Genomic DNA, 234,540 nt, shown 5'->3' on the forward strand with positions numbered 1-234,540 from the left:
GACAAATTTCAGCTCTCAGGTAAATACGATTTCTTTATTTGAATTGATACTATTTTGAAATTATAATAAAATCAGGGGCGTGAAACTATGGGTGCTCGTCTTTAGTTTTATATTGGAAATTTTAATTTCTGAATCAATTCTGGTCATTTGATCATTTGATCATTTTTGTCGCACCACGGTCATTTTCTGCACACGAGGGCTAATTAGACCGGGACCTACAATTTATTGCCGATTCCGAACGGCAGGCTTGTTTTTCATACTCATCGAGAGGTTGGTGCGCTAACCCCTCGATGGGGGACTCCCTGCGGTAGCAATTTTTGCTGCGGTCAAATCGCCGTTTTTTTGTTGTACCCCTGTGTCAGGGTATTTCTGTATCAATTCTGGGGGTGCTCGGATCCATGCCACAAATTACCGTGGGTGCTTGAGCTCCTCCGGCTATGACACTACTGAATGAAATAGTAAACCAGGCCTATCATTTCAACTTTTTCCGGGGGGGGGGGAAAGAACATGCAATCAGTGTATGTATATATATACACCATTTCTAGTGCACTTTGGAAAGCCGGGGGGAATCAATATCCCCCTGATTCCCCCCCCCCCCCCAGATGACGGGTCTGTGGTAAACACATGGGCCCACCCTCCCCCGGGGGAATTTCAAAAGAAGATGGGGCATCACAAAAATTAGATCTGGTAAAACCTTTCAGGAGTAACCAAGTGAATTTGCCAAGTGGGGCCTCGGAAAAAAAATACATGGCTTGGGGGCCCAAGATGCTCTTAAAAGACGACCCTGGGTAAGCACCTCAAGAAATTTTCAAAATACCGTCTACTTTCACAACATGTACCAAAACAAGCACGTGTCGTATAGGGATGGTTCCTGATTTTCCCCCTTGCCTGGAATGTCTGTAATTTAGGTCACGTACACACACATCTGTGTGTGGGAGTATTCGGGGAAAATCATTCCCTTAAACATAAACAACGATTCATGTTGTTTGTCTGTAGTTTTGCCTACAGTTTATTTTTTGCTTCTCGGCACCGTAGCTTTCGCAGTTTCATCTAATGAAACTACTCAAAATCCTACGTGACAATACTTTAACTAATAAACAATAACTTATATAATAATCAATCCAACATATACATACCGAGAGGCATACTTATTGAGGGAAAACAGACATTTTATTGCAAATTTTTTTTCCATTGAAATCACTCAAAGCAAATGAAATTATACTAAAAAGTTATATAATTTTGCCATTTTATTTTCATTTCAAAATGATATCATTTTGAATAAAGAATTTGCGTATTTACCTGTGAGCTGAAATTCTGTAGTAATTTCACTTTTATAATAGAAACTATTTCACTTATTTCTTTGTAACAATTTTTATTTAAATATAAATAAATAAATTTCGATTTTTCCTATTCCGGTTAACAAGATAGTACTGAAAATAAGAAGGAGAACTATAGACTGTGCTGTTTTTACTCAATTTCCCGGGCTTTGAATATTTTTTTGGTAGCGCCGTGTGAGGGAGAACGGGCAACTTGACTCGTTCAAGTCAACTCAACTCTCAAGTTGAGGCAACTCGGGTTCGATTTTAGTTTACCCGTGTGAGGAGGGCCTTACTTTCACGTGATCTTGCTCTCTCAGTATATCTATTTTCTCTGTGATTATACTGCAGAGTTTAAAGTTATAACTTACCAAGTTTGTGAAGAATACTAGTCACACAATTTGATTATTTTATTTGTTTTTCTTTGAACAAATGTTTCTTGCAAATATTTAAAAAAAAAATTGTTTATTGATCCCTTTGTTTCTGTTCAGCTTGATTCCCTTGGGAAATTGAATATTTTTTTTGGAATTGTGTTTTATTTGAACTCAAAAAGGAACTTAGAGGTGGTCTTTCCACTTTCTATCATGAAGTTTCAAAAAAATAGGTGCAAAATGTTCTGAAGAAGATTCATCTTTCTAAACATTTGCAATGTTTTTCAGTGTTTTTGTTTTCATGTAATGAAAATTCTAGTTCATAAAATTAGTATATAAACTGTAACACATATGTAAAGAAAAAATAACAGTATATAAATCAGTATTGTAAAAATATATATTTCTTATTTTAAGACTGAAAAGGATGATATTTTTTTTAACTGTATTTGTGTTTAAGTCAAAACAATTTGTTTTATTCACATGCATATTAACATAAGTCCTGCGTGTTTGTGGAATAATAACTCATCCATTATACATCATTGTGGTGTAAGTCCACAATGATGTCAAATCTCAAAATGATTAATCCTCATTTTGAGTAAAAGAGGTTTTACTAGAGTTGTTTTCATTGAGTTCTATGTTAAAAAAATTGTGATTTCAATCTAGTGGCAAACTATTGAAACTCAAACCTACTTCATTTTTTCTTTGAATAGTTTAGCACTTCCAGATTGCACCACAACTTCTTGCATCTTTGAGAAATTGCCAGCAACTGGTTGGTCACATTGCAAAGTGTCAGCATCTGAAGTCTGGGCGATGTGCAAAAGTGGCTGGCCACTTTGCCAAGACGCTAGACTTCAGACTCTATCTAGACCATACAAAAATATATTATCAGACTATATCTAAGTATACATATAGAGAGAGAGTTTATTTCTTTAAATTAACTTGACAATTTTCAATAGAAATACTATATTTCTCAAAGTGACATCTGTATTTATTTTTACTTCAATCATTAATTTAGTTTTCTTATTTGACATAAAATTAAGAGTGTACAGTGATCTGATTTTTTTTTTGAAAAGTTTATTTTAAAAAAAGGTTATGGAAGAAAAGCTTAAAATCTGGGTAATTATCTTATCCCTTTCAAATGTCAGTTTAATTGTATTGTGAGTAATCAAAATTGATACTATAGATGAAGCTAGTTAGAATAACCATGTATTATTGTAACTCTTCCAATAATGCATGGTAGTGCATTTAATACCAGTATTAAAATGACTGGTACGATATGTCCCAAAGTTTTTCCTATTCATCATGCTATTTTTCATCCAATATAATCATCTACAAAGACCATTTGATCCAATACAACGCCCGAGCTCAGTTCTGCCCTGACTTTCTTTTTCCAAAGAAATGTACAAAACTATGTTTTTTGTTTGCTTAAATTGTGTTACTTGATATTGACCCTGGAAAATTTGCTACATAGAAGTGCGAATATGTAAATAATTATTACTATTTTATTATTTTCTAACCTGATGCATTTTCATTGCAACTACTTAAATTATAACTGAATAACTAAGAAATTTCCTTTACTCCATCCTAATATGGAATTCTCTCAAATATTTTTTCAAACATTCGGTATAATAACCTCTCAATATATCATTAGTTTTCCATGGACTGGGGGGCATTATAATGAACAACTACTGTATTAGCAAATACTTTCCAACAAATGTTTAGTTATGAAATGAGAATGTAACAGATTTAATATATTTGTGTGTTGTGGGAAAATTAAATATTTTGAAACAGAGTGCATCACACACTTCTATGCAACACATTCTCTAAGCTCACAAATATACAGGGTACCTATAGATAACAGGGCATATGGTATTTTACTGGTGAACCGTTGATCCTAGAGGCATACTTCCAATTAGAAAAGGTATCCAAATAATGTGTAGTACTCTGGCTTTGCACATGTCATTCATGTTGCAAGGAGTTGTATAGTTATTAAAATAAAAATGCTCACCTTTTATACTGACACCCTGTGCTCAAGAATGCAATTACAAAATTGTTACCCTGTCTCTCCTGATGCCAACAAAAAAATTTCTTTCCAATTTTCCTTGAAAAATGGAGGAAAGTTGGGAAAAAAACAGTGTTAAATATGGGTAAACCACTAACTGTGTATTTAATGCTGTTTTTTCCCAACTTTCCTCCACTTTTCAAATTCAAATATCTGTACAACAATCTGATAACTATACAATCCCTTGCAACATGAATGACATATCTGAGTACTACATATTATTTGGATACTTTTTTTAATTTAAAGTATGCCTCTAAGATCAATGTGTGGTTCGCTAGTAAAATACCATACATCCTGTTACCTATGTACCCTGTTTATATGTATATAAGTTATATATATAAATTTTTTTTTTCACTGTTGTGAGTATGCTGATGTGATATTTATTTGGAAGAATGTGGCCACATTTATGCATATTTGAAATTTTCATTGCATCTTGTATTGAAATGCTAAAAAATGTGTTTAAAGGTTATAATAGAATTTCTTAATATTTGATGACTGGAAATATATGGCTGTTTAATTCAGGTAAAATAGAAATATTTGTGCAAACACACGATTGATGAATTTGGCTAGTGGTAACATTGAAATTTTTTTTTCAATATGAAATGAATTTAAAAAATATGAGTACCATATAAAAATTTTATATAAGTACCATAATTTTATTAGTACCATGTAAAAATTTCAGTTTTGTCAAAGATAATTCACCCAAATATATTTTGTAAAACATCATTTATTCAAACCACTTTCCTGAAAATAAACTTATTTATGTAAAAGGAAATTTTACTTCTGAAGCTTTTTGCATGGTTAGTAGACATATATGTAATTAATATTCACGTTATTATTTCAGAATATTAATTATAATTTACAATAGGTTGAAAAAAAATTGTGTCAAATGTAGCTCAGTTTAAAATTTAGCAGTAAATGTGAATGAATTCAATAACCTATTTCATATTTCAATTTGCTGCATCAAATTATTAGTACAATTCATTTACTGCAATTATAACCTGAGTATACAAGTTCAGTTGTGTGTGTACTTTATTTCATATATATCATTCACTTTAGTTTTATTTAGTTATTTTGACCATTGAGATATTAATCAGTTGGGATTATTGGTGTTCTACCAAATTTAAAAAAAAGAACAACATATATACTCTTTCTCTTTAGATTAATTTATGGTATGAATTATGTTTAGGACCAGTTAAAATAAAGTGTTGTATTGCTTTTATATGATCACTCTCATTTAAACTTCTGTCGAGCAGCATATGAATTTTTTTTTATTTCAGCTATATATCATTTAGTACAGTTATTCAGTTTGCCATATGTGCATAAAGGTGCTAGAACCAATGTTTTGAAAGGTGAATTCAAAAATAATTTTAAAAACAAAAGACTGAATTCTATTTTCTTTAAAATTGTTATTGTGTTTATTTTATTGTATTTTTTTTTAGTTGTATAAATTGGTACAATTCCCCCATTATACATCAAAATGAAATATAGCTTGTTATAGAACATGCAAAACTTTCGAGATGTAAATACTATATAAAATTTTCATATAAAATTGTTGTGTAATTTTCATATTTTTATTATGCCATATGCATTAATTTGTATTTTTGTTATCATGTTGAAAACTGTATATGGGGCCATTCAAGTATTACGTAAGCAGATTTTCAGCCATTTTTTACCCCCCCCCCCCCTGTCAGCAAAATTTCGTCAGCAGCTTAGAATATTTCATATCTTCAAAAAGGGGTGGTTGATGACGTAAGCAACCTTCAAACCTCCTCCCCTCCCCCTTGTCATCAAAAGTCAGCAAATCCGAAACCCCCTTCCCCCCCCCCCCCCGATGCTGACGTAATACTTGAATGACCCCATTGGCTTTTAAAATGAAAAAAAATTTTAGTAATATTTACTGCCTGGCTAAAAAAAAGCTCTCCCTAACACTTTCTTGGATCGCCTTTAACAAAATTAGTTATGGCATTAATTTCATAAGTTAATGTATTATCGCAACTCTTATTTTTAGTCAAATTTTCATCAGTATTTCACAAAAATCTTCGGTGGGTCCAGATTGGGTCAAAGAACTAGTCAGACACTTATATATACTAAGTTTCATAGGTTCTCGATTAAAGTAATGATCTTGGGAGACAGGGCTGCAATTAGATGCTTGGTCACCTGGGGCAAGTGCACATTTTGGCGTCTCCTTGTAATGTTGAAAGTAAAGTTTGAGAATGAAATTTGCTCCCCCTCTGGTCCAGCGCCTGGGGTATGAGACCAGCCTGCTCCTCCCTAGTTGCGGTCCTGTTGGGAGATAACAATACAAGTGGTAACTTGTTCTCTTTCAACCAATTTTCCACAGTTTGAGACAAAGTATTTGTATGTCGCATTCTGGAACACACCATCTTCAGAGAAAAAATGCTCCATTGTTGGATTAATATGATCATTAAATATGCTGAAACACTCAAGAGAGTTCGTACTGAGGCTTGCACAGTAAGTGAAATAAAATATTTTATGACTCCTTTTTTTTTACCAGGCAATGTATATGTATTAAAAATTTAAAGAAATAAATTTTTTCTTTGTATTTAAATGAAAAGTAGTGATTGGAAATAATATACTACTTTAGCTCATACATAAATTCTTCTGAGCTTTTATTTCAGCTTCACACGATTCATTATAAAGTTTGTTTCCTATGAGGTTTAGTTTGCATTATTCATAGGTTTTTGCATTACACTTGAGAACCTGTTTCATTGTATACATTAACAAAGAGTAACACATTTTTTTTAAATCAATTTGCTGTCTGGTGTGTTTGACTTATTTGATGGTGTGTGATTGATTTTAAGGAAAAAATTGAGGCTATATTTTCAATGCTACATTTCAATAATTTAAATGATCAAATCAGAGAAATATTTACACTAAATAAATATGTATATTTTTTTATATTTCGAATACAGTGACCATGAAAATTAGTAATCCTCATTCCCAAAAAACATGAGAACAGCCAAAAGCACTGCAGAAACAATAATAAAAACTAGAAACTATTTTTAAAAAAATATAGTTTTATCTGTTGCTTCCAAGTGTTGCTGTGTCATAGTTCTTCTGGAAAAGATAAAGCAAGGTAATAGATTATTTCAATCTGTGATTAAAACGCAAGTACATGGTAAATGGAGATCATTATTGAAATTTTTCCTCTGAAAATGTTCTTTTTACGTGATTACTAATGAGTGTCATCAAAAACAAATGAGTTCTCCTCTTAATCATGTTCTTGGTTGTTTAAAAAAATTATATTCAGTGTGTGGGTATTATGAAATGTATATGAATACATTCATGTTATTAATGTGAAGTTAATAAAAAATGTTTATGAAGTTTAATATAATCAGGGAATAGGGTTCTGCACAGTGCTAAAACTTTTTTTTAATCTAGTACAAATGAAGCACAAAATCTTGGCTTAATGAGTTCTGGTGGTTTTGATAATGTTTTTGTGCTATTTTATTGATTTTGATTCACTTTAATTCAAATTGAATATGTAACAAATATGCATCCAACAGTTATCATTAAACAATTTGTGAATTTCATTATTAATCATTTCAGATTTTAATTTGCTTTTCGGAATTTCATACAACATTTCTACAAAGTTTAAAAGTGTAGCAGATCATTTGTCATTATTTAGGTGTATTAATTTGGGTTATTTATTATTTGGGTGACCAAGAAAATGATCATTGTTGTTAGCCAATTTTCATATTTGTGAGGTTTTGGAGTCAATGTTTTTCATTAAATTTATTTCTAATCATTAAGATAAACCATATATTGAGGATTGAATGAGTATATTTTTCGACATTATTTTGAGAATTATCATAACCATTTTCTCTATACATCCAGGTTATTTTAGATTTTGTTTTTTAGTAATTTTTGAATATTTTTTCTTTTTTTTTAGTGTAATTTGCTTTAAAAAGTTCTTTTCTTTATCAGCTGATGATTTCAGTACTTTTATGTGTAAAGTGAAACAAATTACATGACACAAAATGTATTTGAAATACATTGGCATTTGTTTAATTGCTCATATGTTTAAAAATTAAGATTTTTTAATTATCTATTTGCTAATGCTGATAGGTATTGTATGCAATATTTGTTTACATAGATATACATGTTGTGTGGTGCATATTTTTTTCGTTCCGGTTGCACCATTAAGGTACTCATTTTTTTTTTTTTTTTTTGCTCACCTGCAGAGGTTAATGTGTTTTTGAAATGTATTATGATGCTGTGTGAGATAGTTTCTTAAACCAAATCATTTGAAATGTTTCGACTGTCAAATGTCACACTGAAATGTTTTCTCTTGATCTTTGTTTTTATGTTATGTAGATATTTTTTTCCCGTTTATGAATACTTTTTACATGTACTAGGACAAAAATCAAGTCATTTTCCCTGCCAAAACAATAACGGGGTTTCTTGTGTTGATAGTATTGGAGCTTGTCTTAAAGGTTTACTGTGGTTTTTTTAGACTTATAGCTTTATTTATTTATAGCATTTTACGAGTTTTGTAGAAATATTTGAAAGACTATTTAAGTTGCATGTGTAGTCTGAAAGGACCAAAGAGTATTTATCCCAGACAATAAAGTTTTGTCTGTGTCATTCACAAGAGTTTATTTTATTTCACATGAAGAATTTTGATATTGTTTCTCAATCATGTTGAAAATACAGGGGTGACCCATAAATTTGTAAAAATATGTGGTATATTTGAATACAGTTTTTAAAAAATATCATCAGGTAAAAAGAATTCTTGTGGTAGACAAAATCTGACTTGAAATCTTGTCAATAGATAAGGCTTCATGTATTCAAATTGCAGCATTCCATAGTAAACTATCTTATTTACATTCATGCAAATGTTTATTAAACATATCAACTGCTGATTTTTTCTGCTTACATAACTGCAGATTGGTCTGCTCGGTTGGATCTCAGATTGGTTTCTCCCTTGACCTACTGATTGGTCAAACCAATACCATTGTTATGATTGGTCAACAGCCTGATATCAGCTCAATAAAACCCAAATCGAGGCCTTCCTATAAACAACAATGCGACTCTAGGTTGTCTCTGGACAATTGCGCTCATCCAATATTGAAGATGCCTTCTCCCCCTTCCTTCTTAAATGTGGACAAAACGTCTAGATATTTCAATTGCAGTGGACCACACCTCCTATCCCGGAACCGTCTTCTCATTACTATTAACTGAAGCTTGTCATGTATTTGGGTATCAGAATTGATGCGAGTGCTTTCATAGTGAATTTAGTCTTTTAATCCAGGTGAAGAAAACACCACACTGGGTTTTTTACACTGGAAACCCTCTTCCCTTGAGAAAATCCTGCCTATGGTTCTTCACTCATCATTATTATTCTAGTGTCCCTCGTTGGAAGAGCTTAGGCAATTTTGTCAATTTCTCTGACACCAAGTAGTATAACATGGATTGTGGATCATGTAGATGAGAAGAAGTAGGATACTGTGGAGATGTCCCAGAGGTTTTGCAACAGCATTGGGAATGGAGGAAGGTATGGTAACTGTACCCATTTTGCTGAACCCCTGTATGTGGGATATTATAGTATAACTGCAACCGATATAAAGGCCATATCTAAATAAATGAGGAGGTTGCACCTGTCTGCAGCACCCTTTTTGAGAAAAGGAGCAGAGGAGGTCTCCCAAGGATATGGCCAAGAACTCGACATGGATTTATTGGAAAATAACACATAAGAGAGTTCAAGTTAGAGTAGAGAATTGATACTCACCATGAGCTCAAGTGTTTAGTATAATTAAGAAAATTTATCAAGTTGTAAATGCTCTCTGGCTGCATTTACTACTTCACTTGGTGTCACCTGATGATCACTAAAATAGTTCCTTCTCAGGATAAAGAAGGTTGGGCATCGTCCCATATAGTGAAGAGGAGTTTCGTCGTCTTCTCCACACACAGGACAAATAGGTGAATCTACATAGCCACAGTTGTGTAGGTGTTTTGCTAGGTTAGCATGACTAGTGATGATCTGTATAACCTGTCAAATCTGTTTTCTATCCAGTAAGACATGGGCGGAGATACAGGAGGGGGCATTGTCAAAGGTGGAGCTTACTGATCTAATGCATATGCGTATATATGAATTGACATCATCGTGCCATGTCCCCCCCCCCCCCAGACTTTCACATCTATCTCCGCTTATGCAGTAAAAAATAAGTGTTTTGGCAATATTTGGTTGGGTTTCCAAGGCCAGCTTGGCCTGTCTGCAGTCCTGCCTCGAGTTCCAAAAATATTTATTTTTATCCATTGTTTGACATCTTTTATGGTTGACATCTAAACAGGATAGAAAAGTTCAGGTCCAGATAGCTTCAGGTTCGCGGTTCTTTACTTAACTGTACAGTCAAAAATACTGTTTTTACAGCTGTTACTCTCCACGCTCATCAGAACTTTCATTAGTTGATTTTTGGTCCAGAGTTACGTCCTAAATGTAACTATACCACTGCTACTACTTAACCATACATGTACCTCTCATACATTCGTTTGCAAAATTTCTAATGAATCTTTACATGCTGGAATGTGTGTTCTGTGTGTATAGCATGGCGTGCCCTTAGCGTATTTATGTTGTGTGTATATAGCATATTATTACCCCACAAGAGAGGCTGACAGGGCTCCATTCTGTGGGTCTGGGATGATTCTTGCAATTTTTTTGGTTCTTTTCTCACACTGTAAATTCACTATAGAAGGATCCTACTGCATGATGTGAGGGCCATGAGCTTGTATACTTTATTCGAGATGCAAGAAGCCACGTTCACCACAAAATGTAGTCATCTGGACATGTACATTTATCAGTTAAGTGTTCTTACTCGCCGCTGTGGTGGTCGAGTGGTCATAATGACGGACTCGCATCGCGGGAACCCGGGTTCGAGCCCCACCGTCACCACAGTGGTGGTCGGCTGAAGTTGGTTTTCTGTGGTTCCCAACTTCAAGGCGCAAATGCGAGCCGATCTCCCCGTTAAAAAGTCTCGCCACATAGAGCAACAGTCCTACAAACAGTACAAATATTCAGTCACTACACATCACTCACTTCACTTCTGAGATATAGATGGCAGCACTGAAAAATCATACACAACACTAGATATGCACTCAGACTGTTAGGTACACGCACTTACACTTCCGGCACAACTCACTAGGTAGTAAATTGCCTATGGCAATAGACCTGAGTTGTGCTCGGTTTGAAAAAAAAAAAAAAAAAAAAAGTGTTCTTACTCATTCGCAAAGTGTAACCTCTTGTGAACATTTGCCTGAATGCTAATAAAAGTAGTTGACCCCAAAAAAAATTGTTTGAGCACATACAACACGCTATTTCAACCAAACTGAACGAATTTCTGAAATTTTTACAAATTTTTGGGATATCGTGTACATCAAAAGAAATCTCATTCTTTGCATGCAAAATGAAAGTCGTTGAATTAGTACTGGCAAAACCGTGGTGTACGGCCAGAAATTTCTTTCATAGAGGGACCAAAGTGATGGTACAATAGACTTAATTATGTTATCCCATACACAGTATATCAGTTTCTCACATTTTGGAGGGTTGTCCAGTCCCCCCCCCCCCCCCATTTAGGCCCTGAGTGAGGTGTGAATTTCTTTCCTCTGAATGGCAAAACGATAGAAAAAGCATATTCCATAATACTATGCCCGACTCAGATTGAAAAAAGTTACAAAACAGCTTCAAATTATCGTTAGTTAAACCATACAATTTAAAATGAATAAATTCTAAAACTGCTGGAAATTCATATGTAATGGAAAACAGAACTAATGTGTTTAGAGGTGTCGCGAGTTCGATACCCGGTTCGTCCTTGTCAGAAAACTTTCCTGACACAGGAGTACAACAAGAAATGGCGACTTGACCGCAGCAAAAAAATTGCTACCGCAGGGAGTCTCCCATCGAGGGGTTAGCGCACCAACCTCCCGATGAGTATTAAAAACAAGCCTGCCGTTCGAAATCGGCAATAAATTGTAGGTCCCGGTCTAATTAGCCCTCGTGTGCAGAAAATGACCGTGGTGCGACAAAAATGATCAGAACTAATGAAATTAATAATTAAATTTCAGATTTAATGAAAAATTATTCCTCTTCAATGAAAATCCCGAAATTAGTGAATCCCATACTGAATTTCGAAATTAACGAAGCCCATAATGAATCTCATAATGAATTCTGAAATTAATGAATCTCATAATGAATTCTGAAATTAATGAATCCCATAATGAATTCTGAAATTAATGAATCCCATAATGAATTCTGAAATTAATGAATCCCATAATGAATTCTGAAATTAATGAATCCCATAATGAATTCTGAAATTAATGAATCCCATAATGAATTCTGAAATTAATGAATCCCATAATGAATTCTGAAATTAATGAATTCCGGAATTAAAAATAACTCTATAATGAATGAAAATTTAAAGCTAATTAAAAGTCGAAACCTTGGAAAGAACAAATAATATTTAATAAAAATTCAGAAAGAAGTAAAATAATTCAGGAATTAAAGAAATTATTGATAATACCGTAGTTATGTAAATAACGTTGATATTATATTTTTCATAAGAGTGCGAACTCTGTCAAAATGACGGTTTAATTTTTAAAAAACCCCTACCGAATACGAAGAATCGTGCGTGCGGGACACGAAAATCTGCGACTCAACAGCAGCGCCATTACACTAGAAAAGTTCTTTGTCAAAGATAATTTATAAAATAAGTTTGACAAAAAAATTTGATAGTGTAATGGGCAACTTTGATAAAAAACGCTCTTTATCAAAGTTTCTTTTACCAAAGTCAGCCTGCTCATCCAATATTTAAAAAAAGATTAATGTTTATGCTTTCTATGCTGCAGTTTCAATTGCTCAAGTTTATATACTATGTATTTTGCGATTTGATAACGTAATTAAAAAATGAGTGGTAGATATCAATTGGATATCCAAGTTTTCGTCTCGACGAACTGAATTGGTTCATACGATTTGAATGGTATAAAAATGATTTTAAATAAAGAAAAAATATTTTTTTTTACTTCTATCACATACTTAAGTCAGTGGGAGCTACAAAGACCTTAATTCCCTATGTGAATATCAGAGATTTAAATTTCTCTAATACAAATACAAATACAAATACAACGCCACAACAGGCAAAATGCCCAACGAGGTGGCTGATAAAAAGATGCCCATAAAAATATGGTTGTCATATGTTTCAAAAATACAGCAACCCAATTAAAAATGCAATTAACACAAATTACAAACAATATATACACATGATAAAATATTATACGATGCCCATAAAGATTACTTATGGTTGTCTTATTCTAAGAATGGATAGCTTCTCGATTTACCCCAACATGTTTATCGTATTTCTTTTTAAACGTGTCAATTGTGTTACAATTTACTACCTCCGGGGGTAAGCTATTCCATTTATTAACAACCCTATTGGAGAAAAATTCCCTGCGACACCATAACCTTGCATTGTCCCTCACCAATCGATACTGGTGTCCTCTAGCTGAATATTATGAATAAAACAGAAACGAACGCGTTTGGATGCTTATCGGTTATAATGAATTCAATTCCGTCCTAGTGAACCTGCAATACAATAATAAAATAATGTTGAAAATATCGTTATAACGAATGGGCATATTTATATCTATGGGATATAAGGGGTCATCTTCAAGTAATACGTCACCAATCGTGGTGCGAGGGGGGTGGTCGCATTTGCTGACTTTTAATGACAAGGTGGAGGGGGGTGTTCAAATGATGATTGTGTGAGCAATAGAGGTAGGAAAATATGAAATTGGGTTATATGTTGGACTGGAATGAATATGAAATTGGGTTATATGTTGGACTGGAATGAATATGAAATTGGGTTATATGTTGGACTGGAATGAATATGAAATTGGGTTATATGTTGGACTGGAATGAATATGAAATTGGGTTATATGTTGGACTGGAATGAATATGAAATGTTGGTATATATACACTCATGTCCATAAATTAAGGATAATGCCAGCTCCGGCAAATAAAGGTTCAGAAACAAAACAAACGTTACTTATTCATAAAGCCCATTTATTAAACAAAAGATAAAGAACAAAAACGATGGTGTATGTATGATACCATTTATAAAAACTACGATTTTTGCTCCCTGGAGCAATTGTAAAAAATATCGCCTTTACAAAAACTTACTATTACATGGTTGGTATGATGGTTAATACATTGTATGTCTCTCATGCGATGAAATACAGTCCGTACAACGCCTAGGCATGCTGAGTATCAAATTATCGATCTGATCTTGGGGAAGATCATTCCACTCAGCAAGCAATGCTCTCCGAAGTTCCGGTACACATGTAGGAGGTGGTTGACGGGCTGCAACTCGTCGGCCAAGCATGTCCCACACATGCTCTATCGGATTCAAGTCAGGTGAGAATGCTGGCCATTCCATACGGGTTATATCCTCAGATTCAAGGCATTCGTTTACGGTGTTTGACGATGATGTGAGGACGGGCGTTGTCATCCATAAACACAAATTCTGCGCTCATGGCACCCCTAAACAAACGTACATGTAAATTTGGGCTTTCATGGTTCTGGTTTGAACCTCATGGTATCCCGGATTCTATAGTGTCGGATAACGGACCCACCATTTTCATCTCTCGAGTATCGAAAATTTCTCGAATCCAACTCCATTCGCGTTGTACTAGTTGCACCTCACAGAGCTGCGGGAAATGGGCAAGCTGAACGTTTCGTTCAAATTACCAAAGATGCATTAAAACACATCGTATCCGGCTCATGGCAAAAGCGACTCTCCCAGTTTCTATTACATCAACATATTATGCCGTGCAGTTCTACAGGATTGAGTCCGGCAGAACTGTTAATGGGAAGGAGATTGCGCACCTGCTTAGACCGTTTGCATCCCGATTTCGTGAGAAATCAACGAGAAAATCTAAACCTCAAATTTGAGTCTGATAATCGAAAAGTGCGTCGATTTTCTGTGGAAGATACGGTATATGTGAAAAATTACGCGCAAGGACAGTGTTGGGTCCCAGCTACCATCGTCAAACCGACAGGTCCAGTTTCGTATCAAGCGATGAAACCATCTGGAGATATCGTGAAACGTCACGCAGATCAGATGAGAAATCGTGTAGTGAAGTCACCGGGTGAAGATCGAATGGTTTCTGAACCTGCAAAAGAAGCTAGAGTTCCAGACGAACAGCAGACTCCTGTGGTTCCTGTCTCTGAACCGTTGCAAGTCGACGAGTCCTCCCAGGTTCCTATTCGGTCATCTCCAGTTCAACCATCAATTGCTTCTTCTAGAGCAAAGAGAATGGTGTCCAAGCCGAAGAGGTATGGCATCGACGACTTTGCATAATGTCTCAGCAAGGGGAAGGAATGTGGTGATCTGATCCGAACTGAACTTGTGACGTAGCTGTTACCTTATTAGACACTAGCGCCAGCATATTGTATAAATTGTGATCTCGCTCTTATCTACTCACCGTTCACTGTTCGTTCACTAACATGTAGTTGTTCCGATATTAAAGTTATATTTTCACGTTTCTTCTGCTTGTGCATTCTCGGCAAGATCACAAAATAAACCATGCACCACAGTGGTCATCGGTTGAAGTTGGTTTTCAACTTCGAGACGTGAATGTGAGTCGAGCTCACGTTAAAAGTCTCGCCACTGAGAGCTACAGACCTATAACGGTTCAAATATTCAGTCTCATTACGCTCCATTCCCAATTTAAAATATTGATGTCAGCACTGCAATATCAGGCACAACACCTTATACGCACTGAGACTGCATTCCGGCACACACTCGCATTCCCGGCACAACTCATTCGGTAGTAAACTTCCCCATGGCGATAGACCGGAGTCGTCACCGATAGACAGCACCTTCACTTCCAACCCATCTCACTAATGGCAGTAAATTGCAATATAGCGATATGGCCAGAGTTGGTGTTTGAAGTAGTAGACCGGAGTCGTGCTCGGTTTGAAAGAAAGTCTTTGTAAACGTCAGAACTATTGAAATATCGGTAACAATTCGACTGACCACTTACATCCGTGATTTTTAAAATTTTGCCTTGCATTTCACCCTTGTGTCTCAACGTTCACCCACGGCTTCCCAGAATACTTCGAGTAGCACTTCAAAGCACTGAACAAATCAATATCGACAGCTCGCCTCTGGTAAAGGTTTGTGACTATCCTAGAAGCTCTGCGACTCACACTTTGAGAAACACTGATTTGCAGTACACGGGTATTAATTAAAACCCCCTACGTGAATATATATCTTTAAGGTTTGTGACATACATAAATAATTTTAATTTCTTAAATTTTCAAGTCTGTACAAGGACCACCTGTTTCTCGTACAGACCCATCGCGAATAGGTCGAATAGTTTTTCTCATTAAACTCGAATATTTATGGTGTATCGGTTTTCACGAATATCGGATATGTGGAATGTTTTCACGTTCCCGTGCGACTTGGTTATATCCGGGCTCGGCTGTTCATGCATGACATCACTTAATTTGTTGATGATACATTTATTTCATTATCATCTGAGATGGTTGAAAGTGAGCCAATACATTACGTGAGGTGTAAAATCTTTTATCCAACATTGCTTCATCACCAATGTTTGATAATAGAGTTACGCTGATGCACTTCCATCCTGCACTGTGACGCATTAGCTCTTCAGAAATCTGTTCTTTCACTTGCCTCTCTCTGGGGAGAAAAAAAAATTCTCGTCCGGTGTGTATTTTCCTTGGATTAAAAAAAAAAACTTGTGTTTTCAACAATAAATGTGATAGAAAATCGGGAACGTAACTAGGCTGGGGCACTGTTCCAGGGCTCCGAGCCAAATGGGGCCCACGAAAATTTATACTAAGCAGGGGTCTGTTCATCCAAAATTTGGGTCCGTTTTCCGGACCCTTCACAAAATTCCGGATCAGAAAAACGAACCCTTCACGAAATAAAAAAATAATGAATCCATAAATTTTTGAAATTTCATTTCTTTTGCGATAGATTAACTAGATTATGTCGCTTCCTACAAAATTACTCATTTCTCACAAAATTAATGACACATTTCACAAAAATAAAGAAAATTTTCACAAAAACCGGACCCTGCAAAAAAGTCTGGGCAGATCTCTGCTTACTCCAAATAGAAGTCTGTCCCGGGCCCATAAATGCACAATAAGGCCATATAGGAAAATGAGTTTTATGTCACCCGCAGCTCACTTGCCCAGTTCATGATTTTACTGCTGCTTCCCAGAATAATTGAGCAATGCCGTCGTAAGGCATGGGCCCACCTGGGCACGGCCCGGGGCCTCAAGAGTAAAGGGGGCCTCACAAAAATAGGATCTGGTTGAGATTTTCGAAAATTTGCCTAGTAGGGCCTCGGAAAAATCATTTGGCCCGGGGCCCATGATGCTCTTAAGACGGCCCTGTAGTTAAGTGGTGTTTTCAATTATAAAAGTACCAATTCAAAGCAAAAAGAGGCACAAAAATGAATATCTTCATCTCGCCGGGACGCCCCTAGAAGCCACGCCGCATCACATCACTGGATTTGATGGTTCACATTAATGATATATTTATCTGATTATCATCTGAGGTAGAGGAGATTAAATTAATCTATTATATCATGGGTGGCTAACCTCTTTCTATTAGAGGGCCAATATAATGTTCAGTTGCTACATCTACTCCGATGTATATGCCACGGTTCAAAGCTCGGAGACAAGGTGAGATGGTTAAAATCCGAAAAATGATGCAAACGTTTCTATTTGGGACTCATTACCAAGTCAAAGCCCGTTTTTATTCAGTAAATAAACCATCGTTAACTTATTAGTTCTTGACGCTTATTAATTACTTAATATAGTAATCGAACAGTTTAAAATTAAATTAATTAGGAATTAATATTAATTAATTTTTTATTTATTTTATTTATTCTCAACAGTAAAAACCCGTTTTGCAGAATAAAAAAACGATAATTAACTTATTAGTTTTCCTAAATGCTGCCACGTATCCAGGTTTAGGTTCACTTGTACTCAAGGCCATTAGTTAGTGTTCCGACATCTCCAGAGGGGTGCGGGATAATGATGCAATGCGTGGAGAGGCAGATCAGTGGGCGAAGCACCCCCGTGCGTCAGCGAGCCATCATAACGAAATAAGTTTTACTCTCTTAAATACTTATTACTATTAATTCATTAATAAGTGTCATTCACATTAGTAATTATAACTATTGAGCAATTATTAATTAATCAAGAAGGGTGGGGAATTATTAAGTTAATGATGTTAAAGCCCGTTTTATAAATGAATTAATTTAACTGGTTGGAGTAAATTAATTATGAGCATCAAATACTTAAATAGCGTCAAGATGTTAATTCCTTATTTGTTTATAATTATAAAATTATTATTCATAAACTAATAAGCATCAGAAACTAATAAGTTTCATGGTGATTAATTGATTCATTTAAAACGGACTTTGACTTGGTAAAAATCCGAAATGAAAACTTTTACAAGCGTTTTATGGACTTTCACCAACTCACCTTGATAAAACCCGAGTCTGTGATTTCACCGTGACATTTGAGCCGCAATAAGTAATATGATGAAACATGGACAATTTAGTCGCTAAACTTTCACTGTGGGCGTAATATTCCTCAACTTCTTCATAAACTGGCATTCAAAAATTAGCTTCTTCCGCAAATTATTTCATCCAATACAATCATCCACACAGTGGCGTCGTAGCCGGAGCTGCTGTGGGTGCTCAAGAATCCACAGTAATTTGTGGCATGGATCCGAGCACTCCCAGAATTGATTCAGAAATTAAAATTTCCGATATAGAACTAAAGACGAGTGCACCCACAGTTTAGAAACACTTCCGACGCCCCTGCATCCACATAAGCTTCATGTTTTTTAAAACCGAAGCCATACAGAGGTTGCAAATGATAAATTTCTCCCCTATAGCAAATGGTAAAAAAAATTCTTCATCCATAACTACTACCAGCAACAGCACAAGACTGACGAAATGACAAACCGACGAAAACTTTTGCAAAAACAATTTTAGTGTAAACCGGCCTAAAGACGTGAATGATTTTGTTTCAGATAAACGCAACCCATGTTAGACAAGCATAGGGAAATTAGAAATTTTTGTTTCTCCACATGCTTCACATAAACATGTCTCGCTCAGGTATTGGACTGCATTGTATATGTATAGCTCACCGATGACTGTCCCAAGAGGTCATCAATTGACGTCATGGTTCACACAAGGCGAGGTAGACGCAGACAGGGCTCTGGGTCCCATGTTGTTCTGCTGATATTACCATTAATGCACTGCAAACAACCGAGGCTATTTATTTTACATACATATATTTAGTATTCGATTAAATTTACCAGTCGCCCTCAGGGGTGTGCGACAGATGCGGCCACACACGGCCCCGCGCTTGAAGGAGTCCCGCATACGTGGTAATATTAAAAAAAACTAATTTTTTTTCTACTTAGAACAAGATAGCTATTTTTCAACTATAGAAATGATAATGATCATTCCAAATAATACAGCAAATAAACGAGAATTATTCGCTACTTGAAGGAGTCCCGCATGTCAATTTCTCTACGGGCTCCGCGCCTGGTAATTGTGGTCCTGGAATTGACCTAATAATGAGGGGTCTACTGACATTTTAAGCTTGAAATTAGTTTAACTTGCATTATAAGGCAGTTATGGCATAAACTGCATTAAGGCAGTTAATGCCATATTATAAACCATAATTAAAGCAGTAGAGGGATTAAATGCAACAAATTTTTCAGCTAGCTTTTAGACCTTTTATTAATACCATAGTTTTATTTTTTCCATAAATGCCTTTTTAGCGCCTTTTTCGCCTGCCTATTTTGACCATTTTTAGTGCCTAAACTTCCGGGCTCTAATTATCACTATAGTTATAGTCAATCGCTGTTCTCTCTTCTGCTTTTTTCAAACGATTTCCGAGACATTACTTGTAACCAAAAAACCTGTTATTATTTATTTATTCAATATTGCTTGAGCGAGGCCTATACAAAAGGATGTGGTGGTTAAGTATGACAAAAATGACGATCGCCATTTATTTCCCATTAGTCGTGTTTATGTCCGGGCCATCCACACTCAAAAAGTATTCAACCGGGCCACGGATAAGAGCCATTATAAAAATTCTCTGTGCCGTTATAAAAAATCTTGCCACCTTTCTCCCATTTTACTCTAATTTTATTGACCACTCCTTCCTAAGATTTGTCGTCCTGGGCTACAAATTTTTATCCCGGCGGGATAAAAATAGAATTACCGCACTAATTTTGATTAAGGTCCCTACACACGCTCAGTTATACCTGCGCAGTTATGCCCGTACAGGCCAACTGTGCAAGCATAACTGAGCGTGTGTAGGGGCCGTCAGTTGACCTGCACATTCGACCTGAAGGGAATGGTTTTTCGATTCGGTTAACTACAATTATGCCTGCGCAGGTATAACTGAGCGTGTGTAGGAGCCATCAGGTATAACTGCGCAGTTGTTTTTCCTCTTCGTTATTCTGTCCTTCTTTCTTCCCTCTTCTTTATTACTGATAACGAAGCTGAATGCTAATTGAATAATTTTTTTTGGAGGCGGATTGCCTTTAAATTAGAAGAAATTTTTCTAATGGCGTAATTTTCACAATATTCATTTTTTTTCCAATTCATATCGAATAAAGAAATCGAAATGAAATTTCAGAAATACTTCGACCATTGTTCAAATCCACATTCTTTTTTCTTCTGAAATCAGTCTATTTTCAATAAATTTTCCCGAAATTATAAACACCGAAACACATATGAACTCTATATTCAAATAATGTACTATGACAATTTTTTATTGATTATTTGTAAAAGTGTTTCTAAACCAGGGCGGTCCGTGACCTAGGATATGAAAAACAATTAGCTCTAGGGCCGTAACTATAATTTTTTTCTCCCTTTCAAACTTTAAAGTTCGATAATTTTATAGCGGTGTTCTTTGTTCCCACCTAAAATTGCCGCCCTCTCAATTTTGCCACCCGGGCAGTTGCCAACCCCCCCCCCCAACTAGTTTCGGCCCTGATTAACTCATGTTTTTGCATAGCCTATATACTGAATATTATTGGTGGTCTTTTTATATTATTAACGATGTTATACCGTCACCTTTATTTCATTGGAGCAAAGGGTCCATGAAACACAAAAGGGGTTAAGAATCCCTGATTTAATTTATTAATTATAATTTCTGGGCCAAACAAAAAAAAAAGACTTCGAACCAGCGAACTAAAATACGAAGCAAAATGTTCTGAGACAATAATAAGTAAAGAGATTCTCCGCTGCAACAAAAAAATACTCTCAGATCAACTGATGAGAAAATTTATTTTTTCAATACGTGTTGTATAGGCATGAAGTAAATGAATAAAAAAAAATCCAGTATCTATTTTAACTGCGGAGTTTTAGTAGTAGTTAGTATATTATCGGAGCTACTTAGTACTGGGGAGTGTGTTACTTACAATGTGTGCGAAGAATTCAGAAATAGTTTATTAACTACAGGGGTACGCACATATCTGATCTTTTCTTTCTCCTCATAATCACGGATACGAATATACGTATTTATAAAGCTTTTTTTATTTTAAAAGAAGTTACTTATCCGGATTATTCTTGGAATCTGGAATGTACTTTCAACAATACACATAAAAAAAAAGACGAGTAGAAGAGCAGTCGAGGCAGCCTTGAATAGGTATCTTCATCCATTCTGAGAAAATTATATCAATTTTTCGGTGCGAAGTTCAATTCCTGTAATAATTTAACGAGCGAAAAAATTGTTGCCTTTTCCTTAACCAACCTTTGCACCACATTACCCGCCTTTTTTTTTGGGAAGTAATAACTTTTACCGCCGTATAACCATAGGCGTACGCAGAATTTTCTGGGGTTTCAGATTTTTTCCTTCTGAGGAGGGTTTACTTTTTTCCCTGGAAAATAACACTAATCTTGGCTCAAGGAAGGGGGGGGGGAGTTAGAACCCCAAAACTCCCCCTTTGCGTACGCCAATGGCCGTAACCAATCCGACAACACCAGGGCCATAACCTTCTCGGGATCCCGCGGCAGATATTTTCTTGCCCCCCCCCCCTCCCTCTTAAACACTTATTTTGTATAATTTTTTTCCTTTTTATTTTTTAGTGATTAGCCCATTCGGTTAGAGGCCCCGGTTGCCCCCGCCTAGCACCATTTGTGGAAATCATGTCAGAAAATTTTGAACTTTAGAGCACTCGCTTAAAAAATCCGAACTGATTGACAGACGCGAAGAGATTGAAGAAGGAAAATATATCCCCACAGATCACCTAGAAGCGGTTCGAGAGACTTCACCTGCACAGGTATAACTGAGTAGTGTGGATGTACCGAACCGTTCAGTTATGCCTGTACAAGTATAACTGTACACGTATAACTAAGCGTGTGTAGGGGTCTTTAGGAATTTCATCTGTGAAAGTTAGGCATCATATACTTATTGCTCTTATACGGGGCGTCCATAATTAAAAGACCATATTTTAAAGCAGTCTACAGGCGAAACAGTCATAAGAAAAGTGTGAAATTTTGTAGAGGACTTCAGAAGTGATGGGAATTTGTTTTAAGGGGGGAGGGGAATTAGTTGCACATGTCATCACCAGAGGACGTTTCACTTTGAATACCTGTAGTAAACATGTAAATTTATGTGATGTCACGCAGCATCTGTTGTAAAACCTAGAAACATTCGCGGAGATCTTGTTTCTCAATGTGTTTGCTGCTCACAGTGACTTTACGAGATCGCGCTTTCTTGGTTAAACTGTTTCACCAAAACAGCAATATTTCGCATTAACTGCTCTACGGAAATATCGGACTTGGCGCCTTTCGTGGTTTGGGTACTGGCCCTGATCATGGGAGGCATTTTGATATAGTTTATTACTGTTTGATTTGGCGGCTATACCTGAAGGCGGGTTCGTGAAAATGAGCGTCGACTATATAGGTGTTGCAAAGCATGCGCTCGAGAATGACGAGAAAAACAAAACCCAGCTCTCACGGTTACAATCGCAGAAACAAAATTTTGAAAAATTCAAATAGCAATAATCACTTATACATTGCTAAGAGATCAGAGTGAAAAACCGTAAATGGCGTTGGAACGGTACCTGTAACATCATAAATGCCGGCACAGGCAATACCTTCTAAGCAGCTTGCTTTCGAAGCTTGCTCTAGAAGGTGTTGGCACGGGACGCAAAGAAAGAACTCGCCAAGGGGTTGGTACACTAACCCCAGAGGGAACTTCGGGCGGCAGTGTGATCTGCAATGGTTGTTGCCAAATGCTTCTTTGTATCCGTCTAGTACCGGCGTTTATGGTGCTACAGGTACTGTTCCAACGCCATTTATGGTTTTTTACTGCGCCGATCACTTAACAATGCATAAAAGTGAGGCTGCGCGTTTGAATTTTTTGGAATTTTGTTACCGTAACTGCGAGAGCTAGGGTTTTGTTTCTCTACTCATTCTCGAGCCTATACTCGAACCACCTATATCTCGAATTTCATTCGCATATTAGTTGATTTTTGAAGCCGCTAAGATAGTGTTTCTCAAAGTGTGCGCCGCGGCTCCTAGGGACATCGCGGTGAGCTGGAGATATTGATTTATGTGCCTATTTATGCTTTGAAGTAGTTCTTTTATATGAGTAAAATATCCACCAGATATTGTGGGGAGCCGTAGATGAACTATGAATAAGACAAGGGAGTCGCGGGTGACAAAAGTTTGAGAACCACTGCACTAGGGGCTAGTATATTGGCAAAGTTATATTTTGACTACCCTGTATTTTAATTTATACTACTACATGTGCGCGCCACATTTTTCGCACACTCTTCAAGGGCAGTTCTGAATAAGAATATTGGTAACATATAACACACAAAACCGCGTATACAGGGTGTTCTGTAAGTGCTAGTGTGGCCTTTATCTCATCAACCGTTCGTCGTAGAGATACGATTCCAGTTTAAAAAATGACGTTCAAAAATTACCCTGTACCAGTTTTGAAAATGTATAATGTAATCCCGGTCACATATATGCTCGACCCATGGCCCACGAGCCAAATATGGCCCTCAGAGCAATTTGTTGTGGCCCACGACCTCGAACCTAATTTTGTAAAGGTGAACCAAGTGGCGCATTTCCAGATCACTTAAGTGACTCGCGCGTGAGTTTCACATTACTTGACGTGAAATGACCCGCGGCATACTTACAAGTGGCGGCGGCACATTCCCAGATTAGTTGAGTGACCAACGCATACATATTTACAGATCACTTGAATGATCCGATGCATTTAGTCATTCTTCCGCTTTCCCGAGGCTTAGGCCACTTTCACACGGAGCGGATGCGGACGCGGGTCCGCATGCCCTTTCACACGAGCACTAAAGGCATCTTTAGTTTGAAATTCGTGCATAAAAACTCTTTTTTCGCAGTTTTTGTAATTATTTTTCTCCTTCATCCCTTATTCAGAGTGCCCATAGGCAGCCTAGAGCCATTCTTTGGTGGTTTAATCTAGAACCCCATAGAATATGGGTATAAAGATGCCTTCATTCTGATCTTCACAAGTAGTCGATGGGAGAAAATATCTTAAAATATTTTCAAAATATTTTGAAAAAAATCTGTCTTTTCGGAAAAATATAAAAGAAAATTCCAAAGGGTGAATTTTGTGAAGGGGGGGGGGGCTTTCACACGGAGCGGGTGCGGTCGCCGGTCCGGAAGAGGTTTTAACAATTGGAATATACTGAGCCTTTCAGACGAGGCGAAATTCCCCCGCAACTTCGAAGTGTTCATGCGGGTCCGGACCATGTGTCAAAACCTAAGTGCGGGCTCCGCACATACAAATTTTGACAATTAGGTTATTCGGAGCTATTCACACGATGCGGAGCGAATTCGTCCGCATCTTTGGCTACTTTTTAAAGACGATTTTGCACGGGATTTTTTTAATTATATATATATATTTGCCATAAATACACTTAAAAACACCATATGAAGGTCCCTGTTCATCAAATATGATGTACCCACACACGTCTATCCCTCCGTTTCCTTCTGAGAAGGAGGAGATATAGCAACTTTAAAACTGCCTTTTGTCCATACTTTACAATTTTATACAATAAAACTTGTCAGCAACGGCCACTGACGGGACCAAAATTATAAGCCGTTCTGTAATTCATTACGGATATTTTAATTGACTAAATACTTTAATAACTTTTAAATTTAATTTAAAAATTTTAATTTCTTTTTAAATTTTTAAAATTATTTAAAAAATATAAAAATATTTAAAATTATTTAAAAAATATAAAAATATTTAAAATTATTTAAAAAAATATTAAAATATTTAAAATTATTTTAATTTTTAAATATTTATATTTTATATTTTTTATTTAAAATTATTTTAAATATTAATTTTTAATTTAATTTTTTTAAACTTTAAAAAAAATACTTTTATTAAACAACGTTATCCACGGACGGCGTTCACTCAGGGCCAGATTAAGACGTTTGAAGGCCCTAAGCACTTGAATAGTTTTGGTGCCGCCCGATACCTACAAGTATATTTTATACAAATACAACGCCACGACAGGCAACACCCAACGAGGCGACTGAGAAAAAGATGCCCATAAAAATATGGATGTCACATATTTCCAAAAAAAATATAGCAACCCAATTAAAAATGCAATTAACAAAAATTATAATCAATATATACAATGCCCATAAAGAATACTTATGGTTGTCTGATATACTAAGTATGGATAGCTACTGATTAACCCCAACATGTTTATCGTATTTCTTTTTAAAATTCGATATTCAGTCTATAAACTAAAAAAAAAAAAAATTTTAATTTTATATTTTTCAGAAGTGAGACTAATCTAGGTTTGGATTTCACTCTAAAAGGTTTATGAAAGTTATTTTATAAAACTTGAAAAAAGCAACCCATAAATTTATCGGTTGCATTCAAGCAAATGCAACCGGTGATATTATTGGTTGAATTTTTCACGTTTTATCAAAGAGCTTTTACAAAACTTTTACAGCGTAATCAGCGCCGCAACTAGGGGGGGGAGCAGGCGGATCTCATGCCCCGGGCTCTACCAGAGGGGGGCGCAAATTTTATTTTCAAACATCTTCAACATTACTAGGGGGAGCCAAATTGCGCACTTGCTCCGGTTGACCAAGCATCTAGTTGTGATGTGAATATTTCTATAAGAGCACAGACATTTTGAAAGTCTCCAACCCTCCCCCCTTTTTTCTACTTCGCAAAGTCTTTGATATCTCCTGAATTTTTTTTTTTTGGAACATCATTGGATGTTTTTGGAATTTTCTTTCATATTTTCCGAAAAGACAGATCTTAGATTTTTTTTCAAAATATTTTGAGTGAGTGAGTAAGAAATTTTCTCCCACGACTACTTGTGAGGATCGAACTGAAGGCATCTTTATACCCATATTCTATGGGGCTCTAGATTAAACCACCAAAGAATGGCTCTAGGCTGCCTATGGGCACTCTGAATGAGGGGTGAAGGAGAAAAATAATTACAAAAATTGCGAAAAAAATCGTTTTTATGCACGAATTTCAAACTAAAGATGCGGGCGACTTTAGTGCTCGTGTGAAAGGGGCCTTTGTTCGTCCCACACTGGAGTATGCCGTAAGGTTTTGCCTGGGACCATACCTACAGAGGGACAAAGACTTGGTTGGGGGGGGGGTGCACAGAGAAGAGCTACGCGTGCTCTTGTTGACAATCAAAGCTTGAGCTATGAAGAAACAAATATCGAGCCTATAATAATTGAAGGAGGGAGTATGACGTCATCGGTACCGTCTTGGCAGTGCTAAAAACGGTGTCCGGAACATCATTCGTCGAAAGATCACGTGACTCGGTGAAAATACATACAATCCCCCGTTATTTTCCAATGGCACATAAATAAGAGTTTAAACCAATAACCCTGAAAGAAATAATTTCAGCATCGATGAGAATTCCAAAATCACATTGAAAGAGATAATTCCAGAATTAATGAAAAAGCGATAATTCCAGAATTAATGAAAAAGCGATAATTCCAGAATTAATGAAAAAGCGATAATTCCAAAATCAATGAAAGTGGTAATTTCAGGCATTAATGAAAGAGGTATTTCAGCAATTCTCCAGAATTAATGAAAGAGGTATTTCAGCAATTCTCCAGAATTAATGAAAGAGGTATTTCAGCAATTCTCCAGAATTAATGAAAGAGGTATTTCAGCAATTCTCCAGAATTAATGAAAGAGGTATTTCAGCAATTCTCCAGAATTAATGAAAGAGGTATTTCAGCAATTCTCCAGAATTAATGAAACATAATTCCAGAATGAAGGAAACATAATTCCAGAATGAAGGAAACATAATTCCAGAATGAAGGAAACAGATATTTCCAAAATTAATGAAAGCGATAATTTCAACATTAAGGAAAGCGATAATTTCAACATTAAGGAAAGAGGTAATTTCAACATTAAGGAAAGAGGTAATTTCAAAGTGATAATTCCAAACTTAACGAAAGCGATAATTCCAAACTTAACGAAAGCGATAATTCCAAACTTAACGAAAGCGATAATTCCAAACTTAACGAAAGCGATAATTCCAAACTTAACGAAAGCGATAATTCCAGCATTAATGAAGTGATAATTCCAAAATAAATGAAAGCAATAACTCCAGAATTAATGGAAGATCATTCGAGAATAAATAAAAGATCATTCGAGAATAAATAAAAGATCATTCGAGAATAAATAAAAGATAATTCCAGAATTAATGAAAGAGATAATTTCAGAATTAATGAGAGATCATTTCAGAATTAATGAAAGAGATAATTTCAGAATTAATGAGAGATCATTTCAGAATTAATGAGAGATCATTTCAGAATTAATGAGAGATCATTTCAGAATTAATGAGAGATCATTTCAGAATTAATGAAAGAGATCATTTCAGAATTAATGAAAGAGATCATTTCAGAATTAATGAAAGAGATAATTCCAGAATTAATGAAAGAGATAATTCCAGAATTAATGAAAGAGATAATTCCAGAATTAATGAAAGAGATAATTCCAGAATTAATGAGATATAATTTCAGAATCAATGAATGAGATATAATTTCAGAATCAATGAATGAGATATAATTTCAGAATCAATGAATGAGATGCAATTTCAGAATCAATGAATGAGATATAATTTCAGAATCAATGAATGAGATATAATTTCAGAATCAATGAATGAGATAATTTCAGAATCAATGAATGAAATAATTCTAGCATAAATAAAAGAAATAATTTAGACATTAATGAAAAAGTGGTAATTCCAAAATTAATAAAAGAAATAATTCCAGCATTAATAAAAGAAATAATTCCAGCATTAATAAAAGCAATAATTACAGAATTAAGGAAGGAAAATTCTAGAATTAATAAAGGCAAGTTTTCAGCATTAACGAAAGAAATTATTTCAGTATTAATGAAATAAATAATTAATCTTTTTTTTTTATTCTTTAGATGAGTTCTCTATCCTGTTTTTAATCTTTATAAGAGACCGAACTGTACATTTCTATGGGCAAATTGCCAGACACGAACTGTCCTATTCACCTAGTCACGTGATTTCCTTCATTCGATGTCGCTGCCGTCGCGGCGACTGGATGCTCCCTCCAGTAATATAAGCTCGATGGAAAGACTCGATTTCTTGAGTATGTTTACATTGGAAGAATGCAGGTGTCGGGGATATGATCGAAATGTTCAAAATTTTCAACGGGTGGATAAGATGGACCATTAGCTATTAATACACCGTCAATATCAACTGCTTCGCCAAGGGAACACCAGTATCGTTTAGTAAGGGAAAATTCCAGGTTGTGATGTCGCAGGAGGTCTTTCTCTCTACTATGGCTGCCAATAAATGAAATAGCTTACCTCCGGTGGTGGTGAATTCTAACACAATTCACACGTTAAAAAGAAGTACGATAGCCATAGTGGGATAAATCGAGAAGCTATCCATACTTAGTTAAGAGAACCAAAATATTTTTTATGAGAGAGAGACAGAGAAGGCACTGTACTATATATTATTCAATTTTCTTTGGTGATGTATGCTTTTATATTGGGTATTTTGCTTATATGAGACATCCATATTTTTTGGACAAATTTTTTCAGCCACTTCGATGGGCAATTCGCCTGTTGTGGCCCTTGTATTTTTATTTTCATATTTACAGATAAAAATTGGGTGACCTGCGCCGCAATTCAAGAACACTTGAGTGGCTCGCGGCACATTTTAGATCACTTAGTGTCTCGCGGCATAGTCCCAGATGAGCTGCGTGACCTGCGGCAGATTTACAGATTACTCGAGCGGCCAGCGGCACATTTACAGATCACTTAAATAACCAGCGACGCTGTTCCAAATCCCTTGTTTATTTCCCCGTTCTTGATTATTCGCATTGCAGCTCTCATGGATGAATCTGTCCACCAGATTTAGAAAATAAGTTTTTTAAGTTTTGCAAAAATATATAACGGAAAAATAAAAATTGATAAAAACAACAACAAAAATCATATCCACAAGACTGTCACTACTAATACATAACTATTATATGTACAAGATATAGCATGTATAAACGGGACCCGAACAAGAATTTTTGACATTCTCGTTACAATGATGTAAATGTGATAACCACAAGTGTCCTTCATTCCGCTATTCTAGCGGGGATGCTAGGCGGGAGGACGCGGATGGTTTCACTGTAACCATTATTACATGTTTAGTTTTTATTATATATATATATACACACTGCTCAAAACAATTAGGGGAGCACATGGTTTTAACAAAATTATGCAAAGATGTATACCGATAAGTAACATAAAATGAATCATCCATAATTTAAAGCCTAGCAGGAAACGGAAGAAGAAAACTTCATATGCAAATCAAAGTTCATGACGTCAAAAACCAGAAAAAGGAGATAAGGGCAGAAATCGGGATGTTGCAGAAACGTCTGTTTTACTGCCGTAACTGTGAAATTCGATTGCGCAGTACTTTTTTTTTTGAGACAAGGTGACTTGAGGATGTCTCAACAACATGATTTACCGGAATCCATGGCATGGGGTGTTATAGGCAGACTGGAATCCGGGCAAACACAACGTAGTGTCGCGGATGCTGTTGGAGTCGCCAGAAGTGTTGTTGCAAGGCTGTGGAATCGATTCCAAGAAACAGGAAATGTTAGACGTCGACCAGGGCAAGGTCGGCCACGCGCCACTACAGCAACTGATGACCGGTATATACGGTTAACAGCCCGTCGAAACAGAACAGAGAATGCTACGCAGCTGCAAAGACGGTTGCTCTTGGCAACAGGACGAAGGGTGTCCAGCCAAACAGTACGTAATCGGCTTCATGAGGGAGGGCTCTATGCACGTAGGCCAATGGTCTGCATTCCGTTGACCCCACGCCACCGTGCGGCCCGAAGAAGATGAGCTGCTGAACATCGAGATTGGGAGCAACATGATTGGAGCCAAGTGCTGTTTACAGACGAGTCCCGATTCAGTCTGGAGTGTGACACCCGGCGTGTTCTGGTATGGAGGGACAGGGGCACTCGAAATAACCCCGCATTCGTTCGTGAAAGGTCACAATACAGACGAGCTGGTTGGATGGTATGGGGTGGAATCAGCATAGGCGGACGTACGGACCTGCATATCATTCGGAATGGCGCTTTGACGGCCCGAAGGTATGCAGACGAGATACTGCGACTTCATGTCATCCCTTACGCTAGAGCCATTGGAGATTCCTTTGTTTTCCAGGATGATAATGCCCGACCGCATAGAGCTCGTCTGGTGGAGAACATGCTTGAAGCTGAAACAATACAGCGTATGGAATGGCCAGCGTGCTCTCCTGACCTGAATCCGACGCATTGCTGCGCGACCAAGGCCGCCTGTTACTGTCCGAGACTTGCAGATTGCACTTCTTGAGGAGTGGAACAGTATTCCCCAAAGTCTGATCGATAACCTCATCGCATCCATGGCAAACAGGTGTGCAGCAGTCTTAGCTGTCCGAGGAGACCACACGCCCTATTAAAACTCATGCATCATGTCTAAACAGTACTTTTTTTTATCGTTTACATGTAACCAAATTGTTGCCCTAAATCATCTTTTCATGTTTTTTCCATATTTTCAAAGAATTAAAGCTTAATTCCAAATTTTTTTACGTCTTTTTTCTGTATTGCGCATTGATACGTGTGTACTATCCATTGTATGCCAATACGTGGCTGTCTCGCACTGTTTTCTTCACTTTTTTGCTTTCTCCCCTAATTGTTTTGAGCAGTGTGTGTGTGTATATATATATATGGGGTGATTATAAAAAAACTATCCCGACATATGGGCCCCTAACTATCATACTATTCACAGAAACTGAATGAAATTTTGGCATAAGGTATTTTGAGGTATGCGCTCAAGAATGGTATGGAAAACAACAGTGTCACTCAAACAGTTACGGTTACAGTGAGAACATTTCGAAAATATCAAATGGCAATACCAAGTTTTTTGTATTGGAATGCGATCTCCATACTGAAAAACACTAAATAGCGTTGGAATGGCACCTGCAGCACGAAAATCCCCGGAGCTAGGCAAGGAAAAAGTAAAAAGGACTTTTCCGTGCACCAGAGCATTAATGTTCGTTTCATTCGTCACACCGTTTCTTCGGCTGAGATCCCAGCCTGATTAGTCCTCCACAAAACGAGAAGAAGAAACCAAGAAATGCAAATTTCGGGTTCTACGTAAGACACAGTCATGACTGACGTCGTCACGCTAGGTGAAAGAAAAGGCACTGCGAAATGCGAGCCACGTATGTTGCTTTCTGCCATTCCGACAAGATGCCGCTTTCAGGGAAAGAACGTGGGGAAATCGTAAAGATGTATTACCTGAATGGACAAAATGCCGCAGACACATTGCGTGTTTACCGCAGAAACCATGGATTACGGCGAGGCCCGTGCACTGTCAAAGCTGTACGGGACTTGATTCGTAAATTTGAAGAAACTGGTTGCACATGCGATCGACCTCGGTCTGGACGACCTTCCGTTCCCGTGGAAGCTGGTGCAGAAGTTCATCAGACGATAAGCACAGTTCGTCCCGCAAGTGCACGTGGTGTTTCACGTGTTCTGAATCTGCCGAATTCAACTGTCCGCAAGATTCTGCGCTCTGTTCTAAACATGTTTCCGTATCGATTCCAGCGTGTCCAGATGTTGGAAGCGGGAGACTATCAATTACGGCTGGATTTTGCGAATCAATTCCTTATCCGGTACGATGAAGATAGCAGCTGGCCTTTACGCATTCTGTGGACAGATGAGGCGCATTTCTCGTTAACTGGTAACGTGAATTCGAAAAATTGTGTGCACTGGGCAGACAATAATCCACATGATGTGCTTGCACGTCCATTACACGAGGAAAAAGTGACTGTGTGGTGTGGTATAACGAGTACGTTCATCCTCGGCCCTTACTTTTTTGAAGACGTTACTGCCGATGATCTGCAAACATGTACAGTAACGAGTGCTCGCTATCTGGACATGTTAACTCGTTACGCGATTCCCGCATTGCAACGGCAAAATGCTCTATCTGAAGTTGTGTGGATGCAAGATGGCGCTCCTCCACATGTAGGGTCTTCAGTCAAACGTGTCTTAAGTCAACAGTTTGGTGACAGAGTTATCTCCCGTCATCGTGGCCACCAAGGTCTCCTGATCTCACACCAATGGATTTCTGGCTTTGGGATATCTGAAATCCAAAGTGTATCAGTTTCGTCCGCAAACTGCATCTGATTTGAAAGATGCCATCAGAACTGCGGTTCAAGAGACTCCTATTGCCATGGTACGTGCTGCAGTGCTATCCACCATCTGCCGCATGCAAAGTGTCATCGTGTGTGAAGGAGGTCATGTGGAAAATTTGTGAAACACAATAAAATGCTTTATTTTGTGCTGCTTCTCTGTCCTTATTGGTTGTCCTTACTTTTAGCCTATCTACCGCCGGTGATTTTCATGCTACAGTTGCTGTTCGAACGCTATTTAGGGTTTTTCACAATGGAGATCACATTCCAATACAAAAAACTTGGTGTTGCCATTTGATATTTTCGAAATTTTCTCACTGTAACCGCAACTGTTAGAGTGACACTGATGTTTTCCATATCATTCTTGAGCGCATACATCAAAATACCTTATGCCAAAATTTCATTCAGTTTCTGTGAATAGTATGATAGTTAGGGGCCCATATGTCGGGATAGTTTTTTTATAATCACCTCGTATATATATATATATTTTTTAAATATAAATATAACCATCCAGAGCGAGTCAACCGAAACAACAAGACCGAAGCTAATCCTTAGCTAAGGCTCTCTCCACACAATCCCCCATTTAAACTAATCCCACATTGCTCACCAAAATAGGTTTAGGGCGAGACGTCTCGGCCTGGCAGTTATATACCCTTATATATGTACATGTGTATTTCTCTTTCCCTTATTCAATTTCTTCATGCATTTCATGTCCACAACACACGTGCGTACTCATATTGTCGTATTCACGTTGCTCACCGAATAAGGTGTTAAGCGAGATGGCACGGGTGATCACTAATTGTATATATTCCCCCCACACAATATTTCTATTTTGTATATTTTCATCAAATCCACCGGAGCGAGTGAACTCAACCCAATAAAACTGATGCCGGCTTCTAGTCGCAAGTTATCAAACCCATTTGCTCACCAATAAGGTGTTAAGCGAGATGACTCGCTCCGATGGATATTTTGTATTTCACGATAACATTCTCATTTCGTTTGTTTTTTTGTATCCTGTGTATATAATATAGCAAGTGCAAGATGGCATGGGGCCCCTCCAATTGCTTGTTAAAATATACCTCCATCTTAATATGCGTACATTCATCCGTCTTAACGAAACCCGGAACATTTTTCTCCAACTCCCAATCCCATCTCGTCTGTAATCACCACAAAATTTGTTAATCACGACAGTACCCAATTGCAAGGGGAAAATACGTTGTAAAATTTTTTTTTTTTCTTTTAGGACACAAAATAAAGTGCTCCGGACTCTGCCGCGAAGCTGGGCTGGAAGAGATCTCGGCAACGAGTAAGTCCAGTGGCAAAGTTCTGGCGTTCATTCATTCATTCAACTCTTATGGATTAGAAATCATTTTCTTTATTTTTGAATTTAATTTTTGAAGTTAATCTAAATTTTTTAAATAGAGTTGAACCTTGTTAACGCCAAAATACTTACTCCAAGGTTCTAAAAGAGGGGGTTGTGGTGCTCCAGGCTCTGGACAAGTGATAATCCAAATTCTTTCTTTGCCTTTATTTAGCCGCTCCCGAAAAAATACTGGGTATGGGCAGTGACGTATTTACAGGGGGATCTTAGCAGCCTATAGCCAAGGGAAGAAAGTTTGGTGGGGAGGCGTTTTCCATCCCCCTCCTTCAACCAATCAACTGCCAGTGATCGGAGTCGGCTCTTGTTCAAGGTTGGATAAGAGAAAAAGAGATTGTGTTTGTTTTTCCCCTTTTTTTCAGCTCACACAGTAAAGAAATATACACTGACTATATATATAAATAATATACTAAACGATTTTTTTTCCCAAAAAAAAAGTATTTCTCTTCCCTATAAAGCAACGTCATTTCATGTGTTTTTGTACTATAGTGAGGGAAATAAAAGTATTGGACGGATAAATTTTCTTGGCGGTTGGGGGAGAAAGAAGCAGTTTTCAGCTCGCATTCGGAAGAAAGAGCAATTCTTGAAAATAGGTGACAATTTGCGCAAGTTTTGCAATTTCAAATGTGGCAGTTATAATACGGATCAAAATAAATTTTATAAACCGCTTAAAGGGTTAAAAGAAAGCGAATATTAACCCTTAGTGGTCCAGAGGTTTTTCGGAACTTTGTTGGTACAGTTTGTACTTTATAACGCCTCCTTCGCAATAAGGAAGGTCCCTGGATGTTTGTCCCTTTGTAGTTTATGAATTTTGCTGAGAAGCTGAATTAAAAGATGGGGGCCTTAATATTATCGTAAGGGACCGTTGTAACAATGAAGTACCATTGTTTCCCGATGCGGACCGAGGCGGACTCGACATAGCACCGCAAAAGTTTAAGCGAGCCGTGGCTCAAGTTTGTTAGGCTCCCTCTTCCTCGAGTGAATGAGAGGCACATCAATGACACTCAGCAAAGAACGCTGTTTCGTTATTTCAATCAGGGACGACGGGATCCGAGCCCAGATGACCAAATCATACGGGGAACCCCAAATTACTGAAGGTTTTCCTTAATTCGGAAACTATTCCTTTCATAAGAGTATTCTAAATTTCCAATAATTCTGGGATCATTTCTCTCTCTCTCTCATCAATTTTCAATTATCTCTCTCCTAGATTCTGGAATTATTTCTTTGATTAATTTTGATTTTTCAACTCAGAATTTTCGTGAATTCTCTTATCAATTCTGATTTTTCCTCAGTTGCTGTGTTTTCATTATTTCTCGATTTATTTCTTTCATTAATTTTAAATTTTCATTAATTCGAAAATTTCATTATTATTATTTTGTTAATTTACATTTTTGCAGGTAAATTATACACTGGTGAAATAAATTAAGAGAATTTGTATATTTTATCGAATTTCATGAAAAGAACTGAACTGAATGTAAAACCACTGCTTCTAGACAAAAATGCAAATCTTGTACGTCAAATACGTAAGCGTACACGAGTGTGTAGGCGGAGCCAGTAGAGAAACAGGCTTTATAAGCGCGCGTAAGTTAAGACGCATTTCGTTCGCTAGCACACCGAATATCTTGGTGTTATTTTGCAGCGATCGGTTAATTTCAAATTGTAACAGTAAAAATGAGTAACCACCAACGTTTAGATGATGGAATGAGGTGGCGAATTGTGGGGAGGCTAGAAGCAGGCCAATCTCAAGTCCAGATTTATAGAGAGTTCAATTTAACGCCCAGTGTCGTGTGTAACTTAAAACAGTTCCAGGATACCGGACCCATCGAGAGAGAGCCTGGGCAAGGTCGTCCAAGAGCCACGACGGCCAGAGAAGATCGCCATTTGTCGATTATAGCGAAACGTAACAGGAGTGCTACAGCTTCTCAGCTCTCTCGTGACTTGTATGCAGCCACAGTAACCCGTGTATCAAGGGTGACTGTTTCCAAAAGACTTCATGAGAGAGGGTTGTTTGCAAGAAGACCTGCTGTCTGCGTCCCGCTCACTTCTACGGACAGGAGAATCCGTTTATCATGGTGCAGAGAGCATAGAGATTGGAGTATGGATCAATGGGCGACCGTTCTCTTCACTGATGAGTCCCGGTTCAGCCTAAGCACCGATTCTCGCCGTACGTACATATGGAGAGAACCAGGGACCCGCTACCTATCCTCATGTCCGCGAAATCGACCATTATGGCGGAGGAGGTTTAATGGTCTGGGCACTCTCCATGTCTTTGAAAGAGGCACTGTGACTGGTGTGAGGTACAGGGATAAGGTCTTGGAGCCCTATGTTCGCCTTTTCAGGGGTGCAGTTGGCCCTGAGTTCATTTTAATGGACGATAACGCGAGGCCACACTGAGCTCTTCTGCTCGACGATTTTCTAGAGAGTAAGGATATTCTTCGGATGGATTGGCCAGCCAGAGCTCCAGACCTTAACCCTAAAGAGCATGTCTGGTACGCTCTGGGGAGGGCAATTGCAACTCGCAACCCCCGTCCTGGAGCCATCCAGGGAATGAAAACAGTGTTGCTGAACGAGTGGGACCAATTGCCACAGGAAATGATAAACTGCCTTATGTCAAGTATGAAATCACGCTGCGAGACCTGTATATCTGTAAGAGGGGACCTACCCCCTATTAACCCATTTTTTTGTTCATTCTGCAACCGCTGTTTCATACCTTCCGACTCCAACGAGTGTTACGCACGATCATGCGTGTGTATTACAATTATTGAATGATTATTTGTTTTGTATTGTATCAATGTATGTACATATCAAATTTCATTACAATCGGTACAGTAGTTCTAGAGATAATCGACCAAGTCTGCAAATTCTCTTAATTTCTTGCACCAGTGTATTTAATTGTGTACTCATGTTCTTTGTACAGATATCTTCCCCTTCCCGAAATGTTTTAATCGTGTTGGTGCCTCTGAACTCGTGGTACCACTGTATTGAAAACAATTTTCCGAGACGAGAGGAAATCCACAGACCCAACACACGCGTATTCTTCCGATGTTATCGTTTTTAGACGATAATTAACTATTATTAATAATTAGGGGTGTTCCCAGGGTTAGTGCAAACACCCCTAATTATTCGATCGATCGATTCGATGAATTATTAATCGCGGTTGAAAATTTCGGTTGAATTAATCAAATCCATCAGTCCGATTAAAATTTCTTATCAAAAATTTGCAAATTGACTCGATGACAAAACCAATTACATTTAAATTATTCTGGCATAAAATTTAAGATAAAAGACCAATCATATTTCTAAGAAACCAGACATTTTATCGATGTACAATTTGCGTTAAAATAGTGAAATCATGATTTAAATATACTAAAGTTAGTTTCCAGAAATTTCAACGAAATGAGAGCGTTCTTATTAAAGCTGCGAAATACAGAAATAATATACAATAAAAATAATAATTCTGATAATAATTAATAAATTGTCAAAAATAAATGTCAATTTATTTTTGACAATTTATATTGAGGCCCCCAGGCCCGGGTGGGCCCATGCGTTAAGACGGCACTGCTCCGGGGTAAGCTGTTCCATTTATTAACAACCTTATTAGAGAAAAATTCCATTCGACACCATGACCCAGAATTGTCCCTTAATAAACGATGCTGGTGTCCCCTTGTAAAAACAGTCGATTGATGGCGAATTAATAAATCATGGTCCTTCCTATGCATACCGTTGAAAATTTTGAACGCTTCGATCATATCTCCCCGACACCTGCATTCATGCAATGTAAACATATTACTAAAATAGTCTCTCTTCATAACTCAAACCTTCTTGATTGCCAACAAGCACACGCGTAGCTCTTCTCTTCAACCAAGTCTATGTCCAAGTGTAAGTACCATATCCGTAGGTATGGTCTCCAAAACCTTAGAGCATACTCCAGTCCAAGACGAACCAAGCCTCGGAAAAGAGGAGGAATGACTTTAGGAGAACGCGAAGACACCTTTTTGAAAATAAAACCGAGCATTCTATTCGCCGCTGAACAATGTTCAGAAAACCTGAGCCGCTCGTGAACGAGAATTCCCAAATCGGTGACCCTAGTTGCATCCGTGATGGTGACATCATTCAATTCGTAAGAGAACCGTGGGTTGTTCTAACCAAAATGAGCGACCATGCACTTGTCAACGCTAAACGTCATGCTCCATTCATTTGCCCATGCTGCAATCCTGTTTAAGTTGGTCTGTAGCAACTCCCTATAGTTTTGATTCCCAACTACCCCATTAGCTTCACGTCATCTGTGAATTTGCTAACAATCCCATTGATACCCTGATCGAGTTCATCGATAAAAAGTGAAAAGTATGGGGCCCAGGACACTTCCTTGAGGAACTCCACTAGTGACGCCTGTCCAACCAGAGAATTCCCCGTTCACCATAACCCGTTGTGATCTCTCTCTTAACCACGATTCTATCTAATTGCCCCCAATCCCAATCTCGTCTCGTGCAAACGCTTCAAGAGTTTACCATGTTGAATCCGATAGAATGCCTTCTGGAAATCAAGGTAGACAACATCCACATTTTTGCAGTTACCCAAAGCCACGTGATCATAGAAGCAAAGAAGGTTCGTTACACATGACTTCCTCTTCTTGAACCAATGCTGATTATCCGACAATAACTATTCTCGTCTAGTCACTTCACCAATTGCTTTTTGATAACAATTTCCAAAATTTTCGAGAGGGAGCTCGTCAAACTCGCTGGACGATAATTGGACACAGCTTCTCTACTACCCTTTTTAAATATCGGAACAACATTAGCAAGCTTCCAATCCCTTGGGACGATACCCTCAGTAACACTACTCCTGTACATCTGTTCAACTGGTCTCAACAATTCATTAGTACATTCCCTGAGGGCCCTAGGATAGGTATCACCCGGTCATGGTGCTTCGCTCGCACATAAATGTTTTTAGAATATTTAGGACCTCCACGTCTTCCACTTGAATATCGTTGAGGATTTTATTACTCCAAGCAACATCCGTACATTGAATATCGTATTTTCTATTGAAAACCGACGCGAAAAGTTTAAAGTATTATGTACTTCAAGATCGACTACATCAAAAAAGGCAAAGGAATTTATGGTATAGGCGCAAGGTACTTGTATTTTTTAAAATCACATTGTTCCCAAATAAAGACGTATTGTGGCTTACGTGATTAGTTGTCTAGAGCAGTGGTTCTCAACCTTTTTTTGTTCATGGCATTTTTCATTCCTGTGGCTCCCTTGCGAACATGAATAATTTTCTACTCCCTCCTTCCCCCCCCCTTTTCCCATTAGAAGATAGTTATTCAAAAATTGTCTGAAGTATAAATATTTTTGAATTTAATTTGATTAATTTTTAATTTATGAAAGTAATGAAAAAGCACAATAAACATAATAGAATACAGTAAAAAAATAGAATAAATTATTTTCAGTCAATGTAAACGCTGCGCTTGAAGACGGCACAATGTCATCAAGTTACTGTATTGGATGAAATTTGTATTTTTTCCAAATTAGTTTTTTGTGTAAATGATTATGATTTCATTGAGAAATGTCAGTTGTACCTTCCAAACTACTCATTCTTATAATGATAAAAATCGCAAAAAATTTTATTCTCTTCATGCGGATAAAAGTAGTAATGAGGGAATAGCCACACAAATGAATCACAATTGGAAAGTTCAACCTGTCACATCGTTTTCAACAATAATACATGTATCAAAGATATAGGTTCATGTTGTAGCCCTATATACTATGAATTTTAAAAAAATGAACTATAAAATACGTGTGAAAAATTTTTAAATATTTGTTTGAACCATTCATTTCAGAGAAATCATACACGCAGTGAAAAAACTGTTCGTGTCAACATAATAATGATTCATTATCAGGATTTCAAGCCCATCGGAAAATATAAATAATCAGATTTGCAAATAAGAAAATTATCAGTATAATGTTGACTTGAATTTTGATACGGTGAAAATGTGATATTTCGTTGGATGACAAGCTACCTTCAAGTGGCTTTTTGGTTCATAATGTGACCACTCTCTCGCAGGCTAACAAAGCAACGTGCGAGTTGGCTTAAACACAACACAATATTTCACATAACAGTCCGTACTATATAACACTTATTATATTTAATAACCATTGGTCCTAGAGCCATACTTCCAGTTAGAAAAAGTACCCGAATAATGTGTAATACTCAGATATTTGATTCATGTTGCCAGGGGGTGCATAGTTATTAAAATAAAAATGTTAATTTTTTATGCGGGCACCCTGTGCCCCAAAACCCAATTGGAAAGTTGTTTCCGGTCTCCAAAAGAAAAATTCAACGTTTCTAAGTTAAAATTTTCACTGAGATATTCGAAGAAAGAAAAAAAAACAGCATTAGATGGGGGGGAAACCATTTTACCCGCATTTAATGCTGTTTTTCCCCAAATTTCCTCAATTTTTCGCATTCGCATGTCTCGGTAAATAGACTTAGAAACGTGAAATTAGTTGGCATCGGGAAAGACAGAGCAACAACTTCTTAATTGGGTTTTTTGGCACACGGGGACGATATAAAAAGTTGGTTTTTTTTATTTTATAACTATACAACCCCTTACAACGTGAATGACATCTGAGTTGGACACGTGATTTGGATACTTTTTCCAGTTGGGTATGTCTCTAAGACTAACGGCTCGCCAGTAAAGTGCCATACGCCCTGTTACCCATGCAGCCTCCATATGCACATAAAAAAATAGTTTGGGACGAAATACAGTCAACTCTCATTTTAACGAATACCATTATAACAGGAAAAAATATCGCTTTATATCAGTCAAGAAATCGAAGATAAATCCTTTTCAGAGTTTATTCGTAAGACTTTATGATTCATTCTTTCGTAAAAAAATTTTGCGTCACGTATCCAACTAAACTTAGTCAGGCTCAGCTTTGAATTTTCGCTCAAGGAAGAACAACTTCTTCAGCTCAGGAGTTGGATGCTTATTGAAATATATCGGGATAGCAGAGAATTGCGAGAAGCGTAATTCCATACCGTACATAGGATTTTTTAACATGGGATGTGCCTCATTGGCTAAGATCACTATTATGTCACTAAATCGTCATCGTGACTTCGGAACTTCGGGCCACAATGTAATGCCAATGCGTGACATAGTTATTGGCGCACGTTTTTCCGGCGACTGTTGGTTGGCGCCAATATATTTCCTGGCAACGTTTAATGATAGATATACCGAATTTTACGCGCGAGTGGCATGTGTCTGTTGGTGTGGTGGTCATTGCATGCGATTTGCGTGATGAAGGTTGTGGGTTCGTATCCACTCAAATTTTTTTTTTTTAAATAGTGTTACCCGCGGTCGGGTTTTGGTACATCCTGTTTCATCTTATCAGTTTTGTCATATTTCCGATTGTGGTGAGAACAGAGTTGATATTTTTTCAGTCCGGGGGCAGAGACCCCCTTTAATCGCCGGAGGAACGAAGCGATGTCCGAGCGTAGCGAGGCGGCCCGAACGAAGTTCGCCCTACAGGGGTATATACTAATAAAGTAGTCGGAAACGTTTTTTTTTTTGCGTTGTGATATTATATTATACAACCTCTGACAATAAAGTTCGGTGAATGAAGTCAGAACGGCCGATCTGGCAACACTGGCGAAGCAAAACTCTGCACATGCGTAGAGGCAGGTGTTGACCATCTGCCACCACCGTTGTTCAGTTGAGCGTCGTTTGTGTTCCGTGAAAGACTTGTTTTACAAAGTGCTTGTTTAGTGCGTTGGTTCTTAACTGAGAACAGGAAAATCCACAAGGAATTTCTACCTGAGGGAACGACTGAGGGTACGACGAAAGGTACATTGAAATTCTGACCCGTTTCATGAAACGTCTACGCAGGGTACGACCTCAGTACGCACAACAAGGTTCATGGTTTCGTGTTCACGACAATGCTCGCCCTTACACAGCCAATATTGTCAAACAGTTCCTGGCAAAAAAGGGGGTGGTGCAAATTGAACATCCACCATACTCGCCAGATGTCAATCCTCCAGACTTCTTCCTATTCCCACGACTCAAACTCGCTTTGAAAGGAAAGAGATTTGACGATATTCCTGACATCCAACGAAACGTGACGAGGCTTTTGAACTCCATCCCAAAAGAAAACTTCTTGCAAAGTTTCCAGGACATGTATAGGAGATCTCAGCGGTGCATAGTAATGGGAGGTGACTATTTCGAAGGACAGTAAGATAACTTTCGTTAACATTTCATCTACGTTAATGTTACAGGACTATTCACCGAACTTTATTGTCAGAAGTTGTATATAATTATTATTATGATAATTATGTTATATTACTATAAAATTTTAGATCCTTGTAATATTATCGCTCGAGTAGTCACGATGAAATAAAAGCGATATCATTAATGAATCCTGGTGTTAGGCGATAAGTTGCTAAACGTAACAGCCGTAGCTCCGAATCGGTAATGTTCGGCTCTTCGGCTACTACTTCACGCGATAGGTTCGGAGTTAGAATTTCCCTCGATTTTTAATGACGTAATTGTGATCTTCGCCAATGAGCATATCCCATGGTAAAACCTGGCTACATTATGGAATTGTGCAATCGGGAATTGATTTGTGATATGCACTTACTTTTTTATCTTTCAATTTCTTCAACGCCTGATGACGCACCAGCTTGGACGAGAATCGAATGATAATCGTTTTAGGTTTGTCTTTATTCATACTAGGCACACGGTGAGCGACCATTATGTTATTGATCATATCGCATTCAGTCAAATCTTCGATCTAAGGGTCCGATTATAGTGCACGCGTGTCCAATTCTGGAAACCCGCGTGCACTGTAATCGCATCCTTAGATAGGATCTGAAACAAATTCTCATTTTTTCATTCCGGGACATTAGTAATCTCCATGTTAGTTCGTCTTGAATACTGCTTCAACTCCGTAATATATTGCAGTTTCCTCATTTAGGATTTTATCTCAATATTTTCGGTTGCGAGATCCTCATTACTTGATTAAAATTCTTCATTTTTTTTCTGCAGCTGAACTACATAGTCCTTCAGGACATCATTATTGAAATCAATCACTTGTTTGAATTCTTCCAACTTGTTGGTTACCAAGTCCTTGAGGTTCGGTGTTTTCTTGCATTATCTTGTCCAAAAAATCCGAAATATTTCGTGGAATCACTGCTGCCAACAAAAGCACCCTTGGGAGAAGACGTACACGTTGCACAAGTCCATTTCTTCTGCTTATCCTGTGAAAAATTGACACACGTTGCATTTGAGTGAATCGGAAACCTCAACTGGATCAGAGCACGTGTCGCATTTCAACATGATTAAACGATGTAATTAGATGACAGGAGCTTAAATACTTACATAAATTATTTAATCGACAATTGTTTGAGAATATTAATAAAAAATTAGCCACCAAAATTTTTTGAAAATTACTAAAAATTAAGAAAAATTACGGAGCGACAACTAAACACAACCGATGCCGTTCGCTGTTGTTTTTGGGACGTTTTGTCTAATTAAAAATATATAAAATAAAAAATAAATATATTGCAAAGGTAGTTGTATAGTTATTAAAATAAAAAAATTAATTTTTTATACGGACATCCTATCCTCAAAAAAACCCCCAATTAGAAAATTGCTGCCGTGTCTCTCCTGAAGCCAGTAACAAAAAAAATCCACGTTTCCAAGTGCAATATTCGCTGAGATATTTGAATTCCAAATCTGGGAAAGAAGTTGAGCAAGAACAGCATAAAACTAATGGACAATGCTTCTTTCCCTCATTTATGCTGTTCTTTTCCAACTTTTCTCTCTTCGATTCTTAAATTCAAATTTCTGAACGAATATTGCTCTTAGAAGTGTGGAATTTTATTGGCCCCAGGAGAGACGGGACATCAACTTCTTAATTGGATTTTTGAGGACAGGGTGTCCATATAAAAAGTTAATTTCTTTTTTTAACAACTACAGCCCCTTGCAATATGAATGACGTATCTGAAATCTACATGTTATTTGGATACTTTTTCTAATTGGAAATGTGCCTCTACAACCAACGGTTCGCTAGTGAAATGTGACAAGGGGAATTATAGAATCACCCTGTGTGTATATACGCATACATACTACTAAATAACACATATTTGCCATCGTCGTGAACTAGACACAACATAGAAACAATGTGAATTTGTACATATCATAACTTGCTAAACTGGAAAAAAAAATTGTGTGCAGTATCCGCCTTTTCTACAGACCCAGAAGGCTTTGCAAACCCTGAAACTCTCCTCTGAAGTTTTTTTTGGAGAGAATTGAATTTTGGCTCTTTTCTGAAAGTCCTGCCAGTGGGAATTATATCCGCCACGTTCAATCAGATTTGATTTTTTTCATTGATGTGCATTTCGCTAAACACGGAAAAAAAAATCGATAATCACAAAAATAGCAAATGGTTCAACGAAAACGAAATAAAAAATAATCATATTTCATTCCAATCGCTGTTCATATTTTTCTGGTCTTCTCAAATCGAACAAACAGTTGCAAATATTATACTCACTGCAATTTTGATTAACGATGCGTGGGGCTAGCGTTTAGATTGCATCTATTGGTTTCTGAAGGGATTTCTACGTTTTACCCGTTTCTAGGAATCTCGTTCGTAAACAGTTCGAAATTTGAAGCTTCTTGGACAAATTTATCGGAAAAGACTTTCGGTAATAGCTGTAAAGAGAAATCTTGGATCTTCCTATAAGTTGCGTTATTTCAAGGAACTCGGCTACTTTATAAGATCTTGCGTGTCATTCTTTCAAGTTCATTTCCGCAAGGGCAATATTTTTCAATTGAACATTTTTCGCGAACACAGTGACATCGTTAAGCTGCAAAACGAAACTAGTCCCGTGTAAATAGAACTTTTAACTCTAACTCATTTTGCATTTCAATTTTCCTTCATATACTTGCATTTTCCTTTTCATGGCAGGATGTTACCTTCCCAGTTGTATCAGTATTGCATAATTTTTCCTTGTATCTGAATTGTATTTACATTTTATCAGTATAATAGTTAATATGAAGACCACCGTCTAATATGTAAAGTGATTCTCAACGGAGTATCGGGAGATAATTTTAAAATTATATTAAATTCGTACAAATTTTTGAAAAGCTACATACGGTCAAAGTTTGCGAAGTAGTAGAAAATGGCAATGAGCACAATCTCTGGAATTTTTTTATGCATTTAAATGAAAACATTTAGGTTAAAAGTTTAACATTTTACGCTTAAATACAAAGCTCTTCGGAAACATATGCTGTGTTTGACTTTGGTAGTTTTATTTATAGTTAGTGTGGAACCTATATATACGGGGTGCATAATAAACTGGGGTGGGGGGCAAGGCATTTTACTGGCGAACCGTTGATCCTAGAGGTATACTTATAATTATAAAAAGTTTCTTAATAACGTGTAGTAGTAACTCTGATATGACATTCATGTTTCAATTGGTTGTCTAATGATTAAAATAGAAAAATTAACTTTTTACACAGTCCCTGTGCCCAAATGTGCAATATTTTCTGAGATATTTTTGAATTCCAAAATCGGAGATAATTTGGGAAAGAACAGTATAAAACTAACGGACAATGCTTTTTTTCTCTCGTCTATGCTGTTATTTCCCAATTTTTTTTCAATTTTGGAATTCAAGTATCTCAGTGAATATTGCACTTAGAAGCGTGGAATGTTTTGTTGGCCTCAAGAGAGACGGGGCAACAACTTTCTAATTGTGTTTTTGAGGACAGGGTGGACACATAAAAAGTTAATTTCTATATTGTAATAACTACAGCCCCTTGTAATATGAATGACGTATCTGAAGTCTACACTTTATTTGAAAACGTTTTCTATAATTCAAAGTATACTTCTAAGATCAACGGTTCGCCAGTAAAATGTCACACGCCCTGTATTTGTTACGGTGAATGGGATTAACCTTTGTTTTGTTTTTTCACTATATGAGGTTAATGAAAACGTTACATAGGTTATTATACAAACCGATAATATTATTAATAACGAATATGTTATTATTAAACCGGTTATTATACATACTTACAAATTGTCTTGGTAAGTTTGATAAATTTTTACCGCCGAATATGCCTAATACAAATATAAATATAACACCACAACACACAAAATGCCCAACGAAGTGGGTGAGAAAAAGATTCCCATATCAAATATGGATGTCATATGTTTCTAAAATACAGCAACCCAATTAAAAATCCAATCACACAAATTATAAACAATATATATATATATATATATATATATATATATATATATATATATATATATATATATATATATATATATATATACATGATAAAATATTACACAATGCCCATAAATCCTATCCATCCCGTTGAAAGTTTTAAACACTACGATCATATCCCTCCGACACCTACATTCCTCCAATGTAAACATATTCAAAAAACGGAGTTTCTCTTCAGAAATGGGCCATGTTTAGTGTTAGTGTTTTTAGTCCTTTGCGTTGGTCGGAGGTCGACCCGTGGTCTTGGTGGCTAGCGGGGCTTTTTTTTTCCAGCATGGCCCAGCCGCAAGGTAGCCTGCTTATATCCCACAAGGGACAGAGTGGGGGCCATGTTTAGTGTTTGCATAACTCAAGCCTTGATTTCTAACAAGAGCACGCGTAACTCTTCTCTGCACCCCTTCAACCAAGTCTATGTCCCTCTGTAGGTAAGGTCTTCAAAACCTTACAGCATACTCCAGTCCAGGACGAACCAAGCCTCGGAAAAGAGGAAGAATGACTTTAGGAGAACGTGAAGAGACCTTTCTGATAATGAAAAGCATTCTATTCGCTTTTTTTGACCATCTCTGAACAATGTTTAAAAAACCTAATCCTCTCGCCAATGAGAATTCCTAAATCGGTGACCCTAGTTGCATCAGGGATAATGACACCATTCAACTCGTAAGAGAAACGTGGGTTGTTCGAACCAAAATGAGCGACCATGCACTAGAATAAATAGTGTACGTTTTATGTAAAAGATCTACCGCGCTTTATGTTGAGAACTTTGAATAACTCATAAGTTCGTTTCTATACACTCGTAAAATTTAAAATTGCGTTCCAGCCAGTCTGGCTCGGCATGCAAGGAAAAGCTGACGGAGGCTCACTTCGTTCGTAACTCAAAATAACAAGATAACAAACGGTGGGCTTTCTCGGAATCGACCACACTTTATTAAAGCTCCAATCATTAGGCGGAGATTGCACTATAAAAGTTTTAGAAACGGTCTTTTATAAAACTTCAAAAATGCAACCAATAACCGCATTCGTTACATTCGCGTAAATGTAACGAATCGGTTTGTTAGTCGTTTTTTTCACGTTTTGTAAAACATTTTTTATCATACTTTTATAGCGTAATACCGGCCTTAGGCCAGGCTCGATCAATAGTTCCAAAACTTTTTGTTCCATCGCCCCTTCTACAGAATTTTTTTTTCTCATCGCCCCTCGACTCAAGCGAACCCCCATAGGATCCTATGATCTTTTTTTTTCCTTTCAAAAAAATGGCATTACAATGACACAGACACTCTGTGACCCCAAGGGACTACAAGTCCTTCCAGTAGGGCAATATAAATTAGATTAAAGAGTTAACTGGATTATGCAACAGCCTTGTTAATGTACTAATTGGTTAAATATTTTATAAAGTCGTATATATATATACACTCATGTCCATAAATTAAGGATAATGCCAGTTCCGGCAAATAAAGGTTCAGAAACAAAACAAACGTTACTTATTCATAAAGCCCATTTATTAAACAACAGATAACGAACAAAAACGATGGTGTATATATGATACCATTCATAAAAACTACGATTTTTGCTCCCTGGAGCAATTGTGAAAAATATCTCCTTTACAAAAACTTACTATTACATGGTTGGTATGATGGTTAATACATTGTATGTCTCCCATGCGATGAAATACAGTCGGTACAACGCCTAGGAATGCTGAGTATCAAATTATCGATCTGATCTTGGGGAAGATCACTCCACTCAGCAAGCAATGCTCTCCGAAGTTCCGGTACACATGTAGGAGGTGGTTGACGGGCTGCAACTCGTCGGCCAAGCATGTCCCACACATGCTCTATCGGATTCAAGTCAGGTGAGAATGCTGGCCATTCCATGCGGGTTATATCCTCAGATTCAAGGCATTCGTTTACGATGTTTGACGATGATGTGAGGACGGGCGTTGTCATCCATAAACACAAATTCTGCGCCCATGGCACCCCTAAACAAACGTACATGTTGTTCCAGAATGATGTCCCGATAAATTTGGGCTTTCATGGTCCCGGTTTAAACATGCAGATCTGTTCTGGAACCCAGTATAATTCTACCCCAAACGAGCAGTGCTGCACCACCGTAACGGTGTCGTTCAGTGATGTTGTCTTGGTGGTAACGGGTACCTGGCGTTCTCCATATGAAAGTCCGACATGAATCAGACTGCAAGCTAAACCTGGATTCGTCGGAAAACATCACACAAGCCCACTGTGACGATGTCCACATTGCATGTTCTCTACTCCAGGCTAATCGCTGCCGACAGTGAGTTGCCGTGAGCGGAACACATCTGACAGGCCTGCAAGCATATAGACCAATATCTCCCAAACGTCTGTACACGGTTTGCCTTGAAACTGTGGTATCCGTCGCTGCAGATAGCTGACGAGACAGGTCGGATGCTGTGCTCCGTCTGCTTCTTTTGGCAGTTACTGCCAAATACCGATCTTCATTCGGCGTTGTAACTCGGGGGTGACCTGCACTGTAACGTCTACTGACATTTCCGTCATTTTGGAATCGTTGCCAAAGCCCAGAGATGATACTTTGGGCAATTCCAAGTTCCTCGGATACTTCCATCTGAGTACGCCCACATTCCAGGCGGCCGATAATTCTACCACGTAAAAAATCATCCACATGCGTCCTCTGTGTCATAACTATTCGCCTATGGCACTGAGCGCCTTACAGAACTCTTGTGAACAATTTCACTTCTTTGCCACCATTCCTTATATACCCCCCTCTTACACTCTCGTCATTGTGACGTACTATCGGCATCATCTGGTGACTTCCTGAAATTTGCATATCGTTCTTGCAAATGTGTGTGATAATTCTACAGGTGAAATTTTTACTTTAGATTTCGATTTCCGTGTGATTCTGAATTATCCTTAATTTATATATATATTTTTTTAACTGACAAAAAAAACATACATATATATGTGTGTAAATACATACATAAAAAATTACTCAGTTGGCATACACCGAATTCACGTGTGGTCATATAATCACATTTTCAAGTAGATTAACAAGAATGGTTTATATTTTTGAATTTTTTTTTAGAATGATTTATTTTGTGTCATTTTATGATCTATTATTATTGTAGTATGTATTCTAGACTAGTGCTTATTGAGAATAAAAATATATTGCGATTGGATCTTATGTTATTATTTGTACGATTAATTGCATGGTATAGGTACATTATTTTTGGGGCAGTTATATCTATAACTCTTTTGGAATAACATTTGATTCGTTTTCGGCACTTGATATATGTTATTCAATCTGTACCTGTAGCTTGTACTTCCCCCTGGACCTTTCTATCACCCCCGTCCGACATTGCCCACTTTGGGAAACACTGATGAAGGCCGGGATTAAACTATAAAATTTTGATGAAAGATCTTTTATAAAATTGGAAAAATTCAACCAATAAGGGCATCGGTTACATTCGAGCAAATGCAACCGGTGATCTTATATATTGGTTGAATTTTTCGAATTTTATCAAAAAGAGTTTTTACAAAACTTTTATAGTGTAATCTCGACCTTAAGACACTTTTTTATTGTTGGGTTATTGTTTATTGTTTTAATTTTTTACATAAATACAAGATGAAACAAAAAAATCAGCCCATACTGGATGATACATTGCAAATTTATAATGAATAATAAGGAACACAGTTACTTATTAGTAAACAACATCAACAAACTAAAACGGAAAAACGAAATATTAGAAAAACACACACACACACAAAATGGGGAGGGGGTTTCAAAAAAAAAAAAATCAAATGTCAAAACAAAACTTTCACATAATTTGTAGTATTTTTGGCAACAGCAAGGAGTGCAATTTTATGAAATACACATTGCATGATTTTCAGGTAAGCATATGCAAATGAAAATCAATATAATGTTGCGATGCTAATAAACATGGGCTCTAGTGCTAGAGCCCTGTCAACTCCCACCCCTCCCTGTTGGAGGCATGACATCAACTAATGGCAGCGGTCGTCAATCGGGGCTCCGTGGGGATCCGTGTGCACTTCTCAAGGCTTCGCGGCCACTCGAGGATAATAAAATAAATCATTAAATTTGATAAACAAACAAAAAAGAGGCCTAAAGGGTACCGCCATATAAATAATATACTAAAAAGGGCCGCCATAGAAATTATACGCTGGAAAAGGCTCCGCGAGTCAGAAAAGGTTGAGAACCGCTGGTCTATAAAGGCAGTCATCTGTCAGTTATTCATCTACAATGTTGTGCAGTATGTGAGCAAGACATGTTATGTGACGCATGTGATATGTGGGGAAACAAAATTTCGAATTTATTCTCAGCTTTTCTTATGTATGGGTTACTTTCGTCTAAAACTCTTACAATCTTGATAAGAATTCATATGTCGGTAGCTATCTTAAATCTATGTACAGCAGAGGTGAACAATGTCACACTTATATCCCTAACACCAATTTTTCTGTCTTTTAGACACTTACGCCTATTTGCGTTTAAATGAGTAGGGGACTTAAGGATTAATACTGTGTTTTTATCGATTGCACTCAGGTTCAATTGTTTTTTAGATAGAATGTGTCGTTTGCCCTCACCTGCTGATTTTTTAGCATGGCAAGTAATGCCATGATTGCACTATAAAAGTTTGATAAAATATCTTTTACAAAACTTGAAAAACAACCAATAAGCTTATTCACTCAAATGTAAACCGATACGCTTATTGGTTGCATTTTTCAAGTTTTATAACAGAATTCATCAAACTTTTCATAGTGTAATACGGGCTTCATCAGTGTTTCCCAAAGTGGGCAATGTCGGGGAGGGGGGAGTGATAGAAAGGTCCGGGGGAAGTAGAAGCTACAGGTCATAGGATCCTATTGGTTGGCTTGAGTCGAGGGGCGATGAGAAAAAAAAATTCTGTAGAAGGGGCGATGGAACAAAAAGTTTGGGAACCACTGATATAAATTATTGTTAGGCCGGGATTTTACTATAAATGTTTTAGAAAGGTTCTTTTATAAAACTTGAAAAATGCAACCAATAACCCTATCGCTTCACTTCGAGTGAAGCGGTAGGGTTATTGGTTGCATTTTTCAAGTTTAGTAAAAGATATTTTACGAAACTTTTATAGTGCAATCCTGGCCTTACTAAAACAGCAAAATATATGGCAGTTGATAAAGGTAAAAAGCAACCAGAAAAAACAAGTTTCATCAGACATATTTTTCCGTTATTTCTTGTACCATAGAAAATACTCCATTTTTATTAATCTTCATTTCTGTGGATATGGAATTCGTTCCCAGTAAGCAAGAGAAAATAAAAATTATGCTTTATTTTTATAATTATAAATTTATAAATATCGCAAAACGAACGCATGCTTTAATTGGTGATGTAGAAATGGAGAGCAAGTCCATGCCTATGAAAATAGTACCAGAAATTTCCAATTCGAAATAAGTTCATAACCATCAGCCGGAAAATAATCTCAAGAGACAAATAATCCACAACGAAGCTAAAAGAAAATCGGTGGGAAGTCTTTTTTTAGAAAATCATCCAAGAAATCGGTGCTTCTCGCCATTACGAAAATATTTTTGTTAAAGATTAGGAATATAAGTACAATAGACTATCTCTCTCTCTCTCTCTCCCCCCCCCCTAGAGTGTAGACTATCCGGCCTAATGTGGTGGAAGGGTGGGAACGGAGATCTATAAAAATGCTTACTTTATATTCTCCCTCTCCATCCATCAAAAACACCTTTTATATATACTAAAATCTGTTCTTATTCATATTTTCCGATTTCTAAGTACAGGCAAGTACATAAACGCTTGTTATGTACGTACTGTACGTTTTGAAAATTTATTACAGAAAAAACGGTCCAAGAAAAAAAATATTGGACATGTTTTAGAATAAATTGTGTTATGTCCAACTTTAAATCATGTACACTGCACAGCATGAATGCATACACTTTTTAAAATAAACAAAACATTAACATAAAACACACAAAGGCTTAGTTCTCACAAAAATTAATTAAACTTATTTCAGTGTTGATTCATGAATGATTACGCGAATGTCAAAGGTCTCTTACGCAAAAGATAGGCCTAAGATTAAAGAGTCAAAAACTCGGTTTTTAGTTTTTTTTTAAAACGTCCTTGATAGAGAGAGAGATGACAGCTTCTCTTGCTTTTAGGCCGGAATTACACAATAAAAGTTAGATAAAACTTTTTTTAAAACCTGAAAAACGCAACCAATAAGCACATGTTACATTCAGGCAAATGTAACCGATGTGCTTATTGATTGAATTTTTCAAGTTTTATAAAGAACTTCAATAAAACTTTTACGTGTAATACTGGCCTAGGGCCGGAGTTACACTATAAAAGTTTGGTAAAAGTCTTTATAAAACTTGAAAAAGGCAGCCAATAATGTCACCGGTAGCATTTTCTAAAATGTAACCAATAACCTTATTGGTTGGATTTTTGAAGTTTTATAAAAGGACTTTTTTTTATCAATCTTGAAAAATGTAACCAATTATCACATCTGTTACGTTCGAGCGAACTTAACTGATCCGCCTATTGGTTGCATTTTTCAAGTTTTATAAACGAACTTTTATCAAACTTTTACAGTGTAATGTCGGCCTAAGGCCGGTATTACATTGTAAAAGGTTGATAAAAGCTCTTTTACAATGCTTGAAAAAAAAACAACCAATAAGCCTATTGGTTACGTACACTCGGATGTAACCGATACACTTATTGGTTGAAGTTTTCAAGTTTTATAAAGAACATTGCTTATAAAATTTTATAGTGTAATTCCGGTTTTACCCGTGCAAAAAACCGGTTTTGAGATGTGGCCAGCACAAAGGGGAAGATTTTAATAGTACATTTCGCGTAGCCACACCCCAAAACCGGTTTAAACGCACCTTTGTAATCACAGAGAATTGTTATGTATGGATTTTTAACTAGACCGGATAGTACGGAGACAGGGTAGTCGCTAGCCGGATAATCGAGAGTCTACTGTACATGGGAAATTTATGTATCGAACGGATAGGCATATTAATGTAAAAAATGTATGCCCGGTCAAAATTTTTACATGTCTCGGACAATAGATTCGTTCCCCCCCCCCCCCAATGTGTGTGTGTGTGGGCATTAAGTCTTTTTTATAACATTTCTTTTTTTTAATGGTTCTGGATCATCAGGACCGCCCATACCATGACGCAGAGCCCGTTGCAAAAATAATAGCGGAGCCAGAGGTGTGTAATAAATAAATAAAATAAATGAAAATTTCGAATTGAAGAAAATTCAGAATAAATGAAAGAAATAAATCCAGAATTGTGTGAAAATTTGGAATTTCAGAATTGATGAAAGTTTGGAATTTCAGAATTGAAAAAAGTTTGGAATTTCAGAATTGATGAAAGTTTGGAATTTCAGAATTGAAAAAAGTTTGGAATTTCAGAATTGATGAAAGTTTGGAATTTCAGAATTGATGAAAGTTTGGAATTTCAGAATTGATGAAAGTTTGGAATTTCAGAATTGATGAAAGTTTGGAATTTCAGAATTGATGAAAGTTTGGAATTTCAGAATTGATGAAAGTTTGGAATTTCAGAAAATTGATGGAAATTCAGAATTTATTAAAGAAATAATTCCAGAATTATTTCTTTTAGATGAAAATGCAGATTTCCAGAATTGATAGAGATTCAGAAATCTAGAATGGATGAAAATTCAGAATTTATGAAAGAAATAATTCAATAATTCATAAAAAATTCTAAGTTTAGGAAAGAAATTATCATTACCGTAAGTGTGGGGCCCACACACCTGTCGCACACCCCTAAGGGCGGTTCTGTGGTTCATAAAAGCAGAAGTAACATTAACCGATGTTTCACTGTATCCGATTATTTTATAAGTAGGCACAACTTACCAAAAATAATCAATTATTTTGTGAATATTTGAAAAACTGATTTCTTGGATAAAAGAAATGATATAAATTGAAAAAAAAAATATGGCCAAAGTTTATGTGTGAAATTATAAAATGATATTTTTTTTAATTCAAAGATAGATGACGCTAAAAAACGAATTTAATTTATTTTGCCACGTACAAAATCGAAACTAAATAAAACTGAATGTTTCGAAACGGAATAAAATTCGTCCACCACGACAAAATAAATTAAAAACGTATTAACCGATACCGGGGCTATAGGCTGAAGTCTTTACTGCCAACTGTATTCAAAATTGACAGCTGTGATGATTGAATATTGGTACCATTTTATTTATTCATCACTCGAACAACAGATAATCCAATTACAGTTGAAGAAAAAATAAATATATAAGACAAAGCACATATACAAGAAGAACAAATGAGAACAGAAGAAAACGCTTAAAATTAAATGAAATAATCAAGTAAAAACAATACATTACATCGGATGTACTAAAAAAAAAGACAACGTAAAAATTAGTAAAATGACAAAAAAAAAATTTTAAATAAAATGAAAAAAAAATGTGTGAATGTAAAAAATTTTAAATAAATATACAGTCGAATCCTGTTATAACGAACTCCAAGAGACCGGAGAAATAATTTCGTTATAAAGGAATTTCTGATTTTTAACATGCGTAAAAAAAATTCGTTTTAGCAGAATTTGATTTTAAGGAAAAAAAATATCTCAAAGCAACTCAAATCAATTAAGCATTGGAGTTTTTTGCATAAGTTTTACTTAATTAACATTTTAGAGGCAAATAGTCCGTAATTTTTTGTTTTTTGCACAAGTATTGTGGAATCTGAGGAAACAACAAATTCCTCTAAAGCATACGCATGGTCAAATAAATGGTCCGGCTGTGAATGCACTCTAATTTTGAAAATTCAATGTGGGCTGTGCAATTGGCGATAAGAAGCAGGACCTCTTTGTATTTTTCACTTCATTTTCCCATAAATCTTTACTAGCCCCTCATTAAAAATTCTTGTAGTCACCCAAGCCCTTCCGCTTGATTTGTAATTACAAGGCAGTGATTTCACGTTCTTCAGGCACCATGGATTCACAAATTTTCCCAATCACCATAACTTTTCTTTTTTTCGGTTCCGCTCATGTTGCAACAAAACAAAGCACTTAAGGGTCACTAGGAGTTTTTGCCACCAAAAGCACTTGTTTTTTTTTAAATGTCAAAGTTTTGTTAGGTAACAGTTGGAAAAATATTTCGGCGTTGTCTGCGTTGAATACATCGGAAGGATCATATGACTTTATCACTTTCGCTATTTCACCAGCTTTCCATTCATTCACATTTTCCATATCAACTGAATTTGTTTCCCCGAAAATCTGTTTTGCTCCCACACCATACCGTTCTTTGAAACGATTCAGCCATCCGACACTTGCTTGAAAGTTTTCGCATCCAAAAGCACGTGCGAATCCCAAAACCTTTTTCCCTATGAGTGGACCGGTAACTGGCACATTTCAGGAACGAATGTCCTGAAACCAGGTAAAGACAGTTGCATCCACATCTTGTAAATTCGAAAGTTAGATCTTTTTCCAAGGAGATCCAATAACTACTGTTTGAATTTGCAATATCAATTTCGTTCGATTTTTTCAAAAACGTTCAAAAAGTACATGGAGATTCACTCTTTTGTTTTTCGGACACTTGTTTTCGAGTTCGTTACAACGGATTTTTCATTTCGTTATACCGGACATTACACATCTCCGGATACGATACTTTTTTGAGAAATAGATCTGATAGGAAAGGGGGTGGAGTGTTGATATACGTGAAATCATGTTTGAAGGCTAGAGAGTGTAACGTGCAGAGAAGTGATATTGAAACCATATGGGTTGAACTTGAGAACAAAAGACGTCATAAGCTTATTGTTGGGGTTTGTTACAATCCACCGAATAGGGATCAAAATTATATCGCCAAAATGCATGATGAAATTTCCTACATGTGTAAGCGAAAGAGGGTTCTCATACTAGGGGATTTCAATTACCCGGGTATTGATTGGGAGAACCTTTCATCTGGAAATCAGTATGAAAGAGACTTTCTTAAGTTGGTGCTCGAAAATTTTTTGTATCAGCATGTATCAGAAGCCACTAGGGGTACTGCTATTTTGGATTTAGTTCTTACTAGTTCTGAGGATCTAGTTGAACATGTTTCGGTGGGGGAAGAGTTTTCTTCCAGTGATCATCGTATCGTCAGATTTCTCTGTAACTTTTCCTCGGGTAAGGTTGATAACAAAAGACTGGTTCCTTGTTTTCGGAGAACTAACTTTGATGTTTTGCGAAGAAGGTTAGCGGAAGTTTTCAAAGACCGGTTGGAATCAGTAGGGGTGGTAAGTCAATGGGAAGAATTTAGTACGAAGCTGTCCTCTGTTTTGCACGACGTCATACCCTTTGTTCGAAAAAAGCGTGTTTGTACATCACACCCTCTATGGTTCACGGATAGCGTGCGGAACCTTTATCTTGAAAAGAAAAGAGCATTCAGAGAGTATAAAAGTGGACGAGGTGACCTATCATTGTTTACTGATAAAAGAAGACTGTTGAAGAAAGCGATAAGGGATAGTAAAAAGCAAGTTGAATCTAGGTTGGCAGATAACATTGGCTCTGACCCAAAATCATTTTTTCGATACGTCAATAATGGATGTAAGGGGACAGTTGGCCCCCTCTCGATAGGAGGCTCAAAAGTAGAGAGCAATGTAGGCATGTGTAGTGCTTTCAATGACTTTTTCGCGTCGGTTTTTAATGGAGATAATGATATTCGATATACGGGTGTTGCATGGGGTAATAAAACGCTCAACGATATTCAAGTGGAAGTCACGTGGAGGTCCTAAATCTTCTAAGAAATGTATGTGCAAGCAAAGCACCAGGACCAGATGATATCTATCCCAGGGTTCTCAGGGAAGGTGCTAATGAATTGTTGGGGCCAGTCGCACAGATATACAGGAGTAGTGTTGCTGAGGGTATCGTCCCGAGAGATTGGAAACTGGCTAACGTTGTTCCTATATTTAAGAAGGGTAGTAGAGAAGTGGTGTCTAATTATCGTCCAGTGAGTTTGACGAGCTCCCTCTCGAAAATTTTGGAAATTATCATCAAAAGGCAGTTTGTGAAGTGGATAGACGAGAATAATGTATTGTCGGATAATCAGCATGGATTCAGGAAGGGGAAGTCATGTGTAACTAACCTCCTTTGCTTCTATGATTACGTGACTAAGGCTTTGGGTAAGAGCAAAAATGTCGACGTGGTTTACCTTGATTTCCAGAAGGCATTCGATCGGGTCCAACATGGCAAACTCTTGAAGCGTTTACACGAGATTGGAATAGGGGGCAACTTGCTGAATTGGATAGAATCGTGGTTAAGAGATAGGTCACAACGAGTTATGGTGAACGGGGAATTCTCTGGTTGGACAGACGTCACAAGTGGAGTTCCTCAGGGAAGTGTCCTTGGCCCCATACTTTTTTCACTTTTTATCGATAAACTCGATCAGGGTATCGATGGAATTACTAGCAAATTCGCAGATGATGTGAAGCTAATGGGGGTAATCGGGAATGAAAGCGATAGGGAGTTGCTCCAGACCAACTTAAACAAGATTGCAGCATGGGCAAATGAATGGAGCATGACGTTTAGCGTAGATAAGTGCATGGTCGCTCATTTTGGTTCGAACAACCCACGGTTCTCTTACGAGTTGAATGGTGTCACTATCCCGGATGCAACTAGAGTCACCGATTTGGGAATTCTCATTGACGAGCGACTTAAGTTTTCTGAACATTGTTCAGCGGTTGTCAAAAAATCGAATAGAATGCTTGGTCTCATTTTCAAAAAGGTCTCTTCGCGTTCTCCTAAAGTCATTCTTCCGCTTTTTCGAGGCTTAGTTCGTCCTGGACTGGAGTATGCTGTAAGGTTTTGGAGACCATACCTACAGAGGGACATAGACTTGGTTGAAGGGGTGCAGAGAAGAGCTACGCGTGTCCTTATTGGCACACAGGGCTTGAGTTATGAAGAAAGACTTCATTTTTTGAATATGTTTACATTGGATGAACGCAGGTGTCGAGGAGATATGATCGAAGTGTTCAAAATTTTCAATGGGATGGATAGGATGGACCATGAACTTTTAGTACACCGCCAATCGACTGCTTTTACAAGGGGACACCAGTATCGATTGGTGAGGGACAATGCAAGGTTATGGTGTCGCAGGGAATTTTTCTCCAATAGGGTTGTTAATAAATGGAATAGCTTACCCCCGGAGGTAGTAAATTGTAACACAATTGACACGTTTAAAAAGAAATACGATAAACATGTTGGGGTAAATCGGGAAGCTATCCATTCTTAGAATAAGACAACCATAAGTATTCTTTATGGGCATTGTATAATATTTTATCATGTGTATATATTGTTTGTAATTTGTGTTAATTGCATTTTTAATTGGGTTGCTGTATTTTTGAAACATATGACAACCATATTTTTATGGGCATCTTTTTATCAGCCACCTCGTTGGGCATTTTGCCTGTTGTGGTGTTGTATTTGTATTTGTATTTGTATTTGTATTGTTGCTATATAAATTGATTCGAAGGATTTTAAAAGTTTTCGTTGCAACGAGATTTTGGCTATAACGGTATTCGTTATAACGGGATCCGACTGTATATAAAACTGAAAGTAGAACTATATACAATTTTTTCAGTTTAAAAAGGTGATTTTCAAAATTCTTTAAAGGAGTATGAAATATATCCAAGTGCCCTGTCCGACAATTGTATAGCTTGCAGAATCGATGAATAGGATCGTAATTACATACATTTGATCAGTAATTTTTAATTGCAAATAAATTATAAGATCTGGTGCGATGCATTGGTACATTGATGTGAATTTTCTGTAAAATTTGCATACAATCAATCTTATTATGAAATAATTTTTATAGAAAAATGATACCAATAAAAAATTTCAACGATTATCCAAACATTAAATAAATTACGTAAAAACGTACCAGTAAGAACATCGAAATTGACACCGAATTTCTTGAAATACAAATGTTTGAGGAGTCTGTATTGTACAGATTCTAACAGTCTTATTTGGTAATCGTGAACAGGGTTCCAAATAATACAAGCATATTCAAGTTTTGATCGAATTAAAGAATTAAACAACACTATTAGAACATCAAAATCCTCAAAATCTCTTTGGTGATTCTCATAATATAACGAAGTTTTTTGTAAGACGTAAAAACGATATCATTAATATGGTTTGAAAAATTAAAATCAGAAAAATATCGAACAAACCAAGGTCAGTTGTTGCATCGGTTCATGACAAAGCGGTATTGTTTATATAGTATGAATAGATTATAGGTGAAATTTTGTGACTATATGTTATTACAAAGCATTTGTCAATATTCAAATATAGATTATTTCGATCACACCATGTAGATAAACTATTTATATCGAGTTGCAATTTATTACACGTTTCAACACTACGTATTAATAATTCTATAGATTTTCAAGTCATCGGCGAACATTGAACAGTTTTCAAAAATTTCAGCCAGATCATTGATGAAGATTAAAAAACATAACGGTCCCAAAATCAAAATAGTTCATCATAATTTCTATCTTTACGGATTACAAAATATCTATCATCAAAAAGTTCAGAATCATCATAACAACTATTCAGACAAGTTTCAGTCAGACAAATAAAATCGTGATCATTCGATGTTATTGAAGTTTTTAAAATCAAAGTCTTATCGTAGTCAAAATTTAGGGTTAAATTTTAGGTTCTTTGCTCGCGTTGGCGAGACGTTTTAACGGAGGGATCATCTGGCATTTGCGCCACGAAGTTGGGTACCTCAAAAAACCAACTTCCCTCAACCACAAATGTGTCATCTGCGGAAATCGAACCTGGATTCTCGGGATGCTCACTCAACTACACAGGGACAACATAGGATACCAAGTCGCGGTGCCGGTAAAATTATACAAATTGAAAGTGAGAGATATTTAAAGACATGGGAGATCATTATAATGGTGGCACTGAAGAAGCACGGGAGCTGGATGTGAGTTTGTAGAAACTCTCTCAAACTCACGCTTTTATCAGTGTAAGGCCGGGATTACACCATAAAAGTTTGGTAAAATATCTTTTACAAAACTTGAATAAAAAAACAACCAATAAACCTGTTGGCTACATTGGCTCGAATGTAACCGATACGCTTTTTGGTTGTATTTTCCAAGTTTTATAAAAGAATTTTTACATCACTTTTATAGCATATTCTCAGCCTAACTCCAACACAGTGACTGCAGCATGCAATTTACATTTGCTTCACATATCATAGACCAGCGTGCAAGTCAAGAGAGATGATTCCTTGGAAAAAAGTCTTTGGAGAGAGACGAGGCACATTTTCGTCAGAATATGAACACCCGAAATTGGTGAATTTGGACATCGGAATTATCTCATGCGGTAAGCGAAACAGTGGCGGATGAAAGTCAATCGAGGCCCCGGGCGCAAATGAAAAACGACGGCTTAACAGGAGTGACGACTTGATGAAGTTTTAATGTATTTAAAGAAACAGCGAGGCTAATAAGTTAAGAAAATACAGTAGTATAATGCTCATTTTTACACCTTTTATTCAACAGTAGGTTGCACATATTGCACTACATTACCTACACTTTGCATACATTGAAAGTTGCCTTTCCGACATAAATTTTGGATTTCTTTTGAACAAATATGTCATGTATCAGTAAGCTTGATTATTTCATTAGCTTGGAGCGATTAACACTCTCGTTAGATGAGATCTTGACCGATACTCTATATCGTACAGAATTCTTTTCGCTGGAATAAATTATTCATACACTTACTAGTGTTTAACGGTTTTTCTTATAAAAGCAAGAATAATAAGTTCCGAATAAAAATCACGTTTTTCCATTGAAAATGTGGCTGGAATGAAATTATTATGCACATAAAAGATGGAAATAGTTTATGGTACTTGTCAAAATGCGAAAGATTTATATATAAATGGTGAATGAATGAGAACGAGGCTTTTATCATGTCCCTTTGAAGTAGACGTTGCCAAGAATTTTTAACTTAACTGTTCGAGTGGATGTGAAAGAGAGAGTTGAATGATAGCGCTTTTGCCCCTCACCGTCCGGCAATTCATTTCAACCCACGGAATGATCTTCTGAAAATTGTTTGTCTGTGACATATGACCTACGAAACACAATTTTGGACAAAAGCCGAGTAAAGACAAACAAAATCTTGAATCTTTTTACTTGTTTTTGTTCATTTGTTTCGTTAACAAAAAAATCCAATCGAATGCTACTACCGTTTTCTTCCGCATCTTTAATTTATTAATTATCTATGCTACAGTAAATGTGATAGATGCGGTAATTATGCGTAATCGCCGAGCATTTTGGTAAGTTTGTTAAATTTCCCTACGTTTATCACTTTTACCTGTGATTATGTATAGTAACCAAGTATCGTCGGTAAATTTAATAAGTATTAAAAAATTATCAGTTTTACCTGCGATTATGCATCATACCCAAGCGTCGCGTCGTTGGTAAACATGATAAATCGTACTATATGATATACTATACATCCGGGTTGTTCTTAACCTTTTTCAGCCATGACACAAAATCACCAACAAGATCAGCTTCGCGACCCATGGGACGTTTTATTTTTCCAAATTAGTGAAACCGATAAGTGCATTTATAACAGGGCTGTAAGTGGATTTGTCCGATTCATCTCAAAAGTCATCTGTGAATCGAGTTTGGGTCGTGACCCATTGCTTAAGAATCCTTGGTTTTAAGTGGGTTTGTATGACCCACATCTCTAAAACCTCTGCAAATCAAATTTGGGTTTCGACCCATAGCTTAAAAATCCCTAGCTGTCAGTGGGCTTGTACGATCAATCTTTAAAACCTATATGAAACAAATTTGGTTCGTAACTCATAGCTAAAGAAATGCCCTGGCTGTGAAGGGATTTGTACGACAAATTTTAAAAGCCCCGACAATCAATTTTGATTCGTGACCCATAGCTCAAGAGTCCCTGTCTGTATTCATACACCCCACTTTGGAAACCCTTGCGAAACAAATTTTGGTCGTTAGTTATAGCTAAAGAATCCCTGGTTTTAAGCGGATTTGTATGACCCATTTCGGAAGTCCTGGTGAATCAATTTACGTCGGGGGCTCAAGAATCCCTGGCTGTAAGTGGATTTGTACGACCCATTTCGGAAGCCCCAGTGACTCAAGTTTGGGTCGCGACCCATAAGTTAACAATTTCTGCTATACATGGTAATTCATACAAATACTGGGGGACCATATAAAAATTTAGATTTTTTATTTTGTTACACACTCTATTTTCACTCTCAAAACTGGTACAGGATAATTTTTAAACGCCTGTTGAGCATTTTTTAAATTGAAATCATACCTCCATGACGGACTGTTGATGAGATAAAGGCCGTGCTAGAACTTACAGGACACCCTGTATATGTATATATATATATATGTATATATGCGTAAGTGGTTCATTTTATTTCAAATATGGAATAATTTTTACAAATAACAATTATATCTGTTTCTCGAAAATCGATTCTATCCTTAGTTTTCAAACTCTACATCACTTTCGAACAACATTTTCAGTTGATAAGTACAAAGATTTAATAGGAAGAAATGCGGTGGTGAAAAATTAATTCTTATTAATTTTATCAAATTTTTAATAACAGTAGCATTATTTCTTTTTTTTTTTCATTACAGTAAACCAGCTTCCTAAACGTTTTGTTCCATCGCCCCACTCCTTCAAAAAATTCTCTTCTCATCGCCCCCAACTCAAGAGCCAACCCATAGAATCCTATACAAAACTTAAAGCTTCTACGCCCCCTGGACCATTCCATCGGGGGGGGGGGGCGATATTGCCCACTTTGGGGAACACTGCAGTAGACTCTTGACTATATCCGACTCGTGACTAACCGACCTCCGTACTATCCGGCGAAGTTAAAGAATAATTATAATTCTCCGTAATAAAATTAAAATAATAAATTTATTTACTCCGTAATGAAAATTTAAAAAATGAAATGTATTTAGTGTTACATATAATATAATTACTGTTGCTTATTATTGATTACAGGAAACTTTTGTTAAGCTCTGGGACGCACCGATTGTGTCCCTGAAGAGCTGCAGACTGTGTGTTTTGTTTTTGTTTCTATTGTCTTTATTTTGTATATTATTTGTATTTATTTATATCATTATATTTAAGCGTTGACAAGTGCACGGTCGCTCATTTTGGTTCGAGCAACCCACGGTTCTCTTACGAGTTGAATGGTGTCACTATCCCGGATGCAACTAGGGTCACCGATTTGGGAATTCTCATTGACGAGCGGCTTAGGTTTTCTGAACAATGTTCAGCGGTGGTCAAAAAAGCGAATAGAATGCTTGGTCTCATTTTCAAAAAGGTCTCTTCGCGTTCTCCTAAAGTCATTCTTCCGCTTTTTCGAGGCTTAGTTCGTCCTGGACTGGAGTATGCTGTAAGGTTTTGGAGACCATACCTACAGAGGGACATAGTTGAAGGACATGGTTGAAGAGGTGCAGTATGAGAGACTTCATTTTTTAAATACGTTTAAATTGGATGAACGCGCAAGTGTCGGGAGATATGATCGAAGTGTTTAAATTTTTCAATGGTATGTGAATAGGATTTTACATGATTTTATTAATTCGACGTCAATCAACTGCTTCTACAAGGGGACCCCAGTATTGTTTGGTAAGGGACAATTCTAGGCTATGGTGTCGAAGGGAATTTTTCTCTATAGGGTTGTTAATAAATGGAATAGCTTATCCCCGGAGATAGTAAATTCTAACACAATTGACACGTTTGAAAAGAAATACGATAAACATGTAAATCGACAAGCTATCCATACTTAGACTAAGACAACCATAAGTATTCTTTATGGGTATTGTGCAATATTTTATCATGTATACATAGTTTTTAGTTTTTATAATTGCATTTTTAATTGGGGGTTGCTGTATTTTTTAAATATATGACTTCCATACTTGTTATGGGCATCTTTTTCTCAGCCACCTCGTTGGGCAATTTGCTTGTTCTGGCCTTGTATTTGGGTTTATGTATTTGTGTGTGTTGTTTTGCAATTAAAAAAATTAATAAAATTTTGAATAATTTACTTTTCAAGGCGTTGCATTTGTAATCAATTTGTGTAATCACTTTCATAAATTAAATAAGTTAAAATAATTTTTCTAAGAATTAACCCTACGTTTGAGGTTAATATTTTGTTTATTTTAACTTTTCCCCGGCATAATAAAAGTCGCTATACCCCCTGTAGAATGCCATATGTTTTTTAATGGAGTAAGCTTTTTCCCGATTTTCAGCATGCGCAGAGTAAGGGGTATGGGAAATTTTTTCATTGAGGAATCAACTTATAAAATATCTGGGCCGTGGGCTTGTGAATGCTAAAATAAGAGGCTTTTCAGAATACGAGATATCTCGTCAATGACGCTGAGAGGGTTATAAAAGTGTATATTTTCATACTTTACAGTGAACACGATTTTATGTTTCCAACAATTATCAAAAATTTATCTTAAAAATATGTACAATATTATTTATTCTTGGACTTCTTTGTTCTGTAATAAATTTTTGAAACGTACATTGCATAACAAAGATTTATAAAATACTCGCTTATACTTAGTAGTCAGAAAATACGAATAAGAGCGGGTTTTTGGTATCAACAGTAAAAAGGGTATGGGGTGGGTTATGAAGTGAGCATTTATAGAACCCCGGCCTATTCGGCTTTTCTGTTATCTGGCCTACCCTTCCGTAAAATTAGGCCGGATAGTCCAGAATTTACTGTATACATATATATATTCGGATAAAAAAATTTCTTCCTTCCCCAAAGAAGCTAAGGTTTTAAAAATTTCAATTTATTTGAATATCTGTCACAACAAACACGTAAAAAAGCAAAAAAAAAATTTGACGAGACGGCAACAGTTTAATTTAATTCGATTTTAATTATAGTTCAATCGATTAAAGCTTTTTTTTCTATAAGTCATATTGAAGATAAAGATGAATGATGACGGATGCTTTTGTGTTGGGGGGTCTGCGGTTGATGTTGTTGGCCTTTGACCCTGTTTCAGTGAGGGTTAGGGGTCGATTGTGGACCCCCAACTTGTGTTGGCTTGCACATGCGCCCTGGGCAGCTGCCGGTGAGTCTGCTTTGTCTTGATCTCTGGCGGGAAAACCGGCGCATCAGTCATGCGCAGTAAAAGTCCTTGCGGATAAGACGGGAGGGATTCAAAGAGAGATCACAGATTTACAATCTTTACTTATTACTACAAAAATCTATGCGCAAAATTCCGTAAATTCCGGAGTAAATGCGGTAAGTTATCGATCTTTTTTTTTTTTTGTTAAATAGCGTCTGCGAGGAAAAAAAGCTTTTTCGCCTCGATTTTTTACTAAAACATTTATCTATTTTTTTTGTAGAAAAACCACCAATTTTAAAAGCGCGTGCTATTATTTCACATGTAATAACGAGGGGTGGCCTTATCGGTATGAAAACTTACATTTTACACAAAATGCTTTCTACGGCGTGTTGTTGCGAGAAATTCTTCTCTTTTTTTACATGATAAATATTAATTTATCGAGATATTTATAGTATTTTTTGCTAGGTGTTTCGATTTTTAGAAACTTTTTTAGATGGTTTTGAATTATACCTCATCTTATAAGGTGTTGACACAAAAAGTCGTCTTATAGTGTTTTTTAACGTTTCTACATTAATAATATTTTTAAAGAAATTCAAAACTATAAAAAATTTAAATTCGATCGATTTTTACTTTACAGTTCTGAATAATTTCGCAACATATTTTAATTCATAATAAACTAAACTTGTTCTGGATTAAATATTAAGTTAATATTATAATAAGTCAAGTTATTATAATTAAGTTATATATATTTTGGACGCATATAAAATTTTAAAGAAATAGGATCGTGTACAAAATAAATCGGAATTTGAATATAAAGAAAAAAAGAAGCTCAATTTTATAAAGTGTTATCGCTTACTGTTTTAGTATGCCTTGATTTACGAGATACTAAAAACGTGACGGTGTTTTATGTGGTCTATCGGCAGTAAACAAAAAGAAAGCCTACACGAGCTGCAGAGAAACGAGCCAAATCTTAATTGAGTTAGTTTGATCTTGAAAGTTGGCTGGGTTCTAGCTTTAATTTCTAGATGACTTGAACATTTCGACAATCAAATCTTATAAGCTATATCATGTAGCATACACATAGCTCTGGATTTTGTTTGCGTAAGAATTTAATACGCTATATATCACTTCGATTAGTGAAAAAAAAGACATTTGATATTTTATTGACGAAGTTCATACTTCGATTGGTGCGAAATTGCGTTTGACCGATTATAGCATACACTGTATACAGTAATTATAAGATTTATCGAAAAATTAACGAAATATGAAAGATACGGGAATATTTTAAAATCAATACTGAACCGGGAGCATTAAAGAAAAAAGTTGAAAATACGAAAGAGTTGGTCGCCCTCCTGAAAACTGACGTTTTTCCGGGAAATCGATCATTTTTAAATACAGTGAAATCCCGATATAACGATATTCAGCGGAAAATGATTATCGTTGTATCGAGAGCAGCATTATCATCACACGTGACCAAATTTATGCAATTATTGATATCTCTTCTAAAGCGGCGTTTTTGATAACACTGCATTGTTTACTGCATTACACTTTTATGTACTACACAGAAAGTAGCTATACCGACAACATTAACACTTTCGGTGATGAGATGATCCAAAATACGGGTTATTAGACGCACTCAGGAGAACATAAATAGGTAACGAGTTAAAATATATATCGAATGCTCTTCGAGCGATATATAAAAAAATATCGTTGTAGAGCGGCTGCAAGATCTCTTAAAAATATCATTATAGAGGGATTTATCGTAGTAAAGGATATCATTGTATCGAGGGGATTCAACATTTTTTTTGGCTGAAGTCAATTCCAAGCAAGATTTGAAAAAAACAAACCAGAATAATCTGTGTAAAAATATAGAATAATAATTCTCTAAGAATAGATTATATATAGATAAGAGTGTTTCTTATATATAAACTTTTTTCAACGCTTGGCTCCCTTTCAAACTTTTTTCCCATGCCCCCCCCCCCCCCCGTCTCAACCAGGCGGTTCGCTCTCATATCCGGGGCCGCAACTGTGGGGGGGAGAACAGGCTTTGTCTGGTGCCTTGTGCGCCGCACCAGAGGAGGCACCCCTTTAACGCCGACTTTAACAATACAAGGGGGCGCTAAAATATATGCTTGCCCGGCTGACCAAGCATCCAGTTGCAGCCCTGCTCATATTAACGACAGATCAGGCCCTTTCTAATCATTGATTTATCTGAACTGTCAGCTTCACTCATATTGGAACCATGGTTCTACTGGTAAAAAGGAGTCGGCTTTTTATTGTTTTGTTTGTACGACGTAAACCTGTTTTTTTATAAAAGGTTTAATGATTGATAACACAATAAAATTTTAGTTACTTTTCAATCAATGTGGCCATCACCCTATACGTGCAATGCATTACCAAAGACCATTTTTAAAAATTAAATCAAGGTGATTCTACGTTTTACAGGATATGTTACGATAAAAGTGATGAATCCGGTGATTATGCATAATCACAAATCATTTTAAATTTGATAAATTTTATTCATACACCGAGAATTTTTACATTTACTAGTGATTACGTACAATCCCTAGCTAGTGCTGGTAAATATGATAAATTGTCAATTAATTACTCACATTTACCAGAGATTATGCATAATCTTCAGTCTAGAATGATGAATTCAATCGGTAATGTTGGTTTTGCTTGCACATGTTAATACGTGTGAAGAACGCCAACCTTACGTGACTGATAATAGTTTTTGTTTTTATCTTTTTCACACTTATTTTCATTTCAATTTTCATGGCAAACTACGTGTAGTGTACGTATCACGTACCGGTAAAACAGGGAAACTGGTTAAAATAAATAGAAGAAAGATGATAATTTTTCTCATAATTACTGAGCTTACCAATTCCATTAGGAATTATACATAATCACTGGTAAAAGTGAAAAATGTAGTAAAATTTGTCAAACTTACAGACAATTATTGATTATGCATAATTAACTGGTTTGTAATTTTCACCGTAACAGATACATTATTCAGCCGACTGAAACCCGATGCTACTAAAAAACGAACTACTACAAACTAACTACGAAATAAAAAACACAATTCTCTGGGCAAAATACCCAAAACTGTGGGCACTTTTCAAATGTTGTTCCAAAAAAGATGTTTCATTGACTAAAAGTATTAGTAGTAGCTTGTTTTTTGCTAGATTTCGCCATATTTCTCTGCAAGTGAACGAGTACTTCTCAGAAAGAAACACAAAATATACAATATTTGCAGAAAATGGATCGTCTACCCATGCTATAAAACATATGCGCCGCTGTGGTGGTCGACTGGTTATAGTGACGGACTCGCGATGCGAGGATCCGGGTTCGAACCCCACAGTGGTGGTCGGCTGAAGTTGGTTTTCTGTGGTTCCCAACTTCAAGGCGCAAATGCGAGCTGATCTCCCCGTTAAAAAGTCTCGCCACAGAGAGCAACAGTCCTACAACGATAAATCATTCAATCATAACACTTCACTCATAGTTAGAAAAACTGGTGGCAGATGGCAGCACTACACATAACAAGCATTACAGAGAAACAAAAAAACTTCGTCAGGTTTCACTACACGTACACGCACATTCCCGCATGTACCGATTCGTTGGGGGTTCCGCGGCGGATGTGGGTGTGGTGTAGCAGTAGTAGGTAGGGCCTCCAAAAAAAAGGCTCGGGGATCCATGATGCTCTTAAGTCAGCCACCTCGTTGGGCAATTTGCCGGTTGTGGCGTGGTATATATATATGTATATATGTATGTAAACTCCGGCCCACAAGTTAATCCAACCCATTTGAGAATTTGATCCCGCTTGCAAAATAATTTCGAAAAATATACCAATATTTCAAAATACGCTTTATTGGAACACATGGGTAGATGTAATATACATGCCCGAAATAGATGAAACATGATGCGTTATTAATTTTGGTGACCAATGCAGAAAATACCTCAGCACCAGTTGTACATGTTTAATTCAATTTTATCACTATTTCCATTGATATTTGGACTGCGAAAAAGTAATCTAGCAATTATGTGGCCTGCAAAAGTAATTCCTAGACGAAATACAGCCCGCGAGCCAATAAGTTTGTGCACCAAGCTGTAAAATATGCATGTCCAGCCAGGGCCGCCCTTACCGGATGCGAGGCCTTTTGCGAAAATGGTAGCGGGACCAGAGGCGTCTCAAAATAATTTCGGTATTCCTTGGCACTGACTTTATATATTCTGTGGAAGACGAGAATCGAAAATTCAGAAAATAAAAATCATGAATATTTAGGATAAATGAAAGAAGTAATTTCAAACCTGATGAATTCAGAATAAATGAAAGAGAGAGAAATAATTTCAATATAAATTCAGATTTCCAGAAAATTATCAAAATTCAGAACTCCAAAAAGATGAAAATTTTAAAATTTATTTAAAAAATCAATTCTAGAATTTCTGGAAATTCCGAATTTATGAGATGGAATTATTACTTTCTAGATAAGAAATGAGAATTCCAGAATTGATGAAAAAATTCAGAATTTATGAAAGAAATTATTGTTACCGTAATTGCGGGGCCCGATGTGACCGCATTTGTCGCACACCATTAAGGGTGGCTTTTGTGTCCAGCAGAAGATCATGTAAAAAATTAACTTTCGTTTTTCTTGAAGATGCTTTATATCTTTAAAAGAAAATTAAAGTAACGTTTTTGCATGTGAAATAACATAACGTCAAATTATGACACATCGCATAAGATATGTGATTATTGGGTTCAAAAATGGTGACAAAGATACGCACGAATATGAAAAATGAAAAATAAAAAAGCTATTTATTTAATGAAATTTGAATAAATACATTACTACACACTTATCTTACATTATATACAAGAAATAATTAAGTAGATGAGCTGCATTACCTTTCCTGCGTATAACACGCAGATGCCAATATCGTTACTTTCAGGAAAAATACTATCGTAATGGTCCACAGCTGCGTATTATCCGCATGGGAAGAAAAATTTCTTCTGGCACATTGGTGGTCGACTGAAGGTGGTTTTCTGTTGTTTCCAAGATTCACCATAGAGAGCAACAGACCTGCAACGGTACAAATATCCAATCATTCCTCACTCATAATTGGAAAAATAGATGGCAGCATCAAAAGAATTCACGCATAACACCGGATGCGCACTCAGACTATCAAGTACACATGCGCACTTCTGTCACAACTCATTCGGTAGTAAATTGTCCATGGCGATGTACCGGAGTTGTGCTCGGAAAGTAAAAGTTCATTAATCAATATTAAAACCTTAAGGAACGGAAAAGGTGGTTTTTCACTTCTTTGTGAAAAACCATTTTCGGTATTTTCAAAAAAATACCGATTTTTCTACTCAGATCCAAACGCCATCTATAAATCCGTAAAAAAAGTATATTTTCCAAATTAATTTTTAAAAAACAATTGCTTTTATTCAAACCTCTAAGAGAAAAAGCTGCAGCAGTATGTATAAACCGCACTAAGAAATTCGGATGTTACAGTCGCCTGGCAGTCGAGTGGTTAGGAACTAGCTCCCCACTGGGCAGGTCTGGGTTCAAGCATGGATGTCTACTAACACTAACAAATTCCCTGGACGGATCATGCTGATCGCTTGGGAATACGTGAAGATCACGTTACTTATATATTTTTTAACACATAATTCGCCGATTATACGCGCACACACTACGATATCTCATCACCATGATTCTGATCTGTGTCTGAAGCCAGATCCACACTAGCAGAACTCTGAAGAATTCCGCAGCGCAAAAACCGGTTTTGGTGAAGTGGCTACGCAAAATCTACCATTTAAATCAGTGTTTTTTAACCTTTTTCAGCTCATGGGGCCCCTATGGATGTCATTTTTTTCTCGTGGCCCCCTGTCCTATCCAGGGCTCCCTACCCTCTTCCAAGAGTAAGATACTTTTCATTTTTTTTTATTATGAATGAAATTTTAATAAATCAGATCAATCTCTGGGATCCTGGCTAGGCACGGATTCAAATGGTGGATTATCATCCCTCCCAGATGTCAAATTATATGGTAAAAAACGGTCTGTGTAAAATACGGGACGATCCAATGAACCTGCACGATAAATCGACCCTCCCAACACATCAACCGTTCCTCTGGCGGCCCTCCATACTTAGCTGGAAATATATAATCTTTATTGTTTTAAGCAAAAAGCCTCTACAGTGGATGGCAACAATAACAAATACAGTATGACAAATATTAAAAGAACTAATTACAAATAATCATTTTTGGAAGAACACAAAAGGGAAAAAAATAGTTCATAGAAATGAACATTTCCATTTGGGAGGGGTTCAAACAGTTATGATTAGTGAAATATATACATATATATTACATGTTAGCAAAAACAATTTATCAAGTGGTGTGATTCATTCCACAAAAAGATCTCTAAAGGATATTATATCAGACAGCAAATGGAAAAGACAGTTTAGTTTTTGCTCACAAAATTTGAGAAAGGCAATAAAAGAGATTGTATGGCTGGGTGTACGGAAATACCTGCGTCTAAATGAATTGTAAGCTGAACATGTCATTAGTACGTGAGCCCAGGTCTCAAATTCATTGGAATTACAATATGTACATGGCACCTGCGGATTGATTTCAAAGACACTCCCGTTTATGAACAGTCTATTTGCACCAAAACGAATTTGCATGAGAGTTCTTTTAAATTTAAGCGGAATATTGTAGTCAGTGAGGTAGCTCTCAGGTCCAAAATTCATTTTAAGTTGTTTGTAGTGGGGTGAAAAGTTTGTGCTCTGAATATTAGCCATGTCATTTTGCATGTTTTGGATGTTAATTGAGTTTAGAATGACAGGAATATAATATTGGATGATAGCTGGGTCACTTGAGTGCTTCAAAAAACAATAACCACTGTTGTCAATTATTTTCCACAAATTTGCAAGCCAGTTGTATTTTTCGCTTTTACTCGCGAAGTTTCAAAAAACATTGTTTTGGAAGCCTGTAGGTCGGCATTTTTTCAATCCTGAGCCAGTAACGCAAAATAAATTTCGAAAGAAGTGCAGAAATGTGTGGTTGCTCTGACCATATGTCCCGGAGTTTTTCTGTCTAAATGGAAAATTCTTTTGGCAAAGGTGTTAAAGATCGACTCAAGTTTTTCAAGATAAGAAGGGGACCAGATCGCCGAACCGTAAGAAAGCACTGAAAAAACAAGAGAGGAAAAGAGTTTGAATGCTACAGGGGGTGAGGATATTTTTGCGCCAGCTAAAATGGGTAAAACTGTATTTATTGCTGAATTGGTTTTTGACTGAAAAGTTAATCTTGCCAAATGAAAATGACCTGAAGAGGAAAATGGGACACCCAGATATGTGTAATTTTCTACTACCTTTAAAGGTAGACCCTCAAAGAAGAATTTTTCAGATTTCTTGAGCTTACCTCCTCTCCTAAAAACCATAACTTTGGTTTTGTCAGTATTAATTTTTAATTTTTTACGAGAGCAGAAATTTTCCAAAATTTTCATTTTTCTCTGCAGGTTCAAAGGAGAGTCCGCTAGGACGACCGTATCATCTGCGTAAAATAGACAATGTAACGAAGTTTCGGAGTTAATGAAAATTAGTTCAATATGCGATTCCTCCAGCAGTTTAACAAGATCGATTATGTAACAAGAAAAAAGAGCGGGCGATAAAATTTCCCCCTGCAGAACCCCACGAGTAATTTTTATACTATATGTCAGGCCGAACGGGGTCCTGACCCTCAAAGTCGCCTTTTTGTATATATCGTGAATCACAGCTATAAAATGTTTGCTTACACCCAAATTTTCTAAAGTTTGGAAGAGAATATTGTGGTCAATTGAGTCAAAGGCGGTTTTAAAATCAACGAAAAGGGCATACAAACGGCCTTTAGGTTTCGATAATTTATTTTGAATCATACAATGCAGACTAAAAATTTTATCCTCACAACCATAGTTTTCGCGGAAGCCAGCCTGTACTTCTGGAATGATACTATTTTGATTCAACCAAGTGTTAAATCTGTTGTTTAAAATTGAGGTGAACAACGTTAAGATATTTGAGACCAGAGCAATTGGACGATAATTTTCCGGAAGTGTTTGATCACCTTTTTTATAGATTGGACAGATTATCACTTCAGCCCAATTCACCGGGACACATGCGGAGTCAAAAATATTGATGAATATTGATAGTAAAATTTGTCTTGTGTTCGGACTGGAGTTATGAAAAAATTCGTTTAAGATCAAGTCACACCCGTGGGTCACTTTTAGCTTTTTTATAGCTGTGTTGAGTTCTGTCAATGTTATTGTAGTGTCAAGATTCCTATCCGACGCATCAGTTAGATGAACCGCATCATAACTAGGTGCGCGTGTATAATTTTGTGAAGTTGAAAATAGGGTACGATAATAATTTTCCCAAACTTCGACAGGTATATTGCAATGTACAAAATTTTTTCGAGTACGAAATATTTTTAGAGCGTCCCAAAATTGGGTGGAATTTTTACAAGAGCAGATAGTAGAATTCAATTGTTTAAAATATTTTTCCTTAGCTGCTCTAAGAGTGGCTCTATAATTGTTTTTCAAAATTTTGTAATTGAGTAAGGCATAAGAATCGTTTCAGGTGTCTTAGGGCTCTGGTGACTTTAATTTTTTCCTCCAAACATTCCTTGTCAAACCAATTATTTTTTCTTTGTCTAGCTGAAGGGTTTGAAGGTATTGCATTCGATATGAGGTTAATGCGTCTAGCAGCAGCAACCATTGTTTCCACAAATGTTAGGGCATTTGGTAGTGAGTTTTCAGAATGCAATAGGGGCTCGGGGATCCATGATGTTCTTAAGTCAGCCACCTCGTTGGGCAATTTGCCTGTTGTGGCGTTGTATTTGTATTTGTATTTGTAATAGATCATCAAGTGCCATTGAAAAACTTTGTGCTGCAGAATCCCGCCATTTAGATTTCTCTGATACTACTGCAGTAGGTACCCGATGATCAGTTGTGAGTGGAAAAATTAATTTTGCTTCAATAGGAAAGTGCTGGGAAGCAACGCTGTCACAAACCTTAAAATCCGAGAGGTAAAAGTTATAGATAGAGTGAGAAACAAAAAACAAATCAATTGTACTTGCACCGTTGTGGGCTATATACGTAAATTCACCAAAATAGTCAGAGGGACAGGAACCATTTAATAAAATGAGATTATTGATTACTGCAAATTCGTAAACCCTATTCCCCCGACGATTTGTAATTTTATCCTTGGATTTCCTAAATACCGTATCCCATTCGCTGTCTGAAAAATTGTTTAATGGGAAGTAAAGTTTTTCTCCCATTCGAGTGTTAAGGTCAGCAGCAAATACTGTTCAGTTGAACTGATACTGTTCAGTTATGTTGGAGAAATAATCAAGAAAATCATAAAAATCTGGATCATATTGATTATCGGGTGGAAAATAACAAAATACGAACAAACATTTTGTCAAACAATAATAATCAGATACCAAGGCAATAAAAAATCTGTTCTGTTTTATAACATGGGTATTTCTACAGATTTGTTTTCTGTAAGCTAATACCAAGCCACCACTAGATCTTCCCAGAACTGATTGCTTGTGGGCTGGTTGGTGTATTACGCAAAAATCGGGGTTATTATAGGGCAAATCAAAATTTACATTATGCCAAGTTTTGACTAAACAAAATATATCAGAAGTATACAAGTTTCGCCAAAAATGAGGAAAAAAAGTTTTCAAGAGATATGTTGATTCTCTGTGACGTTTGATATTCAGCATTATGTTGACTTGACAATAAAGAGTCCTTAAGTTGTGGTCTTGAGGACAGCCCGGCATCCGAAAGGGTCTGTAGATGAAATGGGTCGCAGAAGTTTCCTTCGGTTGTAAAAACTCTGTTTATGTTTACGTCGCTGATAAATCCGGATCTGTGCGAGGGTTGTATTTCCCAGGAACAACAGCAACAAAATCAACAACACAATCAGAGATCGCATCGTATATGTAAACACGATCATCACAAAAAAGTTTGTTATAAATCAAGCGAATGTTCGTATCTCCATTGATTTTGAGATCGCGGGCATGTAAACGCAGCTTTGCACGGACCACACGGGTGATCGCGGAGAAATCCTCATCAATGTAAACATTGGAACCCTTGAGTTTCATTCGATTTTTGAAAACCGATTCTTTCTGTTTGTAAGATGAGAACTTGCAAATCACACGGCGGGGGTACCTTCCAGCTACTTAGCTGGAAATAACAGCTTACATATGAAAATCATAGTACCAGATCCCATATAGTGTGCAGTCTTCTCCCTCCATTATAGACATGAAGACCTGGGTCATGCCCACATAGACCCAAGGATTCAGATTCCCCTGGTTCTAAGGACGGATCTGATGGATTCTGGAAGTAGTAATATTTTTCAACCCTGTTTCACTTTTAAACCTTTTTTTCTCTTCACAGCTCTCTATGACTCCCTTCACCACCTGTCGTGGATCACCTTTCTTCTGATTTTCTCCCGTGGCCCCCTAGAATATCATATCCCAGGACCGCAAGGGGGGCCATATGGCCCCAGGTTGAGAACCACTGATTTAAGTCACCACTCTGTGCTAGCCAGATGTCAAAACTGGTTTTTGCGCATTCTGCAAAGTTTTGCTGGTGTAGATCCCCAAAGCAGAATATTTTGCATTGTTCTGCAATGAACCCTCGGCTGACTGGAAATGTTCTGACAGCAAAAACTCCCATAATAGTGTTTCTACTAAACTTTTGTTAAATTTCTTCCAGATTGTTCTGCAGTAGCACTGATTGTTCTGCGACGTCGCAGATTTTGGCATATTCTGCTTTGGGGGTGTAGATCTGGCTGAAGGATGTGAACATAGTGCGTCCGTTTCCGATTTTGGAAACCCGCGTCGTCTCCAATTGGTTAAAAACCCGAATTTCAAGCTAAAAAAAGTTTAAATTCGTCTTTTTAACGAATCGAAGACGACGCGGGTTTCTAGAATCGGAAATACGGAACACTATATTCACACCCTAAAGCCGGGTTTTCCTAGGAGCAGGTTTCTACAGCATTTGCAGCGTGAAAACGCTGATTGGTCAAAAAACCAGAATTTCAGGTTTTTAACCAATCAGCATTTTCACGCTGCGCATGTCGCAGAAATTCTACTCCTAGGAAAACCCAGCTTAAGACGTGAGCCCCCATGCGCCAAAGACTGCTGTACGCTGCGATATACATCATTCTATTTACAATTCTTATAACGACTAGTGATTTGATTTACCATGGCCCTATGGTCACTGGTAACAGTGGATTACGTTCACCTTTCTGTTCCTCTGGCATCAATACGTCGCAACGACTTTCTTCTTCTTTCTTTCTTTCAAACCGAAAACTGTGCAAAACTGTCGCCGTCGGGAAATTTCCGCAATGGTGGTTGGACCGTGATGAACTTTATTAAGGAAATAATAATAATAAATAAAACATAATATAAAATAAAACAACGCAAAGATGTCATACAGGGTGTCCTTTAAGTGCTATTGCGGCCTTTATCTTATCAACCGTCCGTCGTAGAGGTAGGAATTTTAATTTACAAAATGTTCAAAAGGTGTTCTAAAATTACCCTGCACCAGTTTTGAGAGTGAAAATACAGTGTGTCACAAAATAAAAAATTACGTTTCATACGGTTCCCTGTCCTGTAACTTTTTTTTTATTGCACTGAACATAACACATAAAACGTACAATCAAACTGAGAAAAACACAAAACAATAAACCCCACAAAAAATAACATTACGATGATACAGACACTCTGTGACCCCAAGGGACTGATAGTCCTGCCAGTGGGTCAATATAAGTTAAATTAGGGAGTTAATTGAATTATGCAACAACCTTGTTACAGTACTAATTGGTTAATATTTTATAATGCCATATATATATATTTTTAGATATTTTTAATCTGAACAAAGAAAATATATATATATTTAAATCCAAACATATATAAAATTAGTTAGTTGACGAACACAGAATTCACGCACAGTATGTATTCACATGTATTTTTAAATTGATTACAGGAATGGTTATATTATTGATGTTTTTAGAATGAATTATTTTAATTGTGTTGCTTTATGATCCATTATTGCATCCAATTGTACTTCCAATTACAAAGTTGTTGCCCTGTATCTTCTGAGGCCAACAGAAAAAATTCCATGTTTTTAAGTGCAATATTCGCAGACATATTCGAATTCTAAAATCGGAGAAAAGAACATGATCATCATTATGAAAGAACAGCAAAAACTAACTGGACTCTCAACGTTCCTTTCCTTCATTTATGCTGTCCTTTCCCAACTTTCCTCCGATTTTGAATTCGAATATCTCAGCGAATAATGTGCTTAGAAACTTCGAGTTTTTTGTTGGTCTTTTCAGAGACAGGGTAACGACTTTATATTTAGAAGTTAGAAGACGGGGACCATATAAATATTTAGATTTTTTTTATTTTGTTACACACTGTATTTTCACTCTCGAAACTGGTACAGGGTAAGTTTTGAGCGTTTCTTGAGCATTTTTTAAACTGAAACCATACCTCTGCGACAAACGGTTGATGAGATAAAGGCCGCATTATATATATATATATATGTAGACAAATTGCACAACGACACAGATATTCAATCATTACACTTCACTCATTGATGGATACTGAAAATTCGAACACGACACTAGATACGTATTCAGACTGTTAGGTACCTACACACATATATTTCCGGCACGACTCAATCTACAGTAAATTGCCCATGGTGATATACCGGAATTGTGCTCGGTTTGAATGAATGAGTCTCTCCTGGAAACCGTAGTTGTTTTCTCCTCTCAGTCGCGTCGGCCAACTGTCTAGTATTCCACAACGTCTAAGGATGTGAACATAGTGCGTCCGTATTTCCGATTCTGGAAACCCACGTCATCTCCGATTTTTCAAGCTAAAAAAAATTGAAATTTTGTTTTTAACCAGCCGGAGACGACGCGGTTTTCCAGAATCGGAAATACGGATGCACTATGTTCGCACCCCAACGGCTTAACGCCGGTTTCGTGTTTCTCAATCTGCGCACTACCAAAGAAAAGTGTTCACACTGACGGTGCATGAATAGCCAACCAGGTGCACCATTTCCGAAATAGACCTTCTGAGGTTCTGGGTCGTCAAAATTTGTGTTATAATCAAAGTCTGCCAAATCAGTTGTTTTACCCATGGTACAAATGAAAATTATACAAACAGAAACTGTGCTCTAGTGATATATATGCGGTGATATATGAGCCACGCCTTCCTGATGTCCCGTCTTCAGGTATGTTCGTTGATGTAAATAGGGAGGGAGTTGGGTGATGTAATCTCGTCTCAGTTTAATTTTAAAAAATATTTCGAGTAGAATGCTAAAACTTACTGATTTATTTTTTTCCAGCCACCTTGTTGGGCGATTTGCATTTAAGGATTTGTGTTTGTATTGTTACTTATTTGTATTTCTTGATTTACATTTCATTTTAGAAAGTATAGCTGTGAATATCATAGCTTACAATAAAAAACGATCTTGTCAGAAAACCAGTTTTCAACACGGTTATTTAAATTATGTTTTATCTTTAGGGGTGCTTTGAGTGTATCTGACATCCATATTTTTTATGGCCAAATTTTTTCAGCCACCTCGTTGGGCAATTTGCCTGTTTGTGGCCATTGTATTCGTATTTATTTTTCTCTTGTTTCTATTCAAAATTAAAAATATCAACACGATAGTATTTTATATATTGGTGCCTCTCTTGAAGTGTTATGAAGTGATTTCTTATATAACCATATGAGAGGGCAATATATTTACAGATTTTATTAGCGCCGGTAGCCGCGAACATTTTAAAACTTATTTTTAATAATTATTTACAGTTAAGTTGTTTTTATAGCCATTTCAGGAAGATTCATTTTGTATGCTTTGCCATTCGCAATCCATCAACAAATGCGATTCCTGAAAATTTTTTTCGAATCTGGAAATGTGAAGAATGACAAACGACACATTCTGCAGAAAAACAACATGGCGGTAGAAGAAACGAGACTAAGCAACCAGAAAAACATAACTATCTCTCGTTCAATATTTTTTCAGCTAAATATAGGAACGAAGATTATTTTTCTGGGGTGGGCTTAGTACTACACAGAAGTAAATTACTCTGTCACATCTTCAAGAACTGAGGAGGCATAAAGATGACGTATCACCGAAATCAATCAGTGTTGTGAGACCAGGTGAATGTCAAGATGACTTTCCATAGGAAATGTATTGCAAAGAAACTCAACAGCAAAACAAGAGTTTATTACGGTATCAGGCATGTGTGTACATATCGGAATGAGAATTCTGCAACCTGGGGTTATATAAATGCTCAGAATGGTTTTTCAGTATATATTCTCACCCTTTTTAACATTTTAATGCTTTGAAATATTTCCGCATCTGTCGTCCCTGGATCGTGTTTTCTTTGTAGCAATAAGGAATTAGTATATTATATCGTTGACAAAACTTTTAGATAATAATTTATCTTCCTTCTCTTTCACAGCTTATTTTATTTTGAAATTATATAAAAAAAGGAGGAAAATTTTTGGCATTCAAAATTTTCATGATATGGTACACACACAGGGTTGGGTTTTTGAGAACAAGCGTCAAAAACTGTCGAAAACCATTAAAAACCTAAACGAATGCTTTTAGATAATGTTTTGAACACAATAGGTATATAACATGATGAAAACTTACTTTTTGCATATTGCAATATTTTTATTTTTATTTTCAAACATTATTTGTTACAATAATTTTAACATTTTATTACAATAATTTTAACATTTTATTACAATAATTTTAACATTTTATTACAATAATTTTAACATTTTATTACAATAATTTTAACATTTTATTACAATAATTTTAACATTTTCTTACAATAATTAAAACAAAATATCAATTATAATTTGCAATTTTGAATTTTTCGACATAAAAAGAGTCTCTCTGGAACATTTATTTATCTAAAATATTCATTATTCGTGTTCAATTTGTTAGCGAAATAGAGCTGTTTATTCTCAAAATATGAGTAATAGGTGGATCAGGGTTAGGTTTTTGACCTCAGAAACCAATTCGATATTAAAACAGTCAAAAACTTATTGTCAATTTGTCAAACAGTTTTTTCAACCTGATAGACATGTTAAATAACAAAACACTTGTATGTAGATTAAAGTGTTTTATATTTTGAATTGCAATTACTGAGAAAAAATATCTATCTTGATATTTTAAATTTTCTGATCTGAACACAATTTTATTTCGTATAAAAGTTCTCGTGCAGCATCTGTTAATATACTAATTAAACTGATTTATTTCACCTAAAAATTTCTTAGCTCAGGTTGTACAAATCCAAAGTTTTATATAAAGAGTATTTTCAATCAAAGCAGAGCTGACGGACGTGATACCCAAAGCATTGTTTTTTACGTTCAGATACAGCTTCAATCGAAGAACCATTGCATTATAAATGCTAGTAAATATACCATGTCATAGTCAAACTTAGTTATTCGCGCTTAGATTAAGTTACAAGAGTTTCGTAAGCATCATATGGCAAGCTAGCACTGCAAAATTAGCAGACATTTTAGTCCTACTATTTAGCATTTTAATTGCCAGATATATTCTAATGTTATGCAGAATAAGGGTATCGTTCTAAGTATCAGTGATTATCTAGATAATTTAATAAGAAATCAGCATTGTGTGCATATATGGTGTAAAAGAACTTTTTAAATACCTATCTGTTATAAAAAGAGTATAGCAGATGGTTTATAGATATATGCATATATAAGCAGTTCAAGAAATTTTGGAAAATCAAGAATCATCTTGAATTGAAAAGTATCAAATCGTTCCATATTTTTCTTTCAGTTTTTATGCTTTATGCTCTTATTCAGATTGTATATTTTACAAAAAAAATACATTATATTCTCTAAAGTAATAAAATAATTCTGTAGAGAGTAGAAAATTATTTTACAATCATTATATTAAGTACTTATTTTCTGTATAACAGTCAATTTTAACTTTAGATGCACAATTAACATGTGTATTTCTAATGAGAATTTTTATGTTGAAAAGCAATATTTGAGGTTTTTGACATGACAGTTTAAACCGGGGTTTAAACCATCAAAAACCTGTCAACCCTGATGATACATACGTGTAGTGGCAGTTGTTTGAGACTCTTTCTTTACGTGAGAAATTTGTCATATTTTAAAAATATTGAATCTTCCATTCAACCAGTCTCGATTTTATTTCACTGAACTTTTGGGATCATTCAAATTTTATAGCAAACATTTTTTAAATGATATTAACTCGGTGCACATCACCATTAAATTTTCACTTTTCCAACCCGAACCACATTTTTGAAAGTAGAATGTTTTGATTTTTTTTATACTGATACTGCACTTGAAAACTCCTATGCAAACTCACGGTCTTCCGTGGCTTTTAGACTTATTTCTGAACCTCGTAGTTGAGTCCAAACACAATGAAATGACGTTCTTTAAAAAAAATGTTCCTGGTCTAGTAAATATTTACTTCTTATCATAATTAGCCGATAACCTGCAAAGATGATCTTTGACCCGGGGAACGTGCCTCAGCTCGTTGAGTCGAGAGAAGTTTCAAATTGAGAAAGGGGCTCTTGTTCAAAAATGAATATCGCGGTTTTCGCAGCTTGCAAAAATGTCTTTAGTTTGTTATTGCTTTCATTATTGAACATCTGATTTTGGATTTGTTTGATTTCTACGGTACTTGAGCGTTGATGTGTAGTGGCACTTCTGTTATAAAGTATTCAAAAAGAGTAATCCCTCTTTTTCCAACTTGAGTCTCTTCCGCACACAAGTTTTATCATTATTTAAAATACATTGCTTGACAATTGTTAACGGAACAGTGTTCTTTTTCGTCATAAATCTAACGATAGACATCCTTCAAAGAAATAAAACTTGTCGAATGTTTATGCCAAGCTCTCCTCAACAATTTAGTGGGCAGCATGTGCACAACAGATGCCAAACATGCATCAGTGTCCGAGGAGGACACACTTCATACCGAAAAACTCATATATCATGTTTTACAGCAGAACGAGCACTTTTCGTAACTGTTTAAAATTGCTGTAAGAGCATCATTTTTCCTTTTGCTTATTTTTTTCTTTCATGTAGTGATATCTGTTTCATTTTGCTTAATAGAGATACTTCAGAATGTTTATTAAACATGTGAAAAGTTTTATTTCTTTGAAGGATGTCTATCGTTAAGTATGACGAAAAATAGCACTGTTCCTTAGCATTTGTAATGCAGTATATATTCCCGTGTTACATTGGGGAAAAAAAAAGAAAGAATAGGATACGTGCTTTGTCACTGGGAATGTACTGTATTGTAATTTTTAAGATGCAACTTGTTAAGTAGTCATAATGGCCATAAGAAGCGCGAATAATTTTTCTTATCAGAACCGAGTTTATTTGGAGTTTCTATAAAGCAAAATAAAAATTAGGAGAAGAAATTACTCAGTCGGCAAATGTATGTGTGTTCGTGGAAATGAACAGAATGCCAAAAGAGTTGAGGTTCGAACATTAAGACAAGAACTTGATGTTTGTTCTTTCATCCGATTTTTAGCGAGAACTAAATTTGTTTAACGGTTCGGCAAAATTTACTTTCGCGTCCAATGAGATGTTCAAATTACAAGCTTGGGGCTGTAAACCGAGCGTCATTTTTGTCGAAAGCTACAAAATCGCCGGCAGTTTCGTTTGAGCAATTTCTTTGCCTAAAACAACATTAGCGTCTTTTGTGAGACAAAGAAGTTTTGAGTCGCGCACGTACTGCTGTTGGATAATTTCACGCGGAAACGTAAGTAATTGTGTGGCACGTGCTTCGAGTTCCGAATCATCCAATCACAAATGTCTCGGGATTCACGTCACAATCAGCGACCTGTGAAATCTCGTTATCAGACTTTGCTTCTTTCGAAATTCAATTTTTGCTGATTTCTTAGGTAAAATGTCAATAAAGAAAGTCTTAATTGACCTCGAAATCAACTTTCCGATCAAAAAGTTACCTTCTATTTGACTGTTTCGATTATTTTTTTTTTGTTTCGCTCTTTTGATTCGTTACAATCACACATCTGCCGTAAATTTTGAATCTTTCTTTCCCTGAAAACGAGTAAATCCATTGATTTACTTCAGCGTTGATCAACCTATGGTCTGCGACGATGGCAGTGGTGGTCCGCAAGCAAACTTGATAATTGTAATTCTAACTAAATTGAAAATCTTCTTAGCAAGTATTCTATCAATAAATTTTATTGATTTCAGTAATATTCTTATGGGTTCAAATAGAAATTAGACTTTCAGTTAATTGAGGAAAATACTACTCATCGCAATACTAAATATGAAGTAAGTTGTAGCCAAAAAATGCAATATACAACAAATTTGCTGATTATTGCTGAAATTGCTGAAGAATGGGAAAGAAAAGACTGCAGCAAACGCAGTTAACTGAAATAAATTTCCTGAAAAAGCATTCATTGTGACTGGGGACCATTTTCATTGAGAAAAATATGAGAAACTGTAATCTGAAATACGACAAAATACGGAATATTGCCAATTGTTGTCTTAAACATTGCCACAAGTTAGCAAAATGACAAACTGCTGATGAAATGGCTGAAAATTTTGAATGAGTGAAAAATGAAGGACTACTAGAACTCATAGTAACTTAGCGGGAAAACGTTGATCATGACAAGTACGTCAGATGAGTATTCATATAAGTCAACGATTATAGTATAATTTGTAAGTTATGAAAGTTATCTTCATTCATCATTTTAAGATTATAAATTCGAATAAGTTTCGTTGAAAAAAACGGAACAACCACAGCTCCCGCCTGGCAGTCCAGTGGTTAGGGAGATACTTTTGACGGTGCAGGTCTGGGTTCGAATCCCGGTTCGGGCATGGATGTCTACTAACGCACTAATAAATTCCCGGGACAGATCGTAAAGATCTCTTGGGAATACGTGGTGATCACGTTGCCATTAAAAAAAAAAAAATTAAATAAAGAAAGGACAAAATATAGGAACGCCCCGTTCCTGTACGGGACACATGGTCACGCAACTCGTGGTGTAAGTTGGAGGTCCGTTGAATCATCTCAGATATTTTGCTGGTCCTTGGGTTCAGAAAGTTCGAGAAACGCTGATTTACTTGTAATTCATTTAACTTCAGGGATAAGACTCTCCGCCCCCACCTTTGAAAAGAAGCACGATACAGTGTTTCTTGAAAAACAACATGAAATCCTCTCGCATATTATTTCAAATTCTTAAATATTTCAAAAACTAATGGGAGAGATTGAAGTAAAAAAAAATTACGGAATTGAAGAAAATGGGGGGGGGTGAATATACCAGTGTTTCTCAACCTTTTTCCGACCCATGGATCCCTTTAACCCTATTTTCTTTTTTCTGGCCCCCGTCTTATCCAGGAGCAAGACTCTACTTATTAAACTGAATTTAGTCAAAAAACTAAATTTATAAGGAAAAAACTTTTCTAAGTAAGAATCAATCTCTCTGGAACCCCGGGCCAAGCACGGGTCCAGAAATGGGGTGATAATCTCTCCCAAAAGCTGAATTATATGGGAAAAATAGGTATGTATAAAGTACAGGACGATCCAGTGAACCTACAAAATAAATCGCCCCACCAGACACATCACCCTGGGTCCACGCTTACCGTGGACTAGAGTTCAGTGGGCTTTTTTTTCCTTCTTGTTGGGGTTTTATGCTTGACCGTCTCAACATAATGGGTCCTCGGGAAAAGCGATGTTCTGGGTCTCCATACTTAGATATTGAAGTAACAGCTTTCATATTTACATACTTGCAATCGAAAATCATGGTACCAAATCTCATCAAGTAAGCCTCTATGGATGTGCGATCATGGGCGCATGGGTTAAGACGTCTGCGAGATCTGCGTGCAATTTTCGAGAGCAAGTGCAGTTATTTCTAACGGGGGGGGGGGGGGGGGGCTCAGAAAAATCACTCGACCCGGAGGGCCTATGATGCTCTAAAGATAACTCTGCCTGGTTCTATGGACAGCTCTGGTGGTGTTTCTGGAAGTGATCACGTTTTTTACGCACCATATTTCACATGAAAACTTTATTTCTTATATATGTTCACTGTGGCCCCTTCACCACTTGTCGTGGCTCCCCATTCATCTGATTTTCACCCGTGTCCCGCTTAGAGTATCTCAGGATTGCAAGGGAGCCATATGGCCCCAAGTTGAGAACCACTGGTGTATACGACGTGAACCGCATTTTGGAAAACTAGGCTGTATGGTCTTCATCCTTTGCATTAGCATTTTCGATTACCGTTTTTATAATAGGTAGCAGATACGGTATAACACACATCATACTTTTTTATAACATTTGCAATAGAAAATTATAGGGGGAGAGAGAATAGAAAGTTGAAAAAAAAGGATGAATAAAAAAAATGGCTTCATTCGAAAAATGCACATTGGGAAGGTTACCTACCTATCCTCATTGGTCGCTTTGTTTCAAAGTTTGGTCCCACTCATTTGGTTTATTTTAGAAAAAAATGTTTGAAAGTCAATCCAATGATCTCTCATAGAAACTTGAGTCCGGCGATAAAAAACATTGATTAAGGCAACTGACTATACGTGCGCTGCACTTTGTTTTTAAACACTGTAATTTTTTACAAAAGAAATGTGGAAGGGGGTTGAATCATGATATTGTATAAAATAGGGAAATCAAGTGAGAAAAAAGTGAACTCTCTCAAGATATTTTTCAAATTATGTCCTCAATTTCAGTACTTACGCTAGACATTGTACATTGAAAACCACAGCGTGTATTTGAATAGTTTTGATACTGTACGTTGTTGCTATGGCCAGGATTACACTATGAAAGTTTGATAAAAGATCTTTTACAAAACTAGAAAAACAACCAATAAGCATGTCACATTCGGTTACATTCGAGCGAATGTAACAATATGCTTATTGGTTGTTTTTTTCTAGTTTCGTAAGAGATCTTTCAAGTTTCAAAGTCACATTCGCTCGAATGTAACCGATGGTTGCAATTTTCAACGCTAATTGATTGCAATTCAAATTTTATAAATGAACTTTTAAATACTTTTATAGTGTAATTCCGGCCTTGGACTGTTGGAAACAGCCTAAGGCCTGTTTACAGTCTAAAATCTGCGCAATGAACTAAAAGTTTTAAAATACACAGAATATCCTCTGAGATATGGCAGTTTTTTTTGTGTGAAACAATACGTGAATTTTTACAAAAAAAATTCAATATGTTATTTTCAGACGGCTATAAAATATTGAATTCTTGAATGTATAGCCAAGATCTTAGTTTACTGCCCAGCCAATATTATTTGGAATGCTTTTATAAGCTCTCACTTACCACTGACCCCTTTATGTATATCCCTGACTTTTCGGACTCCCGGGATTAAAGATTGAAATTATTATTGATATTTTTCAGAAAATTGAACGTGAGACTTCCACTGACCCTCCAGAAATGCACTGCGGACGTCCCGTTAAGAAATCCCACTTCACTGCGGTTCATTTGATCATTTTTGTCGTGCTGCGGTCATAAGGGACTTACAATTTATTGCCGATTTCGAACGACAGCCTTTTTTTTATACTCACCACCAAGAGGTTGGTGCGCTAACCATTCGATGTGAGGCTCCCTGTGGTAGCAATCTTTTTCTGTGGTCAGGTCACCGTTTTTGTTGTACCCCTGTGTCAGGAAAGTTATCTGACAAGGACGAACCGGGTATCGAACTCGCGACACCTCTAAAAACGTCCTTTGGTACTTTAGGCGAGTATCACCTGCCAAACAGCTCCCAGAAATTTCAGGAGAATGTCTTGCATAGTTTTTGAGAAATTTAGTTTCGTATGGAATAAGGTAACGAAAAAGAAAAATGCATCTTCAAAAGATGCGTTTAAAGAGTTTTTGCTGCCTTTAAAACCATTGTTTCAAATTATTGAAATCAGTCATAACTTTGGTTTTACTTATTGCATGTACAAAAAGTAAAACAGTTTTAGGTTTTAGGTAAAAAATTATTTCAAATAAATCTGTTAAACAGTTTTCGACAATTTTCGAAAAATTTGTCTTTTGCACGTAGTCAGTTGCCTTAAAAATTAATCAACTCAACCATTAATCATAAGTTTTTCATTTGATTCATTATCAAAGTGTGACAGTAAAAGTAATCTCGCGATATTCCACTGATGGTCGTTTTTTTATATTTTCAGGTTTACGAACCAATGTTTAATTTTGACGGCATTACTGGGTCTACTTACAGTTTCTGCCAAAAAATGGCGTGCCAAAGGAGGACGACATCGGGGTCACAAAGGAGGATCTCGAGGTGGAGGTACGAATATTGCTTTCATATAACATGCATATGTTTCTGCAGTAGGACCTCCCAAATCCGGACGATCCATAATCCGGACATTTCGGTCGAACTCTTTTCCCCCTCAACTGGACATTTTCTTTCTTTTTTGTACCACTTTATCTCCCCCCCCCCCCCCGATGTATTGTGCCCACTGGAGTTATCGCGCTTCTGGCAAAATGGAAACAAATGGTAGCGCCAACGTATCTCAGTGTGATTGGTCAGAAAATTAGCTTTGATGAAACTGATGAATGGGGAAATTGTATAACAACATGACTTTGAATCCAGATGATGAAAACAGAGAAAGATAAGATCCCAGAATGTCCAGACTGTTCATTTGGATGCTAAGAGAGCGCTTAAAAATCGCGTGCTCTGAAAACATAAGCTCTTTTTGTTTTTTAAATGCACTTTTTCTATTCGCTGAATTTTTTATTTCACATAAAATGGTTCAAAAACTTTTAGGAAGGGAAGTAGAGTTTTCGACTTTTAGTTGTTGAGTTGAGTTGTAGACTTTTAGGAGAAAGAAAGTAGGTACATCGGGAAAAAGAATCCGATGTGAACATGAGTTAATCGGGCTCGAGTGACAGTAATTCTGAGCATGATGAGATTGGTCCGAAAATTCAGCTTAAAACGTAGCTGTCTCAGGTTAGCGTGTTCATCCATATCAGCGAAAATGTTCGTTAGCCGAATCTGTATTCGTCAGCCGAGAAGCAGAAAAAAAAAAATATTTTTTAGCCGAAAAATTCGTAAGAAGAGGTGTTCGATAGCCAAGGTATGTGTGCAGTAGGTCTCGTTACGCAAGTACACCGTGTTTTTACAAATACCGATTAGTGTGACTTGAATTTCGTTATGGCAGTGACTTACAATTTCCCGTCATTTCTACTCTTATCTGTCAGACATGCATATTTGGCACCCTATAGCTCATTAAATCGTTTATGTCCGCACCTTGATGCGTTTTGAATTACATTTCGATATCGGGATATTTTCTTGAAATTGCACCAATTAAGAATATTCCAAGAGATTTTTAAATACATCAACAGAAAGTATGACACTGGACGACAAGTGTCCTCAATTGAGAACAGCAAAGTATGACGACGTATTTGAAAAAAAAAATTCAAGTGAAACGAAATTGAATTGTGTTAGAATTGAATTCGCTATTCATATTAAACTGTAGTATAAATAATCAATTACAAAAGAATCACTTGCTTGAAAATAACAATTTAATGTCGATAACATATGGTGAAAAACCAGTCTCCAAAGGGTAATAAAATACACCAACTTCAAGAGTTGATTTCTAAACCAGAAATGGCTAGGATGAGTAGGATTGTCATCTTGCGTGCGAAAATACACAACCTCTAGCTGCTACAAGGCTAAAATATTATACAAAGCCAAATCCTCGTTGTACTCAAATGGGTACAGTGGGCACAAACGGGTTAAATAAACTTGAGAATTAGCACGATTTACGAGTACATTTTTTGAGATTATGTCACGAAAATATACACAAGGCTGCAGTCAGTGTTATCCGAAAAAATAATTTTGAAAAGTAATTTCCTCCAAAATTTTAAGGGCAATTTTGTTAAAAAGAGGGATATTTTTATATGAAAAGCAGAGAGAAAAATAACTCTATTAAAAAAATACCTAAAATCCGAAGGAGTATTTTCACTCCTCGACAAAGTTTGGAGGAGTAAAATTGAATTTTGATGCGTAAATCAAAAGCATCTAGATGCGTATTGGCGTACACTGGCAGCAGTCTTTAAAAGTTGATAAGCTCAATAGATGGTAACGAATTTTATTCGAAATAGAATTTATCGTTGGAAATTAACCGCATAGATATTGTAACTGAGCACAAAGATTAAATTAATTTATAAATTAAACTTACATTATGTCTTCTGTTCAGCAAATGAAGAATCTCATTTTTTTGCTAACTATTTAATGAACAAAAAAAGCGTGAGAGTTACATGAAAATAACAAATGATTTGAGAGGGAGCAGCAGTTAGTTGGCGATCGAAGTGCTCTATCTCTTGCCAACGTACAGTAAATGTCTGCTTGTTTTATCCTTTTTCGGAATTTTTTTTATGCCTTTTTCCACTTTATGTGATTTGTTTTTTATAAAGCACCCAATTTCCGGCGAGAATTTCTAGTTTTCTTTAATCCTGAAATTCGCGGTGTCTTTGACCCGTTCATGTGATTCCAGTAGCAGCCACTCATCGAAACAGTGCTCTCGAGGGAAATGAACATCGACTGCAGCCAATCATGTCTCAACGATCTCTACCGTTAAGCCAGTGTGGCAGAATTACGATGTAACAACCGCAGGAGATCGTTACTTCCAAAAATAATCTCGGAATCTGATGAAATATGGCCGAACTCTCACCGATAACTGGAGTGAGGAACAGATAGGTCGTCTTCATACTTTTCCCCAAAGGATTCGACTCGGCAATAAGCTGTGTGTCATAAAACACAGAAAAAGAAATGAATAGAAGAAAAGACCGACTCATTCTAGCCGTTTGCTGACTGACTGTCCCTAGGACATCGTTACCACATCTCGCACACATGCCATTCTCTATCTACTTTCTCCCTTCCGTGATTTTAGCACGAAACCTTGTGGATTTTTCGCGACATGTTAACCGGTTTCCACTGAAGGTTTTTTATTTCCAGCGGTTTGATGATAGCTTCCTCGGCTGAAATTGCTATCGCACTCATTCTAGAAGCTTAATCTTGAAAATTCTCGTACAGATTGTCCAACGTGTATCATAGTACACGTACTCTTTTCCATATGATCATTATCTGATGCCACGATTTATACTTTAAAATTCCAGGGTCGGAAAATTTCATCTTTTTTCCCTCTTTTTTTTTATACAACCACCTAGTTGCGACGGTTTCGGTGTTGTATTTTGATAATGCCAAGTTCTGTTAAGACTAGGGGAAAATTTAACATTCAAACGATGCAGCAGGAAATAAGCAGCGCATCAGACAGAAAGAACCTACATGAACCCGAGGTTAAATGCAAATACAAATACTGCACGATCACAAGTAAATTACCCAGCGCGAAGCAGTTGAAAAATTAAAATTACAATAATAATATTGAAAAAATGTCCATAAAAAATATTATTGTTACTACAGGGTGATTCTAAATTCATGAGACAAACTTTAAGAGGTAATACAAGACCCCTAAGAGAGCAAGCAATTTTGATCATAGAATGTGTACTCGAATCTCGAGAGCAAACACGGTGGAAAGTGTATTTAGGGGGAACGCTAGCATTTCAACAAAAGAAAAAATATGCTGCGATATGTGTTATAAACCACTCGAAGGTGCAAGGGGTTGTAATGTGGTAAGCCCGTGGAAGGCTTGTGGTGGTGCAACCTGGAGCAAAATTTACCACAAAACATTATATCGCTTATCATTGTTTGGCACAGCATAAACTTGATGGATAAATAAACTTCATAGGAATAAAAATCAAACTCCAATCCAATCCGAAGGTACATTTATGCACCAATAAGAACTTTTTTTCTTTAAACTAGTTTGGCTTGCTTTTATTTGTGCCTGGACCATCAATATCAAAAAAAAAAAAAAATCATAAGCCAGTCGTGGATCCACAGAAATGTGTTGGAAGGTGATCTATTACAAATACAAATACAAGGCCACAACAGGCAGAATGCCCAACGAGGTGTCTGAGAAAAAGATGCCCATAAAAATATGGATGTCATATATTTCAAAAATATAGCAACCCAATTAAAAATGCAATTAACAAAAATTATAAACAATATATACCCATGATAAAATATTATACAATGCCCATAAAGAATACTTATGGTTGTCTTATTCTAAGAATGGATAGTTTCTCAATTTACCCCAACATGTTTATCGTATTTCTTTTTAAACATTTCTTCTACATTTTTGCTCTTACCCAAAGCCTTATAGTTATATGTGTGCGCGCACACGCATGGGGAGGGGAGGGGGGTTCCTTTTAATTGCACTATATAATATGGGACACCGCAATTTTTGACGTGAATACGCCTTTTAAATCATCTGACGATACTGGGTACATTCGCAAAAAGTTTTTTTGTTTGCGTGACGAAATAATTTAAACACTCATATCTCAGGAAGTATTCAGATTATACCAATCTTTTGTATGTCTGAGGGTAGATCTCGTTAAGGCAAATCCAATGATACCACTCTGGTCTTGATACCTTTTCCGTTCTGGGCACCAGACTCGCAGCCCGCTTTCGTAACGAAATTGTTTTATGCTATATCTCGAGAGGTTTTTGCAACACAAACAGCAGCCAATGATATTGTCTTTTAGATACTTCGAAGACAAATCCGATGATACCCATTTCATCAAGTCAATACCTACCTACCTGTGGATTCACGACACAAAGTACGTATTGACGTCAAATCTTGCGGCCGCGTCTATGACACAGCTCCTACCCAACTTTTTTTTCAATTACTATTCAGCTATTGGGAGGAGTGATCGCCCCTTTCTGGATCCTTGCTGTGATAAGCGGTATAATGACTTCTGGTAGGTTTATCGTTACCCAGGTTCTACCATGAGGAAGCCTAGTACATTACAATTCCCTACACCCTCGAACGATTGATAGCACATGTCGCAGCAATTACGTCAGAAAAATATATTTTCTTCTGGTGAAGTGTTGTTGTGCACTCATTAAAAAAATCCTCTACCGTCTTCGCTATTGCGGTTTGACCACACATTCTATGACCAAAAATGTTTGTTTAGGTGTCTTTATCACCCATTAAAGTTTGTAAGTAGGTAGGTGGCATGGACAGACCCATCACTTGTTTCGACTTTTATCAACTTGTGTACCAGCATTTTTCGGACTTTCACCTTAGGTTGACGCTTAATGGATTTACCAATTTTCGGATTTTTACCAGTATAATATGCTTTCACACACACATTATGAGTCACAATTTCTTTATGTACAGTACTTTTATTAGTTTTTGAAACCATAAACGTATGTTTCATGACCAGTCTTGGGTGGTTCATCGACTTTTATCAAAGAGCGGACATTCTCACATCTTGTCCATCATCTCCATCTCGGGATGGGGGTATATATTTTAAATTCTTAAACATCTCTCTCACACACACTCTCTCTAATTTAGGATCGAGTGCAAGACTGGATCTTCTGCGAGCTGTGAAGATTCCATTTATCACACCAGGTGTGGACTTCGTAAGTGGACCGGACGGCTTCCCTGCGTTTCTTCTCCAACGGGAAGCAGATATCAAAGCACCCTATCGCCTTCACCTTCCTCCAGTTCTCTACCGGGATTTTGCAATCGGCGTCACTTTTCGTCCAGCAAATCACACCGGTGGATTCATCTTCGCTGGTCAGTTTAAATAATCAAGTGAAATTTTATATTAAATTATTTTTATTCAAATCACAAATTTCATTCTAAAGTTCATTTTTCTATCGGAGGTTATCGAATCTTGACAGATATCGACCCGAACTTCAAAATCGATATAGTATCATATGTCGTCTAAGGCAGAGAGCACACTGGAGCGATACTGCAAGCGAAGTATGTAGCATGCAACTCGACACGGATTGGTTAAAAAACATGAAATTCAAGTTTTTTCTGTGACGAGTTGCAGGTTGTATCGCTTGTAGTATCCAGCGGAGAATGCGCCTAAAGGCCGTGATCACACACTACTCTGACGTGACGTGGGAAACTCTGTGAATCCGAACGAATCAGAATTCACCACATCACACGTCATGTCAGAGTAGTGTGTAGCGGACTTTAGGTAGAATGTACACTGGACCGATATGATAAGCGATACAATAAAAACCTGAAATTCCGTTTTTTAATCAATCCGTGTCGATATCGTGGACTACATCGTTGTAGTATCGCTGCAGTGTGAACCCAGCCTGAAAATAAAGTGGACCAATGTTCAGTTGAATTTTTAGCAATGAGAAATTTTGAAAAATAAAAGCGATTGATATGAATTGAAGATATTAACCCATTAACGCCGGGTGGTAATAAAATTTTTCAAATTTTAATTTTTACGTTTTTTCTTTGCTAATAAATGGTGGAAGTGGTTCCACTCATTATTTTTTGTTTGAAAGAAATCAAAGTCGTCGTTAATGGGTTAAAATAGGTTGCTGCCACCAGAAAGTTGAACAATAGTGATTTTCAACGTCTAACGTCAAACGAAGTAATTCAAACAATGGTTGAGCGATTTCTAGAGCAGATTTCGTCAATTTACAAGCCAGAGACTTGGTCGTTTCTTCTATCCCATCTAGGAGTAGCTAGCGGGTGCGTTAGGTCGGTATTACACTATAAAAGTTTGATGAAATCCCTTTTATAAAACTTGAAAAATCTAACCAATAAGGTTATTTGTTACATTCTAGAAAATGTAACAGTTGACCTTATTGGCTGCATTTTTCAAGTTTTATAATAGGACTTTTATCAAACGTTTATAGTGTAATACCGGCCTTAGTTCATTTTGTCTGCATATTCGTGTTTTGATCAAGTTTTTAATATTGATGACGTGTGATATCAATGGTGAAGTTCTGGGGGAATCGTTGTTCAGTGAAATCGTAGTTATGTCAAGAAAAACAATTCCAGAATTATACATGATGAGTTTTAAATTTGGTCCGTTTTTTTTCTCATTTCCGTTTCAGTTGTGAATCCGACCGAAACCGTGGTACAGCTTGGGCTGAAGATGTCTCCTTATCCAGAATCCAAATTGCAAAACATCACTCTATATTATACGGACGTGGATATGCATCTGACGTCCAGAGCTATAGTCAGTTTTGTCGTTCCAACTTTCGTCAATGCTTGGACGAAGTAATTATTAAGCAATTTTCTATTGAATTAAATCAAAAAATAACAATCTATTCATATTTTATTCAGATTATCGTTCATATTTTGGACTATCCAGTACTTTGTCATTCGATCTTCTTTACTTTCAAACATCTCTTAAAAACTTGTAAAAACGAAACAAAATCAGCCTATTGATTACATTCGTTCGAATGTAACCAATACGTTTATTAGTTGTATTTTTCAAGTTTTATAAAATAACTTTTATAAAATATTATAGTGTAAGACTGGAATTACACTATAAAAGTTTTACAGAAGCTCTTTTATAAAACTTGAAAAATCCAACCAATAAGCATATTGGTTACATCCTAGAAAATGCAACTGATGATCCTATTGGTTGCATTTTTCAAGTTTTGTAAAACAACTTTTATAGTGTAATCCCGGCCTAAGGCGGGGATTACACTATACAATTTCGATAAAAGATCTTTTACAAAACTTGAAAAAAAACCAGTATGTCTACTAGTTACATTCGCTCGAATGTAACTAATAAGCTTATTGGCTGCATTTTTAAAGTTTTACAAAAGAACTTTTATCAAACTTTCACAGTGTAATCCCGTTCTAATACCGGTCTAAGTCATTTTAGCAATCGTCTTCACTTTTATATATCTGGGCATATTGCGTTGCTGACGATCACCTGATAGCCATTTGACGTACGATGAACGAGCTTCCCGCGCTATTTTTGGTCAACAGTAGGGTTGTTCTCTCACCTTGTTGATTTTAACCAAAAGGAACATATTTCAAGCCATAAATATGGTTTACACGTGTTCTCCGGTTAAAAATTCATTTCCAGGAATTCATTCTTTACATCATTAATCTTTGACTTGCTAAGAAAAAGCACTTATAAAGGAGAGCTGACTCGTCGTCCATCTTTGAGAAAAGAACAGTTTTGCCGCCCCCCAGGGATGATTTGAAAACCTATGATGAGATAATACTGAAGTCACACTTTTTCTCAAAGATGGTGGATGAGTCAGCCTATGATTTCAAAAAGCTCTAGCTAAATCAAAACATATTTGTTTCAAAAGGGCGTTTTTGGCACATCACCAAGTTATGATAACTCTTTCAGACCCTGCATGCACAAAAAAATGTGGTGTAGTTGCTTTTCTCTCACTGTAGATTTTTTTCAATCTCAAGGAGTTAAGCCCTGACTTGAAGGATTGTATAATATTGAGTTTGAAGTATGGTGAATATGAACTTTGGGGCTTGTATCAGAGGGCAGCACTTAAAGTTGAACTTTCGGGGGGGGGGGGGGTCTTATGATGACTTCCAGGAGAAAGTGCCTTCGGGAAAAGTGTGATTTATTACATAAAATTTAGCAATAAATTCTGGAAAAAATTTGTATGTCAAGATGAATATACGTTGCATCATCTTGGATGAAAAAAAATTGAATGAAGTTTTAATTATTTCTTCACAAAAAATAAAACATTGAAAATTTGAAAAAAATTGATGAATTGATGATTTGAAAAAAGATTTGATGTGACATTTATGTTTCTAATATATTTTTCACGTAAGAAATATGCAAAAGCGCGGTAGCTCAGGTCGATAAGATACTCGCTAGAGGTGTCGCGAATTCGATACCCGATTCGTCCTTGTCAGAAAACTTTCCTGGCACAGGGGTACAACAAAAACGGCGATATAACCGCAGAAAAAATTGCTACCGCAGGGAGTCCCCATCGGGGGGTTAGCGCACCAACCTCTCGACGAGTATAAAAAAACAAGCCTGCCGTTCGGAATCGGCAATAAATTGTAGGTCCCGGTCTAAAAAAAATTAGCCCTCGTGTGAAGAAAATGACCGTGGTGCGACAAAAATGAAATATGCAAAACATAGTGAAAATTCCAAAAAAAATTAATGTTCGGGTCTGAAAGGGATAATAATAGAAGATGTTTGGAAAACGATATCATCATTTTAAATGCAATGCGGAGGTGAGAAATTGATCAACCATAAACGGTCGGAAACTACCAGAATTAACTATTTTATGAAATGGATTCCGAACTTTTTGTTTGATTAACTGAAAATTCATTAAAAATGATAAAACTAATTGCTATCATTATAAAATAGCGTCGTTTATTTTCCAGGATAGCCTTACGTGTAGCTGAGAACAACATATCATTTTATTACAACTGCGAAGAGTTTTCCACTGCTGTGGTGAGAAGAATACCGAAGAGCCTAGTTTTTGACACTGCCTCTACGTTGTACATTGGACAAGCTGGATCGCTACTCAAAGGACACTTCGAAGTAAGAACTCTCGATATACACATTATTAATAGTTTACCGAGACACGGCGGTTCACGAAGTCTTTGTCACATACAGTCGACGTTGGATTATACGAACCTACAATTTACGAACTACAAGTGTTTACGAACTAACCTCCTGGTCCCAAACAATGAACTATTCTGTACAGCAACAACACTTTCCCATTTAAAAACTTCCGATTTCACAAACTATTTTTCACGCCCGTACGGGTTGGTAAAAACGAACATCGACTGTATATGCCTCCCCCTCCCCGCTAAATATTTTATTTTTTCAAAAATTTGACTGAAATTACGTGATTTAACAATAGTGTATATGTGGTATTATACAAGGTGCCTTGTAATAGGACTTTATATCATCAACTGTTCGTCGTAGAGGTATGGTTCCACAATTCGAAAAGTGCTCGAATGTGTTCAAAAATCACTTTATACCAGTTTTGGGGATGAAAATGCAGTGTGTCCCAAAATAATTAATCTAAATTTTTATACGGTTCCCCTGCCCTCTAACTTCCAATTAAAAAGCTGTTGCCTCCCGTTTCTACCTAGCCCATCAAAAGAAATCATGTTTCTAAGTGCAATTTTCGCTGAGGTAATTGAATTCAAAAATCCGCGGAAATTCGGGAAGAAACAACATAAACTGATGGACAACGCTTCTTTTCCTCATTTATGCTGTTCTTTCCTAACTTTTCTCCGGTTTTTGAATTCGATTATCTCAACGAATATTGCACTTAAAAACATGAATTTTTTTGACATGCAAAGAAAAGACAGGGCAAAAACTTTCTAATTGGATGTTAGAGGACAGGGAGATCGTATGAAAGTTTTGATTTTTTTTATTTTGTGACACATTGTGTTCACTGTCACTCTCAAACTGGTGCAGAATGATTTTTGAACACATTTTAATCATTTTTTAAATTGAAACTATGTCTCTACGACTAACGGTTGATGATATGAAGTCCGAATTAGGACTTACAGGACACCCTGTATATGTTATTTGTTCCGGAGATTATGAAATCGCTATCTTCCAAATTGGAAGTGGGAAATTTCAAAATTAATGAAATGTTTGAATCCATCTATTTTTCCGATGTTGGTGTGAACGTGGATAACGTGCCAGAATGGACAAACTTGATTTTGCGCCTCCCCACTGTAAAACTCCATAGATCTACAGCAAAGTATTTTTTGCATTATCTTTTGGAATTATTTTTCAATTTTTATTCCTATAATTTTCTGCCCTAGGAAGTTGCTCTCAATGTCCCCCTCTAGTTGTGGCCTGGGCCTGATTGCTTGTTTTCTTGACGTTTTATAAAGGGGAGATCGGCTCGCATTTGCGTTACCAAGTTGAGCCATCGAAAACCAATTTCAGCTGACCCCTATGAAGTAATGGGTCAACTAATAAAAATCATGGTTGGCTTCATCTAAATATGGACAGTATAATCTCCCCCTCCGAAGCGCAGTAGTTTTTACCTTGGGCCCTTTATTACACTATAAAAGTTCTTTATAAAACTTGAAGAATACAACCAATAAGCTTATCGGTTACATTCGAGCAAATTTAACCGCAGGCTTATTTTTTTTTTTTCAAGATTTGTAAAAGATCTTTTATCAAACTTTTACAGTGTAATCCCGGCCTTAGTGCGGCTTATTTATAAGAAATTAGGGTGAATCTATGTGGTTTTTGAAAACCGTGAAATTAACTGTGATTTAACGAGGTTCAATGTGGTAATTTGTGATTCCTTGCTGTGTATTCATTTGACCAGAGTTCTTACAAAAAAAAACACCGTAATCCGGCTCAGCTAATAATGCTGAAAAAAAAAAATCAACGTCACCTAGCGGATATTCCAATGAATACAGTTTCCATTCTACCCGACAAAAGACGTCACCAGTCAACTCATGTGCTTGGGTTACTGATTAATTCATCATTTTATGACTGGAAATTTAACAGAAGTTCCAGATGAAATTGAGCTGCATAAATATGTTTAGCAAACGATATCCAGAATGGCGGATGCATCAGTAACTCAAAGTCGACCGATAACGCCTACTTTCGGGAAAACAGAATCAAAACTGTTTGGAACTATTCATTATAATAGCCGCTAGGTAATGTTGAATCCTTTTTTTCAGCACATACATTGGTGTAAAGTAACCGGGGAAGGTGCAAAGTAGCCCCAGATTACGGTGTTAATTTTTCAGGCATGCAAAATGTCAAAATTGCTGATTATCATGTCTTGGTAACCTCTTTTTTAGATTATTTGACATGTTGTTTAGTTTGGGTATGTTGTGAACGTATTGTGAAAAGTAATAATCAGTGTTATATGTATGTAATATACCCCATCATGATCAACCTATTTTAATCAACTGTGGATGTTGGTCTTGAAAATTTTCCAAAATTCCATGGGAATTACAATGTAAAAACTGTAAACATCAACCAAGATAGGTGGAATGTGTAAATGTGTAATGTGTTTTACATTGAGGAAAAGGAGTAACCACGTGATTATAATTGGTTGTAAATAATCATCTTTGTAATTATGTTTTCAAATAAGATGTACATATAGGCATAAATCTACGTTTCGAGCATTCATTGGAAAACTATATAGAGAAAACGTATATAAACTGAAATTATCCGTTATATGCAGCGCGATCAAATTTCGAAATTTTTTGATAAAATCAACGTTCGAAGAAACCAACATGTAACGATAGATGCTTCATCAAAGGGCGCTATTTTGAATGATTTATTTGGTCTTGATCCGATAAAAAGGTCTTCGCAGTTTCTAATTCCTCGCTTCGTTAACTAACGCAATTTTGATAAATACACACTTAGTTATTCGAGGAGTTTTCGCCAAAACGAGCGTTTCAATTTAATAAATAGATCTTTTAAAAGAGAGTTCAATTTGAAAATGTTCGCCATCGAGCCGACGGCAGATTTTAATCAAGAAAATTGAACTGTTTTAGATTCTTGAAATGTTTTGTTCCCATGTAAAGAAATGAAACTTGACGAAGCTGAAGTTGAATAGAAGATCAGCATACGCAACATTGAACAACCAAATAATCCACTCGTTTCATCTAATGTCAATTAAACTCCGATCACGCGCATCTCTCTACTTTTACTAATTTCTTTTTACTTTTATCCAACCAAGGAGCATCGCGCGAAAATCACTTTACGTGGGTTGTCATCAATGTACCTCGAGCTTTCGTTTGGCTCTTTCACAAAATGTCCACTGTTACGTTCAGTGTCCGAAGTCTGGGCAATTCACGAACCGGCCAAACTTCGGGCATTGGTCAGAACAAAATAAAACCTCTATATTTTATAAAATATAATATAAATTCTGGCCTAAACAGCAATTTCAATTCAGAAACAATCATTCATATTTTTCCTTAAATTTTATTTATTTTCTGGAAAAAGTAACTAAAGTATATGAAATACAGTCGAATCCCGTTATAACAAACTCCAAGAGACCGGAGAAATCACTTCGTTATAACGAAATTTCGTTATAAAGGAATTCCGGGTTTTAGCATTGTTCCTATGTTAACTTATCTGGGGGATTGGAAAAGTGTTCGCTAAAGCGAGATTTTCGCTATAACGGTATTCGTTAAAACGGGATTCGACTGTATTTTACAAATTAAAAAAAAAATGAAATGCATTAAATTTTGAAACTAGTGTGTTTTATAAGTCCGCAACAATATCATTACAGTGTATAAAAAGAAACTTGAAGCTATTATAATGATGATTAGGTATTAGAAAGCGCAAGGGTCTACAGCAGTGTTTCTCAAAGTGTGCATCGCTACTCCTACGGGCGTCGCCCCTTTGACAGGGGCATCGGGGTGAGCTGGAGATATTGATTTTTGTGCCTATTTATGCTTGGAAGTGGTTCTTTCACAAGTGAAAATATCTACCAAACTAACTTGGAGAGCCGCTGGTGACAAAAATTTGGGAAACACTTTCTTACGAGGTTAAGGTACACCAACAATCTTTTCTGCTGAAACCTGCTTACGCTTTCTGTGCAACATATGATGATGTTGATTGTGGATAATTGGTGATGAATGCATTAATAAACTATATCAGTGTTTCTCAAAGTGTGCGTCGCAGCTCCTAAGGGCATCGCGGTGACGTGATCTGGAGATATTGATTTTTTTTTTTTTTTGTAAGTGAAAGTACCTGTAAAACTCAATTCTGGGGAGCTGCAGATGAATCATGAATTACGCAACGGAGCCGCGGGTGACAAAAGTTCAAGAACTACCGAACTCTATGATCAAAAAAATAAATTTATCGCTCTTATTTGGAGAAAAACAATCGATCATCTTCTAATGCTCAATCCAGTAGCATTTTTCGATGGAGATCCTTGAAAACTTAGAGTTCCATATATTTTCAAATTTAGTATACATTGCGCATCCCCGACTTCGTTGGCAACATTTGGCGAAAATTTCCATTTTCAGGCAACCTATATGGAAAAGATCCATTATGGACGAGTGACAAGGTAGAGCCTGGATCCTTAATCTTAGTTGATCCCGTTGAAATTGAGCTCACTTATCAGTGCCTTAAAAATGCCAGAACCTCGTTTTTTCTGGTGCTTTACCGCGGTGTCTATGCAAATGATATTTTAATTTAAACGGTTGGACGAACAGCGTCCGAACGATCTCGTCTACCTTTTTATCTCTCTTTTCGCCTCTTTTATTTTAAAGTCTGTTTCGTTTCTTTGTTTTCATCGAATCTCTCCTAAGAAAATATTAAAGCGAATTTATTTTAAGGCAATCGCTTAATACGATAAGAGTGAGTAGCATGGAAAGGACACCAAATTCAATAGAGTTAAAATGATAGTTGTTATCTGCATTATTATTAGAAAGTTGATAGTGAAAAAAGTTGTTGATTGTTTTAATATATTGCATACAGTGAAACCTCGTATAACGATATTCTCCGGACCAAGAAAAAATATCGTTGTAGAGGGATTATCGTTGTATCGAGAGGAGAGGCAACATTATGCTTACTCGTGATCAAATTTATGCTTTGTCATCTTTTCTACATCGGCATTGTTAATACTACCAGAAAATATGCTTTTATATATTTATTCGCGCAAAAAAATTGTGATTGATTAGTTTATTAATAAAATATTCACTTCAGATGCGTTGCCCTGTAAAGAAGTTTATTGCATTGCACTTTTGTGTCTTTACACAGATAGTAGCAATACCAATAACTTCCTTTAGCTTTCGGTGATCCTTTAGTGTAAAATATCGATGATTTTAGATGCCTTCAGAAAAACGAAAACAAATGACGAAGTTAAAAGATTTCGAGAAGAAAAAAAAAATCATTTTTTTTATATACATATATAGCGGTTTCAAAAAAATCCTAAAAATATCGTTGTATAGGGATTTGTCGTAGTAAAGGATATCATTGCATCGAGAGAAGTTTAACATTAGACTATAGGCAATTCCAAACACGATTTGATAAAATATCGTTGTAGAGGGAGTTATCGTTATGTCAAGTATCGTTGTTGTGAGGTTTTACTGTATATCGATTAGTATCAGTATACTGGGTGAACTGTTAAGTTCCTTTGCCCCAAATTACTAGCGAGCCGTTGATCCTAGAGGCCCACTTCCAATTAGAAAAAATATCCTAATAACGTGTGGACTCCAGATAGGTCACTCAAATTGCAAGGGGTTGCATAGTTATTAAAATAAAAAAAATTAACACTTTATTTGGCCACCCTGTCCAAAAAACCAAATTGGAAAGTTATTGCCCTGTCTCTCCTGAAACCAAAAAAAAAAAACACCCGTGCAATATTTTCTGAGATATTTGTGTGTTTGGATTCAAAAATGGCTAAAAATGAGGGAAACAACCGCATAAACTACCGAAAATAAGCTCATTATACTTTTCATTCCTTTTATTTTCAGCGATTTTTGAATTCAAAAATATCTCAGAAAATATTGCACTTAGAAACGTGGAATATTTTTTGTTGGTCATAGAAGGAGTCAACTTTCTAATTGGGTTTTTATTGCAGGGCGACTAAATGAATGTTAATTTTTTATTTTAATAACTATGCAACCCCTTGCAATATGAATGACGTATCTGGAGTCTGCACGTTATTTAGATATTTTTTCAAACTGGAAGTATGCCTCTAAGATAAACGGTTTTCCAGTAATTTGTAGCGAAGGGAGTTAAACGTTTACCCTGTATATTTGAGTATATCGTATAGTCCGTGTATATTGCGTCTAGCGTTGATAGAAGAAACTTTCAACTATCCGGCCTAATATGGCGGAAGAGTAGGCAGGATAACAAAAATGTCGGATAGGCCTGGAGTCTACAAATGCTCCTTTTCTACCTTACCCATAAAATTGAGAAAACACCCTTTTTTTATATATACCAAAACCCGCTCTTATTCATATTTTCTGACCTCTCGGTGCAGACAGTACGTTATTATCGTCCAGTGAGTTTGACGAGCTCCCTCTCGAAAATTTTGGAAATTATCATCAAAAGGCAGTTTGTGAAGTGGATAGACGAGAATAATGTATTGTCGGATAATCAGCATGGGTTCAGGAAGGGGAAGTCATGTGTAACTAACCTCCTTTGCTTCTATGATTACGTGACTAAGGCTTTGGGTAAGAGCAAAAATGTCGACGTTGTTTACCTTGATTTCCAGAAGGCATTCGATCGGGTCCAACATGGCAAACTCTTGAAGCGTTTACACGAGATTGGAATAGGGGGCAACTTGCTGAATTGGATAGAATCGTGGTTAAGAGATAGGTCGCAACGAGTTATGGTGAACGGGGAATTCTCTGGTTGGACAGACGTCACAAGTGGAGTTCCTCAGGGAAGTGTCCTTGGCCCCATACTTTTTTCACTTTTTATCGACAAACTCGATCAGGGTATCGATGGAATTACTAGCAAATTCGCAGATGATGTGAAGCTAATGGGAGTAATCGGAAATGAAAGCGATAGGGAGTTGCTCCAGACCAACTTAAACAAGATTGCAGCATGGGCAAATGAATGGAGCATGACGTTTAGCGTAGATAAGTGCATGGTCGCTCATTTTGGTTCGAACAACCCACGGTTCTCTTACGAGTTGAATGGTGTCACTATCCCGGATGCAACTAGAGTCACCGATTTGGGAATTCTCATTGACGAGCGACTTAAGTTTTCTGAACATTGTTCAGCGGTTGTCAAAAAAGCGAATAGAATGCTTGGTCTCATTTTCAAAAAGGTCTCTTCGCGTTCTCCTAAAGTCATTCTTCCGCTTTTTCGAGGCTTAGTTCGTCCTGGACTGGAGTATGCTGTAAGGTTTTGGAGACCATACCTACAGAGGGACATAGACTTGGTTGAAGGGGTGCAGAGAAGAGCTACGCGTGTCCTTATTGGCACACAGGGCTTGAGTTATGAAGAAAGACTTCATTTTTTGAATATGTTTACATTGGATGAACGCAGGTGTCGAGGAGATATGATCGAAGTGTTCAAAATTTTCAATGGGATGGATAGGATGGACCATGAACTTTTAGTACACCGCCAATCGACTGCTTTTACAAGGGGACACCAGTATCGATTGGTGAGGGACAATGCAAGGTTATGGTGTCGCAGGGAATTTTTCTCCAATAGGGTTGTTAATAAATGGAATAGCTTACCCCCGGAGGTAGTAAATTGTAACACAATTGACACGTTTAAAAAGAAATACGATAAACATGTTGGGGTAAATCGAGAAGCTATCCATTCTTAGAATAAGACAACCATAAGTATTCTTTATGGGCATTGTATAATATCTTATCATGTGTATATATTGTTTGTAATTTGTGTTAATTGCATTTTTAATTGGGTTGCTGTATTTTTGAAACATATGACAACCATATTTTTATGGGCATCTTTTTATCAGCCACCTCGTTGGGCATTTTGCCTGTTGTGGCGTTGTATTTGTATTTGTATTTGTATTTGTATAAATGTTTGTTATGTACTGTAAATTTTAAAAACTTATTACTAGAACCACCTCGTTGGGCGATTTCTCTGTTGTGGCCTTTGTGTTTGTACTTCATTGGCCTCTAGTCACATCCGCTTCTAAAACTACATTCAACGTGTTGCTAAAAAAGTTCTTATAACGTCTAGTCTTGAAGGTTTCGTGAATAATGAAAACCAATAATCCAGAGATCAATCAAAGTTCACATTTTCAACGGCTTATAGAACTGCGAGGATGCAGTATTACAGTGAATACTGTACTAGTGTCGGTTGTTTTCAACGCCAGATACAAAACGCACTCAACCACCCACAAGATGATGAAACAAAATCAGTAGGTGGTAAGTGCAAACCCACCCTGTGCCACGTTTGCAACGGTTCACGAAATCTTTTCCCCGGACATCTCGCCCCTAGTACGTTTCGTCCCCGTTACATTTGGCCCCCGGAAATTTCACTCCTGACATTTCGCCTGCCCCGAACATATATGAGCGACCCGGTGAGTGACCAGTTGAGTCACCCTATCAGTGATCAAGTGAATTGGACATTTACCCCCCTGACATTTCGCCTGCCCTGACCGTATGAGAGAACATATGAATGATGGTACAAGTGACCAAGTGAGTGACCGTATGAGTAACCAAGTGAGCTGGATATTTATTCGTGACAATTAACCTGCCCTGACCATATGAATGACCGTACGAGTAAACATATGAATGATGGTGTGAGTGACCGTATGAATGATCAAGTAAGTTGGACATTAAGTCCCCGATGGTATTTCACCTGCCCTGACCGTATGAGCGATGGTATGAATGACCGTATGTGTAAACAGATGATTGATGATAAGAATGACCACGTAAGTGACCGTATGAGTGATAAAGGGAGTTGAACATCTACTTTTGAGACTTTGCCTGCCCTGACCAAGTGAGTGACCCTGTGAGTGATCAAGTGAGTTGAACATATACTTCCTGACATTTCACCTGCCCTGACCGCATGAGAAATGGTATGAGCGACCGCATGAATGATCAAGTAAGTTATTTTATATCGGTAGACATTTACCGATTGGCATTTCACCTGCCCTGACCATATGAGTGACCGTATAAATGACCGCAGGAGTAACAAAGTGAGTGACAAAGTAAGTGATCATATGAATCATCAAGTGAGTGACCGTATGAATGACCAAGTGAGTGACCGTATGAATGACCAAGTGAGCGACTACGTGAGTTGGACCGGATATCTCATTTCAAACCCGACATTTCGCCCCCTTGAGTAAATGTTAGGTGAGTATGCGGCAGAAATTTGCACAAAGCATAATATAATGTGTATTGCTGTCACAAATGCATTGGCGTACGTATTAAGTGTGACGGGGAAGGGGGGGGGATTTTAATGCTTTTCTTCAGGACTGTTATATGTACTCCAGCTTATGCTGAAAAATTTCGCTGCAACGTAAATTTGGAAACAATTATTTTATGCTTCGCAGCAAATTCCAAATTTTTAGGGCCCATTAAAGTACTACATAACCACCTATAAGAGGGGGGGGGGTCATCTTTACAGACACTCACCCGGTCAGTCATTCGGTCGCTCACTTGGTCAATCATACGGTCACTCGCTTGATCACGCATACGGTCACTTGGTCATTCTTATGGTCACTCACTTGGTCAATCATACAGTCATTCACTTGATCACGCATACGGTCACTTGGTCATTCTTATGGTCACTCACTTTGTCACTCACTTGGTTATTATTACGGTTACTCATATAGTCACTCACTATATCACTCATACAGTGAACCCCAGTCACTCACTTGGAAACTCAAATAAGCACTTACTCGGTCACTCATTCAGTCACCCATATGGTCAATCACTTGGTCACTGATACAGTCAATCACTCTGTCACTCATGTCGTTAATCACTTGGTCACTGATACGGTCAATCACTCAGTCACTCACTTTGAAACTCAAACAAGCAATCACTCGGTCACTGACTTGGTCACTCATACAGTAAATCACTCGGTCACTCCTGTGGTCAATCATTTGGTCACTGATACGATCAACTTCTCGGTTATTCATACGGTCAATCACTCACTTGCACACACATACGGTCACTCACTCATACAGTCAATTCCACACTCATAGATACTGTCGCTCACGTGGCCAGTCATTCTGTCTCTCACTTAGACATTTGTACGGTCATTAACTCACTCCTAAAGCTGATTTCACACTCACTTGGTCACTCATCCACTTATATGGAAACTCACACAGTCAGTCACTCATGCGTTTAGGGCAGGTGAAATATCAGGTGCGAAATTTCCGGGGGTGAAATGTGATGGGGACGAAACGTTCTAGGGGTGAAAAGTCGTGGACGAAATGTTGGAGGCAAAATTTCCGTATCCCGTTAGCAACATCCATTAGCGATTTTTCCTGAACTGTAGCCATTGATGGGTGATTCGTAACTGATTCGATTTTGGGCTGTGGAAACTGAGGGCTATAAAATTCATTTGATTATGTTTATCACTTCATAGTCATTTTGGGCATATTAAGACTAGTTAGGCCGCAACCTACACGGGGTCGAGTTAAACAGGTAATCCAAACACAACCAGGCTCTGTCACCGAAGTGATTTAGCACAGTGATCCCGAGGACGGTTGTGTAGGGGAAAAGTCCAGCCGGACGAGGTCCCACTTACCAGTCAAGCACTCCCTCAACATGAGTCAGAAGAGTATGCACAATACTTGGAGGCCGCGCTGAAAAACATTTTGATGCAGAGTATCTTGATACAGAGAATGTGATGCAAAAAAATAAAGAAATGTACATATATGTGCAATATCAGACTGAAAAAAAGCTAAACAGTGGGCACAATGCTTTGGGGGCCACGAAAACAGCTGTACCAAATATTGATAGACTATCTTGATGAAGGGAATATGGTGCAGAATAAAATATATACATGTAAGACAGATAGGCCGCAACCTACAGTTTATAGTTCATTCCGAACGGCTTTCTCTTCGTGTCTTTAACTATCAGAGATTGGTGCTGGTCGAGTACCTTCCAGCTTCCAACCCAAGTCAAAGGTGTCGCCTGCCTTCCCGATCTTCCAATCCGCTTGGCCACACATGGTCGAAGAACGCCAACTAAGAGTGTTCCGGAAAAACCGGTGCCGTTGTTCTTGGCAAATATTCGCCAAGAAATATTGGACCACGCTTTGCCAGTGTGTATCCAGCCTATGCCACTGTTGCTTCTTTGCATCAGGGAGAAGGAAAATATTGGAAGCAAATGTTTGCGAATGAATATTGGGCCAACCTTGACACGAGAGTGTGGCCATGGCTTTGTTCATTCTTTCTTCCATAAATAGAAGTTGTAATTTCGTGTCAGTAAATTACAACTTCTGACATAAAAGTATATGGATTGGGTGGAAACTTCCGAACACCCTTGTAACACCATATATAACATTTGTAAATGCTAAAAATTGTGTATAATATTCTTGAAGCGTCCTAAATAATTCACTCGAGGAATTTCGAGTCTAAAGTTTTTTGCTCTTTGGATGTTTTGTTATTATGCAGTGAGGAAAGAGCATCAATCTTCATTAAAAGAACATCACCACAATTAAAGCGCAGGTAAGAGAGGCTAGCCTTTTAAATTATTTAGTAGTTCAGACAAGGAAAGAAATATTTCAGTGATTTTTGACCGCTGGAGGTCTGGACCACCCACAGCTTTGAAAGCGTTTGTCAAACGGCTTATGGATTTCATAAGAAGAATAAAAACACTTTCAAAGGATATTATACGCGCAAAAATATATTATTCGATTGCCTTCCATTGCATGTGTATGGTATTTTCATATATGCATTTTCTCGCACAGTCTTATTTTTTTAACGAAAACAACTCGAAAAAAGACACGTCTAGGTTGGCTTTAACGCAATTATGTATATGAGTAAGTGGTTATTAGGGGAACATGTATCAGGTTATTAGGGATTAGTGTGGTTGCGGTTCTCGAAAGAATTATCCGGGAGGTTTCCTTCGTGTTTTTTCCCTTGTTTTGAAGAAGATGAAACAATCACCCTGTTCGCTCACTAACCATTAACCAGAAGGAGGTGGGGCCAATCTATGAGCAATGATCGAGATCAATTCAGTGACGTTTTTTTAAGTTAACAGTCAATTGTTAGCTGTCATCGCTCAGTCCATCCCCGAGTAAACCCCGTGATTATAACTATGCCATTAAATCGCAGTAAAATGCACTGAAAAGGTTTCTTGTTTTCTTTCATAAATATATGGTTGCCGAAGTAGCCTATTTGATAAATGGTTTTTTTCTCCGCTTCTTCGTAGTGAAGATGTTCCTGCATACACTTTTTTTTTTTTTCAACTAAGCGCAATATTCGTGGTTTGATTGGAATTCATAAGGTATGTCCATCTAAGGCTTCCAGATCTGGACAAGACTGTTTTCATAGAGTAGAACTTGTAGCAAAAGGGCAAAAATTACGACGTCACCATTCGGCAGTCATTGGTTGAATAGTAAAAAAATGACCTGAGATTGATATATTTCGACGAGAATTCTCTCTCGAGCTCACGTGACATTCTTAGGCTTAAATCAAGAGTATTGGTTATTTGAGTTTTGTTTTTTCTTGTGGGGGAAATTGCTAAACGAATCACTTATTTTAGTAACTAAAATAGAAATTACCATGAATATATGTTCATTAATACATTAATTTATTGATGAACTACTGTATTTTACTTGCGATAGTTGGAATAAACCTGATTATTCAAATTAATTCAAATGATGCGTATGAAATATTTAAGAGCAATATCTTTCTGTATTACTTGAGAAAAAATGATAATTTTCAAGCCTTACTTAATTACATAGTTAAAAGCCATGGCCGTATAATGAACATATTGTTGTCATATTTAGTTCGTGTATCAATTACGTTATTAGAAGTTTTTCACCTTCTTCGTTGGTGACTTCTTAATGTGATAAGTTCCGTAATTATATTTTCAAGTCATAACTGTAATCTAGATTCTTAACTAGTGCTTACGAAGTGTTTTGCACACAACGATGATTATTTTATAAATTTCAGGGTTCCAGCACTGAATAATATTAAAAATCTTTAAAACACAAAAACTTTCCTCCACGGTTTATAGAATCATTAACTTTTTTGCCAAGTTATATATGATTGCGTAATTGTAAAAAACTTCAGCGATTTCGTATCTTTGCATTTCTGGTGCAAGTTTACTTGGTATTTTAGCCTTTTAATGACGACCAGAGGCTTGTTTTCCACACTTCTTTATAAATTTTCCCACTTCTTTATAATAAAAACAATTATAAATGATTCATTATTTTTTAAACAACGACCAGTTAGCTACCTAAGTTGTGTCCAGATGCAAACTGATATGTAAGTGGTGTCCTCGTTGACCCTTGACACGAGAGCAGGCCAGCCTACTCCATTGCCCACATCAAATTCAGCACCGATGAGATTCACTTCGCTACGGAATGCCCGAGAAATTGAACGTACAGGTCATAAATTGCATAGCCCAGCGTGAGTTTAGAGGGTGGTGTGTTTTTGCCGAAGCCTTGAACGCTTATTTAGTCCAAAGAAACGAATTTAATGATCCAGTCCATAACTATAAATCTTGTAAGGCCTCGAGGGCTGACTATATACATTCTCACACGGAGGTGGGTTGTTTTTTTTTGTATTGTTCGTTGCGGTTTCTTCAGTATTTTCATGCATCTACATATTCAATCATGAAGTAGTTCAAGGACCTTTTAATGAAAAAAAGATGGAAACAATGTATTATCTCATTTTAATTACGTAACTTATGAGATTAATGATTCAAATGTGAATTTGTAAAATGATCGACGAAATAATTTTATCATTTATTGAACTATAATCCTTTTATGCACACGGGGTGTGCTTGTTAAAATACGTTCCGAGAGAGGTTGTACTTTCATGCTTCTTACATGGTTTGAACCTGCACCACTATTTAAATGTTTTTCTTATTCGTTTTAAAAAATAGTTGCCGGTGCTGTGTAGTTTTTATTAACTTCTACGAATGATACCTACGGTAGCGCCAGACTTCATCATTTAGCGGCTCAGTGCAAGCACAGTTTTGTGGCCCTTTTCAATATTCGAGAGAGATATGATTGGAGTTAGGCCCAGAGATTTACTCATTTTTTTGTTCATCCACCAAAATTCAACTTCGGGGCCTGCTAAAATTCTTGGAGAATTCGGATCCGTCACAGAAACCTTTCCAAGGAGGTTCCAAAAAGCAAGGCAGTCTTAATGCGTGTGATATTGTGTTGTGCAAATGGATAAGGAGCCTCACGTTAACGAGATATATCCAAACCAAAATAATGTCTGATACATGAAATATGTTAAATTAGGGTGACTGGCACTTCTAGTTTGATAATACAAATACAAACAAATACAACACCACAACAGGCAAATTGCCCAACGAGGTGGCTGACTTAAGAACTAAGAACATCATGGATCCCCGAGCCATTTTTTGGAGGCCCTACCTACTACTGCTACACCACAAATGCACCCCCCCCCCGCGGAACCCCCCAACGAATCAGTACATGCGGGAATGTGCGTGTACGTGTATATGACGAGCCCGTAGAATCTCTTTTCTCAAGAGCTCGTCACATTATCAAGGGCTGTTAAGACCATGGTGAAGGCCGACAGGGCTCTTTGGCTTAGGTATCTTATATTTTTCTAATATTTAAAGCTATAAATTTCCTTGAAAATCAATATAAGGAGCCAGTTAAAAATCTTAGTCTTAGGACCTGTCAAAAACCAAGGCCTCATTCAAGGATATGTTATAACACAATAACATCAATTTGCGAAAAAGAAAAAATGGCAGGATTATTACTTTGAATTAAATACATAATTTGTCATAAAGGGCATAAATGTAGTTTTTAATAAATTTAATTTTTGATGATTTCATTCAAAATGAAATCATCAAAAATTAAATTTATTAAAAACATTAAAAACTACATTGAATAGAGACATTAAAAATATACATTAAATAAAAATATTAAGAGAAATACATCAGAACCCTTTTTCTGTCAGTGAATATCTAGAGCTCATTCACATAGATACAAATTTTGTACTAAGACAAAACTCTTTGAGAACTGGCCATAGGATTTGGTAGTCCACTGAATCACACGCGTTTTTGAAGCCAATAAAAGCTGAAACAGCTTTCTTCTTCCGTTTTACTTTGTTTTAAATGAAGTAGTTTAAAAAAAAAAACCACTTGATCCATGTAATTATATTGTTTTCTGTTTATTCCCCTCAAGGAGAATGTCATATCCAGTTGAAAAGTTTAGAGTTTGAAATCGATGTAAATAGTTTTGTAATAACGTGTATGAAAGAAAATTGCTCCAAAATTTTTCGGGTTATTACCATCACCCTTTTCGTCATTGGGGAGATAAATATTTCGAATCCAAGATTTTGTTTAGTTAGTTGAGGTACATATAGAATTTATATTGAAGGTATTTGTAAGAGTCATCGTTAAGAGGAATCTCTAGGGGAAATTCACAACTATATGTGTGTCTGTTAATAAATCGACACAATTTCCATAAATAGGTCATGGAATTTCAAATTCTGTTTTTTTTAAAAAGCAGTTATGGTAAAAAATTATACAGGGTGGCAGAAAGTCCGTAGAAACTTTAAAAATTCATAAAAACCGGAAAAATAACCGAAATAAAAAACGGTTTGCAGGGTTAGCAAAGCTAGGTTACGGGAATTTTTTTAAGACAGGGAAAAAATAACTAAAAAACAGCCGATAGATGGCGCTGGTACGAGCGACTTCGGTGGAAACACGCAAATGAGACGGTTATAAGAACTTGAGAGCTCCTAATCCACAAACCGGTTCACCGTTGTAAACCGTGTATATGAACAAGGATGCTGAGTGCGAAGGATAAAGCTTCGTTGATGAAGTTGTTTTACGTGAACCTTAGCGGTTTGAGGAAACTGGAACATTAGAGTATCGTGTAAGAGCCAGACGACCAAGTTTAAGAAAGGCACGTTCGCCGCGTGTTGCAGCCCAAATGGAAGCGTTAGCGTCCGAATCAGCTGCAAGGACGAGCACTGCTTGTGAAGCTGCAGACTCTTGGGCTTACCACCATCCTCGATACGCAATATTTTTCATGGAATCCTTGATCTGTACCCATAGATTGTAGTCGTGCCATGAACTTTTACCAGCGGATACCATACAGAGGAAAACATTTGCGAGGTGGACTTTCTCCAAAATCGAACAGAATCCCACCTGTGTCTTTAACATCTTGTGGACAGATGAAGCTCATTTTTCGTTTCGTGGCGACATTAATACCCATAACTGTCGCATCTGGGCGACATCTAATTCACGTGAGTACACGCAGAAACCATTGCATTCCCTAAAAGTGACAGTGTGGCGTGGGTTCAGAGGTTCGTTCATCATAGGACCCTTCTTCTTTGAAATGCAGTGCCCAGTAAATGGGTGGAAAACGGATACGGTGAATGCGCTGCGTTATTTAACGCTTCTGCGCGAGAAGGTCATGCCATGTTTGCGTGAAAGAGATGCGCTTTCTACCGTCACGTTTATGCAAGATAGAGCAACTAGTCACACTGCTACTCCGGTCAAGGCATTCCTGATACAGACGTTCGTGGAAGACAAAATCATTAGCAGGCGTTGCAGGTTCCCCATGGCCTCCTCGGTCTCCAGATTTGACAACGGCAGACTTCTGGTTATGGGGATATTTGAAATCCCGAGTGTATCGATCCGGTCCATCCAATCTGTCGGAATTGAAAGATGAGATCCACCGAGAGGTGTCATGTATACATCCGGACCTGTTGTACTCTGCCGTTGCTGGATTTGTGACTCGCCTGCAATAAATTATCCCCTGTGGTTGTGGTCATGTGGAACACATACTGCTGTAATAAATGATTTGGAGGCATTCTGATCGTTATTTGCGTATCTTTTCTTTGACTTGTGTACGTCAGCGCCACCTATCGGCTGTGTTTTTTTTAATTTTTTTTTTTTCTGTCTTGAAAAGATTCCCGTGACCTAGCGATGCTAACCCTGCAAACCGTTTTTTATTTCGGTTATTTTTCCGGTTTTTATGAATTTTTAAAGTTTCTGCTGACTTTTTGCCCACCCTGTATGTATAATCAATGTAATAAAACCTAGTTATACAGACCCTAACATTTCGCAGCTTGGATGTGATCGCACCCTTCACACCTGCCCAAGTCCGGCCCTGCTCTACGTTCACAATCGTTAATCTCAAAATATGTGCGATAAATCTTTCTGATATAACGGGATATGATTTTCCTTAAAAAGAAAAAAAAAACCTGTATTTTTTTTTAAGAAAAAAGCTATCGAGAACCGGGGTAAAACGACAATAAGCTTTCAATAGGAAACTTTTGAAAGGGGAGATGGATGTCATATTCGAAGCCGATAAAATCACCATGTCGGTCAACAATAGCGTGAATGAGTCGGCGTTGGAAACTGCTTTTATCGCACATCAATGTATATTTTAAAAAGTTCATAACACTATTTGTTAAAATGAAATGAATATTCACGTTATATGTACACATAAAAGTGCGTTTTGTGAACAAATATCATCTCGTTCGTAAATTTTGCACGAAATGGAAAAAAAATGATTAAATTATAAAAAATAGGGAAAAAAATATCATATCATACTGTATACAGTCCGACGAAGAAAATGCGAATCCATATTTCTAATCATTGTATCACAATCTCTAGCAGATTTCCAGACAACAATATATTTTTTTTGTCATTCTTACACTTTTCGTTGTTATATGCGCATGATATATCGCTACCATCCTTGGAAAGTACGTTGCGCGACTTTTGTCAGCTTAAATCTTATCTGAGTCCATTCTCAGGTTTTTTTTTTCTTCGCAAGAGAATAGAATTTCTCTGGAATTTAAAAAAATATAACGGATGAATTTTTTTCTCATCATCGGCCAACTTTATTTGACGTCACTACGAAACAGTTTTCCCACACAAGTGTCATGACTAGAGCGTGGATTATATGCAAATGCGTAAGTGCATATGCAATTGCATGTATTAGCACAGGGCTGGCCGCGCGTGCCACAAGTGACGCGCCATGGTGTCAGGAGTCAAACCTATACTTAGTATGGTAGACACTCTTAAAATAACAATTATATGATTACTTTCTATTCACGTTTCTATCCGGTTTTTCATTTTTGTGCACAGGCCGACGTTTCATGTGTACGAGATTCAGGATCGTCCGTCCGCATTGGGGAACTGGGGCACATGCATAATATAATGTAATTACGTTGATCCATGCATTCTTGGGGGGGGGGGCTAAATTATCTTAAAAAATTTATTGGGGGGGGGGCAACCACCCTTAGTCTTCAGGTTACAGTGTCCATGCTCAGGGTGCCCGAGTGGCATGGTGGTAAGATGCTCGTCTACCATCGTGAAGGTTGTTGTTAGGGTCCCCGGTTCGAACCCAAGGGAGGATATAGATAAGATATTTTCCCTAACGAACTCGAGGCGACCACCGATCGACCGGCGCCTTCACTTCCAACCCATCTCACTAATGGCAGTAAATTGCAATATAGCGATATGGCCAGAGTTGGTGAAGTAGTGTCCATGCTTAGCCGCTGTAGAGGTCGAGTGGTCATAGGGCGGGATTCGCATCGAGTAGACCCGGGTTCGAACCCCACCGTCGCCATAGTGGTGGTCGGCTGAAGATGGTTTTCTATTGTTCCCAACGTCAAGGCGTGAATGCGAGCCGATCTCCAGTTAAAAAGTCTCGCCACAGAGAGCAACACCGCTACAGATGTTCAATCATTACACTTTGAAATATAGATGGCGGCACTAATTCACGAACAACACCATATACGCACTCACACTTCCGGCACAACTTAGTCGATAGTAAATTGCTCATGACGATACACCAGACATGTACTGGCTTTAAAAAAAAGTGTCCATGCTCAACATGGTGTAGGCAAGATGAACTTCTACCGATACACGCACATACACAATCTGCATTGCGATAACCGAAATGATTGCGAAATTTATAAATTTAGTGACAAACTGAACATTTTTACGAAAATAAGAGGATAGCCGAGCAATATTTTGCAGGAATGGAGAGAATGCTCGTGTCCCGTAAAAAAGGGACGCGTCGTTTTCGTGTTGAAATTATTAGTGGCACACGATTGTGGCACGGCTTGGAAAAGGGTTTGCCACCCTTGATTTATCATTTTTTATAGTTAGTGCATATAAACGCGTACAATCACATTTTACAATGAAATTTTAGAATAAGTGCATATTCTTAGCATTTTTTCTATTTTAATCGCATTGTGCTAATGTTTTCAAGACCACTTTTTCTTTTTTTTTCAAATTTAATCATATTTCTTTTATTTTTTCAAGGAAATATTTCACCTTTGAGTATTATGAACTTTAGGGCATATTTTTAAGAATTTTTAAATGCATATTTTTGCACTCCTGAAAGCATGTTTTATTTTCTTTTAGTCCATACTTCAGTGCTTTTAATATTCATATTTTCTGCTGTTTCACTTTCGTGCATATTTTTATTTTTTTAGTCCATATTTCTGCATTTTCAAATAAACAATTTTTTTTCACTGTTAGTGCATATTTTCCCTCTTTAGGGAAACTGAAGCATTTTTTAATGCAATATTTTTTCATTTTACGTATATATTTCAAAAATTCCTATATATGTTGATTCTTACAATAAATTCCCTTTAGGGCGTATTGAAGAATTCTTAAGTCATATTTGAGATTTTATGCATATCTCGGTATTTTTGAATACATATGCTCAGCATTTCTAAATGTATCTTTAACAGTTATTCATGAATATTTCCGTTTTTCGGCACTTTTAAATGCATTTTTTTTCGTTTTTCCGTATATTTTCATTTTTAGTGTCATAGTTCAGCATTAATAGATGGATTTGTTTTCATTATTCTCGCATATTTTAATTTCATGGCATATCTCGACATTTTTAAGTGCATATTTCAGCGTTTTTAGTGCATATTTCAGCGTTTTTAGTGCATATTTCAGCGTTTTTAGTGCATATTTCAGCGTTTTTTAGCGCATATATTTCTGCGTGTTTTAGTGCATATATTTCTGCGTTTTTTAGTGCATATATTTCTGCGTTTTTTAGTGCATATTCTGCCACTTTTTTAGCGCATATAATCTGGACTCTAGTCATGAGAAATAAATGAGAACTGAGATTACATATATATAGAAGTCGCGTTCACACATTTTGAAAGCAAGGACAAGCAGATATGAATAATGAAAAATAAGTTTTCATATCATTTGGGTTATTTATGAAGGATAAAAGCCAGACATAAGGGAGTGAGATTCATAGTGATAAAACAGAACAAAAGTCGATTGAAACTCACAAAAAATTGAAAGTATACTACCTACATTTTCGCAACAAACTATCATTTTGCAACGATTCGATGTGCGAGTTTGAGGTATTTAAATGTGGTTTTGGCCTCTTAGCTTCAGTTTCTGAAGGCCACTCAACTTGAGCAAATGGGAAAAACTTTTTTTCAACATATAAAAACTACTCTCAAATTTTTAATACTGCAAATGCTCTATTGTCTATTTGGTACTTTGGTTTATTTCACTATTCGACTTTGCGTCGGCAAGAAAATTAGAACTTTTCTGTGGTGACCGTATTATGCTCTGTATAGGACCTCTTCTTTGTGTCTTGCTAGATATTTTTTCCTGCTGCACAATCTGTGCCATTTCGATTTCATTAAGACACAAAGATCAAAAGTTGCGGCACAAAGTCGCGCTGTTCATTAGCGATTGACTTGCAGTTTATATGTAAGGTGGATCGGAATAAGTGTTGTACTTTTTCATAATCATTATTTTTTCCATTTCCTGCTACAAATGAAATAAATATCTACTCGATTATTCAAGTTTTTAGCTTTCTAAAATGTATATTGTACAAGCATTTCCATAAATGAAATGTATTAATTCACGAAAAATCATATAGTTGTGCAATTAAAACTATTTACTATCACCGTGCTGTGGGAAATTTCATATAGACGTCATATTAACGTGCTCCGGTATCAACTTGCAAACACTATCCTATTTTCGTATGCCAGTCAACTTTAAAAAACAAAGCACGTGCATTTAAAACTTTCCCTAAATTTCTAAAATTGTGGAGAGGTTGATAAGATATACTTTATTATAAAAAGCATATTGTTGAGGTAGATGAATAAAAAATGTGTTAAACAATCGCAACGTTATTGATTTTTGCATAAACTCAAAGATAAACGAATTAACATGTTGAGCGAGTATTTTTGAATGAGCCGATATTGATCAAATTATTTATACAAATACAACGCCACAACAGGCAAAATGCCCAACGAGGTGGCTGATAAAAAGATGCCCATAAAAATATGGTTGTCATATGTTTCAAAAATACAGCAACCCAATTAAAAATGCAATTAACACAAATTACAAACAATATATACACATGATAAAATATTATACAATGCCCATAAAGAATACTTATGGTTGTCTTATTCTAAGAATGGATAGCTTCTCGATTTACCCCAACATGTTTATCGTATTTCTTTTTAAACGTGTCAATTGTGTTACAATTTACTACCTCCGGGGGTAAGCTATTCCATTTATTAACAACCCTATTGGAGAAAAATTCCCTGCGACACCATAACCTTGCATTGTCCCTCACCAATCGATACTGGTGTCCCCTTGTAAAAGCAGTCGATTGGCGGTGTACTAAAAGTTCATGGTCCATCCTATCCATCCCATTGAAAATTTTGAACACTTCGATCATATCTCCTCGACACCTGCGTTCATCCAATGTAAACATATTCAAAAAATGAAGTCTTTCTTCATAACTCAAGCCCTGTGTGCCAATAAGGACACGCGTAGCTCTTCTCTGCACCCCTTCAACCAAGTCTATGTCCCTCTGTAGGTATGGTCTCCAAAACCTTACAGCATACTCCAGTCCAGGACGAACTAAGCCTCGAAAAAGCGGAAGAATGACTTTAGGAGAACGCGAAGAGACCTTTTTGAAAATGAGACCAAGCATTCTATTCGCTTTTTTGACAACCGCTGAACAATGTTCAGAAAACTTAAGTCGCTCGTCAATGAGAATTCCCAAATCGGTGACTCTAGTTGCATCCGGGATAGTGACACCATTCAACTCGTAAGAGAACCGTGGGTTGTTCGAACCAAAATGAGCGACCATGCACTTATCTACGCTAAACGTCATGCTCCATTCATTTGCCCATGCTGCAATCTTGTTTAAGTTGGTCTGGAGCAACTCCCTATCGCTTTCATTTCCGATTACTCCCATTAGCTTCACATCATCTGCGAATTTGCTAGTAATTCCATCGATACCCTGATCGAGTTTGTCGATAAAAAGTGAAAAAAGTATGGGGCCAAGGACACTTCCCTGAGGAACTCCACTTGTGACGTCTGTCCAACCAGAGAATTCCCCGTTCACCATAACTCGTTGCGACCTATCTCTTAACCACGATTCTATCCAATTCAGCAAGTTGCCCCCTATTCCAATCTCGTGTAAACGCTTCAAGAGTTTGCCATGTTGGACCCGATCGAATGCCTTCTGGAAATCAAGGTAAACAACGTCGACATTTTTGCTCTTACCCAAAGCCTTAGTCACGTAATCATAGAAGCAAAGGAGGTTAGTTACACATGACTTCCCCTTCCTGAACCCATGCTGATTATCTGACAATACATTATTCTCGTCTATCCACTTCACAAACTGCCTTTTGATGATAATTTCCAAAATTTTCGAGAGGGAGCTCGTCAAACTCACTGGACGATAATTAGACACCACTTCTCTACTACCCTTCTTAAATATCGGAACAACGTTAGCCAGTTTCCAATCTCTCGGGACGATACCCTCAGCAACACTACTCCTGTATATCTGTGCGATGTATTTAGCAGATTATATTTTAAATCAGCCGATCATGTGAGTTTCCTTTATTTTAATGTTCTTACAATATATTCCAAGTTCGCAAAACGGAATACGAAATGAAAGGTTGAAATCGAAATGTCGCCCTCATCAGTATGCATACAATGATGCAAAAGCCAACGGCAAAGGGAATATTCGCTTCGATGCATCGTCTCCCAACAAAACTTGCCCTTTTTTGTGGATTCTTCTATTTGAAGGGAATCACCGTGATTCCGTACCTAATATACTGTATATAGGGTTGTAAAGATTTTTTTTTTTTGCAACCTTTTCAATCGTCGCCAAACTCTCCAAAACACTTTTTTTTTTAAATTTCAGTACTCTAATGATATCAATCCGTTTGAAAACTGATCGACGATTGAGCTTAATTGAAGTATTTTACTAAATTTGAATACCGTTGGTGGGTTCTGCAAGTTCCAGAATGTTTGTAGGCTCTAAATTTTGGTAATTGTAATAAACAAGTAGTCATTGAAGTACTTCTATGTTTTCATTTTAGAGCGTGTATTTGAGTAGTACAGTAAAACTTGGATAATTCGAACTTTCACGAACTCCCTTTGAGTTTTCTATCTAATTCAGAGTTAAAATTTCTTGTTTAATTCGATTTTTTTAGAATTTTTTGGATAATTCGAAGTTTGAGGGAAAAAATCATGATTTTTATACGAGCAAATTTAGTTTGGAAAAGTTCTACAAGAACGCAGACTGCTTTTTTTCATCAAGTTGTTAAACAAATTTTTAAAGACTAATAAGAATTTGAAAATTCTGTTTTTCCTCTACTCTCTTTTTTTGATAATTTAATGCCCATTTTAAGATTGTTCAGCTGGAGTGAATCGAGACTATGGGCCACTTAATACCGATTATGTTTTTCAACCTATAGATAAAGGAACAACATTAAAAATCTGGATCTTTTATCGTCAGGAAAGTATCGGAAAATACAAATTATAATACGTTAATTAAAGTATATTTCCTTAATAGCATAAGAATGATGAGAAAAATTTGATTTCCGTAACTCAGGCTTTGAACATGGTCAAGAAATTCTGCAGTGATGCTGATTCCAGAACAGTGGAGTAATGTTTGTAGCAGCTAAGATGAATTATATTATAATTATAAACTATTAAAATTTGGGAAACAGTTTTGTAACCGATGATGAAATTTTAATAGCTGTAATTTATCCTATGTGAATGTGAATGTTGATGATTAAGTAGCAATTTGTAGTCATTTTACAAATCCAGAATGGATTAATTGGATAATTTGAATTTTGAATAATTCGAACTTTTTTCAGTGACTTTGCACTTCCAATTAACCAAGTTCGATTGTAATTGGAGGAAACGGTCTATTTCTATTGTGTTCACGATGTTAAACGTTTGGATGTTCAAATGTTCTTTGATCTTCGTATGAAGTTATTATTGTTTTCTCTTTTCGATGTTTATGATATTCCTGAATGACGTCATCGATGGAATAACTCAACCTTCTGTTCAATTACCCGAGGCGCCAACAATTACCTTGAGTGAATAAAAAAAATGTCTCGCGCCTCGTCTTCCATTATCAGCTCATTATCAAATTTCTGAGTATAATGAGCAAATTTGTTATTACCGATGCTAAAGACGATCGAATATACGAGAAGTTATGATCACTACATTATTGTAAGAATATCGATTATATATTATAACCAAAGAATAAAAGCACTAAAAGTCAAAAACAAAATGTCCGGCAGCAAAAAGCAATCAATTTGGCTTCTTATAAGAAAAAGAAAAAAGTGAATGATGACGGGACGCAGTATCTTATTAAGTCTAATGCATCTCTTTAAAGCCATTTGTAAAAATTGTGTGCCAGCGAAGAGAAATCATCCTAATTGATCAAATTCATTCCATGTTTGAATACTAATAAATCTAGTTTCTCAGCGAGTGGCCGATTACATTTCTCGTCCACGTCCTCCTCGATTCTTACACATAGACGACCTGTCTGTATATAAAAAGGGCCTCCATCAAATCCCGGTTGTAATAAGGACGACAGACCACGGAGAAAAGAAAGGGCACTTTTGTGAACGTGATCTCTTCGAAGAGCTTCTTTTATATTCGAAGCTCCTACAGTCGGTCACGTCGTTTCATCGCCACTAGAAATTGTGCAAAGTCAGCGACAAAATTCGACGCCATCAAGAGGATATTTGATGGAGAAAAGAGGAAGTCATATTCTCTGCTTTTCATAATCATTCTTTTGAAATGCTCAAAGATCTATCTGTTCGATAAAATAAAAGATGATTTGCTTGTCCATCCGTCTATCTCTTTTGAATTCCAACTTGTCACCCTACCAATTCATATCCATGAATATCATCTGAACTCAAAAAAGACGATTTTTTTTCAGTAACAAATTTGAAATTTCAATTTATCTGAAATTTAACTTATTAGTTAGTTTCTGAAATGCGAATTACTGTTGTAACGTGTATTTTCAGTTTATTGAAGCGAAATTATAATGATTGAAACGCGGTAGAGAACTAGTTTGTTTTATCCCTATCAAATAAAGAATTTAAAATGGATTCTTGTAAAAATTGGTAATAGGAAGAATATCTTTGAACAATCTTTTTTCCCCGTTATAATTTGGTTCGTTTTAACCTATTGTCGGTGCAAATGTAAAACTGAAAACGGATGCACAGCTCGGTGAATATTAAAGCCACGGAATTTTGGCAAAGTGGAATTACATTTCCTTTTGATAGGATATACATATCGTTGGGGGATGTTTGCCCTCATTCGAAGTAACAATTTATTTGAATCGAATACAATATACAGTATCGTAAAATTGAACCGATTGAACTCCAAATCAAAATGTCAAAGCGTGTTATTTTGCAGCAATACGAGGTACTTTCACACGAGAAATCTCACGATATCGTTAGTTCATTCTTTTAATGAATCTAAGATGTTAGACTTTACAAATACAGAATGAAAAGATTGAAAGTTTTTACCTTTGATAGAATTTTACTTATTGTATCAGAAAAAAAATTTTAATCGTTTTATTAGCAATATATCCTCTTCAAACCTGAGTCAATACTAACCATTGAAAAAAAAAATCGAGTGATTTAGGTTTATTGAATGTCAAAATGTCCTTTAAAAATATAATTTTTTTTGAAAAAAATCAATCAATTAATTAATTAATTAATTTTGGTCGACGTCATTACTAGAAGCATTTGAGTTCGGTACCATACTTCAAGTCTTAACTTGAAAAAAGAATCATTAAGTTCATTTAAATAAAACCATTAAGTACCGTTAAAAATTAATTTTTAACACACATATGCGTACCTCTGGAGCGAAGAGGTTAAGTTATGAATTTATGCAACGTTTGACTCTGGAAGCGCTGGTTGATATTTACGGGTCTCATACCTTTTACCACAGTGGAAAACTATGCTCTAGTAAAAATATAATTAAAAATACTACTTTACCATTAATTAATTTAATTTTTTTACACATAGATATATATTTTTGATTATATATACTATCTTATATCAGTATAAAGTTTTATATATCTTTAATACTTAATTTTTTGCAAACTTTGAAAAATAATTCATTAAAAACAGCTTGCCCGCACGATAAAATAGCGTGTCATCAATGCAATTGAATAAAAATTGATTCAAAGTAATGGGCACACTGTTCAATTCGTGAAACGAAACAAAAGATTGAGAAGTTTCCTTTATATATTTTGAATTTTATCGTGCGGGCAAGCTGTTTTTAATGAATTATTTTTTGAAAATTTGTAAAAAATTAAGTATTACAGATATGTAAAACTCTATACTGACATAGAATAACATATACAATCAAAAATATGTGTAATTAATTATAAATAAATCAAAATTAAGTAGTATTTTTAATGATATTACTATAAAGCATAGGTTTTGACTATGTTAAAAGATATGAGACCCCCCCTTAATTGGAAGATTTGAGTTCAGATTAATTCGAGTTAATATTCTCCTAAAAAATAGTGAAGACTGGAAGTTTAGCAAAAGCTTCAGTAAACCTTAGGCGTATCGAGAGAGACGCCAAACTCTAGATAAGATGCCAAGTGAAATAAATTTCCGTATATATTGCTTTGTAAAGTTCCTTCCATAAAATAAAACCAAAGTCGAAGCTAATTTGTCGCAGAGCCTTTGACGAAGCAAGGCGCGTGACCAGATTCACAATCGAGTCTTTTGAGTTCAGAGGGCATTCGTCAAGAAGACGAAAGAAAAAGGTTCTTGCGTTGATTTTCTTTTCTTGTGTATCAAGACGATGGTAGCCACACGCTAACGAAATTTTACGAGGAACCATGTCAAAGTTTTGCCGCCGATAAGCCATAACACTTGTTATTTCTTTATTATGCCGGACCCGCATTCGAACGTAATGTAAGACTGCCAACTGCGAACGCGGATTTTGTTCTTTTGCGTGTACCCTAATAATATAGATAAAGGCGATAAATTTCAATTATTTATCAAATTAACCAACGACACTTGGTTATTATGCATAATAACCGGCAAAAGTCATAATTTTTTAGCATTTATCAAATTTACCAACGACGCTTTGGTTTTATGCATATTCGCCGGTAAAAGTGATCAATATATAAAACCTACCAAGACGATTGGTAAGTATGCATAATATATATAACCTATTTATCACATTTACCGTAACGTATAAAGTCAAACCCGTTATAACGACATCGAAGTTTCCGTGAATTTTTGTCGTTATAACCGAGGTTGCCGTTTTCGAGATCTTTTTTGACGAATAATGCAATCATATGTAATCAAATGCTATGTGCACGAAGCTGTTATTTGATTATGATTTTGGTGGTCATATTTGATCGAGAGAAAACGGTAAATTAGGGTCATAAATACGAGACATCACCGATTCTCGTCAAAAAAATATTACCAAAACTGTCAAAGAAATTGCCAAATATGGCTGACCCTTGCGAGAAATACAATATCAGGAAAATACATGCAGCGATTTAAAACGAATTTCATTCATTTCATGAGGAAAAAATTATCATGACAAATAAGTGAGATGAATACTTACAGTCATTCATTTTTATACAATTTATAAAATTATGGGAAAAAAATACCATCATCTCTGATTCCAGCAAGATTTATTTCCAGCAAAGTAAATTTCATCCAAAAAACCGGAAAAAACGGTACATATTTTAATGGAAAAAGTCGGAAAGGGCAAAGTATACGGAAAAATACAGTAATGTCTTGTATAGGGGTCATGTTAATTAGGAACACGTCGGAGTGCCAAACTTCTAAAAAATCCCTTTTTCGATCATTAGGTATCAAAAACAACATGAAACGACGAAAAATGTGTCGTTATATCCGAGTTAGTGGCATTTTCTTCGATATAAAAAGCAAGGTTCGTTAACATTATTTTCTATGAGGGATCAGCCCAGACAGCCAATTATTGGCGTTATAATAACTGAGGTGTCGTTACATCTGAGGTCGTTATAACCAAGTATGACTATATATAGTGTGTCATCCTCTAATATCTTTATAAATTAATTCCCAATATTGAGATAGCTTCAAACAGACTTTTGAGTCGTAAAATATACAAGTGTACAGCGAGTTATTTAATGGTAAATCTGTAACAGACTGTTGGAGACGTTTCAAAACTGCAAAACCTGAACTCAAACTGCAAAACAGACCAAAAGGAAATTTAAAATATCTACTGGGTGATTCAGAAAAGATGGGAAAAACTTTAGAGAAACATGAAATGCAAACACGCTAGCGAGTTTCGAAACGGCCGCAAACGTTAAAACGGTATTCATGTTGAAATTTATCGGGAGAAAAAGAACACCATGCATGCAAATGTAAAGGAATTCTTCTTGGGGAAGAAGAAACCATATGCAAATCTGCGTCACAGTAAATAAAAGGCGCGGACGCCAGTCCTGTGAAGTTATTCCAGCGTGCAACCATTCTAACAGTTGTAACGTACGGGATAATGGCGCACTTTAGTAATTCTGAAAAAACAGACATGCATACGGTTTCTTCTTCTTACCCATTGGATGCATGGTGTTCTTTTTCTCCCGATAAATTTCAACAGGAATGCCGTTGTAACGTTTGCGGAGCGGTCGTTTCGAAACGCGCTAGCGCGTTTGCGTTTCATGTTAGAACATACATTCTCTGGTGACAATTGCTTGTATTGGTGTGTACTATTACCTCTTAAAGTTTTTCCCATGTTTTCTGAATCACCCTGTCTTTTTCTCTATTTCATATGAAATATTTCTCAGGGTAAAATCAGCGTTGACTTTGTAACTATCTAAAAACAGATGAATGGAACAGGTGGAGAACACAGGTTTGCGATGAAAAAGCTTTCTTAAAAATAATTAGAGTTTATTTAGTCTTTTGAATACTAATTACTGGAAAAATAGTTTAAAAATTCCATCACGTCTAGTTTTTGAGATAAAGTGGAAATTAAATTTCAATAAGCAGCATACAAACCACATTGAAACTGTGCGTTATAAACAAATATAATAAATCATTTCCAAAGATATTCCAGTGAACTTTATTGCGATTTTTGGGCACTGATTCCGAACCTGCCATTGGTTTTTGTCAGATGTGCTTTACTTTATAAAAAAAAGTGAAAATTATATTTCAATAGTAATACCATACGCAGTATACGTATCACATTGAAACTGTGCGCTATAAAACAAATATAGTAAATCATTGGCAAAGATAATTCAGTGATTTTATGGTGATATTAAGGCGCTAATTCTGAATCTGGCATTGGTTTTGTCAGATGTGCTCTACTTTTACAGAAAAAAATATAATTAAATTTCAATAGAATACCATAAGCGGCATGCAAATCGCATTGAAACTGTGAGCTATAAACAAGTATATTAAGTCATTGCTAAAGGTAATTCAGTGATTTTAGAATGATATTACGTGATAGAAAAAAGTAGATTGCATTTTTGGAATCAGCACTGAAAATAATACGAAACTCACAGTTGTTATATCAAAACTAAAAAGCTTACAAAAGTATTTTTTGTAGACCAGTGTGTGACGGAGGAGGGGCCTTTAATTGGCAATGACATGAAATGATGTTGAAATTAAATGCCACATCGCTCCCTTGAATTTCTTATTACAGCCCTCCTCACAACGTGGCTCAACTTGGTCTTCCTTTTTTTTCAAGATGACGCGAATTTTTTTCCCGCTTTAGTTTTTATTAGTGTCACTTCTTTGATACAACATGCAATTAACATGCATCGGTTGCTCCAAAATTAGACGATTTGCTGAAATGGGGGGGGGGGGTGCGATGCGTTGAAATTCAAGCGCTAAACGTTTGACACGCAGTTGAAGATTCGAGAACACGGACGCGTTTTTAGACTAATCAAAAGTGACTCGTCTTTGAGAGACCATCATTCGGGGGGACCATCTCAACAATGATAGAAAGACTTTTGGAGATTCACTCGCCACAAACACGACAGCTCGTATCTTTGACTTGGTGTTTGTACAGTGATTTTTTTTCTACTTCTCTTCAGAGGTGCAGTTATGGTTTTTCCGCCTGTGGGCGCTACACGAGTTTTGCCACCCTTTTCCCATTCTAGTCTAATTTTCTTGACTACTCTTTCCTCGAATTCACCACCCTGCTATAACCCCGCTTGGCCTCTCCCCACTCCTGCAAGTACACTCGTGTCTAAGTCACTCTTTTGGTCACTCTCCAAGTCCCCTTTTTTAGTCATTCACATGCTTGCATACTGTTTTGATCACTTACATACTTGCACAAGCTCTAAATTACTCACTGACCTGGTCCCTCGTTATGTGTAGGTCACTCTTTTGGTCATTCACATGCTTGCTAACGCTCTAAAACCCGCTACATACTACTCTGAACTCGACGTGGTCCCACGTCATAATTTTGGTCATTCACTGACCTAGTCCATTGCTGTCTGGGCAGAGGCGGATTTATTGAAAGTTACACAAATTTTGCGGCCCTTCTCATATTCTAATTTTCTTGGCCACTCACTCCACAAATATGCCGCCCCCTCTAAACTTGCCACCCTGGGCTATAGACCTATAAGCACCCCCCCCCCTTCCCCCGTAAATACGTCACTGCTCTTGTCAAAAATGTTGAAGATCCTGCAGCCGAATGTTTAGCATGCCAGCTAACGGTTCAATGGCCACCAATTGTTCGGCACATCAGCCCTCAATTCAATTGGCCTGGGCTTGAATCCCAGCTGGGGCATGGATGTCTCTAAACAGTAGGTCTCAGTCTAAGTTGTCAGTCGCGGGAATAACAAGTCGAAGCCCGGTTCTACAAATCCAAATCTGTATTCGTATCCCATGGCCCCACAATGATAAGTGCCCGCCCACCCCCCCCCCTTGGAGGCCAGCGATAATTCTTATCTTTTTTTTGTTTTTCACACTATAAATTCATTATAGAGGGGGACGTTTTAATCTGTTCTGTGGGCCCGCGAGACATCACAGCCTAGAGACCCTGCTGCAAGATGTGGGAGCCATTTCGAATCTAACTTAAAGATGAGCCTTTCACGTAATCATTTGGAATCCAAATATGAATTTTTGGAAAAAAACATTTTTTTGTGTGATGAACGAAATGAAAAGCGCTGAAATGAATGAATACACAATAATAAAATATACGTAAAATTGTTCACGTAAGACTTCAACCCTCTATGGTTCACCCCCATAAAAACGGAATTGCATTTAAAACAATAAATTACAAATTTTGGCAAAATTTTGTTATATCCCGTATTTCCTGCATTCTCCTCGATGACGTTGGGGATGTTAAGTATGAAGGTATAATTTTATTTGAAAACATATATGGATATTACTAATATCAATTACAACGGGTGAGTAATTTCATAAAGTCCTGCCTGCGGACAGCTTCTGGTACGCAGACTATAAGTTGAGAAACGTTGCACTAAAAGATGTACTTTCTATAACACCAAAAAAATTGAGAAAAGAAATAAGTGTAATGGTCTTTCTTAACATGTACATTCAAATATAGACAGGACCATAGAGGATTAAGAGTCATGATACTGCTCATGTAGACGAAAATACCCAGGAAGTACTTTCAGTGCGGGTATCCTCATTTGTCACAGAAGTAATATTTTATGTATGTACGGTCCCCGGCGTTTGCTCGGTTCCATTTTGCGACTGATGCGAGTTTCTGGCTTTGCTCCCTCCCAGTTATCAGATGCTTGTTGATGTATTGAGCTGTAATCACCGGTTTCTAGCGATTCAAAACACGAAATCCCAATTCTACTTGAAATGAGGGAAATCGTCCTACGGTGAAAAATGGCTTGTCACCTGTGTTAATATTAAACGATGTGCAGCTAAATCGTTGAAACTAACACCTCTGCTGCCTATTCTGAAAGACGTGCGAAACCTGTAAAGTGTTTTCGAGAATATGGATGCGATGGATTCTTTCGGCTGGCTTATGATCAATCAGTATTAAAGCAACAACAACTCTATGTCGGCAGCGTCGAGACCATAAACTCGAATAAATACTTATACTACAACAACTCTTAACAAAATATTAGAATGTTTCACTTCGTTGACAAACAATAATCTGTCCACGGAAGTTTGAAATTGTGAAGTGTAAAATAATCTCAGAGAGTGATAGAATTTTCTTAATTGACAAAGCATCACAATTAGAGGAGCATGTTGTTTAATTGTTTTTGTCTTAAACTTGAGTTTTTTAATGTCTTGTTAAGCAATTACAAATACAGGGTGGGCAAAAAGTCTGTAGAAACTTTAAAAATGAATAAAAACCGGAAAAATAACCGAAATAAAAAACGGTTTGCAGGATTAGCATCGCTAGGTCACGGGATTTTTTTAAGACCAGGGAAAAACAACCTATAGGTGGTGCTTGTATGAGCGAATTCGATGGCAATATGCAAATGATACGGTTATAAGAACTTGCGCTCCTAATCCACAATCAGTTCCCCGTTGTAAACCGTGTATGTGGACCTGCTGCACTCTGCCGTTGCTGGATTTGTGACTCGCCTGCAATGTGTTATACCCTGTGGTGGTGGTCATGTGGAACACATACTGCTGTAATAAACGATTTGGAGACATTCTGTTCGTTATCGCGTATCTTTTCTTTGACTTGTGTACGCCAGCGCCACCTATCGACTGTTTTTTGAATTATTTTTTCCTGTCTTGAAAAATTCCCGTGACCTAGCGATGCTAACCCTGCAAACCGTTTTTTAATTCGGTTATTTTTCCGGTTTCTATTCATTTTTAAAGTTTCTACGGACTTTTTGCCCACCCTGTACAATTTAAAAAGATTCACGAAACACGGCCAAAATAAAGGACGTACTATCCTGCTAGATAAAGGGGGAAGTAGGGTTTTGGATCTGTTCCAAAATATGCCGAGCTGGAAAAGTAAATGTTTCTGCACAATCACCTCACTATCCAATGAAACATAAACATCTTCACGCGTTAGCGTTTTCAAACATTAAGCAGAAACACCCGCAGCTGGATTTTCGAGATGGTCTACAGACACCTTCATGTGTTAAAAAAAGAGCTGAAAGAGCTCTAAAGCAAAACGAAATGATTTTATTTTTGTTCTTTAGAAATCGACATGTGTTAAAGTTTCCCTATTTTAAGAACTATCGTTTCTTTGCCGTGAATACGTCTTTTTAACCCTTCGTCTGCTAACGGTACTATAAAGCAGTGGTTCTCAACCTAGGGCCATATGGCCCCGTTGTGGTCCTGGGATATTCTAGGGAGGCCACGGGTAAAAAATCAGATGAAAGGGGAGCCACGACAATAAATGAATTGGGGGGCACAGAATTCTATGAATAAATAAAGCTTCCAGTGTGTGAAATATGGTAACGAGAAATGTGCCTATATACTTTCAGAATCCAGCAGAGCTGTCCATAGAAGCAATCTCAACCCATAGGGCCCATGACCTAGAGTCTTATATTCATAGAGGGCCTACACGATGAGATCTGGTGCTAAGATTTTCAAATGCACTTAATATGTGAACTGTTACTTTTCCGCTGAGTAGGGGGGGGGGATTGCAGAGCACCACTTTACCCAGGGACCCATGATGTTGAGACGGCTATGCATAAAGCCCCAACCCCCCCAAAAAAAATCTCACAGAACTTTAGTTCAGGGTAGGTGAGGACCCAAGGTGACGTGTCGGGAGGATATATTTATTGTGTAAGTTCATTTGGATGTCTCATCCCATATTTTACAAAGAAATATATTTCTCTTACATAGTTCGACTCTGGGGAGGGATGATCACCTGCCTTCTGGACCCGCGCTTGGCCCAGGGTTCCAGAGATGGATTTTATTAATAAAATTTTTGTTAATTATAAATTTAGTTTTTATTAAATGCAATTCGATAAATACAAGGGGTCTCGCTCTTGGATGAGGGTAGGGGAGAGGGGCGGATAAGACGGGGGGACAGGGGAAAAAAATTCATTCAAAGGGGACCATGGGCTCAAAAAGGTTGAGAAACATCGCTATAAAGTACCAGGTTACATAATTTGTTATGTTCCAACTGATTGTTTGAAATCAGTATTTTTTTGTGTTTAATTAGAACTAAAATGACCTATCAAATAATTTACACAACAATTATTCACATAGGCACATATATTCGGGCCTTCAAAAATACACTAGTTAACGATAATAAATCTACACCCCCGATCGCAACGCCATGGCTTAAATTCATTTCGAGCGGGAATTATAAGAAAATTCGAATAGACCAATCGAATAGCACTATTCCGCAAGTGTCCAGTCAGGACGCTGCATTAGTATCTCACGCAGGTTCACAGCTTCATTCTGACCACGACGTTTGAAGTGAACAGACGTACTTCTTCCGCTGAGCAACCGAGCGTTAAGATTTGGTATTCAACCCAAGTGGGAAACTCGGTCAGCGTGACTAGTGGTTAAATTTTCCTCTGAAGTCGGCACCCATCGGTGTTGAAATGCATTAGATTTTTTTATTTTCGTGTATTTGCCCTATTCGTTGGTGTCTTCTTAATATTCTTGGGCAAAGTTGATCAACTCTACTAATTTATTAATTTTTGTTCATAAATCAAGAATTAATCATATTCAACTGTGATTATATGTATAATCCCCCCCAAGCTCGTATTTGTAAATATGATGATCCGTCAATTAGTTACTTGACTAACTGAGCATAACTATGATTCAAGATAGTGGTTCCGAATGGTAATGTTGGTTTTATTTGCACATGTTGATACAGGGGTTAAACAAAATAATGTGAACACCTGTGCAAAAAACAACACTCGAGGGAACCTGTCGTATACGCCCGCCCTCTAGTGTGGAAGAGTTCCATTTAGTGGGCGATAATGTGCACACATCAATCTAGTCGTAGCAGTGATAGCGTTCGGATGTGATGTATATTGGGGCATTAAAACTTTGTTATGGCTGACCTCAAAGATTTCGAAAGAGGCATGATTGTTGGAGCCCGTCTTGCGGGGGCCACAGTAATGAAAACGGCCACCCTTGTTGGTGTCGGGAGAAGTACTGTGTCGATGGTAATGACAGCCTATAGCAAACAGGGAAAAACATCATCTACCAAGCATAACAGTGGCCGAAAGTCGAAGATGGCTGATAGGCCCAGAAAGGTTTTGAAGCGGATTGTGTTTCCAGAAAGCACAAGATAACAGCATCCCAGATAACATCTGAGATGAACACACATCTACATGAAGGCGTATCGACAAAAACTATCCGCCGTGAACAGACAAGGTAGAGCGACTATTCCAAAATCATTGGTGACACCATGCAATGCCTCGAAACGACAAACATGGTGTCACGAACATAAGAATTGGACGCAACAACAATGGTAGAATGTCATCTGATCAGACGAATTGTCGTTCACTTTATTCCAGATTAACGGGCGTGTTTACGTTTGGAGAACGCCAGCACAAGCTTATAATGTTGACTGTCTCCTTTCTACTGATAAGCATGTAGGGGGATCAGTGATGCTGTGGGGCGTCATGTCTCACCGTGGTCCCCGCCCACTTGTTGCCCTGGATGGGCGGGTTAAAGCATCGGTTTATTTATGTCAGTATTCTGGCCGACCATCTTCATTCAATGGTGCAATATTAGTTCCTGATTCTCGGCCTGTGTTCTAAGATGTAATTAACCCGTTAACACTGCTGGAATTGTCAGAGACTCGCTTGTGAACACGACGATGAACTGCAACACCTCGTGTGGCCCGCTCAGTTCCCTAATCTTAATATAATTGAACCTTTGTGGGGTATTTTGTAGGCCAAACTGCGCAGTAGGTTTCCACTTCCAAAGACACGTTCTGAATTAGTGACCTTTTTGCAGGAGGAGTAGCTACGTATCACCGTGACTGTGGTGCATGGCTTGTATTTGTCCATCCCACGACGGATACAAGCTGTAATTAATGCAAAAGGAGGACCAACAGCCTATTAATAAAGATTTTGTCTCATTTCACATGTGTTCATATTATTTTGTCCAACCCCTGTAAGTGTGAAGAAAGCCAACTTTAAAATTTATTTGAACCAATTACGACAGTTATATGAAGCCAAACGTCGTATATATGTAAAAGTCGTGTAAACGAGGTTCTACTGTACATCGTACCTCCCCATTAGTGGAAACTCCCACACAAAATTTAGCACACAAAATTTTTGGTCCAATGGATGTCCGTTATCGAGAGGTCCTTCTGTATGCCTGACTGGTATGAACACATCTTCAGGTTTGGGTTCCAGACCGACTCTACCTCATCGTGCTGGATGTACATGATGCAGATAGAAGCCGGATTTATACGGATAGATCTCGTTTTCATAAATTCAACGATGCCTCACCTCATTTATGCGAAAACGTCTTCAGGTTTTCAGATCCACCGTATTACATCGTAACAAGGTGTAAAATACGTATTCCCGTTTAAATTTTTTTATCGATGTGGCCCTATTCGTTTTCAAAAGATGAACTTCACGAAAAATTACTCGAAGCATTCGTCATAGTTTGACAAGAATTTCATTATACTGTATAAACTCACAAAGAATCTGACGAAGGCAGGTTAGCTTTGTCTGTCGCAGGTGCTTTCAATGTTTTTTCTCCCGTGTCCAATGAAATATGAGGAATAGGAGATTGTAAAGCTGTAAATGTCAAGAAATATTAGATGAGCCCACCCATAAAGTTTCAGAGGGAAAAATCATGGTTATACGTTGTAATCCTGAAGCTGATGGGGCCTAAATCACAGTGTAGATAGAGGATACATGACTATTTTTCTTCCACTTCGTGTTCAGTGAACTTTAGGTGACGCGATTTATATTTCGCACCAACGACATCTTTCCTTCGCATTCGATACCATTTTTTTGCCAATATGTGTGTGAGGTCAAGAAAAAAATATTTTCTTCTATTTTTTTTTACTCGTATACTTAGATTTTTCGGAACTTCTGTTGAGTATTGTATAAGAGCGAATCGTCTAATATACACAGCGTTTCTCAACGATGGTCCGCAGGCTGACTTGATTATTTTAACTCTAACTAAATGAAAAATGTTTTTATTGATACGTATTAGTAATATTCTTATGGGTTCAAATAAAAATTAGACCTTCGTACTTAGGGTAACCATATCTATTATAAGAAAATACTGGAAATCGCAATTTTAAGTATGAAGTAAATTGTAAAATGAAAAATGCAATTTATGACAAATTTGCTGAAATTGCTGACGAGTCGGGAAATAACGGACAGCAGCAAATCGCAGTAAAATAAAATGTATTTCATGGAACTAAAAACATTCATCGTACTACTTGGAACCAACTTCATTATGGGAAATTACCTATAGACTACCTATGCCATTTTCTGTGGAAAAAGTCATTTTTATGTCAAATTTTAAGCAAAATTCGTGTAACATTCGAAACACGATTGCAAAAAATTATATGATTGGAATGTTTTGTTATTTTCACAGTACATTTAATTAGCAATGATGCAGGTTATGAACCAAAATTTAAAGGATTGTATGGTACGCTCATAAGTTACCCTCAAATCTGTTAGTGTACATGTGAATTTTTTGAAATTTCATCCTACATATAGTCTATAAAACACTTCATTTAGACAAATATATGTGATAGACCTTATATTTTAATTCCTAACTTCAATATAGAAAAATATTGTATCAAAATTTCGTAATGATTACAATGAATAGATTTTTAGAAATCATGTTTCACACTCAAGTAAAATGTCAAAAAAATAGCATTCTTTTCGTAAAACACGTTCAAAGTTTTTCTTCCCCGATTATTTGTATGTAAAAACGCAACACTAAAGTGGACGTAACTTCGGTTCTAAGCTTCATATAAACAAAAAAAGACCTGTATTGAAATAACTGCAAACAAGAAAAAATAAAAATCGAAATTTTCTTCCAAAAGACGTGTTCAACGTAGTCGGATACCTTAATTGTCGCATATAAATTCAGTCAACAAAATACAATTAACGCATCTGGCAGCGGATTCGTTGATTGCGATTTAACCCGCGGCTCCACAGGGCCCGAGTTTGATCTGATATTAATCGAGGATATTATCGATCGAATTGGCATCGGATGACCACAAAATGAAAACCCGCTACGTGATGAATTCAAACTATGAAATAATCAATTCTAGCGATCAAGCTTTTCCCCAACATCCTTGTTCGCAATACAGTATTGTGTTCAGTTCACATACTCATCAATATCGTCCCGATAAATTATTATACGGGGTGATTATAAAAAAACTATCCCGACATATGGGCCCCTAACTATCATACCATTCACAGAAACTGAATGAAATTTTGGCATAAGGTATTTTGATGTATGCGCTCAAGAATGATATGGAAAACAACAGTGTCACTCTAACAGTTACGGTTACAGTGAGAAAATTTCGAAAATATCAAATGGCAACACCAAGTTTTTTGTATTGGAATGCGATCTCCATACTGAAAAACACTAAATAGCGTTGGAATGGCACCTGTAGCACGAAAATCCCCGGAGCTAGGCAAGGAAAAAGTAAAAAGGACTTTGCCGTGCACCAGAGCATTAATGTTCGTTTCATTCGTCCCACAGTTTCTTCAGCTGAGATGCCAGCCTGATTAGTCCTCCACAAGGTCATGTAGAAAATTTGTGAAACACAATAAAATGCTTTATTTTATGCTGCTTCTCTGTCCTTATTGGTTGTCCTCACTTTTAAGCTACCTACCGCCAGTGATTTTCATGCTACAGTTGCCGTTCGAACGCTATTTAGGGTTTTTCACAATGGAGATCACATTCCAATACAAAAAACTTGGTGTTGCCATTTGATATTTTCGAAATTTTCTCACTGTAACCGTATCTGTTAGAGTGACACTGTTGTTTTCCATATCATTCTTGAGCGCATACATCAAAATACCTTATGCCAAAATTTCATTCAGTTTCTGTGAATGGTATGATAGTTAGGGGCCCATATGTCGGGATAGTTTTTTTATAATCACCCTGTATATGGTGTGTGTGTGTGTGTGTGTGTATAGGCTCTCTCTATATATTTTAGATTTATTTTTCTATCTTATGATGTAATTATAAATAAAATTTGACTGCCGAAATTATTAAAAAAATCACCCACATAATTAATTAATTAGATTTGTTTAGTTATATTTAAGGACCGTTATTCGTACTTTGCTCATCGAGTATTCTCTCCATACATTGACGAACGAATGGGTATTGTCCGTAATTTGATGTCTACGTTCATAAGTGAATGATTTTAGTATAGTTTAGGTGGGGGACTTCAATGCATGGCCCATGGGCCACATTTGGCCCTCGGAGCTTTTATTGTGATCCGTCGATCATTTCCAGGAAAAGGTTGAAAACATTGAAAAACGATTAATTCTAGAATTAACGAAATAATAATTTCGGAATTAATGAAAGAAATAATTTCGGAATTAATGAAATAAATTGTTTTGGAATTAATGGAAGAAATAATTTCGGGAATAATTAAAGAAATAATTATAGAATAAGTGAAGGAAATAATTTTTGAGTAAATGGAAGAAATAATTCCAGAATTGATGAAAATTCGGAATTACTGGATGAAATAATTTCAGAATTAGCGAAAAAATAACTTATAAATCAATGAGAGAACTAATTTCGTAATTTCTGACAGAAATTATTTCACAATCAATAACAGAGTGATTGCATAATTATTGAAAGAAATGATTTCAAGGTATATTTCAAGGAAAATAATTACCGAAATAAATAATTAAAGAATCATTTAAAGTGATATCAGATTAAAGATAATCTGAGAATTAATTAATTTAATCAGTAATTAATCAAAAACTTTTTCAAAAATTTGTGAAAAAATTATTTCAGAACTAATTAAATTTGCTAATTAATAATTTCAGAATAAATAAAAGTCTTCAATTATTTTGTTTCTGTTTAACTCGGGGTCCCCATTGGCTCCTTCTATCACAAGATGTCACTAAATTACATGAGTTGGTGGCTCGCGTGTTTCAATTTGGACCGCCGTGTCTGTAAGGTTGAATATCACTGGTGTAGGTTGAATTGAAAAAAGAATTCTTTTACTGTAATAAAATGTTAGAAAGATCCACAATCCATAATAAATAGGCGAAATTAAAACGCTAAATGCAACGATAGGTTGCGTCGCTATCGATTATGGTTTGTGTCTACAAGTGTCTTTTTGTAGGAATTGATTAGTTTTATCGAGTGTAACGCGCATGTTTCGAAACTTTCACTTTTCACCAACTAGGAATCAATATGATGCGCAAGCATGTTTCTTCATGTTCCGATTGGCCGACGTTTCGCTTTGTGTGTGTTCGTTGGTTTATAGTGGAAAATAATAATAGATTATACTGCAATGCGATCCAGGACATTTTTTTTTTTTTTTTTTGTATCATCATCTGTACCATCCAATGTCAACTAGAGATTATTTTTTCATCGTGTTTAGTCGGTGAAATTATTCAGATGCTCAAGAATTGATTCTCCGATATTGTTGAAGGTTCCGAATCGAAACCGTAATAGGAATTGCATACTAAAATAATAATAATAACAAAGATAGGTGATGTCCATCTACCGCCCACTACAAACAGGCACGTGTTTGTCCGAAATGCTATTGGACCACAAAGAGTATTCGCTCCTGTTCACATATTGGCGACTTATCGTGGTTGAATTTTATTTGCTAACGTTTGAAATTTTGTAATCAAAATATTAAAATAAAAGCATTTTTTATTAACAATTAGCCAACAAATTAAAATTTCACGAACATTCTCGTTCACAAAAACACTATGCACATCAGCTTGGCATCAAAAATTTAAAACAAAGCATAGCTTTTCGTGATCAAGATTAGGCTGCGAAAATGAAAACAAAAATCTGTGACTAAACTGTGACACTTCCAAGATTTATTAGGCGGGGTTATACGTTATAAAAGTTTGATAAAAGTTTAATAAAAGTACTTTTATAAAAGGTGAAAATGCAACCAATAAGATCATTGGTAACATTCCAGCAAATGCATTCTTTATGGGCATTGTATAATATTTTATCACGTGTATATATTGTTTATAATTTTTGTTAATTGCATTTTTAATTGGGTTGCTGTATTTTTGAAATATATGACATCCATATTTTTATGGGCATCTTTTTCTCAGCCACCTCGTTGGGCATTCTGCCTGTTGTGGCGTTGTATTTGTATTTGTATCATACGTCCCGTAAAATAAGGGGCATTTAAATTCAGGAATAAAATATATATTATCCAAGAATGTCTCGTATATATTTTGAGTTTTATTCCTGTAATTTTGGTCGTTCTCACTTTTTTATATATGCACTTGTCCCGTTTTTTTCAACGAAGCATAATTTGAATTTTCAATTTTTACTTAAATTGTGAATGAAGATAACTTTCATCACTTATGATGATAATTATGATTACAAATACTGAACATATTTGTCATGATCTAAGTTTCCCCGTAAACAACATTTCAATTCATTGCGATTTCTATTGATTATTTATTACCCCCCCCCCCCCATTGATAATTTAAAGCAATAATTGGTGATTTTGCCGACTTATGGCAACATGTTGGTAAAAATTGCCGTTGTTCCGTATTTTATCGAATTCAATCTTCTAATTTTCCGTATTTTGCTGAATGAAATATGGTCACTCAAGTCATAATGAAGTGTATTCTTTTGACACGATATTTTTTACTGCGATTTGAAGCAGCTTTCTACTTCTCCGTCCTTCAGCAATTCCAACAATAATTGGCAAATTCGTCGAAAATTGAATTTTTTTTGCCCGTAATTATTATATCCTCTATTGAGCATCACAATTTCCCGTTGAGATATAGTGACCCTAAGCAATTTTTAATTTAAGATAATAAGATTTTTTTTTATTACTGTCCTCGCTATTCATATGAAGGTAACTGGCTGAAGCGAAGATGAATTTTCTCTGGTTCCTAAGTTCATCTTCGCTTCAGCCAATTTTTAAAAACCTTCATATTTACTACCATACTGATATCAATTATAACATCGTCAGCTAGAATTAAATTACCAAATCTGCCTAAGGACCACCCATGCAATCGTCCTGTGGATCATAGATTGAGAAACGCTGCTCCATGAGAATAAGCCCGTATTATTGACGTTATCGCCGAAGTGCCGCTACAATCGAGGTCCATATAACCAAGTTTTACTGTATAAGCTGTTGGGTAGTAGCAAAAATAGAGGAAAAGCTTTCCATTTTCCCGGAAAAAAAAAATGCTTAAAATTTTCTCCATCATTTTCATGATAAAGTGAAATTCATCGAGAATCGTAAAAAAATAGAGCCTTGGCGATGTCCGAATCGTATTTGGCGTATGTGGTTTTTTTTTTGTATTTAAAAGAAGCCAAAGCTGGCGAGCGCCGTTCACGATCAAAAAGTTGGTTGTGGCGGAGGCATTAAATATAAAGTGTTGTGCGGGAGAAGAACTATCTCAAATTGTCTCTCAATCGACGTCCGTTCAGGTGTTTCTATCTCAAAATCTCGTATAATTTTTGGGATTCGAGATAAATTTATTAATTTGACGGGAACAATTCTTCGACGGGTGTTGAACTTGTTTGAAATATCTAGACCGACTTTTTCGAAATGAATTCATTATAAAGTCATCATCAGTGCGCGAGTTTTGATTTTACCTATTTTACCGGCATTTCATTTTTTTTTTTTTTTTTACTTTTTTTTAGAAGTTGAGCTTTAAATGCCGATACGGATTTTGAAAAGATGATATCAGTAGCTTACCACGCAACTAATTTTATTGACTGCAAAGATATGGTTGCATAATAAATAGGTAATCGACTTTAGAAAGCATGTGGCACCGTCAGCTAACTGTTCGCTTAATATTGTTATTTGTCCTGCAGGGCGGTCTGCAAGAATTGAAGATCTTCAGAAACCCAGATGTAGCCAAAACGTATTGCCGTGCTTCTCTTCAGGTAAGAAATAATTTTCTGTCATATTATATTTGTAGCCGTGACCAAACAAGTAGAATTCTCTATATATTGTGCAACAGGGGCGCCCTTACCAGACGCTGGGCCCGGTGTGAAAATAATAGTGGGACCCCCTTCGCCTAGATTTTATATATTCTGTGGGAGAGGGAGAATCGAAAATTCAGAATAAATGAAAGTCATGGAAATTCGGAATAAATGAAAGGACGAATTCAAAAATTGATGAAAATTCGGAATTAATGAAAGTCATAAAAGTTCGAATAAATGAAAGAGTTAATTCCAACACCCACGAAAATTCAAAATAAATGAATCAAATAATTTCACATGTCACTCAGTGGACCGAAAACTTCGTCCGCTATCGAGAAGTGTCCGTTAATGGATAGTAAGATATCGATGTAATTCAAAATTGTGTCCGTCAGTGGAGGTGCCCGCTAACGTGAGTGTCCGTTATGAGAGGTTCCGCTGTAAACGTTCGTGTTTCTTATGTTAATGAAGGAAGTAAGAGTACCTTCTTCGGCTAGTAAGAACCTTCTGGAATCAACATTTGACGTAGAAATTTCCAATTTTTCAGACTTGACTAGCTCGAATTTTAATCCCATTTAATTTTAATATATTTCCATTAATTTCCTTTCAAAACGGAACATTTCCAAAATCCAAATATGGATAACTCCCTTGAATGTTGATCAAAAAACATAATATTTAAATATTTTTCTACCATTCCTACATGCTGCCTGTTGGGCTATTTTCTACGTTTGTAAAACAAACGTACTCCGGATGAATGCATTTTTTACTTCTACTGTAAATTTAGCAGAAGTGGAAAAGTTTCTTTTTGAGAATAAGCTCCTCAAATAGGCACACAAATCAATATTCCCAGCTCGCCACGGCGCACCCTTTGAGAAACACTATCATACGCTAATCGGGTAACTTTTTTCCCGGTAGTCACGAGGGAAACGCAATAAATAACCAGTGGCTGTATAAGTATGGATTTTAATCCCGGCAAAGGTATCAATGTACTCGTCTATACCCTTAAAAATTGATTCTAAATTTTATGTCCTTTCCGATTAATTTATACGACTGCATGAAATAATTGTAGTGAGACAAAATGAAAGTAAATCTATGAATTGTTTCAAGATTTGACAGAACGCTAGAGCCATTGCTGCCCTTACCATACGTGGGTACGAAAATAATTATTAGCCCCGACTTTATATATTCTGTTGGATATGGGAATCAACGTTAAAAGATTCATACGTTAGTATAAAATTCACAGGAATGCTGAAAAATGTTGACACAAGTAAAAGTAATTGATAACAAAATTTATAGAAAATTTTAAATTAATAGAAGAAATAGTTCCAAAACCAAATAAAATTAAGACCTTATATGAAAGAAACTGTCTAAGAACTAATGAAAGTTCAGAATCGATGAATCGAAACTAAGGAAAAATAACTGAGAGATAATTCCAGCACCCGTGAAAACACAGAATAAATGAAAGAAGTAATTCAAGCAGCCATGATGATTCAGAATGATTGAAAGAAATGATTTTCCAGAATTGAGGAAAATTCAGAATTCCAAAAATGATGAAAATTCAGAATTTATTGCAAATACAATTCCAGAATTGGTGTAAATTCAGAATTTATGAAAGAAATAATTTCAGAATTATTTCTTTCTGGATGAAGATGCAGAATTCCAGAATGGATGACAATTCAGAATAGGTGAAAATTTAGAAAAAATTTCAAAAATATTTCTTTCTGGATGAAAATATGCAGGAAATTTTTCCGAATTAATTCTTCAGAAATTATTAATTAATTAATTCAGATGAAAATTCGCAAGTCCAGAGTGGGTAGAAATTCAGAATTTAAGAAAGAAATTATCATTATCGTTAGTACGCCCCCCCCCCCCGCCCAAAAACGCTGGGCACGATGTGACCGCACCTTCACACAACCCTATGGGCGGCTCTGGTTAGAGCTCGTAACTTGAGCAAAGATGTTTTTTTCCACCATTAATGTAGTTAATTTACTCGCGAATCCATAAAATGGCCGTCTTGTCATTTTTTACAAAAATGCATAAAAAAAAACATGATTATTCTGAGTTGGAAAAGATAAAACCAAAATCAAATATTTTATGTGATAAGATTCAAATTTAAAATCGCGAGAGAACAATCGAAGGTGAAACTTTTAATTCAATATTTTTGCTCTCCTGTAGTATAATTACTTGGCAAAAAATAATACTCTAACTTGAAATATAAATAAAAGAACGCGTCGGACACTCTTCACAGAATACAAATACATACAAATACAACGCCACAACAGGCAAAATGCCCAACGAGGTTGAGAGTGGTTGAGAAAAAGATGCCCATAAAAATATGGATGTCATATATTTCAAAAATATAGCAACCCAATTAAAAATGCAATTAACAAAAATTGTAAACAATATATATACATGGTAAAATATTATACAATGGCCATAAAGAATACTTATGGTTGTCTTATTCTAAGTATGGATAGCTTCTCGATTTAGAATAAGACATGTAATATTGCGTAAAAACGGCACGAATTCTGACGAGATGTTTGTATTTGAATGTGAAAAGAACATCTGATCTTTCGAAGAAAGAAACGTCTATAGTTATTGATGTTTCATGTAAGAGTCACGCGTTTAATTAACTCGCCAGAAAAAAGTTTTGGACGCAATTGATGACTCAATGACATCTTTCCATGGCATCCCTGACCCTTGAGGTAATCCTAATAATAATTTTAAAACAAAGATGTTTCTGTTAGTTTGGAATATGCTTTTTCTTTCTGTTAATTTCGTTGCTGTCGGGAGTTAATGCAACAGGTATCGACCAAAGAACGTGACTCGACGAGCAATAATGAGGTTTTGAACATTGAGAGAGCGCACGATTCTAAGAAGTGATGCACATTCTAGACATAATCTCTTTTTTTACATAAGGATGATGTCGTGGACAGATGACGTGCCACCAGAATATCAACCATATTTTGTATGTTATTGTTTCTTTTGAATCGAACATAATTACTGGATCCCTCCAGGTGTTTGCAAAACAACTATCTTTGTCACAACAAAGTTCCCATTCAAAAATATATCAATGCAAAGGATGAACATGGCTGATTCGAACTTGGTTAATTCGAATTTTTTCGGATAAATCAAATTTTTGGAAAATTCCCCGTTTCTCATTCAATTTAATGTTAAAATTAAAAGTTTGATTTGATCTTGTTTTCTCACTTTTTAGATAATTCAAAGTTTGATTCAGAGATGGCAGTTGAAATATAACATGTTGCCAACATTGAAAAAAATTACAATCAACAAAATCTAAACTTTTTTGTTGTGGCTCTAAGCATTCATCAGTTCTACACACTAGTTTTTATCTTTCCGTGGGCAGCTGGAGTCATACCGGTTTTGCGATGACTTCATTAACATCTGCCAAGAGCAGATGCAAATGACACTATTCAGGAAATACGGAAGTCTGCGTGTGTGAGAGAGCCAATCTCTACAAGACGGAATGTTTAAAAGCTGGAGGGCCGAAATCCCAGCCATTCGTATGGTAAAATGTGAAGAGGTTCACGTCTCTCTAACGTTATTGTTTGCTTATTTTAGAATGCCCATGTAGCTTAGCAACATTTTCACCACGTCCAACCAATGCTCATACGCGTGTTCAACTCCGGAGGAAAAAACTGTGGTGGCCTTACGAATGCGAACATTGGTGAAGAAGTAGATAATAAAGTCGCGCGCACACTGAATCTTCTTATGAAGAGGACGAAAACAAATACAGTAAAACCTCTCTCAACGGTCACCCCACTTTTACGGCCAAATAATAATTTTCCCTTGTCTAATAAAAGTATGCATTTCGAACCCATGATTGACGGCCACCCCCTCTTTTACGGACGAATTTTTTTGTCCCGCTGGTGTCCGCAAAAAGAGAGGTTGCGGACTTCAGCGCTTACTTCTGTATAAGAAAGTAAGAGGTCCCTACTCCAACACTCGCCGAAGCTACGGACATATTAGAAAAAATAACGCTCTGGAAGCTCGAAAATCGTGTCTCATTCAACTTGAGGATTTTGTGCGATGTTTAAGAGCATTCAAAAAAAATGAAAATGAAGAAGAAAGGAAATTAAAATTATAGATTCACGAATGAAATGGTTTTCGTGATCGTTTACGTTTAATGTAACGACATTCATTACATTTTAATAATTATTGAGAGTTTTTGATTTCTTGTGAGAGTATAGTTTTACCCTTTGTTGATGAGTAAGAATTCGAACTTTTTACTGTCCCCTTGAGCTTCGAATTAACCAAGTTCGATTGTATGTATGTAGTTGCTTTCTTGTCTTATTCTCTGTGCAAATAAGCCTCGTATAGCAAAGTGATAGAAATGAGTGATCGTGCTCTGTTTAATGCAACAATCGTTTGATAAGGTTTTTACTCTGGTGTCTTCCACACCCTATAACAACCATAAGGAAAAGGTGCGGTAACCTGTTTCGAAGCTTTAATTTTTCTTCGCATCGAAAGCAAATCAATCAGATTTTCTTTCGAATTGCATTTACAATCGCCCACTTTTCCTTGAAAATCTTCGGTTCGAGGAGAGGGAGAATCTCTACTTTCGAATGCAATACCGTAAGTAGGCTGTCGAGAACGCTATCAAACAAACAAGTGATAAACTTTGTAAGTACCGTATTTCTTGGCCTATCCTCCGAGATGCTTACGTTTTTAAAAACACAATTTTGGAGTTTCGCAGCGCTTACTTCGGTGGGGTGCTCACGCCAATATTTCTTTTAAAAAACACAATCTCTTCAAGAAATTGACTGAATGAACGCCAGAACCCTGCCGCCGGACTTCTCCCGTTGCCAAGATCTCTCCCAGCCCAGCTTCGTGGCAGCCAAGAAATTAACTATGAATATTGCCATATAACATTCAAATATCAACTCCGGTACTCCTCCGCATTTTCCAACATGCCGCATAACTCGGAGACACCAGCTTTTTGAATGTTGGAGTCTGTTTCATTCCTGGCATGCCGGAAAAAGCGCGGTTCAATGAGGATAGCATAATACATTCAAAAGACCGATATTCTTTTATATCAAGTGCTGATTAAATAAGCGAACCAGAATAAAATAATGGTTTTTCATTCTTCCAATTTAACCCAGGAATTTGATAACGATAGTAAAACTTGAGTATTTACTTATTGCTCTAATTTAGTTATTGTCAACTCAATACAAAATACAGACACTGTTTTCTGCACGTTTTCTTCCTATTCATAGTTCAGAGAATGAAAGAATATGCTGTCGCTTTTGACATCATGTTTTCAAGTGGAATTCTTCAATTCTTTGCTCTCGCTTATTACAATTTTACACATCTCATCAAGGAAAAAAATTCGTAATCTACTCATATATTACTTCCATTAAACTCATCTAATCCCCGCTAACATTTTTAATGAATCTAGATTTGCGATAGCGAAAACAAACATAAAAAGCTCTAACTATCCGAATGTAGTTCGTAGAATAGATCCTAAAATGCAAAGAAAAGACAAGGTTCCAATCAGCCAATTTAATCAATTCTTTGAGTTCAAACATCTAAGAATTATCCACAAACTCTGACTCAAATTTTCCGGCATGCCGGAAAACACGGGTATTCTCGTCATGCTAGTCTCCCTCACTGTTTCCAGGCATGCCGGCTAATGCGATAATTAAAATGCATCTCAACTATTTAGAAACGGTTCAACGGTACTTATCAATCATTTTTCTGTTTGTGAAATATGCACACAAAATAGGAATAACATGGAGGTTCATTTCCTGGAAACGTGCTGGTCTTATGCCGATGCGGCATATACGTTGAACAATGTTTTTTCGCCGAAGTTTCTTTTAGCCTGCGTTACTTATGCCCATGGGAATCGGGATAAATATACGGTAAGTGACAGAGATAAAATAATGAGACACTCAATGTGAGTTTTGGTGCTATATTCAATCGGTTAGAGTTCAAGTCCAGCTTTCCATTTGGAGAGAAATTTGATTGATTCGATGAACGAGTTCGATGTTTTGCATGTCAAGTCGATTCATCTCGAACTTAAAGATGGAACAGTCGAATAAAAAAAGGTTCGTCGAATACATTTTATGTATATTCTTTCTTCATTAACCTGATCCACTTCAGGACTCAGTATTGCAATCATTTTTCAAGATCCACGGTGCCCTTGAAACACCAGAAAGTAATTAACTACTAAAACGCGCCATTGTTTTCTTCATTACTTAACGTATAGAAATTATTTTGCTTAGGGTCATCTTAATGATTAATTATTAATGCAGAAAGAGAATAAAATCGAGCATTTGACCACCGGTGTTGTTTATACATTATGCGTATGTAACGTAAACTAACTTTGGGCAAAAAGAAAGAAGTAAATAGAAGAACTTGAAGAAATGTCACGTGATAATGAACAAAGTAAACGAAAAATAAGAAGATGCTTCAATTTTTAAACAATGAACAAGGTCAAGAATTATTCATGGTTTAGTTTATACTTTGGCCAAACTTCATATTTAGGTATCCATTTTCTCATGCAAAGAGCCTTTTTTAGTTTTTGCAAGGATTCTTCCGCGATCCTAGAGATTCTAATATGCTAAATCCTCGCTGTAACTGGAGTGAATAGCTGAGTTATTGTATATGTTAATGGACTTGAGTGCAGTTATCACTGGATGTGTCTTTATGTATGTCACATCGTTGAATCGTATGTAATGTGAAGATGGCCATGAGCAAATTTAAATTTCTAGTTGGACCCCCATATTGCTTGACGAAAAACTGGTCAGTATAAAAGTTCGAATTTATTTACGTAGCTTTAATATTTTCTTCCCATAATGATTCTGTTGCCAGAATTTTTATCTCGGGCTGGGTAACTTGAACCTTGTAGTTGGACGGCCAGTTTAACTCCACCTATACAGAGACCATTCCCTGGCTCTTATTTTGTCGTACGTCGTTTTCATCAGGATGCAAAAAATATGTGGGAATAAAAAGATGAACGACACTAGTAATAAAAACGTATTTAACACTAATTTGCATTTTTTTTTTACATTTTCTCGGAGGATTAGGATCAGTCATTTCTGGTTACGGCTTTGATCGTCAACAAAACACGAGTTTGCAGAACCTATTCCTAGTGTACAGTATATTCTTAGTTTTTACTGCAATCATTCGATACACGCGAAAGTGATAACACCGGTAATTTAAAGTCGATTTCAAACAGCCTTATAACCTGGAATACAAAAATCGAAATCCATTGGTCTAATGATGACCAGTTTATATCCGTTATTTGTAGGGTTACTATTTATTTATCTTTTATTATGTACACGCACATTGTTTTCGGGAGCAGTGTTGTTTATCGACTGTGGTTTTAACCCTCTATGGTAGAATATATATTTGAATATACATGGTAAAAAAACCCCATTGTACCAATTTCTTTTCCCAATTTTTTGCTATTTCAGAAAGTACATTGTTTAGTGTCATTTCAGTAAAAAATACGGCTATATAAGTACAAACCTTTTTTGTCTATAAAAAGTTGATTCCTTATCGGTGTCATTTTTTGAGAGCTGCTGAAATTTTACGTGATCAGAGATTCATAAAATCGCACCAAATTGAGGGAATCAAAAAAAAAATTCAACTTTGTGAGTAAATATTTTAGCCGATAATAGATAACAGTAAAATAAAGACAGACAGTATATTTTGCTCTTATATAATTATTCATTTTACCTTGTTAAAAAAACCGCTCTGATTAACTAAAAAATAAATTGCTGTGTTGATATATAGGGTAATCCAGAAAAGATGGGAAAAACTTTAATAAGTAGTAGTACACACAAAAACAATTTTCATCAAAGAATGCATGGTCTCAAATGAAATGCAAACGTGCTACAGGGCGCAACATAGTAAGACCGAGGATACGAGGAGGAAACACAAGAATAAAGTATGCGTTAAAAAAACAATTTTAATGAATAATTTACAATAACTTTCTCAAAAGAACGACCGCCAACGGTGATGCAAAAGAACAGCGGCGAAAGAGGGAACCTCCCCAGCAGCAGCCGAAAGTCTTGTGATTAGGTCCTCTTCACAGCCAAGAGGAGTTTCATACACCATAATCTTCAGCTGTCCGCGCAAAAAGAAATCAAGACACGACGGATCGAGCGATCGCGGGGGCCAAGCCACAGGACCACAACCACGAAAATGTTTTTTGATTGGGCAACCGCCTGTGGGAAAAACGCTTACCGCACATTTGTGCTGCCTCTGTGGTACTTCAGTTTGCAACTCCGTAAGTTAAATGCATGTCCGCTTTTTCAGTATTACTAAAGTGTGCTATTATCCCGTACGTTACAACTGTTAGAACGATTGCACGCTGGAATAACTTCACAGGGCTAGCGTCCGTGCCTTTTATTCACTGTGACGCAGATTTGCGTACGGTTTCTTCGTCTTCTTCCCCAGGTTACATTTGCATGCATCTTTTTCTCCCGATAATTTTCAACAGGAATGCCGTTTTAACGTTTGCGGAGCGGCCGTTTCGAAACGCGCTATCACGTTCGCGTTTTATGTTAGGCCACGCATTCTTTGATGCCAATTGTTTATATTGGTGTGTACTATCACCTCTTAAAGTTTTTCCCATCTTTTCGGAATCACCCTGTATTATTTCAATTAAAAATATAATAACATCACTGATTCGCATCCATTTTTGGAATTTTTTTTAAAATACGTTTTTTTAGAGAGTAAGTTAAAAGGGTCAAGTTGAATACTTCTCACATTGTTATTAAAAGTACTGGAAGTGGGTCCTAAGTTTTAAATATTTTCTATAATTGCTTCTGACAAATCGCAACAAGTATCTGGAAGGAACCCAAAAACTTTTTACTAAGGTTCACAAAGGGCACGTTAATTACAGCGAATATCAAGATGAAGAGCGAGAGGAGGAAAGAATTCAGTAAAAAAAGACGAATGCAAAAAGCAGATTTGAAAGCAACCATTTGAACGATTGTTATCTCGTTTTGTGTTGTTTGTGAGATTACCTTTTAATTCTCTCTCGTTGGGAAATGCGCTTAATGTGGATTCGTATTTATGCAAGACGATTAATAGTCGTCGAAACGAATAGTGAAAGCAATGCATGTGCAGATAGAATAACGAACGCCTCCACTCGCTAAATATCGCTGGTTTTGATTGCTTTCATTTTTTATAAAAGTTGTTTCTTGGCCACAGATTAAAAGAAGAAAAGAAAAATGTTGCTCGTTAAAAACCTGCCGAGCACCTTTTCTTGCATTTTGTTCAAGGTCAATGCATATCATCTCGAGAGAAAAAGCTCATTTAACCAAGCCGATGCTTTTTCTTCATCGGTTTTTGAACATCCCGCCTTTTTATTTTTGTACCCTCCAAACGTAAATGAAATACCGAAATATGTTAACGATAAACGCTTCAATTTAATAATAATGTAGTAGTGAAGTAATAAACACATTTACCTTGAATTATTCGCTCTCAAATAATTTCGAATAAAAATTTCCAATTCTTCTCCTCAATCAAAGCATATCAAAGCATAGTCTTGAATAAGCTATTGAATATAACGCTCTTGAGCGTAACGTTATATGAGGAACTTATTTCCAAAAGGGAAAATTTCCACTTTTTTCCGAAATGCAATTTTTAACGATTTATGAATCTTTGGGATAAGCTCTGTCAAATTATGCAACCGGGATTATTCAAACGGGAATATTTATGGTGGAAATTACTATATGTCACCGTTTCAATGTTCAAGGTTACAAATTACGAAGTTAGTCGTTTCTATCAAAAGGGAGCATATCCACTTTTTTCCATACACTTCGGTATTTTTCATCTCTCAATGATACCCACGGGACCGAAGGAGTCTCATCGATGTAATTCAAAATTGTGTCCGTCAGTGGAGGTGTCCGCTAACGGGAGTGCCCGTTATGGGAGATTCCACTGTAGAATGATCGTGTTTCTTATGTTAATGACGAGAGGGCAGTACGGGTATCTTTCTGGACGAGTTAAAACCTAGAATCAAAAGGTGACGTAGAAATTTCCAAGTTTTCAGACGTAACCAGTTAAAATTTTAATCAAAAGGCGGCTACTTGCCGCTAATTTTCTTTCCAAACGGAATATTTCCAAAATTCAAATGTGGATTATTCTCTCGAATGATGATTAAGAAACATGGTTTTTAAATATTCTTCTACCATTAGCTACCTGTTGGGCTATTTTCTACTTTTGTAGAGCAGTCCATTCAGGAGAAAAAAAGGTTTTTTACTTCTACTGTAAATTTAACAAAAGTGGAGCTTATTTTCCAGAGTTTCTTTTTGAAAATAAGCTCCTCATATAACTTGAATGTAACGTTTTATATTTTCGTCTGTGTTCCAAAGGAACAATTACAACAAAGAAGAAAAGAAAAAACGTAAAATATATTTTTTTTTTGTTTTTTTCGTGGCTAGTAAAAGGTTTTGTAAGACAATGAAAGATAATTTTTCGTATATTAACCATTTACATGAACGGAACAAACAAAAGCACAGACGTCTCAGAGGTTTTGGACAACGGCCCATAATGGACCTTCCCCGTAATAACGTGTAATAAGTTGCTCGAGGAATTGAAAAGGCAAACAACCTTCTTCTAATTGCAAACGCGAGTTCGTTTGCATCAAAGGCGGTTGGTTGATGCTTCCGTCGAGCAACTTTTCAAATAAAGAAACACTTATGGATTGCAAAGGACCACTTCAATTATTCTTAGCATTTGCTTCGACCACAGCAATCGCTCGCTTTCAGTCAATGCCCGCCTTTCTTAATTGTCGTCGTTTCCAAATTTATATTTCTTGCTAGAAGATTACCCGCAAGAAATGTAACTGGAAAGAACGCTTTTTTGTTAATATATATAGTAGTTCGTCTAAAGAAAATTGCAAAATGTTGTGAAAGGTAATTTCATCTGATGTGTCGATATCATAATATTATTCATATATTTGGGAAGTCACGTATATTCTCCAACAGTCCATAAGCTGTAACACGTTTTGCCACTGGTGCGGCTTGTCTAATATATTTTTAAAAAAACCACGTGGACATAGTTTTGCGTAGTCGTCTCGATCGAGAACGTGTTTTCAGGCATCGCCTCTCATTTATTCTAGCTTTATTTTTTTCATCCATCGATAACTTTGCCGAACCTCAAGAACGAAGTTTCACTTCTCAGTTTTTTTTTAATATTTTATTTCGATTAAAAAAAATTAATTTTTCACGCATATGTTACCCTTACTAATGTAAAAAATTTACAACTAATATTATTTTTATCCCAAGTTTATTAAACCGAGAAGTGACTAAAATATGTTTGATGTATGCTGACTTTGTACAAAATTCAGTAAGTCATAAAACAACTCTCGTGACCAAACAAACAGATAATATATTGGATAATTTATACAAATACAAATACAACGCCACAACAGGCAAACTGCCCACCGAGGTGGCTGACTTAAGAACATCATGGATCCCCGAGCCCCTACCTACTACTGCTACACCCCCACCTGCACCCCCCCCCACGGAACCCCCCAACGAATCGGTACATGCGGGAATGTGCGTGTACATGTAGTGCAACCTGACGTAAAGTTTGTTTCTGTGTAATGCTTGTTATGTGTAGTGCCGTCATCTGCCCCCAGTTTTTTACTAACTATGAGTGAAGTGTTATGGGTGAATGATTTACCGTTGTAGGACTGTTGCTCTCTGTGGCGAGACTTTTTAACGGGGAGATCGGCTCGCATTTGCGCCTTGAAGTTGGGAACCACAGAAAACCAACTTCAGCCGACCACCACTGTGGGGTTCGAACCCGGATCCTCGCATCACGAGTCCGGCACTATAACCACTCGACCACCACAGCGGCGTATTATAGTTATACTAATTCATTTACGTGTGAACGAAATTGAAATTGCCATTCGGCTTCATCGATGTTTGCTACAATCAAACGGGAATGCTCGAGAAGAAATTTTGTTCCATACACATGAAAATACATGCCATGGCTCAGAGTTGCCCTCAGGGGTGTGCGACAAGTGCGGTCGCACCGAGCTCCGCGGTTCGGAAGCCCCGCACTTACGGTAATAAAATATTTTTCGTACATCAAATATATTTTTTTGTGTAGTAAACGTCAGAATTACCCGCAGGCTTTCAACTGATTTGATTCGGGGGTTTCATCATTTCTGCAATTTCTCTAATTAATTCTGAGTTCCTATCAATTCTGGGATTTTTGCTCACATTAATTCTGAATTTTTATCAATTCTGGTATTTTTTCTCTCATTAATTCTGAATTTCCACCAATTCTGGGATTTTTTTTTTCTTTGATTACCGGTAATTCTGATTTTTGTGATGAGTAGCTATTTTTCAGCATTCCTGCATATTCTGTGATAATGCATGAATCGTTGGATGCCGATTCCCCTTCCCCACAAAATATACAGTCGAATCCCGTTATAACGAACTCCAAGATACCGGAGAAATCACTTCGTTACAACGAAATTTCTTTATAAAGGAATTTCAGATTTTTGCATTGTTCCTATGAAAACTTATCTGAGGAATTGGAAAAGTGTTCGTTTAAACGAGATTTTCGCTATAACGGTATTCGTTAAAACGTAATTCGACTGTATAAAATCGGGACAAAGGAGCCTCGGGTCTAATAAGGGTGGGCCCGGCCATTTTGGCCATCAAAATCGCACAAACCACATAGTAGTTTGTGATATCATATGCGGTCGAGCAATACAGTGAAAAATGCTCTTGCACAGTCTGCGCCTGTCTCGTGTGTTACTTAGCGTCGTAAATTCAGACGATCGGTATCGTTTCTTGTCATTGTCCATGAACTTAGGTTGCGAGAAGCTCTTTGGCAGTTGACAGAGTTCGGTGACATTTTAACCGGTCTTTTAACGACAGACTTCACATCACTTTTTCGCGCAGTGATTGATTTCACTGTCATCAAAAAAGAGCACTTCTTTTTCCAACCATCCTTTTTTTGTGTGTGTCGCGCACATCAACGTACATCTCTTAAAGCATTTCGCTTGGAATCAAGTTCCGTTTTATTCGCCTTTCGGGTTAAACCGAGGTCATCGAAGGGGTCCAGTTTTGACTGTCGTTCTTTCTTTAGTTGAGTTGAACCCTTTCTCGTTCATTCATTAACATTATCATCATCATTATGCCGATCGACAAAAATAAAAGCAGTTCGTGTCGTCGATGAATCATTCACTCATTAGCATTTAGATAAAGTATCCGGTTTTTCCTCTCGTTTCTTTTTGTTTCTTCTTTTGACGACTTTGGCACTTTTTAGTTTCGGCGAAGATCCACTGAATTACAAATGCAGTGAAACCTCGATATAACGATATTCTGCCGGCAAAGGAAAAATACCGTTGCAGTGGGACTATCGTTATATCGAGAGTCTACATTGTCATCACGTGCCATCAAATTTATGCTTTTTTTTACACCTTTTCTGAATCTGCGTTGTTAGTACCATCAGAAAACGTGGTTTAAAGTATTTATTAGCCGCAAAAACCTGTAATTAATTAGTTGATTGATGAAATTCATTCAGATGCATTGCCCCTGTAAAGAGGTTTACCGTATTACACTGTCGTGTCTTACAGAAAAGTAAGTGGATTCGTACGACCCATTTTCGAAGCCCTTTTGAATCAAATTTGGGTTGGGACCTATAGCTAAAGACAGGGCCGTTTTAAGAGTATCATGGGCCCCCGGGCCAATTGATTTTTCAGAGGCCCTAGCAAACAAATTCTCGAAAATTTCAACCAGATCTCATTTTTGTGAGGCCCCTTTTCGCTTGAGGCCCCCGGGCCGTGCCCGGGTGGGCCCATGCCTTAAGACGGCACTGGCTAAAGAATCCCCATCTATGACCCATCTTAGAAGTCCCGGTTAATCAATTTTCATCGGGACCCATAGGTTAAGAATCCTTGATTTAAAGTCATGTTCCCGAAAAGTTAAGGTGACAAATATGTAACTTTCGAGCGATTGTCTGAAGAGACTGACCAAACCCGAGGAGTTTTCCAACGAGAATCTGAGCACAACCCGAAAGAGAGAAAGGCACGAGACAATAAACTACGATGGGTCGTACTTATACTGGTGGTATTGTTGAAAGCAAGTGTTCCGAGTATCATGTGAAAGATTAGACGATAACTATGTAAACGAGGGAGAAAGTAAATTTGGAAAGTAAAATATGCGACAGCAGTCGCTGAACAGACGGGAGATGATGATTATTGTGGTAGGGTGTGAACCTACTTCTCGAATGGGATGATGCTCTCCTGCCCCTGTCTTTTTCGCTAGTTTATGTGTGAAGTCTTGTTGACGTTGGTTGTCGCATATCTTGGGGTTATGTGCGAATATGTGTCCACATTCGCACACACATGACTGGCGTCGGATAAATATGTGCAACGAGGAACCCCCCTCCCCCATATTCAGCTCGCACACGTGCGTGTGTGAGTGATACACTTTCTCCCTCCCTAGTAAGGATAGTAACTAAGCTTATTTTGGAAGTCAAGTATTTCCACTTCAAGAACAACGATAAGGCAAGCCAAAGCCCGAGTGAGTAAAAGCAAGAAAGGCAACAGTCGGTCTTCTGAAGAGGAACGAATACGTTCATTTCTCTCGTCTTTTTCTTTTTTAGACTCAAAAATCAACTGGGGGCCAAAAGAGCCTTTTTTTACGCGCCGGCGATTTTTATAGCATTTCCAAAAGCCACCTTTTTTGTGCATTCTATTTTGTATTCAATCTGATCTCGATTAAATAACGACGGATGCAAATAACAATGCACCAATCAAACATTATAGGAAAATTACAGAGAGTTAGCATTTTCTTTTGGCACGCTACAATGTGCTCCGCTGTTTTTTGCAAGTACAGTGGAACTTCGGTTAACGAGCAAAAATTTTGAACAAATTTTGACTCGGTTAACGAACGATGGTCCGCATTACGAGAGAAAAAATTTTGCGTTTTTTTTTATATTTATTTTCACGTTATTACAACGGAGCTGGTGGTTTTTTTTGCTTTCGCCCACACACGTGTTATGGAATTATGGGTAATATTTTACCCTACGGTCTCCGGTAAGCGTGCCTCAGTGGGAAATTTAACACACATGCGAGTGTGAATATTTACGATACGAAACTAGATGTAACAGCAGCGATGCGTATATGCACCTGAAGTTTTTTTTTTTTTTAATTCTGCTTGGAAAAAACTGCGTTGATTGCATTAATGTATTTTTAAGGGGGCTAGCTTATGAACAAGAGCCACTACTTGTGGAAGAGATTTTGTGCTTGGGGAAGACCATGTACTGGAGGTGCATGAGGATGGCATTCAAGAACTAGTGGTAGAAAATGCCTCGAAGTTGACGGTAGATGAAGTTATGGATCTCTTTTGCATGCACCAGCAAGATTTCATGGACGGTATCTCGTCTAAGGAAGAGAGAAGTAAGGAGGAGTCCCCTTACATTAAATGAGATTAGAGGTATGTAGATTGTGGAAATCTGTGCAAAACTGCAGAAAAGAACCACCCAAATAAAGCTGTAGCAATGTGCAATCTCTCCAACGAACACTGCAATTTACCATTTTCCGGAAATCCTAAAAATGAGGCAAAAGCAAGTGTCATTGGATAAGGTTCTTTTTTGAAAGTCACGTAAAAAAAAAGGATGAGTTTGCAAACAACAGTGAGTCTGTAAATCGTCCTATATATATATGTATATAAACAATATAGTCCTCCTCTCTCTCTCTCTCTCTCGTCGTTTAGAGCAGTGTTTCTCAACCGCCGGGCCGCGGCCCGGTACCGAGTCCTAATATCATTCATACTGGGCCGCGAGTTATTAACCGTTTCATTTTTCCTCATTCATTTTCCGTTGGTCGTGTGTTTGGCCGGGCCTTCGACTCACAAAAATTAATGAAACCGGGCTAATGGCTTGAAAAGGTTGAGAACCACTGGTTTAGAGGAAGTTAATTTGTAAACATTATCGTATTGTACGTTTATTTATTGTGTTGTTTATATTATGTATAATTATTAATGTGTTTAATTATTGATTGAATGCCGTTTTTCTAGTCATTTTTATGGGAATGACTAATTTTGGAATGAATTATCTGAGTTTCCATTATTTCCTACGGGGAAGTTTGATTCGCATAACGAGCACGTCGGCGGAACGAATTAAGCTCGTTAACCGAAGTTCCACTGTATTTGTCACACGCGTTATACAGGGTGTTTCAAAAAAACATCGTCCAAATGAAATGGCAATTCATTCGTACGATAACAATCCATAATCGCATAGGAACATAGGTGCGCAAACGCCATCTGGTGCCGCTATAGAGAGTTTTTGCGTCACACACTTGTAAAGACACCTGGTTGCGTCCAGGGCCGGACTTGGTCATTTTGCAGCCCAGTGCGAGAACGGTTTTGCGTCCGTATCTAATATTTATATGCATGCTTCTTTCCCCGGCCACGAGAGATGATTGCTCTACACATTCAAAGAATATAAATTAATGCGGCCCCTTTAAAAGATTCGGAATTATGGTCCGTCCAAGAACCCTTTCCAAGGAGGTTCCAGAATGCAGGGCTGTCTTAACGCATGGGCATACGGGAGACGGACCTTGGGGAGACAGACGACAGGTAATTTGGAGTATTAACGACACTGTATCAAAGCCCTGTCGGCCTGGGCTGGCAAGGCTCAGGAGCAGGGCCGTCTTAAGAGCATTATGGGGCCCGATAGAGTGAATTATTTTAGGCCCCTACTTGGTTAAAAATGCTTTTCTGTCAATTTACATTCTTAAAGACCCCTCGGCCGTGCCCAGGTGGGCCCATGCGTTAAAAGGACACCACTCTGGGGCCTTTGGTATTGGTTTTATATTTTTCAATAGTTGAATCTCTAAATTTTCTTGAAAATCAATAATTATAAATGGGCCTGGGAATCGATTAAAATTTTAACTGGTTAATCAAAAAGTTTTAATCGATTAATCGAAATTTTAATCGAATATTTTTGAACTCTAACCACTCATAGCAAACGTATTATTGGTTTATATTTTTGCATTGACATTCAAAAATTACCCTGTACCAGTTTTGAGAGTGAAAATACAGTGTGTCACAAAATAAGAAATCTAAATTTTTATACGATTCCACTGTCCTCTAATTTCCAATTAGGAAGTTGCTGTCCTGTCTCTCCTGAGGCCAACAAAGGCCTCAAGTTTCTAAGTGCAATATTCGCAGAGATATTATAATTCAAAAATCGGATAAAAGTTGGCAAACGACAACATAAATAAGGGAAAGGAGAGTTGTGTCTGTTATTTTTTTTTTCTATTCTTTCATAACTTTTCTCTAATTTTTGAATTCTTCGCGAATGCTGCACTTAGAAACATGGAATTATTTCTGTTGGCTCTCCTCGGAAGATACAGAGCAATAACTTCCTACTTAGAAGATAGAGGACAGAGGGAACCGCATAGAAATTTAGATTTCTTATTTTGGGACACACTGTATTTTTTCCGAGGGTGATGCCACTCTCCACTATCCATACAAAGGTTTTAACAGCTGACTGTGCGAAGATATATTTTGGAAAGAGCGAAAATTCAACTGTTCCTACGGGGAATCGAACCCACGTCCTTTCACTTTCCGGGTGAATTCACTAGATTACAGAGGCAACCGAATATCTCAATCTTTCCTTGGAGCTCGTGTGCACTGAACGGGACCGTACATAGGCGGTCGTACCTAACAACCGCTGAGCTGTTAAAAACCTTTGTATGGATAGTGGAGAAGGGCATCATCCTCGGATAAGTCGCCATCTGGTGGCATTGTCAGTAATTGTGAGCTTTAGCCCGAGTTAGGTCCGATGTACGGTCCCGTTCAGAGCACACGAGCTCCGAGGAAAGATTGAGATATCAGTTTCCTCTATAGTCCAATGCGTTCACCCAGAAAGTGTATGAACGTGGGTTCGATTCCCCGCAGGGGCAGTTGAATTTTCTCTCTTTCCAAAATATGTCTTCGTATCAGCCAGCTGTTAAAAACTTTTGTACATTGCATTTTCACTCTCAAAACTGGTAAAGATTAATTTTTGAACGCCTTTTGAGCATTTTTTAAATTGGAATCATACCTCCACACGACGGACGGTTGATGAGATAAAGGCCGCATTAGTACTTACAGGACACCCTGTATAATATTAATTGTAAAAATATATTTCATTCATTTCACCTACACTGCACCTATTTGCAAGATTTTAACAAATATAGGAATAGTTTAAGAAATTCAGGTCTCCCCATGTAGCAATTTAATATGCTGAACATATTTTGTCATATCTTTGAATTTCTTAACTCGGATCTTGTAGTTTTTTAGAAAATCGATTATTTTAGGTTAATATAGTCACTGATTTCGAAACAAAAATGTCCATCTTCATAAACTGTTGCTTGTTTCCTTTAGAAATGTAGGAAATATCAAAGAGGTGTTTTGCACCCAAATGGTATTTTGAGGGGTGCACGTTCCCCCCGAACGCAAAAACTAATGTTCACAGTTGAGACAATATACAGGGTGTTTCAAAAATAATCATACAAATAAAAAAACCATAACCATTCAGCTTTTAATTCGTTTTGATCGAATAATGTATAGGTAGAAAGAGGGAAATCTTGAGTTTCATGCAGTTGCCGACAGGTAGCGCTCTTACTTCGGCCACCACTTCAGTGTTTGTCAAGATTGTCTTTTCCCACAGTTAGAAACCGATTCGGATGACTTTATTTTCCAGCAGGACGGGGCACCACCACACTGGAGCTTGGACGTTCGAGAATTTTTGAACAATCGCATTCCTAAACGATGGATCGGCCGTACGGGACCTGACGATTCAGTTAAACATCACTAGCCTCCAAGATCGCCGGACCTCACAGTGTGCGATTTCTTCTTGTGGAGGTTTATAAAACACTACGTTTATGTGCCTCCCCTTCCAGCCACATTAGCCGAACTCCCCAGTTTTCATTGAATCGACTTGTATTTCCGAATCTCAAAAAATTTGATGAAATTATTGATTCAAGAATATTAAAATATGGTCAATTTTCGAAAATGTTATGAAGAGGGACATCATTTAAGACATTTAATCGGTTTCATCAAGTAAATAAAGTTAAATTACATGTCCTTTTTTAATGAAACTTTTAATTGAATTTTAATCGGATTGATCGATCCGATTAACTCAACTAAAATTTTCAACTGTGATTAACAATTGATCGGATTAATCGGACCAGCTCTAATTATAAGGAGTCAGCTAAAAGTCTGATTCTGTCACACACTCACACGCGCGGATTCACTGTGATAGGCCTATGTGTGTCTGGCTTTATAAAGCAGTTATAGTTTAAAAACTTCAGTTTTACGGTACTTAACATTTTGCTACCCGGTACGATTGCATCCTTCACAACTGCCTTAATTCCGGCTCTGGTTGCGTCGTACACGTGATATTTTTGAAAAGGCAGTCCATGCAGCGTCGATGTAATGCGTGTGTCAGTGTTTCTGGTAAAAACTATATTGTTCCTAAATAAATTATTGTAGAAGGATTCTTCGTCGTCCTTTCATTAGGTATTAATTTAAATGACGTCTGCTGCTTCTAGATGGCGTTTGCGCACCTATGTTCCTATGTGATTTTGAATTGTTATCGTATGCCTGAATTGCCCTTCCATTTTGGCGGGTTTTTTTTAAAACATCCTGTATAATCTCTTTCAGCTATGATCTAGACCAAAGGTTTCCAAAGAGCTCTCACGGAACTATTGATGGTTATGAGGTTGTTCCGCGGAACCCTATAAGACATTTTCGCGGAACTTAAACAAATTTTGAATGTTTCTATAATATACAGTGTCCCGTAAAGTTCACTTTATTTGTGTGAGTTAAGAATCCTCACCCTTAGCGGATAAAACGTTCCGAAAATCCATTTTTTTAGGACTTATAATTTCCAGATAAAACGGAAAACAACATTTATGGCTTCTATCTGTCGCACGGAGTTGGAACCAGTAATTAACAAGGAAGTTTTTCTGCGAAAGCTTTCCGCGAAATTTCCAAGAACCTCTCACGAAATGAGTTGGAAATCTACGATTAGATCAGGGGTTTCCAACGTAAAGTTTCTGGTGGAACCCTTGATAGTTATAAGGCTGTTACGCGGAACCCTTAATGATAATGTGTCTTTTTTAAGGAATTCAAACGAATTTTTAAAATTTATTCAAAAGAAAAGTTGTTAGTCCCAGGGCAAAATGAAAGAGAGCTCTCTTAAGCACCACTTTTTAATTTATATCTTTATTGTCATAAATCATTATGTCAGATCTTATCGTGGAAGCCCCTATGTTAATTAAGCCCCCGTGCCGTGACCGGGTGGGGTTCGTGTGTTGCCCAGATGGCCCCTCGAAGTCCTGTAAAGTACACGTAAATTCTGCAATTCAAGAATCTCACTTCTAGTGGATAATAAATCTCCAAAAAAAAGATCGTTTTTACAACTTACAATTTCCTGATGAAACGGATAATGACATTCATGAACGTCTGGAGCTTCTCGTTCGAAAATTCGATGTGAAAATATTTAATGTCACTGTTTCTAAGTTGTCCAGTCATCCAAGAGAATAGTCTGGACTTTTTAAACCCGTCACCATCTCGTTAAAATTTCAAAATAAAGAACAGCTTTGCGAGTATTAGTAAGTTTTCTTCTTTGTAATCTCTCTCCGGGTTTCGGGGATTTTTAAGGGTTCCGTGGCGTTTGATCATACGGAACTCCAAAGAGGCTGTCATTTAACCCTAGGGTTCCGTCGAACTCCAGTAGGAAACTCATGAGGATCCATAATCATGAGGATCTTATCGTGAGGATCCGGGTTCGAACCGCACCGTCGCCACAGTGGTGGTCGGCTAAAGTTGGTTTCCTGTGGTTCCCAACTTCGAGGCGCAAATGCGAGCCGATCTCCCCATTAAAAAGTATCGCCATAGAGAGCAACAGGCCTACAACGATACAATTATTCAGTAATTACACTTTACTCATAATTAGAAAAACTGGTGGCAGATGGAAGTACTACAGATAAACTTCACGCCAGGTTTCACTACACGTACAAGCACATTCCAACATGTACCAATTCGTTACAGGTTCCGCAGAGAAATATGGACGAGGTGCATGTGTGGTTTAGTAGTAGTAGTAGTAGTAGAAAATTCGTGATCTAGACTTCTATTTCCAATCATCTTTTCATTTCGAAATTCAGCTCACTTTTAATACCAGAACATTATCTCTATGTAAAATCAATGTCTCCTTCCGTTATTTATCGAAAGCTTCTATGAACCGACCACCAAAATTTTGAAACACTGTTGGGGTGCCACTCACTATCAGAGGATCCAGTCTACATGCTTCGAAAGTAACGGTAAACTCATTGAGGAATAGATGGAAAAAAAAGTGAACATAGGAAAGTTGTGTGAGAATGAAATTATATCATGAAAGGAATGAAATTATATGTCCTATTGTGTATGGAATGAAAATAGAAGGAATCTTGAACCAAATATTTGCATTGATAGAGTACGAGAAATAGTGATAGCTGAATTGCGAAGTAAAGACGCATATAATGTCATAGATTCTGCATAAATTTGAAATACTGCAGTGATGCTTCAACATAAATGATTCATTTCAAATACATGTTGCATGAAATACATCAGTTTTTCTGGTTTTTTTTGTAAAATTCCCAAAGAGATTTGTTGAAAAACGAACTGAATTCACGGATGTCTAGTCACCCACTTTCTAGTGTTGATGATCGCCCACAGCATCCTGTCAAGGACCTTTTTGTTTTGCTTTACTTTAAATGGATGTGGTTCCCACCTTTTATAAATTATTTCCTACGCACGCATTTCTCCAACTGTTGCCTCTTTTTTGAACCTGTTTGATTTTTTTTTAATTAATCAGATCTCTTTTTATTTTTGATCTTGTTATTAAAATTATAGTTAACTTATGTGTTTATTGCAAAAATATGCAATAAAATCAAATAGAATATAATTTATTATTAACGGGAAAAAATTCATTTTTAATTTAGTTAGTCATAAAAGTTTGACGCATTTGTATGTAACTCGTTTGGATTATTTTGTGTGCCATTTCACGTAGACTGTATCGCAATCGGAAATGGATACATTTTTTTTTTTCATTTAGAAAAAGAATTGAAGTGTAACACTAGATTTTTTATGATTGACGGTGTGTATGTCGGAACGGGGAAATACAGCATTCACAAATGTTCAACGCGTATTATTTTGTACCTAGTGTGCCGTGAGATTGGTGAGCTAGCTTTCAACCCAACAGGTTAGATTGATTCCTAACCTCATTGCCACTTACATTTAAAATGTCTTCTGTTTAATTGTTACAATGAGTGTCAACTGATGAACCCTTTCTGACTCAGCGATCCCATAACTAGGTATTGGAACTTTTTTATGGAAATTTATTTTGCGTCCTTTCTTACTGTTCCATTGCAATCAGTGATTTCAATTGCAATCACACTAACATTTTTGGCTTTCACACAGCCCATTCTTTGTGGGGCTGGTCGATGGATCATTAGCATTGCATATAGCAGTTCAAGTCTTTAGTGATAGCTTTACTGTTCCATCGCAATCTGTATGAGTTCGACTTCATTCTCTTTGTTGAAATGCACATTATCATTCTGATTTCTGACTGCATGTGAAACTTGCAGTATATAAGTATTTTATGGTCACGTGACGAAATCTTTGGGTAAGGGCAAAAATTATAGATGTTGTTTACCTTGATTTCCAGAAGGCATTCGATCGTGTCCAACATGGTAAACTCTTGAAGCGTTTACACGAGACTGGAATTGGGGGCAACTTGCTGAATTGCATAGAATGGTGGTTAAGAGATAGGTCGCAACGAGTTATGGTGAACGGGGAATTCTCGGGTTGGACAGACGTCACAAGTGGAGTTCCTCAAGGAAGTGTCCTGGGCCCCATACTTTTTTCACTTTTTATCGATAAACTCGATCAGGGTATCGATGGGATTACTAGCAAATTTTCAGATGATGTGAAGCTAATGGGGGTAATCGGGAATCAAAACGATAGGGAGTTGCTCCAGAACAACTTAAACAGGATTGCAGCATGGGCAAATGAATGGAGCATGACGTTTAGCATTGATAACTGCATGGTCGCAGAACAACCCACGGTTCTCTTACGAGTTGAATGGTGTCACTATCCCGGACGCACCTAGGGTCACCGATTTGGGAATTCTCATTGACGAGAGGCTTAGGTTTTCTGAACATTGTTCAGCGGTGGTCAAAAAAGCGAATAGAATGCTCGGTCTCATTTTCAAAAAAGTCTCTTCGCGTTCTCCTAAAGTCATTCTTCCGGTTTTTCGAGGCTTATTTCGTCCTGGACTGGAGTATGCTGTAAGGTTTTGGAGACCATACCTACAGAGGGACATAGACTTGGTTGAAGGGGTGCAGAGAAGAGCTACGCGTGTCCGTATTGGCACACGGGGCTTGAGTTATCAAGAGAGACTTCATTTTTTGAATATGTTTACATTGGATAAACGCAGGTGTCGAGGGGATATGATCGAAGTGTTCAAAATTTTCAATGGGATGGATAGGATGGACCATGTACACCGCCAATCGACTGCTTTTACAAGGGGACACCAGTATCGATTGGTGAGGGACAATGCAAGGTTATGGTGTCGCAGGGAATTTTTCTCCAATAGGGTTGTTAATAAATGGAATAGCTTACCCCCGGAGGTAGTAAATTGTAACACAGTTGACACGTTTAAAAAGAAATACGATAAACATGTTGGGGTAAATCGAGAAGCTATCCATACTTAGAATAAGACAACCATAAGTATTCTTTATGGGCATTGTATACTATTTTATCATGTGTATATATTGTTTACAATTTTTTGTTAATTGCATGTTTAATTGGGTTGCTATATTTTTGAAATGTATGACATCCATATTTTTATGGGCATCTTTTTTCCAGCCACCTCGTTGGGCATTTTGCCTGTTGAGGCGTTGTATTTGTATTTGTTTTGTATTTGAATGAGTCAAACGGTGCCAATTGGAATCGTTTCAGAATTTCACCACTGAAATGTATTTTTCAAAAAAATGTTTGATATTCACGTGTTTTATCTATATATATAAAATAACATGTCCTGATTGACTGATTCATCATCGCCCAGCCGAAACCGCTGAAGCTATATATATGAAATTTGGTCAGTTTCATTTCATGACGTAAAGACTCACTAAGAAGGGGTTTTTCGAGATTCGACCCCTAAAGGGATCACAAGGGGTGTTCAAAGGTAACATTTAGAGAAACCACGCCTAGCCGAATCCGCTAAAACTATATTCATGAAGTTTGGTCACAAGTTTTGTTTAATGACGTAAAGACTAACTAAGAAGGATTTTTTGAAACTCGACCCCTAAGGGGGTCATTAGGGGATTTCGAAGGTAGCATTGAGAAATCAGACTGTGCTGAAACCGCTGAAATTCATGAAATTTCGTCAGAAGTTTTATTTGATGATGTAAAGACAAACTAATTCGACCCCTAAGTTGATCATAAATGTGTTCAATAAAGGAGGTCATATGGAGAAATCTCGCCTAGCCGAAACCGCTGAAATATGAAATTCGGTCAGTATTTTTGTATTTTAATGTAGAGACTCACTGAGAAAGAATTTTTCAATATGCAACCCCGTCAGGGGCAGGTCACAAGGATTATATGGAGCAGTCATCACTGAGTCAAAATCGCTGAAGCCATAAGTATGACTGCCGCCTGGCAGTCGAGTGGTTAGGGAGCTAGCTTCTCACTGTGCAGGTCTGGGTTCGAATCCCGGTTCGGGCATGGATGTTTACTAACACTAACAAATTCCCTGGATGGATCATGCTGATCCCTTGGGAATACGTGTGGATCACGTTATTATTTAAAAAAAAAAAATTAAGTCAATATTATATTTTATAATGTAGATACCCACCAATACGTGATTTATGAAAATTCATTCCCCAAGGGGCTCATGAGGGGTTCTAATGTTATATGGGGGAATCATCGCCGAATAACTTTCAGATTACCAAATCCACGTGAGCGAAGCCGCGGGTAACAGCTAGTTATACAAATACAAATACAACGCCACAACGACAAAATGCCCAACGAGATGGATGAGAAAAAGATGCCCATAAAAATATGGATCTCATATATTTCAAAAATATAGCAACCCAATTAAAAACAAAAAATTGTAAACAATACATACCCATGATAAAATATTATCCGATGTCCATAAAGAATACTTATGGTTGTCTTATTCTAACAATGGAAACCTTCTCGATTTACCCCAACATGTTTATCATATTTCTTTTTAAACGTGTCAACTGTGTTACAATTTACTACCTACGGGGGTAAGCTATTCCATTTATTAACAACCCTATTAGAGAAAAATTCCCTGCGACACCATAGCCTTGCATTGTCCCTCACCAATCGATACTGGTGTCCCCTTGTAAAAGCAGTCGATTGGCGGTATACATGGTCCATCCTATCCATCCCATTGAAAATTTTGAACACTTCCATCATATCCCCTCGACACCGGCGTTTATCCAATGTAAACATATTCAAAAAATGAAGTCTCTCTTGATAACTCAAGCCCCGTGTGCCAATTCGGACACGCGTAGCTCTTCTCTGCACCCCTTCAACCAAGTCTATGTCCCTCTGTAGGTATGGTCTCCAAAACCTTACAGCATACTCCAGTCCAGGACGAACTAAGTCTCGAAAAACCGGAAGAATGACTTTAGGAGAACGCGAAGAGACTTTTTTGAAAATGTGACCAAGCATTCTATTCGCTTTTTTGACCACCGCTGAACAATGTTCAGAAAACCTAAGCCGCTCGTCAATGAGAATTCCCAAATCGGTGACCCTAGGCGCGTCCGGGATAGTGACACCATTCAACTCGTAAGAGAACCGTGGGTTGTTCGAACCAAAATGAGCGACCATGCACTTATCAACGCTAAACGTCATGCTCCATTCATTTGCCCATGCTGTAATCCTGTTTAAGTTGGTCTGGAACAACTCCCTATCGCTTCGATTCCCGATTACCCCCATTAGCTTCACATCATCTGCGAATTTGCTAGTAATCCCATCGATACCCTGATCGAGTTTGTCGATATAAAGTGAAAAAAGTATGGTGCCAAGGACACTTCCTTGAGGAACTCCACTTGTGACCTTTTTTCAAACCAGAGAATTCCCCGTTCACCATAACTTGTTGCGACCTATCTCTTAACCACCATTCTATGCAATTCAGCAAGTTGCCCCCAATTCCAATCTCGTGTAAACGCTTCAAGAGTTTGCCATGTTGGACACGATCGAATGCCTTCTGGAAGTCAAGGTAAACAACATCTACATTTTTTCCCTTACCCAAAGCCTTCGTCACGTGATCATAGAAGCAAAGGAGGTTAGTTACACATGACTTTCCCTTCCTGAACCCATGCTGATTATCAGACAATAAATTATTCTCGTCTATCCACTTCACAAACTGCCTTTTGATGATAATTTCCAAAATTTTCGAGAGGGAGCTCGTCAAACTCACTGGACGATAATTTGATACCGCTTCTCTACTACCCTTCTTAAATATGGGAACAACGTTAGCAAGTTTCCAATCTCTTGTGACGATACCCTCAGCAACACTACTCTTGTATATTTGTGCGACTGGCCCCAACAATTCATTAGCACATTCCCTGAGGACCCTGGGATAGATATTTTAGTTGATCTATGAAATGATTTCGTTTATATATTTACACAATATAAACGTAAATGCTGGTAGAGGAAAAATGTGGCCCGTGCATGGCGAGACACAGACACGCGCGTCGGTGAGTAGGACAGTTACACACAGTTACAGTTGAATTAAGCAGGGCTATCGGCTGCAGAGAGGTGAGTAGGACAACATCAACCATAAACAAACCGAGCCAGACGCCTTTGACTCCCGATTTTCATTGTGATGCCACTAGCAGAAAATACACTAATAATTATACAAGCTGTGAAGATACGCCAGCGCCATCGTGCGGGCAGCACTACAGTATCATCTGGTCCTGGTGCTTTGCTTGCACATACATTTCTTAGAAGATTTAGGACCTCCATGTCTTCTACTTGAATATCGTTGAGCGTTTTATTACCCCATGCAACACCCGTATATCGAATATCATTATCTCCATTAAAATCCGACGCGAAAAAGTCATTCAAAGCACTACACATGCCTACATTGCTCTCCACCCTAGAGCCTCCTATCGAGAGGGGGCCAACTGTACCCTTACATCCATTATTGACGTATCGAAAAAATGATTTTTGGTCAGAGCCAATGTTATCTGCCAACCTAGATTCAACTTCCTTTTTACTATCCCTTATCGCTTTCTTCAACACTCTTCTTTTATCAGTAAATAATGGTCACCTCGTCCATTTTTATACTCTCTGAATGCTCTTTTCTTTTCAAGATAAAGGTTACGCACGCTATCCGTGAACCATAGAGGGTGCGATGTACAAACACGCTTTTTTTTGAATAAAGGGTATGACGTCGTGCAAAACAGAGGAAAACTTTGAACTAAATTCTTCCCATTAACTTACCACCCCTACTGATTCCAACCGGTCTTTGAAAACTTCCGCTAACCTTCCTCTCAAAATATCAAAGTTAGTTCTTCGAAAACAAGGAACCAGTCTTTTGTTATCAACCCTACCCGAAGAAAAGTTACAGTGAAATCTGACTATACGATGATCACTGGAAGAAAACTCTTCCCCCACCGAAACATGTTCAAAAAGGTCCTCAGAACTATTAAGAACTAAATCCAAAATAGCAGTACCCCTAGTGGCTTCTGATACATGCTGATACAAAAAATTTTCGAGCACCAACTTAAAAAAGTCTCTTTTATACTGATCTCTAGATGAAAGGTTCTCCTAATCAATACCTGGGTAATTAAAATCCCCTAGTATGAGAACCCTCTTTCGCTTACACATGTAGGAAATTTCATCATGAAATTTGGCGATGTAGTTTGGATCCCTATTCGGTGGATTGTAACAAACCACAACAATAAGTTTATGACGTCTTTTGTTTTCTAGCTCAACCCATATACACTGCTGGCCACCGTAAATGCTACACCCTGAAGGAAGCATGCAAATAATATGAAATTTACAACATGCATTAGCGGAGGTGAGATATGCAAATGATTAGAATTTCAGCGCAGACGCACATCACGCGCGCCTGTGGTGCCACTTCAAAGCGCTATTTAAGGCTTGGAGATTTCGACGATTTGAAGTACGGCAATTGTGTTTTTCTTGTGTTTTTTTCAAAAAAACGATCAATTATGCCTCGTAGAAAACAGCGATCATCTTTTGATCAAGTATCCGAGTTCGACAGAGGAAGGATAGTGGCCTACCGAGATTGTGGATTATCTTTCAGGGAAATCGGTAGTCGTGTTGGACGAAACCAAACAACTGTAATGCCGATATGTGATCGTTGGATGCAGGAGGGTACGATGGACCGACGTGTTCGATCGCATCCACCTCAGTGCACCACTTCACGTGATGACAGGCGTATTGTGCGTATGGCAGTGACGGATCGCTCAGCCACATCACGAACCATAGCACAGTACATTCAGTCTGTACCGCATCATCCAGTGTCTGCGCGTACCATTCGACGCCGTTTACAGCAGAGTGGTCTGTCCGCCAGACGTCCATTGCTTCGTCTACCCTTGACGCAGAACCACAGACGTCTCCGCCGCCAATGGTGCGATGAAAGAAGGATGTGGACGGCACAATGGAATGAAATTGTCTTTACTGACGAGTCACGCTTCTGTCAGCAACACCACGATGGTCGGATTCGAGTCTGGAGACACCGTGGAGAGAGGATGCCGAACAGCTGCGTTATGCACCGCCACACTGGTCCTGCACCGGGTATTATGGTATGGGGCGGTATTGGATATCACTCTCGCACTCCTCTAGTACGCATTGCCGGTACTTTAAAAAGCCAGTGCTACATCTCCGAGGTGTTGGAGCCAGTTGTCCTTCCTTACCTTCAGGGCTTGCCCACAGCCATATTTCAACGGGATAATGCGCGAAAACACGTTTCACGCATTGTCCAAAGGTTCTTCGTCAATCGCCAGATTGAATTGCTTCCCTGGCCAGCTCGCTCTCCGGATCTTTCGCCGATAGAAAACATGTGGTCCATGGTTGCTCAACGATTGACCCAGATTACATCCCCAGCTGCCACACCAGATCAACTTTGGCAACGCGTGGAAGCTGCTTGGTCTGCTGTACCCCAAGAACACATCCAAAGTCTCTTTGAATCAATGCCGAGGCGTGTGGCAGCGGTGATCTCCAACAATGGCGGCTACTCTGGCTACTGATTTTGGCAGGAACCACACTTCACAGAAGTCTATAAATTTAATCATTTGATGCTTGGTCAACATGTTATCTACAAAATAAATATTGTTGCGATATCTCTTGTCTTTCTTGGTGTTGCAATTTGGGTGGCCAGCAGTGTAGTTTCAATATCACTTCTCTTCACGTTACACTTTCTAGCCTTCAAACATGATTTCACGTATATCAACACTCCACCCCCTTTCCTATCAGATGTATTTCTCAAAAAAGTATCGTATCCTGAGATGTGTAAGAAAGATTCGTCCCCATCGTTTGCCCAAGATTCTGTAATGGCTATAAGATCCAGGCCCTCCACAACTATCATAGTTTCTAAAAAAATCTTTCTTATTACCCAAAGCTCCTGGCATTTATTAGCACACATTTTAATTTGCCCGGTGATTTAGTGTCAATCGAGAAGCCATCCAAGTCAGAGGTGGGTAATTCCCTGTCAGTACTGTTATGATTATCATTAACTAACCCGCATTCTCGACTACGTGGTCTGGGAGTAAAAAACCTGACCTATGACTATCGTAAACCTCCCAGACACCTCTCTTATTTAGATGGATCCCATCCGAATGAAGCCACCTATCGGTAAATGCGGGAAGCTCCAAGAATAGTTAGTTAGACATAAAGATGAAATAAATTCATAGAAAATGTTTTTAATAGTCCAGGAAATTCAAATCGGAAAAATTTAACTGAATAAAGCTTTACTGGATGATTTCGATGATGATTATGAAGACCACAGGTAATTTATGGACGATCTTTCCACTTTCGTAAACAAAAAAACTTTAAGGTGCGACGATAATGTCATATCTCCTGGAGAAAAATGAAATCCCAACATCACGAATAGTATTTCACTTTCTTTGTGCTGGGATTTCATTTTACACCAACGTATAATATTTAATATACTGCGGTGCTTTAAAGTTTTACATGTTATTAAACCTTAAGTAAAATCCGAAATTGTATTTTGGGAGGTTCAAAATGATCAGAAAACACAATACACTAAATTAGAAAAAGTAAAAGGTACTGTCGATATATATATAGACACTTTTATCAGAAAAAAGGTTTTTTTTTAATATTTATTTTTTAATAAACACCTAAAAATGTCATGGCCCATGCAAGCAATGAAATTAAATTATATTTAATTTCATTGCTTGCATGGGTCGAAACCAGCACTCGCTTTCCTGTTTGTTCTATCTCATAATATCTGTTCAAAATACTTTCGCATCAAATTTGGTTCAGAATTTTTGGCTACCACCCACGTTGAAAATTCATCTTGAAGCAGACTAAAGTGAGAGAGATCATCTATTTCATCATCCACCTGAATAGCCACTCTATTTTGACGATACTTAACGCCGAAGAGCAACAAGCTCCACCACTATATCATGTTTGTGCTGGAAAGAGATGCTTTAATTCACAGACAGTTTAGAAGCACTTGAAACGCTATCACATGAAGCTTAGCTCGAAATAAACTTCTTCTCTTTGGGCTAATGCACTTACTCTTGTTTCGCCTCCGAAGGACGATCTTCATGTGTGTGTGTGAGTCACGTTTCCGATTACTATTTCTATCTGAACTATATGTGTTAGTTGGTTATTAAGTTTAATATAATGTATAGAAAAATATTGTCTCAAAAAAATTACGAACTTTCGTCTTTATGATCAAAAATGTCTTTCACCATCGTGGGGTTTTTGGGAAAACCCTATATGATCCACAAATACAGCGATCCAGTTCAAATTGCATTTTTCAGTTATGCATGCCATGCTCAGAAAGTTGCATTTTTGAGTTATACATGCCATGAGAAGAGTAGAAAATGCCTCTTTATATTGCAAAACAGCAATAACTCCCAACTATGCTTATACACTTCTTACTGTAATTAAATCTGAGTTTATTCCCTTTCAGGTCCATGCAAAGTGGTGATTTAAAAATGCAGATATCTCAAAACAAAATTTTAAGCTATCTTTTTGAACTGGGCCGTTAATACGTAAATTTCTACATTCTTCCACCTGGGAAAAACACTCTTCTTTCTGTAAGGTATACTATTGCAGTTATATTGTATTAGTCAGGACAAAACTTTGCAAAATAGAGTTTTCCATGATAAAATTTCATTTCAATTTGGTTGAATGTTATTGATCTATGACTGCGATTGAACTAAGGGTCAAAAACTGGCGGCCTGAGGTCAGTATACGGCCCGTGAGGGCTTCGCATCCCACCTCTCCTCGGGGATTGGTGAAATTATTATTCCGATAAAAATCATTTAACATCTTACGGAAAACTGAATTGAAATATTTAAAATAAAGATGATTACATATAAATTAAAATGGTGATATGACTACATAATTCGTAAAAGGTTGAAAACAAAATAGGCTTTGCTTAATCCTTTTGATTTCTCAGTTTATGTTTCGATGAAATAATATTGAATAAGGTCTGCGCCTAATATACATCTAACTGGTCCCTGGTTTGAATTGATAGAAGATGAATACATCAAACCATCTTAATTTCTTGGAATTTCGCTTTCTATTTTTGTTGTTGTGTGAACGTGCATGGCAGGTCATTCATTTCATAAACTCTATGCCTTCGCAACTAAACAAAACGACAGATCGCGTGATACGGAAACCTAATACTTGCGCATTCTATTAGTGGGGAGGAGCGATAGACTGACTAGCCCTATCAAGTTTTTGACAAATGAGCCAACTTACACAGTTTTTGGATTTTGCCCGAAGAAATGTTTTACTGCCGTTACTTGCGGCTATTACTCGTTCTAAAGAAAGAAGAAGCTTCTTATTCGATACCCACAGCCAGTGCTAAAGAACCGTGAGTAGCATGGCTAAGCATTCTCTTTGCCGTAATTCGATTCAACTATTTCCCTTCAGATTCCATAGATTTCAAGAATTTCTTAATCATTTTTCTTCTTTCTTTTGTCATCAAACATAATGATTCGTAAGCCATTATTGCGAAATAATACGGTGGAAAAATGAAATCTTTTTTTTTTAATTGAGAAAGAACCCTAAAGCCTCACTTTCATATCTTAGATGGTTAGGTAGGTTATTCTTCAGTTTGATTAGGTATGGCATTATCTGGTTGAGTTCATCAGTTTTTACCGAGATGATGATGATTCGTGCTCCGTGAATCCAATCTAAAACTAACTGCTTTTTTGTGGAATTGCTTTTTGTGTTGCAGTACAATGGCCTGCAAGGAAGATCTACCCACCCACATTATTCGAGGCAGAAGAAATTATAAAACGATACCTTCTCTCTTTCTTTGATTTATGCCTGCATCGTTGTACTCCGACTTTTCTGCGTAAAAACGTGAGAAGAAGATCATGATAAAGCTATAAACTCATTTTTAGCGTCGTAATAAATTTTGTATAAGCTTTAAATCATTATTTTTCAGTTTTACGACCCTTTTTTTGGATGCCTCACACTTTTCTTCTGCACAACTTCTTAAAACGTGCCCGAAAATGACTCTAGTTGAAATTTACGTACGAGCAGTAAGTAAAAGTGATTTATTTCCCAAAATTCGTGAAAGATATCAGATGAAATCTTGTGAAATTATAATAGTCACATGATTCGACTTTTCTCGTCATCATGGACTTCATTATAGAATAACGCTAGATTTTTGACGTAAGCAAACTTGTCTTTGATTTTTTAGAACATTTTTTTCTTTTTTCGCTCGTCAAAGGATCGTCTCAATACAGTAGAAGTTTTCTTATTCAGCATTCCTCAAACCCGATCTTTTCCTAAATCACAAAAAAATTGCCATTCTTCTCTTGATGTCGTACTTGTGTATCAGTGGTTTTATTGCACTGGACAACTAATTTTGACAAAATTTCTTCGTACGAAACAAAAATAGCCATTTCTTATAGAAATACAAGGCCACAACAGGCAAAATGCCCAAAGAGATAGCTGAAAAAAGATGGCCATAACAATACATTATACAATTTGGTGTGCTGAACACGAATTTAATCTTAAAAAAGCTGGAGTGGCTGCGGTTTCATCGGAAATCACACATTTAATTTATGCAGGTAAAATAACATGTCCTAACTGATTCATTGACTGACTGACTCATCATCGCCGAGCCGAAACCGTTTAAGCTATAAACATGAAATTTGGTCAATAGTTTTATTTCATGACGTAAAGGCTCACTAAGAGAGTTTTTTTTTCAAAATTCAACCCCCGTAAAAGGGTCTTAATGCGGGTTTAAATGTTATATGGTTATATGGAGGCATCACGCCGAATCGTACCCACTGAAATCATTGAAGCTATAAATATTAAATTTAGTCAGTTGTTTTATTTTATGATGGGAAGACTCGCTAAGGAGGGACTTTTCAAATTTCAACCTCTAAGGGGGTCATAAGGTGGTTAAAAGGTTATACGGGGCAATCAAAGCGCCCAGCTGAAACCGCCGAAGCTATAAATGTGAAATCTGGTCAGTATAATATTTCATAATGTAGACACACACTAAGACGGGATTTCTGAAAATTCAACCCCCAAGGGAGATCATGATAGATTCAAATGCTCTATGGACGAATCATTGCCGAGTAATTTTCAGATTACCAAATCCACGCGAGCGAAGCCGCGGGTAACAGCTAATTTATATATAATAACACAGTACAAAATACATTGAAACATAACATAATCACCTATCATGGACCTATCATTGTTTACTGATAAAAGAAGACTGTTGCTGAAAGCGATAAGGGGATAGTAAAAAATGAAGTTGAATCTAGGTTGGCAGATAACATTGGCTCTGACCAAAAATCATTTTTTCGATACGTCAATAATGGATGTAAGGAGACAGTTGGCCCCCTCTTGATAGGAGGCTCTAGGGTGGTGAGCAATGTAGGCATGTGTAGTGCTTTCTATATACAATTGTCCCTATCGGCAATATGAATTTGAACCAACTAGTTTTTAATCACAATCTTAATATTTAAATATTATTCCCAATATTTAAATATTATTCGCGTTACTTCGCGTATTTGAAAAATTATTTCGTGAATTTTCTTCTAATTTCAAATAATTTGATTCTTACCAAGCAGTAGAATTTATAAAAATTGATCTAAAAAAACTTATACTTTTCCTCTCGCGCTAAGTTTGCAGTTAAAGATCCCAATTCCTTCTTGCGGCAATTTTGTAGGTTTTTCATTAATTTAATAGCGCTTAAAATATTCATCAATGTTATTTTGTTTTTTTAAAAAGATTTTTGCTCCATAATCCAAAATATACATTTACATCTTAAATGCTCATATATGACTAGGCCAGAGATTTTCAACTTAAAAGCTCTCCGGAACCCTTGATGATAATGAGTCTGTTCTACGGAACAAAAACAAATTTTTAATATTCCTCTAATATATAAGGTATCCCGTAAAAAGTTTGCTTAAGCTGTACTTGTCAATATTTTCACTCCTATCTTACTTCGTGTAATGAAACAACTTTACTGTGTAATACTCAACACATTCAATATAATACGCCATATGATAATAAATTTGGATTGCTTTCGTTCTCCCTCGATAAGCCGAAATCTTTTAAACCGGCTCACCCTCGGTTCTAGTTATAACAAATAAGAGAGGTTATAATAATAATGCTGTATCATAAAATAGATATGTAAATGTCTCATGATTTTTAAGTAATATAAAATAATATTTAAAAACTGTGGAGATGTCGATGAACTCGAGGTTTTTCGCCTGTAAAAACTTTAAAAAATATATATATATAATAATAAAATATATAAAAAAAACACTCGTGTTACTGAACCCTCTGGAAACTTGGCCACGATGAGGAACATTTGGCATCACAGTAATCTGATCGGAGGTCATATCTTATAGCATTAAACCTGTACATTGAAAATGGAGGAGAAAAATGTTTTGAAATATGTTTGAAAGTTTTTCCCACCAAGGATTATCACCTCTCGGGATTTTTCTTTTTTCAGCTTCTCTCTTAAGCTTTAAAGTAGGAATAAGTCTTTGCCTTATCCTGGTACACAGCTTCACACGCATTTATTATATACAGTAGATGACCATATAAAATTCTCTAAAATCTCTCGGGCACCAGAATTTTCTTTTTGTGGGTATTTGAAAATTTATTTCGTGAATTTTTCTTCTAATTTCGAATAATTTGATTTTTATCAAGCAATAAAACTTATAAACTGATCTGTAACAACTTACTTTCTGTGTGTGTATAAATCCAAATTCCTTCCTGCTTAATTTTATAGCTTTTTCTTAAATTTAGTAACGCCAAAAATAGTCATCAATTTCTTTCTTTTCTTTTTTTTAATATTTTTGTTCCAATAATCCAAAATACAGTCATACCTCTCTTTCTCGAAAAGCTCTACATCTCGAAAAATGAAAAATTCCTTGCATTTACTGTATTGAATCAATGCGTTTTCACCCCTCTATCTCAAAAATAAGTAATTTTTGAAAAACTCTTATCTCGAAGGCCAAGCACAATGATAGTTAAAAGGAAAACGGAAATTCCTTTCCTTTCGTGCAAATCTTGCTTTTCTTTGGAGGTAAAAAAAACTGATAAGAAAGGATTATTCGTATTATATTGTGTTCATGGATCTTGTCAATCATAGGCGGATACTCTGATTGACATGGGCGGGGGGGGGGATGTCATGTGGATGGCTTGTTCATCATGGTGAAATGTCAGTCAACAGAAAATTCTCAAAATTACTTCAAGAAAACTGTGGGTTTGGAATCAGTCATCTCATTGATGAAGGATCAGATCTGGTGGTTCACTTGAATTTCAACGATTCTCAGAACTATGTTGAAAATTAAATTTCAAAACATTGGGGCACTACTAAAAATCACGTGAAGCTAGAAATTTCAGTTTCCGATTTTGTGGTAATACACTAGTTCATTACAATCTTGCAGCACCTTGACTGTGATACCGAAATTATTTCTGTATAGGCTATATGGCCGACTAGAGACGTTTACTTTCACTGAAGCTTACACAAATGAAACTATTTTTTGATATATATATACGCATCGTATGTCGGCACGGAGTTAGATTTCTTTAGCGAATTGAGTAGAGTGAAAGGCACAGCTCAATCTTGGGCGGACATGATAGATGCGAGCAATTTCGCTTCAAGTTCCTGTTGTAGGGCAGGGTCTTTCTCACTAAAAGCACTTTTATATTAGCTAATCGTGCAATCGAAACTGCGTTAATTTGAACTTTTTATTGAATAGTAGAAGCACTCATCACTGTCTGGGGGAACAGCCTACTCACAATGATTTACTGCTCGTACGACAACTCGCTACACATGGAGAAAAAAAAGGCAAACTATTAAATTAAAGTGTCCAACCAGAGACTCACTCAAGGCACGTCCTTCGACCGGTTTTTTTAATGATACATTCTTTTTTATTTTCATTTTTTTTTTTTAAGATCCTGGAATATGAGCCGTAGGGTGCAACATGACGCTATTATTTCGGGTGCGATGGAAAAGATGATCGTCTTCCCAAGACTTGTGAAAAATCGCATGGGAGGCGCTCAAAATCACTCATTAAGACTTTAATCGTTGTTTTCAAACAGCTTTTGTCCAGAAGAAAGAAAATACAATTACGTGTGAAAAAAAGAGGGTTTAATAATTACTCATTCAAAAATTCATTTCGACTGCTTTCACAATTGTTAATTGGAAATCAGTTAGCCACAACGAATTTGCTTTTCCCTACAATCGCCATTGTTTAAAATAGCTCCATGATTTCACCCAATGTACAAATTATGGTGTTACGGGAAGCAAATTAATTCCAAAAGGGTATCCAAAAAGGGTGTCACTTTTTACTCTTGGTCATATGTCTAAAATTGGCGACTCTTTGTTTCCTTTTGATAGACTTGATAATGAAAAATATATTATTCGTATTCCACGGTACTTTATTTGCTACGAAATTTCGCTTTCATTAATGGAAATGGGAGAACAAAATCCATGAATACAGGTGAGCGTAGGTATCATATCGACGACCCAGTTCAAAAAGGCAACAAATCAAATTTTGTATGTTTTGAGATATCTGCATTCTAAAGATTCACTTTGTATGGAAGTGAATGGGAATCAACTCAGATTTAATTACAATAGAAACGTATAAGCAAAGTTGGGAGTTGTTGCTATTTTTCAATATGTGGAGGCATCGTCCATCGTTATCATGGCGTGTTGCCTTTTTGAACTGGGACGTAAATTTATAGGTAACATATCTGGACTTGTTTCGGGACTTCTTTCTTCAGTAGCAAAGAGGAAATGATGACAGAAGCAAAAGAATTAAAAAAATGTTATATATATAGAGAAGGCTTCTCAAAACATATTTTGTATTATTATATTTTATTAATTTTAATTTATTCCCTTTTCTCTGAAGAAAGTAATTTCATAACGTTCTGTGAAACGTGCCTAAAACTCTTTACTTTATTTTTATACATCTAAACCGCTATTCAGTGCAATCTACTCGTATTAATCAAAATTTGAAATCTTTTCCGGTAAAATTTGTTCGATTCCCTTGTTTAATTTTTCACGAAAATATAGAAAATTGAGAAATAATAAATGCATTCAAACTTGAAGCACTCTCGAATTGATGTTACGGGAGGAGAAATGACGTTAATGTTTTAGATTTTTTGAAAAATAAATAAATAAATTGAGTTTGACGATAAAATAAAGTGTGTTGGGAGATGTGAAGCCATTTTAAGCCACCTGTTCGACTGGAAGATGCTCCATGTTTTTTGTGGTAGTTGCTCTGATTACAAGTAGTGTCAATGGTAAATCGTAGAACTTTACACGTAAAGTGTTGTATCGTATTAACGTAAGCAAAGCACGCAACCAAGAAACATACCATCAAATTGGTTTTTTTCTTATTGTTTCGTTGTCAGATGCACGTCGGGGTTGACGAGTCTCTTTTTATTTGTCGCCCGTTTTAATTGAGGACGATTGCGTCCATCCAAACTGTTGTAAGATTCTTTCTTATCAGCTTCAAAGTATCTTGTTGCACTTTTCTGCTTACTATCTACTCCCGTGTAAGTAAGATACGATTGGAATGTTACTTCCTCTCTGAAACTAAAACTTTTGATTTATCTTTTTTATTTTTATTTGGCAGTATTTTCAACCGCTTTAGAAACGAGTCGCCGACAGATTACTTTTGTAACTTTCGGTCATCTGTAAGGACCGTTAATAAGAATTCGAGAGAATCGAATCGTAGGTATTTTTCACGAGGGCATATAATGTTCTCAGATACGTGTCAGTTTTTTCATTCATTAAATAAATCGAAATAAATTTCGCGGGAAATACGTGCAACGAATGAACAACGTCATTATGGGTTTGTGTGTGACTCCAAGTCCCATCACGTGCAAAGGAATACGTTGTTCTCCTCGTCTTATTCTGTCTGCTAGAATGTGCCAAATCCCTCAAAACTAACATAAACTTCCGACAGGTCTATCAGTAAACGAACTAGCCAACGGGGCCTTCTGTAAATCCCTTGACAACTCATCCATGTGTTATGGCTCTCGTTTTCAAACGTCAGCAGTTAATTTTCTAAACTATTCGAGTGTGGCGTATGACATCATGACTTACGATTCTGTTATAATTAAACAGATGTCCTCGTTTTCGCCTGCTTATATGTCAGGATGGAACTTCGAGAGCCATTAATCTTGTAGAACCCAGATGGTAACAAAACGCCCTTGACTGCTAGAGAAAGAAAGATAACCAAGATAGTCACCACGTACCCTTTATATAAAAGTATTTTACTCATTTTTTCTTTCGAGAAGAAATCATCACTTTCATATATTATGAGAAAAAAATCGCTGAAAAAACATTCAGTTTTGACATCCATCTTTATTTTTTAATAATATTAAGTGATTCCAGTGAATTTCTGTTTGTCGTCAACTGTAATTCCAACATCACAAGTAAAACAGAAAAGTCCTCGGAAAAATATTTCTGATATTTATACTTACTCTTCATAATGATTATAACAAAACTTGCGATTCAAAAAAGAGTGAATATGTTGATTATTAGTAAAAACACAAATTATTTCAAATTTTGCCATTCACGGAAGATGTTCCTTGAATCGTCATCAATCAATGAGGTGTCTTCGAGCACCCAAACACCTGAAAGTTTCGGCTCCGAGTAAAAAAGCCAGCCTTAAAATATTTTATATTCTTCGGCTTAGACAAGCAGAGCGGCATTTTGGGGCTAAAGTGCAAAAACTTGGTGAATCTCGCTCTTGAAAGACGCGTCTTGTCGTTTTCTTGTGGGTGAAATTCTTTGTCGAAATATTTCGTCTCCTTTCAGCAGATGAAAAATGTGGTTTTTCGAAAGAGCGGCAATACGTGAAATGGATGAAGTGAACAATGCTTTGTTTAACTTCTTCTGTCGGTTCTTATTCTACCTACGTAGGGTAAAGAACAGTGTTCCATTATAGTTCCATGTACAATGAAATGCTATGCCATGTTTACTGTCATTACTAGCTTCCGTTAATCGGGCGCGAACACATTTTCTGCATCTAGTATCACCACGTGTAAAAACATGACTAAAATATAAGGGTATTGTCCTAGTAGTAATACGGATGATGCCGCCTTGCAGCCGAGGGGTTAGCCTTAGCACATGAATCTGGGTTTGAATCCATGAAAGTAGACATCAGAGCATACAAAATTTCGAAATCTGTTTAAATCTCTTCATAGATCCCTGTCTAATTAGCCTCGTGTGCATAAAATGATCGTCATTCGACAAAAATGATTAACAGTGCGATGTGAAAAATTTTTGTTCTATATTTTTTATTATTAATGAATGGAAATTTCAGTTTCGTTTGTCGAAATTCCTTTTTATACACAAAAACGTGCCTGTTATCGAAACCAAATTGTGATTATCAATAACTTGTAACCACTAATTGCCATTAATGTGGATTTTTAGTGTGACTTTTATGTGAATAGGGTCATTTATATCAATTTTTTTATGCTCTAACAGAAGTGATTTTGATTCCATTATTTGATTGAAAATTACAGAATGTTTCAAAGAAGATTCTGATTAAATAAACTGGTTCAATTGGCCAATGACGTTCTTTCGAAATGAATGGAAAGCAAGGAAGCGTGTTGAATATCTGGTGTTAGTGCCACGAAAGCCATTCGTCGAGCGTGCCTTCTCGATTAGGTGCTATAATCTGCCTTGATTTATAGTTGGAGCTTTCGTCGACGACAGTGGGAGGTGTATTGGGACGCATTTGAGAAATGGTAAAGGCCACAAAATCTGATGGACCATCTTTACATGTTGTCGGTGGTGAAGGCTAACGTAACTTTTGGGTGCGGGAGATGATCCGCTCGCGTTACCTTCTCACTCATATTGCCAATAGAATCTTTTGTGGCTGTTCATCATCAATGGGATGCTTAAGCCGCCGTGAACTTTCCGCCGCATATTTAAGATGAGTGCGTGGGGGTAATTATTGTGCATGCGCTTCACTTTTCTTTACTTTTTCGATTTATAATTTCTTCTTCGAATAATTGCTTGAACAAAAAGAGAGCCACCAAAAAACTCTTGCTTCCAAATAAAAATAAGCGCCATAGCAAATGAAATTTTTATAAAATATTAGCTATCCTTCTTTTCACATACGATTTTTTAAAATTAATTAGTTTTAAAATCGAAATTATATATATATGTTGACTTCTGTTACTTTTACATGGGTTAAACGGACATACTATAGAAGATTGATAAATGTCACTTGATTGCGACTTGGATAGCAAATAATAATACGCACACGTTCTCGCCTTGGACCGAATTCAAGGTCATGTTTCGTACCATAATTACACAGCATAATTATGATGTAAAAAATTTCAGATTTGAGAATTTCTTTCTGAATATCACAAACCGAATGCTTCATCAACAATATATGTAGAAACTTGATGCCGTCAATGAATTCAATTGACCCATCTCCTCCCGCACTGACATAATACGCCAGAAAATTCTTGAAAGATATTGAAATGCATTGTGAAAAGTAAGAAGGGGACACAGACAACCTGAGTTATGCATGAAGACGATCCTAACAACAACCTATATATAATCCCCGTAACGCGAAATGAATGAATAAATTTGGAACAGAATCGGATGAATAGCGTATCTTGTGGCGTCGAAAAGCGAAACAGGAAATAATTAATAACTGTTGTCTAAGGAAGAAACAAACAGGACTGAAGACGTAAAAGTGTTAAGCTGCGGTACATGCGACCGACCTCAAATTATCATTTTTAATTAATAAGCCAGACTAATGTGTCTTTTTCTCTCTCGTTTCGATTTTACATCTATTATGGTAATTTTTGTCCGTAAGCTTATCGTCGAAGCGTGTGTAACATTATGCATGAAGATGATTATTTATTGTCAAGCGTACAGTGAGTGTGTGACCTGGGTTGTCGAATAGTTAGGATCTACCACGAAATTTTACTATATGTTGTTGATTTTGTTGTCGTGGATCTTTGTTAAGGTTAATCTCTATGAATCGTGTTGCCCTTTTTTTCTTTCAAATATGATCATTTATTAAAAACTGGTTGCGTTAGGATCAGCCACTGAACACTCATCAATTTCTGTTCTGAACGCAAAAGTCAACGATATGCGCGCCGCGCTGTCGCGTTATTGTATTTGTTTGGCGCCTGCCTGCAACACCACCACCAATCTTCTAGCACACATACCACAGCTCAAAAAACAACTTCGAACTGATCTTTTTTTTCATTCTTAGTGTAATATAGACTGTAAGGATAAGTTTACAGCTTGACGTTACCGCACTATCCAATTCCTTGACGGAATACGTCTGTCTCAGTTTCTATCAAAACAAATAACATTTCTAACACAAAGCTCAGAAACTAAGAAACCGTGCGTTGGATAAAAATCAACACCAGTGCAGCAATTTTAAGAAAATTTTGCATTAATTAGGATGTGACATTAGTTATACGATCGGTTACATGACTCACTATAAATCCTTTAATACCCTTTAATAGGCAAGCATTGAAATATCCATAAGAGAAAAATTTTGAAGGGTTGTATAAAGCAAATGAAGAGGTACCTTGAATGCTATTACATGACAAAAAAATTATTGTCAATATTTAAAAAAAATATGGGATGCTGCACTTCAGGGGACATACCATATTTTTAAGATTTACATAGATTTGAACAGTATAAAAACGTTAAATACTATTTAGTGTTTGCCAACTTATTTTTCTATCATTGTTGAAGAATACACAGCAATATTTTTCCACACACGTTATTTCTCCCCAAAATGCAAGGTTCAAAAATCGTTCTTTCTTGGCTTTTCAAGAAATAGAAGACGTGTACCTTTGAGCCAATCTGCTGGTAATTATAGAAACTTCATGAACAGCTCACAAGTAAAAATCAAATGTTTAGGGATTGTTTAGGAGCATCAATACGGAAACGAGCTCAAAATATACAATGCCTTTGTTTGAAAAATATTAGAAACTCGTGCTTCTTTTTTGAGAGCAATGCGGCAAAATAAAGGGTTAAAAACACAAGCGTTTGTTACAATGGCGGGATTTGATCGAGAACATAAGATTGCCAACTCGAGGAATGCACATACCATGAGTCACATATACAATCAATAATGATCTCTTCGAACGAGGAGGGTTGACTGATCTTTTCCTGTTTATGGATCAACAACCAACAGTCATTGCTCGGACAAATATGAATTACCGATGTCCGGTGAGGAACCGTTATTTCCGCGAGAAAAAAATGCACAAGCTTTTTCCCTCTCTTTCCCAGTACCCTTTCTAGCAGCATCCCATAATTTCGGGGAAAATATGGTGTTGACAATGGACCCACCAACAACACTTCATCCATATAATCTCTCTCTCCCCCATCCCTTCGATTGGTTGTTATCATTGTTGTTCGTGCTGTAAACGGCTTGAATACATCACCAAACCACGATCGTTACTTAGAACTACAGTAGACGCCGCCTATTAGAATCACGGATAATGTTATCATTTTGGTATTGTTATCACTTTTGCAAAGTACGGAATGGATCGATAACATAACAAGGAAAAAAAGTCGTTTATAGTTATCAGGACTTCGGTTTCATGTTATCAATTTTTTCTTCGAAAGTTTTTTCCCGCATATTTTGATGCTAAGTTTGAATCAGACTCCTTTTTTTTCCCTATTTGTTATCGTTATCAATCTGCAAGATTATGTAGGCGGTCAAAAGGCTCCCTTATTGACAAAAGTTTCCGTACTCAATTAACAATTTCCTAATTGGGCCGTAATAGTCGCTATGATCCTTGTACGTGTAGCGATTCTTTAGAAATTTATTTCCTATAGTGAAGGCATGTAAAAGGTAAAAAGTAAGCCCCTTCCTTTTCAGTTCATGGTCAGTTATTTTAAAGTGACCACATTCACAGTTCCTTGGCCGGTAAGTCGGCATTTCATATGTGATCTATACAAATACAAATACAACGCCACAACAGACAAAATGCCAACCAATGGCTGATAAAAAGATGCCCATAAAAATATGGATGTCATATATTTCAAAAATACAGCAACCCAATTAAAAATGCAATTAACACAAATTATAAACAATATATACACATGATAAAATATTATACAACGCCCATAAAGAATACTTATGGTTGTCTTATTCTAAGAATGGATAGCTTCTCGATTTACCCCAACATGTTTATCGTATTTCTTTTCAAACGTGTCAATTGTGTTACAATTTACTACCTCCGGGGGTAAGCTATTCCATTTATTAACAACCCTATTAGAGAAGAATTCCCTGCGACACCATAACCTTGCATTGTCCCTCACCAATCGATACTAGTGTCCCCTTGTAAAAGCAGTCGATTGGCGGTGTACTAAAAGTTCATGGTCCATCCTATCCATCCCATTGAAAATTTTGAACACTTCGATCATATCTCCTCGACACCTGCGTTCATCCAATGTAAATATATTCAAAAAATGAAGTCTCTCTTCATAACTCTAGCCCCGTGTGCCAATAAGGATACGCGTAGCTCTTCTCTGCACCCCTTCAACCAAGTCTATGTCCCTCTGTAGGGGTATGGTCTCCAAAACCTTACAGCATACTCCAGTCCAGGACGAACTAAGCCTCGAAAAAGCGGAAGAATGACATTAGGAGAACGCGAAGAGACCTTTTTGAAAATGAGACCGAGCATTCTATTCGCTTTTTTGACCACCGCTGAACAATGTTCAGAAAACATAAGTCGCTCGTCAATGAGAATTCCCAAATCGGTGACCCTAGTTGCATCCGGAATAGTGACACCATTCAACTCGTAAGAGAACCGTGGGTTGTTCAAACCAAAATGAGCGACCATGCACTTATCTACGCTAAACGTCATGTTCCATTCATTTGCCCATGCTGCAATACTGTTTAAGTTGGTCTGGAGCAACTCCCTATCGCTTTCATTCCCGATTACCCCCATTAGCTTCACATCATCTGCGAATTTGCTAGTAATCTCATCGATACCCTGATCGAGTTTATCGATAAAAAGTGAAAAAAGTATGGGGCCAAGGACACTTCCCTGAGGAACTCCACTTGTGACGTCCGTCCAACCAGAGAATTCCCCGTTCACCATAACTCGTTGCGACCTATCTCTTAACTACGATTCTATCCAATTCATCAAGTTGCCCCCCATCCCAATCTCGTGTAAACGCTTCAAGAGTTTACCATGTTGGACCCGATCGAATGCCTTCTGAAAATCAAGGTAAACAACGTTGACATTTTTGCTCCTGCCCAAAGCCTTAGTCACGTGATCATAGAAGCAAAGGAGGTTAGTTACATACGACTTCCCCTTCCCGAACCCATGCTGATTATCAAACTGCCTTTTGATGATAATTTCCAAAATTTTCGAGAGTGAGCTCGTCAAACTCACTGGACGATAATTTGACACCGCTTCTCTACTACCCTTCTTAAATATCGGAACAACGTTAGCAAGTTTCCAATCTCTTGGGATGATACCCTCAGCAACACTACTCCTGTATATCTGTGCGACTGGCCCCAACAATTCATTAGCACATCCCCTGAGGACCCGGGGATAGATATCATCTGGTCATGGTGCTTTGCTTGCACATACATTTCTTAGAAGATTTAGGACCTCCACGTCTTCTACTTGAATATAGTTGAGGGTTTTATTACCCCATGTAACACCCGTATATCGAATATCATTATCTCCATTAAAATCCGACGCGAAAAAGTCATTGAAAGCACGACACATGCCTACATTGCTCTCCACCCTAGAGCCTCCTATCGAGAGGGGGCCAACTGTCCCCTTACATCCATTATTGACGTATCGAAAAAATGATTTTTGGTCAGAGCCAATGTTATCTGCCAACCTAGATTCAACTTCCTTTTTACTATCCATTATCGCTTTCTTCAACAGTCTTGTTTTATCAGTAAACAATGATAGGTCACCTCTTCCACTTCTATCTATGGAACGTACCGTAAAAAGTATCATAATTCGTGATACACATTAGATAGCCCTCACAATTTCTGAATAAAAAGGAAGATTTTTAGCTTAATAGGGGGCGGGGAATCTTGTTTTTTTTTTTTTTTAACTGAAGAGAACAATGTACGATTTAACATTTTGAAAACCTGTTGTGTGGGAAAGAAAATCGGAGTTGTCCCGTTTCCATACACCCCGTTTGTCCAAACCATCGTACTTTACGCCGGGATTTTTTCGGATACAGATATCAATCGGCTATTTTTAACAGAAACCCCGAATCCCTATGTGATCACATTGAGCGGTGTGCACAGTATGAACTATAGTAGTTATTCAATTTAAAAGCTGTTATTTTCAAATCAAGTTTGAAACTTCTCTTAAATGCGGTGTTTCCATTTTCTTTTTGTTCTTTTCTTTATTTCTTTATTTGGAAATCGATCCAATTTTTAAGAAAACCAAAACTGTTGTCCGTTTTCGTATGTACCACCTGTTTCAAGTTGAACATGGTACGTCGACCGCACCTTGCAGATGGCCTCATTTGAAGGAGGCCGCTCATTGTGAGGCCCACCAAAAAGAAAACTTTACGCCATATATTTGGAATACGCCCCAGCATAATATACTTATTATAATGGCCGCTTCGCATCCTCTCTCGCGGAACAACACAATGTACTTGATGTACATGAGCTATATTTAGTTTCTGTCGACTCATAGCAGCGTAGTGATTGTGTTTTTTTATTTTGCTGAAGTTCCCCTTCAAAACCAAAATACGATTATCCTCTTATGGTGTCAGATGCATTGAAATATAATCCATCCCCATTCGATTCGTTAAATCGACAGCCGGTATTTCGGTGGTTGTAGTTTGATCATGAACTCGTTTCAACTCTGTACTCTATTTCGTATCGTACCAGTACAAAAAAGAAAGTCTTTATTATTGTACAGCAAGGGGTGAACAAATCTAAAAAATTTTACATACCCGACTGGGCATATAACTTCAAAAAATATATGCCCGAGAAACATTGCTTAAATTCATTTGTTTATTGGGGCTTATTGATTTATTTAATTTATCGTAAAAACCGTTTCATTTTTTCAACAAAAAGCAAACACAAAAAAGTACATAGTTATCCTACACACAATTATAATGTAATATTTATTTACACATTCAGGAACATAGGATATATATACTCTTCAAAACATATAATGAATATACAATGTTTAAAATCAATCATTATCTTCTGAATTTGCTTCAAAATTACTGTGGCTGTTGATATGTCAGAAAGTCCCTTTAATTTACACATTTCCCCATCCCCGCTATTTTTTGGATTTTTTACATGCGCGGGCATATGGTCAAAAAAAGCACGTGGCCGAGGGGAATTTTTACATGCTTCGGGCATGTCGGGCAATAGATTTGTCCAGCCCTTCTGTACAGTATTTACGAAAAGAAATAATTATTATTTTTATAAGTTCATTCCTCACTCGTTTGATTTCGGATTTTTTAAGGTATCCGACTATCTGCAAAATGTCAATGTGGAAGAAAACATCTATTTTTATTCTTCATGAAAGCCCCATTTCTTGTTATTCCAAAACAGGCCCTGTTTTGTTTATACGATGTTTAGAACCGAAGTTACGTTCACTTTAGTATTGTGTTTATGTATACAAGTATACAAGTAATCCATCGAACAAAAACTTTAAACGCGTTTTACGCAGAATGCAATTTTTTTGGCATTTTCCTTGAGTTTGAAACATGATTAAAAAAATTTATTCATTGCATCATTACAAAATTTTAATATGATATTTGCTAATTTGCTATTGTTAAGGTTATGAATCAAAATCTAAGGTCTATCACATATATTTGTCTAATTATAGTGTTTTTATATTCGATATGTTTGGTAAAATTTCAAAAAATTCACACGTTCACTAACAGATTTGAGTGTAACTTATATGAGCATATCATACAATCCTTTAAATTTTGGTTCATAACCTGCATCATTACTAACTGAATGTACTGTGAAAATAACAAAATCACTCAATTCAAAGAACTTTTGCAACCGTGTATCGAATATTACACGAATTTGGCTTAAAATTTGGCATTAAAAATGAATTTCTCATAGAAAATGACAAAATCCAAAATTTATTATTGTTTTCACCATTTTGGGTCACTTTATATCAAAAAATGTTCTTGAAGTTCACTCCAGTACCATTTTAAACAAAAGTGACAAGAAAGTTAGTCGGATACCTTAACGAATTCGTGGTAGAGAATACGATTGATATATATAAAGATATTTTCTTTCTCTCTCTGGCATTCTTTTGGAATTGTTGACGCTTTTATTCATCTTCCAAAGTGAGTTTGATACATGCTGAATTCTCAATAAAAAATAATAAAACCAAAGTTGGACTCGAATCCAAGTGCTGCACTATCAAAAGAATATTTGGAGTAGTTCTAAGTATCAAATATTGAAACTTTACTCATGAGATCGTACTCGAACAGGTTGACCGAGAGCAGTTCAAGTCGATGACATTCAGCATGGGATTTAATAGGAAGTTACAAAGTACATTTGAGGCAACGTATTTTAAACACTTGAGAGATGCAAAAAAGAAGAGCCTTGAAAAGACGTGTTGTTGAAGCCCTTGAAAAGAGTGAAGCTCGATCACAACGTGGGATTTTATCGCGACGTTTTCTCACAAAGACCTTTGTTTTTTTTCCTTTCATTCACTTTTTTGTTTTGTAATAGTAGTAGTAGTAGATTGCGGATGTTTGCCCGCTGTTCTTATTGCATTCTCATGTGGGCCGCCCATGAAGAAAGAAAGAGTCATAATTACCAGCACATTGGATGACCCATTGCCGATTCTTCTTTGCGAAAATCTTCTAATGGACGATCTCGTTCTTTTTCATTTTTGATTTTGTGAAACACGATTCCCCTTCAAGTTCAAGACATTTCTGATTGTCGATAAGGATTTTTGCCTGCTGTAGGTGTTTTGCCAATTAAATATGACTTACTCGTATAAAGTAGTATTCTTTTAGACTTACTTTTTTACGAATATAGTACATAGTACGTAGTGAGTGCTGTAGTGGTGGGTTGGTAAGATATGGGGTTAGAGATGGGAAGAGTTCAGGTAACATGGGTTCGAACCCACCCACCTCCAAATAATTACTTTTGCCGCTGTGGTGGTCGAGTGGTTATAGTGACGGACTCGCGATGCGAGGATCCGGGTTCGAACCCTACAGTGGTGGTCGGCTGAAGTTGGTTTTCTGTGGTTCCCAACTTCAAGGCGCAAATGCGAGCCGATCTTCCCGTTAAAAAGTCTCGCCACAGAGAGCAACAGTCCTACAACGATAAATCATTCAATCATAACACTTCACTCATAGTTAGCAAAACTGGTGGCAGATGGCAGCACTACACATAACAAGCATTACAGAGAAACAAAAAACTTCACGTCAGGTTTCACTACACGCACATTCCCGCATGTACCGATTGGTTGGGGGTTCCGCGGGGTGCATGTGTGGTGTAGCAGTAGTAGGTAGGGCTCGGGGATCCATGATGTTCTTAAGTCAGCCACCTCGTTGGGCAATTTGCCTGTTGTGGCGTTGTATTTGTATTTGTATAAAAAATCAGTCGTGTTAGCTTTTAGTGCTACTTGTTTTCCTGATTTCAGTACAGTACTACAAGAATTTAGATTTTCCTGGATTGAAATAGAATTCGACAATAAGAAGGTGCATCGTTCTAAAAGCTTCACGTATGAAAATTAACGCAGTTACGACCCTTGATTAAGGATTTCTAACTGCTGACAACGTGAGTAATGACTCGAAATTATGATCATTTGGTGTAGTTATAGTTTAAGTGATAATAATCGAAGCTATTCGTAAGGTACAGTTTAAATAATTCGGTAATAATTGACAGATTCTTCCCCTACTAATGAAATAAAAGCTTGTGAAAATACGAAACTTTTCGTGATGCTCCTCTGTAGTAGACAATACCTATGAAGGGGAATCATGGTGATCAAATGCTATTGCTGAAACAACACTCGATGATTAAAAAAAAATTTAATTTTTCATAAGCACTCTCCCATTCTCAATCATAATGATATTAGGTTATACTGGATTGAATCGCATGATAATGCGGCAAACAAAATGATGCAACGATATTTCCGATTCCTAGAATTATTTTACTGACTCAGATGATAATAATGATAGTAGTCTTGATTTTTTGTGTCTGCCCGAACAAATATACAGTCGACACTTGTTATAACAACCCCACATTATACCAACCATTCCCTTACAACGGCCGATAGGATAAGTCACAAATGTTTTCATAGAACGACTATCATATATGTTTTTTACTTTCGATATAACGACTCCTCCAATGTAACGTCCATTTTCGACAAGGCAAAGGGGGCCGTTATATCGAGCGTCGAATGTATATAGGTGCTCTTATCCGGAGTGTAATGGACAATACAATGTACTGTATAATAATAATACTTGAAGTGTGTGTGTGAGAGAGAGAGAGAGAGATTTTTGTCGCAAATATATAAAACGTGGTGGCAAAACGAACTCTATTTTTACAATTCTTTCTTTTTTCTCAGTATTTGGAACTTATTTTGTTCGAAAAATTTTCGGAGGTAAAATAGATCTTGATGTAGTCCATATTTCCTTACAAACTTGTTTATCCCATCGTCCCCTTGCCTGCAATCCCATAGTATCCCATGTTATGTTTGTAGTTTTTTTCCGTCAACCTGACCCGTTCCATCACTTCCCAAGGAGCTATATTGCTCACTTTGGGAAACACTGATGTGCAGTAATACCTCGATTTACGCTACTCCGAGTAGCGCGATTTCGGAGTTATTAATACCGCTAATACAGCGGCGATTGGGACCCCGGCACACCAATTATGGTCATGGTCAATCATGAGATTATTGCTGGGATAGAAGAATTTATCAATGATAATCAAGTAAGAATTGTTTTATCCGGTCAGAACATCCTATATAGGGAAACTACGCTGATATATTTGAGCATCTACAGTATATAAAGATGAAAACTTTGCCGTGATTTTAGATTGGAATCAAAAAGCTCATCATCACACACACACACATACACAATCGTCTGCCATTTTTGTGAAAAAGGTCACAATTTCATATCTGAAACCGAATTTTATTTCCAGTTTAAAAAAAACCGTTTAATGTGATGTTGATGCTCATTATTTACAATGTGCCTGGTCTACAACTCTCCATTGATTCAACCCACGGGTGAAAGTTGTTTTCTTGCCTACAAACACAAACAGTTCATTTCGTTCGATTGACCAAGGTGTTACGAAAATATTCAAAGCGTTCAACACATAGCTTTCATTTGCACAGACTTTAGGTAATGTAGAATTTTTGAAAACGGAAATGCAGTCACAGGACAAGTTAAGTTTTATCAAGTCATGAGAAAGTAACAGATGGTACACCCACATGGTGAGACGGAAAAACGCGTTTCTTCAAAGTTTTTGTCCCAATCAACTACTGTATATAATATTTACGTGAATTTTTTTTATGCAAAACCATACCTGATTTACGCGGTTGTCGTCGGTCGCGTAACTTCGTAGTTTATTGAGTAGATGTTTTTTTTGTCTGCCAGTCTAAATCTATAAACATACCGGGGTGTGTTTTATCAAAGCAAGAGAGAGAGAGAGAAAGATCAAATCAAATAGGTGTTTACCGTTTGTTTGTGTGTGACGATTAGTTCCTTAATTTTTCTTATGTAAAAGTCGTTCCACGGCGATGACTTGAATGTGGGCTTGAGCACAACGATTGAATCTCTCACTTTTCTTCAATGTTTTGTAAGCTCAAAACTTAATTTCTTATCCCATTAGAAACTATAAAATGAAATTTTTCCTTTGAAACTTGAAACATTTATTCCTTCTATAAACTGAACATAATCGTGTACTGAAGTTTCAAACTTCATCTGAAAATCATTAGATGAATAGAATTGGCTAAGAACTACTATAAGCCCGATACTACATTAGATAATGTGTGTAGGACGAGGATTAAGGAAAAATTAAAGTCAATTTTTTGACATTTCATAGCGATTTATTGTCGATTAGGGTTTTGCAAGAATCTCTGCCAAAAGAGACACGCGGTGCGATTAACGCGTGATAGATGAACTGTTTTCCCCTCATCTGTCATTCCCCTAGTCCGTATGTGGTTCTATCCTATGGATGGGCCTCTCGGAATTTATACCGTAACCCCCCCCCCCCTTCTCCGGTCTCATTCCCTTCATTCAAAGATGAATAAAAGCGAAAGAAGTTTTCCCTGCGGTTACAATCTGATGAAATGTTTCCATGATCCGCTCTTTAGGGTAAGTCATCTGGCTATAACGTCACCTCCAGGTACTATTTTTATGCCATGCTATCGGGAGTATGAACGTGGTATTATTCGCGCAAAACACACTGTCCTACAATAATTTGTTATACGGCAAACGATATTCGATAGCAAATCCCACTATTATACAGGGTTGCAAATAGAGGGTGGCAGTGCCAAACTGCATGCTCTTGCCCTGACCAACACCAGCTTTATTAGTCAAGCTAACCTTCTAAATAGAGCTGGTATTGCCCGGACTGACTAAATAGGCCTACTTAGTTGCAGCCCTGCTCCCTTGTATGCCTAATTCTTGTGCGTGTCATTGGTGCCATGCTTATCAGATAAGCATCGTGCTTGTTAGGGGTAGATGGCCAGTCTATTTGATAATTTATTTCGGCGTACATGTTAAACAGATTCTTGTTTTTATCTCAGATGCCAAATATATATGCTAAGAAACATGGTAGGAACCGTGGGGTCATCGGCGGAGATATGTGGGGTCATGGGGGACATTGCCCCCTCCAGTGTCAAAGATGGAATTCACTGATCCAACATGTATGTATAAATAGGTACTGACATCATCCTCGTCATCTCTCACCCCAGTTCTTCAAGTCTATCGCTGTTTATGCGTGGGGTGTGTACACAAGACGATTTATGTAAAGTAATTGAAGCATTTAGTCCTCGACCCAAGAAAAAACAAAATAAGAAGATACACCAGTGTTAAAGCTCTTCCAGCAGCAACTCTGAAGAAGAAATCGAGATTAGAAAAATGCCTCCAGTGACATATCCAGTAATAATTAGCCTTATGAATGAGCAGGACATGGAGAAGGTTGTGGCGGCACAAAGATTAAATCTGACTGGATTATATGTGTCTATTGCACGAAACATGCTTATCTTTCACAGGAATGGGGTGATAATATTTTGATAATATATTTATAATAATATTATTATATCGAAAAGAAACTTTTCTAATATTTTTATATTATTCACCTTTTTTAAAGTAATTAGCTTTTTTCAGGTATTTTTATAACAAATATTTTGACGTGAATATGTCTTTCAAATCATCTGACGATACTGGGTGCATTCGCAAAATGTTGCTTGACGAAATGCATTAAACACTCATTTATCTCAAAAAGTATTCAGAATACATCAATGTTTTTGATGTCTGTGGGTAGATTTCGTTAAGACAAATGTAATGATATCACTCTGGTTTTGATACCTCTTCTGGTCTGGTCACCAGATCCACGGCCGTTTTTGTAGGCCAAAATTGTTTTTTTGTTCTATACCTTAAGAGGTGCAGAACGCAAGTAAGAGCCAATGGTATCACCTGATAGACGTTTTTAAAACAAAACCAATAATATCACTCCGGTTTTAATACCTGTTCTGGTCTGGGCCCCAGCCTCGCGGCTCGCTTTCGTAACGAAATTGTTTTACGCTATACCTCGAGAAGTTTGCAATTTCAAATAGAAGCCAATGGTGTCGTCTGATAGGCATTTTTAGGACAAAACCAATGATACTAGCCTGGTTTTAATATCTGCTCCGGGCTGAGCACCAGGCTCGTAGCCCGCTTTCGTAATGAAATTGTTTTACGCTATATCTCGAGAGACGTTTACAACGCAAATAGAAGCCAATGATGTCGTCTGATAGATATTCTCAAGACAAATTCGATTACACCATATGGATGTTAATACGTCTTCTGGTCTGGGCACTAGGCTGGCTGGCGGCCCGCATTTGAAATTGTTTTACGCTATATCTCCAGCAGCTCACAACGCAAATAGACGACATTGGTATCGTCTCTGTTAGCTATTCCAAAGACAAATGTAATGATCTACCACGCGATTCAAGACACAAAAAACGTATTCACGTGAAAACTTGCTGCAGAGTCTATGACACAGACTACCTCAATTTTTTATACCTCAAAACTCGAACTTATTTATCATCGATATAAATATAGCTATTTATCCGAACATCGAGGGATGTTATGCCCAAATAGTTTTGTAGTGTGTGTGTTTTCGGCTTTCTACCAGTTCTTTTTCACGTCCATTCTAATATAAAACAACAACAATGTCTCCGAGTTGGTTAAAAATTATTTTTTGAGAATTTATGTATATTCGATCCGAACTCTTCGATTTGAAAAAATATGGCCATCTAGCTCACGAGTTTACTCTATACATGTGTGTATATATATTATGCACTTTCTCTATGTGTTGAGAGTGAGTTGTAACGCTCAAAGCAAATTGCGTAAAGTGGGATGAACGTATCTACGGTCTACAGCATTATGTTCTTGATACTGGCTTATTTGTTATGACTGTGAAACCACTTATTGGGCTTAAGTGGTGAAATTCGTTTCGTGGGCCATTTCCGGTCAAAAGAACCTTCGGTACATTCTAATAATCTTGAATGGACTAAATTTAGAGTTAGCGCAATGTATTTTTTTAACAAAGAGCATAAACATGTTGATGTGTTTGTACCATTTCGAATTCAGCGGAAGTAGATGAACCAGAGGAGAAGAAATTAATAGCGTAATATTGTCACAATTTTTCCAGCTCGATTCATAATGTCTCCGGCTGTTCACTCGTTGTCGTCAATCACTTTCTTTTTCTATCCTTCAATACCATTTTTTTCTTGTCTCTAATGATTCCGTTTGGGACGAGCTTGGGTTAATAGGAAAAAAAGAGAGTAATTATCTCTTGGTGCAGCAATACGCGTAACAACTGACGTTTCGGCTTCATTCCCCCGAAATGTGTAATTCTGTCTGACTCTGGAATCTTTCGTGGTCTGTAATTTTGTGGAGAGAGCGAAAGTCCGTTAATTCGTTTGGAGCTGCTACTCATCGTCGACATCTCCGCCTATTTATCCTTAACTGTTTCTATTTAGGCCTTCTGGACGCACACAAACTACGTCTATGAACTTCTTGAGTGCACTGTAGTTTACTATATGTAACGACATTCTTTTTCTGACAAATTTTCAAAACAATCAGACTTATTCAGATAGAAAATGCGTAAAAGCCTTTCTTCATATATTTGTTCATATCTTTCTTAACCCATTTGTACCCATATTTGAGTACAGCTTAACAAGAAAAAGGCATGTGTTGCAAATCTTTTCGAAAAAAATTACTCGTGCTTCAAATGAGTTAATCCAAAAGTTATCGCGACTGAGAGACGTTTAAGGAAAGAAATATTTCCCATAAAAAATATACAAAAATATATACAGGGTGCGAAAAAAGTCCGTATGAACTTTAAAAATGAATAAAAACCGGAAAAATAACCGAAATAAAAAACGGTTTACAGGGTTAGCATCGCTAAGTCACGGGAATTTCTTTAAGACAGGAAACAATAATAACTTAAAAACAGCCGATAGATGGCGCTGGTGCGAAAGACTTCGGTGGAAATATGCAAATGAGACTGTTATAAGAACTTGCGCTCCTAATCCACAACCACTTCACCGTTGTGAACCATGTGTGTGGGCCTGCTGCACTCTGCTGTTGTTGGATTTGTGACTCGCCTGCAATTTGTTCTCCCCTGTGGGGATGGTCATGTGGAACACATACTACTGTAGTAAACGATTTGGAGACATTCTGTTCGTTATTTGCGTATCTTTTCTTTGATTTGTGTACGTCAGCACCAACTATCGGCTGCTTTTTTAGTTATTTTTTTCCTGTCTTAAAAAAAATCCCGTGATCTAGCGATACAAACCGTTTTTATTTCGGTTATTTTTCCTGTTTTTATGAATTTTTAAAGTTTCTACGGATTTTTTGCCCACCCTGTATGTCTCATTTTGTTTGTTTAAAAATGCCTATGTTTTATTATGGTTGCGTTCCTCGTATTCACAAAGACCCCATCACCGCTACAAAAGGAAGTGACGATGGGTGCTTGCCAATAGCAGCATGCGTACGCTCCCTAAGACCAGTGCCTTGAAATTGGGCTAACATTGAATCTGTAGCAATAGTGCCACGTGACTCCAGATGAACACTTTGTACGTTTTAGAGAAGAAGAAGGTGTCACTGTCTTAGTATATCGGTCCTGGCAACTGAGTGTGTATATCCCCACACATGCGCTGGTCCTAGTGACTCTTACTAATCTGGTTCAAACCTAGATGCCATGCAATTTGTCGATACGACGATCCAGCTTCTCGAATTCTGATAATTTTACCCCATTTCTAACTCTGTCAAGTGGAAGAATTTCCTTCGATAATCCAAAAGATATGTGCCTATCAAACATCCCTCAGCAACAGGAAAACTGCAGACAATCAGTTTTCGAAAGCTTTTCAATAGGGCAACAAAGTGAGGAATTTTACTACCTCTGGTGGCAAGCAAGTTTGTTCAGTCATATCACGTATCTAATTAGCTGCTTAACTTAAACAGTTTAGATTAAAAGACACCAACCTTTATTTTTTTCTGGGGTTTGTAGTTTTTAATGGCAGTGAATGTAGTAACGTGAAATCGGTAGTTGCAGTGATATTGGTTTAGACCAGGGTTTTAGACCTGTGGAGTGCTCGGCTTGAGCTTTTTGTAGGAAATTTTAATTTCTGAATTTATTGTAGAGTGCTCACCTCCGTGATACAGAATACTATTGGTGTTCGAACACAGCCGACATCACTGGAATTTGTGCTAGACTTTGACTATGAGTTAAATCACACAAATATTGCCAATTTAAACAAACACCATTGGGTCATTATTTTGAAAAGGGGTCATTGATTTTGTTTTTAAAATAAAAAATCTGTAGAAACGAGAGCTAATATTAAATGATGCTAAATAAAACATTAGACGCACTTATACAATCTTCAAGAAATTTCAAGATATTTGTTCATTAATTCTTATTCAGAATGCATACGTAAAACTACAAAGCAGAAAATAATTGTGTAAAACTGCGTATATATTCATTTCGTCTTTCCCATCAACGGTTCCGATTTTTCACTCTCTGCTTCTATATACAATCTGATAGACCGTTGATTAATTGTTTTACTTAGTATCTTGGCAAAGTTCTTCGCTTCGTTTGCCATTAAGTGAGAGTGAAGAAATCACAAATAGGCTAACTTCTCACCTCTCGCGATAGGCTAACTTCTCACCTTTTGAATATTCTTTCTGATCAACAGCTGTTCTAACGATGCTGCATTAACCTCCAGCAACAGACTATCAACGCTGTGGAAAATACCATTGAACACCTTAAAAGCATCCATGTGCTTGCAATGGCATTTAGCGGACTATCACAGAATGAGTCTTTTTGTACGATCAAAATGATGTTGCAAAACAAAATAACTCGAAAATTTTAACGCGTTCTGCTGGATTTTTTTATTCAACAATATATTGAACCAGAAATTTCAATTCCAAAAATATTTTAGATATTTGAGATAGTATTTGAAATGTGCAACACAGAGTGGAAAAAAAATTGTATCTCGCATATAGGAATCGCGCCCTGACATAACAGGGCTCCAGTCCTGGGCCCCGTGATGAATTCGAATGTGTGTGTATTTTTTTTTTCATACTATAAATTTACTATAGAGAGGTCCGTGAGAGAAATTAGATCAGTTAATGATACTAAATCCCTACAACCATCAAAAGACATATAGTTTATTTATAACTCGATACATACACTTCGATTGCCCTCCATCATCAATATTTGTGCATTGCACGGTGATCCGAGAACAGTCCATAAAATATTGGTCCGAGTATGATGACAATTTAATTTCACCCGCAATTATAGGATTCAGGCTAAAAATGCCGCGTCATTTTTTGTTACTAAGTGATTTGTTGCCATTTCCCCGAAAAACATTTGACATTTTTCAATGAAGGTCAAATCGCACAATGCATAATTATTGGTTCTGTTTTAGTATTAGAGAAAAATTTATACCTTTGGGCAGCTTTCTATTAAATTGCGTGTCATTTTGAGAAGTTGTAGCGAGGTCTCAGAGCCTTAGCTCAAGTGACTTCATTAAAGCCAAATTCCTGATTTGTAAAAAAAAGTTGCGTTATTAAACTACTATATCCTCTCACACAGATATTCTTCGAATTAAAACCAAATTTGGAAACACTTGAACTCCACCCAGGGTGCACTTATAAGCTGACAGAGATCGTATAATAAATGATAACTTCAACTGTCCATACTATATTTTGATATAGTACTAAAAACACACTCTAATATTATTTAAGCTTAGCCTCGGGTTGTTCTATGTGGATCTTAAGATCATTTTTCTGCTGAAAACTTTTTTTATATTTTGTTTTTAGCCTAATGAAGGCCAGATGAGGCTTTATTTCGAAAACTAATGTTCAGTCCAGGATATAAATTGTATAATTTAATGCGAAGTTGCAAAAAAAGGTTAGTTATACACGGCTTTTTTTCTCAGCCCAAGAGATATCAAGGAAACACATAATTTCTGGATATTACGCTGTGAGATGAACTCGGAAAGAAAAATTATCTTGTCTCCACAGGGACACAAACCCAGGCTCTCTTGCATACCGGGCAAGCATGCTACCATCTAAACCATAGTTTCCCAAGCTTTTTGTTCCATCGCCTCTTTCATCACAATTTTTTTTTCTCATCGCCCCCCAACTCAAGTGAACCCATAAGATCCTATGTTAAATACATAGCTTTTATCACCCCCTGGACCATTCCATCGCCCACTGGGGGCGATATTGCCCACTTTGGGGGGAAACACTGATGACACGACCCTGTCTTTTTTAGGCGGATCGTTTCTCCAGTGGTGTAGATAATAGCATGCTTTCCCGGTATGTAAGAGAGCTTTGGTTCGAGGACCGGCGGAGACAAGATGGCTTTTCTTTCCGAGTTCACCTAAGCATAATATCCAGAAATTATCTGTTTCCTTTAAGGTTAGTTATCATTTATCAGGAAATTTAAAAAAAAAACGCTGATGTTGAGAGACAGCAAGGGACTGGCATATTTTGGGGGGAATTTTTTTTTTAAACATTTATATTGCAAAATGTACTAATATAAATTACAGAGTTAACTGAAATTTGTTTAAAATACAGACTTCCACTGATATAACAGGTAATAGATACATGCTACTAAAATGATATTTTTTTGGTCTGCGGCGAGACTGAAGCAAAACGATCGCATAAGAATGATATCGGTTGCGCGTGCTCGTCGTAAGATCGTCCAGCAGTGGTCATAATAAGGTTCTGTTTGATAAGCGTGAGGGAAAGCTGTACTTCTCACCGTGCACTCCCACCATATGCGAAGATAAATGCCCTCTGAACGGGGTGGCGTGGTGAAAATACGCATTGTAAACGGGGAGGGCGCGAATGTTCACTTGCCGCCTATGCCAATAATACAATTTTCTCACTGAACGGGGGCCGTCACTCCTACCACCTCCCGTGTCCACCTATGCCTCCCCCACATGTTCATTGCTTGTGTTACTTACCGATAATATGCGTATTCCCGAACGTGAGCCATCAAGAAACCGTTACACAAAAATAATAATCAGAAAAAACAGTACGAGTTATAGTTATATAAAAAAGTGTAACTGACTTATACAGTAAAACTTCGTTAAGTCGTCACTCCGGTTAAGTCGTCATTTTTCTTTAGACCCTTCCAGCTCTCATAGACTACAATATTAAACGTTAGACTACGTTATTAAACCCTCGTTTACTCGTCGCTAATTTCGGTTAAGTCGTCACTATGAAAAAGTTTTAGAAAGAGGAATAGACCATTTTTATGGCTCCCATTAAAAAAAGAGCTTGTTAACAGCATTGACATATGCTTAAAAGTCACCATAAAATCTTATATACCCAAACGGAACAGTTTAAGTAACGAAAGTTACGCTGGGGAAGTTCATTTGCCGACTATAAGGTTTTTGGAACGTTCGGGACTGTTCAAGCTAGATCTCATTTCTGCCTGGTCTTCATTGAAGAAACTGGACAAACCGCGAGACACCCAAGCTCTGTCGCAAGAAGCAACGTAAGCACTTCGCCGCCCCCCCCCCGGGGGAGGGGGGGGCAGGGCATCTCCGGCTAAACCAAAATTTTTTGTGAATCAAAGAATCAAATTAATCAAGTTAAAGTCATAGTGCAGCGCGTGCGCGGGCATGGATAATAAGTAATCATAGAAAGCATGGACTCTACTAATTTAGAGCTTGAAATTTAATCAAAATATCTTTGTTGAAAAAAATTAGACATTCTTTCCCAAGTTGAGGTCTTCTGTTTACTTTTCCCTGCCCAGGGCCCCCTCCACACAAGTCAAAAGTGTTCGAGATTACTTTGTAGTTGCATCATGAACTACTGATGAAGAATTCAAACAATAAAATTAAAGTTGATGTATATGTAAAATTAATGTGCAATAGAGTAGTTCTGTAATGAAGAAAAGCTACTTATTCAAACTGTTGTTCTGTTAGTCTAAATTAAAAATTACTAGTATAAATCAAAGTGTACAGTGCATTTCACCACAATAATTTGAGTAATAAGAGATAAAAAAGATAAAAAATTGCTATTATTTTTTCTTTCGCAATCTATAAATTTTATTAATATATTGTTATTTTGATTCATACTTTAATAAATGTCATATTACTTTAAATTTATACGATTTTCATAACATCGCACATTAAAACTGACGGAACTCCGCTTAAGCCGTCATAATTTTTCGATAACTTGAAGTGACGACTTATCAAGGTTTTACTGTATTTACTATAGTACAGCACATAAAGGTGCTGTTGCAAGCAGGGCCGTCTTCAGAGAATCATGGGCCACCGAGCAAATGTTCTGAGGCCCCCTACCTGACTAGAAATGTGATTGCTTACCAATTTACATTCTTAATCTCGAAAATTTTAACGAGATCTCATTACCATGAGGCCTCTCTGCACTTGCATGCGTTAAGACGGCACTGGTTGCAAGTATTTGCAATATTTCAGTACCCAACTACCATGTTTTTAGCCTGTCTCTTAATTTATATACGTCGGTGTTTCAAATACGTTTATTGCATGTCATGGTGCAGAGTTATTTTGGCACGAGATGTCTTACGATATATTATATAAGACAAGGTGAAACTGCTGCTGAACCACGGGCCGAATATGGCCGAGAGTATTCGGTATACAGTCTGCAATGTAGTAGTTGAACAAAATTTTCTAAACTTAAGTATACTTTGAAATTTAAATTTAAAAATGGCAATAAATAAAAAACTCATACAAATCAATCTGAACAAAAATGACTAACAAGGAAACAGTTATTTTCCGGATATTATGCTGAGGTGAGCTCGGAAAGAAAAGTCATCACGTCTCCGCCGGGACTCGAACCCAGACCCTCTTGCATACCGGGCAAGCATGCTACCATCTACACCACTGGAGACAGATTCATGTGTCACTGTCACGTCAAAAACCCACCGTCAAAAACCGTTGTCAAAAACTGTCAAAAACCTCAAATATTGCTTTTCGATATAAAAATTCCCATTGAAAATGCACACGTTAATTGCATGTAATGTTTAAAGTGACTATGTTATACAAAGAATAAATATTTAATAAGATTCTAAAATAATTTTCTACTCCCGACAGAATTATTTTGGACAATATATGTTTTTTTTTTCTTATAAAATTTGAATAAAGCATAACATGAACATTGAATGGAAAACTGTGGAACGATTTGACATTTTTTGATTCAAGATGATTCTTGACCTTCCAAAATTTCTTCAACTGCTTATATATATGCATTGATATAAACTATCTGCTGTACTCTTTTTACAACAGATAAGTGTTTAAAAAAGTTTATTACATCATGTATGTAATGTTGATTTCTGTTATTATTAAATTATCTAGATAACCACTGATACTTAAAACGATACTCTTATTGCACATAACATTGAAATATATCTAGCGATCAAAATACTAAATTGTAGGACTAAAATGTCATTTAATTTGGCAATGCTAGCTTGTATATGTCAAACTTGGTTTATTCTTACTTTTGCACTATGATATGGTACATTTACTAGTATTTATAATGCAATGGTTTTCCAATTGAAGCTGTATTCAAACGTGCAAAACAAATGCTTTGGGTATCAAGTCTTGTCAGCTCTGCTTTGGTTGAAAATACTCTTTAAAGCTGTGTGAATTTATACACACTGATCTAAGAAATTTTCAGGCGAAAATAAATGAGTTCAGTTAGTGCATTAACAGATGCTGCGTCAGAAATTTTATATGGAATAAAATTTTGGGCAGATCAGAAAATTTAAAATATCAAAATATATATTTTTCCTCAGTAATTATAATTCTGAATATAAAACCCTTTAATCTAAATAAAAGTAAGTATTTTGTTATTTAACATATCTATCAAGTTAACAAAAACTATTTGACATCATTGACAGTAAGATTTTGATAGTTTTAATACCGAGTTAGTTTCTGGGGTCAAAAACCTAACCCTGATGCCCTATCATACATATTTTGAATAAGCAGCTCTAATCCACTTAACAAATTGAACACAGGTAATGAATAGCTTAGATAAATAAACCATAAAATTATATTTTATATGTTCTAGACTAGATATGTTGAAAAATTCAAAAGTGCAAATTATAATTAATATTTTGTTTTAATTATTGTAATAAATTAATGTTTAAAAATAAAACATTGTAGTATGCCAAAAAGTAAGTTTTTCATCATGTTGTACACCTATTATGTTCAAAACATTATCAAAAGGCATTCATTTAGGTTTTTGACGGTTTTCGACAGTTTTGACGGTTTAAACCAGTTTTTGACAGTTTAAACCAGTTTTTGACACTTGTCATGTCAAAAACCCAACCCTGATTAGTTACGATTGAAATCGTAGATATATACAAACTCCTCCCTAAGGTCGGGATTACACTATAAAACTTTGATAAAATCCCTCTTATAAAACTTAGAAAATCCAACCAATAAAGCTCATAGCTTACATTCGAGCAAATGCAACCAATAAGCTTATTGGTTGAATTTTTTATAAATGTTTTATAAAAGGACTTTTATGAAACTTTTATAGTGTAATCCCAGCCTAATATTCATACCGAAACAAGAATATGATTTATTTTAAGGTTCGACAATTGAGCAAATGTTCGTTTAGAACATAGTTTCTCAAACCTTTTGTTCCATCGCCCACCAGAGGGCGATATGGCCCACTTTGGGAAACACTAGCTTAGAGAACGCGAGTCTATAGGACTATTAGGTTAGGTACACACTACTCTGACGTTACGTGGTCCCGCATCACAACGACTCTGACGTGACGTAGGACTACGTAACGTCAGAGTAGTGTGTAGTGGCCTTACGATCAGTCGAGCAACGTGTTTCTCATATGAAACAAAAATTATATTCATATAGAAATATAAAAGCGACGAGAGAGATATCGATTTTCATTTCATGGTACTTTTCTACTTGCCTTAATCTTTGGCTGACACTTTCTTCAAAGTATGTTATTTTCGCTCGGGTGTGAATTCATTCGAAGACGTGTCGTGAAGACTTGGGGGTTTTTTTTAACAGGTCAGGCTACTTACTTCATGTAGAACAACGAAATGCGAAATAGGAAAAAAAAATTAGAATATAAGCGGCACGCTCGAACGGCTGAATGACATCTTGAAGATACCCTAGACGGCATTTTAACACGATCGCGACGGAAAGAAATTTCAAGTTGCCAACTCGAACGTGTCACATATTTTTGTTCTTTGCAGTTGAATAAAATGGGAGGAGAAACGACCAAAAGATGTCCCGCTATTTTCTTACACATTATCATTTTGTGGGGTTTTTTTTTCTTTCTCTCTCTCTCTTCTATTTCGAGTGTCAGAATAAAGAACCTTGTCTAGTATTTATCATCGTTGGTTTGAAGTTAGCTTTGGCTTTGCGTAGAAGTAGAGCCAATGTTGCAGTTCCTCTTGTTTTTTTTGTACTTTTTTTATGCGAAACGGGAATTAGATGTTGCTACCAAATGTGGGCGAATTTCCAAGATTCAACATTTTATATTTTATTCAAGTTGAGGTCTTCTTGGGATGGAATCCCGTAAATTTCAAGATATCGTCGTTAAAAATCTAGCCTGATGTCGCGGGTAAACCTGATTGGATCAACCCACGCCATCCGTCCTGAACTAAGGTAGGGTTGCACCTTAGTGAAAAATGTGAAAGTCGTCAACGATTTCTTAACTTAAAAATTGTGACACCCTGTCATATAAAAACATAGTTTATGAAGTCATCTGCAGGTCAAACATTAAACACTGTATTCAGTAGGATGACATAACTCAACCTAACCCTGGAAATTATTTCTCAGCAACATCTGTACATTTAAAAAAGTATTTTTAAACTAATCATTGGCATAACAAAAACGTGAAATTCTATTTTACATTAAGTAAAACTTATTTTTTTCTCATGTTTAGGGCACTGGTAGTGGAGATGGACGTGGTGACGTCACCATCGAAGAAGTTGATGTAAGTATACGAACACTTTTTTTCTGTAACAAATGGAAATGTAACAGAAATTATCAGTACCAGAAGTAATAACAAAACTCCAGAGTGAAGAGTAAAAAGCCAATACCGATAGACAAATTCAAGAAACAGAACATGAGTTTATACTTAATGAGTCGTTTTTAGTGGAAATGCTTGAAACACATCATAAGTTGTCTTGCATACACACTTCCGTAGTAGACAAATTCCATCTCTCTCTCTATCGATATTTGTTCGGTACAGTCAATTTGCGAAAAGTCAAACTCCGATAACTCGAATATCTGTTTTAGTCGAAGTTTTAACTCAGCCCCAAAGCTTTTTCCGTATTTAAGTGTTAAAATTTTCCCTTACCTCGAAGTTTTCTTTCTTCAAGTCGAAATTTTCGGAAATGAGAGAAATTTAATAAATAGCATTTAGTAATAGAATTTTTTAAGCATTTAGCAATAGAAAAATTCTATTCAGCAACATAAAAATTCTATTCAACAATAAAATTTAGTATTTAGCAATAGTAGAATTCTATTTAGCAATAGAATTTAGCATTTTTACGATAGAATTCAGCATTTAGCAATATAATTTAATAGATTCATTTGATTCATCATTGATTTTTGTCTGCCTGCAAAAAGTAAATCACTTTCTCACGAAAGGACAAAAAATAGAGACAATCAAAAATATCTGTATTTTTTCACAGAAAATAATCTTATGTACACTTTATTTATAATTGTTTCATTTATACGAGAATCATGTACGTGTCCGTTTCCATAATACAGTATGTATGTCTGTCTAGGTTATTTCTAAATATAATTATCATTCAATAGTTACATATGATTTAATTAGTGTAACTTATCTTTTTTCGAATTTCTTCATCTCCAGTAGTTTGACCTGTTTTACTTATACGATATTCGTAAATAGTGCTGTTATTTTAACAAATCTTACTTTTTCCCACTTTGAAATCGGAATTTACGATAAGTCGAACTAACTCGAAGTTTTATCGGCTGCTGCACATTTGTTACTCGGAAATATTTTTTGCAATTTCAATCGAAGTTTGTCTGAAAAAAAACAGTTTTCAAGTTCACGCCCAAACCAGATTGTGACCTTTTATTATTAAACATAATCGGGCCGTTTATTGAGAATAATTAGCTCGTTATGTTCAACTGCTCATCGAAGCGATAACTTAATCTTAAAAGGAGCTATTCGCGAAACAAAGAGTTCTTGTGTCGTGGCTTGAACTCGCTCTTTGTGTGTTAGTTCGTGTATAAGAAATGGGTGCAATCCGTGCGTATGTGTGGATACTACAACTCGTTTCTCTTTGGTGTACTCCACCCATCCATTACTCTATAACTTGCCGTGATTGAGCACGTATGTATGCATCGCTTCCAGAAGATAGCCTCTTCAACGAATCTTTCTTTTTTTCGGGGTGGTCTGAATTATAACAGTTAACGTTGCCCTTCACCAGATATGCATTGTGGGTGACGTCCATTCTTGGTATTCTGCTCCATCCGAGTGAGAACAAGACTTTATTTACAGTTTTATCTGAACCATTTAGAGAAAAACTTGAGAAAATTCTTTAAAACATTGACGTCATCCCTAGGTACTCAGAAAGAAATGCAAAATCAAATCTACTGTTGGTCGTATTCAACAGTCGGCGTAAGTACAAGCACCATATCTCGAATCGGAATCTCTTATCTTTTTTCTTTTTTTAGGGGGGGGGGTGTTTCGAAGGAGAATTCCTTTGTTTCAAAAATAATTTTTCTGTTTTTTTGCATTTTTTGATGGTACTGGAAAGTCGTGATTGCTGAGCAAATATTTTCTTGGAAACAAAATTGATTGATTCAATGACTTTCATTAAATTAGTGCATTGAATAACTTAACAGTTGTTCTAGTTGGTGTATTGAGAAAGGAAATTTCACATCTGAAGCAGGGCTCTTAAAAAAAAATTAAAAATTTTACAGTATTTTTCGATGTAGTACATCTGCGAAGTTTTACCAATTGGTATTTTTTTTCTGATAGGGGGTCGTATACAAATTTTAATTTGTGTATCCCCCAAATTATTATTTGGATACTGATACATGCTTTTTCATTGAGTTGATGCATCTCGGTTATGCAGTATTTGACATTTATTTATTTATACAGTATTGTTGGCCCTAGGCTTATACAAGAGAATGCGGTTGAATGAGACATAGATATTGTTTGATATTGTGAAAAAAAAACTAGTGATAGTGGAGGAGTTGACAATAGAACTGGGGAGTCTGTTTCATTCAACTAGTGGTATGAGGAAAGAAGCTGTATTTGAAGCCGTCTGTGAAAGCAAAAATTGGTTTTATTTTAAGGGAATGGTCGAGTCTTCTGGAGATGTGGGATGGTTTGGCTAGAGCACACAGTGTTCCCCAAAGTGGGCAATATCGCCCCCTGGTGGGCGATGGAATGGTCTAAGGGGGCGATAGAACATACTGATTTAACATAGGATCCTATGGGTTTACGTGAGTTGGGGGTGAATGAGAGGAAAAAATTTCTGATGAAGGGGGCGATGGAACAAAAAGTTTGGGAGACTATGGGCTAGAGTATCGAAGTGTCAAAGTTAAACGGACCATGATAGATCTTATAAAACAGGGTTAGTCGAGAAATAAGACGAAGAGTAGCAAAGGAGAGGAGATTAAGTTCGGACACAGAAACAAAAAGTGACCAGCAGTCGTGGATGAAACGGATGGATTTATTTTTTATTGATTCGAGTTTCAAGGAAACAGTTATTTTCCGGATATTATGCTGAGGTGAACTCGGAAAGAAAAGTCATCTCGTCTCCGCCGGGACCCAAACCCAGGCCCTCTTGCATACCGGGCAAGCATGCTACCATCTACACCACTGGAGACATGACCCTGCTTTCCGTATTTCACGCACTGTGGCGTGAGGCGCTGAAGTAGAGGCATTAGTAGCCTCTTAACTTCACCCGGGAGCCATTTCCTGAAGTTTAGAGGCTACTAATGCCTCTACTTCAGCGCCTCACGCCACAGGGCGTGAAATAAGGAAGGCAGGTCATGTCTCCAGTGGTGTAGATGGTAGCATGCTTGCCCGGTATGCAAGAGTGCCTGGGTTCAAGTCCCGGCGAAGATGAGATGGGTTTTCTTTCCGAGTTCACCTCAGTATAACATCCGGAGAAAAACTGTTTCCTTGATATCTCGGGCTGAGAAAAAAGCCATCTATCTCACTCTGATTCGAGTTTGCTATATTGGTATAGGGGCCTCAGATTTAAAACATCCATATTTTTTATGGACATCTTTTTTTTCAGCCACCTCGTTGGGCAGTTTGCCGGTTGTGGCCTTTGCGTTTGTGTTTATGTTAGAGATACAAAAATATTCGGTTATAGCGAGTTGAAAATTAGGAAGCATTACCTATAACGTTTAAAGAATTCTTAAAAATGCTCATTTTTCCCTCTCTCTCTTTCCATGAATGGAACGTAATGATTAGAGCTCGGCTTATATACTCTAAAAGAGTGGCAAAATATTCACTATAAAACGGTGAAACATGCACTGAAATGCACAAAAGACCTGAAATATGCACTACAATAAAGATAAATCTGCATTTAAAAATGCCAACGTGTGACAAGAAAACTAAGATATGTGTATGCATTTGAGAATGCCTAACATCTCTTTAAAAATATTAAAATATGGATGAAGTAAAAAAATATGTTCTAAAAATTCTTCAATATGCTCCATGGGAATATTGAAAAATACACATAAAATAAAATAAATATATATATATATATATATAGGTGGTAGCTGAATCACACACACCCTGTATATACATGTATGCATTTAAAAATGCAAAAATAAAAATAAGCATAAAAATTAAAAAAAGAAATAAGCACAAAAATGGGGAAGAAATATACATATCAAAAGCACTGAAGTATGAGAAAAGAAAAATATGCAATAAGACTATGGAAAATATTTGCAAAAAATGAAGTGAAATGAAATGAAATGCATTTAGAATTGCTAAATATGCTTGTCCATTGAATGTGGAGGTCGCCCATACCATCACAGAACCTCTACCCTGATGTCTGCTGAAGTATGAGCCTAGCTTTTCTCTCAGATGGTGACAATACCTTGTATATGCATCGGGACATTTAAATTACGTTTATTTTCGTCATTTACATCTCTATTTCTCTCCATAAGTTACGTGGGTTTGAGTCCACTAACATCTCGAAATGTGATGCGTTGTGTGTTTGAATGTGGGGCTTTGAGAGGGTTGGGTTAATTAACGGTTATAAATACAATTTTTATTATTTTGTGAAAAATTCTCTGTATATTATTGAAAAAAATCCTTTTCCTTTTCGGTTAAAAAATTGCATTTCACACCATCTGCTACAAAAGTTATACTGAAAAAACAAGATTCCATAAACTTTTTTTGGGACGTAGTGTACATCTGCAGTTTCTACCGCTCCCAGTCCATTCAGATCCTCCAGAGGGTAATGCCATCCACTTTGGGAAACGCAAGCTTATATGGTGATAATCTGCAAACGATGTTGAAGTTACAAACAACTATATCATTGATGCCTCACAAAATTACTCGTGCATTGTAATGATGCTATAAAAAAGTAACTTTTTTCCCTTTCTTGTATAGTTTAAAGATGAAGATGAATCAATAATATTGCCAGGAGCTATTGGAACTTTAAGGCCTGAAGAAGGTGAGTTCACTTAGTTGCATGCAAAAAAAAAACTTTGGAAAAGTGTTTCTGAAAATTTTATGTTTGGCAATCTTAATATAGATTTGGTTCTAGAAAAAACGAAGAACGCTGTTCATTTAACCATTGGTTCGGCAAAATTCACGATAAATTCGACAAAAAAAAATCATGATACTCGGAAGCAATTGCAAATGCTTCAAAAATCGAGCGAGAGAACAACAAAAGAGAAATATTTATAACTTTCTTTAACTGTCGTGATTTAATGCATTGGAGAGGTTTATTAGTTTAATAAGAAGATTGTGCTGGGTTTGGTTTTTTTTGTATTCGTGTGATCGAATTGATGTTCGATTAGAATGAACTCTTTATTAACCTCAAATGTTCGTGATCGTGAGCAGCTGGTGGAGTAACCCTTTGGAATTGTTCCGCAGATGGTGAACATGTGCTAAAGGCGTTAAAACCACCTGTAATTAAACCCATTATATTAATATCAAGTAACAATTATATTTTTGTGAGGTTCATTTCGCAAATGTTAATTGTATGTTTTACTCTGTTTTCAGGTCCACCTCCACTCATTACTCCTCCTCCTCCTGACCCTGGAGTTCACGGCAGTGAAGGTAGATTTTTTTTTTCTCATTCTTTTTCAATCATTTCTTGTCTACATTTTCTTTTTTTAAATCTAAAATAATTCAGCATATAAAAACGATATTTAAATAATGTTATTTGTATACGCTATAGTAGAAATACAGGGTGGTTATGAATAAACTGACATTGTGACACTACTCGAACGTGTGTAGCGCCCGCTGTGGTGGACGTATTTCATTGAAACTTGATATATACGTTATTTGGACCATGGAAAAAAGATAATGCGATAAAAAAGATGCACTTTTTCACCTGGTGGTCAAAAATCGAAGAATTTTTCATTGAATCTTTCTTTTTCCCATAGTCTATATATCCTATATACCAAGTTTCATGAAAATACTTCCATCAGAATGGGTGCTATATACGTCTGAATAGTGTCAATTTATTTGTAGCCACCCTGTATTTACTGACACTTAAACAAAACCCTAGATACTTTCCTTTTTTCTAGGTTCACTCGTTTTCACTCCATCAATTCGTGAGTAATTCCATCTCTAAAATACTCAGACTGGTTTACACTTTAAGTTTAGAGTTTAAAACATTCTTGCAATTATCGCATTTCAATGGAGAAATATGGGCTTGTATTTTGGCACGTTTTCGACTGAAGCTTAATTTTTCGCGTGTGAAATTTTTACTTAAGGGGTGTCACAACCCGTGAAGTCAGTTTTTCGAAAATGACTAGAAAAATATTTCATTCAATTGCAAATTAAACGTGGAAAATTTCGTGTCAATCGGTTAGTTTGTTCTTCCATAATAAGAGAAAGAAGTAATGATTTATAATGTAAATATTATATATGTACAAAAAAACACTTTGAACGCGATTTTCTCAGATTGCAGTTTTTCAGTTTATCAAGATAAAAAAATTAACAATTGACTATTCGGAAGTATTTTTAAAAAGGTTTGGTGACAGATTCGCACGATGCATTTCCGCACATGGGGAATTTGATGACACTTCCGCAAAACATGGGCCCTTATTTCCTTTTTTTTTTTTGCCCTTCCTTCTTGTCTGCTCTACCATAAATGGCCTGAAGTTATGAAAGGGCGGTATCCATATGAAATTGTGCCACTGAAATCGTCTTTCATGCATATTTGTGATTGGAATTATGGTAAAGTGATAAAATTTATAAAATTTCATTGTTATGATGCCGGTTCTTTTTCTTTTGTTTGTGTTTTCGTCATTTTTTCCATTCCTTGGAAATACAAAGGATAGACTTCAAGGCAAAAGCAAAATAATCTACACTCCCTGAAAATAAAGTCGCATTCTTTGTAACTTAAAATCAACCCACAATGTTATATCAACTTTATTTTTTGGTCAGATTTGCAGTATTTCACAGGCACCCTAATGAATCCAGAAATGATGATTAAATACCTCTGTAATAACTTCGAATAGGTTCTCTCGATTGTATTTAGTCGATTTGGATTTGATCTCGATTGGATTTACTCAGTGAATGACAATCCAAGTGGCGACACAGAACGAAACGATGAACCTCTCCGCTAATTATAGGAAGTACAAATGACTGAATGTCAAGCAAAGATAATTGGAAAGAAAAGTCACATTCCTCTGTGAGGAATCGAACCACCACAACCTCACACTTTCCGGGGCGTGCTCTACCATTAAGCTGCAGAGGACTGGCATTTTCTTTCCTAAGAACACTGTGTTCCTTTAGGTCGAACGAGACTGTGCAATAGACAGCCTAACTCAGCAACAGCTCGCAACCTGCTGAAATGCACCATGTGGATCCGCCTATACACCTTTTAAAAAAAGACTGAATCCAGATTTTTGAAATTTATATCTTTTTTTTTTCAAACTTTAAACATTCATAAATTGACGAATAGTCAGATATTCAAGTTCGAGGCTCATTTTACTGGCAATGTGTTAAATAAACATTTCTGCAAAATTTTCAGAATTTTTGGTACAGTAGTTTTTTTTTTTTAATCTTATGGGTGAGCTCAAAGATTACAATCTGGAAAAACCGCGTTCAAAGTGTTCTTGTATACATTTATACCGTAATTCATTAATTCTTTCTTTTATTTTGAAAGAACAAATAAACCGATTGACATAAAATTTTTTGCATTTGATTTGAAATTAAATGAAATATTTTTTAAAGTAATTTTTGAAATGAGGGGCCATGACACCCCTTTGCTTGAGCAAAAAAGAAAAACTTGTACGAAAAAGACATTCAATTTTTAATGTTTGCGTGACCGTCATCAATTGAAAGGGAAGTTTTCGGGGCAAAAGACCAGACATGACCCGGGCTCTGTCCCTCAAGAGATATAAGCCTTTTTTTTCTTTTTGAGACAAAAGACCATCTCATCGTTCATTTTTCTCAACGTTTCCCCGACACCAGCGGTCGCCATTATCAGAAGGTGTCTAAGTAGCGTAACTGAATACTCAATTCAAATCTGGAAGAGAAGAAGCGATGAAGCTCAGCAGGTCCCACCTTTGAAATACATCAGATCTTCTCTCCGTTCCGTGGTCATAAACGAAACCAACGAGACAACCTATGGGATTGCTTGGCGCTTCTTGTCAAATAACATGCTAGAGGCCCCTTTTTTTCAAAGATGGGACATGAGGAAATCTTTTAGAAAAAAAAAATATAAGTATGCATGCTATGATCATTCTTCGGTCATCTGTTGGTCTGTCTTGGACTTCTAGACACAAATCTTCGAATTTATTATCCACTTACACAACTTAGACATCCCTTGATAATGCTAACCGCTGGTGTTGGGGAAACGTTGAGAAATATGAACTCACAACCACGGCTTTTTACCCCCGGAAATATCTTTTCCAACTCTATTACTCTCTCTTTTTCCAATCTAATTCAATAGGAAATTCTCAGCGTGCTAATTGTTCACATCTTCTAACATTATTCTGAGAATTCAGTACCAGCGTTTTATAGCCCATCAGCAGCAGGCGATCGTGGTCTCACCAAAGCTGCATTAAGATCTTTCAAGCGGCCTTGGGGTCTCACCCTCTTTAAATGCCGTATTTAACATAGTTTTCTAGTTGCGTTTAGACGCATCCCGTTTCAGCGCAAAAGAAAAGAAAAACAATTTCTTGAACGAAAATGGCCGACATCCTCTACACTAAGCAATGGCTTTGCTCCGCGCGGGAAAGGTATTTAGAGACGAAAGAACTGATCGATACTCAAAGCGAGGACCTGGAGAAAGAGCCTTACAAATTGAAATACAAAGCCGCTGAGATCTTGAGAGAGTTGAGAAACGAGCTCAACAAGTTGGAAGACAAGGACCATCCGTCGATCAACGTGGTGAGATCTTTGTTTGAGTACGAATTGGGCAGTATAGCTTATGAGACGGAAGAACCTTGTACTTGTGACGAGCACCACAAGAAATGTTGGGAACTCGTCAAAGATCACGCCGCCGAGCGCGAATACATCTGCAGCGCTATCAACTTCCTCAATTCTCTTGGTATCCTTCGAGCATCACGTGGCGAACGCGAAGAAGCCAAGGATTTTTTATTTCCGCTGTGGTGGTCGAGTGGTTATAGTGACGGACTCGCGATGCGAGGATCCGGGTTCGAACCCCGCAGTGGTGGTCGGCTGAAGTTGGTTTTCTGTGGTTCCCAACTTCAAGGCGCAAATGCGAGCCGATCTCCCCGTTAAAAAGTCTCGCCACAGAGAGCAACAGTCCTACAACGATAAATCATTCAATCATAACACTTCACTCATAGTTAGAGAAACTGGTGGCAGATGGCAGCACTACACATAACAAGCATTACAGAGAAACAAAAACTTCACGTCAGGTTTCACTACACGTACACGCACATTCCCGCATGTACCGATTCGTTGGGGGGGGGGGTGTAGCAGTAGTAGGTAGGGCCTCCAAAAAATGGCTCGGGGATCCATGATGTTCTTAAGTCAACCACCTTGTTGGCCAATTTGCCTGTTGTGGCGTTGTATTTGTATTTATTAATTTCAAAACTGTTACATCCATATCATCACCATTCGTACAATGAACCATTTTCATTCGTTGCAATTTTAATTCTTTCTTCGTGAGAATCGATTTAATTCAGATTTCAGAAATCGATTCAGTTTCTCAATTTGTTATATTTTTCTCAAAGAAGTAGCAATCGTAGATTGGTCATGGAGAGATTTATCGTTATATCGGACATCGATATCGGAAATAAAATAAATTCATGTAAAGTGACGAAATATACGCTTAAATATTAACTATGTGGGCTATTAATATAGGGCTTTTCTCCAATTAATGCATATCAAAGTAAAATATTAATTTTCTTCATGCTTCGTATGTCGTATATGTATTGAAATTTCAATTCCCTTGTAATAAACGTATGGGATTTGTTGAAGTGACAAAATTATGGGCCACACGCACAAAGTGAGGTCAACTTCTTTTGGCATTTTATTTTTTTCTGAGTAGCTTTTGTTTTCTTGCCAAAAGATTATATCTGACGCAATCCGTCACTCGCAATTTTGCACTCCTAACGTTCGAGTGGTTTTGATGGTATATCAAGATTACACTGCTGACAACAAAACGAGCTTGAGTGACATCCTAATTTCGTTTCAGTCCCTCACCACACACATTTCCGTCTATATCACAACTTCATTTTTATTGGTTGTATTCCATATAAAACTTTTTCATCTGCCTCTGATTTCCTGCAATTTCAGGAGTCTTCATGACAAAATAAGGAAAAAACATATATTGCCTTCTGTTTATATTTTTCACTTTTTGTTTTCTGCCGATCTTTTAATAAAACCTTAAATGCTTTAAATTCCGCCAAGTGCAATAAAAATGAAGATCAAATATTATCTTTATATAGTGTAAAACGCGTTGAGATATGTTGAGCTCTGTTTACAGATTGTGGTGGTGTTAAGCTGCATCCATACTCCACTTAATGTGGACGGTGTGACAGATACGAGACAAGCAACTAAAGTGAAGTTTATGCCTATTGTATCGTTAAAAAAGCGCTGCCATCTGTGTTCCGAATTCGGAAGCAAACAATGCAGATTATTTTTCTCGTATCATGCTTCAATTTTAAATGCTGTACGTCTGAGGGCTCTATGTGGAAACACTTTTTCGAATGAGGGATCGGCCACAATTTTGATTTCTGCAGTGGCTTTCCAATCAATCCACTGATTTCTGCAGTTTTCGTTTCTATGTTACCGCAATCACCCAGAATAGCGTTAATCTCTGCATCTATTCACAGGCAGTATCGTCTGTAGTGGGGTAGAGCTGGAGAATATTGCAGTATCGAACAATAGAGAGATGTTGTCTTGGCCAGAATTATGGTACCCGGCGTGCACGACGCCTTACAGAAGAAAGAAATGCGCCACACTGTTTTAGTCCTGGCACCTGGATTGATGATGTCAGTTGCCATAAACATTGAATCGTTGTCAGAACTGGTTATTACCAAAGAAACATTGACCTAGCGATGTATTTCTGATATTCTACGAGAAGTGGCGAAACCCATTCACCCACCAACACAGCACGTTATTACAACGGGATAATGCACGTCTCAATGTTGCGATTTGTTCTTTGCAGTACATGCCGGTTCATAACACAAAATGCCTTTTCCGTCCCGTTCGCCAGAAATTCGCCCATTAATAATGTTTAGGTCACGGCGGGCTTACAGCTGAAATGCTGACCGAATTCATCAGCAATTTTAAAGACGCGCCTGCATGTGCGCTATGCGTTGTGTTTGAGTGAATTGCTGAGATTTCCCATCCATGTGTATGGCGGTCACGAAATATTTCATAATAAGGCAAGCAACACGCTCTAGACGAACGTCACACTTCAGACGACCCGCCGACGATCGGCACATCAAAGGGACTCGTGTTGCGTCTCTTGGAGTTAGTATACAAAGGCTGTGTGGCGCTGCGGTCGGAACCGGCTGGTGGAAGGGGGGAAAAACAGAAGAAAAAAGAAGGAAAGCAAAAGCACGGCGAAAAACAAACGTTTGTAAACATATCTAGACGCACCTTGTTAGATTTGGGGCGTCATCTAAGGGTACGAACATAGTGCACGCTAGTTTCTGATCCTGCAATTCGGTGCCGTTGGTGATGGGTTGAAAACCTGAATTCCAGGTTTTTTAACCAATCCGTCACGATACCGACTCGCAAAATCGGAAACCAACGTGCACTATGTTCATACCCTAAAGTTGGATCCACGCTCGCAGCTTCAACCGGCGGAAAACAGGTTTTGATGTGTAGCTAGTACAGTGCGGGTTATTTTAATGGTCGATTTTGCATAGCCAACTCTCCAAAACCAGTTTTACGCAGCTCAGAATTCCGTATTGGCCGTAACGTGTGGACCCAGCTTGGCGTATTTATGGCATGGCATACTCCAACAGTGTGTAGAAGCAATCTATCGCAGCTTTCCGCAACGCATCCAAGCTTGCATTGGTCCATGAAGAAACTCCTATAAGTTACTAATATTTTCCCACTTCCCTTCGTAAAACAAGAAAAATAAAGTACATTTATTTTTAATTTTGCGATCATTTACTCATCTGTATATGCACTCTGTCTTTGGTAGAAATGTCATACATATAACACAACCCGTTCAGAGTGTTTCATTTTTTTCCAGCAGTGGAGAATTTCTTTGAATTAACCTCAAACTTACCACGAAGAGACACTGAGAAATCTGCAATCAGCGATGCTCATTCCTGAAGAAATCTTCTCTTGCATGACTTTGTCATCGGACAGCCGAAATCACATCGACTCTATTCCCGTTTCTACCGAAAAGAAAGCAGGTGTTGACGAAATTTTTGTGAGGATTTCCTTTGAACAATGATTTTGTGCTCGTAATGTACTTACTGTAATGCCGGCAGAGTGAAAGCTCACATTCTTCTGTTCTTACGATTCTTCTTTCCCCAGCTAACAACTCCTCTATCGTGTGAAGGTAGATAGAACGGATTAGTTTACGGGAAAGACCTCATTCTGGCTCGACTCACGAGATGTCCTCTCAAATTTCAGTTAATCTCGCATGATAGAAAACAGGCATACCATGACTGTAAAATCCGCAGACAGTCTTTCTGAACAAGTATGTGTTACCTTCAATCAAGTTACTACTAGTGATCTACTTTGTTTTTTCGACTATATAAGTGGCGAAGAAATTTTTCCTAAGACATGGGCCATGCTGGAAAAATTTATACTGTACTTCCCGGACAAAATTGTCATACGTTTAGCAGATTATTACCGCTTCCGTTCTCCGGATAACCGACTTCTGCGGAAATCTTTTGCAAATGAAACGGACTTGAAGCAGGTACTCACGGACAATTTAGCGTCATAGTTCTTCGATTTTTACCAACGGGACAAAGCGCAGCGGAAGATACGTTGTCAAAAGATGCTGAATGCTGATGAAGATTAATTTAAGTGTTAACGTTATGTGGAATTTGTTGTATCCATTTTACTTCTGAAGTTGAAAAATGGCAAGAACTTCTTTAATTAGCATGTACTTCCTTGACACAAAAATATATTCAATGTAAGGGATTTTTTTCTGGCCTCAAGGAAACGTAATTTTGCTGAACTGCTAAGCATGTGGCCGATAAATGCAAATTAGAAGGAGGAGAGGTAAAGTGGTAGACACTCCTCTTTTTGCTGGAGAGCAGTTCGCATTAAATTCTCTAGAGGTGATAATTAAGAGATCTTCCAGTATGTACTAGCCATACTTGCTGTGACAGTCATTTCAAATGATTAAAGAAGGTTTCTACAAGCCCAGTACAGTGTGATTTGCAATCGTCGTCCAAAAAAAGTATTACCGATTACTGAAGCGGAAGGGACGCAATTGGCCTCAAGATATCATCACTATACCACTATGTGTCAGTTTTTTCATTTCTTATGTTACATATGCAACGTGGTAAATATTCTCGTCCTGCACTAGAGTGTGCCGTAAGGTTCTGGAGACCATACCTACAGAAAGACATAGACTTGGTTGAAAGGGTACAAAGAGCAACGCGTGCTCTTGTTAACACACAAGGCTTGAGCTATGAAGAAAGATTTGATTTCTTAAAGATGTTCGCATTTGAGGAAAATGTGAAAAAAAACCTAAACATTTTCAACGGGATGGATAGAAGGGACCCGAGTTATCAATACACCGTCGATCAACTGCTTCGACAAGAGGACCCCAGTATCGTTTAGTAAGGGACAATTCGTGGTTATGGTGTCGCAGGGAGTTTTTCTCTAATGTGGTAGTTAATAAATGTAATAGCTTACCTCCTGGGGTCGTGAATTGTAACACAATTTACACGTTTAAAAAAGAAGTGCGATCATGGTGGGATAAATCGCGAAACTATCCATACTTAATCTAAGACAACAATAATCTTTTTTGATGGGCAGTGTATTATATAGTATTAATTATTCGTTTTTTCTTTCGTGATACATGCTTTTATATTGGGTTGCTGTATTTTGGTTAGGGGTCATTCAAGTATTACTTCAGTATCGAGGGGATTTCGGATTTGCTGACTTTGATGACAAGGGGGGGGGGGTTGAAGGTTGCTTACGTCATCAACCACCCTTTTTTGAAGATGTGAAATATTCTGAACTGCTGACGAAATTTTGCTGACAAGGGGGGGGGGGAGGGCCAGAAATGGCTAAAAATCTGCTGACATGATACTTGAATGGCCCCTTACATTTGACATCCATATTTTTATGGGTATATTTTTTCAACCATCTCGCTGGGCATTTTGCCGGTTGTAGCCTTTGTGTTTGTATTTGTATAAATCCGGTTATTATACAAAATCGCCGACCGTTTTTGTAAGTTTGATAAATTTCCTAAATTTATCAGTTTTACCAGTGATTATAGATAATACCCAAGCATGGCAGGTAAATTTGATAAATGCTAAAAAATTATCAGTTTTACTGGCGATTATGTATAATATCCAAGTTCTGTTAGTAAAAACATGATAAATAGTACTAAATTCATCACATTTTGGTCGGTTATTATGCATAATCGCCATTTCTTATTGGTAAATATAATAAATCGGTCCCATGGCCGTGATAAGATTATTATTTAGATGACCATATACGCGTGAACCGAATATAATGAACTCTGATTTAACGAATTTTTCCGAACGTTCCAGAAATAACTCCTATTTGACGAATTCTGAAATCGGACTTCTATATACTCTCAGATAACGAGCTTTCATTTAATAATTTTTATGATCACACCCCGATATAATGATTTCTAATTTAATAAATTTTGCGATCTTACTCTGATATAACGAATGAATAAGGGGAGACCTACTCCACTCATCTTTACCCCTTTCCTACATAAATGTTAAAAAAAGGCTCCTGTTTTCAAAATACATACAGTAGAATCCGGATTTAACGAATCAGATAAAACCGATTTTTTTATTTGTTAAATCGATAAAAATCATTATATCGGGGGTTGCGATCGACATGAATATTCGCGCAGAGACAGGATTAAAAAAGTAATGTTAATCATGATATTTAAGTCGATATTAAGCGTCATCGATATTAAGATATTAAGTCGCCATCTGGTGGCAGTGTCAGCAGTTGCGAGCTTTGGCCTGAATTAGGTCCGACCGTCTATGTACGATCCCGTTCAGTGCACACGAGCTCCAAGGAAAAATCGAGATATTCGTTGCCTTTGTAGTCTAGTGGTCTAGGGCGCTCACACGGCAAGTGAGAGGACGTGGGTTCGATTCCCCGCAAAGGCAGTTGAATTTTCTCTCTTTCCCAAATAGAGTCGATCCTTTTTTATAATGTTCCCACTTAAAACGTTTTCCCGCTTAGTACGACTTATTTCCGTGGCCTGAACTACAACTAATTTTCATTAAGATTTCCCATTTAAAGCGTTTTCCCGCTTACAACGTTTTTCATGACGGTTTTTGAAAAACGTTATAAGCGGGATCCACTGCATATCTTCGCATCAGCCAGCTGTTGAAAACCTTCGTCATGAATTTTAATAAATGTGAGTTCGTTATATCAGGGTATACAAATACAAATGCAACGCCACAACAGGCAAATTGCCCAACAAGGTGGTTGACTTAAGAACATCATGGATCCCCGAGCCATTTTTTGGAGGCCCTACCTACTACTGCTACACCACACATGCACCCCGCCCACACCCCCCCCCAACGAATCGGTACATGCGGGAATGTGCGTGTACGTGTAGTGAAACCTGACGTGAAGTTTTTGTTTCTCTGTAATGCTTGTTATGTGTAGTGCTGCCATCTGCCACCAGTTTCTCTAACTATGAGTGAAGTGTTATGATTGAATGATTTATCGTTGTAGGACTGTTGCTCTCTGTGGCGAGACTTTTTAACGGGGAGATCGGCTCACATTTGCGCCTTGAAGTTGGGAACCACAGAAAACCAACTTCAGCCGACTTCAGGGTCCGAGTATATTTATCAAATATACTATAGACTGATTTGGATTTTTTTTTTCCATGTTTATTAAATTCACCAATTACACTAGGCTATTATGTATAATCACCGGTAAAAGTAATTTTTTTATTATTTAGCAAATTTACCAACGACGCTTGGGTAGTATGCATATTCGCCGGTAAAAGGAATAAATTTATCAAACTTACCGAGACGATTGGTGATTATGCATAATAGCCGATTTATCATATTTTAGTGATGTGATCATTGCTAGTGATGCCGACATGATGTCTACCATAAGGAAGAGACTGACAGAGCTCCTCTTCGTCAGGGAGAGGTTCGATCGCCCTTCCCAAGAGCCTAATAAGATGAGGAAAATTGGTCTGTCCCTTAAAATGCAGGACAATCCTACGAACATGCACAATTAGTCGCTCCTCCGACATATGGATCCGCTTCTATCCAAGAAATGAAGGAAACGTTGGTGGTTCCAATTTCAAACCATTCGTCACATAAGAAACGTAAATGAAAAGGTGGTTTCATTGTGAAACAACTTGACTGAAAAGGTTTTATTATTGAAATTATCAAAGCGTGAAACTATTTCATTTTTTTAGTCACAATAAAAATTACATTTTTTACTGAATTTTCGCACTTTGAATTTGCGTTTTTGCAATTTGCGAGTCATCCTCAATCATTAGCGATAAGTGCTGAAAAACTTCAGAGTCAAATATCTTCGTAAATATTGCATTTAAAAATATGGAATTTTTTGCAAATCTCTTTTTGGAGCAGATCCTACATTTCACTAATTGAAAATTTTAGTACACGGGGACTATAAAAAGTTAATTTCTTTATTTTTTATGCGTACGATCTCTACAAAAACCATGCTGTTTCTTAAAATGTCGTAATTTTTAAAAAAATTACACCATTTTAAAAAATCGCATGTCAAAATATTTTGTGATTGGAACTATAATTCCAAACTCAACGGTTGCAAAAATAATCCTGTGGACAAACAATTTGAATCCACGTGTATTGCAAGTTGAGATGCTTAATTTCATATCTATTTCTCTCACTACTGTTTACAAAGTAGAAATTTTGTGCTCAAATCGTATATTTTCAGGAAAAACAAGATTGAAAGGTCAGAAAGGTCAGTCTGGAAGACATGGGCGACCCGGAAAAAAAGTAACTAAAATATTTTACAATTATTCAAATATTCTTATATATATCAGTTTTTACATGTTAACTAATTTCTGTAGACTCTTCATGATTACATAGCTGAATATGCGATTTTATTTCATAATTACTCCCATACTCAGGAGAGAATGGGAGTAACACCTCAGAAAATTAAAAGCAATTAAGAGATAATTTCTCCCAAATTCCCACATTTCATTAAATTACTGTGATATACAGGGTGTTTCACGACGAGTGTCCGAAAGGAATAGAAATTCTACGGTTCGTTTTGAAATGAAAGTAAAGTATGAAAAGCGATGAGAGAGAGAGTAAAAGATAAGCATCGAGCTTGCAATAGTTTTACTTAAAACTGTGGGGCTATTGCAAAAAAAGAACAAATTCTATACTCAAAGGAATTCAGCTCAGGATACAGTATTTGAGAGAAAAAAATTTGCTGAGGAGAGAATTCCATGATTAAAATCTTCAATTTGACGTGAATACGTCTTTTAAATCATCTGACGATACTGGGTGCATTCCCAAGAAGTTGCACAACGAAATCCTTTAAACGCTCATAGCTTAGAGGCCTTTCACACGGAGCGGATGCGGTCCGGAAGAAGTTTTAACAATTGGAATATACTGAGCCTTTCAGACGAGCCGAAAAATCTCCGCACCTAGGAAATGTTCATGCGGGTCCGGACGTCGTCCGCATGTGTCAAAACCAAGTGCGGGCTCCGCATCCGCACATACAAATTTTGACAATTAGGTTATTCGGAGCTATTCAGACGATGCGGATGCGGAGCGAATTCGTCCGCATCTTTGGCTACTTTTTGAAGGTGATTTTTCACGGAATTTTTTTAATTATTTGCCATAAATACCCTTAAAAACACCATATGATGGTCCCTGCTCATTAATATAATGTACCTACATACGTCTATCCCTCCGTTTCCTTCTGAGATTGAGATATAGCAACTTTAACAGCCTTTTGTCCATATTTCACAATTTTATACAATAAAACCTGTCAACAACGGCCACTGACGGGACCAAAATTATAAGCCGTTCTGTTCATTACGAATATTTAATTGACTACATACTTTAATAACTTTTAAATTAAATTTAAAAATTTTAATTTTTTTTTTTTTAAATTATTTAAAAATTTCCATTTTTTTCTTTTTAAAATTATTTAAAAAATTTAATTTTTTTCTTTTTAAAATTATTTAAAAATATAAATATTTTAAATATTTATTATTTTTTAAATTTTTAATCTTTTAATTTTTTAAACAAATACAATTTTTTTTTAAAAAATACTTTTATTAACCAACTTTATCCACGTACGGCGTTCACTCAGGGCCGGATTAAGACGATTGCAGGCCCTAAGCACTTGAATACTTTTGGTGCCCCCGATACCTACAAGTATATTTTACTCGATATTGAGTCTATAAACTAAAAAAAAAAGTGAAATTTTATATTTCAGAAGTGACTAATCTAAGGATGGGACTTCACTCTAAAAGGTTTATGAAAGTTATTTTATAAAACTTGAAAAAAGCAACCAATTAATTTATCGGTTACATTCGAGCAAATACAACCGATAATCTTATTGGTGGCATTTTTCAAGTTTTATAAAATTACTTTTATCAAACTTTTATAGTGTAATACCGGCCTAAGGCTGGTATTACCCTATAAAACTTTGATTGAAAATTCTTTTATAAAACTTGGAAAATGTAACCAATAAACACATGTGTTACATTCGAGCGAACTTAACTGATCCGCCTATTGATTGCATTTTTCAAGTTTTATAAACGAACTTTTATAAAACTTTTATAGTGTAATCCCGGTCTAAGACAGAATTGTGATGTGAATATTTCTAAGCACAGGCATTTTGAAAGTCTCCACCCCTCCCCTTTTTTTCTACTTGCAAATTCTTTGATATCTCCTGAATTTTTTTTTTTTTTTCTTGGAACATCGAATGTTTTGGATGTTTTTGGATTGGATTTTTCGAACATTGGATGTTTTTAGAATATTTCTTTCATATTTTTTCGAAAAGACATTTTCTCCCATCGACCATCGACTACTTGTGAGGATCGGAATGAAGGCATCTTTATACCCATATTGTATGGGGCTCTATAGATTAAACCACCGAATAATGGCTCTAGGCTGCCTATGGGCACTGAATCAAGGTTGAAGGAGAAAAATAATTACAAACATTGCGCAAAAATAGTTTTTATGCACGAATTTCGAACTAAAGATGCGAGCGAAACACCCGCATCTTTAGTGCTCGTGTGAAAGGGTATGCGGACCTGCATCCGCTCCGTGTGAAAGGGGCCTTAGGAAGTAAGTATTCAGAATACGAAGGTTTTTAACAACTGACTGATTGGCTGAGATGCAGGGCCAGATTAACCATTAAGCAAAATAAGCACGTGCTTATGGCATCAGGAGAAAAGGGGCACCACAGAAAATGATGAAATAGTTAGCCCATTGTTTTTAAATGCACAATTTTTTTTTCTCAGCATCAACCATCCGGTAAGAAATTCTAAAATTTTAAGAGCACTTGATTGCACAGTTGAAGATCTTTATCGAAGGGTCGACAACTGAAAGAGGGCAGGGGAGGGTCTGTCTCCCGGGCGCTGGACCAGCAAGGGCATCGGGTTTATTATTTTTCCGTTAAAAATTACATGGATGGGGGTGCCAAAATACACATAAATATAATAAAATAATAATGTAGGTACAGACCCTCCCCCCCCCCCAAGCTGCAGTAAATTTTCGTTTCTAGTTGCGGCCCTAATGTTGACACAAAACAGAGAAACCAAGTTAATTTCGAACAAGAACTCCAGTTAATGCTCAGTTTTTGGATTGAGAGATTTTGCTCTATTTCCATAAAGTAAGCCCAGAGCCACACGAACAGCATCACACCCCCCCCCCCAGGTAAAACAAATTTTTCTCAGGTTCCTCCTACCTAGCTATACAGGGTGTCCTGTAAGTGATAATGCGTCCTACGTGCTGCTGCCATCAGCCGTCCGTCGGAGAGGTATAGTTTCAGTTTAAGAAATGCTCAAAAGGCTTTCAAAGATTACCCTGTACCAGTTTTGAGAGTGGGAAGACAGTGGTTTTTTTTCAATGATTAGTTAATGAGATGATGAATTTAGGAAAGAAGGGACATTCAACTGTCTTCGCGGGGAATCAAACCCACGTCCTCTCACTTGCCGGGTGAGCGCTTTAGCAACGGCAATGAATATCTTAATCTTTCCTCAGAGCTTGTGTGCGCTGAACGGGACCTTACATGCACTGGTGGCAGCGTTAGCGTCAGCTTTGGCCTGAGTTAGGTCCGACCGTCCATGTACGGTCCCGTTCAGCGCACACAAGTTCCAAAGAAAAATTTAGATATTCGTTGCCTTTGTAGTCTAGTGGTTCTGGGGCACTCACCCGGCAAGCGCGAGGACGTGGGTTCGATTCCCGGCAAGAGCAGTTGAATTTTCTTTCTTTCATAAATTCATGTTCGCCTCAGCCAACCGTTGATACCTTCATATGGATAGCGGATCCTCGGAAAAGACACTGTCACAAAATAAGAGAAATCTAAATTTTTCTTTGGTTTCCCACTGTCCTCTAACTTCCAATTAGAAAGTTGTTGCCTTGTCTCTCCTGATGCAAACAGAAAAAATTCCAAGTTTACAAGTGTAATATTCGCTAAGATATTTGAATTCGAAAAGGCCATATAAAAATTTACATTTTTTTATTTTGTTACACACTGAGTTTTCATTCTCAAAACTGGCACAGGATAATTTTTGAACGCCTTTTGAGCGCTTTTTAAACTGAAATCATCTCTACCACGGATGTTGAGGAGATAAAGGCCGCACTAACTCTTAAAGGACACCCTGTATGTACCACCACACAATTTGCATACTCACTCTCTTTAAAATTTCAACCAGATCAAATTGTCATGAGGTCTTCCCGACACTCGAGGCTCCCCAGCCGTGTCATCATAGGCTCCGGGAAAAATGATTATTTTGAATCCCCCCACCCCTAACTCGAGGATCCCCAGCCGTGGCATCTTTCTTTCAAACCGAGCACAACTCAGGTCTATCACCATTTATGGGCGATTTACTACCTAGTCAATTGTGCCGGAAGTGTAACTGTGTGTGTACCTAACAGTCTAAGTGCATATGTAGTGTTGGGTTTGATTTTTCAGTGCTGCCATCTATATTTCAGAAGGGAAGTGAGTGATGTGTTAGGATTGAATTACATTTATGCTGTTTGTAGGTCTGTTGCTCTCTGTGGCGAGTCTTTTTGCGGGGAGATCGGCTCGCATTCGCGCCTTGAAGTTAGGAACCACAGACAACCAATTTCAGCCGACCACCACTATGGTGACGGCGGTTCACGGAACCTTTGCCCCCGATATTTCGCCTCCGACATTTCGTCCCTGACATCTCGCCCCTGGCACGTTTCGTCCCCAGTACATTTGGTCCCCGAAAATTTCGCCCCTGACATCTCAACCCGGTACATTTAGCCCCCGGAAATTTCGCCCCGGACATTTCACATCGGGAATTTCGCCCTGACCTTTCGCCTGCCCTGACCATATCAGTGACCCAGTGAGTGACCATATGAGTGACTCAGTGAGTGACCATATGAGTGACTCAGTAAGTAATCAAGTAAATCGGAAATTTATCTCTGATATTTCGCCAGCCCTTATCGTACGCGTGACTCTATGAGTGAACATATGAATGATGGTACAAGTGACCAAGTGAGTGACCACATGAGTGATCAAGTGAGTTGGACATTTACTCGTGACATTTTGCTTCCCCTGATCGCATGAGTGACCAAGTGAATGAATACATGAGTGATCGAGTGAATTGAAAATTTATCCCCGGACATTTCACCTGCCCTGACCATATGAGTGACCCAGTGAGTGATCATATGAGTTACTCAGTGAGTAATCAAGTGAATCGGAAATTGACCCCCCGTCATTTTGCCTACCTTGACCGTACGCGTGACCGTATGAGTGAATATATGAATGATAGTGTGAGTGACCACACCGGTGTGAGTCGTAAATTTGGGAAAAATATTTTATGCTTAAACTGAAAATTCTAAATTCTTATAATTCATTAAAGTGTGAGTCACTTGGTCACTCAGTGCTACGTAACCACCTATAAAAAGGGAGGGGATGAGGAGGATCATCTTTGCAGACAACTCCACCCTTTGCCAATCACTCAATTGCTCACTCTGTCAATCACTCAATCGTTCACTTTGTCAATCACTCAGTCGCTCACTGGGTCAATCATACGGTCATTCACTTTATCAATCTTTCGGTCACTCATGCAGTCATTCACTTTATCAATCTTTCGGTCACTCATGCAGTCACTCACTTGGTCACACATTCACTTATGCGTTCCATCACTCAGTAACTCCCTTGGTCACTCACACGGTCAGTCCCTTGATCACTCACTTGAACACTCGTACCGTCACTCACTTGGTCACTCATGCAGTTAACCACTCGGTCACTCATGCGGTCAGTCACTCGGTCACTCATACGGTTAATCACCCCAGTAGCACAACGATATAGTACAATATCTGGACCATATTGTTATATATCGAAATGTCAGAGGAATATCAGATGTCATAACTATGATATAGAACGATCTTGTGCTATATGGTGCAAATTATTTATGATGTTAATTGATCAAATCTTTAATTTTTCAGTCGAATATGTATTTGATTCCATGTGAATAATCTCTACTTTGAAGGACAACAACTTGGGACAATAAATTATTTTAATATAGTTTGAAAAACATAGATCTATATCAGATTCTCGATATAGACCTGATATAGATCTTTCAAAGAAGACATAGTTCTATATCCTCAACGTGACATACATCTATATCGTGAACCTAACAAAGATATATATCAGATACACAATATGCTGATATATCAACATATTGTGTCCATTTAAATAAAAATATTGCCTTCAAATAAAAATTTGTAGAAAATTTAAAGTCGGTACAATTTTTTGTTTGAATGGAAATTAAAAACGTTTGAATGAATAATTTTTCATAAGAAATTTTGATTTTAATAGGATTAATTATGGTGATATATAAAAATCATTTCATCAGTTATAATTGAATCCTTACTGTGTATGTTTTACATCGTAGATGTTGATATTTTAGTAGGGAGCAACAACTTATCCACCGTAACTTTAATTGCCATAGGCGTAAACTTATTGAAAATGTTGGGGGGGCTCCGGCTCTAATAGAACCTCGTTTATACGACGCGTCGTATAAATGCGAAAGCAGTACTGCAAAACTAACTTTTTCCGAAAATTACCCCCCCCCCACCTTTTTTTTACAGACGTTTCCGAAAAAAAAATTTGTGAAAATCTGTCGTTTTGATTCAAAATCTTATGCTTGAGAAGAAATATACTTATAATACTATCATAACATTACTGTTGCTAAAGTCTCAAGCACTTTTACGGTATTCATTTCAAGATTCAACAGAAAAAAAAGTGTTATTTAAACGTTATGTAAAACGTCCTTTACTTGACAGAGAACACCGTTACAAAATTATCGAATGTGGGGGCGACAAAAATCCAAGTTACAGCCCTGGCTATCAGCATACCGTAGCCCGTTCAATAATTATTTCAGTACCTGTCAAAAGCCATTGCACACAGGGCCACAACTAGGGAGGAGCAGGCGGGTCTCGTGCCCCGGGCGCTAGACCGGATGGGGTGCAAATTTCATTCTAAAACCTCTCCTTCAACATTACAAGGGGGGGCGTCAAAATGCGCGCTTGCCCCGGGTAACCAAGCATCTAGTTGCAGCCCTGATTGAACCAGTCAATCATCTTAAATTTTATTACTTTTTCAGTAAAAAATATGCATGAGAAACTACAGTCGGTCCCGCTTAGTTTTTCCGCTTACAACGTTTCTTCATGATGGGTTTTTGAAAACCGTAAAACACTGTATTTCAGTGACACGTTTTCACCAATTGAAAAATTATGTGATTCGATTGATAGAAAAGGTGTTTTCCAAAGACTTGGGAGTTCGAATCGAAGTGAAAACGTCGATTAATTGAAGTGTATACAGGCAGGGCCCTGGGTAAAGCAGGAATTAGGAGGCTCTTGCGACAAGAGTCAAAGATGTTAATTGGTCAGTGAATGTATGTTGTTTGTACTAATAACTAGAAATTCCTAAATAAAATACATGTAGAAATCATTTGCATGAGAATGTTTTTGCAAATGAATATGCACCGAGATAAATAGAAAAGATGCATTTAAAAACGCATTTGCGTTTTTTGCTTGGTTATTTGTTCTTTAGCACATATTTTCTCAGTTTTAGTTCATATTTAGCCATTTTTTTTAAGTGGAAAATTCGGGCTCTAATTACAGGCGAATCCCGTTTTAACGAATACCGTTACAGCGAAAATATCATTTTAACGAATGGTTTTCTAATCCCTCTAATAAGTATACATAGGAATAATGCAAACAATCTGAAATTTCTTTATAACGAAGTGTTTTCTCCGGTTTCTTGGACTTCGTTATAACAGGATATTCGACTGTATAACAATCATTTAATGTATTGTTACCAAAGTGAATGGGACAAGGGCGTAGCCAGAAATTTCGTTCGGCAGTGGGGACCAAAGTGATAGAACAATAGATTTGGTCATCTTTTTCCCTTTTTTCGGTCATTTTCTCACATTTCGGACGAGGGGACCAGACCCCCAAGTCTTCCTCTTCGCTACGCCCTTGGAATGGGATACCCCTGAGCATGAGCTACCCAAGAAAACCAATCTATTGGGGGGGGGGGGACACGGAATTTCTTCCAGAGAATTTTTGAGTTGGTGCCAATTTTCCAAAAGCATTTAATTAACAAAAATTTATTTGATTGTTGGGGGCGTAGCCTTTGCCCTTGAGCCCCATTCTAGTTTGATCACGGTCCAAGTAAAAATATACTTTCATTCTCTCTCTCTCATTGAAACGAGCACAACTCCGGTCTATCGCCATAGGCAATTTATTCAGATCTAGTCATGCCGTAAATCTGTGTATATCCTCCCAGGATCCCCCAGATCTCATGAATCCCGAAATCCCCTGGGCGGGGTCATGAAAATGACTATATACAAAAAATATATTCAGAACAGTATATGCATCTTTATTTATTCCAAGGTTGGACAAACCCCAAGTGCCAGGTCACCATGGTGACTGGAAAATCTGTATTCGCGCCTAAAATTTTGTATATGTGATTGCTAAATCAGAATCTAGTGATGGCTCAAAATTTTCCGATTTCATAATTGTCTTCCAACATGGAAAGGAGCAGAGCCACAACTAGAGAAAGCAGGTAGGTCTGGTGCTCCGGACGCTGGACCAGAATGTGAGTCGAATTCACCCTTTAACTGCTTCTTCTACATGCAAGGGGCGCCAAAATTCCGAATTGCCCCAGATGACAAAGCATCTAGTTGCGGCCCTGGGAAGGGGTCATCAATTCCCAGAAAGGTTGAAAAAAGATTATTTAAGATACTTTTCTCGTGAAAAAACCATGCTTGGCTCTTACAAAATTTGGCTGGTGCCTAAATTTTTTAATGATTTTTGTCAAGCCCTGTATTTATTTATTTATATTTTATGATACAGTGTATATTTCCCCCAAAATCAAATTACATGTCACTTATTTAAGATTTATTTTACTCTCATATATTGAGTCATATATCAGGTTTTAAATTAGAAAAATAATAATTTTTTTAGTTGCATAAATTTCTTATTAAAAACTCGATTCAAATATTGTCACTTTTACAAGTGTGCAAGCCAAATGGAGTTTAAATTTTTCTTAAATAAATTTTAAATATGATTGAAAAAAATAAGACATATAGTAAGTTTTATTAATTTATTGATGTGTCTAACAGAAAAAAATTTATTTTATACTACGCTTTTTTGATTATAAGTATTAGAGGGCTGCAAAATCTAGATTGTTTTTGAAGATTCTGAATAAATTATCATTAAAGAAAATGCTTAAAATGCAGGAATTTATCAAAAATGTGTAACTATATTTAATATTGCTTACTTTTTCTGTCAGGAAACTGTGCGGAATCACGAGGAACTTTTCCGTTTTCTTGTAATACAACATGTTTTACTAACAGAAGGTTTATACTGTACGTGCACAACCGAATGTGGTCCACACAAACCATAAAATACTGTGGAACTGTCTATCTCAACCAAGCTGCCACCTTTCAAGCGGCTTTGATCTCAACATTTGTGGGGGGTGGGGGGGGGGGGTTTCAGTGGAAAAACAAGGAGTTTACTTCAAGTGGCTCCAAACACAGCTATTCTTATTTTGCAGAATCACAAACCTCGTCTAGATTTTTCTTCACCACCGTAATTTCTTTATATTCCAATTAGGATCATCTATGTCGGCGTCCTTCACGGATGGCCATCCATTAAGCACAAAAGCTTTTAAAGCCTTGACCAGCGGCGTCAAGAAGAATGTAGTTTTCAGGATCAGAAGGGAGGTCCCCATATGGACGGATGCCTCCAGGTGACATATTCCCCACATAAAAGCGACACGCTATACACTCCCCGTCCTTCTAATTAGGAAATGGTGATTGTATTCAGTAAACCTGCATTGAAGCAGCCGAAACTGAACCCTATTGAAATGCTCTTTGTCAGCTGCAGAAGGTGCGGCCCCTTTATCATGAAAAAAAAAAAAATACATGGAATTAAAAGTCCGCCAAAGATCCCAGGCTAGAAGCCCTTCTCCAGTATGTGGGAGTCCATGGCCGTGCTTATAGCTCGCTGAGTGCCCCCCCCCCCCGGGAAACACGCCACTAGATGCCACGGACGGGCTGTAACTAGGAGTGAAGATCATTTTATTGTCGGGAAAGGGGGGGGGAAGCATCGAAATGCCTCCTTGAGATCGACTGTGATGCCGCAAGATATTTAAAATTTCTAACAGTGCTGCGAACGTAAACAGGGTATGTAAAACCCCCTCTTTGCGGTCACCGGCTGGACAAATAGAAATTCGTCCGTAAAAAATAATTGATCGGGAAAGGAGGAACCCTATTAAAACATTGAGAATAATTCTTCATTTTGAAATAAACACAATTTTTTGAATAACATAAGTAAGAAATACTACATCCTTTTTAGAAAAATTCCCCAATTTAATTTGCAATGGAACATAGAAAAAATTACAGTATTTTCCGATAAATAGAGGTCGCATCCTGTAAAATGGCCGGAAAAAGTGTTTGTGGAAAAATCGCCACTTTTTTTTAACATGTCACAGCTTCGTATAAAGGCCGAAACTCACTGTACTGACGTGACGTGATTATTCCGAGTCTAGGTGTGGAAAACGTGTCCATGCGATTTTTTTGGGGGGGGGGGGGAAGAGGGGAAGATTGAACCAGCTCTCCGAAATTAATAAGAGGGGGGGGGGGGGAGTCTCGATCCCATTGGCTTAAAACAAGTTACGACAGGTAATACAAGTTACGACTTAATGCACTTAACATACGACTTAATACAAGTTACGCTTACGACAGGTCCAAGCACTTCCCTGTAAAAAATCGGGGTCCTCGCGAAAGATCTGTCCAAAAGCCCGGTCCAACGGAGACAGGATCATTTTAGTCGTGGAGGGAGGGAAGAGTATGTAATTTTTTCACCCTCTCCCCACTAAAAAAACGATCGAAACGATATTTTTCGTTCTTCCACCCCCCCCCCCCCCAGAATTAGCACTCCCCACAAGAATTCCGCCTGTGAAAACTGCCTTCTTCCCTAGTTCCGGCCCTGGCTACCTAAGTGTTGGAGTACTGGAAACAGGGCTGGGGGGAGGGGTCAAATGTCTAGGGTGCCGGACCAGAGGGGGAGGGGGAGAACGCAAATTTCACCTTTTAACCTCTCTCCAACATTTATTGAAATACCGTATTTAAAATTTCTATATAAGAGTGCTGCTAACGTAGATAGTTTGAAAATCCCTGATTTATAAGGAGGAAATTTCATATTCCTAGTATTAGAATGCAATGGTACCCGGCTCAGGGGGCTTTGAAATTTTCCATTCATTTCTTATTTTCTTTTTTTTTTGTGTGTTAATTTTATTTTACTATTATTTATTTGATTCCCCTCAAAGGCACCGGAACCTAGGAGTGGAGGATATTTGAGCCCAAAAAATTTTGTAAGGCGGTTGAGCCCCCCCCTGAAAAATGTTTCGGCATCGGTCCTCAAGATCTGTTATGAATGGGCATTTAGAATGTGCTTTTTTCCCCAATATTTTTCAAAAAAACATTGGGGGGGGGCCAAAAAGTTATTGGTCCTCCCGCATATACGGGACTCAAGCGTGTACAAAGGAGAGGGAGAATGCATTGCACAATGGTTTTTTTCAGTAATTACTGGGAGGCTCAGTCCCCTTACAAAATTTATTGCGGGGGGGGGGTGCTCAAATGGCCTCAGCCTCTAGGTTCTGGCACCTATTATTTATAGAGTGTAATTTATTTCGGTTTCAATATCATTGCTTCCCAATTTTCAACCTCCCCCCTCCCCCCCCCACCATGCATCTTTGGGCTTATTTTCATGTCGGCGCCATGGCCGTCCTCCGGTCGCAGTGAACAAAAGAAGAGACACTCAGTTTTTGCCACAGGCAAAGAAGAAAGAGCCCCCTCAACACCTCAAAGAATCTTCCTCTCAGCCGTGCCTTCTGGCAGTAAGGATTGAAACTGATGGAGGTTGCAATTGGGGATTGAACGGCAGGGAAGAAATGAGATAAACGTATTGTCATGGAACAAGAAAGCCAAAGACCATCCAGATTTTTTAAAAGAACTAAAATTTTGAGCAGATTGTTTCCATTAACTAATTCATAATTAGGACCATAGGCGTAAACTTCTATAGGGCCCATGGGCCCGAGCCCCCCCAACATTTTTGAAGACGCGGCTCAGCCCCCCCAAAAATTCGTATGAATATGGCTTATTCATTTTGCAATGATGAAAAATTTTTTTTTAACCAAAAGTTGTCCTAATTATGAATTAGTTAATGGAAACAATCTGCTCAAAATTTTAGTTCTTTTAAAAAATCTGGATGGTCTTTGGCTTTCTTGTTCCATGGACAATACGTTTATCTCATTTCTTCCCTGCCGTTCAATCCCCAATTGCAACCTCCATCAGTTTCAATCCTTACTGCCAGAAGGCACGGCTGAGAGGAAGATTCTTTGAGGTGTTGAGGGGGCTCTTTCTTCTTTGCCTGTGGCAAAAACTGAGTGTCTCTTCTTTTGTTCACTGCGACCGGAGGACGGCCATGGCGCCGACATGAAAATAAGCCCAAAGATGCATGGTGGGGGGGGAGGGGGGAGGTTGAAAATTGGGAAGCAATGATATTGAAACCGAAATAAATTACACTCTATAAATAATAGGTGCCAGAACCTAGAGGCTGAGGCCATTTGAGCACCCCCCCCCCGCAATAAATTTTGTAAGGGGACTGAGCCTCCCAGTAATTACTGAAAAAAACCATTGTGCAATGCATTCTCCCTCTCCTTTGTACACGCTTGAGTCCCGTATATGCGGGAGGACCAATAACTTTTTGGCCCCCCCCCCCCCAATGTTTTTTTGAAAAATATTGGGGAAAAAAGCACATTCTAAATGCCCATTCATAACAGATCTTGAGGACCGATGCCGAAACATTTTTCAGGGGGGGGCTCAACCGCCTTACAAAATTTTTTGGGCTCAAATATCCTCCACTCCTAGGTTCCGGTGCCTTTGAGGGGAATCAAATAAATAATAGTAAAATAAAATTAACACACAAAAAAAAAAGAAAATAAGAAATGAATGGAAAATTTCAAAGCCCCCTGAGCCGGGTACCATTGCATTCTAATACTAGGAATATGAAATTTCCTCCTTATAAATCAGGGATTTTCAAACTATCTACGTTAGCAGCACTCTTATATAGAAATTTTAAATACGGTATTTCAATAAATGTTGGAGAGAGGTTAAAAGGTGAAATTTGCGTTCTCCCCCTCCCCCTCTGGTCCGGCACCCTAGACATTTGACCCCTCCCCCCAGCCCTGTTTCCAGTACTCCAACACTTAGGTAGCCAGGGCCGGAACTAGGGAAGAAGGCAGTTTTCACAGGCGGAATTCTTGTGGGGAGTGCTAATTCTGGGGGGGGGGGGTGGAAGAACGAAAAATATCGTTTCGATCGTTTTTTTAGTGGGGAGAGGGTGAAAAAATTACATACTCTTCCCTCCCTCCACGACTAAAATGATCCTGTCTCCGTTGGACCGGGCTTTTGGACAGATCTTTCGCGAGGACCCCGATTTTTTACAGGGAAGT

At 37.1% G+C, this 234,540-nt stretch overlaps 2 protein-coding genes and 1 long non-coding RNA gene across 3 annotated transcripts; 2 read left to right on the forward strand and 1 right to left on the reverse strand.

Annotated features, from left to right (window-relative positions):
- Nucleotides 1-14,587: 14,587 nt before the first annotated feature.
- LOC149067675 (uncharacterized) lies at nucleotides 14,588-15,124 on the forward strand. Its single transcript, XM_089252423.1, has one exon. It carries the CDS (start codon nucleotides 14,588-14,590, stop codon nucleotides 15,122-15,124), a length of 537 nt encoding a protein of 178 aa, XP_089108549.1.
- A 54,130-nt stretch (nucleotides 15,125-69,254) lies between these two features.
- LOC149067676 (uncharacterized) lies at nucleotides 69,255-70,391 on the reverse strand. Its single transcript, XR_016195337.1, has 3 exons — nucleotides 70,223-70,391; nucleotides 69,872-69,988; nucleotides 69,255-69,552 (listed from the first exon to the last, which is right to left on the reverse strand). It is a non-coding gene; the product is annotated as an uncharacterized LOC149067676 (long non-coding RNA).
- Nucleotides 70,392-90,638: 20,247 nt separating this feature from the next.
- LOC149067677 (collagen alpha-1(XV) chain-like) lies at nucleotides 90,639-221,432 on the forward strand. The gene is made up of 10 exons (XM_089252408.1): nucleotides 90,639-90,726; nucleotides 92,813-93,037; nucleotides 94,330-94,495; nucleotides 96,602-96,761; nucleotides 139,939-140,010; nucleotides 204,412-204,462; nucleotides 209,089-209,152; nucleotides 209,707-209,763; nucleotides 221,221-221,282; nucleotides 221,376-221,432. Exons 1-10 carry the CDS (start codon nucleotides 90,639-90,641, stop codon nucleotides 221,430-221,432), a joined length of 1,002 nt encoding a protein of 333 aa, XP_089108534.1.
- The last annotated feature ends 13,108 nt before the right edge of the window (nucleotides 221,433-234,540 follow it).

Source organism: Pholcus phalangioides, unplaced genomic scaffold (genome assembly GCF_987345545.1).
Source record: "Pholcus phalangioides strain wild (caught in Gottingen) unplaced genomic scaffold, Ppha-v1.0 ptg000029l_1, whole genome shotgun sequence".
Taxonomy (NCBI): Eukaryota; Metazoa; Arthropoda; class Arachnida; order Araneae; family Pholcidae; genus Pholcus; species Pholcus phalangioides.

Bases quoted from the DNA above. Each gene is read 5' to 3' on its own strand.
- LOC149067675 (XM_089252423.1), top strand. From the start codon at position 14,588: ATGCCGTGCAGTTCTACAGGATTGAGTCCGGCAGAACTGTTAATGGGA.
- LOC149067677 (XM_089252408.1), top strand. From the start codon at position 90,639: ATGCAGCAGGAAATAAGCAGCGCATCAGACAGAAAGAACCTACATGAA. The intron at 90,727-92,812 runs GTAAATTACCCA...TCTCTAATTTAG, and splicing joins CAAATACTGCACGATCACAA to GATCGAGTGCAAGACTGGAT. The intron at 93,038-94,329 runs GTCAGTTTAAAT...TTTCCGTTTCAG, and splicing joins CGGTGGATTCATCTTCGCTG to TTGTGAATCCGACCGAAACC.